Raw genomic sequence first — 237,915 nt, 5'->3', positions numbered from 1 at the left:
CCCTAATGATGATTTGTAGTTTTGTTGTTGTTATTCTCTGACTTTGGTTTTCTTTAGAGTTCACCTTTTTCCATATCTTGGATCTTCTTTGACTATTTTCAATACTTGCAACTTTTCTTTGAATGCTTTGTGTCTCTTTCTTAACTTTATTTTGAATGTAACAGGTTCCACTTTTCAACTTACATTTCTTTGAAGACATTTTTATTCACTCTTGAGTTTCTTCTACTGTATTCTTAATTTCTAAAACATGCTATATCTAATTTTTTCCTGAGTTTCATTATCTCATTTCTGATTTTGTAATTCTGATTTATGTTGTTCTTTCATATCTCCTATTTTGAGCATCTTAGTTTGTTTGGAAGTGTTTTGGGGGGTTGTCTTCTTAAAGCTTTAATTTTCTATAAGATGGTAATTCTCCTTTTATATTTTTCTACTATAGTAATTTAAATTGAGTTTTGTCTTTGATTTCTTAAACTTTTTGCTATTTTTTAATGCAAATTTCTTTTTATTGAACTTTAGAGGTAAGTTTTGTTCCGGTAGCTCTTCTAGTTTCACAAATCTCTCTTCTCTGTTCTATTCATATAGCATTAAAAAATATGAGATATTGCATCCTGAGATTCCCTAGCTCTGTAACCTGCTCCTACCTTTATCTGGACCTTCTCTTTGCTTTGCCTCTGTGTTCCCTAACGTCTGTGCAGAGGAATACCTGCTCTAAAAGGAATGTCTGGTGGCTCACCGTCATCAGCTCATGGCAGCTATATGGCTCCCATTCCTTTAGATCTAGTATATGCTTTAGATCTAATTTACCCACCAGCACAGTGAGCAAAATTCGTCCTGGTTTCATCAGCTCTTCTACATTGGACCACTTGTATTGCAGTGAATAGATATTTAGGGATTCCCCACTTATCATCATGATCTGCCAAATGCCTAATTGTTTCCTTTTGCTTTCCCCAGAGCAAATGCTAAAAACATATAAGTCTTGTGGTTGTTGGTGGTTTTCCCCTCCCATTAGTATTTCGGGGATATCTTGTTACCCAGCTTTATTGTAACTATTCCCCATATGTCTTTGGGTTTTCTCTCTAGTTTCTCTGCATGTTTTAACACGGGCACGCAGAAAGCTCCAAAATTACACTACCCATGTCACTGTGCTCTTACCACTTTCTCTCAGATTTCTTGCAACAGTGTTAATTTATTTTTTTCCCTCAAAATCCTCTTTGGTTTATCTGTTTAATTTTACTTCATCTCAGTGTTTACGTAAAGGTTAAATGATGTTTGACAAGGTTTGCACTTAGTCAATTGAGTAAGATATCGAATTCTGTATAAGTGTGTCCCTAAGAGCTGAGATTTTATACCCCACTAAATAATTTCATGTTTTCTTTTATTTTCAGTAGTGGATCTACTAAAGTATGTGTCTGCCCTGAATTAGCATCGGCGTTTATATTTGTGAATTCTTATATATGTATATTCTCCTTCCTTCCCTGTATTATCTTCCTGTTACTTTGGATGGAATTGTTTATATTAGAAAAAGTTAAGCACTATGGGGCATTTTTAAATTCTTTTCTTAAGTCATCTCAAAGACTGGTCTTTAAGTTTTGCTCTTCAATTTGAACATAACTGACATTTTTCATTTTCATATTTACTTGTCACACATTGAAGCTGTCACTGTAAGGCATAACTATAAAAAACAGAAAAAAGATAAGGAAATAAAGATGGAAAACACTGACTTTAAAAGGAAAACATGAAGGAAGAAAAGAAAAATATATGAATAAAGTAAGAAATTTTATGATTTCATTAGTAATATATTGATGATAGCATAATAAATTAATAATCCCCCTTTTTGACAAACAGTACTATTCCCTGTAAAACATGAATCCATAAATATTTAATAATTTCTTATGGTAAAGTATAACTTATTAGGTCAGCTGATAAATTTAGGACAAAATTTCCTCAAGGGGAAGACCATCCATAATGTGATGTTTTATTTGCACTGACCTAGAAAAGCTCTGAAAACCCAGTGAGGTTTCTAATTTGTGCAAACATCTGTAATAACTAGCATATGCTTTATTGCTGTTTGATTTTCAAATCATGTAATTTTTGGCTCCTCTTGTTTCAGTTCATTTCCTTCCTTCAAAATGCACAGTGTATGGCTATTTAACAGTGGGATCTAATAAAAAGTTTGCAGTTTAGAAAACTACTAAATTTTTCACAAATGTACTGAGAAGATATCCAGGGTAAAACTCTATGGCCTCAGAGATTTGAGGGATTGGGAAATTTTGAGCTGTATTGGCACCTGCCTTTATCTCAATCTTCCACTTGCAAAACTTCCACCTCTTCCACTTGTCTGTGATTATTTCCACCTGAATCAGCATGTACTCCCTCAGTGCATTTCTATAAGAATTATTATACAATCTGACTGCTTCATTGATTCCTTAAAAAAATTCCGTGTGTTTTGCTTTATATTATAACTTGTTTTACTGGAAGAAGCATGAACATACATGATTTGGGGGAGAGGAAAGCAGTGTACAAATGACAAGACAAATTGACAAAAAGCTGAAGGATTACAAGTGAACAGAAAAATCCAAATTTGGATGCATGTTAAATTAAAACTCTCCAGATCCCTTCATAATTCAGGGTTATTCAATAGTCTTCTTGTTTTATGTCTTACATGGCTGGATTTGTTTAGGTAAATTAGGCTCATGTTTATGGATACTTCTAAATTAATTATGTTTTGCTTCTCTTACTTAATTTTTTCCAGGTGAATCAAGATAAATGCATAGTACTTTGGCAGAGATGAGATGCTGTTTTCCCTATTCTCTCATGCAGTCAGAATTTTCAAGCCAGTTAATACTTTAAATGCTCATGATACTACGTCATGACTCACTCAATGTCTACCAAGCACATAAGAGATCCAGTTGAGAAAGAGGTTATAATTAGGTCATAATTAGAACTTCTGAAAATAATATTCGAATAATCCCAACGTGTGTTACAAGGCTATTTACCACAGACACTAAGGGAAGACCCCCATTTCACCCATTACTACCAGGAGTCTTATTCTCATATAGTATAAAACCGATCTTCCTACATATCTAAAGCTACCGCTGGACCTGTGAACTCTGAGTCAGCTGTCAACAAAATATTGTACATCTTGAAGTTATTCTCAGAACACCTTACTGCTGTATCTGAAACCAGACTACTTTCTTAGAGCATAATTTACCTTGCATTATTGTCAGGATCTGGAACAGTTCTTTCTTCCCAAACTCTTCCTACCATAGGCTGAAAGTATGTCATATCCAAACTTTTTGAACAATTGCTATGTGTTAGACATCTACATCAATTTAGCTCACTTAATCCTTAAAACAACCTTAGAAGATAGAAAATATTCCCAATTTACTAATGAGCAAAGTGAGCTCCCAATAATTTAAGTTACTAAGCTTACCACATCTACTAAATGGTAAAAGTTCATTGGATTCTGGACTTATTCTAATAATCACTGTGATTTGATGCCTTTCCAAGATAGTAGGTACCCTCATTGAACTTCATTGCATATTCTGAAACATTTACTTCACATACGTCTTGAAGCCCAAACCTTTTCTTCACGAAGCAATACTTCTTGAAGCCCAAACCACCAGACAATATCACTTACTTTTAAAGTCAGCTGTAATCTCCTTGTCACTCTCTCTTATGTACCACAGTCCTAGATTATCTTCACCAACACATGTTTTCATTCTGGATGATCTCTATATCCATGTAAAAGACCAAGTCCAAACCCACTCAGTGGCCATTCTAGAGTTTCGTCATTCCTGATTTCTGTACTTCTTCCATTCTCTGACGACAACCTCCTATCTTCCCAGCTAGCTTGCTTTAGTGATCCATTGCAACAATTTCTCAGTCTCATAAGAATCACTAATCCATTAACCTGGAATTTGTGATTTCTCATGACCTGACTCTCTCTACTCGACCTTTAGCACTAGTCAGGAACTCTACTGCATTTCCCTAGTCAATTCACTCTTACATTCTTCAGGATGATTATTTCATTACTATCCTCTCTATTCAAATTTTCAACACCCATTCTTCTTTCTCTCTTTCACATCATGACTTTGCTTTTTTTCTTTTACTGGGGAAATAGAATCACTCTGAATAGATTTCCTCATCTTCTCACCACCACATGCATGAATTGGTCTGTATTTATAGTCACTTATTTTCATTTTCTGTTGGTTAAAAATATATTATGCATTCAATCTACTCTTATACAACCTACTCTTATCTTAGCCAACTCCCTTGCTTATGCAGAACACCTCCCCATTTTCTTTCAGCTACTCCACTAAGGCCTCTGTGCCCACCAAGTTTGTGCCTACCTACTCTCACTAGGGTCCAGTGACTTCTATCTTTCCAGTCCCAGTGATCATCTCTTAGACCCCATTTGATTCCACATGTCCATAGCACTGGGCAAAGTAAATTAATGCTGTCTTTTAAAACACTTCATTTCTCAGAAAAGGAAAAAAATAGAAACCATTTTCATGGAAACTGTAGAAAAAACAATATGCCATTATTTTCAGACAACCATGGAAAATTATGTCATTCCACGTACTGAAGCTTCCAAGAATTTAAGTCAAAATCTGTGGGAAATATGCAGTGTCTGCTCATGAGAAGGTCATAGTAGAAAAGTATAAGAGATGGAGGGTGCTTATCCAAGTTACTTGAAAAGGTTTAAAGCCTAATCCACTTATTTGAAAGGCACCTCCCTGTTGCAAAGTTTATTTAAAATATTCTGGACTTATTTCTGAGATCCAGGGTTGAAGATTCCTTTTAAGTGCATGAATAAAAGCCTATCCTCCCAAGGCCATGCTATTTCTGTTTAAGGATGAGTTCACTGTTAAGTCAGCATATAATATTTAAAAAAATAGATTTGATTTTGAAAAGTTATAAACATAAAAGAGAATCTTCCTACTCTCCTCATCTTCCTTGAACCTGTATATTTCTCTCACAGGAGCTGGCCTCACACTGAAGAACTCTGGACTGAAGTTGAGTCAGCAGCTTTGTTTGCTGCCCACACACGGATACAGATTCCTGTGTATTAGGTCCATGTTTAATAGCTCATTCCCAAGATAGACTCATGAGCCAAACCAAAAAGGAGGAGCACATATTCATGCTGTAAATAGCTTTAGGCTGATTGCTCTTGAGTAAAGCATCAAGGTCAGCTCGTCATTGCTAACTCTGTTTTCTGTTTTCTGGGAAAAACTCATTGTGATACTAATTGCTTTTTAAATTACTCAAAGAGTTGTCCAACCATCAAGATCAGAATTGTGCTTGCTCAGATTCTCTTGCGTGAGCTGGTGAAAGTGTTTTTTGTTGTTGTATAGAACCTAAAAATTAGAAGCAACTACTGCATTAGACTGTAATGACAGATTTGTTGTCCTCACTGCCCTATTTGGGCTAATATTCCATCTGCCTGGAACCAGCAGCATTTTCTATTATACTGTGTGTACTCTTTGCTTCGTTCACTTAACTCCCCCTACAAATAGATCCCATCCCATCCAGGCTTAGCTAATTATATTAGCCTCATTGTTCCAGCGACTTTTAAACTTCCTCTATTAAATAGTTTCCTCCAACTAGTTCAAAGATGTTGGGTCACTTTAGATCTGTCTATGTACCTAGGCCATGTGTCCTATGCCACAAGGGATATATCTCATGACATAGGAAGAAACAGTCATTCCATTTCAACGTTCATTTTTTTAAAATATATTGAGCCTCCTTCCTCCCAGTTCTGAGTATTTAAAAAAGGTAAAAATTAGTATTTTCATTTCTAAGTGAGAATCTATATTTAAATCAATTAATTCTGAATATATTATTTCCTCAAACAAGCTTGCTAAGAAATGTTGGGGTTTTTTTTTTTTCCTATTGCTACATATCTTCGCCAGCACTTGGTATTGTAAGATTTTTATTTTTGATAATATATGGATGTGAAATGGGATCTTATAACAATATTATCCTCCCCAAATACTAATAGTACTGAGTGTTTTTTAAATGTGTATGAGCTATTTGAGTTTTGCCTTTTTGTGAAAGGCCTGTTTATATCTTTGGCTCATTTTTCTGATGGATTTCTCACTGCTTTTGAGTTCTTTATATGCTCTGAATATTCATTCTTTGTTGTTTTTATGTGTTGCAAACATCTTCCAGTTTTTGGCTTGTCTTTTCATTTATTTTATGATGCCTTTTGATGCACAGAAATCCCAATTTTATTTAGTGAAACTGACCAAACTTTCAAAAAATGATTGCAGTATTTGTGTCTTATTTTAGAAAACATTCCCTTTTGCAAGGTGATAAATCCTTCCTCCAATTTTTATCAAAGTTTAAAATTTTGGTCTTACCTATTCAAATTGTGAGTCCATCCAGAATTTATTGTGTTCATGGAATAAAGTAATCAACTGTCCCCTCACCATTTACTGAATATTCTCTGATACTCATTCTTCCCCCAACCCCTATGTACAATTCGTCACTGTCATATACACATGAGTACATCTGTATTTCTGCTTTCTTTTTTTTTTTTAAAGATTTATTTATTTATTTACTTATTTGACAGAGACAGAGACAGCCAGCGAGAGAGGGAACACAAGCAGGGGGAGTGGGAGAGGAAGAAGCAGGCTCATAGCGGAGGAGCCTGATGTGGGGCTCGATCCCATAACGCCGGGATCACGCCCTGAGCCGAAGGCAGACGCTTAACCGCTGTGCCACCCAGGCGCCCCCCTGTATTTCTGCTTTCTAATAAACTGTATTAGCCTGCCTAGCTCTGTAACAAATAAATACTAGAGCTTTTTAATATATCTTAATATTTTCTGAGTTCCTCAAAAATTCTACTTGAGGACTATCTTAATAAATTTTAGATCTTAACTTTCTCCATGCATTTCAGAATCCACTCATCAAGTTCCTTGCTAATAGATAAATGTTGAGATGTAATTGACATATGACATTAAATTAGTTCCAGGTGTACACCATAATGATTCAATATATGTATATACTGCAAAATGATCACCATGATAAGTCTAGTTACCATGACTGTAGTTAATAATATTGCATTGTATATTTGAAAGTTGCTAAGAGAGCAGACCTTAGAAGTTCTCAGCATAAGAAAAAAGATTTCTTGTGGTATGACAATGGATGTAAACTAGAAATAATTTGCAATACAATTTCCTTGATTAAACACTAACTCTACATTTCATACTAGAGGACAATTTCTTTTACAAAAAGGCAAATGATATAAAAACAAACCAAATCACATTGTAAAAGGCTCCATTTTTTACACAGGCTGGTACCTTCAATAAAATGCTAATGCAACTTTTTAAACTACTTTGTGAAACTCAAAATGCTATGACATAATAATAAGAGATTTTAGAGAGAAGTGTTCCATGACTAAATAACAAGGGAAAACCATATGTCCTACCAGTACCTGAATATTCACAATGCAGATTAGCATATTAAATGCTCTGACTGATCTATAAAGAAGAAATAAATTAACCAATGAGTCTAAAGCAATTGACTACAATCCTAGAAAACCTATTAATATCTATTAAAATTTAATTTGTCCAAGAATCTGATGAGACAGGAATATATACCATGTATTATTCTTTCTTTTCAAATAAATGATAAAATAAGTAATTTCTAATGACCTGCTAGTAAATTGAGAGGGTTGCATAGAAAGCTATTTTTTCAGACTCCAGTAATCAATTAAGAAAAATTCTAAAAATATTTTAAATAAGCCTGTGGAAGTAGATTAGTCTTTAGATAACTGACGAATCCTACCATCAGGTAACACTATCTTGTATAAAGTAGAAAAAAATTTAAAATAATATATCTAAAGAGTGTCATACAATTATCTCTCACTCATTTCTTTTACACAACAAATTATTTTTTCTAACAGTAATCCATACATATTCCAATCATTTAGTAACATTTATTGGACATAAAGCCTCCATAGTGATTTTCGTTATAAATAAGGCTTACTTTCCAGGAGTCAAGTGTTTTCGGTTTTTTGCTTTGGGGGGTTTTTGTTTTGTTTTGTTGAAGGAATGGGATCCTCCAGGTTGTCAGTAAGACCCCTCTCTAACAGTTAGGATTCTCCTGTCTGAGGGCCAGTCCAAGCAGGCTCTAGGCTGCACTTGGCATACCTCTTTACTTAGATCTAGTTGAGAGTGAAGTCTACTGTGAAATGTGCCTATTTTGAGATATAGGTCATATCAATGTGTGTGTGTTATGAACTATCCCCCTCCTCATATTCTCCCCCGGCCTCCATAAACATTAATGGTCTTCCTCTGGGAATTCCTTCCTCTTCCACCCTCCTTGGGATATTCTTCCCCTAATATTATTATTATTTCTGGCTTCTACAAGGCATCCAATCTTATTTTAACATTAATACCAAATTATTTTTTACTTTTCTTTTATCCTTTGAGTCATTTCACTGGAGTTTGGAAGAGGACAAGATATAAGCACATATGCCCATAACATCTTGAGCTAGAAATATGTCCCATTTAATAGCTACTTTTATTTGTTTTGGTTTTCCAAATAAATGATTTAGTTTTGCTTATTCCCAGGAAGTGAGACTAGTCACAACTACCAAATACCTTGCATCTGTTAGCAATAAAACCAACATCTATAATCACATTTCTGCTATGAATATTAAAAGCTAAGGTACGAATCACTTCAAAAGTCCTACGAATATATAATTTTTTTTACCCAGGATGAGTTTTTAAATTACAAAGTACTATATGACAGTCATAACAAATCTGAACAACCCAATGTGTAATAAAAATCCCAAAAGTCTTCCCCCTTTCCTGCCTATTCATATTAAACCACAGCTGTTCAAAAGCTTAGTTATTTGAGTCTTTTTCTATTTCTCACATCTGTCCATTTATCATAGATGTGAAAAATTTTTAAATTACATTCTCTTCTATGTATAGTAGGGTATGATGTAGAAGACTATAAAACTTGCTTTGTTTTATAGGTCGCTTGTTCACTCTAATATACCAAGGGTATTTTATTGTGGTAGTAAATGTAAGTGTACTGTGTTTGGACTGCCGCATATCACTTTCCGGATAAGCTATTTAGCCTCTTTATAGATGTTTAGCTCGTTTTAATAGTTTGTTTAAAAAATTTCTGCAAGGAGCATCTTTCTTCTCCTCTGTGAAAATATCTTTGTTGGATAGAATAATAGAAGGGAAATTGTTGGTTAATAGGCATGAAAATGTTATGTTTTGATACAAATTGCTAAATTTCTCCCAAAAAAGAATGGACTGACTTACACTCCCATCAGCAGCTGGGGCCCATTTCTCCACACAACTAGCACCATTGAATGTCACCAGCTTATTTTTGTATCAGGCAAAATAGTGTTATGGTGCCAAGAAAAATTAAATAAGCACATAACTCCTAAATCACAGTGGTTTAATGCTAACAGAGTTTTGTCCATCACCAGAATTTTCTCTTCTAACCTTGTCACCAAGCCATTTGGAACAAATGTTCTGGAAGGTTGTCATAGAAGGAGAAACGAAACTATTTTTAAATGTCTGGATCCAATAGTAACACTATACTTCCTCTTGCCATCCATTGGCACTCATCGCTTGTTGCATCTAATTGCCAAGGGGTTGAGAAACATAATTCTTTTATGTGTTAAGAGGGAGAAAGCTATGGCTACAGGTGAGTACTGGAAGTTACAACCTTGTTGTTACTAATAATGAGGTGTGAAAAGTGTTCTTTCATTATGGTTTCAGTTTTCTTTCTCTTTTGTGATCTTTCTCCTGTGCTGTTCCTTATTTAATGACTTTTAAATTTTTATTATTGTTTTATAGGACCTTCTAATGTACTGTGCATAATATCCTTTCCTCCTATTTATTACAAATATTTTCTCTCAGGCTTTGTGCTCTAATTATAATGACAACATGTTTGGTAAATGACCCTCCCTTTGAGAAATCATCAGTTAAATCCATGACACACCACACCATTTGGGCCTTTTATTTACATTCACTGAATCTCTTGCAAGCTACAAGGCTAAAAAGACATACATAATTAAAAGAGTCATATATCACGTGTAAAAGTGAAGATAGTGACGCTGCGTTGCCTCAGCATAGTTTCTGGATTATTTCTTTATTTTTTTTTTTTTTTTTTTTTTTTTTTTACCAAGGCTCAGAATTTGTGAGATGCTGCCTGTGATTGGGGACTGTCATCCTAATATATAAATAACACAAGAAGAGGCCTAAGCCAGAAAAATGCAGGCCTGAAAATCTAATGAACAAAAATAATGCCATGCATACAGCAGTTCCGAATAAACAGGAGAGGGCTGTCAGCAGTTACACTTCAAAGGCATACATAAGTAATGTAAATACGGATTTGGGGGAATCTGTCTGAATTTGGAAAACTAGCAAAAATGGTAAATAAACAATGATTTTTAAATCAATGAATCAGGCTCAGAGTCCAGGAGCTAATCTACGCACAAATGGCAGCATCAGGCAAACCTTACAAACTCACTTCATGGCAAGAGCTGCTGGTTTGCTGTCCTGGTTCTATGCTCCTTGCTGAGGGGGACTGGAAAGAGTTTCTAAAGCTCTAATTTTGATTGGCTCGAGGGACCTCCAAACACAAAATGTACAAAACTGCCAATTTTCTCTACATGCTTTTAAAGGCCTTTATCCTTCAGAAAAATCTTTCTGTAAAGCAAGAAATAATGGTGCCTTTTCAAATGAGCACTTCTGGTCTTTTGAAAGCAAGAATGGCTGGTAGAGGAGAAAGTTCTGAAGGGAAAACTTCTTATCGTAGCTCCCACAGTGCATGCCAACATAGCAACTCGTCCTGCTGAAATGGGCCACAAATACTGTGCAGGTATGCTCACTCCCTTGGGCAACCTGAAACAGACATCCTATCAGAGACCACAAAAGATGACAAATACAATAGGACAGGTAATTCACTTTGCACTCCACTGTAACCATACCTGTGTTATCATCATTTCTGCTGTGAAATACATTTCTCCAGACTAAATCACATTAGCTACAAACTATGTGTCAGGCTGGAGCTTGGAATATAATATCATGACTGGGAGCTATGGTTTTTTTAAGTCAAGTGTCAAAAGAATTGGGGTTACGTAGTTCTAAACAAAACAGCAGCCTTAGGATTAACATAGTAATTTAATTCTGTAAGCATTTTCTATTTTTAAGCCATCTTTTTGGAGGCATTAACCTAGGACATAGAATTTACAATCTATGCGTTATTTAACTTGTTGTCCATCACATTGCCTGGTGCCGTAAGTGTCGCAGTGAGGGGATTAAAAACTTAAATATAAAAGACTGAATCCAAAAATGACCAGGATGAAGGCATACCAAAATGTAATTTATTATTTTTTTTGGTTGGCTGATCTCCTTTATTCTTTTTTTTAATAATAATTTTTTATTATGCTATGTTAGTCACCATACAGTACATCCTTAGTTTTTGGTGTAGTGTTCCATGATTCATTATTTGCATATAACACCCAGTGCTCCATGTAATACGTGCCCTCCTTAATACCCATCACCAGGCTATCCCAATCCCCCACCCCCCTCCCCTCCGAAGCCCTCAGTTTGTTTCCCAGAGTCCATAGTCTCTGGTGGTTCATTCCCCCTTCTGTTTACCCCCCCTTCATTCTTCCCTTCCTTCTCCTACCGATCTTCCTGCTATTCCTTATGTTCCATAAATGAGTGAAACCATATGATAATTGTCTTTCTCTGCTTGACTTATTTCACTTAGCATAATCTCCTCCAGTCCCGTCCATGTTGCTGTAAATGTTGGGTAATCGTTCTTTCTGATGGCTGAGTAATATTCCATTGTATATATATGGACCACATCTTCTTAATCCAGTCATCTATTGAAGGGCATCTTGGCTCCTTCCACAATTTAGCTATTGTGGACAATGCTGCTATGAACATTGGGGTGCATATGGCCCTTCCCTTCACTACATCTGTATCTTTGGGGTAAATACCCAGTAGTGCAATTGCTGAATCATAGGGTAGCTCAATTTTTAACTTTTTAAGGGACCTCCACACTGTTTTCCAGAGTGGCTGTACCAGCTTGCATTCCCACCAACAGTGTAAGAGGGATCCCCTTTCTCCACATCCTCTCCAACATTTGTTGTTTCTTGCCTTGTCAATTTTTGCCATTCTAACTGGCATAAGGTGGTATCTCAAGGTGGTTTTGATTTGAATTTCCCTGATGGCTAATGATGTTGAACATTTTTTCATGTGTCTGTTAGCTATTTGTATGTCGTCATTGGAAAACTGTCTGTTCATATCTTCTGCCCACAAAATGTAATTTAAAATAAAAGTTTCCTACAAATTCAAGTTATCTTTTCTTTTAGTAACATCAAAACCTCAAGTTTTGAAAACCACTTTTTTTCCTTGTATGCATCAAGTTCTTGTAAGAATAAACTGGGTGTTCTGCTGTATGGTCCTGAAAGAGAGGAGGAAAGCCTTTGCGACTTGTTCCTCCCTATCATTTCCTGCCCGACCACACCATCACAACACCGTAGTGAAGAATAAGCACGTGGCATTATTTGTTTACCCACCAAGGTCACAAGTTCTTTTTACTTCAGGGGTCATCTGAGTGACATAAATAAGCAAAAAGGGCTAGATGAAATACAATGGGGAGAGCCCTTACATAAGGCGAATTATACCAAAGTAAACCTACGCTGACTAAAGACATTCAATTTAAAAAAAAAAAATTAGGAGTCTCTGTTAAAAATAACAAAATATACATAAATATTTCCAATTACATCTGTTAAAATGTGCACTTCTCGAAGATGAGACTAAGCAATACTGTGCCTTTCTATCCCTAGAAGGAGCGCAGAATCTAATACTGAGCTTTGTGATGACTATTTGTTTTGTTGACTCCAGGGATTTCTCTTGCAAGAGTTGTGATTAGAGAGGACTTTCAAGTTCCCTTTTCATCCCTCCCAACCAGGCGGGGACAATGAAAAGGTTTGGAGAGACAATCAGACAAACAGAGCACATGGCATGACCATGTCATGGGAGAAAGAAACGCAGAACACGAGGAACCCTGGACACCTTCCTCTGGACCCCCAAACATCTCTGGGGTGCCCTTCTATGTTATCTCTTCCTTGCTCAGTACCCTGCAATTGCTCTGCCAAGAAATTCAAAGGCCATTTGGATTTAAATAAATAACCTGTTAACCAAAAATAAATGGGCTAATGATAGAAGTTCAATAAATAATCTAGGGCTATATGAAACCTGGAAAATATTACCAGAATTATTAAAACCACCCTATGGAAATGAACTCCTACAAGAACTACAGAGAAAAGGAAACATGTTCCTGGAATTCAGCTGTGCTACAATCAGAAAAGGATGCAGAAGTCAGTCAATCCTATCTTACTCTTTTACAGATAGAATAACTGAGACCTAAAAGAGTCATGTCCTTTTCACAAAACGCATAGTATCTCAGTAGCAGAGCCAGAGTTAGAATTCAAGCACTTGGATTCCTAGCCTAATCCTGGTTCCTTCTATCGAATTACATGCTCCCTTTGTCAAAACAAATCCGTCACATTTGACTCTTCCATTTCAATCATGGCAGGTGGACAGGGTAGTAAAATATAGCCTGCAATTAAGGTCTCTCAGGGAGGCGGGGGGCAAGAGAAATCTCTTTATGCTCTCGCGGAGAATCAAACAAACCCCAAATGGATCAGGGTATAGCAAATCTATAATAAGTGCCATTCTATTAAAAACAGTAACTCTAGTAGTTCAAATAGAAAAAAAAAGCTGTGGTTGACATAAATTATATACTTTATCAAAATTTCAAATCAAGCTATGATTTATTTAAGTCAGCAATTTGAAAAACTCACTAGGTTCTGCCCTGTAAAAGCATTAAGAGCAGATTTAAAAAGGTTAAGTAAAAATTGAGAGGCCAATAGCTTTTGGGCAGAGGAGTCTTCCTCTGTATTTCCACTAAATGTAGCTTATTTCAAGGAACTTTCATTTGAAATAAATGCTGAAAACTTCTTTTCCTCATTTAAAAAAAAATTTGTATAATTTTGCTTATACTCTGTGCTTTCTTTCCTGTCTTCAACAGTGATACATATCTTTGATGTTGATATATAGATACACATATCTATTATTATTTAATTAATTCCTTATTTAAGTATTTCTTATTAATTAAATGATGTCCTGCCCAGACCGAAAGTGGCCCACAAGACATTCACATTCTACACCTGACTCCATGAGCTTCTTACCATTTAAAGTTTGAAAGTAGGTTGAGTTCATTTCAGCCTCAAGACAACCTCTAATCATTCCCTTTACCAGATAAAATTCTGTGGGTCAGATGAGTGGCACTGTTGTCCTGATAATTCAGAGGGAATCAGGTACTAGTTGTTCGATTGGTCTTTTTCCCCTGTAACAAGGTAGGATGTCCAATTTGTGTTTCAGAATCAATACAGATCTCCATAGGGGAATCCTCCGGCTTGCCCTGCCCGAACACGCCTCACCATCTTTTGGGTCCTAATTCATATGCTCCTGTTGTGCCTCCGCTTCAGTGTATACCCACATGGCTGGCACTGCCTTGGGATCGCAATGCAGTGGCCAACAAGTGCCAGCAAGTGCTCCCTACGTCACCTTGATTGAACCAGGAGCTCCTGAACAGCACTTGCCCATCTCTCAGAACTGACGGACTCCTTTTCAGTCGCCATTCCCATGCAACCCGGCTCCACTTCAGCCTTCAAAATTCTCATTTGTATGTGTACCTGCACCTGGGACTGCTCCAACACCATGGCCCTCCTACTTATAGAGGTTCGGGGAGCATGGGAATTGTTCCCGCTCCTTTTCTCCTCAGTCATCCACTGACTTCAAGGCCAGGTATGGGTCTCAAATCATAGTCCTATCCATTTTCAGAAACACACTTGTTCTTCCACATTAACTGAATTAGTTAATCTATTATCTCATTAAACAAATATTTTGTGTCAGTCATGGCTTATATTGGAAACAAGACTGTAAACATGACAGACACTGTCCTATTCTTCAGAGAGTTCATGGTCTCAGAAGGAACTCTTCATATCTTCCCAATACTAATTATCTTAATACCCCCTGCCCTTCACCCAACATTTAGTTTATCATCAAATCCTTCTCATTCTATTACTTTCTGGACTATTTCCTCTAAACTGGGAAGCCATTCGTTTTCTTGGTCTCTAATTCCTTCCTGAAATGATGTCTTCCTCTTAGAGAAACTACCCAACTTATTCCTCATAAAGAACAACCCTTTAGAAAAAAGCGACTCACCTCACTGGTCAAATAAAATTAGAACAGGTTAAACACGAATGAAAAAAGGCTCAGTGGAAAGATACAGAAAGACAGGTAACCACAGAGATGTGCAGGAAAATGACAGTTTTCTTATATCCAACAACTTACCTTAGGAGCTTTCCAGTTCTGTAGACTCAATCTACATTCTTATAAGAATTCTAGTTAATTCAGTCTTTAGTAACCAGGAATGGGTTTCTGTTTCCTGCCACCACACTATGCTCTGCAAAATACTTTCCTTTCCATGTACAAAATCATCACCATCATTCAGGCCACCATCATCTCTTACTGGGCCTACTATGATAGCGCTCCTAGTAGTGTCTGGTCTAACACACCGACAACATGGTCTGCAGTGCTACCTGGCTAAAATATATACTATTAATGCACCCTTTCTTACAACTTTTATAATACCCTCATTGTCTACAAAATGATATCTATATGCCTTAGCATAGCATTCCAGGCTCTGTGTAATCTGCACCCCCACACAACATTCCCCAGTAGTGTACTTGCCATTGTCCTAAAACCACATTAATTGACGTGTGCACTTACCTCGTGTTGTACCTTCTTCCATGATGCTTTTCTCTCCATAGGCAATTATCTTAATCTATTCATCCTTCACGGTTCAACTCGGCTGATACTTCCTTGATGAATACTTCCACAATGAGTATTTTCATTACTTTCCCCACACCTGAAAAGACTAAAAATTGATATTTCATCTTCATAATAGCCCAATAAAGTTTAACCAACCCTGAAAACCTTAATGAAATTATTATATTCATAATCATACAGTGTCCAATTACAAAGTTAGTATGCAAACAGGATCAGATTCCACTATCTTTGCTCTTCCCCCTGCAATAATTTTCCCAGTGTTACCTGTCACCATGAAAGTTTTATTTCCAGGTCAATAATTGCCACATCATTCCTTGAATAATACATATATCAAAAAAGATTAAGAAGCAATCAATAACTGGGGCACCTGGATGGTGCAATTAGCGTCCTACTGTTGGTTTCAGCTCAGGTCTTGATCTCAGGGTCTTGGGATCGACCCCAGTGTTGGGCTTTCCACTCAGCATGGAGTCTGCTTAAGATTCTCTCTCCCTCTCTCTCTGCTTCCCCCCAAAAATAAATAAATTCTTTAAAACATGGGAAAAAAAGAAGCAATCAACAACTTGAGAAACTTAAATTTTTATTTCTCCAGGATCCAGAATAATTTCACATATTTTAGATTTTAATAACTCTTTTGTGAGGTACTGACACACAAATCTAAGTTCCGAAGCTTGCATTCAGTAGGAAAAATAGCTACAGGTCTGTTTTATTATTTTTTTATTTTAAAAGAAAAGCTTTTGGAAAAGAGGAAAGCTATGTTAGGATTTAAAGATGGTTGATTGTTACAACAAACTCAGCAAGGAATATTAAAGAAGCTGTTTTTTAAAATCATTTCTTTTTCAAGGTTCATTTTTAATCCTAAGCACATTAATTTTAGATTAACATCCATAAGAAACAAGGTTTTTTGTGACATAATCCAATTGCTTTTTGACTTTAAATGTAAATATGTTCTTAGAAAAATCTCTAGTTTGTGGCTTAACATTTTTTTTCAAAACAATAAAAAATATCAAATTTGAATCCAAAAGCAATTACATTAAATTCTCTAAAGATTTAAATCAACTCTATCTCATATGGGGATACATCATATGGGGACAGCTTTTTTTTCCAGAAGTAAGCAAATTGATGGAATTATGTACTGGGAAAACTGAAATTAATATTGATTCATGAAAACTTAGGTATTAATGATGACTTGCATTTGAAATTTGAAATCAGCTATATGGTGTTAAGCCAGGAGGATTGGTGAAGAAATTTTTATTTGAAACCTTTTTAAATTATAAAATAATGTATGAAGAAAGTATCCTCTGTTGAAGTATTTTATTTCTTCTGATGATGAAAATATGTTTCCCGTGTTATTTAATCTTCTAGGTTTTATTTATTCTCATATGAGAATCAGAATTTGCTTTGAGCAACTTTTCTTGAAGTATGTTCCGCAGTACAGTAATCAAGTAGATATAAAATCATTACTTAATCTCTAAGACTCAAAGTACATAAATTATAATAAAAGCTCTATGGAGAATTCTCTATGGAGAATTATAATGAGGTAAACTAAACTAATCTTATTTAACTCATCATTTCTTAAACTCTTTTGAACATAGGAACTGTTATTTGATATGATATATATTTTCTAAACAAAAAATGAGAATTTTCTCTTGGCACATCTGTGGGAATTTCCCTGTTACGCTGAGGGAATCTAAGTAGTTCTTGTGATTGTGTATAACGAAGCACAGATCACCCCTGCAGAAGATATTCACCTTCCCAGGTAAGAGAATGCCCTAATTGGAGAGCACAGAACCAAAGGTGAAGGAAGACACATTTACCCCTCTCTGAAGAGGTCTTTAAAGAATAAATGGGCTAAAAAGAAACAGAACAAAGCCCCCAAGAAAGTCATGGACATTACCTATCAGGAGATCACCATCAACAGGGTCATCAGGGGCACACTGAACCAGTTGGAACCAGAATAAGATGGAGGACATGAAACCCTATGGCAGATGTAGCTTTCCCACCCCGCCTACATATCTTCATCCTCAAACACCAAAACTAGATGAAGGAAGTGTGAAGGAGGTGACTAAGAGCCCACTGGAAGGTCCTTCCTTCAAAACACTAGGTGACAAATCAATCTTACGGCTGGTAGATGTGAAGATATGAAATCCAAACACATATGAGGTTAGATTTTTAAACAAACATTTTATAACAAAGCTATCAGAAAGTTTTGAGACCTTCTCATGTCATCTTTATGAGTTCAGAAAGGGGAATTTAACATAATGTGGTGAGGAGTAATAACTAGAAAAAAAGAGAAGTTTATATTTATGACACACTGATTTGAGAATCCCCCCAAAATATCTAGGCCTTTCTCCTCCACTGCTCCTCGAAGTGAGGCATTGTCTATTGTTTATCTCCATACCAAGCCTATAGTAGCTGCTCCAATTGTGAAGTTTAAATCAAGAACCGTGTCGTAGAGAAATTAGTAAAATAACATAAAATCCAAACTCTCTGCACCCAAAACCTTTCATGTTCAAACAATTCTCCTAGGTATGTATATTATCTTATTTCTTCATGGTCAAAAATGTTATATGTAGAAAGAGAATATCCTAATTATGGTTTTAAAGATGGATCTAAGTGGGTAGACTATCTGAGTAGAGGATCAGTAGGAATAGTCTTTTCATTGTGATGCCTTTTTTTTTTTTTTTTTAAGTAGGCTCCACGTTAAGCGTGGAGGTTTAACTCATGGACCCTGAGATCAAGACGTATGCTGAGATCAAGAATTACACACTTAAATGACTAAGCCACCCAGGTGCCCTGTGAATTTTTTTTTCTTGTAGCCAAAGCTGTGGATTTGTTAGTTTTTCAGTATGACAATATTCACATAACTGAATAATGTCTTCCATTCATTTCTTTAGCTTCTTATGTACATGTGTGACAGGACTAGGATTTTCTTTGTAAGATTTTATTTATTGATTTGAGAGAGAGAGTGGGTGAGTATAAGCAAGGGGAAGAGGCAGAGGAAGAGAGAAGCAGACTCCTTGCTAAGCAGGGAGCCTGACACAGGGCTGGATCCCAGGACCCTGAGATCATGACCTGAACAGAAGGCAGATGCTTAACTGACTGAACCACCCAGGAGCCCCTGGACTAGGATTTAAAGAGGCATTCATATACGTAAATATATCTGTCATGGTAGACAGTGTAGCCCTCAACAAATGAGAAGAAATGGTGAGAAAAGTAAAATTTTATGTAAAGGCCAATGAGTGTTACTAGATGTTTGCCATAAGGTACATGGGCTGTCTGGTAATGTATCACTACATTTTACTCAAATAGTCACTTTGTTGAAGTCAGGGTAGGTTGTACCTCTAGTCTGGTCTGGAGCAGTAGAAGATAATCTTATCATCATACTATCACATATATAACAGCACATGATAAAAAGAGAGGCTCCCAGGGAAAAGACTTCTATTGATTCTAGAAATACTAAAGCTGCACATAAAGGTCCTCACGGAGGGTCAGACACATTACTCAGGAGTTTGATATTTACCCTACAGGAAGTGGGGACCAACCAAAAGAATTTAAGATGGACTTGCATGGTCAGATTTTTGTTTTAAATTGACCCCTCAGTGGCTCCGACGAGCATGGATTCTAGAGGCATAGTCTCAATGCAGGGAGACTATTGAGGAAACTGTTAACAGTAATCCAAACAAACGATGGTGAGAGTCTAGACCAGGGCTATTTTAAGAAGGATGAAAAGCTAGGGACTGATTCAAAAAACTGTTTAGACAGTCAAATAAACAGTACGTGGTGATTTGATTAAATGTGGACCATGAGGAAGCAGTAAAAAAACAATGAGAACTCCTGGGTTTGTAGTGGAGTGACGGTGGGTGAAGATGGAATGATCTGAGTTAAAGCATAGGAGAAACGTGGGCTTCAGGAGGGAGATGGCAACAAAATATCTTTTAGTGAAAATCTGGACTTTAATGAAGTATGAGGCATCAATTCAAAACTGTAGATGTAGTTTCTATAACTTGCCAATTGTGTGCCTTTAAATAAAGCACATGTTTCAATGAAAAAACACAGATTAGTTCTATGTTCCTGTGTTCTTTAGAGAAACATGAAACAAAGGAGCCCAACAAACCACTCACCTTGACCCAAAGTAGTTCCGAAATTAAATAATAACAGAAGCGCACAATTTGTTTTGTATTGTTCTATTTTTCATTGAGGATTTTGGTGAATCCTCAGGGAATGTAACCTACTAAAATCTCAAGCAAATATAATTCCACATTCTCCTTTTCAATAAATGTCAGGTCTTAAAACTAGTTTTGTGTATAACAGATGCTATGACTTCAGGCTTTTATAGGTTGAAAGAATCCTTCTATTACTAAATGATTGTTAGCATATCAAGAAAGCCAGTGGGTAGCTGTAAATCCAATTTGTATCTCAACACTTCTCCCAATGATGATCTGGTGGCCTCAAGCCCTCAGGAGTTATGAGAGCATGAGAACAAAATGGGAGGAGGTAGAAAACCCAAGAAGGCAAGAGGGGAATGATCTGAATATTGCCTCCAGTAACCAATAATTCTAGCACATAATGTAACATTTTCCAATCTCATTTAACTTTAAAGAGCTTGAGAACATCCCATTTCTAATAAGAACAGATGGGCACAGATGAACACAGTCTGAAACATTTCGTTCAATAGCTTCCTTGTTCCCTTGCATATTCTTCGTCTAGTTGTTCGTGTATCTTACAAAATGTCCAAAGGAATGCACATCAAATATTAAGAGTTGCTCAGGGAAAGGTCATTCATACTACCGGCTTCTGATTTTTAGGGTGTTATTAATTCTGACAATTAGGGTGTTAAAGGCCCCAGGGCCCATTCCCTGTGCTCTCCAGAACAAATAAATGTTTCATTGTTATATTGCTGAGGGAATGCTTGGATCATGTTGTGATTTTTTTCTTCATTTATTGTAATTCAAGCCTGCATAGTCATACCAATCAATATTTAAATAAACATCCTTATTTTCCTTATAATAAGTACAATCCACTTCAAAGTTTGTTGTTCAAATCAAGTAGAACATTTCGCGAGTTCCTAGAAATTAAATTTTTTGACTTTGAATATTTTTCAAAAAAGTCTATCAGCCAACTTTTAAGTTACTATACTAGAACTTTTACTTGTTTCGATGAGGGAATAATACAGTGGTTTTTGTTTTTGTTTTTGTTTTTTTCAAACTAAAATGATATAACTCTCTTTTCCTTAAAGTGTAAGCACTTGATTTCACTACTGAGAGAGTCTAGGATCCCTGATATCATAAAAACAAATCTCTATTTCCTAGAGGGAGAGTCTGCCCTCAAACACAGCTTCCAACAATAAGACTTCAGTGAGATATACGCTCAATGTAGACAAGGTAATATTCTTGGTGCTTGTAATTGCCAATCCTCATCAAAAATCTCGAAATAGAAATACTGGTTTGATTACTGGCTGTCCATTAGTTTGGTTTGGTTTGATTTGGTTCAGTTATAGAAGAAAAAAAAGCCATGAAGCCAAGATAGAAATTTTGACTGTTTTTCTGAATTGCCACAGTGTTCCCTAGCCATTCCATCTACCTAACTCAGAGCTAGAAATTGCTTCTGCTCCTTCTGTCTCTTACTTCTGTTCCTAAAATGATAAGACTTCTTGAGCCCAAATGGCAATAATGCTTAGCAAGAAACTTTTCTCTCCATCTGCCAAGCTTTTTGGCTTTTAGTACCTGTATTCTCCAATATCAAACTTGTTTAAAATAGTCAGTGAGTCATATAGCATTATTGTCCAGATCTTTTATTCTTTTATTTTTATTTTTTAAAAGATTATTTATTTATTTATTTATTTATTTATTTATCAGTGAGAGAGAGAGAGAGAGAACACGAGCAGGGGGGAGCTGCAAGCAGAGGGAGAAATAGGCTCCTCACTGAGCAAGGAGCTCAATGTGGAACTCAATCCCAGGACCCCAGGATCATGACCTGAGCCAAAGACAGATGCTTAACTGACTGAGTCATCCAGGCATCCCTCTTATTTTTAGATATATGCACACCTAAAAGAATTTAGTCTGCACATGAATCAAGAAGTAGCAGAAAAATATATATCGTAAGGTAACCCATGTTGAAATCCTTCCAAAGGGTCCTGTTATATAATTGCGGGAAATGGTGCTTTGTGAGATGGTCTCATCCATGACGGGCCGAAGTAGATCTTGAAACTGTTCAAATAACTCCTCCAAAGCACTTTTTAAAAAAGCTGTAGGAAGCCAGGCATATTATGAGGATTTTTTAAGCTTAGCTTCTCTGAAGCAAGAAATGACTATGTGTCATGTGCACAGAAGACTTAAATCAAACCATGACAAATGGAATCAGCTCTAAAACGGGCTGTGTGAGTTTTCTCCTCTTCAGGAATGGAGAAAAGAAGGAATCCAACAATTGCTATAGAACCAACTGAAGAGACTCTCACATGATTCTCTGGCATGTTTCTTACAGAGCTTATCTCATTTGGAAGAAATTGCACTTAGGTGTGGCTACTCACCATGTTCCTTCTTGAGTCTTAGCAAACTATTACTAACAGGGGAAAAAAAAACTAGCAACTCCTAACCCAACTAGCTGTGCCAGAAACGAAATAAAAAGGATATGTTGCAAAACTGTATCTCTGCTATACTATAATTTTTATGAGACTCTTCTGTTGATAAGTGGTAGTTTTTCTGGTCATTTGGCCATCAAGCATAAATTTGCATCTAAGAAAGTTAGATAAACTAAATTAATTTACTTAGTCCTTGAAAATGTGAAGCATCTATAAATTGCTTACTATTGAAATACGCTGGTGTGCATAACCTCATATTAGAGAATGGGTCTTGCCCTGGATAAAAACCAGGTCTCTAACCCTAGGGAAGGAATATATACCCAACTCATTTTAAAAGTACATGTAATGTAACGCTGAATTGGATTTGTAATAACTTTTCACATAGATTTATGAGCCAGCTAACATATGGGAATAATAATATTTCAAATATCGTACTTTGAAGTATTCAATTGTCCCTCACATTAATACAGTAGCAAACAATATATATCAAATGTTCTCTGCTTCGTGAAACAATAACCACAAAATACTCTTCTAAAATTTGAACCCCTGAACAATATTAACTTTAACATGTACTTATTTAAAACTATGGGTAGGTCTGTGCCAATTTAATATTCTCAGGCGGAGTTCGAAATAACTACCAGTCTGGCCCTGCCTGCCATCCATGGTCTCGAAGAATCCTTCCAGCCCACACGATTTCCCTGTGTTCCTTAATGTCTTTCTTTATTATCTTGCCTTGAATAATAGCCTAGTATGTAACCTCAGCACTTTGGATCGTAACATTTCATCCTTTTGGAATACCTCTCTTCTACTTAGGAACCTATTCAATTCCTTTTTATGATTTAAAAACTTGCTCAAACCCCATGACCACCCAAGTCTAAAAAAGATAGTTCCTTTCTCTTTATTTTTATCTCATTTATTATCCATGTACCAGATACAGACAGCAGTACTATCTATACTCCTTCTTGTTTCCTTCTCTTGGGTTGCATACAATCAGTTCTTTTTCGCATCTTTCATTTTTAATATTTCCATCCTATTTCATAAGCTCCTTGAACAGAATTTTTGTATCTTTGATTTCATTCAGTCCTCTTTATGATGTTGTGGGGCCTTTCAGGTATTTGTTTCCCAGTGAATATCTGTTTGTTTCAGTTTGAATGTCAGCATGTTTCTGTATGCTGATGTTTTTCTACAGAAATTGAAACAAAGCTACTACTTTGACCAAAATGTCAACAAATCTGATATTTTTGTCTGTTAATACATCATTGCTTCTGTGAAGCTAGCCAAATAATGTGTCATATTTACACAATAATATTCTATTTGTTTGACATATTATGTCTTTGAAGCACTGTTTTAAACATCTGTGCTCATTGTGGGGGAATCATTTTGGGAGTTGAAATTTGTAAGAGCACATCCAAACAGATTGGGTAAGAGCTCTAAATGTATTAGAACTCACACACTGGTGGTCACATAATTAAAAGATATAGTCTCCGAATAAACTAATGTCAGATTCCGCTATAATTCTAGCAAATGGTTTTAATTTCTTAAAAGATCGATAGTAACAAGAACCAGTCAATTTATCTCGGGAAGATATATCTGGAGAGGACAGTAAGATTTCCCACTTAACCACTTTTTAAGAGTTGTAAATTATTCTTAATGGACAAGGAAATGCAAGTACACAATTCAATTTTATGACAATTTTGAAACAGCACCAGTTGTACAAAAAGTGTCTTCCTGCACTGTCTATACAGTGGCAAAAATATGGCTTATATTTATGTATAAATTGCACAGAAATTCACTCAAATAGATGTTTTAGTTATTAGTATTAATAATAATGTTAATCTACTACTCATTAAAGTTTTAATATGTCCCAAATACTTTACTTCAGATATCATGCAAATTATCTCATTTTATTCTCACTAAATTTTGGCAAAAAAATAAAGAGAAGGGTGCACCTGTTAGTCCTATTTTATAAATAACAAAACTGAGACCTACGTAATGGAAATTGTGCATTGTCTGACTCTAAAACACCTGTGCCCAGTCATCAAACTCTATGTAAGATTCACATTTTCTTCATTAAGAATTAACAACTAATAATTGAGTTTATAAAGTCATTCAGAAGCTGAAATTGACACAGGTTGCATCTATATTATATAATACACTTATGTTAGCTCCCTAATATATTTCTATCCAATTAAATCAATCTATGTTTATTCATATCTTACCGAAGGAGATGGAATGTAATGATAATCAAGTGTTAAGCTTTTAAAATTAATCTTATTGTAGTCCTTATGGTTTTGCTTTGGTCAAGAAATTTATTTTATTTTATTGATAAAGCATGATCTTTTTATTTATTCTTAGGGAATTTAGTATTAACGGTTGCTTACAGACAGGGAAACTGGGAAAAAGTAATAGTGGCACATTCAATGTGAGTGGATAAAGTGAGTTCTAAGTTTTAAGCTTTTGTTAAGTAAATATAAAAGGAGAATCTGAAGGAAAGAACCACACACACACACACACACACACACACACACACACACACACACGGAGTCTGCATTAGTTTTAACCAACATAAAAATCCCTAGGAATTAAGTCACTCCTCCCATCTGGAACAAAAATAGATAAAGGAGATGTTGAGCTTTGTTACTTAAAGTTTAAGAAACTCGCTCTTATAAAAGAAAGAAATATGGTTGAAATCTATTCAAGTTTAATTTTGTAAGCAACAATTATTGGAACAATAGCAATCATTACATTGGATTAGACTTCTCCTGTTCATATGAGAGATCTTATAAACTTCAGATCCAACAAGAGAGAAGTTACAACTAAATCTCTTTAAACACTTCCAAGACCAAATAATACATTGGTGTTATATTTACAAAATCGTATTTTTCCTTGTCAACATCATGGTCTACTGTTTCTCCTTGCATATGGAATGCTCCAAGAAGCTTACCTTCTGGAAAATGGTCAAATGTTGAAGACGTGTTCTTACAATAGCATTAAGGCCAGACAGCTGTGTAGGCAGAGCACCTATTTTCTTTCCTCTCCTCTCCTACCCACTGTGGATCATAAGTGGGTGGTAAAGGAAATGTGGACACAGAATTTAGGTAGATTTCAAGAAATTAATTATATAAACAAGGCCTTGATAATAGGTCCTGAAATTTGGCAGAATGTTCAGAAGACTTCAGATGAGCCATGAATGTTTTTATTCAGTAAATACATAATTATGACATGCATACCCAAACATTAGAGAAGTGAGAAGCTGATTTTGTTTAAAGAATTAAAGTCTCTTTATGTTTTAATATTGAAAGCAAATACTCAAATAGAACGATCTTATTTGGATATATTTTAAAATGATTGATATTGATATGATATCATATACTGTGATACCCTAATATTCAAGAAAGCCAGTAAAGCAAAGAGCCAAAACAGCAGAGTGGGAAGAATTTTAAGTTGGGAGCTATGTATGGTACTTTGGGCAAATCACTTAGAAACGTGAATTTCTTCTTCCTTTCCCTAAAATGAAATGGCCAAACTGAATTATCTGTGAGGTGCCTCAAACATGGAAAATTATATAAGTGTACGTAGAAATACACTTCTGAAAAATTGTTTCTGATATAAGCATCTTTGCAGAAAGTTGCTTATATAAATTCTGAGGTGACAGAAATAATAGGGAAATGAAGCAGTGAACAGAGAAAATAGTTACTTGAATATGAAGAATATGGTAAATAGAAATAATCAAAATAAAACCTGATTTCTTGGGGCGCCTGGGTGGCACAGCGGTTAAGCGTCTGCCTTCGGCTCAGGGAGTGATCCCGGCATTATGGGATCAAGCCCCACATCAGGCTCTTCCCCTATGAGCCTGCTTCTTCCTCTCCCACTCCCCCTGCTTGTGTTCTCTCTCTCACTGGCTGTCTCTATCTCTGTCGAATAAATAAATAAAATTAAAAAAAAAAAAAAGAAACAACCTGATTTCTTGAAGGATTTAGTAATAATTGTCATTTGCCAGCTTTGTAATGATAATCTCTTAGAGTAAGAAAACTTTATAATAGTGAAGTAACTAAAATGTCATTCATTCAACAAATAAGTCCTGAACCCCTACTTACTTTCCCCATAGTAGGTGCTAAGCCATTACTGTAGGTGCTTTGAAGAGATAACCAGACTTCATGAATCTCACATGCTAACTTTACACAGACACATGCATACATACATTTAAGGCACAGTGTGGCTAACTTCACAAAGACACTGCCTCCAACAGACAACCCACCAACAGCAACAAAATTAAATAGTGGTGGTTTGTCCTTTCGGATCTCCCATAATCCTTCTTAATATCTTCCCTTTCCTCTGTGACAATTCTTTCAAATTTCCATAATCTTCTAATCTCTCATTCTAGAAACGCTTCACTCTTGATTCTGTATTCCAATTTATTTCAATTCCCAGTGCAGGTGGATGCTTTCTTCCCCTTGGAACCTTTCCCTCCAGCTCAGCTTTTAGAATAAGGAATGTATTGTTTTCATAAAAAATGATACAGTATCACACATCCTTCATCCCCTTTCATTCATCTCTTACTCAACTGGACTTTCTCCAAGAATATTTACTGAAGGATACATTCCCTGAGTTGTTTCCTATTTCAGAGTGTGCCTTTATATTTGAGTGTTGACTGATCATAATATTCAATAACTACCCACCTTTTCCCAGGAATTTGTAATCATTTGTTAAACAGGTATTTACTGAGAACATACTTTGCACAGATGCCGCGGAGATAGCAACGAATAGGGGATATCCGGTTCCTGCTCTGATGGATCTTTATCTAGACGATCTACACAGACACATTTCTAGTCTTCTTTGGCATTGATGGCTATGTGAAGATGGCCCAGGCCAAAGTGATTTTTATTTATTTTTCTTGCTTTATTTAGATTGAATGCCTGAATAGTTATATTTTCATTCTTCTGATATTCTATAATTTTATTGAGAAGAGATTCAGTGTGTGCCCATTTAAGTTGCAAATTCACTCATTTCTTCATTTCAGAGAAATTTTCCTATGCTGTGTCACTTAATATTTTCCCTTTTATATGTGTTATCTCTTTCAGAGACCAATTATATTATGTCAGATTATGTCATTTGTCTTCCCCATTATGGTCTCTTTCTGCTTAATCTTTTTTTTTTTTTTATTTCCCCTCCGCCTTTACTGTGATTATCTCAATATTTTCTTCTATTTCAGGAATTTAATGTTCAGCTGGGCCTATTCTCCTCTTCACGATTTCATTTGTTCTGTAGCATGCTATTTTGGTAGGATGGTATTTTGCCAGATCATTTCTCATTCTTGCTTATGCTTAACTTGAGAAGCTCTGTCCAGAATCTCTAATTATTCTTACAGAGTGTGCCAGAATTTTCAATTTTATGTGACTCCATCTCCAGATTATCAAAGAACAGTTAGCCTTCTCTGGCTTCAACAGTTTTAGGACTCAGTATTATGTTATATTCAGTGAGAGAAAACCCAGAGGACTGAACTAGACCTCTTTCATGATCATTGGTAGATTGGAGTTCTGCACCCTGTTCTCCTACTGAACAGTTCTTGTCCAGGGATCACCCCACCCAGTGAGCGATGTCCCCTATTTCCAGGATGGGGAGTAGCCTTGCAGTTTTGGGGGCTCCTCTCTTCTGTTCTCTGAAGCTAACTCTTCTCTATAAAAAGCCAGTTCTGCTCTATATAAGAAGGCAGTCCTACTCTCATGTATATGCTTTTCACTGATCTCTACAAAACTAACATTTCTACCAACAAACAGAAGGGGAATCAGACAGGGCAAATCTCAAGCCTGTCTCTTTCTAGATTTGGAAACATTATTGAAAAATCTTTTATCAAGTCATCACAACTGCCTGGGGCGAGAATAGAAATGAGGTGAGGGAACAGTCGAGTTTCCTGAAATTGTATCTACCCATAAATATCATGCATCATGGATAAACACCTTTATCCAGGTGGGGACCCTGAGCAATGAAAACAGAAAAGCCTAAGCTTAAAAATAAGAGTTGAAGATTACCATAGACTAGCCTACAAGCCATTCCTACTTATCAAGTTATGGCTTTGTAGATGTATATGGTAATATCAATGAGGATGAAACTTCATTCTGAGCTGGAAGTCAGTGTATCTGAAATCAACAACAACAACTAAGCCCTAAAGAGAGGGAATCAGTGTGTCCCTTTTGCTTCTCATGGCTTTTGTATGAGCACCACTGGGGAGCTAGCCAAGTGTTGCTGTGTCCTATGAGTTGCATAGACACTGTAAACTAGAGAGGGCATTAGAACCTAGTAACCTAGGAAATTTGGAGAATGAGATACCAGGAGCTGCTATTGGTTGTTGTCACAACTGACAACAAAGAAATCTACTCAGTGCTGCTCATGATTCAGCAGACGTGGAGTTGAAGGAAAAGCAACAGCCAGTATTTGGAAAAGTTGTTAAAAGATGATCTCCTAAATAGGAGCTTTCAAAGATATTAAGCATCAGGATCAACTGACTCAATATCATCCAATAATTGATGAAGACATGACATCAGGAAAGAGAATATAAATAGTCGATTTTTTCCCCCAAATACCCCTTACTCTGGAGAGAAAAATAAAATGTTTCTTCCAGGAAATTTGATGGATTTCAAGGCTTTGTACCTCTGGGTATGGTGTCAACCCAATCACAGAGATTTTGATTTTGAACTCATCCATCACATGCTAGCGTAGAACATAGCCTAAGAGTATAAAGTCATTTTAAAATCAAGAGCCCAATTAAATAAATCTGCAGAATGTCTTGGAGTCTATCTCTGTGTAAATTTGAAATGGACTTTGAAAGGTAATGCAGGTCAGTCTCCTCAGTTTTCAAAACAGGATGTCAAGTCAGCCTCTGGCGTATCTGGAATTTAAATCACATGGATCCTTCTGTAATCAACAGGGATAGAAGAGCTGCAGTTCAGGCACTTGTAGAGGATTCCACCATAAACAGACCGGGCGCAGCTTTTGCCCAAGCCTTACTTGAGGGAGCTGACATAGGACAGGCACCATCTAAGAACATGTTAAAATCTTTATTCCTCAAGCTTCTCCAAACTCATCCCCTGTGCTAAGCCAAATGTCAGTTTTCAGAAGGAAAAAGATCTGGATCACATTATCTTAATTCCCTGTAGAAAGAATTTAAGTGAGCTAAGATTTCAATGTTATATTCCCCATCTTGCTCAAAGTCATAATTTAAGGAACTCCAATATGAAAAAGAATTATTTTCTATTTTACAAAGTTGGGCTGAAGACTCAAGATAACTTCAATTAAAATTTTAACAATCCATTTTTTTTGGAAAATTCAAGGACAATAAAATATTTGTTTCTCTGGATCAGGTTTTATAATATTGTGCTTGAGAACATACTCAGGAACCTGGAAGACCTGTTCAAATTCCAGCTCTTCCACTTTCTGGTTCTGTGATAGTAAGCAGATCACATCATGGATGAAATCAGGATGATCAGAGTAGTGGTCTCATAGGATAAGGGTTAGATAAGTTAATATATAGAGAGAGCTTCAATGACTGACAGGTAGCAAGCTATTGCAAAAGGGCAGGGAAGACATGACCATAACTTATACAAGTTCAATAATAATAGTGATGGAGAGAAGAGACAGATGAAGAGACACTTAGGAGTTAATATTGACAAGACTTGGTACTGAAGTGAATATGGAATGCAAAGCAGAAGGATTTCTAATATCATCCCTAGGACGAGGGCTTACACAACTGGAGATTAAAAATCATTCATGAAAACAGGGTACACTGAACCTTTTTTTTTTTTTTTAAGTAGCCTCCATGCCCAAGGTGGAGCCCAATGTGGGACTCAAACTCACAGCCCTGAGATCAAGACCTGCGCTGATATCAAGAGTCAGACGTTTAACCACCTGAGTCATCCAGCCGCCCCTGACTTCAGTTGGGATCTATTGAGTTCAAGGTGCTTTTGAAGTAGCTAATTGGCGGTTTGATACTTAGGTCAGAGGCATAATGGAGCAGTCGGGACTGGCTATGTAAATGGAGAAATTAGCAGCTCCACATGAGGACGGAGACTAGAAAAATAGTTTTAGATGAAAATAGAACTAGGGCTAAGAGCTGAGGACCCCCGGGGCCATTATAATCTTAAAAATCAACTCTTAAAAATCCACATTAATAGGAAGCAGGGATGGTGGACATAGAAAACCCCAGCTGAAAGAAGCAAGACAAAATGTCTGAAACATGTTATAAAATAGCTTTAATATAAGTGTATTTTTTATTTTTTATGTGAGTATAGTTGACACAAAATGTTACATTAGTTTCAGTTACATAGCATAGTGAAGGATCTATAGGGTATGCTGTGCTCTCCCAAGTCTAGCTACTATCTGTCACCATGCAAGGCTCTTACAGTATTATTGACCGTATTCCCTATGCTGTGCCTTTTATTCCCATGACTTACTCAGTCCGTAATGGGAAGCTGGTATCTCCTTCTCTCCCTCACCAATTTTGCTCATTCCTCCACCCCTTTCCCTCTGTTCTCTGTATTGATAGATCTGATTCTGTTTTTTGTTTACTCATCTGTGTGGATTTTTTGGATTCCACATATAAGGGAAATCATATGGTATTTTGAATCATTGTTTCCACTATTGAGAAATTAAGTGCACTTGATGATTAACTGTGACAATATTAAGGGTTGTATCACTGAACTTCTTCCTTATACCAATCAATATCATAATTCAGTGAGTCTGTAATCAAAGACATTATCTGACTACTCACGGCTGGGCTTCGCTTGGTTTAATATTCTGAAATGCACAATTGTAAAGTACCTTCCGACCTTCTCTAACGCTTTCCTCAAGCTTATTTACATACACAGCTTAAAAACACTTTAATATGTTAACGACCATAAGATTAATGCAGCTATGGGCCTTCAATACATGCAAGTTCTCAGGAAAAAAAAAAAAGAAAATAGCTCTACATTAAATGAACATCTGAGGCAAAAGACCTAAATTATAGTTTGCGAAAGACTGTGGAAGATTGAGAACGAATGAGGTGATTAGTACTTTTTATGTTAAATGTGACAGTTTTTCCATTTGTAAAAATGGATAATATAATAGTATTTATCTTGTAGGACTTTTCTGAGGATTAAGAAAGTTAATATAATTAAAGATCTTAACATAATGCCTGGCACTTGGGAAGAGTTTAATAATATATAATGGAAGATTATGGCATGTTTTCCAATAAACTAATGCATACTCTTAAGGAAATAACATTATTTTTAAAATCGTCTTCAACTAGAAATTAATTTTAGAAAAAAAAATCAGAAAATGATTGATTCCAATTCATCAATAGTTGAAGAGAACACTAAACTTTTCTGAAAATAAAATATTCAGCGAAAAGTAAATTATCGTGAGGAATCTACATAAAATTTCCAACGTTTGGACAACTAAATACAATGAGCCATCATTAATGCAATAATTAATTGGTTTAGTTTAATAAAACCTAGCTATGATAGACCATCTGTTATAATAGGGGTAACTATTATACCTAACATATATGTGGATAGGTATGTAGGTAGGTAGATAGATATAGATAGATAGATGATAGACAGACAGACAGATATGGATATATGTATACGTATAGGCATTTCCCTAGGGATAATCAACTATTTTAATAGGAATAATGGGGAAAATTTGAACGTTGATTATGTAAAATAAAAGCATTGTGTTAATATTAAATTTTCTGAAAAACATAATTGCACTACGATCTTTATAGGAGAATGTATTTGCTCTAGGATAAAAGCTGAAATATTTAGGAATAATGTGTTGTGTGCAACTTACCTCTGAATTACACACACACGCACATACACAAGGAAAGAGAAATCTGTTGGGGTTAATGTAGAGCGTGAAATCAGCCAGAATACCTGGTTTGCTAAAATGTAACACAGAAACCCCTAAGTGCTGGGAAGGTTTCAGAGAAGGGTGTAGGCCTCTGGAATGCCCAGGCCTGCGTGACCACTCTGCCTCTGGAATGCTTCAGGGAGTTGCCTTTCCCGAAACTTTCCTAGACTGAACAGTCGCCCTGTAATCTAAGAGATGTAGGCATTGTCCCTTAGGCCATGTTTAGCAGCCGTTTTACAATACGCCCAAATTAGCATATCCTATCTTTCCCGTAAACAAATCCTCCCAGTTTCAGTAAGACCCCTCCTCACACATCCTGTGCTTGAGAAACAGTGATAAGGATTCGTGATTATCCTGAAGGACCAATAAAAGCCGGAGCAAAGAAGTGCAAAGAGTCTTCGTCTTTGAGCATTGACCCCCTTACCTCCTCCTCTCTTTCACGGTGAAGTTTGGAGTAATCTTTTGTCCATGCGAACAGGGATTGCTGGCTATTCCGGGCAGAAATCAAATGTGCTAAAATGTTAACATTTAGAGGATCTAACAATAGAGCAAAACATAGGAAAACATAATAACGCAAAATAAAAAGCACGATTTTATTCAAAAACTATACCAGTCAGTTATGCCTTATCATTTTATTAAATCATTTATATTAACACCTTTTCAATATTTCTTACATATCCATATCTTCTCTATTAAAATGTGAACTTTTTCTGTGTATACATGACCTTCCTTGTACAATGCATTACAAACAGGAACTTAAAAAATATTCATTTTTATTAATTAACATCCATTGCATCAATAACCATTTAAAAGGGATTAGCATAGGATTTCATCTGAGGCATAAAGATGTAGAATACTGTAGTGGACACTGCCATTGCTCTGTCTGAATCCTCTTGGATCTTTTCCCCATTCTGCCAGCCCTTCCTTTGCTATTACTGTATACTTTTTGTTTCCGTCGGCTCATATCTGCAACTATCTTCCAAGAACTGGCCTTGAGCTATTGACCAACTTTACCCACAAGTGAAGCCAAAAAATCCAGAACCAGAAGTACCTGGGAATTTACGCCCCCCAACACCACCCCTTAGGACGGCCCTTAGCTGATGACTATCAATGGCCCAGTATGAACACCCAGCAACCTTGACTCAGGATGAGAATCACTCTTAAATGTAATTTACATTCCCTAACCTCCCTGAAGTTGGATCCATTCCTGGGTTTTTTGTTTTTCCTGCTCTCTTTCTTGGGTTTCTCCTGAGAACACTTTTTTTGGGGGGGAGGGGAGTTCTTTGTTTAAAGACTGTGTATTTATTTCTTCAAGAGAGTGAGAGAAAGAGGGCTGGGGGAGGAAGAGCAGAAGGAGAGGGACAAACGGATCGCACTGAGTGCCGAGCCAAGATGGGGCTCAGTCTCAGGACCCTGGGATCATGACCTGAGCAGAAACCAAGAGTCTGACACTTAACGGATTGAGCAACCCAGGCGCCCCGTGGGAACCCCTTCTTAATATAGCACTTATAACCAAACCTTTATCTCAAACTCTGCCTCATTTTAAGACAAATATGTTTCATCACAGATTTTTACCTTTTTTTCCCTTGTACTTTTTGTACCAAATTGAGTATCTTATAAAGCCCCCGAGTAGATGGTAAATCAGTATTCTTCCCAGAGAACAATAATTTCAAAACAGTGTATATATATATTTGGACCTTTCTTCTCCCATATTAAGTTTTATTTTAACAAAACATTGTCTCCCAAAGAAATACAAATTCATACTCAAAAGCCTTAGACAAGATAATCTCTTAAAAATGTAGCAGATGGAAAAATTATACTTTAAAAAACGCGCAGCAAAAGTTAAAATAGACCCTCTTTACCCATGTAGCTTTCCAAAGTTCCATATCTCATTAAAATTCTCTCGATCTTACACACTCTTCTCCAGCTCTGCTCACACTGAACTACTCTTCAATGATGGTGCTGACCCAACTCTGCCCTGACTCTACTTCTCCCGGCTTCTAGGTGTTCCTATTACTGTATGCACACCCCCACATGCGCACACAGTTATAACATATATAAATATATACACTTTCATATAGATTGCATTTAATTATGTTTGTATGTACTGATTTTAGTGCAGTATTTGTTTAGTTTCAATCATGTAATGAACATTTCAATTTCCAACCATAATAGCCTAGTATTTTATCTCTGCCCTGAAAATTTGAAGCACTTATATTAAGAAAAGATATAACTGAGGTTAATTATTTTTCTGACTCATCTATAAATTCTTATTTAAACTTAATTCAGAAAAAAATGAAGCTGCTTACAAAGATACATTAAATAAAGCAAAAAAATAAATAAATAGTGATTGGTGAGAAAAATAAAAGAATCGGAGGAAGACATCTATAATGGAGCATGGAAAGGAGTTAATTTTATCATAAAGAAAGGACAAATTAATCATGGGTGTGAGAGAGGGAAGGAGGATGGGAGTAGCAAGCATTGCACGTTGCATGCTGCCTGCATTTTCCCTTGCAAGTTTCCTTTGTGCACCAGGATAGACATGATTACAAAATACGTTGTTTCTTCAGTGACATCACTTAAATATGAGAGTTCCTAGATCTTTTCTCTCAATTAAATTGGTATAACTCAGGAAAAGAGACTATGGAAACGGGATAATAGCTTTTTAAAAAGTCATGCTAATAAACTGGTATTACCTAGCACCTAAGATCAAACATCTGTCTCTTCACCTAGAAATGCAAAAGCTGCAGATTATGTAAAGTTGACATATTTCATTAGTCCATAATACCCTAGCCTTAAAGATCCTAGTAATTAAAAAAGAACGTGATATCTGCTGAGGAAATTTTTACAAAACATACTAAAATATTCCCAACACTTTTAAGTTGTTTGAAAATTAATATTTGACTTGTAGTAGCTTTAAACATATATTTTCCCTAGCTAACCCACTTCAAGATATCATCTTGAAAATATTAGAGGATTGCAGATATGCTAGGACTGATACAGAAGCAACTAGCACAAAAGTAAACAAGCAAATTGCCTGAACAAAGGAAAAAAAAAGTGGTTGCTGGAAAGGGCTCTCCTTTCTCCCCACCCACTAGCACCCCCAGCTGTTTGGACGTTGGCCCCAATATTTTTTGAGACTAAGATGCTTTCTTGCTAGTCATCCAACCATTTATGTTTCAGGGTTAGTTTGTTTATTTGTTTGTTTAGTCTTTTGTAGTATGAAAAACAGCTGAGTAAAATGGTCTCATAACAAGAAATATTACTTCCCTGCAGATTCTGAGATTACAAATGCAATATTCTTCTCATTTCTATTTAGCTCAGAAACATTATAAAGAACATTATAAGAAAAGGTGGAAAAACCTAGGCAACCCTAGGATGCTGGCTTTAAATCTAGTCTGGATGGCAACAGCATGTGTTTACTGCTAAAAAACATTTTCTTTTGTGAACTCCAAGCAGCAAATAGGAAAGAAAATTAAAAAACAATCACTATGACTTCCCAGGCCCAAAATATGCTAAACATCTCTAATGACTAGACCAACTGTAAACAATGCCTTCACACATCTTTTTATTTTACTTTCATTTTTTTTCTGGATGCAGGCTGCAAAGGATGTCTTCCTTAGGCAAATTCCAGTGGAAGTATAATTAATGCCTCAATTGAAATAAAAAGAAAAGTGTTGGGGCGCCTGGGTGGCTCAGTGATTAAGCATCTGCCTTCAGCTCAGGGCGTGATCCTGGTGTTCTGGGATCAAGCCCCACATCAGGCTCCTGGGCTGGGAGCCTGCTTCTTCCTCCCTCACTCCCCCTGCTTGTGTTCCCTCTCTCGCTGGCTGTCTCTCTCTCTGTCAAATAAATAAATAAAATCTTAAAAAAAAAAAAGAAAAAGAAAAAAAAGAAAAGTGTTGAGGCGACTGGTTGGCTCAGTCAGTTAAGTGTCTAACTCTTGGTATCTACTCAGGTCATGATTTCAGGGCCGAGAGATCCAGCCCCAAGTAGGGCTCCACACTCAGTGCAGTGTCTACTTGTAATTCTTCTCCCTCCCCCTCCCCCCACTTGTGTGCTCTCTCACTCTCTCTCTCTCTCTCTAAAATAAATAAATAAATCTTTAAAAAAAGAAAAAGAAAAGTGTCAATTACTGAAAGGAAATCTAACAATTTTTATTTTGGCAGCCTTTTGTTTTTGGAAAGTTTTCCAGAAAATTTACAGTAACATTATAGTAGCAAAAGTCACAAATTAAAAACTCAAAATAAAATTTCACTAGTTTCCCTCAAAATAATTAGCATACAGCTTTCTTTAATTTATACATATTGTTTTCAAGCTTATTGAAATTATTGTTTCCCCTGTTTTGTTCTAAATTTTAAAAGAAAAAATTATGCAGATTAGAAAAGGAGATTAAAGAGTGATACTTAGTAATAGAAATACTACTAAATGCATAGAATTATATCAAGTTAATGCATCTTTTTCCTAATATGAATACATGAAATAATAAGTATTATGAATGACTTAATATGAAATGACTCATTACTCGAGAGCTTCATCATAGGTGAGAAAATAATTTTTGGAAACAATATTATACCATGAATGTTTTGGATTAAGGTATAGCATAATTAACATAGCAAGTTGAACAAATAAGAAAAAAAACTGGTAATTTCATTTGTGTTGCCTCCCATGAAAATAACAAGATATGACACAAAAAATAAGAATGGGATCACATGAATCAAAGACATAAGATACTATGATAGACAACTTCTAAGGTAGCTTCCACTGACCCCTACCTGTTTGATCCCTTCTTCTTGACCATAGGCTGGACCTCATCACTAACTTCTAATGAGGGAATATGGCAAAAGTGATGGCATGTCACTTCTGAGATTAGGTTATAAAAAGGCTCTAAGCTATGTCTCGACTGTATTCTCTCACTCTCTTGCTTACTCAGAGAAGCCAGCCAGCATGTTCTGAGCTGCCTTATTCAAAGATACACATGGCTAAGAACTGAGGGAGGGAGACCCCCGGCCAACTGCCGGTAACTGAATCTTGCCAGCAACCACATGAGTGAGCCTGGAAGTGGCTTCTACCCCAGTCAAGCTTTCAGATGAGATCACAGTCCCAGACAACACCCTGACTGGACTCTTGTGAGGGACCTTGAGGTAGAGGTACCCTGGTAGCCTCACCTGATTCTTAAATCACAACAACTATGAGATAACAAGTGTTCGTTTTAAGCCACCTCATTTTACAAGAATTTGCTATGCAGCCATAGCTGTAAAATTTAAAACTACATTTGCTAGGGTTCACTGCAAGTTGGTATTTTGAATGTAATTAAATTTTACTAATTAGAAGCAATTTACTGAAATTTGGAAGGCAAAAATTAGAAGTCATCTTTCTGCTACTGTTTTCAGCTTTGCAGCTTGGTCATGGATATGTGAAGATTTTCTGCAGCTGTGTTCTAGGGTATAGCTTCTGGTTTCAAAGGGGTCAAGTGGTACTAATGACCATGGAAGTCCCATCTGCAATGGCCATGTGCTCTTGAACTCAAAAGCTTTACAGGTAGTCAGTCTCCTGGGTTTTTTGCTCTTTGGATATGGCACAGGTAGCAGTTCCCTTAGCAGATCAGTTTCACGGGGTTTATGGAGGTCTGACTGGCAGCCAGTCAGGAGCCCACCCCCCAGTCCTTCTCACAATTACACCAATTAGTTCTCCTTTTGCTTAAAATATCCAACTCAGTTTCTACTTCCTGCAATAATCCACATTCATGCTTGACCATACACTTATAAAAAGCAGGTGTTATATCAATTGTGGGTTTTCTGTCCAACATCTATTTGTTTCCATGATACGCTTGTGTGGTCACCTCTATGTGATACTCAAATACTGAGTTCATTTAGCTAATTTACGAAAACTCGTTTGCTCCCAAGAATTGTGCTGATTACTTTCTATTAGGAATCTCTTTTCTCTTATAGTTCTTCATCTCCAGACACTATTTCAATTCTTAATCCTTTCCCTTCATCATAAGCCCCCCAAAATTTAGAATTTATTCCACACAACTTAATACAAATGAATAGATTTAGCTCTAAAAGTCTCTGACAAAGTGGTTTCAGGTTTGCTGAAGGTTAAATTATGTTTATTCCGAACTTCTTATCTATTCAATTTTGCAAGGTTTCCACTGAGACTTTTATCTATTTTTGCCAGGAATATTAAAGGAAAAACAACAAAAATCTTATTTTGGAAAAAAAATGGAAGTAAAAACGTGATAATTTGGCTTTATTCCTTATTAAACAAATCCTTTTACATTTACTGATTAAATAGAGGTTGATAAACTAGCCCTAGGAAGGTGAAAGGAATGGTGAAAAAACTTTCTTTTCATTCACACACCTTAAAGCCAGTTAAGAAAATTACCTACTTAAAAATGGAAATGCAAATTTTTGTCATTATCACAGAAATTAAATTAATTAGCATGCTGTAAAATGAGCTCATGGTTTTATCCCAAATTTGCCCTCTTATAGCCTTAAAAAAAAATAAAAAGAGGCCAATAGGAAAAAGAGAAAAAGAGAGAAGTTTCTTGTTCATTTTACAAACGTAATTTCACATTTCTGTAATACTATTAAACTAAGCATGTTTACGAAGGTAAAAGGATAGCATTTTCCACGTTCATGATTACTACCACCAAGTCCATTCTTATATCAGTTATACTGTATTAATTTCACACTAGTGTTACTCAGAAACTATCCCAGATCCTAGAGTGACTGATGCTCATCTTCTGAATAGACCCTTCCTAGTACAACAGGCAATTCAACCCAATTTAATTCAATCCCATTTCAATTCAATTCAAGCTAATTCTAAATATTGGAGGTTTTTATTGTGCAATTCTTGTGGGTACAGGGGAAAAAATAATAATATCCACTGACTGCTTTCAAGAGTCACAAAATCTTACACTGAGGGGGAAAAAAATCAGTATAAGAATAAATGCAATCAGCATGAAAAGTAATTTGGTGGCACCCAGAGAAGGGCACTCAGTATAATTTTCAAAATCTCTACTGTTGTGCTTTTAAAAGTACGTTATCTGATGACAAAATCAATATATTCAACCACAATATGGTTCCAAATGGATTTATTTTGTCACTCTCCAAGGGATTTCTTGAAGGAAACTATAACATAAAATGAAATTTATCTTCATTCTTCATAGATAACATGCTAACAGAAATATTTTACAATCTCTGTTATTTAGTACTCTTCTCATATTCTATCAAGTAAAATCTTGATCTCATTAAAATCTAAAGGACAGAAAAACATGTGTAGTGAAGAAAGAATGCTGAATAGAATTATCAATTTCAAAATGTTGTGACCTTGAAGTTAAGACAACCCTTTGTAAAAAGCTAAAACTAAAACATGATTCAAATGTACTTCACTTCTGGACGCCCATTTGAATTTTCAGCTACTAAACCTACTAAAATGAAGCTGTCAACTGTATTTTTTTTTTTGTCAGTTATTTTCCGTGGGCGATTATCATATTTTCCTATTATTTATTCTCATTTTAATGACTATGTTGTTTGCTGTCATTTCTCCTCTAACATATAACTTCTTTTAAAATATGGATTTTTTATAATTTTCTCAAAAAAATTATTGTTTTTTCAAAATTTCCCATTTCCCTAAGGTCAGTTTTGTGTTTAGGTATTTGGTCAAATTATTCATTTAACATTTTCTCTCAAGAGTATCTTAGCAAAGATCAACAGTCATCCTCTACACAGATTCATAGCCTCTTACCCAGAATCAAGAATGAGGTAAGACCTGGAACAAAACATTGAAAAAGCAGAACATTGGTTTTTGTCTCTCTGAGCATTTGGCCTCGCAAGTCCTGGCTCCCCTAACAGGCCTCAGATTACTTCAAAAACGAATCGTTTTCTTTTCAAAAATATCATTCTATCTCTGTGAAGATCCATTGGAATTTTTCTGTTTATATTCACTGATACGGACTGAATTGAACCTGTAGATTGCTTTGGGTAGTATGGGCATTTTAATAATATTAATTCTTCCAATCCAGGAGCACAAAATATTTTTCCACTTGTCTTCTTTAATTTCTTTAATCAATTCCTTATAATTTTCAGTGTACAGATCTTTCACCTGTGGTGTTAAATTTATTTCTATGAATTTTATTCTTTTCGATGTATCATAAACGGAATTGTTTTCTTAAATTCTCTTTCTGATCTTCCACTGTTGAAATGTAACTGGTTTTGTAAATTGATTTTTGTATCCTGCAATTTTACTGAAATTGTTTGTTAGTTCTAATGGTTTTCTGGTGCAGTCTTTAGGATTTTCTGTATGTGATATCATGTCATCTGCAAATAATAACAATTTTACTTCTTCCTTTCTGATGCAAATGCCTTTTATTTCTTTTCTTGCCTAATTGTCCTGGCTAAGAATTCCATACTATGTTGAATGTAAGTGGCAAGAGTGGGTATCCTTGTCTTGTTCCTGATCTTAGAGGAAAACTTCCAGTGTTTCACCATTGATTTTAATGTTAGCTGTGGGCCTGACATATGTAGAGGTACTTCTTTCTTTGTACCCAGTCTGTGAAGAGTTTTTATCATGAATAAATGTTGAATTTTGTCAAATATCTTTTCCGCATCTATTGAGATGGTTATATGATTTTTATCCTTCATTTTGTTAATATGGTGAATCACATTTACTGATTTGCACCTGTTGGACTAGCCTTGCATTCTGGAATAAATCCTGCTTGATCATTGTGTGTGATCCTGTAATGTGTTGTTTAATTTGGATTTCTAATATTTTGTCGAGAATTTTTGCATCTATATTAATCAGGGATATTGGCCTGTAATTTTCTTTTCTTGTAATATCATTGTCTGGCTTTGGTATCAGAGTAATGCTGGGCTTGCAGAATGAGGTTTTTTGTTGTTGTTTGCTGTTTTATTTCCAGTATAGTTAACATACAATGTTATACTAATTTCAGGTGTACAATCTAGTGATTCGACAATTCTATACATTACTCAGTGCTCATCATCACAAGTGCACTCTTTAATCCCCTTCACCTGTTTCACCCATCTCCTACCCACTTCCCCTCTAGTAACCATCAGTTTGCCCTCTATATTTAAGAGTCTTTTTTTTTTTTTTGGTTTGTCTCATTTTTTTGTAAAATGAGTTTGTAAATGTTCCCTCATTTTTTTTATTTTTGGAAGAGTTTGAGAAGGATTGGAATTAGTTCTTTTTTAAATGTTTGGTAGAATTCACCACGGAAGCCATCTGGTTCTGAACTTGTCTTTGTTGGGAGTTTTTTTTAAAAAAAGTCAGTTATACCATTAATTGATGATGGAATTATACTGGAAAACAATCACAACAAAAGAACAATATTTTGAATAGAATAGTGTATTTAGTGAAATATTTCTTTAAAACACAAAAGGCAAAAGATTGTCAAGTATGTCAATATGGATGCCCGTGGATTTATATACGGACATCTCAGCCATGATTTTCACAAGTTCCACTTCATATCACATCGAGTAATTGTTTTATGTGTGCATGTGTTTACTACCTGTATCCTAGAATGATTAACTATATTTTAGCTGGGCTTCTTGGAATAGATCTGCTTACACTGAGATGTATGAAAGCATTATTTTTGGTCAATGGATGTACGCTTTTCCTTAATTTCTGAATTTAGAATAGTCTGTTCAATACTATGTCCCTTTGGTTAAGTTTTGTGTTTGTGTTTGGTTTTATCTTTGGGCTTTGGTTTTTGGTTTTGTGTTTGTGTGTGTGTGTGTGTGTGGTTTTTTGTTTGTTTTGTTTTGGTTTTGTCTAGTCTTGTTTTGCCTTAATTTATTCCCTTTGTTTATCAGTAAAAGACAGAAGTATAGGAGAAACTGATACTGGAGACCCAGGGGCAGACATCTTGTTAAGACCATTTTAGCCAGTTGGTTGGATAACAATAGGCTTGGTTGAGAGCTCTTGTCATGGATTTCAAATGGAGCTTTTGGTATTCTTGTAGTCATCATAAGTTGCAATCTATTATTTTGTGATGGATGAACTTTTTAGGGACGATGGTCTAGAATTTCATTTATATTTGTCAACATTGCTCCAATTCCATTTGGAAGCATTTTGTTCAAGGTTGCAAGAAACATATTTTTTTCTTTTTTCTTGACCTTTATCTACACACGTTGTCTAAAGACTCAAAGAGTCAAAAAGTTTTGGCCGTCTTATTTTGAGTATAGCTTTGGGTTGTTCGGTGACCACTGAAGTACAAAAGGTAGTTTGTTGTCTTGGCCTCTCTTTTTGTATAGTCATATGTTGTATTCTTTCCGTTTCCAATAAATGAATAATCAAATGTTCAATAGAATTTTCTGAATGTTCCAGAGAATTCCCTGCTGTTATTCCTTGCTTTCCAATTTTCAGACTTGAGGCTAATTTGTGCAAGTCCAGAGTATCAAAATGAGGAGGAAGGAAAATCAGGATATGGAAAGAATCTTCAACATTTACATTGTTTTTGGTTTTAAGTTCAGGTCCATCTTTTAAAAATATCTGAGTAAAGTATCATTTCCTTTTTTATTTTCAGACTAATCACTTTGATCTCCTAAATTTTTTTCCACAGTGCTGTATCCACATGTCAAATTCTAATTCAGAGCATTTAAAGTTTCAACACTAGTCGTTTTCCGTAGTTGAACATGAATTAAGATGAGGCTAATTTCTGTCCTTAAAAAAGTCTGTACCAGCACATATCCAGTAGAGACCTGATGCATCTGCAGTCCAGGGTAAGAGCCAACTTGCTTATCAACTGAAGCATTTGTTAGTGAGTGGCTCAGAGTGAAGAGACTTATGGGATTATTGATTACCAGTTTCCACCGATGATTTTCTGAAATCTCTGTTCTCCATGATAGTCCCTTCATTAAAGGATAACTCCATAACTGAAATATCCGTTGTTTACTATTCTGTGCTCTTTTGTAAGCATGTTCTGAAAAATAAGTTCTAACTCCAGTTGTTAGATGGAATTTCCAGGTGGTTCTGCATCATCTCCTCTAGGTAGGAGGTTTTTATTTTCAGGAGCAGCTACTTCTGAATCCAAATTCCAGTGAGATGCATTCTCATGAGACATATTTGACTCACTCAGGTTGGTGACACATTTCTCACTGTTTCTTCTCCTTGTTTTTTCCCCGCTTCTTTGAAATCCCCATGGCCCATATGTCATCCCCAGCATTGTCTCCAAGGACACTGTAGCTTTCAACCCCAGGCCCCTGCACATGTGGGGTGAAGGCTTGATGGGTGTCCCCTCCATCTGGGCCTTCCTGTATCGGGCATTGTCTCCCTCAGCTGTGGACAGCCTGCCAGACCTGCAGCCAGCCTCAGGATAGATGTCAGGCCTGGGGCCCAGGCTAGGCCCAGCAAGACCAACCTTGGCTGTGGCTGGGATTCTGCAGGCTTCCCCAGAGGCCGGTGGTAGGTTTTGATTATTAATCCAATCTCCCGACTAGTCATTGTCTGTTCAGAAGAGAAATTTCTTCAAGCCCAGTCTTCTTGATTCAATAGATTATATGTTTCAAGGAATTTATCCACTTCTAGGTTGCTCAATTTGTTGGCATATAATTGTTTCTAGAAATCTCTTATGATTCTTGTATTTGTGTGGTTATCAGTTGTAATATCTTCTTTTTCATTATAATTTTACTTATTTGAGTCCTCTCTTTTTTTTCTTGGTAAGTTTAGCAAAGTTTTGTCTATTTTATCTTAAAAGTAAAAACAAAAAAAAACACAAAAAACAAAAAAACAACAACAAAAAAACCAGCTCTTAGTTTCACTGATCTTTTCTATTGTCATTTTAGTTTCTTTCATTTATTTCCTCTCGAATATTTGTTATTTCCTTTCTGTGATAATTCTGGGCTTACTTTTTTTCTTTCTCTAGCTTCTCGAGGTGTAAAATTAGGTAGTTTATTTGAGATTCCCCTTTTTTCTTAATGTAGGTGTTTATTACTATAAACTTCCCCCTTAGGACTGCTTTTGCTGCAGTCCATAAGCTGTGTTGTTGTGATTCCATTTTCATTTGTCCCAAGATATTTATTTCTCTTGATTTCTTCTTTCCTGTTGGTTGTTCAGGAGCATATTGTTTAATCTCCACAATTAATTTTCCAGTTTCCTCTCATAATTGATTTCTAGTTTAGTACCATTGTGATTGGAAAAGATGCTTCATATGATTTCAATCCTCTTAGATTTATTAAGAGTTGTTTTGTGGCCTAACGTGATCTATCCTGAAATATGGTCCGTGTGTGCTTGCGAAGAATGTATAATCTACTGCTGCTGGATGAAATGTTCTATACACATCTGTTATGTCCTTCTGGTCTAACATGGAGTTAAGTCCAGTGTTTCCTTACTGATTTTATAGCTGAATGATCTGTCCATTGTTGAAAGTGGCATATCACATTCCCTGCTGTTATTGTATTGCTGTCTATTTATCCCTTTTGATCTGTATTTGTTTTTACATATTTAGATCCTCATATATTAGTACATAAATATTTATAATTATTATATCCTCTTGATGAATTGACCCTCTTATCATTATATAATGACCTTCTTTGTCTCTTCTGACAGTCTTTGGCTTAAAGTCTATTTTGTCTGGTATAAGTCTAGGTACACCTGCTTTCCTTTGGTTTCTATGTATATGGAATATCTTTTTCCTCCCTTCACTTTCAGTTTTTGTGTATCCTTAAAGCTGAAGTAAGTCTCTTGTAAGCAAGATATAGTTGGGTCTTGTTTTTAAATCCATTCAGCCACTGTCTACCTTTTGATTGGGGAATATGATCCATTTATACCTAAAGTAATTATTTATAAGAATCTACTTACTATTGCCATTTTGTTCATTGTTCCCTAGTTGCTTTGTAACCCCTTTTGTCCTTTCTTCCTCTCTTACTTTCTTCATTATTTGATAATTTTCTATAGTAGTACACTTTGATTTCTTTTGATTTACCTTTTGTATATCTGTTATAAGCTTTTGCTTTTTGGTTACCATGAGGTTTATGTAAAACATATTAATAACAGCATTTTAAGCTAATAAGAATTTAACTTCAAATGCATAGTATCACTTATATGTGACATCTAAAAAAAATTGAACCTATAGAAATAGAGAAGAAAAGTGGTGTCAGGAGAGAAAAATAGGGAGAGGTTGATAAAAATGTACAAACTTTAAGTATTAAGATGAATAAGTTCTGAGGATTTAATGTCTAGCATGGTGACTATATTCTATAACGCTCTAGTGTATAATTAAATTTACTAAGGAGTAGAACTTAAATGTTCTCTCACACACAAAAAAGTAAATATATGAGGTGATGGGTGTGAAAATTAATTCAATGAGGGGAATCTCTTTCATAATGTATATATATATATATCAAAACATCATTTTGTACACTTTAAATATCTTACAATTTTAATCGTCAGTTAATTTTTGTTTATTAAGCTGAAGAAGTCACCCAACTTTTCTGTGTGTTCTTGATAGAATATATTAGTTTGCAGCAAGCTATTCCATCATAACTCTAAATAGAAGTCAGTACAATTTAATCAAGTGGAATAAATTATTTACTTAATGGAAAGTTAGTGGCTTTTCTTTTTTTAAGGGAGACTTAGTTTTGAATATATTAGTATTCAAAATGACAAATATTAAAACAAAAATCTGAATTATGATTACTTTTTAAAATTTAAAATGTAATGTGTATATCAACTCCTTTTCAGATATATTTTCTCTATCACAGACACAATGTGATCTTGGAAAAGTTATTTAATTCATTTTATATCCAAGTTCCCCATCTGTAAAATTGGAATACTAATTATCTCACAACCTATTGTGTACCCTAAAAATACTGAATCTGAATTAAAAATCAATATAGATATCCATTAATTATGAAATCTTATTTAAGAATTCTTTGAAAACATGTTTTTTAAATAATAGATTTTTTATGTTGATCTCCTTCAGGAGGAGCTAGAGGGGAAAAGGAAAAACAGGAAAATGAGGAAATTGTCACTTTATGTTGGGAATTTTATTTTTGTATAATTTATGGCATATAGAAACTTTCCTTTTTAAGATTTCGTTAAATATTTAATTCTTATGGTTGTGAATTTAATTTAAAAATCTTAAAGATCACAAAATATATTATATATCATATACACTTATATTCTCAATATCATGTCATTTTATATACTACCAGTTGTCTATTTATTGTCTCGCAATTCAAAATATGCTTTTTCATTGCCCGTCGTGGCAAATGGAGCTGGTACCTTTGTGTATTTGTCCTTTGCTAGCTTCATGTTTAGATTTGTCAGAACAAAGCACTAGATGGCATTACTGAAGGAAAACAGTTAGAAAAATACAAGTCAGATATAGGTTTTAAATTTTTAATTTTACATATTATTTGGCTATCTCATATTATACTTTCCATTTTCTCTACTTTTTTCACTGATTCCCCCCTTTTTTATGCTATCCCTAATAATTATTATTTTAAAATTATTTTTCCCTCTCTATCAGTTAGAAGTTATTCATCCTGCTTCTATTCTTTCGGTTACCCTTATAACTTTACAAGGTATTTAACAAAGTATAAAGTTAATCCCTTCTCAAACACTATACAGAATTTAGAACCTCTCAATCCAATGATTCCTCTTTAATTGTACATAATATTTTCTCATAATTAATTCTACTTCCTCTTCAAATTAGCCATTGCAACTATTTTTATAGTATTATCTTTTAAATCAGTACATAATTACCAACTACTTTTATCACTATTCCTTCTTGTGTATCACTCACTCCTGTTCTCATTTTTCTTCTAGAAGAAAATCCCTTTAACAATGAGTATCTGTTAGCTGTAAACTCTGTTTTCTCTAATCCGAAATTGATTTAATTCCCGTCTGTAACTACTAGTCCAAGAGAGGACAAAAATTTAGATCAACAATTATTTTCTATTAATATCTTGGAGACTTTTTTTCAAAATGTATACACTGCATTTCTGAAAGTAATTCCTTTTAGGTAATCTTTTCTTTGGTTGCTTTTAAGATGTTTTTCTTTAACTTTCTGTTATTCAATATCAGTACTCTGTGTCTGGGTGTAGTTTTCCTTTCATTTATTTTGTTTGGGGACTTACTGAATGTGAGGATAGACATCTTCCAAAAGTTCTGAGGCATTTCAGATATTATCTATTGAATATTTTATTTTCCTCCATTCTCCATATTCACATTTTAAACTCTTAATAACATATATTGAATATTCACATTCTATTCCATAACTCTAAATATATTTTCTCTGTACCTAAATATATTTTTGCTGTACCTAATCTAAATTTTAAATTTCGATTACTGTATTTTTTTGTTTCTACAAATTCAACTTATGCTTTTTAAAAATCTCAACATTTTCATAGTATCTATACTTTTTCCACATATTTTCTCTCTTTTTTTTAAGTCATTTTACTCTACATATGGTAATTCTAGTACCCAATGTTCTAAAGTCTAATTATGCTACCTGTTATTTTGGATTACTATTACCTAAACATTTTATAACTTTTTTTTTTTTTATTGTGGCATCGCATCACATTGGATGAAGCATTATCTGCAGGGCCATGACATTGCAAGTATATGCCCCTAGAGTGCTTTATATATGAGTATGAGGTCTGAGTATCCCAGGGACTTTACCAACATTTAAAACATGGATGTTGACTTGAAGAGGGTAGCAAATAGTGAAGCAGTGAGGCATTTCACTGTCCCACAAGTCATACTGCAATTGCAAAACATCCCTTTTCCACCAGTTAGGCCAGCATTGATTGGAGATTTGGGGTTTCAAGAATCTTAATATGTATCATAATAAGAATTAGAATTTATCAAGCACTATTGGTGCTGGCCATTGGTAGTGCTTTTTGTAAGTTATATTGTTTAGTTCTATTCGTTAATTACATGAATAAACATCAGAATTTTGATATGCTAAGCCACCCCGATCATCCATCTTGAGAATGAATAATTTACAAGTTGAAAATACAAGTGATTGATGCAAAAAAAAAAAAAAAAAAGAGCTAATTTTAGAGGGCAATTGAAATTTTAAAAAGAACAAATGCAAGAAGATAGTAGAAAACCAAGGAGAAGGATGAATGTTAATGCTTGTCTCAAAATGCAAACCAGGCTATTTGGAATAATGTTCCCAGAAATGGCTGTAAAATACAAATTCATGTTTTATATTGCAATTTTGACACTTTGTGATTGTTTTTAATTAATGTTTATCACTTCAGCTAGAATTTAACCTTCACAAAAGCAAAAATTGTGATTTTTTTTCTTTTTCAAACTTTCATTAAATTTCTGGTGCTTAGCACAGTGCTGAGCATATTCGAAGGTATTAAGCAAATATTTATGGAATATTTATGGAATATAAGAAATAAATGAAATAAATGAGTGAGTAGGGGCACCTGGGTAGTGCAGTTGTTAAGCGTCTGCCTTTGGCTCGGGGCGTGATCACGCGTTATGGGATCGAGCCCCACGTCAGGCTCCTCCGCTGGGAACCTGCTTCTTCCTCTCCCACTCCCCCTGCTTGTGTTCCCTCTCTCGCTGGCTGTCTCTATCTCTGTCGAATAAATAAATAAAATCTTAAAAAAAAAATAAGTGAGTAAACCACACGGTTGTAATATTTCTTTTGGGTTGAAAATGACAAAACTTATTATGAAGGACCCTTTACTTCCGGGTAATTCAAACACAAATAATAGACATTCAGTGGTATATAAAGGACTTTAACAAATTTATTAGATACTTGTGGAAAATTTTCTTGTAATTTACCTTGATTTTTAATTATAGCCTCCTAAATTATGTTCACTAATTATTCTTTTAGGGTAGCTTTACATATCTAAGCTTTATTATCTGTAATTCTTTGATTTTATTTGTCTTTTCTGGCAATCTTCCTGTTTAAATAATTTAATGGCATTCCTTGAAATAAACCCCTCCCCCTGACCTCAACCTTATCACCATTATTTTAGCATTTAGCTGTCATTTCTGGGAGTCATTGATTCTGACATAAAAATATCATGAGGGAAGATAAATGCACTTCCACATTTTGATGGAAAATTATCATTTTTAGCTAAATTTCTAATAGTTACTCTTTTAAACTATTCTATTCTCTATTCTCTTTAAACCAAACTACTCTCTATTAGGAATAGAGCTTTTGACAGATATGAGATTTGTCAGTTCTTAGATTTGTTGTATAGTTAAATACTATGACTAATATAATCACCCTATAATATTTAATAGAAGCACCAGTGGATCTGATTTTTTAAATGTAATTTGTAAAATACACTGAACATTGAGCACATGTTTTTACTATTATAGGTCGCTTTGAATAACCTTAGTTGCTATTTTTATTTCAGATGCAGATATTCCAAAAAGCTTGATAGTTGGGCAAAAATGAGATGCCAGGTAACTGGTTTCTCAGTGACACAAACAACATAGGTAGACAGAGCACAGTAAGAGCAGAGGGACTGGTGAAGCCAGTGGCTTGTATTCACATAGAAATAACACATAATAATACCAGTAATTTCGTTATTTACTCAATGCCTCCACCCTAGCAGCTAAGGCAAGACCAGATACCAGGATCTTTTGTCCACATGTCTTAAGCTGCATGTTGGCTTCTTAAGTTTTCTGTCTTCAATTGCTTTAACCCAGATATGTTCCCACTTCAAGTTTTCTAAAGTTAGAAGTTGATTTTTTAATTTTTTACTTAAAATATTGGAGGAGAGGGAAGTTGTATATAGTGAGATATACTCAGGGCCCTATAATCTTTTTGGAATCATTCTGCATGGTCTCTAAAGGGGAAGCTGACCGGAGTCATGTGGCAAGCCTGGATGCAGGGTGAATATACTCGTGGTGGGGGTTAAAGGGGGGCGGGTTGCGGCTGAACAATGAAACAAGTTGATGTCAACAGAAAGTTTGGAGACTAATTATAATATCTCACAATGTATTAGATCCATCCATTACATCAATTATTTCTTAAGCTAATGACAATGTGTCTTAATTTTATAACAATAACACTAAAGATTAACAGCTAACTCTTCATTGGCAACCACTTACTATGCATTGAAGCATAAAAAAGCTTTAACTCATTCACAGAGCAACGCTTTTGTTTTCTTTTTGATATGCTCATTTTACATAATTTTTCTTATAAAATAGAAGGCATTACTTCAAGTTATAAATCCTCAGAGGGTAATTATTTTTTCCTGTTTTCTTCCTCCCATGCCAGATTTCACAAGTGGTATTAAAAGTTTTCCAAAAAGCAAGTTTTATTCCCATTGTCTCTAAATACAATTTCCAAACATTTTGATAACTGCTTCAAGTAAGTCATTTTTAACTGTCACACATAGCTATAGTTCACTTTTAAAAAGTAATATTTACCCTTATGAAGAATCATAATTAGTCATTAGAGATTGCTTTTAGAGATTTTTCCATACACGAGAGCAAAATTTAATATTTGAGGCTTACCGTCAAAAATATAGTAGCAATAGAAACCAAATAAAAGAGACTAAGAAATTCAAAAACAAAATTGGACAGAATTTGAATCTGATACTGTGATATATTAAAATTAGTCTTAAATAGCAAAAACCCAGCCAATATAGGAAGGGGATATTTGGAGACTTGGAAATACTATTGCTGTTTCTCATACATTTTTTTAAATGTTGTTTTGTGAAATTATTCTAAATTGTGATCTCATTAATAAAGTAGATTAATATTCAAAATTGACTTGAAAAATAATTTAATAAAATCATATTAAGTAGGAGCAGTTTTTCTTTTCTGTGTATAGTCAGGATTGTATAGGAGTTAGAACTTTGGCAAAGAGAGCACAACCAATATACGATGTAGGGGTTGAAAATAATTTACAAAATTAATTTAATAAAATGCTTAAAACAGTAACTAACAATTATTAACAAAATAACAACAAAGCTGTTTGTACTGGCATTTAACAACACATTTAAGCCAAAATTGAATTAATATAAAAATAATATGCAGTGAATTGATATCTGACATCAGATACAATAAAAATTAATGTTCACATTGAAGACCTGAAGTTGCAACATCTCTATATATGCCTTCTAAGTATCTTTTCACTTTCATTTCTCGGTTGTGTTGAATGCAGCTCATTGTGACCTAATAAGATGTCAATTGTAATATCCAGAATAATTCTTAAAGTTGAACACTACATTTCCCCTACCACACCAGATAAAATAATTTAATGCATTTATTTAACAAAAGGTCCATCCATAGTTACTAACTCTGAACTACAGAGTAGGTGTTGTTGTTGTTTTTTTAATTTCTAGCACTAACTGTGGTTCTTAAAGATATCTACAGTTGATATTCGAATTGTCATGCTGTTCCTGAAAAGAACAATAGATTTATCCTGAAGGTTTGACTGTAATTTCACCCCTAAAATTTACTTTATGTGGAAAGGTTTCATCATAAAAACATGTCTACTATTTATATATGTCAAGACTGATTCTACTACATTTTGCAGAACAAGCACAGATTTTTATATCAGACAAGCGGGTTTCAACATCTAACTTTACACTGTGACCCTGGGACCATTACATACTTTCTATGAGCCCCCATTCCTGAACTACAACATGAGAACATCACCACATTTCTCAAACGGTAGCATAAAGTTTTAAAAAGAGCTAGTGCCCTGTGCCTAGTACTGGCTTAGGCATAGTGTAATACACTAGGTGTGAATGGTATTTTTCCCTCTCTTTCGCATTGCTGATATATTTTGGCTAATTGAAGATTAGTGAAAAAATAAAGAAGTTACTGGAATAAATCAGCTCCACTAAAAAGCTCATTATATTGCAGGCAATAGTTACACATTCCCAAAGTAACATTCAATAAGATCAAAAGATTGGTTTTAAAAATGTATTTACATATTATAATTCATATGCAAGAAAATATTTTTCAGGGCAACGATGACAAAAATGAATAAGCTACACCTGTGTGTCTAGTTTAATTTTGTAAAAATGAAGAAAAATACCCAATTTTATGAAATGTCAAATGTTCATGGACAGGTAACAGAAACAAATCTACGTCATACAGCAATCTACATCAACATCAAAACATATCAAAATAGAGTTTCTGTAAAAGAAAAAGTCTTTTTAATGGCGTCGATAATAATTAGAAGTTCCTATTACTTGTCCATGAAACCTCCTAAGAAAGGTGCTACTTCAGACAGGAGTCTAGTAGAACTTGGCACATAAATTTTAACTTCTCCGTCACCCGCTACTTGTCACCTTCTTGTAGCTTCATTCACTCAGACAACCTCACATATACATACACAATATTAAAAACACGCATGGCTTTAAAGCAGAAAATTCATTTTCTACAACAAAAGCAGGTCACCATATTTATACCCAATGTTTTCAGTCACGGAAATGGAGTTTCCTCACAGAGCTGCTAATTAACATACGTTCTTGTGTTCAACCTTTCAAAAAAGCGTGTCTCTAGGAGGAACTGTTTGATCATGTGCAAGAATTCTAAGGCATTATAAGTAATTGTTCCACAGGACAAGTGCTGCCCTTGCAATGATATACTCTTGATACATTTAACAAGTCTTTAGTCTTCAAATGCCACCAGACAGACAGGGAGACATTCGTAGTCTACAGGTGGTTGGCTCAAAGGTCAAAAATTTTGTTTAAAAAAAATGTTTACGGAATAGCACCATAGAAAGTCTTTCAGAAACAAATCCTTTTTTCCAACATTGCATTTTTTTAACTGAATCCCAAGAAGAGAAAAAAAAGAGAGAGAGAGATTTTTCAATGACTACACAGCCTACTTCCACTTCATTTTTTTTTTTTTAAATACAACATTAACCATGACAACATCAGCAATAACAACTACAACAGGTCAACAACAACAGAAAAGACAATAGCAGCACTGGTGACTTGAGAACGGACCATCCAGGCAGTCACTTCGAAGAATTCTCTTCACACCTGTTGGGAGTTCTCTCGTGAAGTTCCCAAGACATCACAACGCTTTTTAAATTTGGTGTGAAAAGGCAGCACTTTCACTGAAAGAACTTGACTTTACTGATCAACCGGGCATTTTCCAGCACTTAAATACATGATGCCTAGGGTTTAACCGCAGTAATAGACACTATTGGCATTTCCATCTTGTCAAAACATCAGTAAAATGAAGTGGTCTCAAGATCGTTTGTGTTTCAAAGAGGTGAATCTGGCCTGCAAGTGAAAATAATGAAGCTGAAATATTCCAGGTTCCAAACGTCCAGACACGCCCACATTTAAAGTACAAATCGCCCTCAAAAGACTCCCATTTCGCCACATCTGTATCCAAGATACAAAGCCAAAGCAATTATCCTAAGCTACAAGAAGAGGGTTTTTCAGTTTATGACCTGCAAGATCATTTTATTTCTCCCAAATCTTGAAACCTTGTCAAAAAGAAACACTCTGCAAGGTCACAGACCCTGAATTGAACTGTCTGAATTGCAAGGCATCTATGTCAAGCTGTGAACAAAAGCTTCTGGATGGAGTCTTCCTTGAAGTACATCAGCTTTATGTGTATCTATACCATCAAGCATGGAGCTCCAGTATCTTGGCAATGCTGATCAGAGTTGGCTTGAAAACTTTCCTTTTAGTACAGACAGAATCCTAGTCTTATAGTTTTCTTCTGGTCAAACTCATTATATAAAACATTTGTGCTAATATCTTCATTTAAAAAAAATACGTCTTCTCTCCATTATGCACATTCCTTTATGCTTTGATGGAGGTTTTGGTGTCATTTTTTGGTATGCATGGTATCTGGATATCTAATGCTTTTGTATCTTATATGAAATCCTTTCTTGTTGATTGTGTCATCAGTGTGAAAATGAATTAAAACCGCATCCCCAATTGAATAGATCTCTTCTGGTGGCTGAAGATAAAAACAAACAAACAGGCAAATAAACAACAGAATGAGTCACTTTTTTTTCTTCAGTGTAATTCATGTTTGGGATTTTTTTTTTTTTTTTTTTTGGTATATGATTTAATCCTCCCAACAACCTTGAAAAGTGGGTATGAGTGACTTCTTCATTTTACAGATGAGCAAACTTGAGTTTCAGAGAAGCAAATGACAAGCTCAAGATCATAGGCATTGATGTAGCTGGGCTTAGAACATAAGTCTGTTTCCAAGTTCTGGAACTTGGTGGGCTTTTTCCCCCCAATTTTAAGCCAAGTTCCTTTGATTTACAAGTAAATAAAGTAAGGTTCAAAGAAGATAAAGAGACACTAAATTTGTTTCAGAAGGTGCTCTGAGGCAGAGCCACTTCCGGAATCCAAACCATCCATTCCTTCTTGTTTTAATCATCTAAATACCAAGAAGTTTTTTGTTTCATTTCAGCTGATATTTGGACAGGAATTCAATATTATTCAAGTTCAGTATTATGCAAGCAAGAGACACTGGTAGACAAAGAATGGGACTAATGTCTTCGGAACAAAATACATATTTATGCAGGGAGTCCTGGGGGAAAAGCATGAAGGAAATCTTAAGCTTTCCTTTTTCTTATTTCTCATGGTGACACTCTCTGACCTGTATCTGGCACTCTGTCCCATGCACAAGTGACACACTGCCGTGGAACAGCATTATGGCAGCACTGCTTAAGCCCACACACCCGTGGTGGCCCCTGGCACTCAGCAAGCATCTCGGCTGAGAGGGGAATGTCAATTCGAATTGTGTGCATATTCCTTTTCCTTTATGCTTTAATTTAGGAAGCTTACCAAATCGTCAAAGGTGTGTGTTTAAATGCATTGCCTTTAAATTCTTAAATGTTTAAACATTTATTGCACAATCAGAACATGAATAAAAAAGACTGTGGACAGGAACAAGCAATTATACCTGCTAAATTCATCTCTCGTGTGCGGTATTATTGAGAAAATTCACTAGAGATGGAGAAGAGGTAAGGGAGAAGAGGCAATAATACGATGTAACCTTTTTTTGTAAACACATTGCCGATCTGCATATGATACATATAACAATCATGAATCAACAATGGGCATTTTCTATCACGGCTATGGGATCCTGTCGGTACTGTATTTACCCCTGATCCACAGAATCGACCAAGCCCCACCGCTGTTGAATCGAGACCGTCAAAGAGCTCAACATAGTCATAGCCACAGTCTGCTTCTTCCTCCACTTCGAAAATCTGGAAGGATAACTCCAGCCGAAAGCCCCGTTCTGACACTAACAGCCATTCACAGTCGACTTGTCCCGGGTAGTTGTTATCCCCAAACTGCGCATGCGAGTACAGATCCCTGGGTTTCGGGTCCGCTTTCAGTCGGCCACCACACTCTGCTCAGGAAAGAGAAACGAAATAAATTCAGAGAGTTTTAACAAGTCGAATTTCAATTTCGATGTAGTGTGTAGGCGTTCCCCAGCGTCTGAGTTAATTTTCATCATCAGCTGTGTTTCCCGTGATCGTAGAGTGTGATGGCGCACCGGGTACCACCACAGGCCCGCGACCAGCATGCTGGGCGGGACTGTCACCTCCAACACCGACGAGCTCAGTTACTTCAGGTGAGTGATGTGCTTCTCTGAGCCATAGCGCGAAACACAGATGATGATAACAGTACCAATCTCGGTGGGTTTTGAGGGTTTAATAGAATCTGCATGAAAATCACTTAAAACAGTGCCTCGCACATAGTAACTCTCAATAAATATTTTTATTGTTACACACGATACTGTTTTTAGTCTCAAATAACTGATTTTTATAGAAGAAAGGTCAGTACCTTAATTTAGGTTTAATCTTACTCATTTAAGAACCCAGAATCCAAAGGAATAAGAAGTACCTTAAAAATCAACAAAATACATTTAACTCCTGTGTGTATATGCACGATATAGAAGTCTACATAGATGATACAGAACGGTTTTACTTAAGGCAGAACTATGTATCTAACCTGGTTGGGAAAAACATACATGCATCCTTAATTGTAGTAACATTTGTAGTTCCAGAACCTATTAAGTATATTCGTTGTTTGTAATAAATAAAATTTTTAAATGCTCTTTTCACAGCTTCTTTTTCAGAGAGATGTTAATCAATATATGGTTTACCAGTTATTACTTTTGTCACTAGAGGTAAAAATACCAAATAACTAGATGAGTATGCATAAAAATGTACAGCAGGTATAATTTAGAAATGAAAGTTTTCAAAAAATTTTCTCAGAAACTTTGTAATCTGAGCCCCAAAACTTCCTAATGACTAGAGATTAAAAACAAAACAAAACAAACAAACAATAAACACCTAGAGATTAAATAGAGACCCCCTCCAACCAATACACATGCAAACTTAGGGCAGGGGGACAGAGGAGAAGATAAAAAAGGGCTATAAAAAATGTTAGAAGAAAGTAGAGTTTCGTTTTGTCCCTGTTTGTCAAGCCCTGAGAGGTTCCTGGGAAGCAGTGATTTCATGGCTGAAAGTAGAAAAGTACCAGGAAAACTGGGATAAGTTGGGAGGGGACAAAATCAAAAATCCAAGGTGGAAAGATGTGGACAAGCCAGGACACTAGGTAGCAAAACACCACTGTAACATTCTCACGGTCATCTGCGTCCAAACAGTCCCGGCGGCACGCTGTGAGGATGGATTACACAACTAAAAACACTTAGTTGCATGTTTCAGATTTGTATATGGTTTACCCACATACTGGTGATTTTAAATAACAAAATATTTCTGAATCCCCAGGACGGAACCCCATTAAGATGTATCTAAATACACATAGGCTCAACCAAACCTATGAGCACTGTCACAGACCTTTAAAGACATTGAGATTCTTGTGTGTGACTAATATATGGATGAACTTCCAACCAGGGTTTCAATTAGGAGAATGACTTTCCCACTGGGCTATGTTCCATGAAGAATGTAAGTGTCCTTCCATGTTCCAGGTGGCAGGTGGGGTACCTTGCACAATCTATTGGTATAGGGGCCACTCTTGCAAATGTAAACATGTTAGAATCACCTGCAAGCTCAACTCATCTCTTAAATATCATCTCTTGAATCCCACAGAGGGAAGCCAAACATTCTATCCTTCCTACCATGGTGCTTCTCTACTTCCAAAAATTATCGTCCTTCCTCTGTGACAGATCTCCACAGCCAAACTACCTGGCTCCAAATCTGAGCTCTGCCCTTCATCAGCTGTGGGACCCTGTCTCACACCTCATTTCTAAGACGAGGATCATAATAGTACTTACATCATAGGGTCTAGATGAAGAGTGAATGGGTTAATATATATAAAATGCTTAAAGGTATCTGGCACATAGAAAAGGCCATATTAGTGTAAGCCACCACCATTACTGTCATTATCGTCCAGTAAGAACATCTAAATGCCATCATCTGTGCTGCTAGGGATCCGTTCAGGTATGAAATGAAAAGCCAGAAAAAATGAAAAATAATTTAAAACACTATTGATCTGCTATCATAAAGAAAGACTTGTATTTTTGAAGGCCAGTAAAATATTTTGTGAAAAATATTTCTGAATTTAATATATAAATGTATAAACCAGTGTAATCTCATTTAGAGAATTTTTAAAATTTTTAAAATTTTACCTATTCTCAAAGTTTGATATAATCGCCTGATTTGTTTAAAAAAAAAAAAAAAAAAAAAGTTCCCAGCCCTTGGATTACTTTTATTCCACAGCCAGGAAGGAGCTGCAGGAGCCCACTGGGAGATACAAAGAAGGCACTAGTTTCAGTGTGTCTGCTTTACAGAAACAAAGTAGCAAGACAAAAAACCAGGATCAGAGGAGACAATTCTCTGCCAGCTCCCACGGGGAACAAACATCAAGGAGGAAATGAGGTCATTGAACAAAACAGAAAAGGAGATTTCATGAAACATTTGTGAATCTGAAAATGACAGTGAGGAGTTGTTATTTGAGTTTATTGAAAACATCCAGAAAATGGCAATATTCAAAATAAATAAATTACATTTAAGGACGACTTAAAATGTTTCAGAAAGTTCGCCTGTTTTCGTTTCTCTGTTTCAGTGCACAACTGCATTCCTATGGATCATTGATCAAACTAGTAAATCTGGAATTAATGATCCAACCATGAAAAAAAAAAAGAGAGAAAATTTAGTCCATAGGATAAAAATTTTAAGAACAAAGATCTAAATATTATATGCACAAGCTCTGTGATTTTAATATGCCCTGAGAGAAATTCCATGAGCAGAAAATTACACGCAGCATGAAGGCAATCGCTCATGAGTGTCTCTGAGAATCCTTGCGGCAATTCTTCAAAATACGGTCAATATATCATTTAATATGGTCCCTTTAAAGGAGGTTTTTAATTAAATACATTTCCTGCAAATATTCCAACTCATTTACCAAGTTGGAATAATACAAGAGTAGTGTAGGCATGTCAGCAATACTGTTTTTAAATCTATTGTTTGAAAATACTTTGTAAGCTGCCAGAACATCTTCTGTAGAATTCTGGAAAATGAAAATGAAGCTGGATAAGAAAGGTGACAAGAAGGGAGGAGAAGCCTGGGAATGGCTTTCATTTTAATTTGGAAAGACGTGATTGTTTATTTCCCCATTAAGTATTAAATTCCCAAAGAGGTCCTGTAATTTGACCTATACATGCTTTTAGTGGGCATTCTAATTTAATTGAGTTGGATCAAAATAATTTCCTTTCTAAGAAGTTTAATAATGCATTATTTGACTTTTAAATGTCATTGACATTTAAATGTATGACACTGTATGCTACAGGAAAGAAGTCCTACCTGACAAGCCATGTTTTATTTTATTATTATTTTTTTAACATTTCAAATTTTTATTAAAATTTTAGTTAGTTAATATATAGTGTAATATTAGCTTCAGGAGTAGAATTTAGTGATTCATCACTTACAGTGCTCATTACAAAAGCATCCTCTCCTTAATCCCCAACACCCATTTAACGCCCCCCCCCCACCTCTCTTCCAGCAACCCTCAGTTTGTTCTCTATAGTTGAGAGTCTCTCTTATGGTCTGCCTCCCTCTCTGCTTTTTCTTTAGACAGGCCATGTTTTAAAAAACGATTCTCTCTCCACAGTTCCCTCTTTTTCTGTATTATAGCCATATCCTCTGAGACAATACACAGGATATTTTTTCTACTGAATAGTTTTCTTCAATATGTTTATTTAAGGGTGGTGTAATACCATCCGTTATCTGATTAAAATATATTTGGCCTTAGAATTTGGACCTACCATCAGAGGGAAAAAAGGACTCTTTCCAATAAAGTCCATTTCTCATGATTTTTTTTCACAGTGTTATATGTGAAAAAAAACAGCCATAAAACCATATTACAGCAATATTTCTAATCACCTGTTTTCAAAATTCATGGTATTAGAAGTTTTTCTCACGAACAAAATTCAAATTGTATAGAAAAATATAAATTTACTCAAGCAAATTAAAATGTGTATGTCAGGGCCCATCAATAATAGTTACATGTATTCTAGAAGTCAGTAAATAATGAAAGTGTTCTATACAGGTAGCAAAAATGGACTGATGTGGTACTGGATTTGACTGTCTTGTTTGGAGAAACTGACTGAAAAACCACAAGCTGTAAGCTTCAACAGGCAGGAATCCCTTCTATTTCCCTGTAAACTCCCATAAATTCCTAGTTTTTTGTCATAAATTATGAATACCTTCATTGTCTATCCAAAACAGGAACCAAATAAGTATTTGATGAAAGACTATGAAATCAATGAACTTGTTAAAGCTTGGAGAAGAGAAAATTGTAGGCAGTACATAAGAGGGTTTTAGCATGTACGGCTACTAGAAAGTAACAGTATAAAAACAAATCGACCCAGAAAAGATAGCTGGGTAAGTGAGAGCAAAAATTTATGGGTGAGGAGGAAAAAAGCACAAACAGATAATACTAAAAATGTTGACAACAGCAAATGAGTAGGAGTTAAGAAGCCAGGATTCTAATACCAACTGTTATTTTTTTTTAAATCTATTTTGGTTGTCATTTAAATTTTAGTTCAGAATCCTCACATGTACGATGACAGGGCTGGATTAAACAATATCCAAAGCACATTTTGCCAACAAAAATGTGACAGGAGGCTCATGTGGATATTTGAATGAATGTGAGCTGAACAGGGAAATAAAATGAGCCTAGTCAGTTACATACTTCCAACAGAGGGTCTTTTAAAAGTTACATAAGGAAGCATTCGATCTCTACCTATTGCTTCAGTAACAGTGACCTGTTTTATATCGATTTGCTTCCTAATCTGAAACTTTTACATTAAAAGAAAACATACCATGGTGGAAAGTACGTGAGCTTTGGAGACAGAGTTAGGATAAAATCCAGGTTTGGGCATAATTTTAGAAATCCCTGCAAATTAATTAATCCCCCAGATTTTCAATTTCTTTATCTGAAAAATGAGGATAATAATACATCATAGAGTCTTTTGAGGACTCAATATATGTAAAGTGTATTAGTTAAGTACATGTGTTTGCCTAAAATGCCAACTGCATTTTATATACACCTTCAGATATCAATATATGGTCTCTATTAGAACTTAATTGGATCCTACCAATGGATTCTTAATGATAATATAAATAATGCAAATAGGATCCATGAGCAAAGGCCATACAAATTAAGGAATCATGGAAGTTTACAGCTATAACAAACCTTAAACAGTATTTTACAGATGAGGAAACCGAAAGCCAAAGAAATTATCTCATCCAAAGTTCCCAGCTAGGTAATGGCATAACAGGACCAAAAACTCAAGTGTACCCTACCCACATACTGGAGCATAATAAAATATAATATAATATATATAAATCTTAATCCTTCTACTCACAAAGGGTAAAAAGAGATTCTATAAAAGTAAGTTTTTATTAAACTAAGATAGAGAAATTCATACGTAGGTAATTTAAAAATATATAGTCAGCTATTTCAAGAATTTTGGCAGCATATTTGCATACTGCATTTCTGGAACTTGTGATAGCCAGAATATTAATACATATATATGTATAATATGCCATAAACTCTATGGTATCATGAAAGTACTGATGAAGTAATGGGATTGCAATTACTCCACCCTTTCAATGCATAACAAGTTAAGGAAAATATTTAAAGAGTAAATGTCAAATGTATGGAAAAATCTTTCATTAGTATGAAGTTTTTGTAGTCCATGAAAGATTCTTCTCAAACCAAAATATTTATATTAATCATGAGAAGTAATTAATTTGTATTATTGATGAGTTCAACCATTACTAGTATGAATCAGATAAATATTCTGACAATATTCACATTCTCACAAATAGACTTCAATATAAATCTATGCTTATAATAAAATATACTAAATAAATATAATATTTAAAACATAAGGAATTTAAATATAAAACATAAAATATACTAAAGTGGAGAATAATATTGGACAATGAAATAATTAAAATTCTGATTTCTCAAACAAAATGAAAATAAAAACAATAATCAAAACCCATGACAAAACTTGTTGCACTTAAATTGTTTTATAGACAAATTTGTATGATACTATACTGTGCATTGCATCAAGACAGAGTACTACCAGGCAATGCCTCAATAGTTTATTCATCAAGAGTGCCACTAGGTGGCACTATAAGATAAATGACTTTGGGAAACTACACCCGCCTGTAATTTTTTTTAACTGAATGTAAAAAAGGACATTTCCTAGACATTTATGAAATATAGTATTAAGATGGCTCTAAATTATTAAAAAAGTTATTCTATATTTTTGCCTAAAATTTTCCATATCTTTTCTAAATTATATTTTATTTCTCGAAAACTTTCATTACAGAGTCAAATTAGGGATTAGGATTAGGAAAAATATTGTATTGCACACCAAATAAAAGGAAAAACAAATGAGACTCTGTAAAATGGAGAGATAAATTCCAAATCTGGTTTACAAAAGTAGATTAATGCAAAAGCTAGCCAACCAGGTAGGATGTTAGAGAGAACATAATTCTTGAATACTACCACATAGATTTCTAACTGTTAAATAGAGCATATAAACCGAACTGCTCAAGTTAATAAGGAATACATTATACAAACATTTAGAAATAGTTCTACTTGATCATACCGCACTGAACCTGACTCAGATCAAACTATTGCATTTCTTTCTAGACGTTCAACAACTACAAAGATATTTAGGTAGGAGGCAACATAGCTCTCAAATATTTCACAGAGTGCTTCAGTGAGATTTCTTCTGCTGTGCTCAGAGATTCATTCATGTTCCTGTTACAGGATGCACTGCATTCACCGGAAGAGAAACCGAGCTCTTAGGAAAGAGAAACATGACCTTAATTTGCTGACCTGTAGAATGGGTGGCCTGAAAGCCTTTCCTTTGAACAGATGCATCAGAAACAAACCGAACAAACATTTTATTCCCAGTGGCCACAAGGGGCTCTGGTATCTTGTTGCCACACAGTCTTCCAAGAATTGGTGATTTTTCGGTTTCTCCATCGAATACTTCCAAGTGATCATAAGCACATTCTTGATGCTGCTCAATCTCGAACTCACTAAAGGCCTATAAAAAAAGAGAGAAAGAGAAAGTAAGACAAAACAAAACAGAGAAAACACATATCACTCAAAATGGGTTCTTTTCTTTGGAGCAGAAATGCACATCTATAAAACATGCTCAGGACATACAAATAAATTAACTCATATAGAACCTTCTTGAAAGGAGTGTGAAATCAGTAGAACATAAAATCCCTGGAAAAACATAATGAGGAAAACAGCACAATAACTCCATGTGAAATTCTACTATTCAACTGTTGCAACTAAATCATAATCAAAACTATCACAAAACTATCACAATCAACTCCAGAATTTAGACAAATTATAACAATGATATTTTCTCCTGAATATAATTCTAAGTTTAAACTGAACGCATCTGAAAAGTTTAAGCACTTGCATTTATAAAACTTGATTCCTTCTGGTTTCGATGATCATAAACTATTGAGTATCAGCCTACCTTGAGGCACTTAAACTAACAAGAAAAGCTCAAAAATTAATTGTTATATTTTCACAAAAATTAAGCACAGGAAATCTTAATGGAATAACTACATCAAAGGGCATTTTCACTATATACTTCTTTATTTAGATCCTACAACCCATATTATTAGAAAATACTAATATGATTTTAGGCTAGATGATTTTTAATTTACTTTTAAGAGAGATGGCACACTTAATTGTACTATTCAGAGTCTTGCAAAGTTTAGGATGCCTTTAAAAATTACTCTAATTTTCCTGTGTAGTAATTTTCATGTATAGCTCTTAGCAAATCCTTTATTTTTTTTAATACTTGTAGCAAGAATTACTATCAGACTTCACTCCCTGGGCCAGAGACCCCCATGGTGGTAGTAGAATCTGCCCTCACGTAGCACATTACCTATGCTTGTGAGCTCCTTGGCCAGCCAGGGGCCTCAACTCCCAGCTCTAACGATGTGCAGAAGCAAATTCTTAAAATAAAAATTCATTAAATGCGTAACACATTAAACAACACAAAGGAAAGTTTAATTGAGACAGACTGAAAATAATAATGTCCTAATTATTAATAATGCCAGGAATTCTAGGTTATTTGCCATTGCCAATCAAGGCTTTTTCCCTTCCGTAGAACAATCATCATACCTTCAAAAAATAAACTATCAGTCCCACTAACATTTTTTTAGCTTTGTTAAAAAATAAAGGAAATATAAAATATAAATATAGGAAATATAAAGGAAATATAAAAATAAAGGAAAATAAAGCTGGAGAAATAGAATATATACTTGAAAGTTTGTTAATTTTTCTGCAGTCTGCAGCATAAAATATGTGCACATAAACTTTTTGCATACATGCTTTTTAATACAATGTTGTGAAGTTATCACAATTCTAAGTTTAATTAAGACATACATTTTTGTAATTTTGAAAGAAAAAGATTGACTAAGAATGGTTCTCCTTGAGTGCTGGCCAGTTATCTATTCCTTAACACATGGCTGTCTACTATCACTGGCTTTGGAGGAGTAAGGGAAGAAATGAAAGAAGCAATTTATATTAATTAGGGAGTAGGAGAAAGGAATGAAAGGTACTTAAAAGAAGAAACGAAAGAAAAGAAAGAGGGCTGATCTCTACTGCCGTATTCCACTGCACCCTACTTAAAAAAGGTATAAATTAAAATGATCATGACCAATAAGCATTAGGGAGTCATTATTTGTTATAACCGTTGTGAGTAAAAAATGTTCACTTCACTCTACCGAAGACACTGGATAGTGAAAAAAAAAAAAAAAAAAAAGATTAATACCGCACAAAGAATCTTAAAGGAAACGAACACAAGGCAGAGCAGAAAAACACAGTGAACGAGGAGACTTCAGCAGAGTGCGTTTACCAGGAAGCACAGCGTTCAAAGCAGGCCATCACTGAAGTTTGTCGCCAATTATCTCTGCAATCCAGTGGCAGAGAATGAATGGATGGTTGGCTGGAGTCATTCATTTACCTATCTACCTATTCCATGTTTACGGCCAAAGCCCACGGGTGGAAACGCTGTGAACGTGGCAGGCCAACACTTCAGGTTTTCTACCTCTCATGAGTGGGTCCTCAGTCAGCTTCCATTATCATTACCCACATAGACACTGTCTCAGTACCAGTTTATAACTGTTAAGAAACCAATAGGAGACAATTGGCTTAATCGCACTTAGAATTCTTTATTAACTATGAAACCAAGTTTCTGAATTATAGGGTCAACGTTATTTCAAGAAAAAGTAAAAGCACTGTTTCAGGAAAATGACAACCTCTGAAAAACCTTTGCATGTCAAACAATTGTCTCTTTTGAATGTAATTTAGAGTCATTCCTCTACAAATGTAAAGAGCAGAGAAACCTACTGTGTAGAAAAGAAAACTGTAAGAATGATGGGGTGACGGCATTCTAAAGCACATCCTTTAAGTAACAGTTAAAATGCGATCAGAATTTACCGACCGCGCATGTTCAGTCCATTGAAAACCAAGTGAATGAGATAACTAAGTGACTACTTCACTCCCTGATGAAATGCAGGATGTCTGGAGTGAATCGCAACATCTGTTTTACAGAACAAAAGTGGCAGTGCGCTTGCGGGCTGGGGGCATATTGACACCTGGTCTGGAGCCAACTGGCTCCCGCTTCTTATCAAATTACTAATGGAATCAGACTGACTCAGTAAGAGTCAAATTAGGCAAAGGTTCTGCAGCTGACATAGTCTCAACTGATGCAAAACAATTCTCATTCATTAAGGTATTAGTGAATTTTCCTCTTGGAATTGGTAGCAGCTTGTTAGGTCATCTGCAAAGATTGGATGGTCCTTTTCCAGAAGTCAGTCTAGCCCAAATGCTCCACCACACACAAGCAAAAGCGTGACTAACTCATAAATCTGGCCCCTAATATCATAGAGATAGCCACATCCAAAGACCTCCATATAGAGCGACGTCGCCTCAATAAAAAATATTTCTAGGCTACAGAAAGGTATTATAGGGGCCCACGGGAAATTGGGAAAATCTCCAGAAATATTTTTGTAGAATTCCCAAAGATACAGTGAGATGTACAGTGTATTCCTTTATTTTATGACACGTGCTGAGCCCTGAAAGTCTATATCTGAATAATGCAGAATATGGAGATTTCTAGCCACCAGGAACCGGTGCTACAGAACTGCCTCCCCCCTCACCCCACGAAGACACTTAGCTTCCCAAAACATCCTTCAACTTCACAATGGTAACAGGACAGCTAGCAAAGCTGATGTATGGAGCCATATGAAAGTCTGATTTCTGCTGAAACACTGCCCTCTTTTGGGGGACTTTAAATTATTTTTCTTAAGTGTTTGCACTAAAACTTTACAGGCATTTTAGTACTCAAACATTTAAACCTTACTCATTCCATGATTATATTTCTATGATTTCAAGGCTACTAATCTAGGCTTTACAAAAAACCAAAAAAGAGCAAATAACCGTGAGCTTTAGACTGAAACACTAATGCATTTCCCACAAGGCAAACTAAGAGATTAAGAAGTCCCATTCAAAAGTAATAAAATTGAATTCTCGTTTTAGGCTATGGAAAGAATAACTATGTGTTTCTGGAACACCCAAGCAAGCCTAATCTACCTAGCTGGCCACCAGCCAGGCTGCCATATGCAGCCTCACACGAACATCTGTAGAGGTGCTTTTATTGAAAATACAGGCGCTGGCTAAAGGACAAGGCCATTCAGAGTCACCACATATATTCACAAAGGACAAGAAAATAAAATGATAGCATTTAATGCAGAAATAAAATTTAGTCGGAGTGACCATTAAAAGTAAGAGATTGAAAGGGACTGATGCGATTTGAGCGGCTGGGAGATAAGATTTAGAGCTCCCTGGTCCCAGCCATCCTTCGCCTTTTCCTGCCTTCAGTGAGAACTGTCATTTGGTTTCCCACAAGATATTGGAAGGATTGGAGGCCACTGGGAAGCATGGCAGAGGGGAATACAAACCTCAGCCTTCTGATTCAAAAGATCTTTTCTGTTCCATGAGCCCTCAAAAGCTGCAAGCAAGTACACTGTTTGTGGATGGAGAATTATGTAACATTTGTAGGTGGTTTTGTTTTCTAAATATCCCATATATGAAGCTATAAATCGCAACTACGTAACTTAGCAAAACTCCAGGATATGATAAATCAAATAAACATGACATAAGCATATTGGCCTATTGCTGGATGCCTCTATGCCTGGAACTTTGTTTCTGTTTTCTTGGTTTGTTTTTGTTGTGTTTTGGTTTTAATGTTTTAATATTTTAAAATATTTTAAAAGTACCCCAAATTTAATAATCAGTGTGTCTCTCAGAACCGAGACAGGATGAAGTCAGGAGTAAAACAGATCCTTGTCCTTATTCATTCAGAACTTTATCTCTTTTCTAATAAGACTTTCTCCCCCTCCACCCCAAGTATCTTTCAACCAGGGTTTCTTTCTACTTTGAAGCTATTAACACACAGTCAGATCTCGTAACACACACACACACACACACACACACACACACACACATACACAAAGCACATGTATTCGTTTCCTATTGCTGCTGTAGCAAATTACCAGAAATTTAGGGACTTAAATGACGCACATTTATTCTCCTAGAGCTATGGTGGTTACAAGTCTAAACTGGGCAAGCAAGGATGGACCTTCCAGAGGGAGGTAAGGATCTGTTTTCCTGCATTTTGTCCATCTTCTCGAGGCTGCCCTCATTCCTTGGCTCTTGTCCCTTTGCTCCATCTTCAAAACCAACAGTCTAGCATCTTCTCTCCTCTCTGACCTCCTGCTTCCTTCCTGTGACCACATCAAGCTCACCCAGATAATCCAGGATAATCTCTCCATTTCAAGATCTTTACTTTAACCACAGTTTCTTATGCCACATAAGGTAATATGTGCTTAGGTTCTAGGGATCAGGACATGGACATCTTTGCGGAGATGAGGAACATTATTCTGTCTACTATGAAAAGTAAGAGCTAAATGTTTTCACCCTCTGTGATTTTAGGGACATGATTACAGACACTTATGACTCCATGATTTCAAATTCTTTTACCCTGACCCTCTTAACTAACTGAGTCCTGCAGGGCAAGTCCAGCCCTCACGCTGGTTTTGTAATTAAACTTTTATTGGAACACAGTCACGTGCATTTATTTGTGTATTGTCTGTGGATGCTTTCATACTCAAACAGTAGAACTAAACTGTAGCAACATAGCCCACATAGTCTTTAAAGTCCATAATATTGCCTATTTGGCCCTTTAAAGAAAGCTTTCTGACAAGCAAAAGTTAGTTTATGTTTTTAATTGCTAGGATTGAGTTTCAAATTCAAAAGGCTACACAAAAACTTGACCATGGTTGAATTATCCAATAAAATGGTATATAATTTTTATTAATCATTGTCATAATTATAATTACTATTTGGATATCATAAATCAATGTTTACTGACTTTTAATAAGCTATTATGCCAAATACTTTATATGCAAGTTCATTTAATGCGCACAAAAAATTTCTGAGTATTAGCTCCAATTTCCAAAGGAAGAAATTGAGATTTAAAAGGATTTTAATTTTTCAAGATAACATGCTTAGTTAGGTTTAGACACAAGTCACTTTAAGTTCAAAATATATGTTCCTGGGGCGCCTGGGTGGCTCAGTAGGTTAAGCATCTGCCTTAAGCTCACATCATGATCCTAGGGTCCTTGAATTGAGTCCCACGTCAGGTGCCCTGCTCAGCGGGCAGCCCGCTTCTCCCTCTGCCCCTCCCCCTTGCTCGTGCGTGCTCTGCCTCTCTCAAATAAATAAAGAAATAAAAATCTTTTAAAAAACACACAAAAACCCCAAAATATATGTTCCTAATCCCTCCATATGTCTCTGTTGGGTATTCATTTTACTTAATCACTATAACTTTGTCTTATTAATATTTTCCATTTAAATTACTGTGTATGTGCACATGCACAGCCATTATGGATGCAGGATGCTAAAATAAAAAAATCAGATAAAATGTAGAGAGAGAATCTTGGGCTCGAATGTATTTAGACTCCTACCAGCTTTATAAACTCTCCAACTTACCTAAACTGCCTGGGACAGCTTCCTTATCTGTAAGTGTCATTTGTGATACCAACTTGAGATAATATGCATGATACCACTTTGAAGCCATTAGGCACTATACACACATTAGTTTTTAGTGCTGTTTAGTCGAAGCACAGTTTTGTGAGGTATGAGATGTGCCCAGTCAAGCTGCATTTTATTATTTGAAGAACTCTCTCAAGAAATGGAAAACTTGAGAACATATATATTTTTATTTGTGGAATTACGTATGAGAGAGTGCCTATCTGAGAATGGATCCCTTTTAAAGGACACTCCCAGGCTCTCTGGATCCCAGCTCTCTAGCTTATCACAGTTATATGAAGATAGTATTCCAAGGTTTAATAAAGATCAGAGCATGCATCAGAAAAGTATATGAAAGAATATACAAAAAAATCTTCAAGATTTTAAAAATTTCAGTCTTAAAGTAGATAAGATTAGTCGGCAGTTACATTAACAAGCAGGGAGACAATGACAGTAGACATAAGCTACAACATTGAAATGGTAAGAATTAAAAAATACAGAACTGAAATATCACTTAAAGTTGGCAGCTAATGTTATGACACACTTTCCAGTGATCCTAACTCTTAGAGTGTATTGAGAGTCAGATTTTATATGAACCCATGATTAATGGGATAAGAAAGTGGGAATCAGTATTATGTTTCAATTTAGAAACTTTGGGGTTCACAGTGATGTGTGTTTTAACAAGCCTTCCAGGTAATTTTGATGCATGCTAATATTTGAGAAAGCCTACAGCTTAGGCTGTAATCACTTCCCACAAAGATCACAAAATCAAATACCCAAAGATCAATATTTGCCTAAAGCTTTTGTTTTCATTCTGAGAATTTCCTTCTTAGGATACTAGCAAGCATGACCACTGTTGAAAGACACGCTTTCTGTCCTGAACTTCAAGTGGAATATTTGCATGAAAATTAAAGCTTGCAATTTGTGAAGGAACAGACTGTCCTAGAGTTGGAAGGGGAGTTCAATAAGCCGAAAAACATAAAACTAAAGAACAATAAAATATTGGGGTATATCAGTAGTTTTACTTTCCCATGGACATAGACTTCTGGAACTAGTGGCATTTCTACCCCAACAACAAGGAAAACCCATGTAAACTTTAAAAATCACAACTTTGCTGAACACATCAAAGAGCTGAATCTTTCAAAATCCAAGTATTTTGAAATGCACTGAATCTCAGCCCCCTCTAAGGAGAGATGGGACACAAGCACCTTTCACCAGTGGCAGGCCATGGAAGGAAGAGATGCTGGGCGCCATACAATGAGGTAAGAAGTACTCAGCTATAATTTTTAATAAACTGGTAGAGGTCAGGTGTGGACTAGAGTAAGAGTACAGAATCCCCTGGGAGCTGCAGCCACAGGGGGTGTTAACACCCACTTGCAGGCTCTTCTCCCTGGATCCCAATCTCCTGCTCATGAGAAAAATCGTGGGCAGAGCAGGAGAAAGTCGCATACCTTCTTCAGTGTTACAGGCTTGGAGGAGCGAAGTGGTCACTCTTGTGAGAAAAATATGAAGCCCTCATTCAACCTTTCTCTAGAAAACAAACCTTAAGCTCCTGGAAGAGGGAAAGAAAACCCTGTCACTGCCAGGGCAAAGATACAGATGCCAGGCAAAAGGCAAAACAACAACAACAACAATACCCCACAATAAACCACGTCTGCCTCTGGAGAAGGACTGGTCACAGGTTCCTACAGCAAGAACAGTAGAGGTCTGCTACCACCATAGAAGGGACAAGAAACTCATGGAAGACCAACCAGAAATATAAGATGGAGTTTGGATGCCACAGAGGAAAGACACAGGACCACTGAGAAAGAACATCTCTGAGACCTAAACCATCAGGGCCTAAGGTGGAAGCTGTACCAGGACAATAGTGAACACCTTGTCCTTGCCACCGGAGCAACAAGCACCAAGTAAGAAGAAACTGCAGTCTTCCACTGGTGAGGGCAAAGTGTGGAGAGGAAAATAGCTCATGGTGGAGATGAACAGGGAAGCTAAAGATAAAGTAAACATTGTGAAATGTCACTGAAATCCCAGCCTCCAATTTAAGAAAAAGGAATTCAAGGCCAATGGTGCACTGAAGGTCATCATAGGAACAAGAAGACCCAAACTCAGCTTTATTAACTAGATATTTCCTCAACAATGTCCACTCCCATACACACACATGTGCTAACAGCCTCAGAAGAGATGTGTCCACTTCCAGACATAAAGTCTCCACTGTTACCCACATAATGTTGGGTATTTAATAAAAAATTACATAACATGCAAAAGGCAAGGAAAATGAAAAAAACATACTACTAAAACAGAAAATTATAAATAGAACAGACTCAGACATAACCCCTATGTTTAAACTATGAGATGGAATTTAAAGTGATTATGATTGGGGCACCCAGCTGGCTGAGTCAGTTAAGTGTCCGACTCTTGATTTCAGCTCAGGTCATGATCTCGGGGTTGTGAGATCAAGCCCCATGTCAGGCTCTGCGCTGGGCATGGAACCTGCCTGAGATTCTCTCTCTCCCTCTCTTTCTGACCCCACCCCTGTTCACATACTCTCTCTTTAAAAAATAAAATAAAATCAAGTAACTATGATTATTATGCTAAAGATGATAGTAAAGGACCACTTTCTTATACTGTACAAAAAAAATAAATCTAAAATGGTTAAAGACCTAAGTGTGAGACAGAAATCCATGCAAATCCTAGAGGAGAACACAGGCAGCAACCTCTTTGACCTTGGCCACAGCAACTTCTGGCTAGACATGTCTCCAGAGGCAAGGAAAACAAAAGCAAAAATGAACTATTGGGACTTCATCAGGATAAAAATTTTGCACAGCAAAGGAAATAATCAACAAAACTAAGAGGCAACCTATGGAATGGGAAAAGATACTTGCAAATGACAACAGATAAAGGGCTAGTATCCAAAATCTATAAACAACTTATCAAACTCAACATCCAAAAAATAAAAAATCCAGTCAAGAAATGGGCAGAAGACATGAAAACATACTTCCCCAAAGAAGACATACAAATAGCTAACAGACACATGAAAAAATGCTCCACATCACTCATCACCAGGTAAATACAAATCAAAACCACAGTGAGATACCATCTCACACTGGTCCGAATGGCTAAAATTAACAACAAATGTTAGCAAGGATGCTGAGAAAGGGGAACCCTCGTACACTGTTGGTGGGAATGCAAACTGGTGCAGCTATTCTGGAGAACAGTATGGAGGTTTCTCAAAAAGTTAAAAAATAGAACTCTAAGATCCAGCAATTACACTACTAGGTATTTATTCAAAGGACCCAAGCATAGTGATTTGAAGGGGCACCCGCACAACAATGTTTATAGCAGCACTGTCCACAATAGCCAAAATATGGAAAGAGCTCAGATGCCCATCGATGGATGAATGGATAAAGATGTGGTATTCATATACAGTGGAATATAACTGAGCCATTAAAAAGAATGAAATCTTGCCATTTGCAATGATGTGGACAGAACTAAAGAGTATTATGCTAAGCAAAATAAATCAGAAAAAGGTAAATACCATATGATTTCACCTGTATGTGCGATTTAAGAAACAAAACTGATGAACATAGGGGAAGGGAAGGAAAAATAAGATAAAAACCAAGAGAGAGAGGCAAACCATAAGAGACTTAACTACAGGAAACAAACTGAGGGTTGCTGGAGGGGAGGTGGGTGGGGGATGGGGTAACGGTGATGGGCATTAAGGAGGGCATTTGATGTAATGAGCACTGGGTGTTATATGCAACTGATGAATCACTAAATTCTACCCTTGAAACTAATAATGCACTATATATTAACTAACTTGAATTAAAAAAATAAAATAAAATAAATTCTAGTAAAAATACAGACAACATGCAAACAGATGGGAAATTTCAGCAAAGAGATGATGTTATGGACTGAATTGTGTACTTCCAAAATTCATACATTGAATCCCTAACCCACAGTGTGAATGTATTTGGGGATAGGGCTGTTAGGGAGGTAATTAAAATTAAATGAGGTCATACAGGTGACCGGTCCCATAGGGCTCATGTCCTTGTAAGAAGATGAGGAGACACCAGAACTTACTCTGTCTGTGAACACACAGAAGAATGGCCATGTGAGTATATAAAAACAAAGTAGCCATTTATAAGCCAGGAAATGAGGCATTAACAGACACCAACCCTGAGAGCACCTTGATCTTGAACTTCTAGCCTCTAAAACTGTAAGAAAATATATATATATTTTTTGTTTTAGCCACTCAATCTATGGTATTTTGTTACGGCAACCCAAGCAAACTAATAAACATGAAAGCTATCATAATGAGTCATTAAAATGCTAGAAATGAAAAAACATGGTAAGAGGGATAAAGAATGTGTTAACAAGTTCATCAGGAGACTCAAGACAGCCAAAGAAACAATCACTGAACTTGAAGATAGGTCTACAGAAATTTATGTAAACTTAGACTCAAGAAGAGTGACAGAAAATTAACAGAGTATCCAAGAGTTACGGTATAATATAAAACAATCTGGCATATGTGTAATTTGAATCCCAGAAGGGAAAGAGAGACAATAATAAAAAAGAATTTTGTGAAGAAATAATGGCAGAGAATTTTCAGAAATTCCTAACAAACATCATAATACAGATGCAAGAAATTCAGAGAATTTTGAGAAGAATAAATCCCACAAAATTCTAAACACACACACCTAGATACAATATATTCAAACTTCTGATAAAAAAAATGTTGAAAATAGCAATAGGAAAAAAAAAGGAATAAATATAGGATTTATAAGAGGCTTATGAGAAACCATGAAAGCCAGAAAATAATGGCATCAGTGTTTAAAGTATAGACAAGAAAATAAAATTGTCATCCTACAATTTTATACCCAATAAAAATATCCTTAAAAATTGATACTACACAGACATACCCTACACAAAATATAAAAGGAATCTGTCTTCAGGCAGAAGGAATGTAGTAGCAGACAAAATGTGGATCTACAAAAAACAATGTCCTCAGAAAATCTGGTTTTCCAAATTCTTTACCTAACTGCACTGCTGAAAAGAACACAGCCCATTAGCTTTAGAATGGTCCTCTCAATCAGGACCTTGGACAGGACTGGCAAATAATCACGTTCCCACAATACTGTCATCTTACCATCTAGCATCTTTCCAGAGAGTGGCTGAAATAAATTGATGTCTCTGTTTGGAAAGTCATTTATGGATATTTTACAAATACAGTGATTGCAAAAAACCTCCATAAGATGGCTATGAATGTCTTGGTAACTTTCTCTAATTTTTTTATAATAATGCCACATATAAGTAATGCTTCTCCCCTGCCCCACCAAATTCACGGAAAAGAAAGGTTAACAAAAAAGTTTTAAAATTAACCTAATGGCTGGACTGGTCCAGTAAGCTACCATATGTAGAATGGTAGTCTCCTTCTCAAGACAATGTCTTGTCCTTTATTATGGTGCCACTAGACTGTCCTGAGCCTGGCTGGCTGGCATTCCCTCCTGCTTTTGACAATAGCATGTTATGGGAAATTGTTAAAATTTCTATATTCTTATGATTATTTCCTTACATTAGACTCTTCAAGTGCTCTGCAGCCTGTAATGAAGCTTAATACATATTACCAGATGATCAGGACAGAATGCAAGACAAAGAACACAGGAGGAAGGACAAACATTACATTCGTCTTTGAATTTAGGGGAAGTCTAAGGATACCAGTATCCATCTAAGGAAGGCAGCTATGTTATGTAAAAATGACTTGTCGTTACAAGACAACACTGTTTTATTAAAAATACATACATTTTGTATATGAGGTATATAGAATTGACACAACCAGTACTATGTTGTGTTTATGCGAATAGTTATTTTATTTCTTTCTTGCTGAATTTCAGATGATTTTTTGTTCCTTCCTTTATTTTCCCCACTTGGAAACATTATGACCAATAACATGTTAGGAAGTAGAGCCTACTGTTTTGCAGTAACTTTGATAATTCCTTTTAAAGCATCTAGGATAAGAATACCATATGAGAACTACATGGCTGCCATTACTGTCATCTTGATCTAGGAAATCAAGGATTTGTTTAGTGTAAGTAGGAAAGCATAAGAAAGAAAATCTTTTCCAGCTGCCCGCTAATTCAATTCAATTATATAAACATTCATTTTATTTCCATGTGCTGGCCACGAAAGACTAGGGCAGTTAGCTTAACAGAAAGAAGAAGGACGAGCTCACTTACTAATTTGATTCGGTGGCCAGGAGTGGTACTGATTTCCCATGTGCATTCCTTCCTGCTTGGGTACTTGTCTGGCCAGTTGGGGCTGGTGATGAGGCCATTTGGACTGTGGATCTTCTGTTCACACTCAGCTGTGCCAATAACAATAATATCAATCAGTGTGGAAATCTAGCCCAGGATTGGTTTAGCAAGAAAGTAGCCTATTTGCCCCCTGTGCTGCTGAAAGATTTTCATGAATACTAACTAATCACCCCTCCAGTCTCTGTTATCACAGTCATCTGCTTTGGCAAACATGTTGCTGATCATAATCAGGCAATGCTTGTTTTCGTTCCCACACGAAATTGTTTACAATGAATTAGATAAATTCCTAAAAGAAAATGGACTAGTTTAAATTGCTGGATCTGAAAGCTCAGATTTTAACAGAGCAACATATATTGATAATCAAGGATATCAACACTTGGCATGTGCAAAATATATAAAGCAATGCCACCAATGATAATCAATGGACTATGCCATTTTCAATTCATATTTTTCCATTAGCAGAAACATCATTTACAGCTAATTAACATCATAAGCCATTTTATGGATCATGTATTTACATTTTCTCTCACCCTTAAAGTAAACACTTGAATACCTAAACCATAATTTTAGCTGTTAAAGTAAATTAACCCTAATTTTATCAAAGTAAAACGCAGCACTAAGGGGAAAAATAAGTGAACAGCTACTAGCCATGGAAACAGTTTCTAAAGTAATATTGAAGGCTATTTCATTCAATTAACATGAAATTTCTTTTAGGTTTTTCACAATTAAAATTACCTTAACTTAAAGGAGGCTATTCCACATTATACATATACAATTTCAAAAATGTTTAATGTAAAAAACATATTTAATATCCTCAGGCTCTGTCCATTGCCTGTAACTTATGAAGCAGCACGCTGCCCATCCTAGTTTAGACTGGGAATTATTTGCTGTGTATTATGTATCCCATTCTACAACACAACTAATTCTCTGAAATGTTCCAAGAAATCTCTTTGGGGCGATTCTGTACTATATGGACAAGACACCTGTTACACTGCAGGATTATGCAATAAGGGTATGATGCCCAACATAAATGTGGTGCTGTTGCATTCCTTACTACTAGAGCTTTCTCTGAACTGTGATAGGTTTCCATAGGGAGATTTGAATTCCCAACATAGGAATACAAAAAAAGAGAAGAAATTCAGCTCCTTTCAAACAACATAGGATCATGTAGCAAGTCTTAGAATCCAGATCCTAATGGTTTTCTAAGTTCCATTATCCCTGTCCTTGCTTTGCCATATGAAATATGGAGTCTCCAGGATCTGGAAATAGCCTATAGAGCAAAGCCAAGAGGCTCACTACTGAACTGTAGAAGGTGTCCATACCATAGCAGAGGTAAAAGAATATCCTAAACCTTTACTGGCAGTAAAAATGAGCCTTATTAGGGATAATCTATCGAAAAGCAAGTTTCTTATGAAATCCTTTCTTGAAAATATGTACTGTTATAAACAGAGAATTAAGATACCTAACTTATATTTGTTACTTGTGAGTCACAGGATATATGCATACTCTACAAAATTTGTCTCATTTTTCTCTGAATTATCTTCTATAGCTGCAAGATAACTGGACTATTCCCAGCCTGTTGATTTAACAGAATACTGTACTAAGTTTCAAATATCAGAGTCCTCATGGGTTTATCCTCCTATAAGAAAGTAAAAACAAAAACAAAAAATACCCTGCTTGCATATGATTCTGAGCAATATCATTGGCTCAATGAAAAAATAGAAAAGAAAAAATAACAAAACCCTGACATGTGACAATATTTGAAAGGAACCGAATGGAACAAGGGTCACTTCAGGATATTGTGTACTATTCCAATGTTCATACGAAGAGTTGCTATCTAACTGTGATTCTAGCCACAGACCTACCAATCTACGCATGCTAATAACTGAAGTTATAAAATCTGCCATAGTAATTTTTTCAAAATGGGCACAAATCCAATTTAAGTAGAAAATTCAGAAGCAGATCCTCAAAGGATGAAATAAGAACTGAGTATTTCTTGTTCCCATCTACCTCAAACTGGCTAAGGAGATAAAGATAACTGTTTTTATGAAGTCAGAATATTATAAGGCCTCAGGGCCAAAAACTGAGAGTCTACTATTGTGCTATTAGAATGCTCCTTTTTTTTTTTTTTCTGGCCAAACCCATGACTTAGAACTTTAAATGGCACAGTGTCTACCATTTTCAAATGTCTTTCCTCTGGTAGGCATTTGAATTTGATACTCTTGGTATTTAAAGTGCCATCACTCGTGTAGCACATATATGAGATATTCTGGGGAGGGAAATTAAACCAAATGCAAAACATTTAGCAGAAGTCAAGTTTAAATATGGAGACTGTTATAGGGTCTGTTCTACAAGAACCTAGGGATAACGTGGTGCTTTTCTGGCTGCCAGATGGCATCATAGCCACTTTGATGTCTGTTACACAAAGTTATTCTAATGCCACCCATGTGTGAAGTGCAGAAACTTTAGGTACTATGAGGTTTCCAATTGTATGCCTTGGATCTCTGAACACCGCACATATTTTTTTTTTGACATTTGAATAGTCAACAACGATATAACTCATTGATATGGAAGCAGTGCTTTACCCAAGCTACATGAAAGTCTAGATGTTGTCGAGAAAAGAACACTCCTTCATACCTTCCTTGCAGTCATGTTTATTTTCATGCAGCACAAATCCATTACGGCACTGACACATGTAGCTTCCCATTGTGTTGACACACTCATGTTGACACCCGCCATTATCCTTAGAGCATTCGTCTTTGTCTAGCAAAAAGATAACCCCACAGTTTAGTAAGTAGCTTTAGAAACAAAGGGTGTCAAAAGACAGTCTTATAGTTGTGGTTAACACTGGCAAAGGGTAAACTAAGTCACAGCTTTCTTTGCATGAAACAAAACCCCCCAAATTTATAGTGTCTTAGTTTTACCCACTCCTTGTTTAGCTTGGCGCCTTGTACCATGAATTGAGTTTCTAAGACTACCGGCTCTAGGATGACAACGTGTAGCCTCTTTCACTCCTGTGCTGGGGTAGGAGTTCTGAGTAGGAGACAGGAAATGAATGGATCTTTTTCCAACTAATCCTACACATTTATTGCCAATTTTTAAAAATAAATTTTAAATTGTGAGTAGTTTGAATAAATGCAAGAACTGGCATTTAAGTACAGGGAAATCCTTCAATATATTAGCCATGGTGTAGAGACAGAGGCTAAACAAGGTTCCAAAATCTGTGTATAATCACTTTTTAAAAAATCACTCAGTATGACTACTGCAGTTGATTTTTTTGTTGTTGTTGTTAACTTTGCTGTTATGGTTAGCACTAATGAATCTGAACACTTCATAACTGTCCAAGACAGAAAAAGGCATCATTAGATTATCCTAAAGAAGTAACTTAATTTATATATTTGAAACAAATCTACTCCAGCAGTTTATTAATAAGTAATTCCCTGAAAAGGCTTTTAGTGTGCTAGAAGTAAAGGTTAGAATAGGAAATATGAGCTTTAAGAAATAGCCAATAAATTCACTACAGGGAAAAAAGCCAAACTAGATTAGCAGCAGTCAATCCAGGGAGAGGCATCAGCCACCGTACTGTGTCACTCAGCTGTCATTCCATGGCTGGCTTGTCCATTAAAGTCAAAACTGGCAGATTGCTCCTGACACACATAGATGATGACACATCACTCAGACTTTCATCACTCCCACAGCATAGAGAACAAAAAGGACACATGACAGTCATCAGAGGTTGGCTGAATTCAAAATTTATACTGTCAACTGATTTTTCCAGTAACAATTTGTGAGCTCACAGTGGCACACAGCTAAATCGCTAAATAGCTAAAGCTATTTTTGCTTTTTTTGCCTTTTTATCAAATCAATATTCACTCTATGGAGATGGGTTCAGGAAAAGCATTTTTATAGAAGAATCTGATAGTAATTTTTAAGGATGCATCTATTTTTCCACTTTTGGAGATTGATTACATGACAGAGGACATACATGCTTCTGGGATATATTTGTGTATTGGCAATATCAGAATACTCCAAATGCATACAGGCAGTCCCAAAGTTCGAAAGAATCAGAACCAATACATCTGTGATTTATGTATACCTTTAACACTTCCATTACACTTTTATTACTTACTACGTAGCCTAAGCAAGATAAAAGTAGAAGAAGGAAAACTATTCTCTAAAAGAGCATCAACATGCATAAGAAATCAGAATACAGGGGCGCCTGGGTGGCACAGAGCTTAAGCGTCTGCCTTTGGCTCGGGGCGTGATCCTGGCGTTGTGGGATCGAGCCCCACATCAGGCTCCTCCACTGTGAGCCTGCTTCTTCCTCTCCCACTCCCCCTGCTTGTGTTCCCTCTCTCGCTGGCTGTCTCTATCTCTGTTGAATAAATAAATAAAATCTTAAAAAAAAAATTCAGAATACAGAAGTAGCCTTGTAAAATTAATTTGAGGGAAATTTATAATCATTTCAAAGCCCTGTTCCTTTAATTGTGTCAACAGTGAGAATATAGAAAATTAATAGTATATGAGTTATGAATGACTTATGCAGAATGGGTGGATGGTAGGCCATACTTCTTACCCTGGTGGTGTCAGCCACTGGTATTTTCCAATTCAGACAGTCAAGCAGTAAATGATTTAAATTTATTAATTTATTAATTCATTAAATTTGTTAATGTAACTTTCCAGAGACACTTTAGTTAAGATGCTTCAGAAAAAAATATATTCTCATGAGTGGATATAGAAATACACTTTCTTTGTTAAATGGCAATAACCAATTAAAAATTTCTCTTCCAGAATTACTTACACTGAAATAGTTACATATTTCCTATGAAAATGTTTATATAATGAATGTTTGATGATCTTAAAATAACACCTGAGAGACTGAACTTTAGTTATACTATAGGTCAACCAGACTTCTGAGAGTTCATTGGAAATCTAACAACTGTAAGCCAATTAGTTTAGAGAAAATGAGTTCACATTTGCAATTGACTGGTAAACAGATTAAGTGCTCAGGGAACCAAAGGTGGCAGGGACTGCCGGGATCATCCTTGTATCTGGACCTGTTTGGATTGCCATTCATGAGCAATGCAAAAATGTTAAAATACAAACATGAACCCAAGTTATTATTCCATGCATTCTTAAGTCCATAGTTATTTTATAATCAAAACAATTCCAGAACATAAAATATTTCTAACACTTAAACGTCATTCTAGTGGAAATCTCAAGCCACTAGGTTATATTTCTAGGAAGAATTATTTTCTTTAGATTTGACAGAATGTATTATGATAGAATAATATTAGAACATAATATTACCATAATAGCTGTGGTAATGGTAACTAAAGAGAAATAAAGTTGAAAGTGAAAATGATTACATTGCATAGTAGTTTTTTGTAGCCAATTATTCATTTTTCTGTTGTTTGGGAAAAATAATTAATAATTTTAAAATAATCTTTAGAGGAAAAAGAAGGGGGTAGAAAAAGAAGGCGATTTTATACAATCATTATTGTCTAAGTATCCACAGTACTTTCTTCCCCATTGATTGGTGTTTCCTGCCTTCATCCCCACATCTGACGGTGCCTAATATAATCAATGTCACATGAAAATTAAGAGTAATCACAATACACTTGTGACTATGTATATTCTATACATATATTAATATGTATATTCTATACATATATTCTGTGTATAGAATATGTATATTCTATACATATATTCTGTGCATAGAATATGTATATTCTATACATATATTAAACTAGAGTTTAGCTAAAATTCAAAACTGGACTAATGCAAACAGCAACTAAAAGCAGCAGAGGAAAGTTATCATGCCCAGCAAAGTAACATATAAAACTGTGCCTGCATATGTCAAATAATCATATGAAAAGAGAAAATTTCAGTAAACAGTGGAACACTTAAAATTATGCACACAATTTACATCATGCAGACAAAGAAAGCTATTTATTTCAATTAATATTTTAAGTCATCTAGGAAGCAGTGAATACAGTGTGGTTATTTTAAAAATATTTGTTTTATTTTATTTTTTTAGATACTTGTTTTAATAGAAGTAAATAAACTATTCTAATTAAAGTGAATGTGATTTCTAAAGATTTGTTGATGAAAAATAGCAACATCACAAAAGACAAAGTCCACAAATATATTCTGGACTTCTCATGAATGAAAGTCATCAAACTAGAGAAAAAAGCTATTAGCAAACATGATTATGTTTTCATTTTCTTTCCCTTTTTCTCTTAGGACCTATAAACTACAAATATTTTGAACAATGAAAATCCAAAAGAGAGAACAGAGGATGATGCAGTTTTAAAGATTTCTTAGAATGTCTGCATAATAAATTTAATATTTGAGAATTCTATCAATAACTCACTTGAAATTTTCCAGTATTTTCATACTGTAGGCACAAAAATTTTAAAATAATTTTTATTAGTTAGAGAAACAAATGTTTTGCTGAGTAGAAATAAAACATTTATTTTCTGCAGATGGAAATTAGCCTCCTTCTTTGGAATGGACATATCTGCTTTCCATTGCTTCATGTTAGATAAAGGAAAGGTCCATTATTAGGAAAGAAGGAGGTGGCATTTTCCCATCAGAGGCCTGCAGAGTATCTCTGAGACTATCAGAAGCCATCAGTCTATGAATAATACATACTGGATGGAACTGAAGTGGCAACCTGTATCAAATTCTTGCAAGATTCAAAAATAAAAATTTTCTCTTTGCAGAAAGCTTCCTTGTCTGTAGGGAAAAAAAAGCAAAGGGTCCATGCACCAGACCAGAAACATATACGAGCAGATATACTCACATGAAATGACAAAAGATAAAATAAACAGATCTACTCCCACTCCTGCATACACACACATACACACACATACACTCCCGTGCGTGTGTGCGCATATACGTGGCACATGCAAGTTTCAACACAAACCTAACAATAAATAATCATCTTCAAAACAGCACTAACAAACTAATATTACACTGTACGTTAACTAACTGGAATTTAAATAAAAACTCAAGGAAAAAAACCGGCACTAATAAACTCTACTCGGAGCTACAACAAAGACAATTTGCTCCTTTCAAAACACGGAAATATTTCAATATCATTGTAATAATGAAAACTTGTCAAAATCATAGGAAAGTTTTAATTGTTTAATTATTTGAAATCGATTACATTAACATTTACAGTTTTCTTGGGATAATATGGGGTTGGGCAAGCGTTCCACTAGAGAGATGGTGTACAGGAGGAAAGATGTGAGGAAGTAACTGCACACAGCGGAAGACGGTGAGATGAAATCACTTGAATTACAGGTAGGGAAATCACACAGATCATTTTATCTGACTCCTACATTTGTTACAGACAGAAATAAACTGGGAGTCAGGAAAGCTGGGTTCTCTTCCATTTTTGCCACTGAGCAAGTCGCTAGGTCCTCCAGTCCTAGATCGGTGAGAGACGCCGCTCCTAAATGAGGTTTATTCTCCAAATTCGCTAATATTCACCCTAATTAATTCTTACCAATCCATGGTTGCCTAAAGAAGAGCGAATGTTCAACTCTCATTGCCGAAGTCATGTGTTATATTCTTTTCAAATAAGGAATGTTAGAATTAATGTTTTTTAAAAAATCATCTTTGCCAAATATTGCCATTTTTACATGCATAAAACCCTACTAATATTTCCTTTAATTTTGACCCATTTAAATAACTTTGTCCTGAGTAGAATACAGTTAACCTTGCTTAACCACCTAAAATAAATAATACCGGTGCAGATTCTCATACTTGTGTTCAAATGCACAATCGTACAAAATTGTTTGGTTTCACTATCATGTAAAATAAGTGATTAGTGTTAATAGAAAAACAAACCTCATTCAGTCCAAAAAAATAACAGTAATATATTATTGGACTAGACTATCTTCTAGAAAATGCTTGTGTTGTTTCTAGTGTAGCTAAACACCTGAATAGACACACAATTTTATATCAGTCCAAATAGCTTTACTTTGATTGTCCTAATTTCCATATTTGCTTTCATATTACTTCATTATATTGTTTTTTAAAGATATCCTAAAATCAGTACAGTATATGACACTTTGATTTTTGTAGTGGGGCTTGTGGACTTCCTCCTGTATAATACAATAACTTCTAAATGTTCAAGCTATAGCATTTTTCATGTCTAATGAAAGATTTTATTATGATACTGTTAAGATTTTAAATCAGAATTTATTGTGATGGTTTCTTACTTTTATAAATACTGAAGTGACAGAATTCAACATTATTTTGTTAATAAGTTCTCTTAGAGTCATCCTTCCAATTCCATTTCTTAGGTCCATAAAGTGCTTATTTAAAATGAGAAGCTACGTACAAAAATAACTACAATCTCTATATGATTATTTTATTAAATATTTGTATTTGGAAATGATGCTATAAATGTTTTATTTCACTGTACACATTAAAACTCTAAATATATTTTCATGTGTCTTTTTCCTTGATGTATCACTAAGCTGCAAGAATTACTTTTTGAATAACTTCCCAAATAATATGGAATCACCTATAATCAAATATTGTTTCTTCTTTTTATTGAATCCTTGGTAATTGTTCCTGGTACAAGACTATGGAAAAATAGCTGAACATGTTATATTCCTTATCATGTTTTCACAAATTCACAACCACTTCTGAAATCTTTAGAACACAGATTACAAACAGAAGCATTTAAGCCTCAATCTTCCTGAGATATCTCTTGATTAACAAATACACTGTAGTAACACATCTATTCAACTGCCTATAATAAGATAATATTATTAAATAATTATAAAGTTAAAATTATTACATTTAACTCAACTCAAAATACTTGTGTTAGGATTATTAACCTCTATTAATATTTATTAACTAATTAATAGAAGAGATGACTTTAAAAGTTTCTTCACTCTCAAAGATCAAAGTCTATTAGGCAATGTTTACAAATCTAGCAATATTTGGGGTAACAGAAATATGATATGTGTTTTTCTTCTAAGGTTATTTTAGAGGCACCGGGGTGGCTCAGTCAGTTAAGTGTCCCACTCTTGATTTCGGCTCAAGTCCTAGTCTCGGGGTCATGAGATGGAGGCCTAGCATCAGGCTCTGTGCTGAGCATGGAGCCTGCTTAAGAGTCTCTCTCTCCCTTTCCCTCCCACCCACCCACCCCCGCTCACACACTGTCTCTCTCAAAAATTAATTAATTAATTACAGTTCTTTTTTTTAATTTAAATTGAAAACTGAGAGAAATTGGAGAAAAGCTATAATGCACCATCTTCCCACCTTAGCGCACATTCTCGGTATTTTTATATAGCTACTTTCAGGTTTGTTCCCACCATGTGCTTAGCTGTATGTGGTGTGCAGATAGTTTCATACCTAGATTTCTATTAATGTTTTATCATATACAACTTTTTATATCACAGAATCATTAAACCATCTTTACGGTGTAGGAAAGTCCACAAAGTGTATTTGTTATAATTTATTTACCATTTTCCTCCTGTCATACCATTAGGTTGTTTCCAATTTCTATCACTATAATAGTATATTGAAATCTTTCTTCCAGATTTTGAAACATTTCTTTATAAATGTGTCTCAAGAATAAGATTTCTGAGGCACCTAGAATAGTCATTGTAATGACTCTTGATTCCTATGCTAAATTTCTTTCTAAAGAGTTTGTCACAATAAACCCAGCAATGTATTTTGTCAAATCCCCCAAGAGTAAATTTTAACAAACAAAAAAATTCTTCAATTGTTTGTGAAATACAATATCCCCATGATTTACATGTCTACTTTCTAATAAATATAACAAATTATTTGACTTTGAACACATAATTATATATTATTACACTTAAAGCATTTTAGATCTCCAAAATAACATTTTCAATGGGAATAGAGCCTATCTATTAAAATAGGTGATCTTTTGTAATTATAATTTTGTATGATGATCATAAGGACATCAGGTAAACTGAGTCTGAATTTGTTGCCATCTCTTGATAGTACCACACCAGCTCTTTATTACAATGTTTTTACCTTCCCTTTCCTGAGCAAACATATTCCCCACTAACAGAAACTCCTAGGAAATTAAACGTAAAAGAGATCTAATACTTATCTAGAACCACAGTATTTTAAATATGAATCTGACAAACTGCTGATATTTTTCAATGCATCAAAAAGAAACCACTGGAAGTTTACACTTAATGATAACTATCTTGGACTTTACAAAACATTCATCTAATAAAGAAGTGAAAAGTAGATCTGTTGTTTTTCAGGTCACAAATAGGTTCAGTGAAACACTTAACATGCTATTTCAAAGGGCATGATCAGCTCTTAGATAAACCAAGACAAACGGGGGTTTAAATGCTTTATGACACTAAGCAGTTTACTTAACTCCTCAGCTGCTTCATCTGTCAAGTGAATATAATAATGAGGATATTACAGCTTTATTTTGATTATTAAAGAGATGATGCATGCCTGCATAATAAATTCTCAAAATGGCAGCTATCGTAGGCGCACTTAGGGTTTAAATTCCCCCTTGAACCTCATTGTTCCATTTACTTAACTACCCACACTCCGTCCTCAGATAATGTCACAAAGCACAGCTACACAGAGATAGGAATAAAGAATATGTACTTGGACGTGCTGAAGAACAGCATCTTTTTTATGTGTGTTCATATCTATATCGTAAGAACCAAAGTAGCCGCTTTATATTTCAGTAGTATCGCTCTAAAGACACAATCTATCTTTACAATTGGAAAGTTTATTCCTAACCAACAAGATCAGATAGTGAATTTTAAATATTCTGGGTAGCTTTAAATTTATTCATACTTTGCCACTATATATGTAGCATATATCTTTTAAAAAAGTAAATATTAAATAAAATCTATGACTATGGTAAAGTAAAAAGGATCCATAACATAATTAATACTATGACAAAATTCATTCATTCATTTTATAATTTCAATTTTTAAAATAAATATTTAGGTGGTTCTAAAAAAAGAACCCTTATCTCTAACCACTAGGTCACCTACAATCTGTAAAACACATGATATTTATAAAATAGTAGAGTCTAAGAATGTCTTGCTTTCATCAAAATAGGATATTAAAATGCTACTTTGAATAACCTAAGTCTTAAATTAATGCCTGAGAAGAATTTTTAAAAGGCAATTAAATCTGGGGGAAAGAAGGCAAAGAGAAGAAGAGAGCCAAGATCCCTTGTATTTTGAATGTACTTCTGTGTATAACTTGGACCTCAATGGAGCTTGTGAACCATTAACTTCAATTACACTGAAAACCCCAAACAAACCCTGGGCACTGTAAATCTCATTAATTTTAAACACATGGGGTTTGGAATAAATGGACTTTGAATTAACTCAATCCAAATTACCTAATATTAAAATATAATTGGAATTCAGTTGCTTTAAATTGCTTGCCAGTTTGAAAAGCAGATTGCTATACTAAGGTTTATTATAATTTTGTCTATTTTTGAAGTTTCAGAATAATATCTTTGTAAGTAAGGTATGGTTCCAAATTGGGAAAATAAAGGAACTTCACTGTTGTTTCATGTATTTCCTTGAAGTTGGGGGAAGTTTTACCAAATTTCAGCTCTAGACAAGGGAAATTTTACTATGAGTTGGTTAAACTAAATATTAAATCCCAAACAGAAGTATGAACTGCTTAATGTACCTGATATTTTATTATTTTAGTAAAATTGTAATTTCCATATTTGTAGGTTTCATACTATAATCCTTTCTATAGTGATGAGGCAAATTACGATTTTAATATCAGCTTAACAATAAATGAAAATATAATCATAAGAGGAATAAGAAATATTTGCTAGATAATAAGAATAAAAAATATGTTGCTAAAATCAGATCAAATAATCCCCCCAAAAAGATAAATCATTTTTAAACAGTCTGCCACTTTTTGTAAGTCTGGTATCATTATCCCTATGCACTTAGAAAGTCACTGAATGAAAATATTATTGTAATAGCTTTGTGTTATTTGTACTAGCCTTTACAATATTTATTAAGTGTTTGAGAGCTACATTTCATCAGGCCCCCAATTATTAATATTCTAATTATAAGTAAAAAAAATTGTTAAACCTAGGATAAATGTGCATACATTCTATGTCCCTCCAAGTTTCATTTGCAGAAAACTATGAAGAGTAGATAACAATGAAAGCCAATCCACCTTCAAAGTCCATGATACCCACATGCAGCACGTGAATACTGATACCTGAAAAGAAATGTGCTTTGAAGCCTTTCTTGGATACAGTATTGTCAGATCTGAATTCAATTCTCATATTGTTGAACTGAGATGTGATCACTTCAGGCACTTCGGCGCCACAAAATTTGCCATGCAACTTAGACTCAGAGGACAGGCCACTCCAAATCTCCACATAATCGTATTTGCAAACCTAGAAAAGACATGGTTATGACAGTCACCAGATTTTAAAGTATCAGATGACTGACATTGATTTTTGAAAAAATTATCATGTTTTTCCCCTCTTTACTCTTCTGGTAGTCAACTGGAATTAATAGGTAAAGAAAAAAAATTAGGAAAAAGTCCAAATATGAGGCAGACGGCATGAAAAATAGATTAGAGAATTTTGCTCTGAATATCTCCAAGAGACGTATATACCAATGTGTACTCGTTTACATGTATTTACAGCATATATCTTTTCCAAAAAATAGAGTTTAGGAGAACTGAGATGCATATTTGTTGAGACGATGGTGCTGATGGTTACAAGAAGAGTATTTGCTGACTTAAAAAAAAATGTTTAAATTTTCACTAGGAACTGTGAAAGAACTTGCCGTGTACTGTCTTATTTAATGCTGACAAGAGTGACATGAAATTGATACATTAGTTCTATGAAACGACCATTAACAATGGAAATATTCCTTTTTACGGTAAAGATGAGAAAACTGAGGTTCAGAAATTTCTAAGTAACTTGTCCAAAATTATACTTATCATATGTGGCAGTTCAGTGAAAATAGCACAGAGTTTGGCTTGGTCCGGTGCTGCCTCCCATAAACACTATGTTCGAATCAGAAGAGCACCCTTAGGAAATTTCAAAGGAGACAGACACTGAGGGATACAGTAAAAAGGATACTTCGCCTTTCAAACCTATCAAACAAATTGATAGCTCTTAATTTCTTGGAGTTGCCAGGCACTATAAAATAACTCTGGAGCTATGCTGCTGGATTGCTAACAAAAACTCTATGTGGTGGAATGAAGAGGGGAATTTACACTACAATGAAGTAGACTCATTTTGATTTATATGTAATTCACTAACAACACCAAAATGGAAGAAGCTAAGTGAATACCAGGTATTCTTAAGCAATTTTATGGCCTCTAACATATGTTTCCATAATACACTTCTCCAACGTTCCAACAGGGCACATTCTAAAGAATACATCTTGCATGAATGACCTTATTACATAAATGTGTAATTAGCAAGGTTTAACAATGCATATGATTGAACCCTGGGGCAGGATCTGTACTTTGCAGTATGTCAACTCAAATTACTGGTTCTTGTGATATTAATGAGGTGATAAATAAGCAAAATTTTGCTAGGAAAAATTTTTAAAAAGTCTTCTACCTGTTTCATTATAGGTACAACATCCATTTAGAGAGGGCTCTGACATAGGGCAAGAGAATGTTACTGAGGTTAAAGTTGTTTGACATCATCTTTCCTTTTGGATATCAATATAATAAATAAAACAGTGAAGTTTCAACTTAACCCAGTAATCTATAAGTCAAGGTTGTGCTCATGCCTTTATTTTAAGTAACTAAGACATCAACGCACAAAAATACACAGAATTTCGTAACAGCCTTTCACATAGTAACATCATTCTAACCTAAGAAACTTGGGATATGTCAGAGAGTTTGTCAATCCTCCCAGGAATAAAGACCACCACCATGGGAAAATGCTTTCAGAATACAATGACCCATTTATTTAAAACCATCTACCCTCCTTCCTCCTGAATATAAACTTCCAGCCTTCCTGGTAACATCTGTCAACTAATGTATCAAAATGTCATATCCGTTACAGCTGCTCGCTTTAGGGAAAATGGAGAGAGTAGAAGTCATTCAACACCAAGTCATGTCAAATCACAGAACTGGTAGGGAGATAACCATATTCAAAAAGGGTTGCTCCTATGAAAACTTTTCTAAAAATGCTATATAAATATTTTCTTCATTTCAATATTACTCTAAATCTCAGGTAATTATTAAAGGAAAATTGTGTTGCATTTGGACAAAGTATGTGAGAAATATAAATTGCAGTTTTTGCCATCATAAAACTTAACACATGATATAATAAGGAGGATCTCAAAAGGTCCACTGAACTTTAAAATTGTATAATTCTCTGAAATATATAAGTTCATCACATTTTAGACTTTAATTTCCTTTAAGGAAACACAAAAGTCAGCAACTTCTTTTTACCTCAAAGCCATTAGTAGCACTAAAAAAATGCACTAAGTGCCTTGACTACAGTAGGCAGAATTAAGAGAAAAAAAAAGTCATTAAAAAGAAATAAAGAAAAGTAAGAAGAGGGAAAAGAAGAAAAGATACATATACAAAGACAACATAATGGTATAAAATCTACAAATATAACCAACAATTATTTGCTCAGGAGCATAGATACATTATATTTCTGTTTTTTCACCTCTTTATAAGTGTTCAACAGATATGTATCAGAGACAAAATAATTTTTTGAGTTAATTTTATCATACTTAGAAATATTAACTCATGTTCATTTTAAAATAAGCACAGAAAAGAAGTCATTGGAAGAAAGGATATGGAAATTAGAAAAGAAAGTAGGAAAGCTCAAACAAAACTGAAATTAAGCCAATGTTGACCAATCATACAAAGGACACAGTTCTGAAAGTTCTCATTTCTAGGCTTGACATTCCATTTGAATTTGGTGTGTGCACTAGCACAGAAGAAATCTCAAATAAATGATTTCACTTGTTTAAATGTGGCCACCTGGCAGAAAACTAGACCTTTATTACAATAAGTTATATTTTATAAAGGAAAGATAGTGTCAACTAAATGCTTCTTTGTTGAGATTAAAAATATACCAGGTTCTCCTAAGGGGCTATTTCTGTTATGATTCAACCAGTGGATTTTTATTTTGACTGACTGATTGACTTTTTTAGAAAAGTCTACGTGACATGAAAAGCTGACCCTCATTTTTTCATAGTTCTTTCACAAATCAAGAAATTGCTGCTTATTAATACACTAAGTAAAACTCCTTCTAGGTAATTTTCAGTCTCCCAGAAATAGTCTAAAATATCATCCAATGCCAACAGGAATTACAAGCAGTTGTAGAAGTGAACAGTACAGCAAAGGAAGACTATAACATCTATATGATTGTGCTATTAACATCAATCCATTCTTCCTTCCTTCCTTCCTTCCTTCCTTCCTTCCTTCCTTCCTTCCTTCCTTCCTTCCTTCCTTCCTTCCTTCCTCCCTTCCTTCCTCCCTCCCTTCCCTCCCTCCTTCCTTCCTTCCTTCCTTCCTTCCTTCCTTCCTTCCTTCCTTCCTTCCTTCCTTCCTTCCTTTATTCCTTCCTTCCTTTATTCCTTCCTCCCTTCCATTTACCAGTTTGTCTTCAGAGGTTCCCGAAACACAATAGAAAAAATTATATTTATTATTCACTTACTTCATTGCCCTCCAATTCAAAAAACTCAAACTTCATAGAAATTCTGTATTGGGTTGGTGCGACCACCTGCCACACGCAGTTTTTATTAGGAGGATACTCCTTGGGCCAGCCTGGAGTGGTTATGGTGCCATTAAGTTTGGTAAGAAGTCCGCCACAAGCCGCTAGAAGGAAAGAAAAGGACAAGGTTTTCCCCTAATAGAGTCATCCTCTTCTTAGCACCTTTTCATTGATAATCAAACATCTCAGCATTAAATTTCAACCATCTTCCAGATTTTTCAAAATCTAGAAAGCTGCAGTCTCTCTTCCTTAGTTTTTAGTACAACTATTTTAATTATCTAATCCCATTCATAAGGTGTTAATTCATAGCTTTGGAACCAAGCAAATTATGGCTGTATGACATTTCAGATCACTTTAAAGTTGGAGAAACAGTATAAAGAAAACTGGGTGTCAGTAGTCATATCTTTTAAATGGGTATAATAATATCTACACCATACAGTTGTTATGAGAATTAATGGAAAGATAAGCATAAAGCACAATATAGTCCAATGTAGTAAGACCAAAATCAACTGCTTATTTCTTCAAATTCTTTTCCCCAAGATAAACTACTCTTGGAGTTACCTGAGCTAGTAAGCAAAATTAACTAGAGTAAGTAGGTCATTTTGGTATTCGAAAACTCCATTTAAAACTGTTTTCTTTCCCTTTTGAATGATCTGTTTAAAAGGGGTACTATTTAATATGTTGCTTCTCTTCCTTATTGTTAGTCAAAGCAAGTTAAGGAAAGGGAACATATATTGTACAAGGTTTGTAATTAATTTCCCGGGAGTCAAGAGTTACCTAAAGTAACTGGTCTCTTTATTTAACTGCCTTTGGGTATATATGTGCATGTCTGTGTGTGCGCGTGTGTGTATCCATATATGTATATTACTGTATTTATAAATGTATTGTAAACACTAACTGTACTTTCATATTTACCACTTTTTGGTAAATTATTATAAAGTAAAATAATTATTTTTAGGCACCACACAGAACTAATAGTCATGCTACTTTATTATTGTGTGGTATACAATGTTCTCTGCTTTAAAGATACTTCATTGCCTTCATAACTGTGTCTGTTTTATTCAGAGAGCAGACTAGCAGTTTAATAGATAGGATGGAAACTTTTGCTGAAGAGAAAACTTTAAACTTTTAAGAAGAAACAGAGAGTCTCTCACTTTTTTATTTAGGTCAGTTAAGGGTAAGACATTTATTCATTAAACAAGTAAGTCTGCCACATTTGGCACTGTTACGTCCTGTATTACAGTTACAGTAGGAACAAGGTGTTCATTTTTGGGGAGCTTACACTTACATTTTTGTGGGAACCACCAAAAGTAAACTTAATAAATACATAACTATAAGTAATGTGAAACTGCTACAAGTTCTATGAAAATGATTTTGGCAGATATGTTGAGAGAATAAGGAGGAATAGAACAGAGGAAGGAAGATCGGTCCATTTATTTTGTAACTTAAGTATGGGGCCTGTAATGGGGTGGAGCAGGGGAAATGAGGGGAAAAAAAAAGAAGCAGCTTTAAATTCTGAAGGAAGAGATCATAAGACATGGTAACAAAACATTGTGTAAGAAATATCATCTCAGAATGTGCAGAGGAAATGGAGAAAACATAGCAAAATCTCTTTGTTTATGAATCATTTATTAATAAAACACATTTAGCTCCTGCTTTGTGTTTATGCTAGATGCTAGAGAAACAAAAATAATTCAGACTCAGGATTCTACACTTAGTAAGGGAGACGGACCCATAAACTATGTTAAGAAAAGGTAAAAATAAATGATGGATGGATGGATAAAAATCTAGATCTAGACAGAGATAAAAATAGAAATAGATATATAGAGAGATGATACAGATAAATAGAGCAAGAAAGAGAGAGGCAGAGAGAGGAGAAATAAATAGAAATAAATTTAGATATAATAAACAAGGTGGTCTGGTAACTGAAGGAGGAAATAACGGGTTCTATAACAAGCACCCAGTCAAGGTTTCATGTTAACTAGGACTAAAAACTGAGTCTTACCATTTGAGGAAAGAGGTTACTGTAGAGGCAAGGAAAGGACAGAGGGAGGCAGAGGGAAAGAGAATGAGAGGGTATTAAAGAAAGAAGGAATGGGGCAGCAAAGAGGGAGGGGGTCATCAGTCAGGGAGCTCCACGTGCAGATGTGGCCCTACCTTCACAGCTCCTCTTGTCAGGTCCCAGCTCGTAGCCGGGCTCACACGCACACTGATAACTGCCCAGTGTGTTCAGACATCGCTGCTCACAGCCCCCACGGTCAGGCTTGGCACACTCGTCTTCCTCTACAAAGATGGCGGGAGACGTAGAGAACAACCAGATAGAGTGTTGTGTTTTACATACTAAGGTATAAAATTTTTTGCAAATATGACACTTAATAACTCTGAATGAAACGAAGACAACTGATTTTTTCAAAAGAGGAGCAGAAATGATTTGCAAGCCCTTGACAGACGGCATACTATAATTCACGTCACTGCAATAGAAGAATTGCATAAAAACCAAGAGAAGGACTAGAAACTTACAGCAGTGCCAACTGAAGATCACCTTATCTCCGACAGGTATGTGGGTTTTGGGGTTTTTTTTCTAATTTTAAGGTCAAAGGGAATTCTTACAACATAGAGAATGTCCAGAATAAAATAGAAAAACTTATTGGAAAAACAGTTTCACTTGTTGATTTCATTGTATAGTTTGCTAGATATCCAGAAAAATGCTTTTAAAGAAATGCCATTATTAAGAAACAGCTTATGGTAAATATAAATTGAAAGAAAATTCTGAAACCTATTGGACATCTTTAAATGTAAAGTATTCAGTGTTTTTTATATAGACATATTGGTCCAGGAAATATAAAAATTCCATATTTTGTAAATACATACACTATTTGATTGTATATGGACACATAAAAATGTATATTTGAAAAATATATACGTATGAAAAATATACACTATTAAAACAACATATAGGACAAGGTATTCCCTAATCTCAATCCCCAGGAATAACCTAGTGTGAGTTAAGAAAATAGCAAACCATATTCTCTGGAGAAATTCTGCACCGGCCAAACTCCGGGCATTTTTGATAACCAAATATATAAGCATCACCGGAGAGAATCTTGATGGTATGTTTCTTCTACTATAAAGTACTACAGAACTAATGCATGTAAATGTACATTTTAATGAATACTTTGAATGCATCTAGTGAAAGTACTAGTGTTCTCTGCTTTTCAAATCATATGGTGAATACCTAAGTAATTCTCAGGGAAAACCCATTATACTGTTCTTTAAATAATGAAACTGTTGGGTTATTAATCACAGTAAATTTTGACGTACACAACTAAGACCATCATTTATCTACAAAAATCAATGCAGAGAAAATTTTGTTTCCTCTCCCTATAAAGCAGTTTTATTTTACAATGTCACACTTAATGTTAAGTGCCTAAGAATTTCCTAAATGCAAATTTGATGCTATTTGTACCAAAATGGCTTTCTTTTGGGGGTGCCGGTGTGGACAGTTGGTTAAAGGTTTGACTCTTGGTTTCGGCTCAGGTCATGATCTCAGGGTCCTGAGAGCGAGCCCTGCGTCGGGTTCCATGCTCAGCATGGAGTCTGCTTAAAACTCTTGCTCTCTTTCCTCCTCTCTCTCCCAAATAAATAAATAAACCTTTAAAAATAAATAAATAAAATGGTTCTTTTTACCTCAGTAATATACAGCAAATACGGGACATGAAAATATACTAAAATTTGGTTATGTAATTTAAAATTAAAGCTGATCAATAGTAATTTTTTGTCAAAAAGGCATTTTAGGTATCAGAATATTCTGCTAAGGAGGCCAAAAATTATTTCCAACGTGGTGGAACATTATTCTCTATAAGGTGGCTTAGAAATGTTATCATCTGGAAATACATTGATGAATGACTTCTTCTGGTTACGAATCTTATGTTTATTACATTGCAAATGTTTCCCGCCTGTCTAAATTCCCTTTCTGGATTTTGCCATTTTGGCTATTTCATAAAAATGGATGGTACAATATCCTAATGGGGTTCCGACCCTGTGCTGCAAAGTTCCAAATTCCAGGATTTTACCAATAACCTTTTACCATCAACAATCACTCAAATATCCCTTATGCCCAGTGCATTCTTAAGTTCCAGTATAACCTTACTGTAGTTCTCTCTTAACTCAATGTTAAATATCACCTTTATCCCTAACAAAGAAAACCTCACACTTTAAATTACTTCAAATTTACCTTTAAAAAAATTGGCAGCAAACCCTGCCTTGTTCACAGTTCCATCAGAAACAAATTTCATCCACAAGGTATTGGAGGTAGATCTGATATCTTCAGGTTTATCATAACCACAGAAACGCCCTATCAAAGGGCTGTTTTCACTGGTTCCGTCTCGAACTTCCAGGTAGTCATAGGCACAGTTGTCATGTCTTTCAATCTGCGACAAAAAAAATATGGGAAGATATATCTAATTAATAGACAAAACAATTTTTGCTGAGAGAGTGTTATGTATTCTTAGTGCCACAGTGCTGACAGGGTCATATAACAAGTTACTTACACAAAATGAGAGCTTTTCTTGTGAGTGTGCATGGCAGTATCTATACCCCCCATGTTTAAATAAAGGGCTTATTTTTCTGGTAGACAGACACAAAAGTCTATGGAACAGTGCATCCACACACGCCACAATCAGCAGAAGTTAGCTGCCTTAAAAAACAAATACAAGTAGTAATCCTTTGGGGAAAAAAGAGCTAAATAAAATCCAAACTTAAAATTAAAAATCTGGGCCAGATATTCCATAAGCAATGTATAATTTGTTCTGAAACATAAAAATTGCTGATAGTTCATCAACAAAACTGTTATCCTATTCACAGAGAAGCTTGATTCCAATTCTGTTGATAAATATTGCACTGTTTAAAGTTATAAATGTCTTTTGAAAGGAAAATTTGATAATATAAAATTACATACTTCCCCCTAGTCTATGAAATTGTTTAACCATAGTCAGCATAGCTGTAGAAAGACTGCCGTATGTAGCATCAGCACTGGCTACTCCCTTCTCAAGGTAATATGGCTCTTCAGGTGAGCCATTTTATGCCAACACACTCCTTCTAATCCATAGAACCTGCAGGAACTCAATCTCTTTCCTTAAACAACTAAATGCAAATAAAAGCTCAGGCCTACTGAACTTTATGAAGAACTTCCTGTTCATGGACCTATGTTTTGGCCCCAAACTTCTAAAAACAACAAACCAAAATTTACAAATAGTTTTTCAAGTTATAAAACAATTTCTAAATAAAGTTCTTAACTTTTTTTCCCGCAGAAAATGGCTATTAGCCCTGACTCTTAGATATTTAAAGCTAGAAAGCACAGACATCTAAAATTAATAAACTGTGAGAAGTATCACATCTTGTCAACTCACATTCAACATATAATTCACTAATTTATGGAATTCTTCTATTAAAAAAATGACTGTCAGAGAATACATTCATTCCATGGGACCATGACCCGAATGGACGAAACTGTTGGATACAGTTGGTTGAAGACTCTATTTCATGATTTGTCAAAACATTAAAAATGAGAATATTCAAATTAGATAGCATAAGGACAAATAGAAAACAACAGATTTTGAAGGACAGATTAGATTAGAACTAATTGCTATATTTACTGCTTCCCTTTTCCCAACCACAAATCAGGGTTCATTCGCTCCTTCAACAAATATTCAGTGCCTATTCTATGCTAGGCACTCTTCTCACTGCTTGGGGTGCATCCCTTAGCAAAATAACAAAGAGCCTCGCCCTCCTGGACCTTACATGCTACTGATGGGTAGAGACCAAAGGGATAACAAACAAGATACATAATGAAATCATAAAATATTAGCAACCAAAAAATTCTATGGAAAAAGATAACGTGAAACAAGATGAAAAGTATGAGAAGTGGGGAAGTAAAGTTTATAATTTTAAAGTTTATACGGTCAGTAGGTACTCATTAGGTTTGATTTACAAATTATTTTTTTTCCTAAAAATGTATTCTCTTTGTCGGTGTGAAATTAGGGGAAAGAATGGGAAAATGTTTACTATAAAGAGTACTTCATTTGTAAAGCATATTTTTAAGACTACAGCTGTTTAAATAGAGAGATGGCCTGGGAGAGCTAGCGGTGACACTAGTAACTTAATCAGTCACCAGGGAGGACAAGGCCAATGACCAGCTATATTATATGCTATCTTCTCTCAGCCTTTAATATATTCCATTCAAAATCAGAGTTCTCTATAAATATGAGAACATTTCCAGATGGCCAAAGGCCTTTCTTCGGTCAAGGGGACACATACAATAATAGCCCAAACTTTCCAGGTATAGACTTGATAAAAGAATAAGCACCACTGAACTAGTGAGAAACTGTAGGGAAAACACCAAAGGTCTCAGCAAGCTCTCCTCACCTGTCTGAGCAGCACAGAATGAACTGCTCCTGACTCAGGAATCATTTTGGAAGAAAAGGGAAAGAATGAATTAGAAGAAGAAAGGACGTGAGAATACACAATAAAGAAAAAAGCTGCTTTTCACAGGTAAACTAAGAATAATAAAATTGGTTCATATTATAAGCCATACTAGAATAAAAAATAAGAAGACTAATTAGAAAGGGTTTTTAATTACTATTTTCAGGAGATAATGGCTTTCAAAAATTACCGTATTAACAAGAAAGAAGACAAGACAGACACTACCAAAACCCCCCCCCCAAAATTGTATTTCTTTAGTGATTGAAAAGAAATAAGATAATGGATATGTCCCTGTACATAAAACTCACTCTGTTCTTTTAACAGGTATGTAATAGATCTCTTTAAATTTTAAGTTAAAGTACCTGTATATTTGCTGGTTACTTAGTAAAAAATTCGAGGTTTAATCTTTTATATGATAAAGAGCAAATATTTCATGGGTAAAATGCACAAAAATGGCCAATTTTAGGATTACTTCTACCAGTACCTATTTATGAATTACATATTACTTACATATTAAATACCATGCACTTTGTATTAGGGGTAACTCAACAAAAATTTACACTATATTTTCACAAAGTAAATGGCACAGTTGTTCAACTGCCTAGAAAATAAAATGTAGCTCATATATATGAATTTATGATATTTAGAAATGCATTATCCCTTTACAACAACACTCCTAGATACCTTATCAATGACCTCAGTGATCTTTACATATTTTTCAGGTGAACTGCATTAATTCTAATTGCAATGCAAGCACTCCATCTACATAAGAGTAATGATGGTGAACACAAACGAAAGTTTGAGTTCTTTTAATTGTGTCATTTATGTAACATTTTCTCCGGCTATATCAATTACTTCATCAATTGATATACAGAAGGGATAGAAATAAATCTGATTGAAGCTAAAAAGTGGATAAGTCCACTGGTGTTTTGCCAGTACGCTCCATGAGAAAAAAGAACACCAAAGTCAATGATTTATAAAAACAAAAAAAGAAAAAGCAGTTTCTTCTTGAGTTACAGCATGGACACAGTTCATATCTGGAACCTGAATGCAATGTCATGCACAATTACACATATAATAAATATGTTTTGATAAGGATGATGCTGATTTATTACAGACTTTAAGATAATCAGAGCATAAACCATATACAAATGTGGCAAGTTTATCGTAATGTAAACAGACCTAATATGTCCATATAGAACACAAGGAAAGTGACAGTAAGCTCTGAACAGTTTTTAGGAAACTGAAATTTAAATGATATTGGAAGGAGATTCAAACACACAAAAAAGGAAGAATGAGTACAAAGATTAGCCAGAAGGGATTAATATTACATTTCATTACTATGTGGAGCTCATGCCTTTACTGGCAGGTTAGAAAAGAAGCATGAAAAAGTTGAGTGATGTTTATTTACCAAGAACTAAAATCAATTAAATGCAACCTAAAGTAGTCAGCCTCTCATTCTAAAACTGCAAACTAGTGCAGAGCTTTGTGGTCAAAAGAAGGGACCATGCCCAGGCTTAGGATCCATTCATACACTTTGCCTTCATTTTAGAATCAAATTTCCAAATAAATATTACAAAATATTTTACATCTAATTTTAATTACATCTACGTAGTTGTCTGTAAAAAGCTCTGAAGACTCCACAACTTGCAGATAATGATTTCAATAAAAGCTGTCCCATACTCCATGAAAAAACTAAAAATAGATCGAAAAAATTCTCCATTTGATTTGACAGTCCCACTTCGGGGAATATATCTGAAGAACTGAAAGCAGGGTCTGATAGAGATATTTGTACCTTCATGGTCATACCAGCATTATTCACAATAATCAAAGGTGGAAGCAATCCAAATGTCCATCAGTGGATGAATGAGCCAACAAAATGAATGTTCTTCAGCCTTAAAAAGGAAGGAAATCCTTTCACGTGCTCCAACAAGGATGAACCTTGCGGATATTACACTGAGTGAAACAAGCCGGTCAGAAAAAGACAAGAATTAAATGATTCCACTTACATGAAGTATCTAGAGTAGGCAAATTCATAGTGACAGAAAGTAGAAAAATGGTTGCCAGGAGTTGGGGGTAGGGGAGAAAGGGGAGTTGTTTTGGGTATAAAGTTTCAGTTTTGCAAGATGAAGAGTTTTGGAGACTGGTTGCACAATGTGGATGTACTTAACACTACTGAGCTGTACACTTCAAAATGGTTAGGATAGCAAATTTTTTTTATGTTTTTTAAATTTTACTATAATAATGAAAACAACCCTCTCCTATGACTGTTAGAATGTAGTTTTAAAATATAATTAATGTAATCAACTACATAAATGATTAAACTTTTACAAATAATATAATTTAAAATGGCATACACAGGGAACAATGCTAAAGTCATTATTTTTTGCTTTGGAGGAAAAAATGTTCAAGAAAAGTATGACTAAAGACAATGTAGATTAGCATTCATCATTAAAAATTAATTTGGGGAATTTCCATATCTGTGTGGATTCCCCACATGTATACTACTACATACACTCCTGTTAAAATTACAAAAATAAAAATAAATTAATTTTAATAATGGGAAAAATCCATTAAAGCCTAAGACATAATGCTATCAACAAAAGGAATTTTGGAAAAAAAGGAGAAAAGCTTAATAATGGATCATTATTTTAAAATGTGTTACTATCACATTTAATATTTCATTATTTAATATTATTTTATTATTATTATTTAATATTATTTTATGATTATTATTTAATAGTAGTTAATATTAACACATAGATCATTACAGCTCAAAAATGGAGAGAAAATGTGTACATTCAACCATTTGACAATGAAAATCATGAGCCTAGATCAGGTCTATTTTCAAGTGACTTGGCTTTTTTAATGCTGCCATTCGATTTTTTTCTTTCATGACACACTTACTTTTAACTCACTCTTAAATTTAATAAATATTCACTGAAAACTTACTATTGCCAGAAAATATACACTTGGCAGTATATGAACAGTGGTGACTAAAACAGACGTGTCCCTGACTGACAAATGTATGTTGGTTAAACAGCACAAATGCACAAATGAAGGTAGTTATAAAGGGAAAGTATCAATCATATGAGAGAATATAGATGCCTCCCTCTGCTACCAGAACGTGGGTTGAAGAGTGTACAGGCCATGGAATTGATTTCAGTCACAGTGCTACTAATTATGAACTGTGTGACCTTGGGCAAGTTTATTTAAATGAACACATGCTAATCTTTCAGGGTAGAACTATAGCCTAAGCCATAAATTGGAAGAGCTACTTAATTCTCTTTTAAGTCATCAACCAATATATATTCTTAGCCAAACACCCAAAACAGTACATGGCAAACAGAAAAATGTTAACTAATCAAGATCTCTTTGTCTTGGCTTCCTGGGTCATTTAAAAGACTACTTAACTTAAACAATATAAAATATTTAAAGGAATTAAAGGATTACTTTTAGTTGGGCAATCCTCAAAGTGTCAAGATAAGAACTTTAGCATATAGTTTATAGTTGTGCAGCTTGAAGCAATGATGGATAAGACTATTAAACATTTGTGATTTTCATAAGGGAAGCATAACCGAATCAGAGTGTGTAGAAAGGCTGACAAGTACCTCAAACTTAATACCACTTAAATTAATGTATGTGGGGATTCAATGTAAACATAAGTAAGCTCTGGGTTTATTTCACTTCTTTTCTGCTTTATTGACATTTCTTTGAAGTTGTTACTATAAACATTTCCAGTCTCCCAAACTTTTTCTCTTCCGTATTTCTGCACACTGAAAGTGCTCAAGCAAACAGTAATATAGAGGTTTCTTTACAAATAACTCCAAGATGATTTCTGACATGATCTACATCCATGTACAAATCCACAGTACCAGCATTAAGAAGCAATACGTCAGTAACTACTAGAGAAGAAAAAGTTTCCCAAAGGGCATAATTACAGATGTATCAGAACTCTATTGACCTCCAGATAGTATCCTTTCCTGCTCAAAGATACCTGAAATTCATTAACAAAGACCCTTGTTCCGATTTTCTTTCTGTACTCACATTAAAATCTAAGTAGCATGAGGAGATAAAGTCAGAACACAAATTCACAGAAAGGTATAAATAATAGATAACTATTAAGGTCTTTACAGTAGATTTCAACAAAATGATGGACAAATTTATCTTAAAGCCCCTTTTATATGAAAGGGGAGAGTGTAACATAGAGAATAAAAGTTACAAAAATGGAAATAGTTTTTGAATAAAGGCAGACTGATATCAACGAAAAAAAAAACGTTTTGTCAGACAAAACCACAAAACACTGAGAAGTGCTGAGGACTTTTTTTTAATTATACATTTTCAAAATAAAATGTAAAAGCTAAAGATTGAAAATATATTATGTAAATAAAAATAAATTGATATAAACAGATACAAATCAACTAAATGAAACAAATCACCTAATGACCCCTAGAACAAATTAAAAACATATACACAGTTGATTCTCAGTATTCCTGGTGTTTAAGTTTCATCAAGTTGCTGAAAACACCGAATTAGTAAATACTGATTCATGGCTCCTGGGAAAATACAGAATTAGATTCTTGTGAGCTTCTGGTCACAAATCTTTTGTCAACCAATCAATATATAACCTTGTTTTATGTGTGTTTCTGTTTAAAAACACCTTAATATATGTTACCAACTCATTAATATTCACAGCCAACTGCATTGTAACGCATGCCTGAACAATGTTTATCTAACACATACATTTTCTTCATAAGGCATATCATAGCTGGGGATGTGCATGTCAGATGACTCAAATATTTTGCAGCTCTGTACATGTCCATGAATGACCCAGAAAGCACCATGAGTATTGATTTGGGGGTTACAAATAAATTTTAGTTAGTAGGCAAGTTTGCAGATACAGAATCTATGAATAATGAATATTGATTATACCTGGATTTTGATGCTGTTTTAGTGCTTGATTATATGATAGTAGGTTAATGGCATAAGATCATTTCCCTTATCTACAAGATTTAGATGATATATTAGAATATCTCTAAATTCCTTGTCACTTCTGAATTTCTTAGAACCTAGGATCTATCTAAATTGAGCCATATGGCATATCAGGTCCTACATAAACTAAACTTTTCTTAGCTATCTAGGCTTGTTTCCTTCTGCATGGAAATTTATGTATCTTTGATAAAGGAAGGATATATTAATTTCTACCCACGAATCATCACGCACTCTCACACTCTCTTACCTATAATCCATCCATTTGTTCATCCGTCCCATCATCATGTATTAATCATGCATCTAGTGGTGTTGGAAATATGGTGATTGACAAGATAGGTTAAGACCCTTCAGTGATCATATTTTAGTGAGAGAGATAGCAGCCATGTAAATGAACAGATCCATAACATAAATTCCAGTAGGTGTAAGTACAATAAATTAAAATAAAACAGAATAATGGTTTATAGACTTGTAGGTAAGAATATATTTTAAGCAGAGTTACCAGGCAAGGACTTTTTAAGAAGGCAATGATTAAGCAGAGATCCAAATGAAATGAGAGGAATAAAAGCATAGATTTAGAGGTAGAAGATCATCAGTGACAATCAGTGACAAACGGTATAAGACCAAATAAACTCGGTATTTCCAAGGAAGAGAAAGAAGACCAAAGAGATTGGCTCAGAGGGAGTGAGAAGGAGCTTGGGACCAATTGTGGGTTGCCTTGGTCCATGATCATTGAGTCTGGATTTTATTTTAGGTGTGATAGAAAACCCCTGAAAGATTTTTTTAAAGATTTATTTATTTATTTTAGAGAGAGAGAGAAAGCACATAAGCAGGGGGAGGGGCCAAGGAGGAGGGGCAGAAGGAGAGAGAGAATCCCTGCTGAACATGGAGCCTGATGTGGGGCTCGATCTCACAACTCAGATCATGACCTAAGCCAAAATCAGAAGTTGGCCACTTAACCGACTAAGCCACAGGGTTGCCCCCCCAACCCTGAAAGAATTTAAGCCTCGTGTTATGATATAACTCATATTGTAAAAGTATCCCTCTGGCGGCTATGGATCAGGTATGTAGGGCAAGAGCAGAGACGTGATGTTCTCACCACGTTCTAAGACAAGGGGCAGCAGTGGGAACACAGTAAGGGTCAGAAAGCTGGGATACAGTGGTCATGTATGGGGCATTGTTGAAGACAGTGCAAATGAAAAATGTTACCTGACTGACCTCAGGGTTTAAGAGAAAAAGTGGAATCAGGGCTATTTTTTGAGTAAATAGTGACATACTGAAATAGTAAATACTGAAATTGGGAAGACTGAAGAAGAGCAAGTTAGTGAGTGGGACAAAACAATCAAAGGTTTGGTTCTGGTCATCTGAAAATGAGAGACCTATCAGATATTTAAATATGTATATGTTTATGTATATGAAAAAAGGAGGAAGAAACATGAGGAAATACAGCAAGATGAAGAAAAGCAAAGAACCTAAAGATAACGGATAAAACGTACTGTCAGCCAGACATGACATGGCTCTTCCCCAATCCCAAATCTTAGTAATAATTTATTCATTCCCTCAATCAAATATTTATTAAGCGGCTATTCTGTGTCAGGCATGGTTCTAGGTGCCTGAGATGTAAATCTTTCCTACCTGTCCTTTCACTATCCTAGTTTTGAAGAATATCACTGTAACTATATTGGCATTAAAGAAAAAACTGCAAACCAGCTAAGCCTTCTGCATCTCAGGAATCGTATCTCAGTTTTTAGATGCATGGAATGTAGTTTTAGATGCACCCTTTGACATCACTTCTGCAATAGAAGAATTTCATAAAACACTGAATTATATATTGAAAGACAGTTCTTCCCTTATTCATTTGGACAACATCACAAAATACAAGTAATGCAGTCATTAGGTAGATAATTTTTCACTGAATCAGTTATTTTGGTCTAAATAGCAGGTGAATCCTAGCCAGTTTTAGTTCAGTTAACAAGAAGGTGGTCTATTTGAATAACGTTTGCAATATTATTGATCCGGTAAAATAACCAAATTCAAATATGAATCAAATAACCTCAAGAACCAAGGTTTCCAAAAATGCAAAATGATCACAAGCATATAATACAACATCAAGATCATGTAAGAGAAGACAATTTGTTCACAATAAAAGGCAGTATGTCTGGGAAATTAAGGGCACATGCCAAGGGGTAGAGATAAGTACCAAAGAAATATATTACACAGCTTGCAGGCGGAGGGGAGAGATTCTCTGGACTTATAGGTAATGCCTGGATTCCCCGGATGTTTCTGCCGTGCGGACTGAGACCCCAACACACTCACTGTCCTCAAGGGCGAGCATACCCTGGCACTGGATGGGGTTCTCTACCACCTTCCGATTGCTTGGACAGAGAATCAGCCTTCTAATCAGTGAAGAAATAATGTCCCATTATGACATCGGGATCTTTAACCCCTGTCTGAACCTACCACCACCATCTCATCATTCCTTCCCATTTCACAGTGGGGTCTCAATTTCTAGACTGACTCTTCGATTTAAACATACTACAGATTTCACGACAAAGTACTCCATCTCTTGGCTTCCAATCCCTAACTCAGTTTCCCCCAGCCCCATTAAATGACTCATTAGCCAGCTTGGTAGTTTAGGACCCAGACTTTGCTCCAGAATTCTGACTAACCTTTGGTTTATTGTGCCTGCATCTAATAATGTAATGTTGGTGCTGACCTCCTCCCTGATAAATATTTTTGATGAAATCAAAAGCTAAAAACACTTAAATCTCTATTTCTCATATAAACAGTTTTCTGCATGATGGTAAAAAGGTGAGAAATGGATTTTCTCCATAACAACAACAACAACAACAACAACAACAACAAAAGATGGCGGTCTACCTTTTAACCTCTTCGTTTAGAAGAGAAATAAAAGTTCTATTATTTAATGGACTCTTCAAGCAGTCTTGTGAAACAAGCCTGTGCATTTGTCAAAGGAAACTATTGTCAGTACTTCAAACATTCTAATTCAAATAGCACAGATAATGTAAACTCACTTTAATCTTCTTGAAAATGTCTGCAACAAGAAGAAAGAAGAAAAAAAAAACACCTCTTTCACTCTTGATGTTACATTTTATAGGCAATCCTTTGCTTCTTTGTTGATTAAAAAGCGGATTCTCCTGTTCTTTGCTTATTTAATGAGGATCCCCTTAAATGGCACTGTCATTTATGGACGATATGTTCCGTGAAGGGTGCCTGAAAGACTTTACCTCAAAGGCCTGAAAGGTCAATCCAACATAGTAGTCTTCTGACACTGTTATTTTCCACACACATTCCTTCATCGGTCTGTAGTCATCAGGATAATTAGGAGACTGAATCTGTCCTTCATTTTTACGTATCTCACCTCCACAGATTGCTGAAGGCGAAAATAAGCAAATAAATAAACTTAGACCTGACATTTCATTTTCATTTTCTTCTGAGATAACATTTTAGCTCAGTGCCTGTCGCTGAGTACATAAAGACCGGGCTATAAAAAATCAAAGTTGGCTGCTGTACTGCTGTAAATATTTAGATTTACTGCTGTAAAACCTAGTCAGTTAACTATAAATATTAGATAATAGCACGGGAATATGTGATTTTTTTATCACTGTTTCTTTACATCTTTACAAAAAACAGCATTTTTTTTTTTTTAACTTTTAAAAACCGTGTGAGATTTTGTGAATGTATTCTATGTGGTAGAGTAGTCTGCAATATTCTGTATGATTCCCTGAACGGGTTCTTACAGTCTTTTGAGCTCAGGTAAAATAGCTGATCAAGAGAGACGCTCCGCAGAACTCTCTGGGCCTCTGGCGCTGAGCTACCGTCATGTGCTCAACATCTGTGGCTCCATCCACATAATCCTCTTCACTGCCCTACAGTTAATCTCTACAACAAAATGCTTCCGTTTACTTAAAAGTTTAAGGGAAGCAGAAATCTCCTGTCTTCTAAATTACCTAAACCCCTGTGCTAGCAGAGGCAGGCACAAGAAGGGTCTCTTCTGCCCACAACCTGGCAAAAAAAAAAAAAAAAAAAAAAGGCTATTTTTAAAGCCAGGACACACAATGGCAGTTTGTTAGTTTCAGAGAAGCATAGAACAAAGCAGCTAGTAAATTCTCCCTTGAATGCTGACTCCCTCACTTAGACAAAGCATGCTCCAGAAATGCACACAATTACTTTCTGTGCAGTTTCCTGTAACAGAATTTCAGCAGCATAGGCACCAAATGAACACAAATTTAGTACAAAGGAAAAAATCATAATTTCTTCATGACATTTTAATACTATCATGGAAACAATGGAAATTTAAGAGCTCTTGTGCCATTCCCTGCCCCCCGCCCCCCCCCACATCCCTACATACATTTATATGTTACTATGTCACTGGTACCAGGAAAGTGGATCTTCTTGCAATTTAACTTTACCGAGTACTTTTCCTAAAAATCAGTCTTGTGAATATTATAACACAGATTTAGAAAACTTCATAATTAAAATATGGTTACAAAATCATTCTAATGAAATTGAGAGAAAGGACATTTCTGTTAAGAGATGCAAGGGGAGGTCATCTCTAAAACTGAACGGCACTTGCCTTCATAGACCGCTGCAAAGCCTTTTCCCACCCAGTTACTGCTGCTACGAAACTCGATCCACATTCTGCTGTCTGTTGAAGTAAGAATTTCAGGCAACTTGTCCCCACAGAATCTACCTAAAAGAAATAAAAGAATAAAGAGAGACTCTTAAATATGACTCTATATTCTAATTGCTTTCCACACTAGCTACAAATTTATATATATATATAACCCAATTTGGTTCCTATGCTCTATCTGAAGTAACTAGAGCTACAAGTATGCTTAGTATTTACTTAACAAAGTCGGATAAATAAAAGAATCTTTTCATATCTATTTATAAAATATTGGAACATACCATTCTGAGATTAACAGACTGATGTCAGTTATTGTCTACAGAATTAAGAAACAGCTAGTGCTAAAGATATATTTGTAAAAAGTCACATGATACAGCAAGGTAGGGAATATTCTTTCATAGAGAAAGGAAAAAAGTACAGTGATCCTGAGAAACTGGCTCCAATTGTTAGACCGGTCCTTGCAGAGGAACAACTTGGTTAGGGATGCGTCTCAGCCCAAAGCGGAGTTCTTTGTCCTGTGGGGCTTGGTGAGGACCCATCAGGGAGACCCACATGCTGCTCCGGGGGTCTTACAGTACTGCATACATTCCATCCCACGTATAAAGTCATCATCTGTAGTGCAGTCGGCAGGATGGCAAACAGGACCTGAAGACTTGCTCGTGAGTTCTGATTGTTCTCTAATTATGTATCCACAGGCAAGTATAATACCAAATAAATATAATAATTACCTGTCATTCCTTCTGTCTTCCCTCAACCTCCCATAAATCTATATTGGCTAACTGCGTGTCTTCCACTATGCTTTAAATTTCCATATGATGACAAAATGGTTAAATCTGGCAACCCACATGAAATAATTTTACCAACAATAATACATTGCCATCCATTTCTGTGTGCTCCCGGTAGTGATGTCATACATAGTTTCAGTATATGAAAAGTGGTAGTGACTTAAAACAAATTCATACTAACAGTCAACAGGTGACATGTCTTCCTAAATGGCAAAGTAAATTAAGGGCATGCAAAAGAGAGCAATGTTTCTTAAACCGTAATGTGCATATGAAATGCCAGGGAGTCTGTTAAAATACAGTCTCTAATTCAGAAAGTATGGAATGGAGCCTGAATTTCTACCCGTCTAACAAGTGATCCTGATGCTTCGTGTCTGACAGGTACACTTCAGGGAACAGGTCTCAGGGGAAATAGTGGGGAAAATTTTCCCCATGAAGACGACGACCAGACTGAAGCAGTCTGTTGGCCCACTATACGCCGAAGCAGGTAAGGCTGCTGGGGTTCCAAAAAGAAGTGTGCTCCACTATTCGGCTTGAGATTTGGTTCTTCAATATGAATTTAATGAAATATTTTCTTTGGAACACATATACATATATTACAGATTGCTTCACCGAGGCTAAGAAACGCCGTGTTCAAGACAATGTTTTCCTCGCCCTGACTTATCACATTCGTTCTACTCTATTTTTATTTAGGTTTAAACATTCTTGGACTTCCTAAGACTTTTATACAACAGAGTCCATTCAGCGGATTTTGGATGTTAAGAAAAAAAGAAGATCTGAATGGCACATAAACACAACTGAGCAAAGCTACCTCTAAAATAAAGGAAAAGTTGCCATTTCAACAAGAAAAAATCAATATTAGAGTAGATGCTTACACGCTCACAACAGCTCTCACCTTTAAGTAAAACAGAGGGCAACAGTAAAGTGCCTCATGCAAGTTAATGGTGTGGTCTGTGGTTAAGCGTTGGCACCAGACTTTTGTGAGCACCGAATCTGAGCTCCAGTTTACGACACAAAGTACAAATGCTTCTTCTCAGCCACAAAAACTCTCTGAGAGGCACAACCGTGACGTCCACAGTGAGCGCTAACATGGGTGGCAGAAGAAACCAGCTACCAAACACGGACCTGGCGGCTCACATTCTGCTGCCTCAGCCAACAAAACAAAACACATACACGCGCACCCACATCATTCATCTGGTTTTCTCACTAAAGCGATGATTATCAAATTAAAAATATATGTGGAGACTATTCCAAAACATCCGTTTAGATCCAAGTATTTCCTCATAATTTAAGCTAGCTTAAAATCAATCTCTCTATTTATCTGTCTGTATTTTGCGGTGGTTGAATAAGAGTATAATAAAAATTAAAATGTGGGCCACATACATTTTTAAGTCTAAGATGACTCTTGAAAGAATTTACTTTCAAGGACAGACTAGATTCATGCTCACATAGGAGGTAAAGTCTCTTACCAAGGAGAGGTGATTTCCTCCAGTACCCATCTCTCACTTCAATGTAGTCATACCAGCACAAACTGCTTTTGTATAGGTCCATTGTGGTAAAATTTAAAACAATCTGCAAATCGGAGCAAAATGACACAAAGAGTAAAATGATTGTAACTGCACATGGTAATCTGATTCCTGGAGATGAGGTACCCAGGACTGCTATGAAGACAGATTCATAGTTAATTCTTATTTTTTTTTCCTGTTGGTAGTCCCTTAATAAGTTTTCATAAACATCTCAAAAAAAAGAAAATATTTTCTCATTCTCATTAATGTTTGACAAATAGGAGCACAATGTCAGTAGTTAAACTAAACATTTCAGCTATTAAACCAAAGTTTCTATAAAGGTAATTTAAACAATTGCAAAACCAACAGGAATCTTTATTCAAAGAGTTTATTTTTAATTTAAGATAAACATGACTTAAACCATGAGAATTCTGATTTTGCCATGAATGTCTTCTTTTTAATAATTTATTTCAAAGACAACCAGTCAGACATGTATAATTATATTAAAAATTACCACCATGTGCCATATTTCAAGAACATAATATCATTGTGTATGTTGAAATGTTTTAAATACAGCTCTAAAATTTGAATTTATCCATGTAACTCTAATCAAAGGCAGATGTCACTATGCCTCTCTAGATCCAAGAATATATACTCAAGGACCTCTCAAGTTATAAGATCTTGCACATGACCCCTTATTCTGCACTTTGCTTTGAAATGATGCTGCTTTTTGTTAAGATAATTCAGATAATTCAAGAACAACTCTAGGAAAGACAATTTTCTTACTGCTTTATAAAAAGACTTATTTTTCAAATAATTAACTCTTTTTCTACTTGATTACACCAAAAGTAGATCCAAAGTAGCGTGAGAAATATACCTATCTGAAGAAAATTCATTTGGAAATTAGGTTTCTTTTAATATTCAAAAACTCATTCTAACTCTATTCTGCTGAAAACATCTAAGATGCTTAAGGTGTGAGGTGAACCTGTTTTTTACTCTGGAAGCTGCAATGGACTTTGGCCTAAAGCAACAAATTATGAGTATTTAAATAAATGCTTCTAATATAAAACTATAGTTTGTAACAATATTTATAGAATCCTTTGGTAACAATATAAGTTTGAATTTATAATTAAGAGAACTGTCAAGCTCAAGAACAGAGTAAAATATATATATAATCCATCATTGCTGAATCCATATTCCAGAAAAGTGCTACCATTTTTGTGTTAGAAAACATACACTTCGGGGCGCCTGGGTGGCTCAGTTGGTTAAGCATCTGCCTTCAGCTCAGGTCATGATCCCGGGGTCCTGGGATTGAGTCCCAAATGGGGCTCCCTGCTCAGCCGGGAGTCTGCTTCTTCTTCTGCACTTCCCCCCCTCCACATGTACTCTCTCACTCTCTGTCTCTCAAATAAATAAATAAAATCTTTAAAAAGAGAAGAAAAGAAAACATACCTTCCCGCCTTTCTTGAACACAATACTTAACAGAACCATAAGTACTAATTAGGGCAAGTCAATCCTTAACTAGCTTACTTCTTACGAGAAGGAAGATACAGCATAACAATAAACATTGCTCCTGGTGTCTTACAACTCAGCAACAATGGTCATCCAAGAAACTGCACACCAAAGCTGGTTATAATTGCCGTGTAAATAATTATTTTATAGAGATAGAAACTAAGACTTTATCGAACTATAATGAAAGTCAAATGGCATTAACATTTCACCATTAAATTCAACTTTTTTCAGTTTCTTTAAACATGTACTTTCTTGATTCCAAAGAGATGAAATCTACCAAGGATGTGAAAATAGAGGCACATTGTTTTGTTTTGCTTTTTAATGTAATACAATCTGTGTAGCATAACTTGTTTAATAAAATTGTTGGGGCGCCTGGGTGGTGCAGTCAGTGAGCTTCTGACTCTTGGTTTTGGCTCAGGTCATGATCTCATGCCTCGAACTCCCCACTGGGTGTGGAGCCTGCTTGAGAGTCTCTCTCTCTCAGTCTCCCTCTGCTCCTCCCACTCCTGTGCTCTTTCTCTCTCTCAAATAAATAAATAAATCTTAAAAAAATAAAATTAAATTGTTCATTTGTTTCTGTTCACTCTATTTATAGTTTCTCTTTTCCTTTGTTTTTCTTTTCCTTCACCAAATTTTTTTTTTAAAGATTTTATTTATTTATTTGACAGAGATAGAGACAGCCAGCGAGAGAGGGAACACAAGCAGGGGAAGTGGGAGAGGAAGAAGCAGGCTCATAGCAGAGGAGCCTGATGTGGGGCTCGATCCCACAACGCCGGGATCACGCCCTGAGCCGAAGGCAGACGCTTAACCGCTGTGCCACCCAGGCGCCCCAATTCCTTCACCAAATTTTACCAGTCTCAAAAATGTTTAAAATTTTTCCACAATATTCAATTTTTTTCTTTCTTTTGCAGTAATCCTCAACACTTGATTATTAAAATGCATAGTTTCTAAACAATTTTTTTGAAGTTCCCAATACGTTTTCTTCTCCATCTCTGAATACCAATGAAATATTAGGTTATTCTTACAACATCATTGGGAAATAATTTCTGGTTTTTCTCCTTAACTTTGTATTTACTTTAAGCCTGTTTAAATGGGGAGGACTACCACTGCCTGATCCTAGGTTTCATCCTGCATTTGTTTTCTCTCTTACAACCACCAGGGATTCGAATCTACACGATCGTACAAGAACTCAGTTATTATAGCAGGGATGGAAAAACTAGAATTTAGACACAAACGGTAGACCCCAAGGCTCATTGTGTGGCTTCCCTCTTGGATTTAAAGGTGAGTTTTATAATGGTGTGAAAATAGTTTCACTTCCTCTTCTATGAGGGAAAAAAAAATCAGCTAAATTGGAAGTATGGATATCATCAAATTGTATTTACAATTTAAACAATGTGGTTGGATTGCTAACAAGCAGTTAATATTTGAAGTTTGGAACACACACACACACAAACACACTCACACACACGGTTGGAAGGGGGATAACTCTAAACAGAAAAGTTTCCTATCTTGCTTTTAATCTTCTATTTTAAACGCCAAGCACCGTGGAGGAACAAAACTGGCCTATTTTAATATAAAACACAGAGTCCTTTAGAAGCAGAAAATGTAATAAAGATAGGTTTTCTAAAATCAAATCTTAGGGCTCTGACACAGAAGTAAAATGCTGGCCTTTGACTAAGGTTGCTAGCACAATCAACTTGAATTACAAATCAAAAGCACTTGGAAAATATTTGGTTGTCTTAAATTATGCTATGTTGTGTAAATATGTTGCATCTTTTTTAAAGAATGACAAAATAAAAACTAACTGGCACAATTATATAAATGTTTATTTCTTATGGTAAGTATCAATTTACCATTATCAATTTAAAATTCATCATGGCTCCCTTGGAACATAAGATTGAAGGAGATACAAGGAAACAAGTCTAAGATTTCCCGTGATCTGCTATAAATCTTAGTTGCTCTTCTGAAAAGTGAAATTGATACAATCGCTGTGGAGTTTACTTATTAAAACTTTGTTATACAGTCCTGCAGAGTGCCACAGAGTGCAGAATCTGGAAGAAAGACAGACCAACAGTCAAGGGACTGGATGTCGGCAAATCTCTATTGAAAAATATAATCAAAAAACTACCGTCAACACAATTAAGACATTACTGACTATATAAACTAATTCCATGAGCACCACAGAAGACCAATTAGAATTTGTCTTACAGTCTGAAGATGGGCAAGATACAAATCTTCGATTAGACTGATATTATTAAGTGGCTCTTTAGAAAGAGATATTAGAATCAAAAGCAGTAAAATAAAATAGATTTCTGGGTTCCTGCCAAAAGAAGCTTAAACAAGCCTAATAATCTCTAGGGGACTCCAGTTTTCTTCTCAGGAATAAGACTAGAGGTGAGAAGATCAATAAACTATATTGTATGGGTCAAATCCAGCCTTTGGCCAGTTTTTATAAAGAAAGGTTTGTTGGACCCATTCTTTTACATATTGTCTATGATTACTTTTGCAATACAGTAGAATTGAACATTTGAAACAAACTATATCACCTGCAAAGCCAAAAGTATTTGCGGTATATCCTTTCCAGAAAAAATTGCCAACTCATGGAATAATTGATCATTAAGCTTTTGTTCCGCTCAGAATTGTATCCTGCTAAAGGGAAAAATTTACATCTTTTCCTGCAATAGAAGCTATTTATGATTGGGAATCAGAAAGCCTGGGTTTAAGTTCTAGCTTCTCGGTTTGCTTGCTTACTTAAACTTTCTTAGTTGGAACATATTTCCATACTGTCAACCCCTGGAGGCCATAATATCAAGTGATCTCAGCAGAGTTAAATCAGAAGGATTTAATTGGATAATGTTAGAAAACCACCAAGGTAATCTGAAAGCATTGTTAAGATTCTCATGTATTACTGTTTTCAGGGTATATATTCAGGCATCCCTCACAATATAAATCCTGAAGACAGTTATGAAAAAATAAAAGTATTAGCCCAATTTACTTAATCCAACTATGCTGGGAACATAAAAACATCAGCCTAATTTTCAGGTTTCACCAGAAAATCAACATGTTAAAAAGTAAGGGATTCTTACTCTAAAATCTAAAGAATAGAAGGAGAACCTGGGGCCTTGGTTCAAGTACCTGCCTTACAACAGACTAGCTGTATGACTCAGGTAGATCTCTAATTCCATCAGGGATTTATTATATGACAAGTGAAAAACAGGAATTGGATTATGCTATAAAAGTAATTTCTCTGCTTAAAATTACATGATGACACCTGGATTTTGAAATTTTGGTGTGTCATCACCAACTGCTCACAGGAACATTTTTCATACTTCTTTTCCTTAATCCCCACTCCACCCCTATACCTAATCAATTTCAACTTCTGCAGTTCCCCTAATAATGTTCTCCTTCTGTTTTCACTGACCATGCTCTCCATACTTCTTTGAATTAACTGCAATAGTTTCACAAGTTGTACTTTGTTATTATTTTTTTAAATTTGTATTTACTTATTTGTCAGAGAGAGAGAGCACAAGCCGGGGGAGCAGCAGGCAGAGGGAAAAGTAGGCTCCCCATTGAGCATTGAGCCAGATATGGCTCTCAATCCCAGGATCCTGGGATCATGACCTGAGCCAAAGGCAGACGCTGAGCCAACTGAGCCACCCAGGCGCCCCTCACAAACTGTACTTTGGTTTTCAGTTTCACTCATCTCCAATTTATCTTATCCTAAATGACCACTTTTATCCCATGAAAGTTGAGCACCAGTGGCTTCACACACAACTCACTGTAAATTTCTAATCCTGGGCATCATGACTCTAGGGTCATAACCCACCTCTGCTGCCTCATCTTGCACTACCTCAAACAGAATCTTCATCCTACCCATCCCTGACTTCTTGCTGGTGTGCCCTGGAAAAGTACCCCCAATTCCAGCACTCCTTTAGTCCAAGCCTATGTAATTCTTCCTGGGATACCACTCTCTCCTTCCCTGTTTCTGGAATCTCTTCACACCTTTCAAAGTCTTTATCAAAGGCCTACATCTCCCAACAAGATCTGAGTTCTCCTATCTCAGCAATTCCATCTCACTTTCTTCAGTGATTTTTCAGAGTTTGGCTATTATATTACTGGACCTTGCTCTTGCTCTACGTTTATAAGTTCTTGATAGCAAAGATTTCTTTCACACACCAGCAGATACATTTTTTTAAATGGACTCAAAGATTTATCTACATACTAATTGCTAAATTTAAGAGGTGCCTTTGGCAATAGAAACACTATATTGTGAATTGACCCCATATGTGTAAAGCATAGATGAGTGATTAAAAAGAAGTTTTTGCAAAATGAAAGCAGTTAAATGATAGCTCTTAATTGGGTTATACAGGAAAAGAAAAAAAATATTAACTCTATTCAAGACAAAAGCAACCTACCCTTGTTAAAAGGTCAATCAGTTCTGAGAGATGAAAGAATCAATAGTGCATAATTCTATCAGCTCAGAGCTACATTCTCGGCTGCACATTCTGGACTGTTACCAGCGTGCACAACATCGACAGTCTTACATTGGACAGGACTCTGTTTTTACCTTGGGAAGTTCAACTCCAAAAAGACATACATGTAAATTGGCAATCTTCTTTCTTTTTTATTGTGGTAAAATAAATATACATATAAAACTTACCCTTTTAATCCCTTTTAAGGGTACAGTTTTATGGTGATAAGTACATTTACACTGTTGTAAAATAATAAACTTACTTTTTCAAAAGACTATTCTTCCTATATAAAATAATACATGCTTATTGTAGAAAATTAAAGGAAGAAGAAATAAAACCTACCCATAAACCCACCAGGGAGAAATAAGCATTGTTTTAGTATTTATTCTTCCATAATTCTGTCTCTAACATACGTAATTTAAAAATTAGGTCTTTTCATGCCTATGATTTTTAACCTGCTTATTAAATTTCCCAATATATTGAAAACATTTTCTCAAATCAATGTTACTTTTGGTTTTCTAAATTTAATTTGTTTCCAATTTTTCATTATTATACATAACTACCTCTGCACAGACTCAAATAATTTCTCTAGAATAAATCTCTGGGCTAAAGTGCAGGCACATTTTTCAAAATATGATGAAGATTACCAAAGTCCTTCAGAAATGATATTTCCACTATTATTTTCAGAAGCTCTGTATCCTTACTATCATTTGATATTATCATTCTATTCCATCTTTGTGGGTAAAATATAACACATCATTGTTGATTCAAAAAGCATTTCTTCGATAAAGACTGAAAGTAAACAATTTCTATACTAATTAAATACCTCTTTGTACTGATACTTCAATAAATGTTTTGCTTTCTCAGTCATTTGTGAATGGGGTGTTAATCTTTACTTATTAATTTAAAATAGCTCCTTCTGTATGCATAAAACCAATGTTCTCTCATTTTGATTTTTATTTGTGACTTTGTATTGATAAAAAGAAATTTTTTAATGTAATTATTTTAATAAATTGTTTTGCATTTTGTTATTTTTGATTTAGGTACCCAACACATCCTTTCCAGAAAACAAAAACCAAATCACTTGTTTTCCTCAGAAAAATACGAAGTAAAACTTTAATTTTTGTGCAAATACATAAAAATGATTTATTATTTATTGAAAATCCTTTCCCCAATTTATCTGAAAAATCATCTTTATAGAGGCGCCTGGATGGCTCAGTAGATTAAGCATCTGACTATTGATTTCAGCTCAGGTCATGATTTTAGGGTCCTGAGATCGAACCCCACAGTGGGCTCTGTGCTGGCCATGGAGTCTTCTTGAGATTCTCTCTCTCTCCCTCTCCCCTGCCCTCCCCCACTCATCTCTCTCTCAAGAAAGAAAGAAAGAAAGATCATCTTTATAAACAAATATATGACAAAAGTCTTTAAGCCCTCAGGCATAATTCTGGTCTTTTTAGTTTGTCCCATTGATTCAGAAGCCTATAACACATACCACAGAATATGAACATGAATTACTGAAGCAGCTTAACATCTTTCTGCTATCTTACGGTGCAATCCACTTTCCTTCATCAATTTTTTTCTAATTTGCCTTGGTTTTTCTGACTCTTGTTATTTTATAAATAACCTCTGGAAAAACTGGGTCTGGGTATAAAACAAAAATCTATTGGAAATTTATTGGCATTCCTTTAAAACTATACATTAATTTGGGAAAAACTGATAATTTATAATACATCCTGGCATATGATATGTTACATCCCCTACATGATATGTTATTGTGTTTTAGTTCCACAATAAAGTCTTCAGTTTTCTAAAAACCCAATATATCTTAATATTTGTTTTTATTTGATCAGCTTAAGTGTCATTTTTTAGTTCATTCTTCTGAATTTTTGAGAAGAGAAAACATATTCTCTATAACTAAAGAAAAATTTAATGATTAGTTCTGCCAAATGCAAGCTGTGTGGTACTAGGCAGTTTCCTCAATCCTTTCTTAAGTTCAATTTCTTCATATATAAAACAGAGATAATTATAATACTAAACTTAATGGAGTGTGAGCAGTTTAATGCAGTGCCTGCCATAGTAGATAATAAATATAAGTCCCTTATTGAAAAAAATTGAAATTGAAAAAAAGTCCTCCTAGTCCTAATCCATCAGGTTATCATTAAATATACATACTGAATCTAGTGTTACTAGTATTTACGAAATTTTAGACAGCTTTTCTTCATTTTGATACTATTATTTGACAAAGTAACATATTTTATAATATTCAAATACCCTCATAATACTGAACCAAAACACTTTCAAATTTATAAATTTATAACTTGCTCTCATTTGATTAAATTTATGTAACATCCATGTGTTTATATCCATATGTAAGGCACTTGATAATTTTTTCACTTGTGTTATGTAAGGTATGCCTATCAGAATTTTATGAGTTTAGTAAAATAAATGAAGAGAGAGAAAAAAAAATGAAGAGACTACACATTGTTATGCAATGCACTTGTAATACACTTTATTACATGGGAGAAATCTGAGATTTTAGAATTTGAAAAAACTGCCTTGAGAAATCCTCTGCCAGCAGCATCATTTTATAATAACTTCTATAAACTTATTTTATATGGTTATAACTTATTCAATTTTTAGTGCTCATTAAATCACTTTTGATATTTTCAATTTCCAGGATTCTACATTAAGAAATATTTCAAATGAAAGTATTTCTTCAAGTTTTGATTAACAAAGTTAAGTATATAGCCAATTATATTCAGTGAAATTCCATTATCATGAATTCAAGTAAAAAAAAAAATCCACATTTTCAGACAGGAACAGTACTAGCAAAATATGCTAATTAAAAAAATAGCTTAAGGATTAACTATAGGCAGGACAAAATGAGCCTTAATAGAAGTCTGAGATATGAGAAGAAATAATGAATAAAAATATTTGGTGAATCTTCAGACAAATGCTGTTGGGAATGGAGACCCACGTACAAGAGAATGGAGTCAGTCCTTTACCTTAAGCCCTACACAAAAATTAATTCAACAAAGATTTAAAGACCTAAATGTAAAACCCAAAACTATACAACTAGAAGAAAGCATAGAGGAAAAGCTTCATGATATTGGAACTGGCAATGATTTCTCAGATATGGCACAAAAGCACAGGCCAAAAAAAAAACAAAGGCCAAAAAAAAAAAAAAAAAAAGCAAAAACAGTTAAGTGGTACTACATCAAACTAAAAAGCTTTTGCAAAGCAATCAACAGAGTAAAAAGGCAACTACAGAAAAGAAGAAAGTATTTGTAAATTATATATCTCATAAGGGGTTAATAGCCAAACTATGTAATGAACTCCTATAATTCCACAAGAAAAAATAAAATTATCCAACTAAAAAATGGGCAAGACACTTGAAGATACATTTCTCAAAAATGATATACAAGTGGCCAAGAAGCATATGAAAAGATGGTCGACATCACTAATCATCAGAGAAATGCAAATCAAATCCACAATGAGATATCACCTCTCACCCATTAGGATGTCAAATATCAAAAAAAACCAAAATACTATATATTTGTGAAGATGTGGAGAATTTGAAGCCCTTCTACATTGCTGGTGGGATTGCGAAATGGTGAAATCTCTATGGAAAACAATATGGAAGTTCTTCAAAAAATTAAACCCAGAACTACCAAATTATCCAGCAATCCCATTTCAGGGTATGCATCCACATATTGAAAGGACTGTCTTGAAGAGATATGTGCATACTTATGCTCGTAGTAGCACTAGTCACAATAGCTAAAAGGTGGAAGCAACTCTATCAATGTCTATCAATGGGTGAATGGATAAACAAATGTGGTGGTCTACACATACAGTGGAATATCATTCAGCCTTAAAAAGGAAGAAAATCCTGTCACATGTTAAAACATGATTTAAACCTTGAGACCATTATGCTAAATGAAAGAAGCCAGTCACGAGAAAACAAATGCTGTATGCTCCAACCTAGGAGAGGTATGGAAAGTAATAAAATTCATAGAAACAGAAAGTAGAATGGTGGTTCCCAGGGGCCAAGGGGTAGGGAAAATGGACATGAATGGGTATGGAGTCTCAGTTTTGCAAAATGGAAAAGTTCTGGAGATCTGCCTCACAACAATGTGAATGTACTTAACACTATTGAACTGTACACTTAAAAATGGTTAAGACAGTAAATTTTACATGTTTTTTACCATAGTAAAAAAAAAATTGGTAAATATCTGTGTATAGCTTAACAAATGTTAAGTGCAAAAAACAATAGTAATATCTCATTTTTGTCCAGATGAAACAAACTTGAAGAGAAATACTAAATAATAGCATATAAAATGAAGATAACAAGTAACCTTTTTTGTTTTTTGGCATCTTTTTATAGTTTGGGAGAAGGGTAAGGACACCACTTACATATGACTTCATTAAGAAGGCCGGTAGAAAAAGGGTACCAAATAATAGAATATACATTTAAAACTTCCAAACCAATAGACAGAAAATAAGTGAAATGAGGAAAAAAACCCATAAATTCAATACATAAAAAGGCAAAATAGTAAAACAAAAGAAACAAAGTGGGACATAGAGAATGCAAACAAGAAAAATAATACATCAGAAATCACAAAAAAATGTAACTGTAATAAACACGAAAGACAAACTAACCACCATGAATTAAATAAAAAATAAAACCAAACTATTTGCTGTCTATAAGGGACACACCTGGGACACAAGACCACAGAACAACTAAATGTATAAAGCAAGATGAAGATATAACCAGGCAAGAATATTCAAAAGAATGTGTAGTTTTCTTAATATCAGAAAAAATAGAGTACCTAAATCATGACTAGAAATAAAGAAATACAGTATACAATAACANTTTAACCATCAGAAAGATGTTATATTCTAAACATAATATGTATATAATAATATAGAATAAAAACATTTTAAATATACATAAATATAAATATAATATTTATTTTTAAAATAAAATAAAATTAAAAAATAAAATATTTTTAAAATAAAATCTTTAAAATAAAGAGAAATTAATAAATCCACCAAATAGTGACAAATATTAATATACCTTTCTATTTGACAAAGTAAAAAACAATCGAGAAAATATACACTCCAAAATTAAAAAGACTAATGCATAGAGAGCTTTGCACCCAGCTACTGCACAAAACACATTTTGTTTTCCTTTTTAAGATTTGATTTATTTATTTATTTGTTTGTTTGTTTGTTTGTTTGTTTATTTAGAGAGTGGAGGCAGGGGCAGAGGGAGAGGGAAAGAGAGAGAATTCTAAGCAGGTTCCACACCCAGCATGGAGCAGGACGTGGAGCTCAATCTCAAGATGTGAGATCATGACTTGAGCCAAAATCAAGTCGGACTTTTAACTGACTGAGCCACCCAGGTGCCCCAGCTTTAAAGCAATGATTATTCTTTATGAAGACTGGTCCCTTGCAAGGTCATACTGCCAGCCTCAAAATATTTCAAAGACTGACATCTTACAGAGTACAGTCTCTCACCAGAAGTGACTAAAGGAGAAATTAACAAGAAAGGGATGGTTGGGGAAAAAATGTATGTTTGCAAATAAGAAAATATATGTTACCAAAAAATATGTTGATTGAGAAGAAATAATAAGAGACAAAGAAGATAATGAAAATTGAAAAATAGCAAAAATACTGTACGTCAGGTTGGTAAAATTCAGAAAAAGTAGTTCCTAGAAGGAAATTTATAGCTTTTTGTATTAAAATTAGTGAGTTAAACTGCCAACTAAAGAACAGCACAATAAACTCAAACTTAAAACAAAAAGAAACTAATAAAAACACAAGAATGAAAAATGAGTTAGTGTTGTTCGTTGACCACTTAATTCACTTTATTTGCTCATCTTCATCCATAAAGAAAAGTAATTTAAAAAGATGATAGATGTGTTGATTTCTTCCTATTTGTAACATTTTGGAAAATACAGTTTTATTGGTAATCATTCATACAAGAAAAGTGAATTAACTTTGAATACTGATGGTGTGGATACTGCAAATGGATAGGAGGAAATTTTTTTCCCTATATTATCTTGCTGTTATGAATGGATTTAACTTTATTAATCTTGTTCAAAACTCTTCATATTTTATAATTTTAACTTCAAAATCATGTATGGTTTTTATCAGCTTTTATATTTTTTTTAAGTTTTTTTTAATTCCACTTAGCATACAGTATTATATTAATTTTAGGTGTAGGTTATAGTTATTCAACAATTCCATACACCACCCAGTTATCAGCTTTTATATTTTGCTCTTCAGTACCTTTTTAAGAATGACTTTCATAAAATAATCTCATAAGCTTATTCAAAAATCAATACAGAAATTGATCAACACCTATAACTATGTTACGACATAGACTTTTAATTCTTAATTAAGAATGACTGTATAAAGAATTATGTATGCATTCATGTATTCCAAGTCACTTGTACCTTTTTATGTTTAAAAACTATTCATGTTACACAAATGTTTCATTCAGTTTTCATGTTGAGTACTGTAACACCCCGGACAGCTCCACATCCATGATTCTCTTAACAACATTCAATTATCAGGAATATTAAACTTTCTTTAACCTCAGTTGCATTCTCACCAAAGACTTTAAAGGTTAGCATTCAAGACAGAATCCAAAAGTTAACAGATTCATTCATTTTCTTTCTTAATAATTTTAAAATCTTTAACCAACAAACTAAATATTCCTCCTTTTCAATCCTTATTATATTTAATTCCATTTTCTTGCCTTAATATGCCATGACTTCCACCAAAAAGAAAGTGGTGTGGTAGAAAGAAATACTTTCAGAATTTTTCCAAGAATGATATTTGCAATAATTTTTGGCGATTTTCTTTCTAAGATTAAGAAGGTACCTATTCCCAGTTTGTTCAGGGTTTGTTGTAATTAAATCAGTAATAGATAATTTTTCCTGATTTAATTGAGTTATACCTCTAAGAGTGTTTGTGTCTACACATGTGTATGAATATGCATATACTTTGATTTGGTTTGTGGATTTTATATTCCATATTCAAGTGTTAGCTTGGGTTATACTTTTCCTTTTTTACACTGTCCTTTACAGGATTGATATCAAGGTTTTGCTAGCCATATAAATAAAAGAGTGGATCTTTTTATTCCCTGGAAGAGTTGACATAAGATAATACTTATTTCTTATTTGACTCTTGGCTAGAACTCACTAATTAAGCCTTCTGAGCTTGGATTTTCATTGCTGAAAACTATCTAATAATTCAATTAAACAGTAGTTCATTTTCTTTAGTGGTTATAGGAGTAATCAAGTTTTCTTCTTCTTCTTCTTCTTCTTCTTCTTCTTGAGTAAGAATTCAGTAATATTTTGTAGGAATTTTCCCATCTCATCTACATTTTTTTAAGTTACTGGCATAATGTTGACAATATTATTTTATTCTCATTTTCATGTCTAGAGCGTCTATGGTTATTAGATAATTGTGCTTTTCCTGTTATTCTTTTTCTTTCTTGATCTATTTACCTCCATTTTCCCATATTTCTAAGTTTTTTCTAAGTACCAACTTTGTTCATACTTCGTCCCATGTTATTTTGATCTCCTTAATTTATCTTTTATTTATTACTTCTTCTATTATGTACCTTTCCATTTATTTTACTACACCTTTAATAGCCACTCAATAAGAATGTCTAACTCATTAGTTTAGGGCATTTTTTATTTGCTCATGTGAGCATTTAAGTTCTGAATTTCCTTCTAAGTGTTGCTCTCATTGCATCTTACAGGCTTGCTATTCAGTTTCTTTGTTATAGCCGGAAATAATTTCTAATCTTCACTGTAATTTCTTCTTACCTAAACTGGATATTTTATGTATATTTCTTAACTGAAATATGTGGGATTTTTCTGGTTATCTATGTGACACTTATTTTTAACTTAATTTCATTATGCCTGAGAACATAATCTGCATTATTTCAACCCTTTTGGAGCATTTACTATTTCTATTTAAATTACATTTTTCAAAAAATTCCCAGAGTTTGAGCAATTTTCAATATAAATTTTCTGAGTTTTTTAGTCCCATATTTGAAGAATCAAATAAGAATAAAAAATTTTAAAAAATATATTTAAAAGAAGATGAAACTTTGTATTTATATAACACTAAAAGAGAACTCTCGATGATATAAACTACCTTCTCCCCTGGGGTCACCGAAACTCTCCAGATGCAGTGTGTATAAGAAGGGTAGCCATTTGGAAATCCTGGAGAGGAAAGGTTGCCATTGGATTCTTGTAGGGTTTCTCCACATGCTAAAAGGAAAAAAAAAAAAAAAGATACATATATTTGATATTTTAAAGAGATAAGTTTTCCATATTTCCTTAAAAAGTTAAGATCATTCTTTAATTTTTATGAAAGATATTGACAGCATAAATAAAGCCCTGAGTCTTTTGCTGTTAAATGAAAAAAATACATTAGTGTTCTATAAAAGACTTTTCCTTTCCAAGTAAATTCACCTTATGTCTCTATCACTAGGATTTTAACATACTTAATGGTATCATTAGGGCTAACCATAAAACAAGACTATGAGATAAATAATTTGGCATTCATAAAGTTCTTCCTCATGGAGACTTTTCTCATTCATTCCCAAAGAGTTAGTACGTCACCCATTCTCAGATTCAGGCCAGTGGGTATCTGGTTGATGTGGCTAGGGAATCACATGAAACATAATTAATATTTTTCAGTGTAAAGCAAGGCTAAGTTTCATTGTGAATACCACATCACAGTCAAAAAACAGAAATCTTAATAATTAGAATACAGTCAATAAAGGCGGTACCAAAATGTCCCGCACAATGAAAATTTTTCTCAAAATAAGCTGAGAAAAATTGAAAGGTTAAAAACCTAAGGGAAGATTAAAATTTCCTAACAAGATGTGGACATTCATTTCTGTTGCTCACAAGTAGAAATTACTGGAAAAGCAATTGTGTTTTCCTCTTACTAAGGCTGTCTAATTTCTTGGAAGTAATTATCAGTCATCTAAAATAGCAAATTATCAGCTGCACAGCCTCAAGATCTGTGTGATTGATATCTCCAGGGCCATTGCAGCAAAGACACAGACAGAAGGTAATTAGCTCATTGGTTTAGCCAAGGTGAGTGGTCAGAACTATCTATAATGGGTTTTCCTGTTGCTTTTGTAAGACATAGCATGTACCACATGAACCTAGGCTGCTTTAAGTATCCTGAATTCAAGAATAATCCTTCCACTGAAGCCTGTCATCTTTATAACATTCACTTAATAATTAAAAACAAACAAACAAAACAGTTCTTTCCCTCTGAAGGAAACTGAAATCAGACTGAGATATTACCATATTACAGAGTCATATCTACCAGCAGGTGAACTCTGGTCTCATCAAATCCTCCATAAATAATAAATGGTTTTGCATATCTTAAGTCAAATGAAGAAAGAAAGATGATGACTTTGAAAACAAAATGGAGCTTTAAAAAGTGTGATACGATATAAATATTTATTTGAAAACACAGATACTAAGTTTGCACAACAAAATACATTTCAAGTAGAAGTAAGCAGTGTTTATTCTGATGAACAGGCAGATAAAAGCAACTGTAGAACAAAATGAAAATGCTCAAGGTCAAACATACATAATTCAGCATTGTCCATGAATCATCTAAGGGCTCTTGGTAAATGTAACATTACAAGAACCCTTAGAAAAATGAAAATGTATTAAGATTTTACTAATGCAGACAATGTGCTTCTAAGTAGGATCAGTGCAGATGCTATATAATCATTTGGGAGTTGAGCATGTTTCAATGAAAAACTTACTAAAGTGGAATTAAAACAATTAAGTATATTTAATCCACAGATGTACACAAATAATACTGTTCTGATAAAGATAAAATGGAAAACTCTATAAAATGAAAAACAAACAGAATCAGCATTTAATTCAAATATTAAGTACATCTATTATATAGCATTTGCTTATGATGCTTATAATCGTTTTTGCATTTACCTCAGTAAGTATGGTTGTCCCAGGCTACCTGATCCCTACTACAAAAGATATTTCAGCACTTTCTGCAGCCATAGGTTGAATAATGCCCAGATATACAAAGCAAAGTTTATTATTAAAAGAACTAAAAGAAAATCAGCAAGAAGAAAGTGGCACTGCAAAGTTAAAATACATAGGCTTCGCGTACTTAGCAAAGTCGCGGATGAGAAAACACAAGTTTTAATCATGGCATTACCGCTTACTAATTATGTCATACAAGTAAGTTTCAAAAGCTTCAGCTTCAGTTTTTGTTTGTTAAATGCTCATCTTATTAACATATACTTAATAAAGTTGCTTTGTAGGAATCAAATGTTATTTATGCCCTGAATCTTCTTTTTAATCCTTAGATACCTCTTCCACGGGTAGGAAGATTGTGGTCTAAAGTGTTTGAATATGTCTTTGAACAACGAAACTTAGTCATATTTAGGAGAAAAAAAACGTAAAGAAATATACAGTGGCCAGTTATTATTATCACTGCCCTAATAAAAATTACTCTTAAACTAAATATAATTCAGAAGTTAAACTTCTATCTCTGTAGGCAATGACACCATCTTACATGTATAAAACCATAAACATTCCACACATACATAAAACTGTTAGAACTAATAAACAAATTCAGCAAAGTTGCAGGATACAAAATCAACACAAACAATCAGTTGCATTTCTATACACCAGCAACAAGAAATTCAAAAGGAAATTAAGAAAACAATCCTATTCATAATAGCATCAAAAAAGAATAAAATACTTGGCAATAAACTTAACCAATGAGGCAAAAGACTTGTACACTGAAAAATGCAAAACATTGCTGAAAGAAATTAAAGATGACACAGACCAGTGGAATGACGAGCTGTGTTCATGATTGGAAGACTTAATATTGTTAAGATACCCATATTACCCAAAGCAATCCACAGATTGAACACAATTTCGATCAAAATCTCAGTGGCATTCATTGCAAATAGAAAAAAAATCCTGAAATTCACATAAAACCTCAAACCCAAAGTAGACAACACATTCTTTAAAAAAAAAAAAAAAATGAAGCTGGCTCCCACTTCCTGACTTCAAAATATATTACAAAACTACAGTATTCAAAGCAGTATGATACTGACATATGACAGACATGTAGACCAAGCGAAGAGAAGAGAGAGTCCCAAAATAAACCATGTATATATGGTCAGATGATCTTCAACAAGGGTGCCAAGACTACTCACTGGGGAAAGCATAGTCTCTCCAGCAAATGGTGTTGGAGAAACTAGAAATACACACACCACAGAATGATATTGGCCTGTTATCTTACACCATACACAAAAACCAACCTAAAATGAATTGAAGACTTAAATGGAAGACACAAAACTGTAAAACTTCTAGAAGAAAACAGGTGAGAAACTTTCTAACAGTAGTCCTGGCAATGATTTCTTGGATATGACACCAAAAGCACAGGAAATAAAGCAGAAATGGACAGCTTGGTTTACATCAGCTAAAAAAGCTCTTGTACAGCAAAGGAAACAATCAACAGAGGGAAAGGGAATCTTCGGAATGGGAGATAATATTTGCAAATCATGTATCTCATGAGGGGTTAGTATTCAGAATATATAAAGGACCTACAAATCAATAGCAAAAAACAAAATAGCGCAATTTAAAAATGGGCACAGAAGACACACAAATGGCTAATAGGTATATGAAAAAAATGTTCTACATCACTAATCATCAGGGAAATGCTCATCAAAACCACAATGAGATACCTGTTAGGATGTCCATTATCAACAAACAAACAAACAACAAAAAACAGAAAATAAGAAGTGTTGGCAAAGAAATGGAGAAATTGCAGTCTTTGTGCACTGTTGGTAGGAATAAAATGGTGCAGCCGCTAGGGAAAACAGTGTGGGATTTCCTCAAAAATTATAAATATAATTCGCAAATGACCTAACAATTCCACTTCTGAGTATTTATTCAAAAGAACTGGAAACAGGATCTGGAAAAGATATTTGTGCTCCCATTTTCATTGCAGCATTATTCATATCAGTCAAGAAACAGAAACATCCTAAACATTCATTAGTGAATGAATGGATAAAGAGACTGTGATATATACATAAAATAGAATATTATTCGGCCTTAAAACACAAGGAAATCTGGCATATGCTACAACCCAGATAAACCTGGAGGACACGATGCTGAGTGAGATAAGCCAGTTGCAGAAAGACACATACTGCATGATTCCACTTACTTGAGATTTCTAAAGGAGTCAAACTCATAGAAGTGGAAAGTGGAATGCTGGTTGCCAGGGGCTGGGGAAGAGGGAAATGAAGAGCTGCCGCTCAGTGGGCATAGAATTTTAGTCATGCAAAATGAAGAAGTTCTAGAAATCTGCTGTACACCAATGTGCACAGAGCTAACAGTACTGTACTGTGCATTTACAAATTTGCTAAGACGGTAGATGTCATATTATGTGATTTTTTGCCAAAATAAAAAATAACAATAATAAAGCAGTTAAACTTCTAAGTCCTTTATCGTATGATCAATCTCACTTCTGAATTAGGTTATTCACATATACCTTCATTCTTCCACAATAGAAAATTGTGTTTAAATTGTATAGATGCTACTTGGATTGTGTCTTGTTGAGCAATTATTACAAACTCTTGACCTTTTAATTTCATTAAGTTTATAGCTGTCTACAAGTCCATCTACAGCTACTCTCCTCACCAAATGTCTGCAATATCCACCCAATACCAAAAGAATGAGAACTTTTCTTTCTCCATATTCTATAGGGGCACACTTGTAATTTTACTAAGGCTAAGGAAAACACAGATAGAAATGAACAATAATTTCTATTAGATAAATCTCTTCCTAAAGGATCTTGACAAATTCTAGATTAGGGGAAGAAATAAAACTGTATCTAATCAACTTAATACTACCTAATTAACATATTTATATTCCTTAAACTTTTAAATATAATAAATAAAATATAGGTTTAAAATGTTTTAAAAATATAAAATAAAATGTAAAATGACTTAAAGATAAAGGTATGTTAAAAGGAATCCTAAATCATCTGAGAGATCATGTGAGATTAATTACTGAAATATTTTAAAATACTAGCCAAATCCGAATCATCCTTTAAAATGAAGCGTCCAAGGAGCCTTCCTCCCGCAGCGTGCAGCTCAGGTTAGGCGTCTCTCGCAGAACTGCTGCAGCGTCCTTCAAGGATGAGATTTACTTCCTAACCAAGTGATACTGTCTGTGCAATGCCCCAGAGGCTCAGCTATTCCTGTGTGTGTAGTCTGTGCTTCCTTTCCTGTGGCCATAACATCTGGCACGGTGCCTTTCACCTGTTTCAGCTGTATGTGACTCACTCATTCATACAGCTACTATTTATTAAGCACTTAATTTACATCGGATTCAGAATGCCATGAGGGAAAACCCAACTCCAATCCCACAAGAGTTTATACTCCAGTGTGGAAAATGCCAAATGAACCGATGATTATAGGAGTAAGACACAAACCCAAGATCAAATGAGACATTTACCATGGTGGAGTTCTGGGAGATGAGGAAGTCTTTAAGTAGGAGGTGGCTTAGGAGCTGAATCCTACATAGGAGCTAGGATTTAGCCAGGAGGCCATTATGAGCATTCTGGCTGGAGGAAGAGGCAGGAGGCAAGCATTTGGTGGTGGCAGGAGCTAAATGAAGTGGAGGTGAAAAGCTAGGCTGTAGGGGTAATAGCTAGAGAAAAGGCTCAGGGAAGAGACAAGAAAAAAATCTTGAAATGACATAATGGAAAGGAGATTAGCCTTTATCCCCAAAATAAGCAGAGTAAGATCATATTCAAAAGCCACTTAACAGCAGAATGGCTAGAGAACTAAGGAGATATAAGAATAAAGGCAAGAGGCGAATTAGGAGGCATTTCAACAATTCCGACAAAAGATGAGCCTCCCTGGACTAGGGGATTCACTGCAAAATGCAAGACTCCGAGAAGGCAGCAGGAGAAAGGAAGGAGGGAATGAGATGCGAATGCCCTGCATAGTTCTGGCTTGGGCTACCGATGATCTATGTGTGGTACCATCCATTGAACTAGAAATGTTTACAGGGAAATGAATAAATGGGCCCACGAACATGTGGGAAAAAATGGCTAAATTATTTTTTTGCATGTGGGCAATATTTTAGCCAAGAACTGTATACGTACACACACATATAGAAAATATATTCTGTCTGGAATCTCAGAAAATTTTACCAGGAACCAAGAGATTAATGCTTTAGGTCACGAAAAGAACCTTATTTCAATTTTAAAGGTAAAGTGAGCGAAACAAGTGTTGAAAGGAATGTAAAGTTTCTAGTATTCAGACTCCATGCATGCTGAAACCGGCCTTCCATCCTTAAAATGTCCACACAAATGTGCATCCCTGGACAGGGATATTCTGCACACACACACTGTATGTGTACTAGCACTGAAAACTTTTAAATTTATGAATATAGACAGCACCTGTCTTCATGTGTGAATACACATACACTTTTATGTAACAAAGAAGATTCTAATCTTCAGAAGGCCCTTTATTTTTAGGTATCGTTTTATTTTGTATTTCCCTTAGTTTTATTATGTTACTTGACTTTTTATTGGGGGCAGATTTACTGGACAATATTAGGATTGATGGTTGGTGAAGTACTAGGTAAGCGAAAAGGTCATAGGACTACAGAAAAACTAATTTAAGAGAAAATGTGAATAAAGACCAGTGACTGTACCAGGAGAAGAGTTAAATGAAGCAGTTTAGAAATCAAAAAGGAAAGTAGTCCTAAGATGAGATCAAATAGAAAAAAATACATTTAGAAAATGAGAGTCACAAGAAAAACAAGAAAGGAGAGAAAGAGAACAATAGTACATATTACCGATTTACGAACAGAAGAATACCCACTCCAACTCGGACACCCTAGAGAAGATCTCCTTCAAAAGCAAACTGCTAATTACCGGCATGAAGGGACGATGGAGACCATAATGATGACCTCTTCTCTGCCTTTGCTTGGGGGAGAATCCTGACCGTATGTAGGATGCAAGGCGTTATAATGGCAGGCAGGTAAAGTAGCATTAGCGGTGTCCTTTTAGATGCCTTAATGCTAGAAAGATCTGGATGCTGTGGGAAGGACGCAGGACTGGCCTTTGGGAAGAACTGTCCAGAAACCTATTCAATCCCAGGGTTGGGCAGCTCTCCCTTTATTTCCCTTCCTTCTCCTTTCTGGGATGTGGTCTGGCAATGGATGACGGGGTTTTATGTCAGAAGAGTGCCAAGGTTGTAAAGGATCATATTCTTTCTTTATATTAACAGTACATAAGGAGATCTTTCTTGCCTGCTTCTAAAAGAACAAGAAATGGCAATGAAAATAATTCTAAACTAAAGAAACTTAACTTCATTCCATCACCTTAAAAACACAACTTTATTTCTATATGGAGCTTTTTCATGATTAGTATGCACCGACTGTACAATGAATAATTCAGGTTTCCCATACAAATCTAATTTATATATTTGGCATATATAAATAGATAAATACAATAATTGATTACAAGTTGTTTACCAGCTAGAAAGTCTCATAAAAATAGCAGTTTATATTGTTTTAAGGGAATTAAAAATGCATATATTTTAATGCTATTCATCTTCTGATAGATAAAAATGCATTTCCTATATTATTAATGGAAAGACAACAATATTTGCAGTCTGCCTACTATTACCTGCCTATTAGAAACCTGCCCTCTTGGACTCAGGGCCCCACTTATCACAGACCATAAAAGCTACAACCTTAAATATTTAAGTGTGAACCAGGTCGGTGTTCCTTTCAAGATTAAACTCTAAAGGAATACCTCTATAAAATGCAGATCCAAAAGAGCTTTGAGGGTAAACTGATAAGAAGTAAAGAGTTGAAGTAGTGTAACCAAATAACTCTGATTGGCTCGATTCATCGGCAATTTCTAACAAAAGAAAACAATAAGACAAACTCCAAAGGACTATGCAGTTTTATAACTCTCTCCTTTCTGTATTAAGACCAAGACACAACCAGATCTCATTTTATAAACCCCTATCCTCTTCCTAGATGGTTCTCAAATGAGTCATCTCTTTACACTTCTATGTACAGTTATCAATCTTTCACAGTATTCCATTAAAGTTCTTGGAGCCACTGGTAAACCTACTGTATCGGGATAACTTAAGTTTATTTGCCCTATATTTCTACCCATATCATTAGTGCTTCTCATTGTAAAGAAATGAAGAACGTTAAATTCGTAACTGTATACGAGGCTCAAGGCTCAAAGCTAAGGGCTTTAAACACACACACACACACACACACACACACACACACGCTGGCTGAGAGGGAGAGAGAGAAAGAAACAAAAAGCAAGAGACAGAAAAAAGAGAGAAAGGGAGGGACTTGTTTGGTGGGCATTAAAAAGTCCAAGATAGAAAAAAAAGCCATTCTTAAAGATTCTGTGAACTAAAATTTTACATAGTTTTATCTTTTAAATACATATTTATATGTCTTAGCTCTCTCTTAGTTTCATCATGCAAATAAATAAGCAACTTTCTTATACTGCTTTAAAAACACAAGATATCTTTCTCATTGATGATGGTATCTTCATGAACGTGGTTTTACTGTATTAACAAACCAATGTATACATTGTTACTACATTTCAAATAAGAAAATAGCCTGTTTATGTATTTACATAAGTAAGCCCTAAGTGAAAACTATATGTATATTCCCATTAATAACTTAAATATTTAAGAGCTATAGGCTGAAAACTATAATGTCATAAGTTCGATTACTTTTCTGATTCCTACTGACTGACTTTCCTACAATTCAGTGTTGTAAATGCATCTCCAGTATGTTTTTTAAGTGATATATATATATATGACATATATATATACATATATATACACATACATACACACATGTATTTAGAGAGACAAACAAAATGGCTTTCTATGTAAACTATTTACTTAGTTGCTATTAATCACACAATCTTCCCCCAAATCACCTACTTTCAAAGTTAAAAATATCATATACCTAATACTGCCAGAAACTATCCAAGAATCACTCATTTCTTTTGTCAATAGTGGTGCCATTTACTTACAAATACATCTCTCCTGTGGAAATTTAGATTTAAAATAATAAATACCACACATACACATGTAATTTACATACATAGATGAACAAAAATTTGGGGAAAAGCTGTGCTAACCAAAGTTAAACCTATTTCTTTGATATGTGCTATGTCAAAGGATTTGGCTATGCAGGAGGTGAATAGAATGTGCAGCATTTCCAATTTGAAAGCAGACTCTTTTTTCTTTTTTGGACCAATAAGTCACTTATTAAGAACTTCCTTAATATCTTTTTCATAACTTTATCCAGTAGCAAAACATACGGTAACTCACGAGCAACATGGTTAGAACTCCTTTTTTGCAACAAAGTTATAAATCCCAACTAATAAAATTTTAATTTATATATCATTAATGGTGGTACTTGCAAGAAAAAGATCATTCAGTCCTCAACTCTGAAGTTGAAATAAAGGATATTTTTTCTATCTTGGCAAGAAAACTCAACATTTGACAAGAAATCCTGCAACTGGGGCGCCTGGGTGGCACAGGGGTTAAGCGTCTGCCTTCGGCTCAGGGCGTGATCCCAGCATTATGGGATCGAGTCCCACATCAGGCTCCTCCACTGTGAGCCTGCTTCTTCCTCTCCCACTCTGCCTGCTTGTGTTCCCTCTCCCACTCCACCTGCTTGTGTTCCCTCTCTCTCTGGCTGTCTCTCTGTCAAATAAATAAATAAATAAAATCTTAAAAAAAAAAAAAAAAGAAATCCTGCAACTATTTAATAACAACCATCAAACAATTGTGCTTTTTGCTATTTTACTTAAGTTAAAAGGAAAAAAAAAACCATACTATCCCTGCTTAAATTTGATTTCTAGCAATTTGTTTTTAATTATATCAATGGGTGTTCCAGCGTTCTCTCATTTCATTTTATGATTACTGACTTTGAACTGAATACGTCACTTGCCAGCATGGAGAGACACAAGTAAACAGTTCAGTGAATTGTGGCTTATTCATCTGGAAGAACACAATCAGGCATAATTATGGTTCTGTTTTTGTATGGTGCAATACCTGGACATCTATACAGCTTTCTTGCCTGTGCAATATCTCCTTTGCTTAAACGGGTTCGCTGACCGATTGCAGGACGTATGCCATTATCATCACGAGAGGGGAGAATAGTATCCAGAAACATCCCCCTGAAAAAAATCAGAAGCAAGCCACACATAAGTCACCAAATTAAGACACATACATTCCTTACAAGTATAAGATTATCTTTTTTCAAACTTATGTCAGTTAAAGGGAAAATACATCAGTGCTGAGCTTCAAATAGTGTGCCAGACTTTCAAAACATGCTTATCAAGGTAGGAAAAAAAAGTTGTGTTAAATTGTATACCTAGCATGAAGTCAATGATGAAATTCACTTTTACTTAGAAATAATTTTAAAAATCTATAATTCTATATAGTCCCCCACCAAGTATACCATGGCTTTTGTTTTAGGCTTTTAAGCAAATCTAAGAACCTCTTGGATTATTAAGTTGTAAAACAATTACACCTCATGGAAGTCTATTTTTTTAAGGACAACCTACAACACATATTTTTGAGGTTACTAAAATTGCAAAAGCCAAACAAAATACATGTAATTTTTTAGTTAAATTATTAATTTAATCTATGTATTCTTAGATGTCCAAGTATTATAGTATGTTAAAAGAACAAGAAAAAACAGAGTATCAAATTTTAAAAAGAACAGTTTAAAGCAAAATAGTTTTTTGATACACACAAACACACACACACAAAGAAAATAAAATGTTCATGGTAAAATTAAGAAGAAAAAAACTAGCAATAGCAAAGCCCTAACAATGCTAAGCTAGAGATACCGAGTTGTGAGACACCCAAGGTTTTAATACCATCTTTCTTAATCTTCAAAACTAAAAATTCTGAATATAATGGACTAAAGATGTTTTGCAATGAATATCAACACTTGCAAGTCTCAAGGAAGAACTGAACTTAAAAGTTAAATGGACTGGGAAACTATTCCAGTGGTAAAAAGGATGAGGATTTCAAAAAAAAAAAAAAAGAGAGAGAGAGAGAAGCTTTCTATAAAAATATTTGAAATTAAGAAATACAATTGTAAAAAAAATCTTTTAAATTAGAATGAAAGGCATGATACTCCTTTCCAAAATTTTAATGAATAAATTGTATTTAGACTACAGGTTAAAAGAATATTCCATCTCTATTTATTCCTCCCTTTAGGAAATATTTCCTAAGCACTGTTGTAGGTCTGGATTTATAGCCATTAATAAAAGAAACACTATGATTCTCACATTTTAATGTAGGGCAAGAGACATTAAACAAAAGACTGAGTACTGAGATAGTGACAAGTGCTATGGAGAAAAAGAAGTGAAGATGGACACTGATTATCCAAAGATGGGGTAGCTTTTAAATAGAGTGATCAAAGAACTCACTTGGAAATTGACATTTTGGCCAAACATGAAGGAAGTGAGGGTGAGGGCACTGTGAGTAAATGGTAGTAGAGAATTCCAGAAAGAAAGAACAGGAAATTGAACTGCTCAGAGATAGGAGGATCCTTGAAGTGTTTGAGTGTAACACAGAGAATGTGACTTTTAGCCTGAGGAAAACTGTTACTAGCTGGAAGATGGTAAACAGAGGAGTGACATGATCTATGAGTGCTTTATGACTAACCTCTCCGGCTCCTACATAAGGGTAGTGATCTTTAGATAAAACCTGGATAACACAAATAAAGAATGGAACTCTTTACAAATCTAAGTATCTACAGAACTCCACATGCATATTGCTTGAGATAAAGGGAGGGAGGGGGACTCACGTAATGACTTACAGGAGTAGACCAGAAAAAATGAGAGGTTGCTCATATTTAAGAAAATGTAACTCCAGCTAGGTCCATGCAATTGAAGGAGAAGTTGAGCTATAAAATAGGGTAGTATTGAGAAAAGCCATTCTTCAACTATGCTTCATGAATCAACAGATATATTAAGTAGGTAAGCCCAAATTAATGGTTACCATTTCTGTAGTACTTCAGTACCAACAAAATATTAATTATTTTCTAATTCTAAAAACAGATTTATAATCTTTAAAAGGTTAATTTTTCCAGTTTTCAAAACGGTTCAATTTAAAAAGGTGAAGGACATCTTGACATAGATATATTCAAACTCAGACAATAGAACGATGAATTTTGACTCCTTCTCTCTCCTGAGGTAACTTCTCTTCCATTCAGAAGGGGGTCAGTCACCCTTTGTTTTGTTCTTCCTTTGTAATCAGGAAGTTAACAATTCTCTCCCTCCACATCCAAGGCATTAAGCAGCACAGGCTCTTCCTGAATATCCTCAGTGAAGCACTATCAGTAGTCCAGAGACAGATTACAAAAGGCTTCACTTACTAGTCTTCATTTGTTCTACCTACATTTGAAGAGTGAATTAGCTATATTTTTTTTAAAAACTTTGTAAAATTTTGCAATTCTTTCATTAAAGAAAAATAGGCAATCCCAGTTAGCAGGCCTCTACGTTACAAATTACCCGTGCATATAAAGGCCACATATATCTAGCCCTATTCTTCCTAAAAGTAAGTACCTAAATCTGCCGATGGGCCACATCCATGAAGACAACTAAAACTTTTTATAGACTCCCTGGGTTCAGAATAGAAGAAAATATAAAATTTCAAATATTTGCCTTAACAGAATGAAGAACAAAAATGACATGTTCATCTAATTGACATAGAAAGAGCATTTGACAGAATTCAAACATTTTTCATGATAAAAACTTTCAACTGGGAATAGAAGGAGATTGTCTCCACATAATAAAGACCATAAATAAAGACCATAAATGAAAGGTCTATAGCAAATATCATATTCAGTGCTGAAAAACTGAAAGTTTTTCATCTAAGGTCAAGAACAAGGCAAAAATGCCTGTTCTCACTGTTTCTATTCAACATAGTATTGAGAATTGTAGCCAGAGCAATGAGGCAAGAAAAAGGCAAGAAAAAGAACTAAAAGATATCTAAATAGGAAAGAAAGAATTAAAATCATCACTCTTTGCAGATCATGTAATCTTATGCGTAGAAAACCCTAAAGAGTCCACAAAAAAAAGTGGGAATTAATAAACAAAATAGCAAAGTTGTGGAATTCAAAATCAACACACAAAAATCAGTTGTGGTTTCATACAATAGCAATGAACAATCTGATAAGGAAATTAAGAAAAATAATTCCATTTAGAATAGCATTAAAAGGAGTAAAGCACTTAGGAATAAACCCAACCAAAAAGGTGAAAGATTTGTACACTAAAAATTGCAAAACATTGCTGAAAGAAATTAAAGAAGACACAAATCAATGGAAAGACATTCCATTGCTTATGGATTAGACAACTTAGTTTGTTAAGATGTCCACACTACTCAAAATGATCTATGGTTCCAGCACAATCTCTATCAAAATCCCAGCGGCATTTATTGCAGAAATTAAAAAGTCCTAAAATTCATATGGAATCTCACAGAACCTCAAATAGCCAAAAAATTTTGAAAAAGAACAAAGTTGGAGGACTCACACATCCTGGTTTCAAAACACATTACACAGCTAAAGTAATCAAAACAGTGTGATACTGGTATAAAGATAGACCGACAGACCGATGGAATAGAATAGGAATCTCAGAAATAAACCTTAGTGAATATAGTAAATCATCTTCAACAAGGGTGCCAAAACCACTTAACAGGAAAAAAACAATCTTTTCAACAAATGATATTGGGGAAAATTGAATATCCATGAGCAAAAGAATGAAGTTAGATGATTATTTAAGCTATGTACAAAAATTAACTCAAACCAGTTTAAGACCTAAACACAAACCCCAAAACTATAAAATTCTTACATGACAACATAGAGGAAAAGCTTCATGACATTGGATCTGGCAATGATTTCTTGGATATGACACCAAAGCACAATTAACAAAGGCAAAATAGGTAAGTGGAACTACATCAAATTAAAAAGCTACTATGCAGCAAAGATGAAAAAAAAAAGAAAATATTTGCAAATTACATATGTAAGGAGACCGAATATATACAGAAATACTACAATTCAACAAAAAATTAAATAATCTTACTTTAAAACAGGCAAAAGAATTGAACAGACATTTCTCCAAAGATGATATACAAATGGCCAGAAAGCATATGAAAAATGCTCAACATCATTAATCATCAGAGAATGCAAATCAAAACCACAATAAAACATCGTGTCCTACCAATTAGGATGGCTACTATTTAAAAAAAAAGGAAAAGGAAAAAAAAGAAACAGAAAATAATACATGTTGGTAAGGATATGGAATAATTAGAAGCCTTGCGCACTGCTGTGGGATTGTGAAATGGTGCAGCTACTACAGAAAACATCATGGAGTTTCTTCAAAAAATTAAAAATAGAACTACCATATGGTCCAGCAATCCCACTTCTGGGTATATATGCAAAATAATAGAAAACAGGGTCTGGGAAAGATATTTGCATACCCATATTCATAGCAGCACTATACACAATAGCCAACAAATGGAAGCAATTCAAATGTCCATCAATGGATGAATGGATAAACAAAATATGGCATATACCTACAATGGAATATTATTCAGCCTTAAAACAGAAGGAAATCCTGTCACATGCTACAACCTTGACGACACTGTGCTAAGTGAAATAAGCCAGGCACAAAAGACAAATATTTTATGATTCTATTTAAGGAGGTATCTAAAATATCTAAAACCAGATTCACAGAACCACAAAGTAGAATAGTTACCAAGTGCTGCCAAGAGGGGAAAATGAGGCACTGTTGTTTAATGGGCATGGGCATAGGGTTTCAGTTTTGCAAGATGAAAAAGTTGTGAATATCTGTTTCACAATCATGTGAATATACGTAACATTACTACACTATACACTTAGAAATAGTTAAGATTGCAAATTTTATGTTGTGTGTTTTTAACCACACATGCACACACAAAACTTCAAATACTTTGAAGGTGGTGGCTAAGAACTGTGCCAAATATTTTATCTCCTGGAATTCAGTTATTTAAATATATGTACAAGTTAATAAACACCCTCTTTAATGATCAACAATATAATAATGTTGGTTGGGTCAACTCTTCTAACAGGTATAGTTACTTTCACTCTAAGAATATAAGTTCATTAGGAAAACTGAATAGGATAATTTTGAAACAGTAAGACAAAGCAATAGGTAAAGGCTGCTTGGCATGCAGCACCTTGGTGGAGGGGGTGGGGATGATGGACTGCAGGTAGCAAGAGCAGAATGATCTATGGAAAAGAAGGAAAAGAAACAATGTAAACATGTAAAAGAAATACAGAATGAGGGGAAATATATTTTTTAAATTTTGGTATAGATTCATCATCTATCATAGACAGAAAGAATGAATTATCTTCTCTACTTTCCACTACCTCCTGTGTTCCAAAGAATCAAAAGTCAGTTTAGTTCTAAATAATTCAGTAGTATATGAGAGGTGCCTTGGCTGAACTGGGACCCAAATCCCATTTGTTACATGTTTCTACAGAAAACTCAATTCCAAGCATTGACCTTAAAAAAAGTTTTATAGCTCTTTAAGATTAATTTCAGGCCAAATTTATGGCTGTATTTCTAACAAAACTTAAATTCAATTCCAGAAACAATAAGTATATGGGTCGTTATTATATTTAAACAAATATGTATACACACACACACACACATATATATGTACTTCAGTAGAAAATAATTATTAAATATCATTAATAGTTACATTAAATACAGTTAACTCTCAATTTTTTCAATAATACAGCTTTGTCTTTGTAAAAAAGTATAATTGAAAAATGTATTCAAGTATTAGGAGTTCACTGACATATTTTTCTTTACTTTTTATCAGGAATTTTTTTAGGGGGCGCCTGGCTTTCTCAGTAGGTAGAGCACATGACTCTTCATCTCAGGGTTGTAGGTTCAAGCCCCACTGTGGGTATAGAGATCATTTTTAAAAATAATAAAATCTTTTTTTTTTTAAAGTTTTAAAGAGTGGGTATTAATTTGAATTTTTTATCTTCTTTCCAACCTTGCCTTTAGAAACAGATGTTCGATGAATTGTGAAATGGACATAAATGGGCAAAAAAAAATGAGTTGGAATGTACAGGAGTGTAAAATAGGCATAAAAATGGAAAGGGGATGACTTCAATGGTTTGACAGATCCAAACTCCTTACCTGGGAACTATTTGCCTAATGACATCATCTTTAGAATAAAGTAACTGAAACCGAAATTTATTACGTTCTTTAAAAATAGCATTCATCCGTAGGACAAGAAAGAGAAGAAGAAAGGGGGGATAAACAGAAGGGGGATAAACCATGAGAGACTATGGACTCTGGGAAATAAACTGAGGGCTTCTGGGCAGGGGGGAGGGAAATGAGATAGGCTGGAGATGGGTATTAAGGAGGGCACGTATTGCATGGTGCACTGGGTGTTATACGCAAGTAATGAATCATAGAACTTAACATCAAAAACTAAGGATGCACTGTATGGTGACTAACATTATATAATACAAAAATATTATTATTAAAAACAGCATTCAATTTTTAATGAAATGAACTTAAGATTAATAAGTTGTGAAATTCAAAATTATATGAAGTAAAATATCTTCATAATATGTTGTTTGGGAATTAAATTGGCATAACTAGTGCTTGAGTAGTAGAAAATACCGAGTAGAAAACAGCAGTCACATAGACAGTAGACATTCCAACTCAACAGCCAAGTACCCTATTTGATTTGTGAAGGCCTAATTTTCATTAAATAATGCTAAGCCAATTTAATATGCCGATTAGTTTAATAATCATTTTAGTTGGACTTTTTAAAGTGATTTAGGAATGCAAAATAGTTTAAATAATTCATACCATTTTAATTTTCACTCTGAATTTATGCATCTGATAGGAAGTGTGAAAGTATCTTTTTAAAACCTCAAATGCTAGTGTTGGATATAAATACCAGTCAGGTATTCTTGACTTAATGGCAACAGTATTTGAAAGCGGTTCTAGTTCTAATGTTAAACATAGCTTTGTCAGGAGTCACACAGAGGAAAGGAATTAAAAGTCGAAAGGAATTAAAAGTCAAAAGGTATAACCTGAGACTCCAACCTTGAGAAGGTGTTCCTGGCATAGTGCATGATACTGTCAAAGTCGTATCTTTCTCCAAGTGAGTTCACTTCTCCAGGCTCCATCTTCAGAAAGTTGTACTCTTGACCTAAGAATCAGTCACAAACATTTCAGAAGCGTTTTCACCCACAGAGAAAAGAAGAGAAGAGCCCCTCCTTGGCGTGCACGTGCTCTTGACGAAAGGCTGGTTGCAGCTATCTGCGAACACCCAGCTACGTGCAAAGGTATGCCTCCGGTCCTACTGTTTTCACTTCGTATCACACTGAAAAAGTAATACTGAATTTGATCAACAAATCAATTTTCCAAAGAAAAAGCTGGATGACCACAAGCATACTCTGGGTTTTTTTCCATTTATACATTTTACGTTCTTATAATATTTGTTTCTCTAAAATCTCACTGCTTTTTTTCAGTACTGCAGGAAGATCATAAAAAAGCTACATCTTTATCTAATGAGTCCCCACCTTTCTCTTATGACTACATTTGTCTAGATCAACAAAAAATCACCTTTGTATTTGCTTTAGAGTCTTTCTATGAAACACTGAGAAAACATAAAAGCAGTATTTGTACGGACATGCAACACTGCAGGCTTTGGCTGTGCGGCTTGGTCACTAACGGTAAAACACCAGCAGCAGAGTTCATTCGGAAAGGAGACAAGATTCTCTCTGATGAATCTATTCCAACCTCCATTTGGAGGGCTTTTTGATCAAGAAGAATGTGCTTCAGAACTTAACAATGTATTTATTCTTGTTTTACTTTTCACAACTGTCAAAATGTCAAAACTTCTGGACATTTTCATTTTAGCGGGTTTCTCAACTGGCTATTTATAACTGTATTGCTATACTGTTTCTTGAAATCTGAAAATAACAGACTTCTCTATGTTGATCTATGGCAATGGTTCCAGAAACAGAGAATTCCCTCAGAATTCAGGCCTCAGTGACTCCGTTTTCTCCATCTCAGTAGCTGAAGATGGCTGCGTTTATGTAACTTCAGAAGTTTTGAACGATCCAAATGTAAAGATGAGTTCTCAGAATTTCAAATTCAAGGTTGCAACTCAGAATGGAACTATTACAACACTCCTCTAACCAGGTTTCTATTCCAACTGCCATATGACTATGAAAAACACAAATATTACATTAATGAAAAATTTTCCAAAAGACTAAAGAAATTGAGTGATACCAGAGCATAGTATCTCTGCGAGAAGGAAATCCAGTATACTCACGTGAGCATTAAGGATTGAAGAATCATCCCGAAGCTACAGAACCAAAGTCCCAGGCTAAAGTGTTTTAGTCTACCTTTTAATGACTTCACACATTAATGAACTAACCAGCCTGTACGCTGGAGTATGTGTTCCCCAAATCTCTGATGTATCTGTCTGTATTATAACCATTTTCAGGAAAAATCCTGCATTCTTGCCAATCTCTTCTAAAAGCAACCATTAACAACATTCTTCTCCATAAGGAAGAACAAGTATATTTTAACATATCCAATTCTAAGGTGAGATTTTTATAAAGCTATGGAGCTGATTTTATGGACATTAATCTATAACCCACTGGAGATTTCAACTTCAAGCACAATATGGGAAGATACTCTCTAGTTAAAGCAACATGTTTTATGAAAATTTCCGAAAGTGGGCCATTAAAACAATTTCAGTCATATACTTTGAGGCCTTAACATGAAGATGACTCATTGTTTGGTGCTAAATAAAAACAATATGGCCATACGTGGTCCAAATAAAGAAAACTGAACTTGTTTTATGAAAAAAGGGAGGAGGATCAGAGATATAGAGCACCAGGGGAACTTACCCTAAACAATTAAAAAAAAAAAAAAAGATGATAAGCCTTCTTCTTGAAGGAGTAGTCTAAAATGGATTAAAGTAATCCGATCTTTACACCAATTTGGTTCCTACTGTAGCTACTAATTTTGCATATAATATGTGAGGCTAAAGTCTGCACTTATTAGACATTGCCCTTGAATTACAGTTGATCTTAAGTTTCTGAGCCAGAGCAAGCCATAAATTTGTTGAAGATTAACCTCCAACATGACATGACCTCTTTCATACTAGAATTGCCCTGTGACAGTAGTTCCAAATACTCAGGAAATCTCACACAATAATTCTTTCTTTTCTATTGGCCTTAATGTTGAGTCACCCAAGGTATGAATAGCCATAATTGCTAAGCACCATGTTAAGTATTATATATTTATATCCTACTTATATATTTCTTGCTTAAGTACATATTTATGTTAAAATGGAGTCCTATTATTAAGAGCAAGAATCATTCTTGAAAGTTACTTCCTTTATAAGATGTTTTCTCCATGTAATAAAAGAAACCTAATAACTATGGTTAACAGCAAACTTCTACTCATTTAATTGGTAGTTGAAATCATTTTCAGAAATATTATTTCCGCTTTATTTCTTTCCTAATGATATACAGTAAGATGAACTTTGATAGCTGGCTCAGGCATTTGAGTCTCCTATATTGGAACTAAACATTTTCTGTATTTCTCTTTGATAATCAGCAACACAAATGATTTCGTCATTTTTTAAACTGATATATACTTGATATACAATATTATATTAGTTTCATGTGTACAACACCACTTGTATACACTGCAAACTGATCACCACAATAATACGTCTAATTACGATCTATCACCATGCAAAGTTAATAAAATATTGTCTGAATTCCCTATGCTGTACATCACATCTCCATGACTTTCTTTTTCTATAACTGGAAGTTTGTACTTCTTGATCCTGTTCACCTATTTCATATTCCCAAGTCCCCTCCCCTCTGGCAACCACCACTCTATTCTCTGTATTTATGAGTCTTAGTTTTATTTTGCTTTATGTGTTCGTTTGTTTTGTTTTTTAGATTCCCCTTAGAACTGAAATCATGTGGCATTTGTCTTTCTTTGTCTGACTTATTTCACTTAGCATAATACCTTCAAGGCATGATTTCAGTCTTTTTCATGACTGAGTGATATACGTGTGTGTGTGTGTGTGTGTGTGTGTGTGTGTGTGTGTGTGATGTCTTCTTTATCCATTCATTTTATTGATGGATACTTGGGTTGTTTTCCCATCTTGACTATTGCTGAGAATGCTGCAATGAACACAGGGATGCATAAGTCTTCTTGAATTGGTGTTTTTGTTTTCTTTGGATAGACAACAAGAAGTAGAATTGCTGGATCATATGGTAGTTCTATTTTTAGTTTATTGAAGAACCTCCATACTGCTTTCTATAGTGGCTGCACCAGTGCATGACGGTTCCGTTTTCTTTACATCTTTGTCAAGATTTGTCATCTCTTGTCTTTTTGATGAAAGCCATTCTAACAAGTGTGAGGTACTATCTCATTGTGGTGTGTGTGGTTTTTTTTAAGATTTTATTTATTTATTTGACAGAGATAGAGACAGCCAGCGAGAGAGGGAACACAAGCAGGGGGAGTGGGAGAGGAAGAAGCAGGCTCCCAGCGGAGAAGCCTGATGTGGGGCTCGATCCCAGAATGCTGCGATCACGCCCTGAGCCGAAGGCAGACTCTTAACGACTGAACCACCCAGGCGCCCCTCTTTGTGGTTTTGATTTGCATTTCCCTGCATTAATTATTGATGATTAGTGGTGTTGAGCATCTTCATGTGCCTGTTGCCCATCTGTATGCCTTCTTCAGGAAAATGTCTATTCAGAGCCTCTGTCAATTTGTTAATCAGATTATATTGTTGCTATTAATTTGTATGAGTTCTTTATATATTTTGGATATTAACGTCTTGTCAGATATATGATTTGTAAATGTCTTCTCCCATTCAGCAAGTTGCCTTTCATTTCATTTGTGGTTTCTTTCACTATGCAGAAGCTTTTATACTTTGATGTAGATCCATTTCTTTTTCCTTTTGTTACCCCTGCATTTGCAATCAGATCCAAAAACAAACAAACAAACAAGAAAAACAACAACAACAAAAAATAACACTAAGCCTAATGTCAAGGAGCTTATGCCAATGTTTTTATCTAGGAATTTTATGGTTTCAGGTCTTATATTTGTCTTTAATCTATTTTGCGTTAATTTTTGTGTATAGCGTAATAAAGTGGTCCAGTTTCATTCTTTTGCATGTAGCTGTTCAGTTTGCCTAACACCATTTATTGAAGGGACTATCCTCTCCTCACTGTATATTTGTGTTCCTTTTGCTGTAGATTAACTGCTTATATATAGATATATATACACACATATGCAGATAGATATACATATATATCTACATACATATATGTATATATGTGTATATATATACACACACATATAGATAGATAGATAGATAGATAGATAGATAGATAGATAGATAGATAGATATAGGTTTATTTCTGGGCTCTCTATTCTGTTCCACTGATCTATGCGGCTGTTTATAAGCCAATACTATATTGTTTTGATTACTACGGTTTTGTAGTATAGTTTAAAATCAGGAAGTATGGTACTTCTGGTTTGGTTTTCCTTTCTCAAGGTTGCTTTCTGTATTAGAGGTCTATTGTGACTCCATACAAATTTTAGAATTATTTGTTCTTGGTCTGTGAAAAATGCCATTGATTGCATTGAATCTGTATATTCCTTTGGGTAGTATTTAACAATATTTAACAATATTAATTCTTCTAATCAATGAACATGGAATATGTTTTTACTTATCTGTATTGTCTTCAATTTCTTTCATTAGTGACTTATAGTTTTCGGTCTACAGGTCTTTTACCTCCTTAGTTAAATTTATCCCAAGGTATTTTATACCTTCTGATGCAACTGTAAATAGGATTGTTTTCCTGATTTCTCTTTCGGATAACTTATTAGTGTCAGATACACAACATATTTTTATACATTAATTTTGTATCCTGTAAAATTTACTTAATTCATTTATTAGCACTAAAAGTTTTTTGATGGAGCCTTTAAGGTTTTCTACAAATACCATTATGTCATCTATAAATAGTGGCAGTTTTCCTTCCTCCTTTCCAAACTGTATGACTTTTATTTCTTTTTCTGACCTAATTGTTGTAGCTAGAACTTCCAATGCAACTTTGAATAACAGTGGCAAAAGTGTCTTGTTCTGATCTTACAGGAAGAACTTCCAGCTTTCACCATTGAGTGTGATACTAGCTGTGGGATGGTCATATATGGTCTCTATTATGTCAGGTACAGTCCCTCTATACCCACTTTGTTAAGAGTTTTATCACAAATGGTTGTTTAATTTTGTCAGTGATTTTTCTGTATCTACAGGATGATCATATGATTTCTGTTTTTTGTTATTGTGCTATATCACATTGGTTAACTTGTGCATGTTGAGCCATCCCTGCATCCCTGGAATAAATTCCACTTGATCCCAGTGCATGATCCTTTAAATGTATTGTCAAATTTGGCTTGCTAATATTTTATTGGGGATTTTTGGATCTATATTCATCAAAGATATTGGCCTGCAATTTTCTTTTTTTGTGCGGTGTCCTCATCTGCTTTTAGTATTAGAGTAATCCTGACTTAGTAAAATGAGTTCAGAGGCACTTCCTCCCCTTCAATTTTTTTTGGAATAGTTTGAGAAGGATAAGCATTACATGTTCTTTGAATGTTCAGTAGAATTTACCAATGAAGCTTTCTGGTCCTGGGATAAAAGGGTCTTTTAAATTACTGATTCAATCTCCTTATAAGTAATTACTATAATATTCAGATTTTCTATTTCCTTATGATTCAGTCTTGGAAGATTATATGTTTCTAGGAACATAACCAGTTCCTCTATGTTCGCTTATCTATTATTGTTCATAGTGTCTAATGATCCTTCGAATTGCTGTGGTATCAGTTATAACTTCTTTTTTTTTCTAATAATAATATTTTTTATTATATAATTTTTTTTTAAAGATTTTATTTATTTATACGACAGAGATAGAGACAGCCAGCGAGGAGGGAACACAAGCAGGGGGAGTGGGAGAGGAAGAAGCAGGCTCATAGCGGAGGAGCCTGATGTGGGGCTCGATCCCAGAACGCCGGGATCACGCCCTGAGCCGAAGGCAGGCACTTAACCGCTGTGCCACCCAGGCGCCCCTTATTATATAATGTTAGTCACCATACAGTACATCCCTAGTTTTTGATGTAAAGTTCCATGATTCATTACTTGCGTGTGACACCCATAACTTCTATTTCATTTTTTATTTTATTTATTTGAGTCCTCTCTTTCTCTCTCTCTTTTCTGGGGGGGTGAGTCTAGCTAAAGGTTTATCAATTTTGTTTATCTTTTCAAAGACCCGGATTAGGGGTGCCTGGGTGGCTCAAATGGTTAAGCGTATGCCTTCAGCTCAGGTCATGATCTTCAGGGCCTGGGACCGAGCCCCGCGTCAGGCTCCTGGCTCAGCAGGAAGTCTGCTTCTCCCTCTGCCTCTCCCCCTGCTCATGCTCTCTCTCTGTATCTTTCTGTCTCAAATGAATAAATGAAATCTTAAATAAAAAAAAAAAGACCCAGCTTATAGTTTCATTGATCTTTTCTATTATCTATTAAGTTCTATTTCATTTATTGTTTCCTTCCTTCTACTAACTTTGGATTCATTTTTTTTTCTTTTTCTAGTTCCTTTGGGTGTAAAGTTAGATTGTTTGAGTTTTTTTGTTTGTTTGTTTCCTGAAACGGGCCTGTATTGCTATGAACTTAACCTCTTATAATCACTTTTGCTGCAACCCATAGATTTTGGTATATCGTATTTCTATTTTCTTTTGTTTCTGGTTATTTTTCTAATTTCTCTTTTGAATTCTCCAATGACTCAGTGGTTGAGTAACATGTTGTTTAATCTCCACATTTTTGTGTTGTTGTTTTTTTTCAGTTTTCTTCTTGTAATTGATTTCTAGTTTCATGCCATTGTGGTCAGAAAAGACGCTTGATATGATTTCAATCTTCTTGAATTTACTGAGACTTGTTTTGCAACTTAACATTTGATCTATCCTGGAGAATGTTCCATGTGCACTTAGAAGAAGGTGTATTTTGCTGCTTTAGAATGGAATGCTCTATCTTCTAAGTCCTTCTGACCAAATGTGTCATTTAAAGCCAATTCTTTCTTAACTGATTTTGTGTCTGGATGATCTATCCATTGATGAAGTGGGGTCTTAAAGTCCCCTACTACTATTGTATTACTGTTAATTTCTCCCTTTAGGTATGTTAATATTTGTGTATTTAGGTGCTACTATGTTGGTTACATATACATTCATAAGCGTTATATCTTCTTGCTGTATTGACGCCTTTAACATTTTGCAATGCCCCCCCCTTTTTTTTATCATTTATTAGTCTTTGTTTTAAAATCTATTTTGTCTATGAGTATAGCTAACCAGCTTTCTTTTCATTTGCATTTGCACAGAATATCTTTCTTCCATTCCTTCACTTTCAATCTGTGTGTGTTTAGTTCTTAAGTGAGTCTATTACAGGCAGCATATAGATGTGTATTTTTTAAACTATTCAGCCATTTTATATCTTTTGATTTTAGTATTTAGTCCATTTACATGTAAAGTAATTATTGATAGGTATGTACTTATTGCCATTTTGTTGACCATTTTCTGGCTGTTTTTATAATTCCTCTCTGTTCCTTTCTCCTCTTTCTCTCTATCCTTGTGGTTTGATATCTTTCCTCAGTGTTATTTATATTCCTTTCTCATTTTCTTTTGGATATTCACTATAAGTTTTTGCTTTGTGGTTACCGTGAGGTTCACATATAACATCCCTATGTATTTAATAGTCTATTTGAAGTTGATAGCAACTTAAATTTGAATACATTCCAAAACTACATTTTTACTTCCCCCCCCATATTTTGTTTTTGATGTCACATTTTCAATCTTTTTATTTTATGTATCTTTTAACTAATTATTTTAGTTTTAGTTAATTTGACTACCTTTTTCTTTTGACCTTCATACTAGTTTTATCAGTTATTAATCCACTGCCTTTACTACACATTTACCATTTCCAGTGACATTTTTACTTTCATATGCTTCATTGTCCTTAATTACCATCATGTCTTTTCTGTTTAAAGAAGTCCTTTTACAGTTTCTTGTGAGGCCAGTTTAATGGTGATGAATTCTTTTAGCTTTTATTTGTCTGAAAAACTCTTTATCACTCCTTTAATTCTGAATGATAGCCTTGTTGGGTAGAGTATTATTGGTCAGAAGTTTTTTGTTTTTTGTTTTTTATTTTCCTTTCAGTACTTTGAATAGGTCATGCCACCCTCTTCTGGCCTGAAAAATTTCTTCTGAAAAATCTGCTGATAGCCTTATGGGATTCCCCATGTATATAACGAGCTTGTTTCTCTGGCTAATTTTAAGATTATCTTATCATATTTAACTTTCAACGTTTTCATTATAATGTGTATTGGTGTAAATATCTTTGGGTTCATCTTGTTTGGAACTCTATAAGCTTCCTGGATCTGGATGTCTGTTTTCATTCCCAGATTAGGGAAGTTTTCATCCATGATTTCTTCAAATAAGTTTTCTGTCCCTTGCTCTCTCTTTTCTCCTTCTAGGACCCCTATATGCAGCTATTATTCTGCTTGATGTTGTCCCATAAGTCCTTAAGGTATCCCACCTTTTTAAATTCCTTTTTCTTTTTGCAACTCTGGGTGAGTTCCATTGCTCTGTCTTCCAGTTCACTAAACCATTTTTCTGCTTTATCCAGTCTCCTGTTGAACCCCTCTAGTGTATTTTTCATTAGTTATTGTATTCTTAAGCTCTGTAACTTCTATTTGGTACTTTCGTATATTTTCTATCTCTTTGTTTAAGTTCTCATTGTATTCACCCATTCTTCTCCCTAGGTCAGTGAGCATCTTTATGATCATTACTTTGAACTCTTTAGCTGGTAGATTACTTACCTCTGTTTCATTAAGGTCATTTTCTAAGGTTTTGTCTTGTCTTTCATTTGAAACAGATGTCTTTGTATCATTTTGCCTGATTCACAGAGCAGCTACCTCTCCCAATCTTGAAGAATTGGCCTTTTGTAGAATATGATGTGTGAGGCCCAGGAGCATAATCTCCCGGGCTACTAGAGCCAGGCACTCCAGAGGTATCCCCTGAGTGGGGTGCATGTAACTTTTAAGCTGTGGCAGAGCCATGGCTGTGGGACAGAAGAAAGCAAGATGCTTGCCCTGCAGTGGTACAGCTATGGCACAGGAGGAGTGGGGCACTTGCTTAGCTGTCGTAAATCTATGGCTTGGAAGGGCAGGTCTCTTGCCTGGCTGGCTGTGACATGGTTCTGGTGTGATACAGGGTGCTCTCCCAGCTGGCTATGGCATAGCTGGGGCATGGTGAGGTGTGGTACACCTACCTGCACTAGCAGGTTAGAGGGAGATTGCCAAAATAACACCCACTAGTACTGGCATTAGCAAGGTAGAATGAAATTGCAAAAATGCATCTGCCAGTGCTTCTGTCCCTGGAGAGAGTCCCAACATGTTTCTGCCTCTCTAGTGATCACTTTAAGATTAGTAATTGAGTCTGCTTCACATATGAACCAGGTGCTTTCCAAACTGCTGCTTTTGCACTGGGTCCTGGGATGACTGAGTCTACATGCGAGCCCCTTCAGAGCAGGTTCTCTCTTCCCTAGTTGTTTCTTCTCCTGGATATAATCCTTGATGGTCTTATGTTTGAGGGGCTCATCTTTCCAGTACAGGACCCAAAGGTTGAGGTGTCAACCTCTTACTTCTCAGGAGAAAGTGCTGTACTTTTGAGATCTCTTTTGATTATGGGTCATCATGCCTAGAATTGGAGTTTTGGGCAGCAGGTGTGTCTCTACCTCTCTTACCCATCTCGTCATAGCCCTTTTATCCTTTGTTGTGGAGGCACAGTGTTCATCTAGTTATCAGGACTTTTTCAGAGAAATTATTCTCCGTGTAGCAGTAGTTTGTTGTGTCCATGGGAGGAGGTGAGTTCAGGATATTCCTACACTGCCATCTTGAACTACCCTCTCCTCTTCTCCTACTTTATCATTCTTGAAATGATCTCTTCCCCGGGACATCACATTCAGTGATTTTTCTTCTACCTCTTTACCAAACCTTCTTAGTCTTTTGGGGGATTTTCTGCAAAATGTTGCTTAAATATAGCTATTCCCCATTTTCTATCCTCAGCTGTATTTTTATTCTCCCTTCAGTGTTTCCCTAGATAGTCAAATATACAATTAAATGTCTATTTCTAGATATAGCCTAAATTTTAGACTCACTTTTGCTTTGTATAGTAAACATCTCCATTTAAATAATCCAAAGGCTTCTCAAAATCAAGGATATGCTAAATAAAATCATTATTTCTCTATCTTACTCTAAAAACCATGTTGCTTCCTTCATCTGATGGTGCCACCATCCATCCTGTTGCTTAAAAATAAAACCTTGAAGATTTTCCCTCATATGTTAGTGTTCCTCTTAAAATATTTTTGAAAGGTTATTCCCTTTTATTCTTGAATTGCACTTCCTTGACTGAGGACTTAGTCATCTTTTATAAACTACTTATTTAATCTTCTTATAGGTTTCCTTAAGTTCATCTTCCCTACTTCCACTTCCCCATTCTCAGTTAATGATCCCAAAGCTGAAAGAATTATTTTTTCCTTTTTTTTAAATCTGAACTTGTTCTGCTATCAATCCCCGATTATTCTCCAGTAGCTAAAAGATAAAAGCTAAGTTCCCTAGCTTTGTATAGAAGATTCCCTATGATTCAACCTCCTTTGGTAATTACCAACTAATCTCCCACTTGTAATTTACCATGCAACCATAATGAGCAAATAAAAATGATTCCATTTTCTGTAATTATAGCCATCATCATGATGTTTTTTCAGCTTAGAAATTCTATCTCTCTTCTCTGCACTTTGAACACTTATACTTTACTTCTAAATTTCAGTTCCTTTGGGACATCTCCCTTGACTTGCCAAGGCATTTTGTCATATGTTACTTGGACTTTGTGGTATTCTCACCATATGACTATTATCACTTTTCTCACCCACTTGCAATCATTTATATATATGCACATACCCCACATTAAGCTTTGTATTTTTCATGACAGCATTTTCAACATCTAATAATGTCTCAATAAATAATTAGCACCAAATATGTGATGAGCAAATACATAGATCAATACTTCTAATTACAAGAAATTCTAAGGAATTCAATGTTTGTAACTTAAAACTTGACATGAATAAGGAAATAAGGATGCATTTTTACTTTCCTAATGCTTGAAATCCATATGACTTTATAAGGCAGTTCCAAAAAAACAGAATTTTTCTTTTGGTAACTGAAATGTAATGATCTTTATTAATTTATGAAAGTTAAATAAAAAAGCTTTAAAATAAAGTTATTATCACATATCAGCTATCAGAGAAAATTAAATTTTCATTATATATGATATTTCAACTACTGAAAAAATTCTCAAGAATTTATCTTTAGGGTAGTTTAAGGAGAACTCTCAAAGAAACTATTTAGACTACCCTGGAAATGATTCATTTCCCTGAAATTTTCTCCAGAAATGTCCCTGGTATAATACAGATTTCTATGGTAGCAGCACGTTTCATGCCAAACCCTGGATCCTTTCTTAATCTCTACCACATAGATTATAGAGCTAAGTATTAAAAATGCTTTAAAAATTAAATAATATTAATTTATGGTTCAGTAGCCTACACCCATTCTTGGAAAGCACAGAAGTTTAGAAATAAAACAGCTAAACCTTAAGAAAAAAAAAAAAAAAAGCAAGCCAAAAAAGCATATAAAATCATCCAGTCTAAAGGAAAAAAAAAATTAAAATGTAACACCATCATGGGCATATTTTTTATCCAACAAAATCTTGATTCTACCATATTAAAAAAAATCAGTTCACACTTTTAAGAAAAAGTTCATTCACAAATAGTATAAACACTACTAAAAGATATTCCATCAACCTTAAACCCAACATATTCTGAAACCTCTCACCTGGCTGGATGTTTTCTCTTATGATAGTGACATGGTTATCTCGATCTGGTCGTGTGTGTTCATGCCAAAAGCCTATCACATGGCCCAATTCATGAACAACAATTCCAAATTTATCACAGTTCTTGCCAATAGAGATTGCCTGAGGTCCATTTCCCCGCCGACCTACATAGGAGCAGCATCTACAATAACAGAGAAAACAGAGATGGGGTGGCAATGATGGATTAATTACAGGACAGTGAAACTTGTCAAGAATTATGATCAACTACAAAGTCCAACACACTCAGAGGCAGAGCAGCCTTTCATCGATACATATGGCTAATTTCTAGTCCTGGTAAATGTATAGACAACAAAAGTCTCCACATAATCACTGGAAGTGCTTTTTCACTAATACTTACAACAGAAGATATGCCTTAAATCATTATTAGGAGTGTTCAGAAGATATTAGAAAATAAAATATCTATGATGGTGATTAATGCACTTTAAACATATAGTTAGACTCAAGATTTACCAACCCACGATTATTTCTAGTACAGTTTTTTAGTCTCACAATCCATCTACATTATTTAGGTAACTACCCTGTCACGATGGTTATCTGGCAATAATCCATTATTTCAGTTTTGAATATAAAAACAAAGTTTATTTTCCTGCTTTAAGAAAAAAAGAATTAGGGGCGCCTGGATGGCTCAGTCAGTTAAGCACCTGACTCTTGGTTTAGGCTCAGATCATGATCTCAGGGTTGTGAGATCGAGCCCCACGTCAGGCTCCATGCTTAGTGCAGAATCTGCTTAAGATTTGCTCTTTCTCTCTCCCTCTCCCTCTTGCCCTCATCCCCCCTGTCTAAAAAAAACAAACAAAATAAAAATAACAAAAGAACAAAAGAAAGACGGTTAATCAAAAAAAGTTATTTTTCCTACCCATGGGAGAATTTATTTTGAAGAAGAAAACTTTTAAAAGAAGGAATCAATGGAGGAAAACTAGTTTCAAAAGGTAAATTTTCTAAGGTTAATAGCTAACTGGTGGAGAAAAACCAACAACTGGTAGAATTATAAGATTTGCAAATATGAATAAAATTGTATCTAAAACTTTAATAATTGGGGTTTACATTAAAATAGGTTTATATGTAGGATCGCCACTTGAGACAGCAATAGAGGGCAGTAAATAATTGGTCTTGAATAGTTGGCAATCATGATGCACCAGACACCAAACACTGAGAAAATTGCCAAAAATTAATTGCTCAAATATTAAAAGGAATTTCACAAATTTTCAGTTTCCAGAGTAAGTATATTTGATAGTCCTTTTGATTGTTCACAAATACAAATATTTGTCATTCCAATTATTTCTGTAGGCTTTAAATGCCTTAAGCATCTTAACTTACACCATACACTTATTTATGAATCTATTATAACAGTTAATGAAGCTTAATAAATCAATAATAGAAAAAAAGAGGTAACTGGTAGGGAAAAAAATCAGGAAATTTTGTTTTTGCCCCCATTTTTAATACTATGCTTCAATCTATACACATATATTTATTACATACCCAAATAGTAAAGTATTAGATGTAGAAAAACAAAAAATTTGCAAATTTTGGAAAGATTTAAACTGAATCATTTGCTACCATAGAGCAACAGTAGTTAAACTAAAATATCTGATGATTATATAGCAACTAAATTACACACACTGAGTCATTCTTGCTGGTTATATTCAAAGAAGAAAATACTTCGCAAATCAAAATCTGGGAGATAGTCAAGCAATGCGGTCGACTTATTTAATCTAAAACACCTTTTTTAAGCATAATTTCACCCATAGCAATTTCCAATAAATAAGATGGATTCCATAACAGAAAACAAAAATACATTTTCCACTGACTTTTATAATGATCCTGTGAAAGAAGAAAAATGTGGTGGTTTGATTCCTATGGTTCTAAGGAGAGAATAATTCTGGATGCTTAGATGAATAAATAACTAAATACATACACATATAATTAGGTATGGAATGACAGGGTAATATGTGAGGTCTACAAAAATGTGGTTTAAGCATGTCTAGGTATTATCTTAGTTTCAAATATCACTCAGGTTGATGCCATTTTCTTGTGTATAGCTTTTGATTTTTTTTATTTCTAATTTGTGTGCTGCTTTTAAATCTTGACCACTATAAGATCTGTCCTCTCAAGAAAAACTTTTGCCATCAATAGGAAGCCACACCTCTCCCTAAGCCATAGAAAGTAATCAGGTAATCTAAAACCTACTATTCCTTACTTCTGCCTCAGACCGGACAACCAAAGCACCTTTGGATTTTGCCTATTAAATAATCTATCATGACATCCACGAAGATGTCCTCCCCACAGCAGTCTTTTCTCGACACTGAGATAATTTAAAAATTTAAAGTCAGATTATGACTCTTCTCTACCCAATATTCTCCAATGGTTCTATGGCAAATTGTGTTAATGTTCAAAAATATTCTTTACCCCTCACTGGAAGATACTCAAACTTCCTTACTCCACTGATGCTGAGTTTGGTCACGTGACTTGCTCTGGATAATGTCATGTGAGCATGAACTGTTTGTGTAATTTCTAGGGAGAACCTTTAATAGTCAATATGTTTGGCAATATTGTCTCTGTTTCATCTGCCACAACTGCAATATTCTGAAGAGAATTCCTCCATCAGACTGAATACTAAAGTGAAAACTCTGGAGAGAGACACAGCCAACCAGTGATAGACAGGCAGTATAAACAAGGAGTAATTGTTTGTTACTTGAAGCCACTAGGATCGAAGGGTCATGTATTAAGTGACATAAATCATGTCAGCAGACTAATACAAGCTTTCTCTTTTACTCAGAGAAAAATCTAAAGTACTTACAAATAACTGTAAGATCCCACACGATCTTCACACACAAATGTCTTACCATCCAGTCCCATTTCTTACAACTGCTCCTGCAACTCACTCCTCCTGAGCCATGCAGTGTCCTGGCTGTGCCTTCAGCATACAGACATGTTCTTTCCTTAAAGCCTTTTTCCTGGCTATTTCTTCTGTCGGGACCTCTGTTCTCCCACATAGCCATATGGCTCATTTCATCTTCTTTCTCAAGTTCTTGTGCAAATGCCTTTCTATCCCATTTACATTGCTTTCCTCTTTGTCCTAGAACTTATAGTCTATTAATACATTTTTATATTTCATAGATTTTCATGTTTTTTTTCTGACTCTCCATCCTAGAATGTCAGCTATTTGTGGGCAGACAACTTACATGCTTTGTATACTGATATCTCTAGCCCCTAAAATATAGTCAGGCACATAGTACAGCTCAGAAGATACAGAGAACAGTTTGGGGTGGGAGGTGGGAGGGTGGTCAAATGGGTGAAGGGGGTCAAAAGGTACAAACTTCCAGTTATAAGATAAATAAGTCCTGGAGATGTAACGTACAGCATGGTGACTGAAGTTAATAATACTGTATCATATACTTGAAAGTTGCTAAGAGAGCAGATCTAAAAGTTCTCATCACAAGAAGATATAAGTGTTGCAACTATGTGAGGTGATGTCTGTTAACTAAATTTATTGTGGGAATCATCTCACAAAGTATGCATGTATCAACTCATCATGGTATGCACCTTAAATGAATACAGTGTTCTATGTCATTTATATTGTAATAAAACTGGAAAAAGATCATTTTTGAAATAAATTAATTAATAAATATTTGTTGAAAGAACAGATTTCCTAAGTGTAGGAGAGAGCTAAGACTCTGGTGGTTAGCAGGGAGCATCCAAAGCACTGGTGAAGATGCTTGTGACCAGGGGTTAAAAATGCTCTTCCTGAGATACCTCCCTCCACCACACTTTCCCATTGGTGTAATTCTATAAATTATCTAACAATCCAACAAGTCATTTCTTTTCTGCTTAAATTAACCAGCCTCTATTGTTTGCAAGCAAGAATCCTAGCTATCACACCTTCTCTGCCTAACTGTAACCTTCCAACAGAGAAAAACACCTAACAATCAATTTTATAGTCCCCAAAATTAGTACAGTAAAAAGTGGCACAAAATAAAAATTCAATAGGTTAGGATGAATAAGTAATTGTTGCCATAATCTGAATAAATAAACTGACCAAAGTTAAATACAATTTAAAACACAAAATCTAGAAAATAGCTAAATAAGTTAATCCTAAGCGTATTTGTTTGGTTAGTTGTTAAAGGATTCATTAAAAATTAGCAGATAGGAAAAAAGTAAGATTGTTCAAGAAACAATGTAGTAGGGGAGAGAGGATATTCATGGATTAAAGACCTAAATGTGAGACCTGAAACCATAAAAATCCTAGAGGAGAACATAGGCAATAAACTCTTTGACATTGGCTATAACAACTTTCTTCTAGACAGGTCTCCTGAGGCAAAGGAAACAAAAGCAAAAATGAACTATTGGGACTACAACAAAATAAAAAGGTTTTGCACAGTGAAGAAAACAGTCAACAAAACTAAAAGGCAGCCTACTTAATGGGAGAAGATATTTGCAAATGACATATCTGATAAAGGGCTACTATCCAAAATATATAAGAACGTATGAAACTCAACACCAAAAAACCAAATAATCCAATTAAAAAATGGGCAGAAGACATGAACAGACATTTATCCAAAGATGATATTCAGATAGCCAACAGGCACATGAACAGATTTTATCATCACTCATCATCAGAAAATTGCATATCAAAACCACAATGAGATATCACCTCACACCTGTCAGAATAGCTAAAATCAACAACACAAGAAATAAGAAGTACTGGAGAGGATGTGGAGAAAAAGTAATCCTCATGCACTGTTGGTGGGAATGCAAACTGGTGCAGCCACTCTGGAAAACAGTATGGAGGTACCTCAAGAAGTTAAAAATAGAACTACCCTCCAATGTAGCAATTGAACTACTTATTTACCCAAGAATACAATTCACTAATTCAAAGGGATGCACGCACCTCGTGTTTACAGCAGCATTATTTACAATACAATAGCCAAGATATGGAAGCAGCCAAGTGTCCCTTGACCCATGAATGGATAAACAAGAGGTGGTAGATATATACACAATGGAATACTATTCAGCCATAAAAAAGAATGAAATCTTGCTATTTGCAATGACATAGATGAAACTAGTGAGTATTATGCTAAGTGAAATAAGTCAATCAGAGAAAGACGAATACTATATGATTTCATTCACATGTGGAATTTAAGAAACAAAATAAATGAGCAAAGAGATAAAAAGAGAGAAAGAGAGATAAACCAAGAAACAGACTCTTAACTATAGTGAACAAACTGAGGGAAAGAGGGTAGGGATTGGGCTAAGTAGGTGATGGGGATTAAGGAGGCCACTTGTTGTGATGAGCACCAGGTGATGTATGGAATTGTTTAATCACTATATTGTACACCTGAAACTAATGTTAACACTGTAAAAAAATAAAGTTATACTTTAAAAAAAAGAGGATATTCAGCAATATAAAGTTGCATAATAGACAAAAGTAATAAATTCAGCTATATAAATTTCTGACTTACAAAGAAATCGAACAAGTTTTTATAAAGTGATCTCACATTTTGCTGATAATAATTAATCATCTTATAAAATAAATGCCTCTGATAACAATAAATATTCATTGAAAAAATATTTATAGTTAACTTCAAACGTTCTGCCAACATAGGGAGAGTTGAAGCATATGTCCCATTGAAGAGGGATCAAAGATATCATATGCCAAAAAGTTCTGACCTTTACCTTTTGCTTTTTAAAATTTTGTCATTTTCCCATCTACCAAAGACTTGATATGGAATTAGACACCCAATAAGTATGTATTGAATAAAACCTGTTGTAGCAGAATAAGGTGGGAAATACAATGTTCTAAATGGTACAAGTGGATCCATATTTAATAATTCTCCTATAAATATGGAGGACATTATTTTAGCTTTTATTTTAAAAACTACAATAGCTGCAAGTTGCCTAACTTAATGGGTAAGCTAAAAATCAAAATAATAAAAGTGAGGGGAGCCTGGGTGGCTTGGTTGGTTAAGCATCCAACTCTTGATTTCAGCTCAGGTCATGATCCCAGCATCGTGAGATGGAGCCCCGCATTGGGCTCCACACTCAGTGTGGAGTCCGCTTGGGATGCTCTCTCCCTCTCTTTCTGTCCCTCTTCCTGCTTGTGCTCTCTCTCCATATCTAAATAAATAAATAAATAAATAAAATATCTCCCCACCCGCCAAAAAAGGGTAAAAGTGATATGAAGTGGTAAGGTGTGTCTGCCTACCATCTTAAAGCCAGAAGTAGAACTGGTACAGTGCTCTCCATATTCAATGAAGATTTACACTAGATATTATTAAATGCAATACCCTCTATGCAACATCTCTAAGGGACACAATATCAAAGTCCAATAAAAGCGTTACGTGTTTGACTTGACATCAATACTGCAGTGGCCCTCAGTATTTTGTGCAACACCAACTGCCAAACTCCTTAATAATTTCGATTAATTTTTTATGAGATATAAATGCGGCATTATCATAGAAAAATCCCCATAATGATAAAAAAATAACTATTTCCTGAAATTATGGCCAACAGTAATTCCAAATGAAATTCAGAAGTCACAAAATGGTTAGAATGATTACCAAGCCAATCATCAATTCCTATAAAATGTATCATCCTTCTATCATTGAAAATACAATATAAGGAAATGGAGTACAAATCACCAAATGCAACATTAGTACTATAACAGTCACAATCATATGTATATATAAATACCCAAAAGTTTGATTTCAGGAGTGCAATTACAGATTTAAGCATTTGAGGGCAATTCACAACTTCAGTTTCTGTTTCTCTAAAATCAGTAAAGCCACTGTTAATGTACATGCCTTTCAATACCTCTTTAAATTCTTACGTTTTCTTTTAGAATTACATACAATGTGCTTTAGCTGATGTGCAAATTGTCAATATTTTCTTGATCACTTATCTATAAAGCAGTGCACTGCATGTCATGAGGGATAAAGAGATAAGCAGCCTGTCATCACAGATGAAGGTGGACATATGAACCAATGGTGGAAATGTAGCTAATACAGCTGAAGATAGAGCAAAATCGCATTGAGGGCAGCTCAGAAATGGGTGAGAAAGAAATATGTGAATGATTTCCAAGGACGAAAATGGAAGCAAAGGCATTCCAAGGAAGCAGAAAAGCACGAGCAAACACATCGAGAAATGATGGCAAATGGGAAAAGATAGCAGAACAAAACAAGTAAAATGAAAAATTTTGAAAAAAGCCAAATTAGTGAAAGAAAATGAGTATAAATATGAGTTTGTTACAAACAGAAATTTAGCAATAAAATAATGAATGCCAGTGTTTTGTTTGTGTTTGCTTTACAAAATTGAAGGGTGGTAAAGATAAAGGAAAGATGTATTGATCTGACTACATTATGTATTTAGAGCTATATCCATTCCTATTAGATAACCAAAAGGAAGGAAGGAGAGTCTAGATTTGGACCTTTTAAATATTAAATAGATATCAAGAACTAGGAGGCATTTCAAATGTAACCAAAACTTGTCAAGCTAAAATTTAGTAATTTGGAAGAAAACATTACTTGAATAAGTCAAAACTAAAAAATTATGGCATTATCCAAAGCTATATAGAAAGGCAGTAATGTATAATTTTTCTCAGTGTCACTCAGATAGGGTCAAAATTAAAATCCATTACTTTTTAAGTGAGGTTAAATGTTCTAGGACTATGTGGTAGAACGAAGCCAGATGACACAAACCTCCCCCAATACCTAGTGACATATACATTTTCTCCCAAAAAATATATATGTGATTGAGGCAAGAACTCTTTCCTCCAAAGGAATGAAGCATTTATTTTTACTTCCTTTTATAAACTATACTAGAGGGTATTCAAGTAGTTTGAGCTGATGAGAGAAAATTCCTCTTTGTAGAGGAGTCCGGCTAATAAATGTAGAAGGACTTAAAGGAAAGAACAACATTAGAAAATCCCCACTATTTTGCAATGATGGGAACTTTTACAATGGAGGCACTGGGCCATCACCACTGGAATCCACAGACTGACAGCAGTGTCGCTGAAATGCTACATCCAGTCCACGTGCCACCTGAAGGGATGCGACGTCGAGACAGCAAACGCTATCAAGTATTCTTCCCAAACAAGCAAAAGTTCAATCTGAATTTAATCAAATATTTAAATGTAAGTTCTGACTAACTGAAGATAGAGGGGAGAGAAGTTTGAGACCTTTCACAGTAAAAAGTCTTTAAGTATACAGTGTTGCTTGAAGAACTGCTATTACTGTAACTTGGCTAGATTATGGGATGTGGTGGCAGAAGAAGCTTCACATGGAAGTTGTGGTAAGTTCATGGCATTCTTTAAATGTTGTATCAAGGAATTTGGATTTTATTCTCAGGCTAACATTTCCCAAAATGTGTTCCGGGATACTGATGTATGTTCTTCACTCTTAAAAGAGTGGCATGGATGTTTCGTTTTTTAAATAAGTTAAAAAAAACCCTCCATATTCTCTTTGATGGGCTGAATAATCATAATGTTCATTAGCACGTTGCTGCAGAAATATCTACTGAAATTGAACACAGCATTTCACAACTTACGGAACAGTTGTTTTGGAGAGTGTTTGTTATTATCCCATAAGAAGCCAATCTAGAAAGTGGCACTCTACGAGGGAGCACTAAAGAATCTCAAAAAGGGTGGTGTCTTGCTCTGACCGGTATTCTCTGAAGATAAACTAGTGGCAGTAAATTGATGTGGGAAGACAGTCAAGCATTTGGAATAGGTCAGGTGTGACATGACAACATGAATGGACTGAGGCACTGACATGGGATGGAGGTAGAAATCAAAAGATACAATGAATATCAATGGAATATTACTGCATAGGTTTTAGAGGGAGCACAAGAGAATCACCAGATGACATTATTGAAGTTTCTAATTCAGATGAGTGGGACGGTGGCAAAACCATTGCTATAGTTGCAACATGAGGCAAAGTAATTGACGTGGTAGAGAAATACGCTTGCAGTAGATGTACAAAGGTCTACGATCAAAGACTATATTTATTTAAAATAGATTTTCTTATATAAAATTCAAACTTTCTCATGGGGAAATGCTAACTAAGCAAATATTAAGAAATGACTCCTACCTCAGGATTTTCTTTTTCCCCTTCTACACTTGCTTACGCCATGCCCTGGTTCTACTTACCCACAAGGTCTATACGTGAATACAATGTAACTCTCTTCATCACTTCTTTCAATAAAAGTCACACATGTGTGCTTTTCCCAGTGCCTCATGGCCTGCTTGAACATGGCTCGCTGACTGCCTGGAAAAATGGCAGGATGTTAATAAAGTAAAGTGTGTGCCTTGGGGAGAGTGCTACATGCTGGCTCCTCCATCCTGAGTCTGGCTGGGCAGTTCAGACGCCATCACTCTCATCAACCAACAAATACTAGCCTAGAGCACCACAAGTGATCACTCTTAAGAATGGACACCCACCTTATAATCAGAAGGTTCAAGCTCACTATCTCTACAAATATGTGTGTACAAGGCTCTGTCAACAGGACATACATTCTTCCTGACAGTTGAAGAGAAATCAGCTTCCCGACTTGGTGGGCACATTTGAAACTCAGTTTAAAAACAGTACTTTAGACTCTTAGAGCTCTAGACTAAAGATATTTTTCAATTTCAAAGACATTCTAAACCAATAACCGAGGTGAGTGAAGTATTTCTCATGTTTGATTTAATACTATATTCTATATATTAGTACTCTGGAAAAATACACACTTGATCTGTATAATATTTCTTTATAAAAATAAACACTCTGGGAATATCTTACCAGTGAAGTTGCCTCCTATAACATAAGGAATAACACCTCCAGGCCATATTCTTTCGGTTCTTGATGTAGCAGCTCTGGGAACTCGATTTTTTTCATTTTGCCCTGAGAATTTTAGAGGTACTTTTCCTTTAACTGTGCTGTTTTGCTCCAAGCCTGCAGTGACATTTAAAACATTCTGTGAAACAGAAGTCCTTGGTCAGGGAATCATTTCCTCTTAAAAGACTAAAGTTAAAATGTCTTATTTACATATTGGTGTAAATATGCCTGAAGTCAAAATGCACTAAAGAAAAACTTCATTTATATCATATGCTTGAAAAAGTATTAAAATATTTAAGTACTTGGTGTCAAAATACTATTTCTTAATGCTCTATGAGCAAATTTTAATCAATTCCCATACAGCAGCCTACAGCGGCTAGACGTCAGGCAGACTGGTAGGCCACAAAAAATTGTTTTATGTATTTTAATTTACTACATCACTGCCAATTCCCCACCAGATGATAAATAGGCATTGTTTAAAAAGTCACAAGATACTCAAAACTCTTCTTAACTCTTGCTAAATCCTTCATTCTTTTAAATCAGGACTGATATTCCATAGGACAGCCTAAAATTATGAAAATTACAGAGAGGATAAGTGAAATAATGTTAAAGCAGATATGGTCTCAGCCCCCTGGGACACTGGTGTATCTCCGTTCAAATTTCCTCTGGATTCACATCCAGGTGATTTAGCACAATTTAGAGATCAGCGCACAACATCAACAGGCCAACGTAAAATGCAGCCTCTTTCTGGAGCAGCTTTCAAGTCTGCAGTCATTAATTTTCTTGGTGGCCTTTCAAAATATTTTTGTAACTGTTTTTGTTTTTCCTAAATTTGCATTATTATTCATTCTTATTCATCTATCACTGTTGATCCAAATATCACACTAACGGAATATACTTCAGACACAACCAACACTGAACGCATGCCCCTTATTCCCATGTCCCTAAAGGTCTATTTTTTTTTTTTTTTAATATCCTGAAGCAAAGCTTCTTTGCTTGGGAAAATTATTCCTTGAAAGTGTGTACTGTCAATTATTTAATTAGTAATTCATCAATTTAAAAAATGTTAGGACAAACTTTGAACAGAAAACTTTTTTAAAACTCGACAATCTATAAACAGTGTTTAACAAATTCAATACTGTAAGTATTAACTAATTTTGAAACCAGAAGGCTATTTTTCTATGTATATTTCTGGAAGGGTCAAAACATTTTCAATCAATTTTTTAATCTAACCAATCAGTTTGTCAAGTTGCTTTAAGTGGGTTTTATTTCAAAACGGTCATGACGTTTTTTGATTAAAATTGATGTAGTTCCATGCTTGATAAAAACACCTTAGTGTGATATACACTGCACCGGAAATAAATATCAACAGTAAAATAACTCCCTAATGCACTTTATAATAATGAGAAGCTGAAAATAAGTTAAAGAAACATTTCAATTGTCCCAAATTAAGTTCTAAAACATTTACATGAAACATCAGCTAACAAAAATGAATAAAGGACTGTTTCTCAGCATATACCCTTTACATACTTCCCATATTAATGGCAAACTGAACTGCTATTAGTATAATATTTACTGTACATCAAGTCAAGCGTCTGCAACTTTAAACATTGATATACCAGAGCCAATTCTTCTTATCCTGTCTATAAGCTGGTAGAGGGCCCCTCGTTTCTTTGACATAACATGGTCTCCAAATCCACCTTAGGAATAAAAGAAAATAGTTAAGTTAAACTCATTGCATTTTAAAGCTCTTCTAAATAAACCATACCAATAGGCTACATTGATTTCTCTTTGGACATCTTCTTTTATGCAGTCTTAGAATGTTAGAGTCATGAAGATCCATAAATCTTGGAAGAGTGTAAACATTTTACAAACACAGTTTTGGTAACTAAAAACAAGTGGGCGGGGTGATCCACAGAGCAATCTAAATGACTTTATTTGGACATCATGGCAACTGAGTCATCTATTGATAATTTGAAACATTTTCCTTCACTGTGACCTTGACATCGCATAGTGTTATATAGGATGACAGCAAGTTGCTCTGCCCTGTTGATTGCATTCCAGCTACTTCTCCAATGTAAACTGAATATTTGCAGAAGCCAAATCAGCAATGGAAATAAAAACATTAGAAGAGCAAATGTATAGTGCAAGTCTTGCTCCAAAGCTGTGATCAATTTTAAATATTTTTAACAGCCTATCATATTTTATAATATATTCAAATATAATTTGAAAATGAGTTTTGATAATTTATAAAAACCAATGACACATAATTACAAAGACATCACAACAATCCAAAAGGATGTTCTGCAGCAAAATACATTCTGTTATGCTATGTAATTGGCAAAATTTATAAAAATCAATGTAAAGAATTTTATAGCTCAAAAGGTAGGAGAGGAGGTCAGGATAAGGAAATACGACCTTTTGCAGTTTTACCAACTGGAAAAAGAATAGAAAAGGCAGATTTCCTGTCAGAAGTCAGAAACCAGATCATGGGAGGAAAATCCAAGTCCTCTGATTCTCATCCCAGGCCTTTAATAAAATGTTCTCCCAATTTTATCTCCCATTTTCCCTTCTTTTTGAATTTTCAATTGACAAATAACAAAAAGGCATCACTGAGCAAACAACCAATATAACCACTAATGATATCTGAACAAGTGTAGATGCATTCATACCACGAGAGTATGGTTCATGAGTCCCCTTGGGCAAAGAAAATGAAAGGGCCAGAAATCCATAAAGACAACAGACTGTGCTTGCACCTTGATCTATTTCTTTCCAATATCTTTTTTTCCCCTTTGAAATTAATACCAAAACTTATTTACCTAGATTAAAGCTAATAAAAACCCAAAATAATCACAAAAACCATTACCATATAAGCCTCCTAGAGCAAAAGATCAATTAAGTCCTTATAAGGCAAGTAAGTTAGAGTGCTTGTTCACTGACTAATAATGCACTTGATTATTTGCATTACATGGTCACATTTTTGCTGTGCTACTTGAGAAAAATTTTTGAAATTTTTTCACTGAACATTTTAGAAAGATGAGATAATATTTAAATGTATTCATTCCTAAGTAGTTATAAGAAACATTTTTAAAGAATGGCATTTATATGTTTGAAATGACAATTACGTAACAATTACACTTCAAACTATATAGGCCCGGAGCACATATAAATAGATTTAGAAGAAGGTTAATTATGAGAAAAATGAAATGTCTTAGCTAATATTAAGGTAATTACAAGGAGAAGAGAGAGTAATTATAGGATTTTCAAAAAGCAATGTTTCAAAACCAAGAAAGGGAAAAATGCCTTTAAGATTTAGCAATTTTTAAAAATTTTTATAGAAATTGAAATTACAAAAAATTCTGTGTAGGTAGTTCATTAACACAGAAAAAAAGGAAATTGATAAAATAAGTGGTTATTTCTCACATGTTCTAAAAACAAACTGAAAATGTACAAACTAAGTAAATGCTTATGGGAAAAACTATACAGTTTGAAATAAGAAATACAATTAATTTGATCTCCTCACTTGTAAGTCACAATAATATTAGTGGTTATTCCTTGCGGGATTATTATGCACCTTCAGAGTTACTGTCTGCAAAGCACTTAAACCAGGCCTGGTACATGGTAAACATTATAAAATGCTTGTCAAAGAAATTAATTAATAAAATTAAAACTGTGAATAAAATCTAAATTTCCAAATAGGTTCATTTATGTTTAGGAAATTGAAGTTGATCAGCAGGGCATTAAAAGTGACCCAAAGAATACTTAAAGCATTTCAAGAGTATCTTTTCTCCAAAATGAACACAAATTCAATCAAATAATCAACCATACCTGTGGTATGTCCAAGTCCAAAGGGGTTCTGTGTAAGGTCAATTGTCCTATCAATTTGAAAGATACTTAAGTCTTCATCATCTAAGGCAATATCACCCCAAAACACAGCTAAAAAAGAAAAGTTCAATTAAAATGTAAAATATTTAAGAGCAAAGTCAATGCAAACAAAGCTAATTAGAAAAATATTGCTAAAAATATGGAAATGTGGTCCACATAGACAGATATTTCAAAAAGTAACTATAACTGAATATAATATTGGACCTGTTATACCATAATATGAACCCCTTGTAAAAGGGTATGACCTACATTTTCTTACTTTTGATGTTTCTTACTTTTGACTGTTTCATTCATATGTTTGAATGAAACAGTCCCTGATTTATGGGGGAATCTAAAGAAAGTGAATTCAGCAATCATTGCTAATTTGCAAGTAAATGAAAATCTGATAAATGTGCTTGAATTTACAGTAGATGCCTGTGACCAGCAGCAGGTAGAAGGAGATGTAGCAGCAGCTAAATATTTACCATTACAGGGACTTATTCATCACATTTTTATACAATTATATGCACTTTCTCTAAAGATGACATTGCCTCTGAGTTTCTATAAAATGTATAAATAAATACCAAAAATACTATTTAAGTCAACATTTATTTAGTCAATGACTAGGTGGTAACCTTTGATCTTTAATGATAAGTAAAACACCGTCCATATTTTCAGGAGCTTCAAAATCATTGCCCCAAATCCTGAAAACGCACTGACTCTGTCTTTTACATCCAGTCTTTTAGGCTACCTACTAAAACAAAGCTCTGTAAACAATTGTGGGAAAAAATGAGATAATTTCTCTAAAACCAGTATGTGAATTTCTCTTTTAAGGTTAGAAATATACATTAACATAATAAAAAAATTACCTTCCTTTTTATTTGAGTCCAAAACTAGACTAATCAATCTCTTAGTGGTGTCAGATGTCAAAATATAGTAACTTTAAGAAACACAGCAAATTTAAGAGAGAGAATAAGTTAATCATGAGATTGTAAAACACTGACAAATGCCTTGGAAATTCTGGGATCTCTGTTTCATGATACAAGTTTGCAAATTTTCTTTTTCAAGATTTTCTTCAAATTCTTCTTTTGCAAAATCAGGAGAGGAGGAAAATACATTAAAATTTTAGGAAATGATGAAATCCATGCTTTTCAAATCACTGTCTTTTAGTAGATCTAAACCTTACTATTTAGGAATTTTAGCTATAAAAAATAGTTAATAAAATTAATTTATGAAATTTAGATTTCAATCCTGAAAGCTTTACTTCAGGCTTTGGTCAAAAGTTTATTATGTAAAATTATTTACCCAGTTTAGTTCCCTCACACAAAATGATATGAGATAGGAAGGGGTTAGACTTATGTGTAAATCTATAAAGGAAGAAGATAGAAATTAGTTCAAGGTAGGTTATCAGTTCACCGTATGGAAAAATATTCATTAAAATTAAAATTCTCTAATCAACTCCTCTCTTCTGCCCTACCGTCAATGGAATGGCAGTCTGTAGAAGCAGAGAGATGCTCACTACCTTTTACTATCATAAAGACAAAGTAATGAAAGGTCTGTAGAACAGTTTACAGCACTGGGTAGGAGGTTGGTCTTGATGCCTGAAATTGAAGCCAGATTCTAATCAGCTTCATACACCCCTAGCAGAAACCACTGATGCTTCACCGTCCCTAAAGCCAGACATCTGAAGAAATAGATGGCCTGCCTAAATTTTAAAAAATTTGCAATTATAGAAAAGTCTTCTTAGTTTTCGCAAAAGTAAATTTTGTACCTATTTTTCAGAATTTTACACTTTCAGGTAAATCCAAGTTTGCTGAGTTATTTAAATCCTCCATCATGTGTGTTTATTATGCAAACAGTTGACGGCATTGACTGGCAGTGACTCTGAGCCTGGCTCTTCCTTTCTTAGTGCTTGGGGCAACTAGAGACAGGAAAACTGTGTCACTGGAACATTAACTCGAGTAGGAATCACAGCAGATCTGGTTAAAATGCAGGCTCTGATACAGTTGGTCTGGAGAGAGGCCTCAGACTCTACATTTTTAACAAGCTGCCATTACTGCAAATAATTGTCATTGTCATCATCTTTATTAGCATTATTTTTTTTTTGCAAGAATAAACTTTTGCTTCTTTCTGAATCAGCTGGTTAACTTGAAAGCTGAGGCACTCAACCAAACAAAACGCAGTTTGTCAGTAAAAGTAGTATGAGTAAAATAAAACTCAAATGTGTTTTAGATTTTTATTTTCTTGTAAGGACTTTTCACATGCAATAGGATTCATGTCTTGATGGATGGATTATATCAAAAACAGAACAGCAGTCCAAGGATATAACACTTCACAGAAGCAAAAACATTACTTCTGGGGAGAAGAAAAGGCACAAGGCCAGATGATTCTTAAAAGGAGACAAAACTGTTCTGAAATACATAAATCCATTTTTTTATTTACTGTTATCTTTTCTGAACTAAAAGGTTCAGTATAGTGTGTCCGTTCTCAACACACCATGAATTGCTTCAGGAAGAAACCAAATATTTCTTTGAGAACAAGCCATAGTCCATGACAAAGCCAATTCATTTGTGTACAGACTTGATATACTGCAGGCCATATGTATCTTTAAATTTTGATACTATCAACAGGAAAAGAAAGAAAAAAATAGCCACCTTAAAATTACAACCTATCACACAGTTTAAAATGCACAATTTCTTTCTTCATATTGCACACATTTGAGGGTTTCCTTGATTCATCTTCTACTTAAATCTAAGTGTCCTATTTCTGCATGCTGAAATATTCTACTTATGCATTGGTATAGCAAACTGGACCACAAGACTCTATATTACATGGATTTAGAATTTGTTTTATAATCTAACACGTATTTGTTATTTAGGTTCCAAGATATTTGTCATTCTCAAATCCGCTTTGGAGGTTTTTTGGGTTTTTTTTTTCTTTATGGTATTTTCTATTTGTTTTGCATCAAAAAAACACAAAAATTAGAAACAGTTCAAAAAAGTATGAATTATTACTTATTAGCCCCATTTAATACAGTGATTTGAGGTCGGGGATATCAGAACTGAAAGCAATACAGGAAACTGGTTATAGATGATAATACTAAGGAAAAGCTCAAGTACAATTAGAATATTTACTATCTGTTTGGAATTCTGCTTGGATTCCTATGGTCAAAAACGGGGTTGGAGCTAACCAACAGGCCAAAACAAAATGTCAAGAAGAACAATTTTTAAACTACATGGAAAACCACAGGTATTGTTTTTCTTCTGAAGGCTATTTGCATTCATTGCACTACATTTTTTTTTTTAATCGAAGACCGAGAAAGACAAATAGCTTTTATTGCAGTAGGTAGAGTAAACACATTTTATAGAAGAATGTATGGTAAGAATGAGCAATTCAGGATCGTGGTTCCTTACACTATAACTTTAAATGATATTTCTTCCACCCATTCAAGATTCCCCAGTGATCTTTAGCCTTTCCGTTTTGAAGCTGAGATCCAGTGACCAGCTTTAAGGAGGCTTCGAGCTTGTGATTTCCTAAAAGCTGTATGCAAAAAATATGTATGAGTGTATACAGCCAGTCACAACATGTTTTGCAGGGACAAGGTCCACCCTAGGTTGTCAGAAAGGATCACACAAAGTAAAGAGCCACTACTTTTGCCAAAAACAAAGTCTTTTGGTCCACTCAGGAGAAAATGCTTGCAAACTAAATACCCTCACAAAAATGAATACATTTACTTGAATTAACGCTAAAGTATCTGGTAGCTGGTTACTACTTGGTAGCGTACTGTAATAAACAAGTTGATAGAGTCTCCTCAGGCATTACCTCTAGAAAGCCCTTTCCGAAACCTCCTCTTTCCAACCAATCTGGTGTCACATCTGCTTCCGTGTCCTGCCTGTGCTTCTCTCAGTAATAGACCAGCACACCAGATATCATACCACGTTTTCAACAGTCTGATTCTTCATTCTAATTTTGAAAATACTGACCACAGGAAGCATTTGCTGTTCATCTTTAAACCCTCACCGCCAGAGTGCCTGACAAAAAGTAGGTCCTCAATATATGTTTTGAGACACACACACAAAAAATGTGAGTGAGAAAATACCCTGGATCGGGGTATAAATTGTGTATGACGAAAAAAAGGCCAGCCATGTCACATACGTCACAGGTTTGCCTTAAGACCCAAAATACTAAATATTCACCATTCTAAGCAATATTTCAAATCATTTCAATCTAGAGTGGATTATTGTTAGATACTGAACAAAAACTTTAAAAAAGGGCAACTGCCTTTCTTTTTTATTTCAGTAGTGTATATTATTAAATGTAGTTATGGGAAATGTGTCCACTTTTCTCTAAACATCACACTGATATACTCAGGAAATACAGACTGAACTAACAGATCAGATATCTTGAGATTTATGAGATTTGAAGAGATAGCTCAAAGATTCAACAATAGCCAAGAGCACTTGCTTCTTACATTGTTTCCATATACAGTTTAAACTTTCTGCTTTTATTGATATTGGATTTAGGGAGGAAGAATGAGGTCATGTGAAGGCCTGACAAGGCTGCTTTGGCTGCTCTACCCTACAATAAAGGCTTAGTAAAAATTTCCTCAGACAAGGACAACAATGAAGGCTCAAAAGTCAACTATTTTTACTTGATTGACAACCACTAAGCAAATTCCCAAGGAAAAGTAAGATTTGGCAAAAGTTCTAATTATACATCTTGGAGATAATGTTACAATACTTAAAAGGGAAAACAACTTTCTGGTGGCATTTCATATGCACAGAATAAATTTTTGCCCCCAAATGACACACATGAAAGTTAATCTAAGTTCCAAGTTTGGGAAACAATTATATTTAAAGTCTTGATACAACATAAAAATAAGTAAATATATATTTTTATACAGATTCTCGGAATTACTCTTCAAAAAAAATTAGGATGAGAATTTTTTTGTGTAGTATATTTCCTTCTTAAATTTCTAATAATAAAAAAGGAAGTATTTGCAGTCCAATTATTGTAGTGATTGTTTGTAAGAAAACAGCCCATCCAATGTTTTATTTAAAATAATTTATAGGGTTTCCCCCCAAGATCTGCATTTTCACTTCTATCATATACTATTATATAAACTAAGCAAAATCTTCTAATCTGCAATTAAAAAGCACCCATCTAGTGAAATACGAATGATGAGTTAAATAAAATGATTTACTTCTTCTTGCCCCATAAACTAGATTGAAAAGTGTCTCTGGATAACATGACTCTTCTCTGGACATTTTCAAACAAGATGTCTTTTTTGAAGGGAGGAGGTGTGGTGAGGTATAAAACGCTAGATACCATTTGGATTATTGATTATTTAAAAAAAAAAACAAACTGTCCAAACATCCTCCAAATTAAACACAGAACTTCTGCTAGAGTGACACAGTGTTCTTCAATTACTTCCTAAATCAGGAAATAAAGTAACGCCTCAATACAAAATCAACTGTTCCATCTGAAATGCAGTACAAACATATACACATATACACATATACACATACACACATACGCACATACACACATACACACATACATATAAACCATGCTAGAGCAAGGAATATTTCTCCAGAAAATGGTGACATTTGATAATAAAGTCATTCTCCATGATATCCATGAGTTTCAAGATGAATCTAGATCGATCGATAGATTATGAACACAGAATACAAGGAACAAGTTGTCTTTTTTAAATCCTTTTTTTTTTCCTGCCTTAATGCAATTTTACATTATGGATATGATTAAATGCTAACTTTTCAAATAAACATCTTTCTTTTTAAGTCAGAAAACAAAATTTTTCTCATAACAAAAGATCCATTGAAATACCATATCAATCTGCATTTATAGCCCACAATGCCCATGGATAGGATTTCTCAGAACATTTTTAAAATATCACCCATACCACAAATATTCATTCTGAACTCTTTGTCTCAAAAGAGAAAACATTGACAGAAAAGTACTTTGATCAAACAATGTAAAAATCAATACTGAAACTTTTTTTTTGCATATGGTCTAATGATTTGTTACAAGCTGTAAGAAAACAAATTATTGTAGTTTCTCAGTTTTTAAAAACTGCCATTCTTCTACTGCTCAAATAAAGAATATATAATCAACCGCTACCAAGATCTGGTTTATTTATGTTTCCCACATCATACATCTTGTAGCTACAGAGTAAACACTTGTTTTTTCTTCCCTCAGGCTTGCAATTGTTTACACTTGTGGCCACTTGTGTAGGAGTCAACCCTGATACTTCTTTCTTAATTAAGTTTGTTTATTTTCTAAATATTGACACTAGCTCTTGGAGTAAACCTTGATGTCTTCCTGGAAGTAAGACTTCATGCAAATTTGCTGTTTTCTATATCCTAGCTATGTTTTACCCACTGGCTGGTCATCCCTTCACACAAACAGAATCTTTTTTCCCACTTTTTTCCCATTTTTATTTAGTCTACTGTTAGGAAAGGTTAAGAGAGAAATTGCTGCATTCCAACCTTTCTGGTTCTTTGTAAAAGATTTCCTCTTGAGCACAAGTCCAAGGCTGAGTTTTCTCTTTGGTTAAATATCCCCCTCTGCAAACCCATAAAACAACATGTGCTCAGTGAAATAAACTTCACAAAATTTCAAAGCTCACTGACATCCTAAAAACTGGACTCCACGTACTGATTTCTGTTTCTTTCTTTGATAGTCCCAGCAACTTTAAATAATTGGGAGGATAATAAAAGGGAACTTTATTCACACCGAAACAAGCAAAAATTAAAAGAACAGTGAAATATCCTGTCAATACTATTTCCAACATTTTAAACTTTTCCTTTAAAAGATTTATAAAGTGCCAGTAACTTATACTAATATTAAATGTGTAGTGCTCACTATCAATAAATACACTCACCGACAACTTCATTCTATTCAAGGCTTAGAAAACCCTAGGATATTGATTCATACACTAAACCTGCTGATAGGATTTACTGTTTTAAAAACTTACCATTCCCTATTGCCCATCATATAATATCTACCTTTTACTTTAAGTAGCAGTTGATTAGCACTGACTTTAGGTTATTTGTTAGAGTTACAAGATTCTGAGTCAGAAGCATCACCTGTCTAAAAATTTCAGTTTGAGGTCATGCTGGTGACTCATCTTAAGCATGTGAAGGTCTCACATGGAGTGAAGAAATTTGTGGTTCTGTTTCTTTTCAGATTTGCAGAAACAAGGATGTTACCTGCACCGGCATATGGAGATAATATACTTTATTGAAAAATGGACGTGACCTACAAGGGAAGTGTTTACTACGCGAAAGGGAGTTAATCATGACTTGCATATGGGAAAGGATAAACCCACCTAAGACTCTGCTTACCTAGGGACAATATTAATGTTACCGAGGAATCCACCCATCATGTTTCAAGCCATGTTTAAGATAATAAAGTAAAAGAAAACGGATGTTGAAATACAAACAGAAATTCATGCACATCAGGTAAATAAAATCTTTATAAATGCCAGGAAAATATTGTCCTTAATTATATCATTTTTTAAATGTAAATATTTAAAACTAGCAAAAATTTTAGCAAGTAGGTATAATTAGAAATTTGGCCATTAAATCCCAATCTCTCTGTAGAGATTACTGATGAGATAATTAAAAAAAAAAAAGAGTAAATTACAAGTTTAAAAAAAACCTGCCAAACGCATATCATGAACAAAAATTATATATTCACTATTGAGCAAAATAACCCAGTGGTATAAAAAAATAAACCTACATATTAATTCACTTTAAAAGTTGCTGGAGTCTTATAAAACAAACCAATCTCTAAAACATAAAAAAATTTTTAAAAAGGTCTTAAAGAAGCCCTCTGAAAGGACTAATATGTTTAAAAACTAATGCTTAAAATCCATTTTTTTTCTTGAATTTCATTAGTGGTCTCAAAAGAATGATTATTGGAGCCATTTTCTGGGAGAAAAAAGTAAAAGTAATTTAAGCACGCAGCCAATTGTAATGATGGAATGTCATTCACTGATACTCAGCGTAGTTAAAGCTAAAGGTACAGGACTGGGAAAACTGATACTATGAGCAGTTGCTAGGGTGATGTGACTAATTCTGGCAGTTTTACCTAGTTTTAATATTCCTTGCAATGATGCAAAGCGACCCTCAGGTACCTAAGCCTACTAATTTTTTGAATGGTAAAATAGAAAAATAGACAGCTAACTAGTCAATTTAAAGTTGTCTTTGAATGGCTGTTAAAAGAACCTACCTGATATACTAAATTATTTTTCGAGCTTTGTTGAATTATCATTGGCATATAACATTGTGTAGTTTAAGGTGTAAAATGTAGTGATTTTATACATGGTAATACATGCATCACCTCATATAGTTATAAATTTCGAGTGTGAGAACTTTTAAAATCTACTCTTTTAGCAACTTTCACTATAAAATATAGTATTGTCAACTAAAGTCTCCATGCTGTGAAGTACTACATTATTAATCCCTAAGGAAAGAGATTTTGCCTTATTTATTTTTGAATTCCCAATACCTAGCACAAGATCAAGTACAAAAGAGAAGTTCATATATTTATTAATAATAAAGTTGTCTCATAATTTTTTACATAATAAAAATAATATATGCACATATTTCCTAGTTCTGTCTATTAATAAAGTCTAGAGAAAAAAAAATGAATGACCAACACAGTGGTAACAAACACCACTAGCACCCAGGAAAACTTCCCAGTAAAAAAATCAGAGTTCTTTGAAAAAAATGACTGATTGTAAGTTTCAGTTAGGAAATGAATAAGGTGAGCCTGGAATGTACTATAAACCAGAAAACAATGAAGCTACCAAAGATGAAAGTGTAATGTTAAAGGACTCAAGAACAACTGAACAAGCTTCCACTGGCCAAAACTGGGACAATTTGAACATCGATAAGGATAATCAATGATCATATTGAACATTAAGTCCATTAGTTCATAACACTAAAAAAAAAAATTGAGCACCTTCGAAGGACACTAGGAAATCAACTCATTTTTTTTTGCAAATGTATGTGTAAAGAAAAACAAATTTTTTAAAACACATTGCCTGATTACTTGTGTGGCTAAGCATTGGTATACACATGTTTGAAAGGCTTTCTCTTTTGAGAATGGGCTGTTCCTACTCTTTGTGATGGTTTTCCTTTGGTAGGTTTGTCCTATGCTTATTGATTGTATGTTCTTCTTAGGTACTCTCGATACCAATTTTCTCTCATTTCAATAGTTTCTGGTTTATAGTGGATGCTGATTACAGTTTAGTCAATGTAACTCAATTCAAATGAATGCATTTAATTTTAACACAAATTTTATAACCTGTTTCTTTTATGTTTTGTGCTTTCAAGTCATATTTAAGCAGCACGTCTTTTTCTGAGGTCATAAAAATAATTTCTTTAAAATTCTAAAATCTTTTCACACATACGTCTTTGGTCTGCATTGAACTATTTTTTTTCTTTTGTGATAGATAAAAATTAAATTTCCCTTCTTCTATATGTATAACTAATTTTTCCAGCTTCATTTAAAGAATGTCCATCCTTTCTCCAAATACCTGCAATACCACCTCTGTCACAAATATGTCACATATCTATAGGCCCTCTATTCTATTTCACTAGTATATCAGTCTTTAATACCATACTGTATTGATAACAATCTCTTTATGATGAGTCTTTATATATAATAGGACAACTCCCCTACCTAAGTTTTCAAAATGTTCTCAGTTCTTCTCAGCAATATGATTTTCCACATGAATTTCAAAAGCAGATAGTCAAGCTATAAGAAAAACCCTGTTGAAGTATTGATTAGAATTGCATTGATTCTACAAATTAATAAAGAGAAAGTTTTCATTTTAAAGATATTTAATTTTCACACTCCTAATCATATTTCAACTTATTTTTGGTTTTATGTACACCTTCCCATAAAGTATAACTTTTTCATCATAAAGGTCTTATACACGTCTTGTTGAAATTATTTCTAGATAAACTTTCATATTTTGTAGCTATAATAAATACTAACATTTTAAATTATATTTTCTAGGTGTTCTTTAATATAAGAAAATAATTTTATATTTTTTTTCTCTTATTCATCAGATATGTTGGATATTTCCATTGGCTCCAATAGACCTCTTGCATTGCTTATGAAGACAATTCTATCATCTGAAAGTAATAAACTGTGTTCATTCTTTACAGTTCTAGTGTTTGCATGTGTGTAAACTTTGTCTGTTTTACACAATTCTTAAAACCTTAATATTGAAAATAAGCAGTAATTGCAGTAACACCTGTCTCACAACTTTTAAATACAAGCCTTCTAATATTTTAGAACTGACTGTGTTTTTAATGTTTTGGCAGATACTTCATCAGGTTAGAGAAGTCCCTTATGCTCCTATTTTGGATTTTAGCATTTTGATTTATAAAAGAAATTGGCCCATCATATTTTTACTCTTATTTGTATTGTCTAGCTTTAGAATCAAAGATATACCAATCTTATAAAATGAGCTGGCAGATATTATTTCTTTCCTAGTCACCCACAAAATTTGTGTAAGAATGGGATCATTTGTTCCTTAAATTGGCAGAAATTATTTTTTTAAGATTTTATTTATTTATTTGAGAGAGAGGGGCATAAGTGGGAGGGAGGGGCAGAGGGAAAGGCAGACTCCCCACTGAGCAGGGAGCCCAATGCAGGACTCAGTCCCAGAATTCTGGGATCCATAACCTAAGCCAAAGGCAGATGCTTAACTGGCTCCGCCACCCAGGCGCCCCTGGCAAAAATGATTTGTAAATATGTCTGGGCATTATAGTATATTTAAGGGTAGATTTTTTTTATGTGCTGTAACCTAAATGCCACTGTTTGCACCGCCCCTACAAATATGAGAGGAATAACACTACTAGAGTCTTTCCTATGGTGTTTTTTAATGGATGCTTTGATGGGTTGTCCAGATCCCACATCTTATTTTAGTAATTGATTTCCAGACGTTGGAAATGTTTTGACCGAAAGACTTCAGCTATTAGCCCTCTTGGCTGAAAAAGCTGCAAAATCCATAGCCAAACCCACTTCATGTAAGAATCCAGTATCCAATGACTGTAGAGGAGTATGATTTAAGGGTATAGTCACCTCAACCTAACTTAGGACTCTGATGGTCATCATAGCATGAGTTCTCATCCTCCACAGCCAGATAGCAGAGAAAATTAAAAATAAGGTCCAAAGCCAAATCCTAAGAGTTAACAGAACTTTAAAGAAGGGCATTCCTCCCAATCTCAGCAGGTCAGCTATACCAAAGTTAGGTTCTACTTAGGAAATAATGGTACCAACACATGGGCTGAAGAATACGACTTGAAGCACCTGAAAATTGTGAACCCTAAGATTTATCTGAAACTTTTAAGCCTGAAGAAGTGGCTTACTCCATCTTATTAAGGACTAGTGTTCTTCCCTTATTTAAAGATGATGCAGTGGCCCTACTCTGAAAGACAGCATGCACTACTCAAGATCTGCCTTCACCTCCCTTTCTGGCTGCTAAACCAGTAGCTAGGGTTAAATCACAATATAAACTGACCAGGATGAGCTGAGCCCAAAACAGGCAAGGACGGTATCCAAAGGAACTTACAGAACCTTGCCAACTTGTACTTGGAGGAGTCCAGAGTACAAGGACTCAATCTAAGGGATGGACATAAAATTATATAAGAGAGAGTTTATTCATTTGGAAGCACCATCCTGTGCTAAAGGTTTTAATATCATTGAAAGGACACCAAAGATAATGCAAACATGCGAACTACCTTAAGTAAGAGAGAAATGCCAGAATGGTCATGTCAGAGAGATTAAAGACTCAAAGAAGTAAGTATGCTTGAATGGATATACAATACTCAGCCAGAAACCCCACCAGATGACTATACTATATAGAAAGGCCCTGAAGAGTCACCACTTACTAAGGCTAATAAGGAACATGCTGATGAAAGAAAAACCAGTGTCAGTAAGAGGTGATAATCCTCTAAAAGCCAAGACTGATGGCAGAAAATGGTGTTACAGAACTGGGTTCACCGACAACAGGTAGGACAGAATCTAAAAAAAAAAAAAAAAATGCAAAACAAAACAAACAAACAAACAAAAAAACAGAGATCATAGAACAATGCTCCATTACCATAAGCCAGGTAGAGGCAATTATCATAATGCATGGCAAGGCTGCAGTCTCATTCAGGATCCCTGACCCTGACAGAGACTTATGATACAGTTAATAGAACATGGCAGCCAAGGGGCAAAACAGATGGACCACCAAGAAAAGATATTATTTAATCAAAAATATGGAAGCTGGATGATCAGAAGGTTAAGACTGGTTACCTCCCACCTCACCAAAAATATCTTGAGCTTCAAGATGTAAGCCAGTTTTCAGACCTGGAATCCATATACCGAAGAAGGAATCACGGTTCCTACAGAAATAACTCTTCAATGTCATAAAAAATATATGATAATGATTTTCCAGTCCTTCCCCAGAGGCCTACAGCTATTTCATACACAGACATTTTGAGGACGTTAGAAACAGAGCACGAAAGGAAGATATAGCCCTTAAAATTGAATAATAAGAAAACATAAAATTAACAAATTCTTAACAGCTGAGTGTGGGCCAGACACACACACACACACACACACACACACACACACACAGCCAAGAGACAGAAAAAGAAATGGCTTGTTGCCATCACTCTCAGTTGTCCACATCCCCACAGCTCTGGACTCTGAGCATTTAGATATCCTGGTTCACAAAAAAGGAGTTTTTCTACCAAATGACAAGACAACTGAACTTTAAACTATGACTACTGCTTGAGTACTTTCAGCTTTTTGTACCAAGGGACCAGCAGGCAAGGTAAGGTGTCACCATCCTGACAGGGTAACTGATCTTGATCACCAGGAACTGGGGCTGCTAATGCACACTGGGAGTGGGGGAATATGTTTGACAGAAAGTAATCCTCTTGGGCACCTCATGACACTTTCTTGACCAATTTTGATTGTAAATGCAGCAGCCATAGCCTGAGAAGGGTATGGGAAGCAGTGGCTTAGCACCCTTAGTGATGTGGGTATGGGTGACAACACTAGATAATCCGTCTACACTAGCCAAGGACAATCTAATACTGACAACCCATAGGGTGAGACCTTAGAGAGGAAGAAAAGAACACATGAGTCCCAATTTCTGGGGCATATGATGGTTATTGGATCACCAGTGAACCCATTCAATTTTATATATACCATATTCTTCAAAACAGTGTAATTATAGTCACTTGAATAATGTATTAATTTCATTTCCAAGAGGCATACTCCAGAATGGTACATTTGAATTGGTTAAAAAGAAAGGAAAAAAAGTAAAGTTAAGGGGCGCCTGGGTGGTTCGGTCCATTAAGTGTCTGCCTTCGGCTCAGGCCATGATTCCAGGGTCCTGGGATGGAGCCCCACATCAGAGTGTGGTGGGGAGCCTGCTTCTCCCTCTCCCCCTGCCTGTGGTCTCTCTCACTCACTCTCTCTCAGTCAAATAAATAAATAAAATCTTAAAAAAAGAAAAGCAAAGGTAAATATTATTAGTTTCCACTCATACATGGTCAAAAGAATAATGTCTATCTTAAATGCTGAGGTTCTTGTGCCTCCTATGAAGAAAAAAAGGTTTAAATCAAACCTCCTCCTATAGCTTCCACTTACCAGGAGAAAATAAAGATTAAACATGAAAAGTAATATTCTCTAATATACTTTATATGTCTCAAAGAAGTCACCTGCGTAAGAATACTATATGTAGGGACGCCTCGGTGGCTCAGTCGGTTGAGCATCTGCCTTCCACTCAGGTCGGGATCCTGGGTACCTGGGATCCAGTCCCGCATCCGGCTCCTTGCTCAGCGGGGAGCCTGCTTCTCCCTCTGCCTGCTCATCCCCCTGCTTGTGTGCTCCCTCTCTCCCTCTTTCTCTGGCAAATAAATAAATAAAATCTTAAAAAAAAAAGAATACTATATGTAGTCTTATTTCTGTTACTGTAGAATTCACAGTAGTGGATTCCCATTGAGTCATTTCCAAAACCATCGTGAATGTGTATGTTCTTGTCCCTTCATTTGTACATTTAGAAATCACAGAAAGGAAGGTTCCTTAAGGAAGCAGCTATATTTACAGTATGTTTAGACTATTTCACTTCTAGTATAGAGCATCTCTAAGCACAAAACAAAAGTAGTCACTAAATATAAAAGTTATCTGATCAATTATAAACATTAATGGGCAAAAGCAAGGATTAAAATATTTTTATTTTATTTTTTATTCAAAAAAGTGGTCTTCTTTGGCCTTAGAACACTCATTAAAACTTCAGTGTTTACATCTTATGAAGTAATGAGATATTCAGAATCTTTCCTAGCTTGTGTATTTAAGTTAATGAATTCCCTTGGAGTTACACAGGATGAAAATCTGTGTGGGAACTGTAGATTCCTCTGAAATTATACATACAACATTACACAGAGTAGAACTCTAGCTAGGAATAACAACTTCTCCTAAACTTTATATGATAAGAATGTGCCCTAATGACAATAAAATATACAAAACAAGATACTTCAAAGGATCAGTTAATGTTTTCAACATTTTAATATGAAAAAGTCCTTCTAAGTACAGTGATTAATAATTCTGAACTTGTGCTCTATAGTTTATTTTCATGACATCAAGAATGCCACACATCCATGAAAGGAAGACAAAAGCTGACACCGAGTAATTTCTGTTAGGTCATCTGTAAAATAATAATGACAAAAAAAAAAAAACAATTTTATGACACTCTCTGCTATCATAACTTACATCCATTTGAGGATATTTTCCATATATTTTTCTCAAAACTTGGCTTAGAGCTAGAATTGTTGAATTTGAGGCTCTCTGAATATATGCAAAATAGACACTGCATTTTTTAATGTGGGTATATACAAATATTTACAATGTTATGCACACCAACTCTACTAAATAAAAGTTATAGACAGTCTTGATACTTAATGGGTTAGGGTCCTGAACTCTTTCTAAATGAATCTCCACTCAAACACAATAATAAAGGTAAAACGACATATGTAATGGTTAAGATAAACTAGTTAAGCATTTCCATATAATTAAACACAAACATACTGGGAATGACTGATGATATCTGGCCAACCATCAAGGCACAGATTAAAATTTTTAAACTGAACTCAAGCTTTCTGGACTAGAATACAATTTAATACTGGCAAGGCAATATTTCCAGGTTCAAAGAAGAAGGTCCCATGGTTATCAAAAATCTCTCATAAAATACTGGAAATGAATCAGAAATTAACATATTGCTTAAAATACCCAGAGGTATAAACTTAGGAGAGAAAGCAATGTTCCAAATATGTTTTGAGTTTTGCTAAACAAAACATCTCAATGTGAAATTTAATTTTGCCAAGCTCAAAACACTTCCAGGTTCTCCAAGGCTTAACACATACACATTTGTATCCTTTCTTTTAACCACCCAGGCAGCAATGGAAGTAGCTTTCCAAAACCACAATCAATATGTCTTTGACCCGAGTTCCCTATGTAGCTCATCATAACTATGCTACAGTCACACAGAGGGAGAAGTTCACTTTTAATTTAAGAGACGAACTACTAGAACAATTCCAATCTCATGGTTTGAAAAAATGAGATTCTGGTAGAAATATTGCAGTTTGAATCTTTTTTTCTTAAAAAAATGTTGGCAAGACAAAACTTACCATCTCCCCTTTTTTAAGCCATAAATGTGGTTAAATTGGCTTTGCTTTTCTCTGGGAGAGCTAATACCTCCATGGTCATTTTATTTTATTTTTTTTTAAAGATCTTATTTATTTATTTGACAGAGATAGAGACAGCCAGCGAGAGAGGGAACACAAGCAGGGGGAGTGGGAGAGGAAGAAGCAGGCTCATAGCGGAGGAGCCTGACGTGGGGCTCGATCCCATAACACCGGGATCACGCCCTGAGCCGAAGGCTGACGCTTAACCGCTGTGCCACCCAGGCGCCCCTCATTTTAATAAACATATATTTATTAATACAACTATTTAGCAACTAATGGTCCTCTAACATATAGCCCAAAAAAGTAAGAATTGAGCCTGAAAATGATAACCTCATTTCTAAAGAAGAGTGAAAAAGCAGTGTTTTTAGCCATTCACTTGCTTGGTCTACGTTCTGATGCAAAGAACTAATGAATTAGCAACTGGGATAAGAATGCAGAACTGGCACTGAGTGCAGAAAAAGCGTGCTTAGAAATGCTCTGGCCTAGAAGCAGCAGCTTGTTAACTATTAGAAGTACATGAGTCCTGAAGGCATGTTATATTATGGCTACCAATATATTTCTTTCAAAACGACCTTGGAAATTTAAATATATTCTTCTCGTTTAGAAGTTCTGTGTTGTGAAAGACAAGGCAATAAGTACGAATAAATTAAAATTCTTGTTCTGCAAACAGGATTCTGAGACCAAAGACAAATAAAGCATCATAGATTGTTTTTCTCTGATGTGTACAAGGGATGCAGAAAGTGCAAAGCGTGCACTTGATTCTTGTAATAATTCTATGAGGTTGGTACAGCCCTTTCACAGATGGGAAGTTCAGTGAAGTAAACAAACTTGTCTCAAGTCAATTTTAGTAAGGGGTGGAATTCAAACCCAGGCACTTTATCTTTACATTATATTACCTTATGAATAAGCCTTAAATAGCAATAGAAACTAGAATGTTGTGTTAACTCATGAGTAAACCTTAAATAGATACTAGACTAACTGTAATCAAATAAAGGAGGAACCCAATATAAATTCTATCCATTGCCTTTAAAATTGTTTTCCTTTCCAGTGATATCTTAGTATACGAGCTCCCTCTTCTCTGTCCTATATTTAATAGTGGGGGGATCATCCGATTTTGTTGTCTTGGCCCTCTACACAGAGCTTTTCCATCTTTTCTAATGTTTCTGTCAGCATGCCAGGTCAGGCTTTCATCACTAAATAAATGAACTAATGAGTAGCTTTCATATTGGCCCTTGGCATGCCACTCCATCAGATTAATCTTTCTGGAACATTTGTAACGTTAACTTCCTACACAAAATGGAGCCTTCAACAAATGGCCTCATCTTCTTTGGTACTATTTCTCAAAGGGTGAACCTTGGACTATACCCATTAGAATTAGCAAGGACTTGGAAAAAGTATTGACACCTGGCCTCGAACTCCATTGCATTGAAATATACTGTCTCAAGGCAGGGCCTTTAGGTACTTTAGGTACTTTCACTAACTCGAAGGATGATGCTTATTTATAAGCCCTAAGTTTGGGCACCCCCCACCTCTAAGTCTAGCTTCATCTTTCGCTCATCTTGTAAGCCTTCTCATTCTCCCATGACCACAGGCTTTGTTCTATTCTTTGCCTTCATTCTAGCTGTGGCTCTCTCTCCCTCCCATCCTTATACTTTCTGAGTTCAAACCCACATCCTTCCTGCTGCTACTCCAAATACTGTAATGCTTCTTAGTATTTTGGGCAAGTGAACATTCTACATCAGATTTTTAGATGGCAACAAAATTAAACATAACACACATGTGCCTAGCTTCATGAGAAGTAGACTGCAGACATTCTTTCTCGGTGACTCATAGTAGACACTATGAACACAGGTAATTGGAAACTGCAGGAATACACATCTATGCTGACATTAAGGTCACTGTGTCCTCTTCTGGTTATATGGGGCTGCTTCCCCCTTATCTGTATACATCCTTCCAAAATCTTTGCTCAGTCCTCTTCCAGTTCTTAGATTCAAAGCTATTAAGTAAGTTTATTTAAGAGCTCTACCAATAAGGCTCTGGTAGAAATTCCAAGAAATAAAGTGCCCATTTAACATGGGGTTTTATGACACAGATTTGTGTTATGTATTGGAGTTCTTCATTTACTTTAATTCAAAGCTCTACTTTTCAGGGTTGAAAAAGCTCTAAACCTGACTTCAGAGTAAATGGGTGTTGATAAAATCTTTTGTAAAGGGGTTTTAATATGTAGGGTCTCTTAAAGGTAAATATAATCTCATCAAAAATTATCCAAACATTTCTACAAAGAAACAGTATTAAGTCTTTTTGAGTCTATGATACATCTACATCTAGATTTTGGTTACTCTAATTGAACACAGAAACAAAGTCATGGACAGAGTAAAAATGCAATTTTAGAAACCTAAATGTTCTGAACATAAGCAACCAGGTAATATCAATCAACATAGTTTTCACATATTAAAAGGGAAAGATACAAGCGCCCCAACTTATGCAAGGAGTGACTGAGATGGATGGATTTATTTGTATTTGGCAAAACTTTTAGAGAGTCTTTTGAATACCCAACCACAACTCTCTGAAGTAGGAATTACAACATACGAGGGGACTAAAGAGAGACTCAGTGAACTGTCAGAGTCAGAACTAATCAGCATTGAGGCCAGAACTGGGGCTTAAATCTGTGTGACAACTTATAAAGTCTGAGCTCTTGGGTGCAAACACACATGTCCAAATGCACACTCACAGAAAACACACACAGACACATAGACACTCAAACACACATAGAGATTTTGATGCCCTATAGCCTACAAATTCCATGTTGTTCTCACAACATTTTATTCATAATTATTCTCATAACTAACGTACTGTGTGTAACAAGCACTAAAGGGAGTATGGTACAAGTATTGATACATAATAATTTACAAAGTAGTCAGTTATTTTCCTCAGATTTTAAAAAGCTGATAAAGAAATTGAACCTTAAAGAAATTCAGCCTGCAAATCACCAGATTCATACCCAGAAAGTCTGATTCCAGAGCCCAAGCATTTAACTACAACTACTTTTCTAACATCTTTCTTTCATAGCACTTCATTCATTTTAATGGATATGCTACAATATGTCTCCCTACCAGGTTGTAAAATCTTAATGAGACTCCGCCATATTTAGTCTCGAGATTCTGGCAGACTGGCGTATAGAAGTTTCTCATTAGGTGTTAATGACCACACAGTACCAGCAAAGGCATCAGTTAACACATGTTATTTCAGTAACTGGTGATATTTTTAATAATGTTCTGCTGACCTGGTATCTCTTTCTTACATTTCTCACAACTACATTTTCTCATTTCATCTGTTTTCATACTGAATGCACAGCTGCTGTGAATCTGTAAACCTCAGAGCCATCACCATGGAGACTCATCCCCTCCCATCAGGTGTAGGATAGAGACTCTTACCTATTAAGATTTCACCCTTACTCCTCATAGTTTATGATAAATTATAGACAACTGAAATCCTTCCAGTCTTCCAGTCATATTATGTATTTTTTCCCTTCACCTGGATTATCCTTTCTTGTTTATGATTTTTTAGTCCTCACTAAAAAATCCTAAAACTATGGAATCAAAGTGCAACCTTCCCTGAGCTGTAAGGAAAATATAATTTCCCCAACTTACTCTCACAAAAAAAAGAAAATAAAAGATATGACAAACATAACATATTGATAACCATCATGAGAAGAAACTAATCCAAATATGTGCTCATTTAAGGGTCTTAGTCTGTATTTGAATCTCAAAAACCTAGCACATCAGACTGCCTGCTTTCTTTTGCTATCACACCCCAACACTATTCTTGCTGGTTGTCCCTCCACCCTCCAGCATACTATTATTAAGCTGGTGGTCATAATTTGTTCCATTTATCTTCTTGAGTTCACCAATATTTTCCAGATATTTTTAAAAAATCTTCCTTTTGGGGAACGCCCTTGCTTCCTTTATGTATTTACCCCATTTAGTCCTCTCAAATGTACAGGTATTCTGAATATTTCAAACAAATAGTTACAGTCAACCTTATCCAGATATTCTTAGAATCCTCCTCTCCCCGTATCCTTTGGCATCCCTATTGTTATTGGGTAGTGTTGTGTGGTCCTTTGTAACGTTCTTACACAAATCCGATTAGTGAATATTGGAAAGAAGCCAGTAATTATTTGGAGGAGTTACAGTAATAAAGATTCAAAATAAGATATAATAAAAATAGGTTTTGAGTTTTAAAAAAAAACCATAAGATAGTATCCAAATTAAGAAGTTTAGCCACCAGAGTAAAGTTTGAAATACATAAATTAGGTGAGCTCCTGTGTTTGATAACACAAATCAAGGCAAGCAGAGGCATAAGGAAATATTAGAACTTTATGACAAGAGATTCTGCCACAGGATCGCTTCTTGGGTCTAGAACCTCACATGGATTCTCCAGTGGGATTTACTTCAACTATAGAAGGCTGGCATTCACATTCCAATTCAGAAACAACTGTTCCTTGATAAAGCTATAAAGAGATTGAAGGGAAATTATGATCTACTGTTAAATAAAGAGAAGTGTTTAAGTGGCATTGCGTCCTTGACTAAGCTGAGTGAAATTCACTCTGCATTTGTACAAAACAATATGACAAAGAGCAAATGGATGACCTATCTTAAAGGTGCTTTTTATGACGAATAAATACCATTGTAGTTAACATCGCTGCAAATGGAAAGCAACAACAACAAAACCAGCTGGGCGCTACAGCATGAGGTGATATAAAAATAGATGCTCCGTGGAGAGAACACAGCCGTGGAGAGGCAGGTAGAAGTTAGCTCCTGGTGCTGCAGTGTTGGCACACTTAACCAGACTCCAGATGGAGAAGGGAAGCTTGGGGGAGCCAAAGTATGCAAGAAGCACAAGCTGTCCATCTGGCAGTAAGCGCCTCATGGTTCCTGAAAACTGCAGGTTGGGTGAGAACCTGAGCAATGACAATAAATATCAAAGGACAAACACTACACACACTCACTTGGACCTGCCTCCCACACTTGATCATCTGATCCTCCATTACCCAAACCCATGGTTTCCTGTCAAAATGTTGAAGTCATACATCCTTTCACCGTGACGCTCATAATCATGATGTCAAACCCAATACCTATGTTACTATGCCTTGACAAGACAACTGCTTCTCACATCTTATTCTGACCTTCATTATTACTTTACGTTAGACCTGTTAGGTCTGTTGAAAAGATTTGAAAAAAAAATCTGAACCTACCAGCATTGTAATTAAGTAAACATAAATAAGTAACATTGCAAATTAAGCAAATATGACAGCAACAAAATCTGTATAATATCTCAGGTTTCCTTTTTCTTTTTAAGCTCATTTTTGCTCTTTAGTAGGGGACACGTTCACTATAATTTGGAAGACAAAAACAAAGACATTTTTCTTTAAATTACTGAATCTATTGACCGTTTGAAAATATTGATTTTTTTTCTACCAATGATCTGAACTATGGGGAATGAACATAGGTATTTTGGTAGAGAGTCAATTCTACTTTGTCTTCCATTGACTATTAATATATTAGAATCATGAAAACAGTGACCATGTATGTCCTTAGAAGGCACTCAACATCCTGAGGCAATAATCCTTCATTTCTTTACTTGTACATCAAACCCTTCAATTAATCCATTCTCAACAATTTTCATAAGAAATCTGTAAGATGCAAGAGCAATTATTAAGTGAGGGGTCCCAGGACACAAAATGATGAACAATATCTGAAATTCAGACTTTTAATTCCTTGCCCATGAGCTCCCTACTTTCACTTCCTCATTATGCAAATCACTATTAAAGTATTCAAGATCATTCACAATTTAGAAATTACTCCCAAACAAGTTTTCTTCAAAATCAGAGTATAGTATCATTTAAATGTTCCAAATGCCTTCTTGAGATTGTACAAAAATTTGTAGAAGTTATACCTGATCCATAAGATTTCATAATTTCAATAGGTCAGCAATATTGACAAAGTAACTATGAAGTATTATAGAAATTTACTATAACCTTGAATATTTCTCATATTTAAGAGAGAATCATTTCCCATTTTCCTTGACATGGCCAAAACTGCAGAGGACATTGGAGTAATTCGATGAGAGGGAAACTCTTCATTTTCGATCATATGAGAGATATTTTATTATAGGTACTATTTGTAACTGCAAAAATAAAACTTTTTATTTCTTTTTTTCAAAGATTTTATTTATTTATTTGAGGGAGAGAGAGCACGAGCAGAGGGGGAGGGGAGATAGAGAAAGAGAGACACAGACTCCCTGCTGAGCAGGGAGCCCGAGGCAGGACTTGATCCCAGGACCATCATGACCTGAGCCAAAGGCAGACATTTAACCGACTGAGCCACCCAGGTGCCCCAAATAAACCTTTTTATTTCTACCTGTTCAGAGCTACCTGGCCATAAATACATGAGAGAGTTGTTCAGATTTATAACAAGTGCGAAAATAAGCACAGTGCTATACAAAGTGCAGTACAAAGTAGATTAGCAGTGTTCGAGCACCGTGCTCTTTCATATCAACAACACTGCTCTAAAAAGAATGAAAATGCATGAACAACTGATACTAGGTTGACTTAGTAGAAATGGACAAATGACTATAATAGAGTTAAAACTTTTCTAGAGTATAACAATGTGCTTGTATTGGTCACCTAAAGAAACTTCACTCCACTGTAGAGCACAGTGGCTGAGTAGGGAGCTTATGGAAGCACCCAGTGCTAAAAGAAGAACTATCTGCCATCAGTACCACTAAGTCATACACAGGTCATACACAATTTAGTCATACACAATTACTCATACACAATTTAGTCAAAATTCTTCTCAGCATACCCACTGCATCACTAGGGAAACGCACATCATTAGCCCTTTCCTTTCTGACAAGATGTGTCCTCTTGACACTCCTTCTGTCCTTGAAAGATCACCTAGACCTTTTTGAGTATAGCTACTGAAGCCTTGTATTAACTGTTCATTGGCCAATGTGACCAAGACTGAACTCCTGTTAGTGGCCCCATTTCTGCCAGCAGGCTGAGTCTGGGATTCCCGCTGGTCCAATAAACCTATGTTCGGACACTGCCCCATAGCCAGTCTAGTCCTGATTTGCCCATTATTTGCTGGCTCCAATGTCTTGCCCTAAATTCCAGCCCTCCTGCACCTGAAGTTTTCACTCTTGGAAGGATTTTAACCAGAATTTTATTTCTATAATAGATACAGATTACTCGGGTTACCATTGCTTCTTGGATGAATTTTGGTACTCTATGTCTTTCAAGGAATCAGCAAGCTATCAAATTAATGTGCATGGGAGATTTTTTGTAGTTTTCCATTTTAATAATTCTGGGATCAGTAATTACATCCCCACTGTCATTCCTGATGTTCATAATTTGTGTGTTCTCTTTTTCAGTTGGTCAATCTGGCTAGAAGTTTATTAATTTTATCGAATTTTTTTCAAAGAACCAGCTTTTGGTTTCATTGATTTTTCTCTAATGCTTGTCTCTTTACAATTTAAGAGATTTCTGCCCTAATGACTTCCTTCCTTTTGCTTGCTTTATCTTTTGCTTTGTCTTCCTTTTCTAGACTCTGAAGGTGGAAGCTCAAGTTATTGATTCAAAAGCCTTTTTATTTCCTAATGTAAGCATTTGACACTATAAATTCCCCCCAAAACTGTTTTAGCAACATCATAAATATTTTGATATGTTGTATAGATTTATGTTCTTTCAGTTCAAAATATTCCCTAATTTGATATTTCTTCTTTGATACATGGATTATTTATTGACATTTATATATTATTTTGTATTTCCAAATATTTGGAGATTTTCCATTAATTTTTCTGTTATCAATATCTACTTGAATTCCATTATAGTCAAAAAACATAGCTTGAATATTTTTTTTTTACTTAATAAGGTTAATTTTATGACCCACAATGTGATCTATCTTGGTAAATGCTTCATGTACATTTGAAAAAAAATGCATATTCTACTGTTGGTGAGTAGAATATTCTGTAAATGTCAATCAGGTCAAGTTGCTTATGTTGCTCAAGTTTTCTGTATATATTTGCTTATTTCCTATTTGTTATATCAGTTAGTGAGAAGGAAATGTTGAAATGTCCAAATATAATTGTCTCTTTCTTTATTCCTTCCAGTCTTTTTGTTTTTAACTCATTTATTTTGAAGCTTTATTATAAAAGACCTGCAGAAATTTGTTACGTCTTGGTGAGTCGACCCTTTCATCATTATATAATATTCCTTTTTTGTCCCTGGTAATTTTGCTTGTTCTAAAGTCTTCTTTGTCTGACATTAATACAGTAGATCCAGCTTTTATTTTTATTCAGATTTGTGTAGTATAGTTTTCCACACTTTTATTTTCACCTACTAATTTTATATTTCAAGTGAGTTTCTTAGTAGAAAACATATAGCTGGCCCTGGCTTTTCTGGCTAATCTGATAATCTTAGTTTTTTAATGCCGTCAACCATTTACACTGAATGTAATTTACTTGGATTTATAGCTTCCATTTTAGTCTTGCTTTTCTACATGTTCCTTATGCTTTGTTGTATTGGGTTTCTATCACTGCTGTAGCAAATCAGCAAAAACAGAGTGGGCTGAAGTAACATTTATTATATCAGAGTTTCCACAGGCCACAAGTTATAGGCGTAATGTGGCTCAAATAGTTCTTCTGCTTAGAGCTTCACCAGGCTGAATCTGAGTTGTCAGTAGGGCTACGCTCCTTCATGAAGGTTGTGGGGGAAGAATCAGCTTCTAATCTCTTTCAGTTTGTTGAAAGAATTCAGTTATTTGCAGCTATAGAGATGAGGTCCCATTTCTTTGCTGGCCGTTAGCTGGAAACCTCTCTCAGCATGTTGATGTTACTTGAATTCCTCATCCCCTTGCCCTCCAATAACAGCAAGTTCAGTCCTTCCCCCCACTTCAAATCTCTCTGACTTCTTCTGCTGAATCTCTTATCTTCTTACCTTGTCTCTTCTGCTTTTAGGGGCTCATGTGATTACATCGAGCCAATCTAGGTAAAACAGGAAAATTTCCCTGTTTTAAGATCAGCTGGTTACATCTTAATTATCTGCAATGTCCCTCCAGAGCAGTACCTGGAGTAACTTGATTGAAAACCAGAAGAGGAGAATCTTGAGGGAACATTCTTAGAATTACATCTACCACAGTCTGCCCTCGGGCCCCCAAAGGTTCAGGTCCCTCCCAAATGCAAAACACATTCACATCCCTCCCAATGTTCCCAAGAGCTTCATCTCATTACAGCATCAACTCAAAGCATAAAAATCTCATCTAAATCTCATCTGTTCAAAAGTCCAAAATCTCTCATCTAAATCAAGTGCGGGTGAGTAATCCATTAAATAGAACTCCAGGGAACAATTTTTCTCTATCTGTGGACCCATAAAATTAAAGACACATGTTATCTGCCCCCAGTATACAAATGTGAGACAGGCATAGGTTGTCAGTTACTAACATGCTGCTTCCACCACAGGAAAAAATGTAAGGTAAAGCACAGTCACAGGTGCAAGGTAGTTTCAATATCCAGGCAGGAAAAATATATTAGGTTTCAAGGCTTTGGAAGAACCCTCTTTGGCACCTGGTTCTACCCTGTAGGGTCTTAGTTCCACTCCTTGGGCTCCTGATTCTGCTGTCTGACTCATCCTTGTGTTTTCTATGAAGCATAGCACCTGTTACAGCTGAGTAGTTTTATCAGTAGTTTTACCTGCCATCAGAATTCTGGAGATCAAACAGCCTTATTTCATCTCATACTCGCTTGTCCCTTTCTGTCCCAACTGGCAGTATAAAATTCTTAAGAACCTCATGGCCTCTATGAATTCCACAGGGTTTCACACCCTCAGACAAAATGCTCCTCTAAAATATTTCCTGGATAATCTTTTCTCTAATTTTGGCTTCTGTTGAGATGGCAGAGGGACAACACCTTCAGATTCCTAGAAGACCCCTGGTTTGAATGAGGGGATCTGTAAACCATACCCTTAATCTCTTTAAAGAGCCTTTTATGCACCTGGATACTTGATCTTTTGATCTTTCTGAGATTTCTGAAAGATCTGTAGAATCACATCCTTAGCCTTTTCTCCAGAGCACCCTTTACTGACAATAAATCTCTTAATTTCACAGTCTTTTGCCATCTGGGTAGCCTGAGAACTTCCAAAATCATTAAGTCCTTCTTTTTTGTTTAATAGCTCTTCTCCCAATTTAACTTTCTCTTCTTACATTTTACCATAAGCAACAAGAAGAAGCCAGGTGTTACAGAGTGAATGCTTGTGTCCTCCCCCAAAATTCATTATGTTGTAACCCTAATCCTCAGTGATGGCTGTATTCAAAGTAAAAAAAAGTAATTAAGGTTAAATGAAGTCATATGGGTACAGTCCTGAACCAATAGGATTAGTGTCCTCATAAGAAGAGACAGGAGGGAACTCACCCCTTTTCAAGAGCATCAAGACATCATGTGAGCCCACAGCAAGATGGCTACATGCCAAGAGAAGAGCCCTCAGAATGAAACTTACCTTGCTGACACCTTGATCTTAGACTTGCCAGCTTCCAGAGCTGTGAGAAATAAATTTCTGTTGCTTAAGCCATCCCATCTGTGAAATTCTGTTACAGCAGCCTGAGCAGGCTAATACACTAGGTAATACCCTTAACATTTTCTTTGGAACTATCAAGTAAATACCAAGGTCATCACTTACAAGTTCAGCTTGCAGGACCATTTTGCCAAGTGCTCTGCCACTATATAGAACTGATCCCCATCCCTCCCGTTTCCAATAACATGTTCCTCATTCCCTTCTAATTCCTCACCAGAAGCATCCTAAACGTCCATATTCTATACCTGTATGTTCAATCTAAGCTTTTTTTTCCTACCATGTTCCTCAAAATTTTTATAGCCTCTGCTTACATTCTAACACCGAAGCCACTATTGTTGCCATGACAAATTATGACAAATTGTGTGTCCTAACACAACATCATTTATCTCACAGTTGCTGTAGGTCCGAAGTCCAGGCACAGTGCAGCTCAGCTGGTTCTTCTGCTTAGTGTCTCACGAGGCTGAAACCAAGGTGTCAGCGGGGCTGCATTCCTTTCTGAGGTTCTAGGGAAGAATCAGCTTCCACGCTCCTGCAAGTTGTTAGCAGAATTCATTTCCTTGAGGCCGTAGGGCAAAGTCCCTGAGGTCTGCTTTTCCTTGGGAGCCCCTTTCAGCTTCTTAAGGCCACACGCATTCCTCTGCACCTTGTACTTCCAGCAAGAGGAGGCTCAATTGTTCGTACACATTCTCACACTTCACATCTCTGACTTCTTCTACTACATCTTTCTGATTCTTCTGCCTTCTGTTTTTAAGAGCTGATATGGTTGCCTGAACAGTACGTGGTCTCCTTATTTTAAAGTCAACTGTTTAGTGACCTGCATTCCACCTGCAAAGTCCCATCTGGATTAGTGTTTGATTGAAACACATGTGGGTAGGAATCTTAGGAGGAGGGGGGCAGTTCTTTAGAATCTGCCCACCACATTTGTGTTCCTCTGATTTTCCTTCCCCGCCCTCTTTTTCAATATTTAAACACTTTTAGAATTCCATTTTAATTTCCTCTTGGCATTTTGACTATAATTTTTATATGGTCTTTAAATAGACTTCATATAATCTTTTTAGTGGTTGTTCTAATGCTTACAAAGTACGATTCACACTTTATACCACCTTATACCACTTTAATATCAACTTAGAATTAACAATTTTACCACTTCAAGCAAAACTAGATAAATGAATAACCTTTACAACTTTACAGGTCCTTTACCATCCCCTTTATGATGAAGTCATATGTGTTATATTGAAAGCCCTATTAGACAATTTTCCTCTGCTCTCTGCTGAATCACCAACAATTCTCTCTACTAACTAGATAACTCCCATCAACATACAAACTTGCTCCTACCTATCATTCCCTTTAGTCCTCCCCTGACCTCATGTCCCCAGCACTATTACACCATTCATGCTACCACTTAAGGCAATTTTTCAAAGTTGTGTCTACATGCTGCTTTTAGCCCCTTCTCTCCTCTATAACCAACTCCTGCTCAATATTAATGTCTTGCCAGCATGAGTAATATTTCAGGTGGTTCATTCCAATCTCTTGGTAGCATCAGGTGAGGCAGACCACTCATTCGTCTCTCTGACTCCACAGTCCTGGTTTTCCTCCTGTTTTATTTGCTGTTCTTCCTGAGTCTATATGCTGAATCTGCATAATTCTACTTCTTAAATGTTGGGTTTTCTCAAGATTCTTCCCTGGACTTGCTTCCTTCTCAGTAGTGCCTCCCAATTAATTATATCCAGTTCTGTGTATTTGAATAACAGTTACATATAGGAGATTGCCAAATTCATTTCCTTAGTTAAAACCTCTTATCTGAGTTTGAAACTCATATATCCACTAGTTGGCATCCTTACTTGGATCTCAGATATCTTCACCACAGCATGTCTAAAATCTTTTAATCCCCCACCCCAAACTTGTAATACCGATGCCAGAAGTACACATCTACAAAAACGGCACCAACACTATCGTCTCTCATTTCTATCATCTTTTTTCCCACTCTACGACTACCACTGGCATCCCTATGCCCATCCTCTCCCCTAGATGCTACACAAGCCTCTGAATGGGCTTTCCCAGTTTACTTTCACATATCCAATCCTGTCTCCAAGAGCAATAAATCTGAACTCCTCTAAACACAGACCTTTTCATCCCTGCTTAAAACCTTACAAGGATTTCTACTTATACTATGGATTAAATCCAGTTTTGTTAAAATGGCCTTAATCCAGTCCCCAATAAACTCTATAAGCTCATCTCATGCCATTAGGCTCCAGCCACACTGAATACACAGGAACACATCAAGCTCCTCCTGCCTCAGGAACTTTGCACAAGTTGTTCCCTATGTATGCTTAATCATTCATTGTTAATCTTTCTTATATTGCTGAGTGTTAGATGCAGAGCTAATCACTGTTAGTCACAGTGTTAGATGCAGAGGATTACAGGTCTTCAAGGTCTACTATTTATGGTAGTGAAGACAATAAGAAAAAACACAAACATAACACATAGCATAGGTATAATCAAGTAAATTAATAGTATTATAACAGACAACATGGGGGAAGGAGTCATTCTGGGTTGATAGAGAAGGCCTCTCTGAGAAGGTAATATTTAAATTGAGGCCTGAATGATGAAAATGAGTCAACTAAGTAAATGAGCCACGAGCATTCAAAGCAAAAAGAAAAGTGTGTGCAAGACCCTGAGTCCAGAAGGAGGGTTCTGTGTTAGAAGAACTGAAATATGACCATGTAGACGTAATGGCTGAGAGTCAGAAGATAAAGGCTTGCAATAAAGTTGGAGAGCAAAGACCGAGTCAGGCAGGTCTTAAGAAAGCAGATGTGGAATTTGGATTTTATAAGTACATTGGACAGCTTTTGGAGTTATTTAAGCAATAGAGTGACGAAATGTGATGTAAAAAGGTAAGTTTAATGTAGTGCACTTTGAAACATCTCCCCCTAAGATATAGCCTCAAATCAACTGTTGAGATCACCAATAATAAGAGCATCTCCAAACACCGAATGTCCTCTAAAGGGGCATTTTATCCTTTTATTATGAAGTTATATCAGGAGACTGCTTATTCTCAAATAGCTGAATCCTTAAAGACTGAAACAAGAATTTGAAACTACTAAAAATATATACACACAACCATAAAGAGGTCAGTCCCCAAAAGGAAGGTGGAAGAGCTAAACCCAATAATATTATGATGGGCAGAAGCCAATATATATTGTGCATACCCAGCAGCAATAAAAAAATTAACCATAAATATTCAATTCCAATAAAATACACAGCAAAAAGTCAGAAATGAAAAATAACTCCAATTTACTTTAGCAGCTTTATTTATATAGTGCATGCATTTTCTTTTTCATGATTTTGCCCTGCTATGGCTTTAAATGATGAGGTCAGTAATGAGTATTTTGCTTCACATTTTCCAAAGAGTACATGTGGCTTAGGAGGACTATAGGAAACAATTTCCAAATAACCACAGCTAGAACTCAGATTCATGGTTTACTTAATACTTCCTGGCATGAGTATTTTAAAGGTTCAATTTTAAGGAGATAAGCAGTTTTCTTTTAAAGAAAGCTTACTCTATTACATAAATTTAATCTATTCTTAAGAAAAATCATATTAAGAATATCCAAAAGAAACAAAAAATGTAAAATACTACCAAGAGAGAAGAGCTTATGATCTTTTAAAATTTGGAACTCTAAATCTCTAAGAAGATTTCTAAAAGCATAAATAAAACTGACATTATAGAGTATACAACTAATAAAGTAAGGGTTTTTTTTTATTTATTCAAGGAGATTTCTAAAAAAATTAACATTTTGCTTCTTTGTATGAAAGCTTAAAATTTATAGTTTTGAAAGTAAGTTTTTAAATTGTTAAATAATTAGATTGAAAAGAAGAAAAATCCATTTCAGCAATTATTCTATCTGCATGAGCTAGCAAGCCTTTCTCATATGCTTAGTAAATGAATAATGGAATTAATCCTGCAGTGCAATTAATTTTGATTTAAAGTACCCAGATAAATATTGCACGTTTAAAGAGAAATAAAGGGAACTTGAATTTCCCATTCACCCTTGATAAATATAGAGATTTTTTTCCTGCTCTTTCCAACATTAAATGAAATACTTTATCAGAGAAAATATCGTCCAGACATGAAAATAAATGGTGCTCAAAAAGATCCATGACCAGTAATATGCCACATAATTTGGTGTTCTGAGAAAGCCTATGTATGTGAATAATCTAGGACACTAATAATAATCACAAAACCAGTTCTCGCTTGTGTAAGCTTCCCATGGCATGTATTTAACATTTAACACACATCATCTCAATTCTCACAATTATTCTACGAGGATGAAAATAGTATTGAACCCGATTGTACAACTGAAGAAGCAAAAGCTAAAAGAAGTAACTTGTTCAAATTACACAATTCGTAATTTAAAAATTATATATATTCTTCTTTCAATCACTACTCTCTACTGAAAGGTACTCAGCTAGATGCCAGTAATAGAAACACAGGATGTAAGTTCTGCCTCAGCCTGTCAGGAAGATAGCCAAAGACAGCAATAAGTATAATGCAAAGTGAAAAGATAAAACACAATAAATGCCATGGAAGCCCAGCGTCATTTTTTTTTTTTTAACCAGCCACAGGGTGACAGAGAAGGAAGCCTTTCTGCCGGAAGTGATGCCAAGGTTTGAACTGAGTCTTGGGAGGAGGATGAAGGGTTAGCCAGGTAAAGAAACAGGGAGGATGGTGGGAAGAACCTCACGGGAAAATGCATTACAAAGCCACACAGACAGGAAAGGGCCAGATTATCTTCCAACAACTACAAATGGCAATATTGTTGAGAGCATGAGGCTTGTGGAGAGAAATGGCTAAAAATGAAGCTGGAAAAGATATCAACAGATATCCCTGATGAAGAAATGATGATTTACGGTTATTTGGGGAAAGCTACTGAGTCTTCCTCTGCTCCCATTTCCTCATCTGCAAAATGGGTTAATAATACCCACAGATTTTGTGAGGAGTAAATGAACTAATAACCAAAACTTAAAAGAATGCAACACAGTACGTATTCATATATTTACTATTCTTAGCCAACAGAAGGAAAGTGGCTGGGCCCATATAGCTAATAGGTGTCCTAGCCAGGATCTAAACTCAGACTAGAGGAAATCTAAGGCCATTATTCTAACACTACCTGAAGTCTAGCGGCTTAAAAAATGCATATGCTACAATACAATTCAAATAACAAATATTGTTTTCCTTCATTTTTTAAGAGCTTTCAAATTTTTAAAAATCCAAAATTTTTAAAAAGTCAAGGTGACAGGAAAGAAGAACAAATGATAGGAAAAAGAACCTGAATATAATAATTATGTTTTATGATCTAGTAAAACAAAATCTAAAAATAAAAAGTAGAAAAAATGGAAGGCAGGCAGGCAGGCAAGCTAATAAACATTAGCTATTGATTATAGAATTTACTCTCTATACATGGGAGTACTTTGGACAATTATCTCCTATTTTTAACTCAATTTTAAGGTGTTGTTTTTTTTTTTTTTTTTCAAATGGATGTACTTTAAACTTAAATACATTTTTGGGTTGGCATTGGGCTATAAAAATCCCAATGATTTGTTAAGGCATAATTCTAAGTTAGATCAATTACTAAATTTCAGCAATGATTAATTATTAAAATATGTCTTAACCTCATTATTCATTAGATATCTTGTTCTCTGTTTCTCTCTTCACAAAATCTAAGCTATGTTGTAATGGTTTGCACTTTTGTTTCATTCACTCCTGGTATATGTTCTCTTTATGCTCAAACACTTTCTTGTTTTCATTTTACCTCTACTTTTCTCCTGAAATTTCATTCTTGCCTCATCACTGGAAAAAGCTCACTTTATTCTGTAGGACCTCAGAGGAATTACCCTTTCTCAAGGCCTTTCTTTTATAACTGGTAAATAAGGAGTAGACTCTTTCTCTGCATCACTATTATAACAAAGTACTATTTAATAAATGCTTTATGTTCCTAAATAAGGACAGTAGAACAAATATCAGCAAAAAGAAAAAAAAATCATGTCTTTCAAATTTAAGTACCAAGAAGGCATCTATTTTAAGTTTTTATATAATATTGAGCCAATTATAAAGCTCTGAAGATACAAAAAATACATCTTATTCTCAGATCTAAATGATGTAAAGTGATCATGAAATCTCTGATACAACAAAATCATATTAAACTCTGAAATATTCTGTATATAGTATAATAAAATAAGCAATTCTAAGAGACAGGATTGAGCAAATGTATAACATTTCCATCCAAATGGCAGGATATTGAATACCAGGAAGAAATAACCCTTTAAATGGTGAATGCTTTCAAAATGTAAGCAAGTCTGGCCCCATCCAACACTGTACTACAAGACTGTCCCCCAGATAACAAAGGTTGGCCATGTGCATTTTGCTCTTTCATAAGACAGATGATGTAAGATACATAAAAAGTCACATATCCACATCACACCTTTCTTAACAATAAAACAGACAGGGATGGCAAAAATCTCGTTATTTTCCTTGAAACAATTTCTACTTTACATATGTTCATATTAATGAGAAATCTTATTTCTTGAACAAATTAAGAAATAAATTTTTACTCCCCATACAACCAATTTATCCATCATAAAATTACCAATCTCTGGTTATTTTTATGCCTAGCATGTGTGCGTGTGTGTGTGTGTGTGCGCGCGCGCACCCGTGTGCGTGTAGAGAGAGTGCTATTTGTACAGTTCTTAGGAATTTCAACTTCCTGACATCAGTTTGATGGAATTTACACCCAGCAGATTTCTTTAGTTATACAAACATGTGATGTATATCTCTTAGTAGAATAATAAGGATAATAAAGAAAATAAATAACTCAAATTGTGTTCAAGCAGCAGCAATGGAAAGAAAACACGGAACGCAATCACATAACTTTAAAGAAAGAACTAAATGGATATCTTTACTTTTAAGTTAAATATGCAGAGGTAATTCTAAAATATCAAGCCTGACTGTATAGGAAAATTGTAGTCATCTGGTATAAAAAAGTGAAGAGGAGAAGCTGATTTGGTAAGAAAGATACCTTTTGATTTTGTTATTTGACTTTTATTAAAATGGGTAGAGCACATAAATAAAAATGCTCAGTAAGAAGATGGATATACAGAATTGAAATTTGGTTAAAGCTAGATAGGATAGTCTAAGTGATCACTGAGGGAAAGGCAAAGGAGTGATAATTACAAAACCCAGAATTATATCCATGTTTAAGAGGTAACACAGATGAAAGTGGCACCATAAGAATAGACAAAAGAAGAAGGTAGACATGCAAGAATAAGAGTAAAGAAAACTATGAAAGTCAAAGGAAAAGAAATTCTAGCAATAGTAGTACATTTTGTCAAATGCCATGAAAGAGTGCAGTTTGTGTACAAGAAGTCCATAGGGATATTTAAGGGTACAGCTGCAGACTTCTAATTCCAGGATGGATATGGAAAGACATTTCCATACACTTCTACTCCCAAAACTCCCCCTAAGAAAGAAATAGAACAAGAAAGAAAAGTTTAGACACCAACTAGACTAATATTTCTATCTGTAACCCAAGTAGTAAGTAGATAAAGGGAGAATAAGTGACTTAGCAGAATAGAAGAGAGATAGCTTTACAGAAATAATAAAAAGGAAATAATCCAATTTGACTTGTAGAACTCTAAAAAGGTTCGAGTGTGGAAAGCTCCAAGCATAGTGGAAGGCTGAGGCGAGGCTGGGGCTGAAAGCAGGCGAGTCATCTTAAAATCTGTTTAAAAACATGTTGGGTCCCCAGACCCGACCCCATTCATATCTGTCAAGCTACCCAGAAGAAAAAAGTTTTATAGATTCTGAAGAAACTGAACCATCTTTGAAATAGAATACCAACATCAAAAAACACATTTACAGATAATTTTGGAGATACCAGTGAATTACCCAGCTAGTCACTCTATAGTGAAAACCCAAATCCTGCAAGACCCACCCAAACACACAGAACTTCCAATTTGCTTTTTAGTACTTCACACTTCATATGATTGGATAGTTAAGAACTATCAGACATCTAAGAAACATATCCAACTTCGGGGGTGGGGGGAAAGCAAAAAAAGGAAAAAAGGGAACTCAGAGGAAATACAGAAACAAATTTCCAGGAAACCATAACTAATATCCATAGACAGATAAAATGACATTGTAACCATGAAACAAGATGTAGGAAAAATTTTAAATACAGCTTAAGTTAAAATATTTATTAGAAGCGCAGTAAAAAAAAAAAATCTACAAGTTGTGAAAACCTACAAGATAGTAGAACAAAAGAACAGAGGTTTTAAGAGGGAACTGTAGGAGCAGAAAACAGAGTAGCGGTTGCCACGAGAGGAGGGCGGGAAAAGGAGCTGATTACAAAGGAGCACAGGGGAATTGGGGAGATGCTGTGGTGGCAGTTTAATGCCCACATACTTTTGCCAACATATCAAATTGTAAACTTAAAAAGGGCAACTTCCAGCGCATGTAAATTATGTTCAAAAAAACAAAAGTCATAGAGATGGAGTCTTAGTCCTTTTGGGCTGCTATAACAGAACACCATAGACTGGGTGGTTTATAAACAATAGACATTTATTTCCCACAGTTCTAGAGGCTGAAAAGTCTAAAACCAAAGTGGTGGCAGATTTGGTGTCTGATGAGAGCCCATTTCCTCGTTCATTGTAGGCCAACTAATTGCCACTGTGTCCTCACATGGAGGTAGGGGCTAGGGAGCTCTCTGTGGTCTACTTTATAAGGGCACAAATTATATTCATGAGGGCTCCACCCTCATAACCAAACCTCCCAGAGGCCCCACCTGTAAGCATCATCACATTGGCAATTAGGATTGCATTTGTGAATATGGGAGGGGGGGGAAGACACAGCCTATAGAAATGAAAAATGGGAAAACAAAGGGAAAAATTTAGAAAATTAATCCAGGAGGCCAAGCATTCAGCTAATTAGAATTGCCAAATAAGAGAATTAAGAAAAAAAGGAGAGACAATTAAAGAAACAATAGAAGAACTCTTCCCCAAACTAAAGAACCAGACTCCCTACATAAAATGTTTCACCTTGTGCCTTGTCCAATGAATGAAGACTTACACTGAGGCAAATGCTTGAGAAATTTTAGGACACTGGGTATAAGAAGAGTAAAAAAAAAAAAAAAAAAAGGAGTATACAATTTAACAGGAATCAGAATGGCTTCTGAATTTTTACATAATATTAGATGTTAAGTATGAGGCCATACTTCCAAAATAATTAAAGGAAATTATATCCACTCTATTATTTTATATTCAGTCCCTCAAGGAAACAAAACAAATAATAAAAATTATAATTTAAAAAAATCCTAAAATAAAGATATTTGACATTATACATTAAGAGTGTACCTTTGAGGTACACCATGTACCTAAAAGTATCCACCCATAACTATCAACACCAATACATAATCTAGTAAAATTCTAGACTTGAAAGAAAAAAGAAATCTTGTGGGCATCTAGACAAAAGGAGCATATAACATATTAAGGAAAGAAAATAATTTTCTTTGAAAGTAGTGCTTTATTTCAGAAAGAAATGGAGAGTATAATTAAGATTCTCAAAAAAATTAAAATGTGAGGCAAAGATTTTTACCCAACAAAACTTAGAATATAAAGGACACAAACCGTTATCAACATGAAAGTACTCAGAGTAATATGGCTACTGTTACCCCTTCTTGCCCAATCTACTAGAGAACAAACTTCAGACAACCAAAATGACTTGGTGAGACAACAACGGGAGAACTTGTGTAGAGCATTAATAAAGAGTTTCTTACAAAACAAAGAGAAATGAAGATTAGAAGGAAGAAATTATTGTATGTTACAGCTATCAACTGACAAAAAAAATGAAGGTTAATAGATGTATCATTTGTTTTATTATTTTCAGTAATCAGAATTGGTAATAATAGTCTTGGTATTGTTATTCTGAGAATATTGTGTGTAATATGTGGGATAGAATAATTATGGAATATTCTAACATCTTCTGTGTCCTTGAGAACCAAAGTGAAATAAAAATATTAAGTAAAAACCCAGGGATCCAATATTTGAATTGGCAGTATCTAAATGAACTCATAAGGCAATTTATCTTTAAAAATAGATACTATTTCCTAGTTTTTCCAGTGAATTAGGCCAAGAAACAATGATAAAAAATAGATGAAGGAATCTTGGAACAGGAGAAGGGAGTAAGAATAACAGAGAGAGGAAAATTAGGTGTATACAGTAGACTATACTCCTCATGAGTATTATAAGTCATATTTGATGATTAAAACAAAAATCACAACACCATCTAATACTCAAGACAATGATATTTATTTTTTCCCATTTTACTGGGGTACAATTGACATATAAGTTTGTATAACTTTAAGATGTACAAGGTATTCATTTGATACATTTATATGCTGTAAAAGGATTACTACTGTAGCCTTTGCTAACACCTCCCTGGGATCACATAACTACCATATCTTTTTGTGGTGAGAACATTTAAGTTCTATTATCTTAGTGACTTACAAGTATATACTACATTATTATTAACTATAGTCACTATGCTATACATTAGATCCCCAGACATACTCATCTCAAAACTGGAAGTCTGTACTATTTGACCAACATCTCCCCATTTCCCCCACCACCCAGCCCCTGGTAACCACCATGCTAGTCTCTGTTTTGAGGAGTTTGGCTTTTTTAGAGTCCACATGGAGGTGATATCATACAGTGTTTAAGACAATGATATTTAAAGATGGAAATGGTAAAGGGACCTGAATGGAAGGGAGGTTTCCATGCTTCATTTAACACAGTAAGATATTCACACCGGCAGATGGTGATAAGTCATGTATGTATATTGTAAAACCAGAAGCAACAACTAAGAAAAACTATATAAAAAAGACAATCAAAAACAGTACAATGAAAGATGGATTCTTAATTTTATTTAATTGCTGTGAAATAAAACACTACAAATATGTTCAAATTGGTTCATAATGATTTTTTTAAAATAGCAATTGGTCACTTTTAAAGGATGATAGCGAATGAAATTATAGCCTTTAAAATTGTAAAAAATAATTGTGTAATAAAGGAACACTTATCCTGCCTTTCCTATATGAACTATAGTTCTGGGTATAAAAATAAAATAGGAAAAATAAAAGAGGAAAATATTTCTTTATGAAATTATTTATATAAATGAAAAGAATCATCGTTTTACAGCCCTCAAGGAAAGAATTGATAATTATTATGTCTTAAGTGTCAACAGCTAATATAAAATGTTAAAAGCAGACACAATGTGCCTCCTGATAAAAAGAACACACCACCAGAGGGATCTAACTTGAGTCTGATTATACGTCTGGATCCAATTGCTACGTGCAGGAAATCTAGAAAGTGGAAGAACAGGTTGTATGTGCCACAAGTCTCCAAATCAGCAAAACGTAGACTATGGTGAACTATACCACTTAAAGGGTACAAGTTCTTCCTCAGGGAGATTATAAGAGAAAGGAGGAGATTGAAGGAGCACCTGTAGATTAAGAGACTTCAAAGACAGATCACACTTTTTAATGGCCAGACTAAACTATAGTGTCTAGGAATGTACTCATAGCTGATAAAGCCATAGAGAAAAGTGGTTATTACAAAAATCAGGATAGTGGTTACATGTGGAGCACACAGACAGCTTCTAGGTCCAGGGCCAATTTCTTGACCTGGGTGGTGGATACACCTTATAATTCACTAAGCTATATATTCATTTCGTCTGGTTTCCCACATTTGAGTTTTACCTTTATAATACTAAGGCTTAAAAAGGTTGAACTTAGATCAGGTGCATTAAGTTAGTACTGCATTATATTTATATATATATGTATATATATATATTTATTATATATTTATATATTTGCTAGAGCAAAAGAGATTGATGTCAGACAGGTAACACTAATTCTTTCAGCATAACTTTCTCAGTGTGTTCCTAGGGTGACTAACAAGAAATATTATTTGTCACAAGATATATACACCGAGGTGTTTTTTTTTTAAGATTGTATTTATTTATTTGAGAGAGCAAGAGAGAGGGAGAGAGAAAGAGAGAGAGAATGAGCAGAGGGGAGTGGCAGAGGGAGAGGGAAAAGCAGACTCCTCTCCAAGCAGGGAGCCCCATGTGGGACTCAATCCCAGGACCCTGGGATTATGACCTGAGCCCAAGGCAGACGCCTAACCGACTGAGCCACCCAGGTGTGCCAATCACAGAGGTATTTCTAACATGATCTATTTACCGAAGCTTCATAATGTGAAAAGGCATGAGTCAGTCAGATATAAATTTTAATCTCAATCCCACTGCTTTTTAGTTTTGTGACTTAGCCTTTCTGATTTTCAGTTTCCTCAACTGCAAAATGGGAATTAACAACTGACACTGTTATTTTTAACGTTGGAAATTTTTTTTACAAAGTGCCAGAAACAGTTTGGGCCCTCAAGAAATATCATCTATTATTTTGATTACAGAAATTCCCTTTAAAATTCTAATTTTCCCTTTAACAAAATATCGAAGCCTAAAATACTGACAGTTTCATAACAAAGGAAAAACAGAATTTTGGTTCATTCCATTTCCCACTACTAGCCTCCGTGTATTTTGAACCAATAACTATATAGTTCTCTTTTTATTACGGGATGCTGAGGCCATTGTAATAAACACATTAAAAAGGATTAGATTCAGAGGGCACCAACAAGGGGATGAGGGCACCAGGAGATTGGCTAGAGGTGATCCCAGAGTCTGCTGGAATGAATTTAACCAATGGTACAAAGAAAGCACGTGGTAGAGAGCAAGGACAAAATCTGTTGCTCTGTCTCCTGCTTTTTCTTTTCAAGTGAACTCCTTCCTCACGGCCTTCAGCTCCCTGGGTCATTCTCTTAAAGCTGGACATGGGGTCTTTGTGCCTGATTTATGAGCACCACTGATGTACCTTTTAAAAGACATCTGAATCATTACCTGACACAGAGGCTTCATCCTCTAACGTCTACTCGCCAGGACTAGTGCAGACAGGGTAAGTCACGTATCAGAGGTTACAGAAACGATATTCTGATAACACCATGGTATTTAAAAAATTATTTCCTCTATGATAAAGAGTGTCTCCCAGCAGGCATTCTGCACTTAAAGAGTGAGGATGAATGCCACCCTGAGAAGGAGGTGGATATGACCTAGAGGAATTTCCAGCAAAACAGAAAGGAGAAATAAAAGGAGCTCACAGAAATTTAAAGGATAAAGAGGAGCAGCGGGGGAATCAGTCATTGAGAGTGATGAAATAGCAAAGGATACAGAGGAGGGGAGCGGCTCAGGCAAGTTGAAAGGAAAGCTGAATGCCCGGGTCTCTAGAAAATCTAGGAGGAGAGTGTCAGTCGAGTGGACCTACTCCAATCTGGGGCCGCCACACCAGAATAAAATGCCAGTTAGCACTCCCAAGCCCCCCCACACCCCCACAGGGCAAGGAAGGCATTCAGGATATTTCTCCGTGCCCTGCGCAGGATACAAAGGTAGTTGATCATGCTGGATAAGATTTTCAAAGGAGTTACTGCAAAGTGATCCTGAAATTAAAAGCTGAAGGACAGACTGCCAAGACGGATGGACTGCCGACCTTGGGATTTTCACCAATGGTTGCATCAGCGGGGACATGGGTTCATCATCCCTGCTTTCTACAGTACACCAGCCAGGGAAACAGCAATGGACACAAGCCCAGAACTGTCACCCCCAAGCAGAGACCGGTGAAAACCCTGGGACAACACTCAGATCTGAGACTTCCTCTCCCTTAAGATGGCCACGTCACAAAACAGCCCTCCCACATAACACATCTCAGGGAGTCTGAGGAAAACCTGATCAGACAGGGAAGTGAACTTACTGAACAATTATGCAAAGTGAAACTGAGGTAACTACTTGGTGCTTAAAGACCCACCACCCTCCATCAACAGCACCACCAGCATGCAAAGAAAGCTTGAAAAATAAGACACAGAAAAGAAAAACGCTAGGGTTTGGTTTTCAGGTTTTGGTTTGGGAGTTTGGGGGACACATGCAGTACCATATGAACTTGTGAAGTCTTATACAAGAATTTGAGAAATTTCATATACTTAAAGCTGTTTTAACATTCTAATCAGAAGCGGTAAACTACTAAAAGCCATACCATATCCTCTGCTTCTCAATTATCCACCATTTACAAAAATCTTGTCTTTGCCTCAGGCCACTTCCTCATCCTAAGTGCAGTATCTCAGAATGAACTGCTGAATGGAGAACAAGCCCGTGCAGAATAAACGGCTAGCCACTGCAGTCTCCAACACGGGCACACTTGAGTGCATTAACTTTGAAGAAAGACAAAAATAAACGCAACAGAAACCTGTGTAAAAAAATGAAGCTCAGAAGAAGCTTAAAAATTAAATTAAGCTCGGAACTGAAAACTACCAAATTACGATTTAAGATAACTTTTCCTAAATTATGAAAACAGTTCCCTGCCATTCTTAATACTTCCGTCATGGACTACAGTGACTTCGCTTTACAATCTCAAGACACATAACTATTCATTTGTATCAATAAATCCATGAAATAAATTATAAATGGTATTTTATTTGTTGTCTTTCTTACAAGTTAAAGTCTTTAAATGTATTCACAACTAAAAAATGTCATCTATAAAATAAGGATAATAATTATCTTACTTCAAAGAGTTGCTGAAGAAAGAAATTATAAAGAGTACTTAGAACAATGTCTAACACAGAATAAGCACTTGCTTATTTTGCATTCAGCATAAGATTGCATTCAGCAAACATAAACATTTGCTATTGTTGTTATTATTTATTCATTTCCCAAATATAACTGGTGACATGTTATTCAAGATCACTTTACAGTCCCTATACTACTATATACATATGTTTTTTTCTGGAGTGCCTACAGAGCTAAGAAACATATTTCCTTTTTCATATTATGTCAACATTTGCATTTTTAAAGAATTTCTCAAGTATTAGAAAGCAAATAAGATGCAAAGAAAGTATTTGGGGTTCCACTTCTTCAAAAGAAAAGAATTTCATTTATCTAGGTGAATAATGACCCTGAGCGAATTTCTCTGCATCGCAGAAATTAGTTTGTGTTTACAAAAAGCATTTCTTTAAAGCAAGGGTCGGCAAACCTTAAGATAGTAAATATTTTATTTTAGACTTGGTGGGCCGTGAATGCTCTGTTGCAACTGTTTAACTCTGCCACGGTAATACAAAGGCAGCCATAGGCTGCGTGTAAATGGATGAGTGTGACTGTTTTAGTAACACTATCTATTCCAGCTCTAAAGCACACAATAAATAACTATTCATATGGAGACAAAGTCTGATAGATGTTAAAAGAATATGCACCTGTTGCATGATGAACAGTCTTTAAGAATTCAAAGTATTTTCAGTTCTCCTATATCACACTTCACAACTGCTCACCCAGTAAGTCTTCATTATAATTCCTCTGTTACTTCCAGTGGGGGTCTATACATCTCAAAGGGGGATGTGTTGGCCTTGGACACATTTATTTGTACCTTTTGTCTCCTCTGTACCCAATAAAGACAACTGAACTCCTGTGCTTTCTGGGAGAATGCACCCGGGCCTTGATTTCAGAACAATCCCCCTTAGCTCAATCCAGATTAAAAAGTATTGGCTTAATTTTGTGGCCAAATTAGCAAAGCTGTACTGATTAAACTCCAGCCAAATTGGCTCTTTTCCGGGATATTTATTAGGTTAAGGGATGTTTTGACAAATTCATAATGAATAATCATGAATTTTACATTCTGGTAGGGGAAAAAAAAAAGATGTTGCCAAATATCTGACTACTTAGAATTTAATCATATAAACAGAGAACTAACTGACATCAAGGTTGGAAAAATACTTATTTGTATTATATAAGCTTTTACCTCTCAAATACTGTAAGACATTACTTCCTAAGTCCTAAGCAACAAACAGCAGGTAATACTAGATTTATTTCTAGAAGGAGAAGTTCAGAAATCAAGAAATAAAGTGTCACAGAGAGTCTAATGCTTGGCTGGAAATAGAAGACAGATTTCCTGAACTCTCATCAAATCACTGCGATATATTCTACGTAACTTCTTTTTATATCCGGATATTTACAAAGGAAAGCAACAGAAGGAGTTATTCCATTTAAACTTACTTCTCCTGAGAAAAGTCAGACTTGCTGAGGGAAAACTCACACAAAATTTGTCTATTTCTTTACAGACGATAGAAAGATGAATTTCCCTCAATACTCTTTGTTTCCTTTTACGACATCATCTAAAGGAAGATACTGGCTTTCACGGCTGCAAAAGAAAATTGAGTGTAATGGTGGCTTAAGCCAAGCAGAGAACCACATGTTAGGCAATGCTGAGCCGGGGTTTGGTCACCCAAAGCCAAAAATCAGCACCGCCTGCTGTGGGTCTGTGCCAGAAGACTTTGCACTAGTTCTGCCATCATGTTCTCTCCCTGTCTAGGAGGGCTGAATGGGATGGCACTGTACTTGGTTCACCTGCATTTGTAAACTAAATCAGCAGTTTTAATTACCCAAGTCCATTGCCCCAAGGGGGCTTTAAAATTGAAAATTATTTCAAGGGTATTTGATGGGGGAAGAAGAATCAGGCACTTTTTTTTTTTAATTGGATTTGTTACTCCTGACTTTTCTGCACCACAAGCCACAACATTAGCAATGAAGCAGCAGAGGAGGGACAAGTTCAAACAAGCAGGAAAGCCGGGAGCCTGAGGGAGTCCTCCGACCGGAATGGAGGCTGGCTCCGCCTGGGATGCACGCGGTGGAAATGAATGAATGGCTGAGGTGTAAGGACACGGGCGAAGTGGCAATGTTCACTTTCACAGCGTTAAGATTCCTTTGGAAGTTCTTGATATTTTAAGGCAACACAAGAGGAGTATTTTTACGCAGTGATAATGTTCCATCCATCCTGAAACTTCTCAACATTAGAGAATATTCCGGGGCTCGTCATAATTCTAAGCCTTTGCTTATGCCATCCCTTTTGCCTGGAATGCCCTTCCTCCCCTTTTGGCAAATCCCTCCTCCGTCCCTCCAAAAGTCAGTCAAATTCTACTTTCCTTCTGACAAGATTCTACCCAATTCTCTTTACCTCCTGCAGCAGCTGTCCTCCCCTGTTCTGCAGAACTTTGATCACAGTTGTATTAGGACGCTCATCACAGTGCATGGTCACATCTGTTTACATGTCTGCCTCCCCAGTTAAATCACAGGCATTTAGAAATCAGAACCATATCTTCTGGTTTTCTGTACCATTTCACTCATAGAATCTAGGATGGTATTTGACACAGAGGAGCTGCTCATGTCAAGTCGAATAAATTGTTTAGCCAAACTATTTTAACTTTGTTGGACTAGAAGAAACCTTAGATCCTATTCAGCTCTGATTTTGAGAGACAAATAAATGAAAGAGTTTAAGCAACATGGTCAAGGTCATAGCTAATCGGCAGGTCTCCTGACTCCCTTTTCACTTTGTACAATACCACACCTTGGGAAATGATTTTGAAAACATTACCTTAGTACAGAACAGAGAGAGCCACTTACTCTTCCCCTCACGAAGCTACACATACCTATTTCAGAAAGAAGAGTGGAAAAAGAAAGAAGGAAAAGAAAAAAGAAAAGGTATAAGGAAGCAGCCAAATTGTAAATACTCCCAGATCAGGGTTTCTCAGCCTCGGCACTACTGACATTTCGAACCGGATAATCCTTTGTTGGGGGGGGGGGGGGCTTTCCTGTGGCTTGTAGAATGTTTAACAGGATCTCTGACCTCTACTCACTTAGATGCCAGGAGCAGCTCACCTCCCCAATTCTGACAACCAAAAATGTTTCCAGACATTGCCAGAATGTCCCCTGGGGGCAAAATTGCTCCAGGTTGAGACAAACTACCCCCAGTGAACAATCTCAGAGGAGGTAATCTTCCACACTACTCCAAGCAAAGCACCAATAAATTAGCATGGTTAGTATACTAGCTTCACACCAATATTCTCATATTAAACATAGAAGCCAGAACCTGAAATACTTAATCTTCTTACATTTCTATTAATCCATTTTATTAAAAACAATGATGTTGTCACTTGGTCTATAGCTGTTAATACAACTAGAGCAGAAGAAAAAGAAAGAAAGAAAGAAAGAAAGAAAGAAAGAAAGAAAGAAAGAAAGAAAGGGGAAGGAGAGAGAGAAAGAGAGAGAGGGAGGGAGGAAGGAAGGAAGAAAGGAAGTAAGAAAGAAAGAAAGATCTAGCTAAAACTTCCAGTTCTAAAAGGAATTAAACACACTTAACGTGTCCTAGAGATAACCTTAACAATTTTACTTTAGTTTTACTTTAAACTTCCTTTAAAGTCCCTCCTCAGTTCCAAACATAAGAATCACAAATTCAATATTCCTACAAAACATAGTCTAAGGGAAAAAAAATAGTGAAAGAGGAAGCAAATATCCTGACTTGATTTTGGTATATATCTTCCAAAAGCCATGCCTTCCTCCATGCCCTGAGATTTTAATGTACTTGTGGGGTTTTTTTGCTTTTGAAAGGAGCTCCAGTGTGTAGAGTTCTGTTTTACTTTCTAAGTAGTAAAACAACAAATTCACATTTCAAAACCAAAATATTAAACATAAATAGTCAATGGCCAGAGCTATTATTTTTTGGTTTTGATTAAAAAGAAAAAGAATAACATAAACCTAGTCTACTCCATTCGTCCAGTCCAATAAAACCTTATCATGACTTAATAAGTAGAATCCAAAACCTACTTGTTCCATTGTATAAACCACGAGGTTCCATTATTGCGAAGTTAATGAAACAACAGTCAGGCAGCACAGCTGACTGGCTGGGAGTTCTGGGGGCCTGGCCTCCAGCTCCTGGCTTTGACACAGCACCACTGGGTGGCAGCTGTCCACTCCAGCTTAAAAATGAATGAAGACAGCATATGGCGCTAATGCCAGCTGGGATGTCAAGGGCAAGAGCGGGGATTCCTAAACTCAGGTGATTCCATCAGTACACTGTGCAAACTGGATCCAAAAGATACTCACGTTCACCACTCTGCTTCTGCTTCCTGAGACAGAGAAGCCTCTCATTTCCCACCCCATCTGGTCTTAGTGTCCCCTTAAAATAAGAATTTCAGCCAGAGTAAAGGGCAAACTGCCAATCACATTATATTCAAATTTGATTTCTCATGGGGTTTTGTCTAGTCACTTATGTTTTAAATGCACAGTTTTAAGTATGAAGTTTTTAACCAGAAACTTTTCCCATCCTGCTCACTATCTCCTCAGTAAGGCCTTAAAACCTGAATTCATATGTTAAAAAAGTAGATATAGATGATAGATCTATACACACACACACACACACACACACACACGATATTTTACTTCTACTGCAATCACAGGCTCCCAAGTTATCTGACAATCTGGGACGCTACCAAGACTGGCAAAAACTGTCATTACTAACACCCACCCTTTGAACTATGAGAGTACTCAAAATTTAATCTCTCACGTAAATTTAAGTTTCATTTAAAAATTGCATTATTTTCCTACCCGAAAGCCTCATTAAATAGCATAGAGCAATTCTTATTTTTCAAATTCACTTTTCCAATAATTAAGATCATGACTATACTTTATTTAAAAGAAATACTTATTAAACTTTGAAAACTGATAGACAAAATGTTGATAATCTACTAATTCCAAAAGTCAGCAGTTTCTGATTATTGACAAAGAGTGAAAAAAAGTATTTGTTGTATTTTGGGGATCTGACAATGTTTTACGGAGAGCTTCCCATTTTTCCCATTGCCCTGTGGCTTAGACGCAGCGCTACTGCATACGATTCTACTATTTACACATGTGCAACAGATCCTGGGTGGCAAATGGGGGCCTGAACCCAGCCCACTAGCAGTGCCAAGCCACACCTGAAAGGAAAATTATTAGGATTCTTCTGCTCAGAGGGGGCACGTTCTTGTAATTTATCCAAAGACAAGTACAAGCTTGTTAATGACATCCCTACCTGCGAGACAGGTACACTACAGCGGCTCGAGAAACACTCCAATGTGGAAGGCCAGGCGAAGAAAAAAGCTCAGGTGACCAGAGTTTGACCCTCTAGTATCCCGTGCTGGCTACCAGATCCTAACCCTCAGAGGAGTAGGCTCTGTATAAAGATCACGTTCCAAAACTCCTAATTTTTACACATATATAAATTCTGAAAATCCTAAATCCATGCTAACAAATAGGCCAAATTATTGAAGTAATGCCCTGTTTTTTAACTTTTATGTCTTTATCAGCATCAGTCTCTAAGCAACAGGGAAAACTGAAAAATTCAATGTGGCACATGAATCCCCTTTAAGCTGATATTACTTATGATTATGAGAAAAATACTTCTGAGGTGTCCCATGGTCACGTTAGGGCGCATGTGTCTACAGAAATCATTCTAAAATCTTGGGACAGAGAATAGAGAACAAGGAAGGAGAGCAAGAAGAGACATGGGAAGAAAGGCAGGGAAGGAAAAGGATGATTATAATAAAGAAATGAAGGGAACAACAGAGAAAAAGCAACCCCAATTTTCTGCCTTAGGGTAATTACAGAATGGTAAACAATATTCATGCAAATATTCAGCTTTCTAAACCACTCTTTCAACTACAGGTTTCAAAAGCAAACAACCACTAACAAAGAATCACAACAAGTATTTGATTCTAATAAGTTTATGTAGTTTCAAAACAGATACTCGTCTTGATTTAAGATGTTTAAATTATGAATGCCAAGATAAATAAGTTCCTTACCTCCTGTTACCCATTCATTTTTGGCCTTTTTCTCCCTTCCCAGTGCTCTTGGCCCAGGTCAACTGGTGTGTATTCTTTCCCAGAGCCCCAGTCAGCTATTCCGAAATCAGCCCTGACAAGCCACAGCAATCCTGGTAAAATGGGTTCTCTTTGTCTTTCTCTCTCATCCAAGAGCCTTCCTCCCATCTCCAACCAAAAAAATTCAACTTTGGCTGTTATCCTGTTTATACAATTCAGATTTCTATGTACTTCTCAAACTCTGCTTACTTTTCCTTTTTCATGCATTACTTTTCTGTTTCTGTTCTTCCCTGAGTTTTCATTCTAAACATGTGGTGTGGTTTTTTTAAAAAAAAAAAAAATTTTTAATTTTGAATGGTAGTGACAGATACAGCTAAAGAGTTTCTTTTTTTTTCTTTTTTTTACGATTTTATTTATTTATGTGACAGAGAGACAGCCAGCGAGAGAGGGAACACAGCAGGGGAGTGGGAGAGGAAGAAGCAGGCTCCCAGCAGAGGAGCCCGATGTGGGACTCCATCCCGGAACGCCTGGATCACGCCCTGAGCCGAAGGCAGATGCTTAACAACTGCACTACCCAGGCGCCCCTAAAGAGTTTCAAATCACAGAAGACCCTCAGGCAAAGTGTGGCTAGACACACCTGTCACTGCTACCTGTGGTTTTATTACTCACTAGGGACCAAAGGCTGCTCTCCTTTTTCTGGTCCAGCAGCTTAGAGTTTCACCCTGTCTTACTACAAACATCAAGGGAAAGATGTCAAAAAACTTTATACAAAACCTGCCAGGATGTCTAAGTGACATAATATTAATAAAGAAAGAGGGTCTACAGGGTACAAAACATAAGGTCGGGAGACAAGCAGGAAAGTCCCACCATCCTTGCAAAGTAGGGGAGAGGGAAGAACAAAATGGAAAAAGAGGGAGAGGAGTAGGGAAGTTAGAGAGAGGGCAGAGGAGGGAGAGGCAAGAGGGCCCATGAAGACAGTCTGATCCAGGATATGCCATGTAACTAAAAGCTGCTTTTTGTAAATATTTTGATGTTGTTATTGTGCGTATTTCAGCCTACTATGTATTTTAAGTACTTTGCTTCTTCCTCTTTTGTTTTTATTTTTTTTATTTTTTTTTTAAGATTTTTATTTATTTATTCGACAGAGATAGAGACAGCCAGCGAGAGAGGGAACACAAGCAGGGGGAGTGGGAGAGGAAGAAGCAGGCTCCCAGCAGCGGAGCCTGATGTGGGGCTCGATCCCAGAATACCGGGATCACGCCCTGAGCCGAAGGCAGACGCTTAACCGCTGTGCCACCCAGGCGCCCCCCTCTTTTGTTTTTAAATAGAAGTTATATAAAGTAGAAAATCTTCCTTAGGGTCAATGGATAAAATACCCAGATATGAAGTGTTCTGTTCTAAGTCTTGCACCCAAAAGATTAACAAATCTTCTATTGCCTGTTACAGCAAAGTAATTTTACATATACAATCTCATTTGGTCCTCACAACAACCTAGAAGGGTAGGCACTCGAAGATCTTAAATGACATTCTAGTAAACTGGGGAACGGGAACCTAAAATATACCTGGGGCTTTTTGTTCTATACACCATGTTCTTTCAAGTATTCGCTATTTTAATATGTTATAGGATGGATTCAATTAAGGAAGTAGCGATACATAAAACATTAATTTGTATGATATAAATTCAAAGTTGTTTATCAGAGTTAGATGCAAGCCATTATATAGAAAAATAGAAACTAATTTGAATCTTTACTTACTGTAGAACCTTGTTTTCCCTTCTACATAATGAAGTATTATAATTTTATGCAAGAGCTCTAGAATTCACTGTACAAGAGAAATTATCTCCTCATGATCTTCAAATACCATTACTTTATAACTTATAAGCAGCTAGAAATATTATTTGAAAAGAGATTTAGATCCTCAGGACTTGATGAGAATAAAACTTGATGTGTATAATGATTTCTCCTCTTTGTTCATGATGAAAATTTCATCTTAACACAAGCATCATAATTTCATTATTTTGCCCTAAAGGAAAAATCCAATCCCTGTAATTTATCACAAATGAACATTATTTCTAGTATTTTTATTATCCATTTGTACATATAGCAAGTATTTCCTGCTACGATTTACTGAGTCGTTGCCTTTAGGAATTCCTACAGGGTTGGGAATTCACGAAGTAACATCTTTGAAAAGAAATAAATCTGTACTGAGTAAAAATACTCAACGATGTTCAAACTATAGCAAAATTAAAACTATTTTCAAAGATATACATTTGTAGCTTTGCCCACTTAAGCATTTATGAGTCTACGTATGGTTAGCTTTAAAGTCCAAGAAAATTTTAAGTTAGACTCTAAGTTTTCCCTAAACTATAATTGATGCACATTTTCCAAGTAACTCCAATTTCCTCAAAGTAATATTTTCAAGGAATTGAAAATATCAATGGGAAATCCTAAGGAAACAAAAAAAATTGAATGCATCATATCTTTGAACAAAGCTTTTCATCAGAGATGCATAAGAATTTATTTGAGACACACTCCATAGTTTTATTTTAAGTCAGTGGCAATATTTGGGGGTTTGATGATGACATAAAACATACACTGAAAATAATCATTTATATGGCTGACTTCATTCAGACCTAAATCACTGAAGGGATTTAGCCCCCCAAATTAGGAAGTCACTTACATTGACTCTGACCTCCCATCATGAGAAGTCCAGGTGCTTCTTCTTGAACTTCAAGGGCTCGGGCAGCCCAGGCATTGCCCCAACACTGCTTAGAGCAGTGGTCAGTCTGGAAGTAAAGAAGCACAGTAGTATCCCAGAGTGAGTGTTTTACACAAGGCCTTCAAGAGGCACTAACACTGCATCCATGTTTGGCCACATGCCATTTGAGACTATAACATTATCCCAACACAGCAAGAAATGGTGATGAAAACCTAGAATGACCTGTATTTATCCAAAGAATATATCATAAAAGGGTTATCAACACATTTTTCCATATTGCCATTCATGGGAAATTAGCTTTAATGGAATGATATTATACCTCCATATTTTAAAAAATGCTGGAACACACAGAAAGTCAATTAGTTATAGAGTGCATATAAATCGTATTGTTATTTATAAATAGCAAAATCATAAGAATATCATAAAATAGGTAAAATTATTTTAAATGAGCTTTCATTACAGAATATATCTGTTTTGCTTATTCTACCATCTTTAAAATAATTTAATATATATCCCATAATTAATCTAATAAATATATGTTCTATTATTACTGAATAAAGTACAATATAATTTAATTAATATATACTGCATTAAACGCAGAGTGACCAACTAGAAATGGCACTGTTCTTTATCCTGGCCAAGGAGAACTCTATGGAGCAGCCTGCCCAGTCCAGTTCAGGGATATAGAAGTTATTCCAACACCTTCACTCACTCCCCAGTGTTTTAGGAAATATTAATGTATGATATCCCTAAGGCTCATCCACCAAAACAAGACCTGACTACACATGGGACGTCTATTCCAAGGGTTTTGGGGACCACACAAACTCTAAAAATAACACAATCTGGAGTAGCCAAAAGAAAGCTGTGTAGGAGACTGGAAAACCACTGGTTTAAGAAGAAACCAAGATTCTGTTTCAGCTCTGAAGGTAAATAACTCCATGACTTCACCAAGATCTAGAGCCACTTTGTGTTTCCTTTCTAAATGTCAGCAAAAACAACACACACACACACACACACACACACACACACCAAATGGATGACTCTGACACTGATTACAAGGGGAGCTTTTGAAAAGTAGGACTACACAGTCCCCATTCGCAGAGATTCTAATTTAATGTAACAGGAGTATAATGAAACATAAATATTCTTTAAAACTCCCTGAAATAAAAATTAAAAATGACAAATCTAGAATTCCAAATGATCTCAAAGCTTCCTCCCAACCCACGAAATTTTATGATTCTGTACCATAGCTCATTTTGTCACTCATGGAAACTATGAAATATTACATTATTTTTTAAAAAAAAGAGGAATTTCAAATGATAGACAAAAAAATTGCACAACCACTGAACAATAGTAAATATAACCTTGATTTTTTCTACTTCAAATGATATACTATTATATGTATAAGTATATATTATTATGTATTAATATACATGTGTTATATGTATTATGTGTATAAATTATGTATATATACATTATACACACACATATATCTATATAGAGAGATATATAGATATATATAGATATATGTTGGAGTGGATAAAATATACCTATCCAACAACTTTCTAATATTTTCATTAGTTTGAAATTGCACCTACAATTAACCCAATATCTTTATCCACTTACTGTGAAAAATTAGCATCTTTACATTGCAATTTTTAAGTTAATTTTTTAAGTTAAGCATTTCAGGTGACTGAAATTGTAATGTCTCACTCTTTTAGAATTCTACATTTCTTATTTTTGAGTTGTACTGGTCTACAATTCTAACATTTTGGAACTCTAAGAGGAAAGTGAAAAGCAGTAATCAACACTGAAACCTAAGAGAGAGAAGAAAATCTTTTAAAGGACAACGCAGTTATGAAATAAACCTAATCTTAACTGAAATGTGCTTTATAGATGACTCAGGCTTTTGTGCAAGCAACGGTAAGAATTACAGTGTATGTGCTTTATTGACAGGAAGTGAAGATGCAAATCCTATAAATACTCAGAAGCACAATCCCTTGTGAAAGTAAATATCAGCTATAAATGAAAAGTAAAATGAATGAAACAAAATGTAAATATGAAATGCTGTAAATACATCAGTCATTCACTAGCATATTCTGAGGTTACCACTAATAAAAGTTGTCATAGCTGATATTACTAAATACCACAATCTGTAGGGTACCATCATTATCCCCATTTTATTTCAAGGAAGAAACATCAGACAATTTGAGTAACTTCTCCAGGTTCTCACACTTAGAAATATCACAACTAGAATTTAAACCTAAGCCAATCTTGACTCCAGAGATTCTTAACCTCTAAATGTTCTAGCAGAGTATCAGGATAAAGGAGAAGTCATTTTTAGGTAGTCCTTCATTTTGACTTATACCAGTCAAACACCAGAAGAAAAGCCAACTTTTTTTTCCCCAGAAAAGGCTTTAGAAGAATCTATGTAAAGTTCATGGACCTTTTCTAAAAATGTTAACTTCATTTCCATACTTTCAAAGGAATACACTGATCAAGAAATACCATATGCGTTTATTTATATATGAATGAAAAACAGAATGGAAAGTTGGCCCAGAAATACCATAGAATATATAAGCCCACAATCAATTCTGGTGTATTGAACACTACAAGAAGCCCAAAAATTGCCTTCATGAAAAATACATGAAGAAGAAGGAGGAGAAGGAAGAGGAAGAAGAGGAGGAGGATGGGGAGGAGGAGGAGGAGGAGGAGGAGGAGGGGGAGGAGGGGAAGGGGGAGGGGAAGGGAGAGGAGGAGGAAGAAGGGTCATCAATCCTTCTAAAAGTAGGAGTTTCAATCATCCTGTAGAAAGCGTTGTTTTCATCTTTGATAATACTTATGAGTTTTCTGACATTTATGTGAAGAAATCTTGGGTCAAATGCTCAAATTTGAACGTAAAGACAAGCAACAGAATGAGTTCTTTGAAGATTTTTTGGTTCTAGTTCCTGTTCTGCCAATGACTAACCTTATTCTCCCTGAAACCCACTTTCTTCACTTACAAAAATGAGAGGGTTGAACTATATTGGTGAGTTTTCCCCTAAATAATTTATCAAGGAAAATTTCAAGCATGCAGCAAAGTTGAAAGAATCATACAATAAGCCCCCATAAACCCTCCATCTACATTTTACCATTAACATGTTACTATCCTTGCTTCATTGTGTATCCAACCATCAATCTACCTCATTTTTGGTGTACTTCCAAGTAAATCACAGACAGTGCTCGCTTCGGCAGCACATATACCAAGTAAATCACAGACATCAGCACGTCACTCCCTAAATACTTTAGTGTGCTATAACTGAGTTCAGTGATTGTTTAGTTTTTTCCATAAAACACAAATATAATAAAACATAAATCTTCAGTGCATATTCACTTAGTTTTAATAAATGCATGTACCCAAACTCCTTTCAAGATATAAAATGTTATATTGGTTTTTGAGTTTGTTTTCTAAGTAACAGAAGCCAAGATATGGCAAAAGTAGAGAGGTGATATTAGAAATATGAGTAAAGATCTTCATCCTCAGTAGTCCCTCTGCCCTGCCTCAGAGTTCCAAGAGCCTCGGGCCCCTGGAAAGGGAGAAAATCATCCCAGCAGATGCTCTCTGACACCCCTTTCAGCTCGATATGGCCAAACCTCTAAGTACAGATGAAAACAGTTAAACCACTCTGACATTCTCTGCCTTTCACCATACGTGAAACAAAGCCAATTTCTCTACACTTGGAAGTTTCACTGGTGAGTTATAATTGGTTTAATTGTTTGTTTATTGTGCTTAAGGCGATCTGTATTTGCATCTCAGATACTCATCTTTTTAAAGTGATTTTGAATGGCAATTAATATTTTTCCACACTAGGTCGAAACTCTAGTCATAAACTGAAATGCACCTTCAAACATTCTGGTCAGTTCCCAAATACAATACTAATTTGGGTTGGTACTTACAGTGACAAGTGGAGTTTTCTCTACATAAGGATTATAATTCCTGCTAAAATCAGTGTCTCTCTTTGCTTCTTACCTCCCCCCCCCCCCCCCCCCGCTCTCACTCTCTCTCCCATCTCATATTTTGACTTTAACAGAACGCATATCTCTTGAGTAAACAAATGCCCTACAGGGAGACATGAGATGTTAGCTCTGCTCCTCCCTCTTCTGTAACTTCAGGCAACCTGCCCAGACTTCCTGGGCCTCAGTTTTCTAGTTGGTAATATGGAAGGAGGGATGACGAAATAATCTTCAGCATTAAGAACCTCAATCATACGAGCAGTTAACACAAAATTCACTTCAAAAGAGCCATCTTCCTGCAGGCAATTAAGTACCTGGCAAAGAAAGATCCAAACCTGTAGTTCCTCAGATCACTCAATCATCTTAAACATTCAATCCTAACCACAAGATTTAACTGTAGAAAGAGACTCAATCTGTTCTCAATAGTTATTAGTCCTGTCTGAATAGTTAGTCCTTATTTCTCTTTCTTTTTTGTTTTTTTTCCTTCCCCCCCACCCCCCGCAGACCATCTTCTTTAAAAGGAAATTCCAGCTTGGGCTATTATTATTTGACATGTTTCGTAGAATGTCATAAAAGGCTGATACTGCCTGCCATATAGTACATTTGTATGAAAGAGGGCCTGCTCTGTGATGAGCTGTTCCTCCTTTCCTCTGTACTTCTAGTTCTTTATATTTTAGCTGGACTGTTAATCATCATTGCCTACGATAAAGATGATATAAAAATATATACTCCAAGGTAAACTCAAGCAGAATTAGTAGACAGGGCAAAAAATTCTGGTAAGAATAGTTTGAATCAGAAGCATGTTCATTGCTCAGGACTGTTGGGAGACAGTTCTCCAAGGGTCTCTTATGGGCACATTTTGCGAGCAGGAGTATTGAAGTCCTTTGTTTCAGACTATCTTTTCAAGGATTTTGTAAAGAGGACAGCCTATGCAGACAGAGCAGAGGACAGATTTGTTTGCTGTGCCATGTAACATCTCTCTCCGGGGCAAAGTTTGGGCATTTTCACTTGCAGTCTCTTATAAGAGAGTTCCCAAAACTCAGGGCCCCGGCTGTGGTGTGAAGCCTCTGCATTAGCGCCGTCCATTGGGCTCACTCCACGGCACTCCTAAGGAACCTGGGGTGCAAGAAGAACTCTCGCAAACCCAAAGTTCATAGTGTTTCCTGTGCCAGATGCATGAAATGTCTTTGTCTCTAAAACAGAAGTTTCTGCCAACATCTGTGAAACTACAGCAGGCTATCCCGTTAGCCTGCAAGCAGCCTGCCGAACAGTCTGCAAGAATCTCGGACCATCCCCAGTTCTTCACAAGGGCATTGGCATTGTCCACACTTTTGGCCTGGTGTAACCCTCCGTCTCAACTGAGGGATCACTCAGTCTCTCTTTCTCAGGGAACGCTGAACTGGCTTGAACATCACACCTCCAGGTCGCTTTCCTGAAGTCAGAGTACTTGATGAGTTTGGGAAAAGCAGTACAAATTGCATTTCACAGAATCGAAAAAATTATTTAGAAAAGATAATCTAGGAAAAATAACATGAGTAAATTCAAGACTTCTCCAAAGCTGCATAAATATAACATTTTTAGTAAAGCCTGCTGTTCTCTGGGGTAGGAATGGGGAAAAAAAAAAAAGCCTTACCTTTTACGAATGGTAAAAAATAAAAACTAAATACAAAATACTATCAAATGAAGGTAATGAATACAAAAATAAATAAATAAACATTCCTGAAAAGAGTTTAAACATCATTTCTTACTGGTGCTCAAAGCAACTAAAGCAGGTGAAGAATGAGAGGATTATGGAGATTTACTGCACGGACTTCTTATAGTTTTGGAACTTCCCCCAGTGTATGCTGTAAATAATTATAAACTAAAGTATAAGTGTTTTACATAGTACCTCAGTTTAAATGGCTACTATGAGCTGTTATTTTGCACAACTGCAAATTAAGGGTAAGATGCAGGAGGGAAGTCTCGGTAACATGGGATTCTGTTTTGGAACACAGTATTAACATATTTTCAACTAGACTTTCATACCTAAGCAGGATCAGCTTTGCCCTGAATTTCTCAGGTGAATAAATTATATATCATTTTATTTGCTTTAAGCAGTTCTTTATAATTAAGTCATAGCTCAAAAAGTAATCTGCATGTGCTGTCTTAGGAAAATAACATGAGGTGCCGAACAAGAACACTCGGCTCTGAAAAGGCTCTTTTCACACAATAAAAATAGACGATAGTCAGCAACATGAGGACATAAACCGTGTTTTGTTTGTCTCTAGCCCCAAATAACATTCTTAGCATTGAGTAGATATTTATTAAATAGTCACTCATTAAATTAACATAAATAACTTTATTTTCATTGAGTATTTTAATCCTAAGAAACTCATCATGTACTAAAGGGAATAAAAAAAATTCAATGATCTGGACTTGTTATTCAAATAAGAAAAATTTCATTGGGAAATTGATTGAAATGTCTTATTTCAAAAACTGGAATAAACATGCATTTACTTCACAGTTTATAAGGTATGATGATGATTTTCTAAAAATATTTTCTTGTAAACCCCAATGCATGAAGTGGTTTATATTTGATTAGAGAGGGAAAAAGATAAAAGAATTCAAGCCCCCACTTTTTCTTTTCATTATATGGTGAAATGAGCACCTCTATGGGGATTATAATTTTAAATCTAATTTACTATGATGTGCTTACACAACTCTAAGTGTAAACAGACACGTGTTTCTGGAGATTAGAATGTCTTCTTATAATAATTCTCAATATTAAAGTTTCTAATCAAGATGCCATGATAGAATGATATCTTTTCTCTAACTTCCCACATCAGATGAAGAACCCAGACCATTGAACCAGGAGAAAATCTACATGGACACCTGCTTCCGATAAAGGTATCACGTGGGCAGAAATTCCTGGTCTGGCAAATGCATGAAAGCAACGTGTTTCAATATAGATTTCCAGGTTCTAATTCAAGCAACTGATTCTGCACTTCTGATCTATACTTTAGAATCTGTCATTTTAAAAATGTCTCCAGGTGATTCCGATACTTTGACAGGTTTGGGAGCTATTCACGTGGGTCACAGAAACTGAGTAGGAAACCAGAACAGTGGACAGCCCAACTCAAGCTCTGGAATGAAAATTAGGAGGCAGCAAAGGAGGCAGTCGAATGGGAGGGGGGGAGGGCGGAATCCATGTCTGACAATTAACAGAGAAACGGATGTCAGAGACTCAAGCTGGAGATCTCAATAAGACAGTGTGTTATCACCAGGAAGACAGTCCAGGATACTGGATGTATGGGCCCCTAGACTGTTAAAGAAGGCACCAGGGCTGTGAACAGAAAGTCTAATGCCTTCTTGTCAGGATTCAGAAATAACATCATTTTTAAAAACACCTTCAATTCTAATTTTTCTGTGGAAAATTCAACATTCAACATTCCACAGACCCATAAGTTATGAGATTTGTGTTTTAAAAACATTAAAATCCGGACAAAGCATTTTAGGACTAAAGAATATGACGGTAGTTTTATAACGCGTGAGGCATAGGAAGGAAAAGTGAGCCCTTAATTTAGTTAACTTGGAAAGTTAACTTGGAAAGAAATAAAGGCGTGGAAGTTCAGAAATGAGGCACTTGACAAAAACCAAGCAAACTCTGGTTTTCCCACTTTGTAAACTGAAATGAATCAATGTTCCCCCACGTCAAGGAAGTTGTACCCCCCAAAAAAGACTGAGTGTCTGCAATTTCAGACACAGAACTCATTAGTAGCTGCGTGATCATAGGCTTGTCAGTTAATCTTGATAAGCCCCAATGTCATCATATGTAAAACTGGATGATGGATGGGTGACAACAACAGTAACTGTTTCAAATGATTCTTATGGTTATGTGACATAATGTATTTTTTTACTAAATTACTTAGATCCACATTACAAGTTCAGCATTACAATGTCACAGGCACTTCAGTTACCTGATTTTCTTGAATACATCAGTCCAAAGAGTACCTTTTATATAGCAGTGAGGAAAGGGCCCCACACCTTGAAATGGGTGGCTTTCCATAGGATCGCAGGATGCTACAGTTGGAACTGGTTTTAGGGACTCTAGTCAACTCCCTAATTTTACCGGAGAACTGTAGACTTGGAGATCAAATGGATATGAACTACATCTTTCTGCTGATGTCTAGAAATCACTTAATTGAATTTTTTCTTATAGTTTTTCCTCATTTTTATCTTTTTCATGAAACTAAAGAAAGTAACACATGTTGATTATAAACAAACCAGACAATACTGAAGAGGAAAGTAAAAGTCTCCCTTAGTTGCCTCTCCAAGTCCAACCTGCCCCTCAGAAGTTAACTCCTTGATATCTGTGTCCCCTCAGACCTCTTTAATGTGTTTACAAATCCTTTTCTACATGAAAGCTGTGCTCTCAGCAACCCACCAAGCTTGAGAAACTGGTTTCAAGGCTTTCAGAAAGTTAAGCAGCCAGGACCAGTATCCAAATTTCCTGATGTTCAGTCCAGTCATTTCTTCAGCACAGCATGATTCCTCGTGTCCTTGTAGACTGTGTCACTGTGTTGAAATGTTCTTCTGTTATTTTCCTTAACATCAATTACTTCTCTCTATTCTGATCTCCAATTGGTTTCTCCTTATAATATACACTTTTGGAAATTTAGCAAGATCTTTGACAGCAGGGACTACAGCAGGTATTGAAAATCACTTGGCGTTAGTAACAAAACAAAACAAAACAAAAGGCTACTGTAAATTGTAAAACCACAAGCAACTCACTCACCTTCTCTGGTCCCAGTCTCCTCATGTCAAAAATGAGGATAATGACACCCTATTACTTACTTCTCACTCTGTTATTGTGACAGCCATAAACATTGTTTCATCCAATAAATAAAAATGTTTAATCACTACAGTGTTTTATGATGGACTTTCTTGAACTACTCCATGCCTAACACACCATTATGCCCATAGCATGGTCTGGAAAAAAGATCTTTCCAAGTTGCTTTCGAGTTATGTTCCAACATGCCTTTACAGCTTTCCCACACTCGACAGCCTCATTTCAGCTTATTCCAAAGCACAGTATCAAGCGTCTTATTGGTTCCTCCTCATCTTCAAGATTTCAGAATGCTGGAGTGCCCCAGAAACAAGTCCTGAGACCTCTTCTCTTCTTTATCTGCAATCATGCCCCTAATGATTCATCAGCCAATCTCACCTCTGTAAATACCACCTCCATTCTGATGACTTCTAACTTCATATCTCTAGACCAGACTCTACTCTAAACTCTAAACTCATGTGTCCAGCTGCCTATTTGATATCACCACTTAGATGTCTCATCGGCATCTCAACTCCACACATTTAAACACAACTCTGACCTGATCATCTCTGTGTTCTCCATAATTTTATTCCTCCAGTTGCTCAAGTTTTAAACTTTGGCTCCATTCTTGACTCCTCACATTATGTTCATCAGAATATCCAGTTGGCTCTGTTTTCAGAATGTATCCAGAATCTAAACACTTCCCTCCAACCTCATTACCCATAGCCTGGTCTGTGCCACAATCTTGTTTTGCCCGGATTATTGCAATGGTCTACTCATCTTCTCTTGCCTTGCTCCCACCTCAAATCTATTCTCAGGCATTTAAGGAGCTTCAGAGTCTAAACCCTCCCTGACTCTCAGCCTAATTTTCAACCTCCTTTTCCTGAGTTCCAGGCAGAATGACTCTAGCTTAGTGCTTCCCATTCTCCTCTTTAAAGGGTGGTACAATATAAAACTTAAAGGATTCAGAGTTGGAAGACCCTGAAAAGCAATGCCACCACTTATCAGTTGTGTACACCCAGGATATTTAACCTCTCATCTCAAATTATTTTTCAAATGAGAATAACAATGTTACTTGTTCTATTAGGTTGTTGTAAAGTCAGATTAGATTTTTTAAAGTGTTTGAAAAACCGCAGTGCTATAGAAATATTTAGTATTCATCATAATCTAATCCTTCCAATCTACTCAAAAAACAGTCCACATCTTTTCGTAAAGCAATCCAAGGTGAACTAGTAAAAGAATGTCTTTTCCTAAGTCCTATAGCACTGTTTGTTGCAAATGTTTACCATATTTCATATCAACTTATACCATTGTCCTGAACAGGTAATTCAATAATGCAATGCTGTGGGGCGCCTGGATGGCACAGCAGTTAAACGTCTGCCTTCGGCTCAGGGCGTGATCCCGGCGATCTGGGATCGAGCCCCACGTCGGGCTCCTCAGCTATGAGCCTGCTTCTTCCTCTCCCACTCCCCCTGCTTGTGTTCCCTCTCTCGCTGGCTGTCTCTGTCTCTGTCAAATAAATAAATAAAATCTTTAAAAAAAAATAATAATGCAATGCTGTTTAACTTATCATAAGTGTATAAAGTGTCCTATGCGAAACTGACCTACCCTGCTTTTTTTATTACAATCATCTGTGTATTTATTCTATTACTCCTGATCAGATTATAATCTTTTTTCAGGACAAGACACTCTCTTTGAGATACTTTCTCACATATTCCACAGGTGCCTAGTAAAAGAAAAGGTATGCATTTTTTATAGCTGATGTGACTATTTAGGTGCAATCAATAGGTATTACTTTAACATCTCATGATGAACAAAACTCACGCTTCCTATCTTGAAAGAAATATCTATTACGGCTCTAAAAGAGAAAGGACATTATGGCTTGAGCCCAAAAATAAATACTGCTATGGCATGATGGTCTTTTAATAAAAGCATAACCATGACATACTCTTAAATATCAGTTCATGCTGAGCTCTGGTCACAAGTATAGTCTCCATAAGGAGAAACAGTTACCAAATTGCATGTTTGTAATTTTTAAACTTTTTTAGACCACTGTGTCAAAAACCCAAACTCAAATAATTTCAAGAAAAATAATCAAGCTGTCAGAATCTCTTGAGCCTGTTTTATTTCACATGTTTTAGTTACAAACAATTAGCAAAATAAATGCTTACCGATTTCTCTGCTACAATGATGCAGAAAATATAAAACAGGTTTAAGGAAAACTCAAAGTTATGGAACTAAAATTTTGGAAATGATTTTGATTTCTCAGTGGAACAGTTCCATGGATATAACATTGAACCAAACAGAAAAGAAAAAGAAAAGTAGAGAAATGGAGAAGCTGACGAAAGGAGCCAGAGTCTGTATTATCCTATAGAATTACTATCCTGACATACAGGTCTAATTCAAAGATGGAATTCACTAAGGGTGAATAAAACTAAATTTTTAAAACAACTTGGCTAGTCATATAATTATTTTGTGGATAAGTCTGAAGAAACTGCAATAATTAATCTAAATCTAATTAAATATATCTTATCTTCTTTCTTGTAATTTAAATAATTCTCTGCTTTTCACCTAAATTGGTTTGCTGTCCACCATAAATCAACCATGTATTCCATGTGCTGGATTTTTTTTTTCTTAATTCTGTATTTCCTTTATTTCTTCAATTGGAACAGCAGTATGAGACAGCTGTTAAAAGCCCAGACTTTGGAGTCAAGCCACCTTTGTTTGAATCCTGGCCCTACCATTTATTAGCTTTGTGACTTAGGACAAAATGCTCTATGCCTCAGTTTCCTCAGTTAAATAGGTATTGTAACAGGTATCTACTCCATATGGTTTTTATGAATTTTAAAATTAGTATTTGTACTTCATATATTTTTTAAAACTTAGTACATAGGGGCACCTGGGTGACTCAGTCAGTTAAGCATCTGACTCTTGATTTCAGCTCAGGTCATGATCTCAGGGCTGTGAGACAGAGTCCCGTGTGGGTCTCTGCACTGGGTGTGGAGCCTGCTTAAGATTCTCTTTCTCCCTCTCCCTTTGGCCCTCCCCCCCCAACACACACACGCTTTCCCTCTCTCTAAAAAAAAAAACCCAAAACAAAAAACCCTAGTACATTAATAAGTGCTCTGGTTGCTATTGTTATTTTACGTAACTATAGGGGTCAGTGAGCATTTTCTTAAAGGGCCAAAAAGTAAACAATTGAGGCTTGCAAAAGTCCATACTAACTCTAGTGGTTGCAACTATTCAACTCTGCTATTGTAGCATGAAAGCAGCCATAGACAATATAGAAGAGAAGGGACATGGCTGTGTTTCAGTAAGGCTTTTTTTAAAAAAATAAAACTTTTATTATAAAAATAAGTCAGCAGTTGCTGACTCCTGAACTATGAAGTGTAGAAAATTGCTCCTATCTTGAAATGATCTGGGGCATTATTACTCTAAAAAGATAAGCAGTCATTTCTAGAATATAATGAGGTTATCTATCTCACTGGACATTTGTGGGGTCTCTCATTGGTGAGCAACCAGAGAATGGGTCAGATAAGCAACTGATGATGCTTTTAGAAAACAGATTAGAAATCATAACATCAGTTTTAACATATTTGGATACTCTCTTCATTTCAGTCCCTAACTCTAACCATTCCCAGTATTCACCACTCTTAATTATTCTAGGACCTCTTCAAAGTTGTATTTGATGCTAATTTTAACCAAATTGCACCTCTACAAAAGTGGGTGTGCACACGCATGTGTGTGTGTGTGTGTGTGTGTGTGTGTGTGAATTCAGGGAGGGAGGGAGTATAAGCAGGGTAGGCCAGCAAACAGGAAGACAAGAGGGAGAGGAAGATAACAAGGTAAATATGGCTCAGCATATAAGAATTAAATGTCAGTATGGAAAGTCACAATAAATAGGGAGAATGTAGAACACCAAACCCTTTGTGAAATGAGATACATTAAGACAGGGCAGAAGGAAAATTTTAAACAACAAAAGAGATTTAAGCAATGAAAGAAAAGTTTTTGTTTACCAACGTAGTTATCATTCCCCACATTCTTCATTCCATTGAGTAAATTCAGATTGTCCTCTGTTGCCATTTGCCTTCTACTTGAAGGACTTCTTTCTTGACATTTCTTGTAGGATAAGTTGGATAGTTACAAATTCGTTCAGCTTTTGTATGTCTGAAAAAGTATTTCACCTTCATTTCTGAAAGGTATCTTCACTGGATAAAGGATTCTAAATTGACAATGTTTTTCTTTCAATACTTTGAAGATGTTGCTCCACTCTCTACTAGTTTCCCTTGCTTACAATGAGAAACCAGCTGCCCCTCTTATATTTGCTTCTCCACATACGGTCCTTTGCATGTTCCTCTGTAATGTGCTCTTTTCTCTGTTTCTTTAATATTTTCTCTTTATGGCTGGATTTAAAAAGTATGATTGTGCTGTGATATAGTGCAATTTCTTCATGTTTCTTATACTTAGGGTTTATGGAGATATTCCATTGACAGATTGATTGTTTTCATCAAATTTAGAGATTTTCAGTCAGTTATTATTCAAATAGTCTTCTAGGCTGTGTTCCACCACCACATTTGTCTCTTCACCTTCAAGAATTCCAGTTACTTATGGGACACCTGGGTGATTCAGTCAGTTAAGTGACTTACTTGGTTTCGGCTCAGGTCATGATCTCAGGGTCATGGGATCAAGCCCCAGCTCAGGCTCTATTCTTAGTGCAGAGTCATCTCGGGACTCTCTCTCCCTCTGCCCCTCCCCACTGCTCTCTCTCTTTCTCTAAAATAAATAAATAAATCTTTTTTAAAAATTCCAATTACTGGCGCCTGGGTGGCAGAGCGGTTAGGCGTCTGCCTTCAGCTCAGGGCGTGATCCCAGCGTTATGGGATCGAGCCCCACATCAGGCTCCTCCGCTGTGAGCCTGCTTCTTCCTCTCCCACTTCCCCTGCCTGTGTTCCCTCTCTCGCTGGCTGTCTCTATCTCTGTCGAATAAATAAAAATTCCAATTACTTGCATATTAAGTCACCTGACCTTGTGCCACAGCTCACTGATGCTCTATTCATAACTTTAAAGTCTTTTTTTTCTTTGTATTCCATTTTGCATAGTCTCTTGTATAGTGTTCAAGTTTACTAATCTTTTCTTCTGCAATGTATAATCTGTTGGTAATACCATCCAGTGTATTTTTAATCTCAGACACTGGCTATTTCTTCTCTACAAATTAGATTTGGGTCTTTTTTATATACTTCGTATCTCCACATAACATATTAAAATTTTTTTCTAGCTTCTTAAATATATAAAATATCATTGTAATTATTTTAATGTCTTTGCCTACTAGTCCTAGCATCCAGAAAGTATCATTTCTGAGATGGTTTTATTTTATTGACTTTTTTCCTCATTGTAAATCACATTTTTGTGGTTCTTTGCAAACCCTGTTGGGTTTTGAGTTACTTTTTATTATAAAGACAGTACAACGTTACATAAAGTTTGGGGAAACTGAAAACACAAAATGATTCATAACCTGTCATCCTAACACTGTTCATTTTTACATTTTCTCATCTACACTTTGTCCACATGCATCTATATTTTACATACTTTACATCAGAGAGCTATCATTATTGCCCACAAATATTCAGATATAAAAAGGGGGGGAGTATATATATACCTAGCGCTCTTTAAAAAACTCTGAAGTTCGTACTGGTTTTTATCCACAGGCATATCTCATTTTTACAGTTGTAAAATCAAAGCATAGAGTCAACTTAATATTTCTATGCTGTCATTTTATATCATGATGATCTTTACTATTCCCATATAGTCTTTGTCATTATTTGTTCTCTTAAATATTTTAAGAACTGAAAAATTATGAGATAATTTATGTTTATTTTACAAGTGAAATAATTAAATTATATGAAAGAAAAAATTATTGGCAGACTTCAGAGATATTGCAGATTCTGTTCCAGACCACCTCAATGAAGCAAATATTGCAATAAAATGAGTAAAATGAATGTTTTGGTTCCCCAGTGCATATAAAAGTTAGGTTAATGCTATACTAAAACGTGTATCATAGCATTATGCCAAAAAAGGAAAAGCAATGTATATACCTTAATTAAAAAATGTTTTACTGCTAAAAAATGTTAACTATCATCCGAGCTGAAGCAAATCATAATCACTGATCACAGATCATCATAACAAATACATAATAAAAAATTTTGTAATATTGTAAGAATTACCAAAATGTGACACAGAGATGTGAAATAAGCATAAGCTAGTGGGGAAATGGCACTAACAGAGAGACTTGCTCAATGCAGAGTTGCTACAGACATTTAATTTGAAAAAAAAATACAATATATGCAAAATTCAATAAAGTACAATAAAATCAGGTAGGCCTATATATGGTCTCCATACCCTACTTCAGTTCCATTTCCTCAGCTAACAAATAGTATCACTCTGGTGTGTATCCTTCCTTATCTTTTTCTATTTCTTTATCTTTTGTATGTAAATGATATATAGACAAATATATAATTTTTGCATGTTTTTTGGAACTCGCTTTTTTTTTCATTTATTATACCATGACTCTCTCTCTAGGTCAAGAGATACTGCTTAACTAATTCTTTCAATAGCTTCATTTTATTCTCTACTAACCATATAACATATTTTTTAATATGTTTAATATGTTATAATAATTTTTTATTATGTTATGTTAGTCACCATACAGTACATCCTTAGTTTTTGATGTAGTGTTCCATGATTCATTATTTACATATAACATCCAATGCTCCATGTAATATGTGCCCTCCTTAATACCCATCACTGGCCTATCCCACTCCTTATCCCCCTCCCCTCTGAAGCCCTCAGTTTGTTTCCCAGAGTCCATAGTCTCTCATAGTAAATTCCCCCTGCTGTTTACCCCCCCCTTCATTCTTCCCTTCCTTCTCCTACCGATTGTCCTGCTATTTCTTATGTTCCATAAATGAGTGAAACCATATGATAATTGTCTTTCTCTGCTTGACTTATTTCACTTAGCATAATCTCCTCCAGTCCCATCCATATTGCTGCAAATGTTGTGTAATTGTTCCTTCTCATGGGTGAGTAATATTCCATTGTATATAGGGACCACATCTTCTTAATCCAGTCATCAGTTGAAGGGCATCTTGGCTCCTTCCACAATTTAGCTATTGTGGACAATACTGCTATGAACACTGGGGTGCATATGGCCCTTCTCTTCACTACGTCTGTATCTTTGAGATAAATACCCAGTAGTGCAATTGCTGGACCATAGGGTAGCTCAATTTTTAACTTTTTAAGGGACCTCCACACTGTTTTCCAGAGTGGCTGTACCAACTTGCATTCCCACCAACAGTGTAAGAGGGATCCCCTTTTTCCACATCCTCTCCAACATTTGTTGTTTCTTGCCTTGTCCATTTCTGCCATTCTAACTGGTGTAAGGTGGTATCTCAAGGTGGTTTTGCTTTGAATTTCCCTGATGGCTAATGATTTTGAACTCATGTGTCTGTTAGCCATTTGTATGTCTTCATTGGAAAAGTGTTTGTTCATACCTTCTGCCCATTTTTTTATTTGATTATTTGTTTCTTGTGTATTTAGTTTGAGAAGTTCTTTGTAGATCTTGGATACAAATCTTTTATCTGTAGTGTCATTTGCAAATATCTTCTCCCATTCTGTGGGCTGCCTCTTAGTTTTTTTGACTGTTTCCTTGGCTGTGTAGAAGCTTTTTATCTTGATGAAGTCCCACAAGTTCATTTTTTCTTTTGTTTCTCTTGCCTTTGGAAATGTGTCATGAAAAAAATTGTTGTTGCCAATGTCATAGAGGTTGTAGCCTATGTTCTCATCTATGATTTTGATGGATTCCTGTCTCACATCTAGGTCTTTCATTCATTTGGAGTTTATCTTTGTCCATGGTGTAAAAAAGTGGTCAAGTTTCATTCTTTTGCTTACAGCTGTCCAATTTTCCCAGCACCATTTATTGAAGAGATGGTCTTTTTTCCACTGGATGTTTTTTCCTGCTTTGTCAAAGATTAGTTGCCCCAAGAGCCGAGGGTCCATTTCTGGGTTCTCTATTCTGTTCCATTGGTCTATTTTGTTCCAGTACCATGCTGTCTTTGTGATCACAGCTTTGTAATATAGCTTAAAATCAGGCAACGTGATGCCCCCAGCTTTGTTTTTCCTTTTCAACAATTCCTTGGCGATTCGGGGCCTTTTCTGGTTCCACACAAATTTAAGGGCTGTTTGTTCCAGCTCTTTGAAAAATGTCATTGGTATTTTGATCGGGATGGCACTGAAAGTGTAGATTGCTCTGGGTAACATAGACATTTTAACTATGTTTATTCTTCTGATCCATGAGCATGGAATATTTTTCATTCTTTTTGTGCCTTCTTCAATGTCTTTCAAGAGTGATCTGTAGTTTCTAGAATATAGATCCTTTACCTCTCTGGTTAAGTTAATTCTAAGATAACGTATGATTTTTGGTGCTATTATAAATGGAATCGATTCCCTAATTTCTCTTTCTTCAGTCTCATTGTTCGTGTATAGAAATGCAACTTATTTCTGAGCATTGATTTTGTATCCCGCCACACTACTGAATTGCTCTATAAGTTCTAGTAATTTGGGGGTGGAGTCTTTTGGGTTTTCCATATAGAGTATCATGTCATCTGCGAAGAGAGAGGTTTGACTTCTTCTTTGAGAATTTGAATACCTTTTATCCCTTTTTGTTGTCTGATTGCTGTTGCAAGGACTTCCAGTACTATGTTGAATAATAATGGCAAGAGTGGGCACCCTTGTCATGTTCCTGATCTTAAGGGAAATGCTTTCAGCTTTTCCCCATTGAGAATGATATTTGCCATAGGCTTTTCATAGATGGTTTTTATGAAATTGAGGAATGTACCCTCTATCCCTACACTCTGAAGGGTTTTAATCAGGAAAGGATGCTGTATTTTGTCAAATGCTTTTTCTGCATCTATTGAGAGAATCATATGATTTTTGAATTTTTCTTTCTGGATAAAATCTAAGACACTGATAGATTTGCGAATGTTGAACTACCCTTGCGTCCCAGGTATGAATCCCACTTGGTCATGATGGATAATCCTTTTAATGTACTGTTGGATTCTATTAGCCAGGAGCTTGTTGAGGATTTTGGTGTCCATATTCATTAGGGAAATCGGTCTATAATTCTCCTTTTTGATGGGGTCTTTGACTGGTTTTGGGATCAAGGTACTATTGGCCTCATAGAATGAGTTTGGTAGTTTTCCTTCTGTTTCTATTTTTTTAAAACAGTTTCGGGAGAATAGGTATTATTTCTTCTTTGAACGTTTGGTAGAATTCCCTGGGGAATCCATCAGGCCCTGGACTCTTGTTTTTGGGGAAATTTTTGATCAGTGCTTCAATCTCTTCATAATTAATCAGTCTGTTTAAATAATCAATTTCTTCCTGTTTCAGTCTTGGTAGTTTATAGGTTTCCAGGAAGGCATCCATTTCTTCCATGAAAGGGGAGAGATCACGACTAACATCAATGAAATAGGAAGGATCATTAGAAACTTTTATCAACAGCTTTATGCCAATAAATTAAACAACCTGGAAGAAATGGATGCCTTCCTGGAAACCTATAAACTACCAAGACTGAAACAGGAAGAAATTGATTATTTAAACAGACTGATTAATTATGAAGAGATTGAAGCACTGATCAAAAATTTCCCCAAAAACAAGAGTCCAGGGCCTGATGGATTCCCAGGGAATTCTACCAAACGCTCAAAGAAGAAATAATACCTATTCTCCCGAAACTGTTTTAAAAAATAGAAACAGAAGGAAAAAACTACCAAACTCATTCTATGAGGCCAATAGTACCTTGATCCCAAAACCAGTCAAAGACCCCATCAAAAAGGAGAATTATAGACCGATTTCCCTAATGAATATGGACACCAAAATCCTCAACAAGCTCCTGGCTAATAGAATCCAACAGTACATTAAAAGGATTATCCATCATGACCAAGTGGGATTCATACCTGGGACGCAAGGGTAGTTCAACATTCGCAAATCTATCAGTGTCTTAGATTTTATCCAGAAAGAAAAATTCAAAAATCATATGATTTCTCCTCTAGATGCAGAAAAAAGCATTTGACAAAATACAGCATCCTTTCCTGATTAAAACCCTTCAGAGTGTAGGGACAGAGGTACATTCCTCATTTCATAAAACCATCTATAAAAGCCTATGGCAAATATATTCTCAATGGGGAAAAAGCTGAAAGCATTTCTTAAGATCAGAACATGACAAGGGTGCCCACTCTTGCCATTATTATTCAACATAGTACTGGTAAGTCCTTGCAACAGCAATCAGACAACAAAAAGGGATAAAAGGTATTCAAATTCTCAAAGAAGAAGTCAAACCCTCTCTTCGCAGATGACATGATACTCTATATGGAAAACCCAAAAGATCCACCCCAAATTACTAGAACTTATAGAGCAATTCAGTAGTGTGCTGGATACAAAATCAATGCTCAGAAAAGTTGCATTTCTATACACGAAACATGAGACTGAAGAAAGAGAAATTAGGGAATCGCATTCCATTTATAATAGCACCAAAAATCATACGTTATCTTAGAATTAACTTAACAGAGAGGTAAAGGATCTATATTCTAGAAACTACAGATCACTCTTGAAAGACATTGAAGAAGGCACAAAAAGAATGAAAAATATTCCATGCTCATGGATCAGAAGAATAAACATAGTTAAAATGTCTATGTTACCCAGAGCAATCTACACTTTCAGTGCCATCCCGATCAAAATACCAATGACATTTTTCAAAGAGCTGGAACAAACAGCCCTTAAATTTGTGTGGAACCAGAAAAGGCCCCGAATCGCCAAGGAATTGTTGAAAAGGAAAAACAAAGCTGGGGGCATCACGTTGCCTGATTTTAAGCTATATTACAAAGCTGTGATCACAAAGACAGCATGGTACTGGAACAAAATAGACCAATGGAACAGAATAGAGAACCCAGAAATGGACCCTCGGCTCTTGGGGCAATCAATCTTTGACAAAGCAGGAAAAACATCCAGGGGAAAAAAAGACCATCTCTTCAATAAATGGTGTGCGGAAAATTGGACAGCTGTAAGCAAAAGAATGAAACTTGACCACTTTTTTACACCATGGACAAAGATAAACTCCAAATGAATGAAAGACCTAGATGTGAGACAGGAATCCATCAAAATCATAGATGAGAACATAGGCTACAAACTCTATGACATTGGCAACAGCAATTTTTTCATGACACATTTCCAAAGGCAAGAGAAACAAAAGAAAAATGAACTTGTGGGACTTCATCAAGATAAAAAGCTTCTACACAGCCAAGGAAACAGTCAAAAAACTAAGAGGCAGCTCCACAGAATGGGAGAAGATATTTTGCAAATACACTACAGATAAAAGATTTGTATCCAAGATCTACAAAGAACTTCTCAAACTAAATACACAAGAAACAAAACAAATAAAAAAATGGGCAGAAGGTATGAACAAACACTTTTCCAATGAAGACATACAAATGGCTAACAGACACATGAGTTCAAAATCATTAGCCATCAGGGAAATTCAAGCAAAACCACCTTGAGATACCACCTTACACCAGTTAGAATGGCAGAAATGGACAAGGCAAGAAACAACAAATGTTGGAGAGGGATGTGGAAAAGGGGATCCCTCTTACACTGTTGGTGGGAATGGAGTTGGTACAGCCACTCTGGAAAACAGTGTGGAGGTCCCTTAAAAAGTTAAAAATTGAGCTACCCTATGGTCCAGCAATTGCACTACTGGGTATTTATCTCAAAGATACAGACGTAGTAAGAGAAGGGGCCATATGCACCCCATGTCTAGCAGTATTGTCCACAATAGCTAAATTGAAGGAGCCAAGATGCTCCTCTAACTGATGACTGGATTAAGAAGATGTGGTCCCTATATACAATGGAATATTACTCACCCATGAGAAGGAACAATTACACAACATTTGCAGCAATATGGATGGGACTGGAGGAGATTATGCACGTGAAATAAGTCAAGCAGAGAAAGACAATTATCATATGGTTTCACTCATTTATGGAACATAAGAAATAGCAGGACAATCGGTAGGAGAAGGAAGGGAAGAATGAAGGGGGTAAACAGCAGGGGGAATTTACTATGAGAGACTATGGACTCTGGGAAACAAACTGAGGGCTTCAGGGAGGGGAGGGGGGATAAGGAGTGGGATAGGCCAGTGATGGGTATTAAGGAGGGCACATATTACATGGAGCATTGATGTTATATGTAAATAATGAATCATGAAATCACATCAAAAACTAAGGATGTACAGTAGACTAACATAACATATCAAAAATTATTATAACATATTAAACATATTAAAAAATATGTTATATGGTTAGTAGAGAATAAAATGAAGCTATTGAAAGAATTAGTTACAGTATCTCTTGACTGAGAGAGAGTCATGGTATAATAAATGAAAAAAAGCGAGTTCCAAAAACATGCAAAAATTATATATTTGTCTATATATCATTTACATACAAAAGATAAAGAAATAGAAAAGATAAGGAAGGATACACACCAGAGTGATACTATTTGTTAGCTGAGGAAATGGAACTGAAGTAGGGTATGGAGACCATATATAGGCTCACCTGATTTTATTGTACTTTATTGAATTTTGCATATATTGTATTTTTTTTCAAATTAAATGTCTGTAGCAATCTCTGCATTGAGCAAGTCTCTGTTAGTGCCATTCCCACTAGCTTATGCTTATTTCACATCCTCTGTGTCACATTTTGGTAATTTTACAATATTACAAAATTTTTTATTATGTATTTGCTTATGATGATCTGTGATCAGTAGATTAT

At 35.3% G+C, this 237,915-nt stretch overlaps 1 protein-coding gene, 1 non-coding gene and 1 pseudogene across 2 annotated transcripts; all 3 read right to left on the bottom strand.

Moving 5' to 3' along the window:
* Positions 1-42,171: 42,171 nt before the first annotated feature.
* LOC103658156 lies at positions 42,172-43,987 on the bottom strand (annotated as a pseudogene).
* A 6,199-nt stretch (positions 43,988-50,186) lies between these two features.
* Positions 50,187-187,140, bottom strand: TLL1 (tolloid like 1). Its single transcript, XM_040625543.1, has 21 exons — positions 187,089-187,140; positions 166,260-166,367; positions 164,051-164,131; positions 162,396-162,548; positions 161,765-161,882; positions 152,565-152,743; positions 140,635-140,740; positions 133,553-133,677; positions 123,562-123,677; positions 109,364-109,466; positions 107,059-107,175; positions 105,710-105,855; positions 95,227-95,422; positions 93,150-93,275; positions 90,936-91,096; positions 87,503-87,683; positions 77,900-78,025; positions 75,185-75,312; positions 62,661-62,874; positions 55,430-55,680; positions 50,187-54,267 (listed from the first exon to the last, which is right to left on the bottom strand). Exons 1-21 carry the CDS (start codon positions 187,138-187,140, stop codon positions 54,133-54,135), a joined length of 2,922 nt encoding a protein of 973 aa, XP_040481477.1. The 3' UTR covers positions 50,187-54,132.
* Positions 63,650-63,800, bottom strand: LOC121101941. The gene has a single exon (XR_005833976.1). It is a non-coding gene; the product is annotated as a small nucleolar RNA SNORA62/SNORA6 family (small nucleolar RNA).
* Positions 187,141-237,915: the final 50,775 nt, after the last annotated feature.

This window comes from Ursus maritimus, unplaced genomic scaffold (genome assembly GCF_017311325.1).
Source record: "Ursus maritimus isolate PB19 unplaced genomic scaffold, ASM1731132v1 scaffold_11, whole genome shotgun sequence".
NCBI classification, from domain to species: domain Eukaryota; kingdom Metazoa; phylum Chordata; class Mammalia; order Carnivora; family Ursidae; genus Ursus; species Ursus maritimus.
This window is presented reverse-complemented; position numbering and strand designations above follow the sequence as displayed.

Excerpts from the sequence above, each read along its gene's own strand:
- TLL1 (XM_040625543.1), bottom strand. The coding sequence starts at position 187,140 with ATGGGTTTGGGTAATGGAGGATCAGATGATCAAGTGTGGGAGGCAGGT. Across the intron at positions 152,744-161,764 it reads TTCACGTATAGACCTTGTGG|ATGCTGCTCCTATGTAGGTC; the intron begins GTAAGTAGAACC and ends CTGTTATTGTAG. Across the intron at positions 123,678-133,552 it reads AAAGCTGTATAGATGTCCAG|CATGTGGAGAAACCCTACAA; the intron begins GTATTGCACCAT and ends TTTTCCTTTTAG.